The 288,358-nt window shown below is 46.8% G+C and overlaps 2 protein-coding genes across 7 annotated transcripts; one reads left to right on the plus strand and one right to left on the minus strand.

Moving 5' to 3' along the window:
- The first annotated feature begins 15,974 nt into the window (after positions 1-15,974).
- On the plus strand, positions 15,975-93,185 carry LOC127566969 (beta-1,4 N-acetylgalactosaminyltransferase 1-like). 6 transcript variants are annotated; one of them, XM_052009541.1, is made up of 11 exons: positions 15,975-16,281; positions 29,868-30,086; positions 32,345-32,506; positions 36,348-36,454; positions 48,077-48,114; positions 49,842-50,022; positions 58,476-58,568; positions 74,250-74,437; positions 81,379-81,519; positions 84,167-84,404; positions 90,665-93,185. In XM_052009541.1, the coding sequence occupies exons 2-11, from the start codon at positions 29,878-29,880 to the stop codon at positions 90,880-90,882; spliced, it is 1,575 nt and encodes a 524-aa protein (XP_051865501.1). In that variant the 5' UTR covers positions 15,975-16,281; positions 29,868-29,877; the 3' UTR covers positions 90,883-93,185. The 6 variants fall into 6 exon arrangements, with proteins under 6 accessions (XP_051865501.1, XP_051865502.1, XP_051865499.1 ...); XM_052009542.1 differs by having other exon boundaries at positions 29,877-30,086; XM_052009539.1 differs by lacking the exon at positions 15,975-16,281 and adding an exon at positions 19,586-19,649.
- A 7,330-nt stretch (positions 93,186-100,515) lies between these two features.
- On the minus strand, positions 100,516-168,765 carry slc26a10 (solute carrier family 26 member 10). The gene is made up of 18 exons (XM_052009536.1): positions 168,487-168,765; positions 160,950-161,060; positions 158,524-158,681; positions 154,665-154,829; positions 150,465-150,617; positions 149,281-149,363; positions 140,557-140,704; positions 137,097-137,210; positions 133,739-133,816; positions 131,785-131,880; positions 130,955-131,061; positions 123,834-123,903; positions 121,292-121,471; positions 119,615-119,663; positions 116,510-116,598; positions 111,270-111,324; positions 109,845-109,951; positions 100,516-103,460 (listed from the first exon to the last, which is right to left on the minus strand). The coding sequence occupies exons 1-18, from the start codon at positions 168,749-168,751 to the stop codon at positions 103,422-103,424; spliced, it is 2,067 nt and encodes a 688-aa protein (XP_051865496.1). The 5' UTR covers positions 168,752-168,765; the 3' UTR covers positions 100,516-103,421.
- Between the last annotated feature and the right edge of the window lie 119,593 nt (positions 168,766-288,358).

Here is a 288,358-nt window from a genome sequence, read left to right on the forward strand (position 1 = left end):
CTGCCCGACCCATTGAGTGTATCCAGCAGTTTGTTTTCTTGCTCCAGATTCCAGCATCTGCAGTCTCTTGTATCTCTAAATGATGATCCAGTTGCTGTTTGATACTGATTAGTGTGTAAATGATTTACTGTATATCGGTTGCTTCTGTAATCAAGGCTTCACCATTCTGTAATAAGTGACTCAGTTGGAACCAAGAATCAAGACCCTGCCTGCCTTAGACTCTCACCCTGAGCAAACAGAGACTGGAACTATACCAAATTGTTGAAATAGATGCATGGCTCAACAGGGATGAATTTTGATCAGAAATCGTATATTGCATGTCTCTCCTTGTGAGATTTCCCTGACACAACAGCAACAACAATAGCAAAAAAGTTGTATTTGTGTAGCACCTTTAACATCATAAAAATGCCCCAAGTTGTGTTCACAGCAGTGTTATCAAACTTTGATAACCTACATGACCAGAAACTTGATCACGGAGTTAGGTTTCAAGGAGGAGACAAAGTGAGAGGCAAAAGTTTCAGGAAGGAATTTCAAAACTTTGGACTTTGGCAGCATGAAATGCACTTTCTGACGCTGGGACAGAATCAATGTGGAATTGTTTAGTGATTAAATTTATTTGCAGAACTTAGGGGTGAATGGGATGGAGAGCAGGTTTATCTGAATAACGCTGGGGCTTAAAATGGTTACATTGTGATAGCACTACTAGGCATCAACTCCCTTGAGTATACATTGAGGGGTAATGTAACTGAAGTGTTTAAAGTGATAAAATGATTCAGTAGGGTCAAGGGAGAGAAATGGATTTCTCTTGTGAGGTAACTCAGAACAAGGGAGCAGGATCTGAAGAGTGAAGGGGTGTGTTCAGGGGTGAAATCAGTTCGCACTTTTCAACAGGATGCCTGGGAGGAACCCAAAACCTTCTCTGCAAAAAGGCTGCAGCAGTTCAATGCTGACAGTGATAGTGTTTTATTCGGTGAGAATATCGAGGGATAAATGGAGTTGTGATATGGATCTAATTAATCAGAGTTGGGTTATTATTGTCACATGTACTGAGATACAGTGAGAAGCTTTTGTTTGCGTGCCATCCAGACAGATCATTCCATACATAAGTACATCGAGGTAGTTAAAAGGAAAACAGAATGCAGAATATATTGTTACAGTTACTGGGAAGGTGCAGTGCAGGCAGACAAATAAAGTGCAAGGGCCACGACAAGGTAGATTGGGAGATCGAGAGCTCATCTTTAGTGTACGGAAGGTCCGTTCAGGAGTCTGATAACAGTGGGATAGAATGGCAGTGTTTGAAGGGCTGACTGTCCATCTCCTTTAGCCCTGGTGTTAAGTTTGGCTCAGTTGGCAGTACACTCACGTCTGCTTCAGAAGGTTGTACCCTTTAAGGTTAAAATCTAGGCTATATCTCCAGTGCCACTGTAGAAGGAGTGGCACACTGATGTGAGTGCGTTTCTTGCATGTGATGTTAATCTGAGCCCCTCGCACTCTTTCCCCCCAGTGGATGCAAAAGATCCCATGACCCTATTTCAAAGAAGAGCAGGGGACTCCTCATCCCTCAGACGCAAAGCATAGAAATCCCAGATCTCCCACAGAGGCTGGAGTTATCGGGCATTGCTGAGATCCCTTTACACACTTTCCTTTGTGTTCTGTGGCTTTGGAGAGCAGGTGAAGGGAAGTAGCAGGGCTAGGACTGTGTGCTCACGCAAGGGAGAGTGCTAGGTTTCACCTCCTGGACTAGTGCTAAGAGGGATTGGGTAATTGGTCAGAACTCTGGGGGTCGGAGAAGGTGGGAGTGGAGGTAAGGAATTAAAAACAACCTACTTATTTTGAGATTGGAAAGGCAGGTCTTGTTTTCCTTGGAGTGGAGGAGACTGAGGGGGACCTGATAGGGGTGTGCAAAATTAAGAGAGGCAGATAAGTGGGAAACTTGGCCCATTACACAGGTGCCTAAAACCAGAGGGCATAGGTTTAGGGTGAGGGGGAAGAACTTCGGAAGGGATCTGAGGAAGGACATTTTCCCCCGGTGGGGAGGGGATTAGAATCAGGAACGCACTGCCTGAGGGGTTGGTGGAGGCAGAGACTGTCTCAGCATTTAAGAAGTGTCTGGACGAGGGCTTGAATCACCAAGGAAATGAAGGCTACGGACCAAGTGCTGGTGAATGGAATTAGAGCAGATGGGTACTTGCTGGTCAGCATGAATGTGGTGGGCCAAAGGGCCTGCTTCTGTGCTGTGTGACCCAATAACTTTATCTATGATTCTACCTGAGTTTGGTTCGCAGTGTCAGGTTGGTAGCTGCATGGAGAAGGCTGCTTTAATTTCTGCTGCTACAGATCAAGCAATACTATTAAAAAGCTGGTTGCTCTGAGCATGCCCAGTGACAGATCAGACTCAGAACAGTGTGGTCCCAAGGAACACTCTCAATGAAGGCAAATCCATTATTGGCAGAAATGCCATTCACAACCAAGAGGTGCTCAGTCAGATTTTTTGAGTGGCACGATTTGACCTGTGAAATATAGTAATCGAATTCCATCATGAAAAATAAAATAGATTTTCATATGCACGTGACCAAATCTTTAGACCATGATGTGGCTGTTATCACATTGCTGTTTCTGGCATCTTGCTTTGTGCAAATTGGCTGCCATGTTTCCTACATTACAAGATTTCAAACCAAAAAGCACTTTGAGATATTGTGAAAAGTGCTGCAGAAATACAAGTTTGTTCTACCATTCGTCTCTTTCTGTCATTCTTTTCGTCTTTGGTAAAGGCTTCCTGGCAATAACTGTGAAGTGGCATTTAGAATATAAGAACGTAAGAAATAAGAGTAGGATGGGGACATCTGGCCCATCGAGCCTGCTCCGCCATTCAATAAGATCATGGCTGATCTGGCCGTGGACTCAGATCCACCTACCTGCCTTTTCCCCATAACCCTTAATTCCCCTATTATGCAAAAGTCTATTTAACTGTGTCTTAAATATGTTTAATGAGGTAGCCTCTACTGCTTCCCTGGGCAGAGAATTCCACAGATTCACTACTCTCTGGGAAAAGCAGTTTCTCCTCACCGCCATCCTAAATCTATTCCCCTGAATCTTGAGGCTATGTCCCCCAGTTCTAGTCTCACCTACCAGTGGAAACAACCTTCCTGCCTCTATCTTATCTATCCCTTTCATAATTTTATATGTTTCTATAAGATCCCGTCTCATTCTTCTGAATTCCGGCGAGTATAGTCCCAGGCGACTCAATTTCTCCTCATAGGCAAACCCCCTCATCTCCAGAATCAACCTGGTGAACCTCCTCTGCACCACCTCCAAAGCCAGTATATCTTTCCTCAAGTAAGGAGACCAGAACTGCACGCAGTACTCCAGGTGCGGCCTCACCAGTCCCCTGTACAGTTGCAGCATAACCTCCCTGCTCTTAAATTCAATCCCTCCAGCAATGAAGGCCAACCTTCCATTTGCCTTCTTGATAACCTGTTGCACCTGCAAACCAACCTTTTGCGATTCATACACAAGCACTCCCAACTCCCTCTGCACAACAGCATGCTGCAATCTTTCACCATTTAAATAATAATCTGATCTTCTATTTTTCCTTCCAAAGTGGATGACCTCACATTTACCAACATTGTGCTCCGTCTGCCAGACCCTTGCCCACTCACTTAACCTATCCATATCTCTCTGCAGACTCTCCGCATCCTCTGCACAACTTGCTTTTCTACTCAATTTAGTGTCATCAGCAAACTTAGATACGCTGCACTCGGTCCCCTCTTCCAAATCGTTAATGTATATTGTGAACAGTTCACAAGAGATCACAAGACAAAGGAGCAGAAGTAGGCCATTTGGCCCATTGAGTCTGCTCCATGAGCTAAACTAATACTATTCCTATCTAGCCCCATATCCCTTGATACCTTACTAATTAGATACCTATCTATCTCCTCCTTAAACACCCCCAATGATTGGGCCTCTACAGCTGTACGTGGCAAAGAATTCCATAATTTCACTACCCTCTGCCTAAAGAAATTTCTCCTCATTTCTGTTTTAAACCGGTACCCTTTAATTCTAAGATTGTGCCCTTTAGTCCTGGACTCACCCACCAAGGAAAACAGCTCAGCCACATCTACTCTGTCCAGTCCTTTCAACATTCTAAATGTCTCTATGAGGTCCCCTCTCATTCTTCTGTACTCCAGTGAGTACAGTCCAAGAGCCGACAAATGCTCATCATAAGTAAGCCCTTTCATTCCGGGAATCATCCTCGTAAATTTTTTCTGAACCCTCTCCAACATCAGTCCATCCTTCCTAAGATACAGGGCCCAAAACTGCACACAGTATTCCAAATGAGGATTCCAGAGTTCTTTAGAGCTGCAATATTACCTCGCAGTCCTTGAACTCAATACCCCAACTCAATTCCAGTGCCCCATAAAGCCTCATCAACACTTCCTTACTTTTATACTTTATACCTCTTGAAATGAATGCTAACATAGCATTCACTTTCTTTACCGCCGATCCGACTTGGTGGTTAACCTTTAGGGTATCCTGCATGAGTTGCGGGCCCAGCACCGACCCCTGCAGCACCCTGCTCACCACTGATTGCCAACCGGAGAAACACCCATCTATCCCAACTCTCTGCCTTAGAACATAGAACTTTACAGCATAGTACAGGCCCTTAGGCCCACAATGTTGTGCTGACATTTTATCCTGCTCTAAGATCTATCTAACCCTTCCCTCCCACATAGCCCTCCATTTCTCTATCATACCTGAGTCTTTTAAATGTCTCGAATGTATCTGCCCCCACAACCTCTGCCAGCAGTGTGTTCCACGCACCCACCACTCTCTGTGTAAAAAAAAACTTACCCCTGACATCCCCCTTATACCTTCCTCCAATCACCTTAAAATTATGCCCCCTCGTGTTTGCCGTTGTCGCCCTGGGAAAAAGTCTCTGACTGTCCACTCGATCGATGCCTCTTATCATCTTGTACACCTCTATCAAGTCCCCTCTCATCCTCCTTCTCTCCAAAGAGAAAAGCCCTAGCTCGCTCAACCTATCCTCATAAGACATGCTCTCCAATCCAGGCAACATCCTGTTAAAGCTCCTCTGCACCCTCTCTAAAGCTTCCACATCCTTCTTATAATGAGGCGACCAGAACTGAACACTCCAAGTGTAGTCTAATCAGAGTTCTTTAGAGCTGCAATATTACCTCACAGTCCTTGAACTCAATACCCCAACTAATGAAGGCCAACACACCATATGCCTTCTTAACAACACTATCGACCTGCATGGCAACCTTGAGGGATCTGCCTTATATTGGTTAACCAATTCTCTATCCACACCAATGCATGACCCTCAACTCCATGCATCCTTATCGTATGGAAAAGTCTTTTATGCGGCACCTTATCGAATGCCTTCTGGACATCCAAGTATACAACATCCACCTTTTCCCCTCTATCCACTGTGCTCATTATATCCTCAAAGAACTCCAGTAAGTTTGTCAAACAGGACCTGCCCTTCCTGAATCCATGCTGTGTCTGCCTGTGGAATCACTTCTATCCAGATGTCTTGCTAATTCTTCCTTAATGATAGCTTCAAGCATTTTCCCAACTACAGACGTTAAGCTAACTGGCCTATAGTTACCTGCCTTTTACCTACATCCTTTTTTAAACAGTGGCGTGACATTCTCTGTCTTCTAATCTGCAAGGACCTGCCCAGCGTCCCGAGAACTTTGGTAAAATTGGGCCAGGCCCGTCCTTCACAACACCAGGGACAGGTACAACGTCAGCACACTGTGACACTTGGTATTTGTGTACTTTGGTTACAAGTGCAGCTTGATGCAGCCACACACTCCCTGGCTTTTGCCCTCATTGTCCAGGGACTTGTGCATCGTGGCCCATTGGACATGCTCCATTTTGGAGCCCCAGGTGAACCAGAAGATGCCTCGGGTGACTGCCAGGATGGAGGAGTGGAGAAATGAGTGTAAGGAAAGAGTTAAATTAGCCAGAAGTCGTTTCTGATTCCTCCTTGGTATGTGCAGGTGGTGTGTAACACAAAATGGTGGTTGTAAGACAAAATGGTGTCAGTTTGGAATGTGGTAATACCTTGGAGATAAGCATGGACGCACATCCTTGAGATTAGATACTGGTGAAGAATCTTTTTTTCCTTGCAGACCTGCCGTATCTGTTTCTAGATTATGTGCCTGGACCGAAAGTCATGAGAGATAAAGAAAGTTCAGGCTGGTACCACGAGGGGATGGAAAAGTACTGGGGTAAAAGTTATGTTAGGTTTTTGAAGGGTATAAAAAGGGGGCAACTTGGTGCAAATCGGAATCTTCCCTTAGGCTGGTTGTGACTGGCACTAAGACACAGAGAGAAATCTGTGTCAAAGGATGTCAGACACCTGAGGTTCCCTTCAGCATTATAAAAATCAATTCATTGATTGGTTGATAAGTATTGTTTCTTTTACCCTTTTGTTTTTAACTATAGTGGTTAATGAGTAGTCTATATATAAACCTAGTAAAGTAGTTTTGTATTAGCTTTAACACATGTACAGTGCCTCCTTTGTTTGCGAATACCTCTTGCTGCTGAATCAGGAGAGAACAAGGAACAAATTTTAAAATATTTCTGCACCAAGTACAGCAGCACTTTGCATCCAATGACCAGGTTCTTACTGGTTATTGAGAGGGAGCACAGTCCCCACAGTCCCAATTTTTGTTTAACCTTGCCTTGTGGACCAGTCAGGACAGATGCAGAAGGACATGACCTCGCCCTTCCTTGTGGTTGACTCTGGCCCCTGAGGTCAGCACAGGCTGATCACGCTGATCAATCTGCGGACCAGCCGTGGATTTGGCAAGACCACGGCGACATTGTCCATGCGCAGGGAGGTTTTGATCCGTGTGCCCCCACTGCCCGGCATCATCACCCCTCTTATGCTCGCATCCTTCCTGATGAATTCGGCAAAGGGTTCAACACAAGCAAAACGGGAGAGTGGACAACCCTACCTTACTCCAGACTTGATGGGGAAGCTATCCAATTCCCACCCATTGATTTGAACTGCACCATGGATGTCTGTGTAGAGCAGTAGGATCCAATTTCTGATCCCCTCCCTGAAGTCCATTTTGAAGAGCACGTCCATCATCTATGGAGGGAAATGGGCAGTCGACGATCTGGATCCCTCTGTGTCCAGATGAAGGGTCTCGACCGGAAACATCGACTGTCCATTTCCCTCCACAGATGCTGCCCGACCCGTTGAGTTCCTCCAGCACTTTGTGTGTTTCTCCAAGTTCCGGCATCTGCAGTCTCCTGTGTCTCCACCTGTTTGAGGATACCTGTGATGATCAGGAGCCAGGCCTGTTTTGTGGGGAATTCTTTAGCAACCATCAGCCAGGTAACCTTTGGAATATAAACTCACTGGTGGCCCAGCAGTGGTAAGGACTTCCCCACATCTGCATCCTACCCTTCCCCCCTCTCTTTGCTCCTCCAATTCCGGCCCCTTGTGTATCCCTGACTTTAATCGCCGTGCCTTCAGCTGCAGAGGCTCACAACTCTGGAATTCCTTCCTAACCCTCAGCTCCTCCTGACCTCTCTACCTTCTTTTAAGATGCTCCTTAAATCCTTGCCCTTTAACCTTTGATCAAATACCCTAATTTGTGGCTTGGTTGAATTTTGATTGATAACACTCCTGTGAAGTGCTGAGTTTCTCTGTATTAAGGTGCTATATAAATGCACGTGTTTTTTTTTTGTTGTTCATGGGATATGGATGTCACCGACATTTATTGTCCAACCTTTATTGCTCCTGAACTGGGGAGACCACGTTGATGGGTCTGAAGTCATATATAGGTCAGACCAGGTAAGGAAGGCAGGTTTCCTTCCCTGAAGGACAAAAGTGAACCTGATAGATTTATGTAACAACGTTATTACCCATAGCAGACCATTTTAAAATCAAAAGCATGAAAGTAACTTTGAGTGACGAAGATCTTTCTACTGTTCTTCTTTGGCTGAAGCTTTTAATTTGCAAAGTACAGTTCATTGGTGAACCAAAATGTTAACTTGTACACAGCTACACACAAAATGCTGGAGGAACTTAGCAGTTCAGGTTGCAGGCACGGTAGTGTAGCGGTTAGCGTAACGCTTTACAGCACCAGCAACCCGGGTTCAATTCCGGCTGCTGTCTGTAAGGAGTTTGTATGTTCTCCCCGCGTCTGCGTGAGTTTCCTCCGGGTGCTCCGGTTTCCTCCCACATTCCAAAGACATACGGGTTAGGAAGTTGTGGGCATGCTATGTTGGCGCCGGAAGCGTGGCGACACTTGTGGGCTGCCCCCGGAACACTATACGCAAAAGACGCATTTCACTGTGTGTTTGGATGTACATGTGACTAATAAAGATGTCTGATCTTTTCTTATCTATGGAGGGAAATGGACAGTCGACATTTCGGGTCGAGACCTTTCATCTGGACAGAGTTACTTGCATTGCTCCGGTTAGCTCGCCAGCTGTGTTGGGTGCATGCTATGTGCTGTGATGATCCCAGGTGCAATCTTAAAACAACTCAACCCAAACAAAAACAGCAAAGTGGCAGAATGTCAAATGCCAATGTCGTGTAACACCACAAGCTGGACTCAAAGCCAGGCCATTGCTGGTGTCAGCTGTGTCTCAGGGGCTGGCACTCTCACCTCCGTCAGAGTTGGTGGGTTCAAGTCCCACTCCCGAAATTTAAGAACATAAGTTCGACTGACACCCCAGTGATGTACTCTGCCGCCTGGCATCACCTGTTTAACACTCTCATCCTTCTCTGCATGTCCCTAACTCTAGGATGTTCTTCCTAAACCTCAAAAACTCCTCTCAGCCAATTCATAAATCCTCGTTCTCTGGCTAAGTTCTCTGGTCCTCTTGCCCAGTTATCTCCTGTGTGCCATTTTGTTGGGCAAGTTTTATTGGATCACACTACCGCAAGGTTTGGGACATTTAATATGTTGAGGATGCCACATAAACATACGTTGACGTTGTTGAAGACAAATGATTGCACGGCACTATTGCAAAAAAGAGCAGGAAACTCTCCTGGTACCCCAGACGATATTAACCCCTCAGACATCATCAGTATAATCTGGTCATTGCCACATTGCTGTTTGTGGGATCTTGATGTGCACAGATTGACATATTTTCTTCATGACAATTGGCTGTTAAGTGTTTTGGGATGTCCAAAGGTTGCGAAGGGTCCTGATGAAGGGTCTCGACCCAAAACGTCGACTGTCCATTTCCCTCCACAGATGCTGCCCGACCCGCTGAGTTCCTCCAGCAGTTTGTGCGTTGATCCTAAAACATGTGTTTGGCTGCCCACTAACTACTGCCGCCTGCAGTATAAGACACGGATCTGGGGAAGGACGATATTTGTACACTCTCTCTGTAACTGTAACACTTTATTCTGTATTCTGTTTCCCTTTTTACTACTTCGATGTACTTATGTACAGAATGATCTGTCTGGATGGCACACAAGCAAAAGCTCTTCACTGTATCTCAGTACATGTGACAATAATAACCCAATTACCAATACCACAAATAAGCACTTGCCTGCTGTATGCCCAATGGACACCTTGCTGACTGATTTTCTGGCCCTCAGCAGTCATAGAGTCATGGAGTCATACAGCACGGAAACAGCCCCTTCAGTCCAACTGGTCCATGCCGACCAAGATTCCCATCTAAGCTAGTCCCATTTGCTCGTGTTTGGCCCATATCCCTCTAAACCTTTCCTATCCACGTCCCTGTCCAATTACCTTTTAAATGTTGTTAACGTACCTGCCTCAACCACTTCCTCTGGCAGCTCGTTCCATATACTGACCACCCTCTGGGTGACAAAGTTGCCCCTCAGGTTCCTGTTAAACCTCTCCCCTCTCACCTTAAACCTGTGCCCTCTAGTTCTTGATTCCCCAACTTTGTGTGCATTCACCCTTTCTATACCCCTCATGATTTTATACACCTCTATAATATCACCCCTCATTCTCCTACGCTCCAATGAATAAAGTCCTAAGCTGCTCAACCTCTCAGTCCCTTGAGTCCTGGCAACATCCTTGTAAACCTCCTCTGCACTCTTTCCAGCTTAATGGCATCTTTCCTACAGCAGGGTGACCAGAAATGAACACAATATTCCAAATGTGGCCTCACCAACGTCTTGTACAACTGCAACTTAACATCCCAACTTCCATACTCAATGCCCTCCAGATCGAGGATGACTTGCTTCCACTGAGTTGATGGATGAAGCCAATGTGGGACCTGCAGACTCCACAGATGAGGCAGAAGAGGCAGGAGTGTAGTTTGGGAGGTGGCATGGTCCCTCCACTGTTTAGGCAGGGTCTCTGTGTGGTTCCGATCCTTGGAATGGATGTCGCAATATCGACCTCCACTTTGAGTGGTCATGGGTCAGGGGTTGTCAGCAGTCAGTGAGAATGTTGTACTTTATCAAGGAGGATTTAAGAACATCCTTTCCACAGTCCAATCGGCAAACTTTTCCAGTGCAGAGCTCGGAATAGAGTGTCTGTTTCAGGGGTCTGGTCGGCCATGTGATCGATGTGGCCTGTCCAATGGAGCCGCCTGGATATAATTAGGACCTCGCTGCTGGGGATGTTGTCCTGGGACAAGAGAGTAATGTTAATTCACTTATCCTGCCAGAGGATTTGGGGGATTTTGCAGAGACGGTGGTAATGGTATCAGTTCAGCGCTTTGCAGTGCTTCTGCAGGTAGTCCATCTGCAGGTAGTCCATGTCTCCAAAGTGTAGGGGAGGGCAGGGACCGCTGTTGTCCAGAAAGATACTGCTTCCAGCAGTCCAGAAGTGATTCACCAGGTGAATTCCTGGGATGAGAGGCTTGTCCTGTCAAGAGAGGCTGGACAGTCCGGGTTTGTATTCCTTGAAGTTTAGAACTATGAGGGGTGGTCCGGGGTAGATGTTGAGATGTTTTCACCAGCGGGAGAGTCTCGAGCAATGCGATATGGATTCAAGGTAAGGGGCTGGTCATTTAGGACTGAGGTGTGTAGGAATTTCTTCTCGCAAAGGGTGGTGAATCTCTGGAATTCTCTGCCCTGAGGGTGCTGGAGGACAAATCACCAGGGTACTTAAAGAGGAGGTAGATGAATATTTGAAAGATTGGGGAACTGAAGGGTTATGGGGAATTTCCGAAAGCAACAACAAAGCAAAGAGGAAGGCTCAAACAACAAATGCAGCAGATGTGGAGGTAGACACATTCCAAAGATGTGTCCTGCTTATGGGACGTCCTGCAATAGCTGTGGGAAGAAGAATCACTTTGCAAGGTGCTGCAAAGCTGGGGCTAACAAGAGGAAGGTGCACACAGTTGATGAGGAAATGGAGGAATTCTTTGTGGATTCTGTACAGACTGTGGCTGCTGGTAAAACAGAATGGATTGTTCCAGTAACTGTGAATGAGACAGTAATTCCATTCAAGCTTGACACCGGAGCTCAGGTGAATCTGTCATCCATGGATGATTATAAGACTCTCACAGTAAAGAGTAAGATATACCCTGTGAAGTTAAAAGTGACAGGCTATACTGGAGAGAAAGTTCCAGTAAAAGGGGCTGCGTGGTGACCTTTAAGCACAAGGGGCAGCACTTAAAATCACAGCTACTGATTGTAGAAAAGAGAGCACAGCCAATATTAGGTCTGAGTGCATGTGAAAAGCTCAACCTAGTGAAAAGAGTTTTCATAGTAGCTTCACATACCAAAGATGACCACACAACACTCATGGAAGAGTATGCAGATGTCTTTGAGGGGTCCGGATGCTTACCTGATGTACACAAAATTCACATAGATGAGGCAGTGGCTTCTGTTGTCCATATGCGCAGGAAAGTTCCATTTCAACTTGGAGATAAACAAGAACTAGCACGCATGGAACGGATGAATGTCATACAGAAAACTGAAGAACCAACAGATTGGGTGAGTTCACTGGTCATTGTGCAACATAAAAATGGAGCATTGCGGATATGTCTAGACCCAAGAGATCTCAATAAAGCCATCAAGAGAGAGCATATTAAATTGCCAACACGGGAGGAGATCATGTCCCGGTTTTCAGGTGCCAAATGGCTTAGCAAGCTCGACGCATTGTCTGGGTTTTGACAGATGAAGCTTGATGAGGCAAGTTCGAGACTGTATACTTTTAACACAACACAGGGAAGATATCGCTACCTTTGGCTGCCATATGGGATCCCGTCCGCACTGGAAGTCTACCAGAAAACCATCTACGTGATTTTTGAGGGCATACCTGGTGTTGCGACCATGATGGATGACATCATCATCTGGGGTCCACCAAGGAGGAACTGTAGTTCTTTATTATAACTACATAATAACACATAATAACACACTGGTACAGAAGAGGAGATGAGGTCTGGGATAGATCAGCTGTGATTATATTGAATGGTGGGGCAGGTTTGAGGGGCTGAGTGGCCTACTCCTGCTCCTATCTTCTTGTGACCATGAGCTTTGTACCAGGTTTAATCTTTCTTCAGATGTGCAAAGAAACACTGAGGACCAAAGTGGGTTACGTTGAAAATACCCCCCCCCCAAGAAAAATCCATCCTTGTCGGTCTGATACACAGTCCCTTGTCCCAGAATCTTCCCTTCCCCCATCTCATGAGAGAGGCTTCAGTCAGTGGAACATGGTGAAAATCAAAGTCAAGGTTGAATTTATTATCACATGCACAAGTACATCTGAGGCTTAACCTATGAGGAGCGTTTGATGTCTCTGGGCCTGTACTCGATGAAGTTCAGAAGGATGAGGGGGGATCTCATTGAAGCCTACTGGATACTGAAAGCCCTGGATAGAGTGGACGTGGAGAGGATGTTTCCATCAGTGGGAGAGTCTAGGACCAGAGGGCACAGCCTCAGAATAAAGGGACGTCCCTTTAGAACAGAGATGAGGAGGAATTTCTTTAGCCAGAGGGTGGTGAATCTGTGGAATTCGTTGCCACAGAGGGCTGTGGAGGTGAAGCCATTGGGTGTATTTAAGGCAGAGATTGATAGGTTCTTGATTGGTAAGGGGGTTAAGGGTTACGGGGAGAAGGCAGGGGAATGGGGTTGAAAAAATCTGCCATGATTGCATGGCGGAGCAGACTCGATGGGCCGAATGGCCAAATTCTGCTCCCATATCTTATGATTTTATGTATGCACAGGTGCAATGAAAAACTTACTTGCAGCAGCATCACAGGCACAGAGCATCAGATACACAACATTCACAAGAAAAGCACAAATTAAACATAAATTCAACAACTTTCAGGCACGGCTGATAATTGGCAAGTAACACACCACAAAAATGCCAGGCAATGACCATCTCCATCAAGAGAGAATCTAACCACTTACCCTCGACGTATTAGCATTGCTGAGTCCTCCGCCATTAAAATCCTGGAGATCGTTGGTTTATTGGTCAATTTAGAGGGTTCCCCTCTAAGTCTCACACCATCCTAACTTGGAAGTACATCGCTGTTCCTTCACTGTCACTGGGTCTAAATCCCGGAACTCCCTCCCTAACAGCACCGTGGGAGCACCTTCACCAGAAGGACTGCAGCGGTTCAAGGGGGCAGCTCACCCCCACCTTCTCACGGACAATTAGGGATGGGCAATAAATGTTGGTCTTGCTGAAAACGAATAATAAAACAAAATATTGTTTCCCTCCAGTTAAATACTAATTTGCTGTTTCAGTCTTGCTTCCAAGGTGGATAACCACACATTTTCCCACATCTACCAACTTCTTGCCCACTTGTTTAACCTATCTGCATTCCTTGGCAGGCTGCGATGCATCCGGATAAGATGCTTTTTGTGGTGCATCTATAAAAATGAGTAAGAGTCATCAGGGACATGTCGAATTAACAACAGAGGTCCCAGCACTGATCCCTGTGGAACACCACTAGTCACAGACCTCCAGTCAGAATAACACCCCTCCACCACTACCCTCTGTCTTCTACGGCCAGGCCAAGGTTGAATCCAATCTACCAAATCACATGGATTCTATGTGACTTAATGTTCTGGATCAGCCTACCATGAAGGACCTTGGTGAATGCTTTACTAAAGTCCATGTAGACAACATTCACTGCCCTATACTCATCAGTCATCTTTGTCACCTCCTTAAAAAAATTTAGTCAAGTTTGTAAGACATGACCTCCCCGGCACAAAGCCATGCTGACTATCCCTAATAAGTCCATGCTTTTCCAGATGCAAGTAGATCCTATCGCTAAGAATCTTCTCCAATAGTTTCACCACCAGTGATGTCAGGCTCAACAGCCTATAATTTCCTGGTGTGTCCCTATTGCCCTTCTTAAACAGAGGAAGAACATTGGCTCCTCTCCAGTCCTCTGGGACCTCGCCTGTGACTAAAGAGGATACAGAGATCTCTGTCAAGGCCTCAGCAATCTCCTCTCTTGTCTCTCTCAATAACCTGGGCTAGATCCCACCAGGCCCTGGGGACTTATTCACTTTAGTGTTCTTGAAAAGACCCAACACCTTCTCCTCCTTAATATCAACATGCCCTAGAATATTAGCGTACCGCTCCCTGATCTCACTATCCCTCATGTCCTTCTCCTTGGTGAATACCAATGTGAAGTACTCGTTTAGTACCTTGCCCATTTACTCTGGATCCAGATATAAATTCCCTCCTTTGTCCTTGAGTGATCCTACCAACTATCTAGTTATCCTCCTGTTTTTAATGTGTACATAAATTGCCTTGGGATTCTCTTTAACGTTACTCGCCAAGGACATTTTGTGGCCTGACTCCCTGTTTAAGTTCTCTTCTGCTTCCTTTATATTCCTCAAAGGCCCTGTCCAATTTCAGCTTCCTAAACCTTACGTCTGTGTTAATTGTGTTCAGTTCTGGTCGCCTCATTATAGGAAGGATGTGGAAGCTTTAGAGAGGGTGCAGAGGAGATTTACCAGGATGCTGCCTAGATTGGAGAGCATGTCTTATGAGGATAGGTTGAGTGAGATAGGGCTTTTCTCTTTGGAGAGAAGGAGGATGAGAGGGGACTTGATAGAGGGGCACAAGATGATAAGAGGCATAGATCGAGTGGACAGTCAGAGACTTTTTCCCAGGGCAACAATGGCTAACACGAGGGGGCATAATTTTAAGGTGATTGGAGGAAGGTATAAGGGGGATGTCAGGGGTAAGTTGTTTACACAGAGAGTGGTGGGTGCGTGGAACACACTGCCGGCAGAGGTTGTGGGGGCAGATAAATTGGGGACATTTAAGAGACTCTTACACACAAGAATGATAGAGAAATGGGGGGGCTATGTGGGAGGGAAGGGTTAGATAGATCTTAGAGCAGGAGAAAATGTCGGCACAACATTGTGGGCTGAAGGGCCTGTACTGCGCTGTCATGTTCGATGTTCTATGTTCTATGTCTGCTTCCTTTTTCTTTATTTTCTTTTTTTATCTCCATCTCCCCATGGGGCTATTGGAAGTCCTACCTGACTACAGGGACAATGTTCCTCACTGCCACAATGATACGTATATCTCAACATAAAACAAGAATTTGGAGGCTGAGTTTTGTCCTTTTTTAGGAAGTTTACTTTCTTCAAGCTTGCTGAGTGCACGTCTGCAAACAAGAGAGCAACCAAAATGGCATCTGCCAAAGATCAAAAGAGTGACACAAGATAAGCCCCTAAAAGCACTGTGACCCCTAGGTGAGGTCTTTGATTATATTGGCTACTTTACTGAGACAATGAGAAGTATAGACAGAGTCCATGGAGGAGATGCTGGTTTCTGTGATGTGCTGGGCTGTGTTCACACCTCTCTGCAGCTTCTTGCGGTCCTGGGCAGAGCAGTTGCCGTACCAAGCTGTGATGCATCTGGATGGGATGCTTTCTATGGTGCATCAAAGGGGACACGCCAAATTTCTTTAGCTTCCTGAGGAAGTAGAGGAGCTGTTGTGCTTATGTAATACACAGCAAGTTACAGAAATTCTCAAGAACTCTGATGGACTCCATTTTGTGGGGTTGGGCACCGTCAAGGTATCCAAACAAGACTACAGACTGGCTCTTGTACAATATTATTGATGTTGACCTGTTTAAGACTAACAATACCCCCAAAACCACAGCAGCAGTTGCAAAACATCAGATGGACATGATGTTGTTAAAAGACGATGAGTCAAGACAAATTTAGAGGAAGTATAAAAATTAGAAGACAGTCAGAGTTGACAGGCGTTACAGAGAAGAAGACACAGAATTTACTCCTCAGCCTCGGTACAAGAAGGATTTCTTGCCAGAGCCTTCTTTCTGTGACGGTCAACTTGTTCGTCTGCAACCTAGCGGTATGTTTTTCAATAGCTTGTAAGGATTGTACTTGTGTTTTGGAAATCCTTTGAAGAATTATAATCTCTGTTAGAATTTACTCGTCAAAATAAAATGTGCTTCATTTAAAGTAATATAACTGCGTTTAATCTGCTTCGTTAGCTGGAATTATCCCCTCCTTGGTTGGGAAGGGGGATCCACCACTTGAAGTAGTGATTATTGACAACTGAACCCCTTCAGAAAAGAGACTAAAGTAGTTAGTCTTTGAACCGTGGGTTGATAATCTCCCTAAAGTGAGGGGACTATTTGGACATTTATAACTGATAAAACTTATGGTCTTGATTTAATTTTAGTATCTAGATTAGGTACACTCAATATCATCACACTAGAACATTCAAACAATGTCCCAGAAAAGATTAAAAGAGTGTGCATTTATATAGCTGCCATATCACATCTTTCAGAAGAAATAGGCCCAGTGGTGTAGCGGGTAGAGCTGCTGTCTCACAGCTCCAGAGACCCAGGTTCGATCCCGACCTCTGGCGCTGTCTGTGTGGAGTTTGCATGTTCTCCCTGTGACCGTGTGGGTTTCCCCCGGGTGCTCCAGTTTCCTCCCACGTCCCAAAGATGTGCGGTTTGGTGGGTCAATTGGATGCTGTAAATTGCCCCCGGTGTGTAGGTGAGGGGTGGAATCTGGGGGGAATTGATGGGAATGTGGGGAGAATAAAATAGGTTAGGGTAGGATTAGCGTAAATGAGTGGTTGACAGACAGCATGGACGGTAGGCTGAAGGGCCTGTTTCTCTGCTGTGTCTATCTTTGACTCTATGACTAAATTAAGCAATGAATGACTTCGAAATACAGTCACATGGGCAAACAGAACACAGAGAGGTGGGTGCCTGGAACGGGCTGCCAGGGAAGGTGCAGAAGCAGATACTGGTCCTCCCTGGGTTACGAACACCCGACTTAATACACATTGGCTATGGGTGGACCAAGTCACTTAAGGCAACCGTCTGCTTCTTTGGTGGACGTCTTGAAACTGGTTGTGTTGTTTGAAAGTCATTGGAAAACTTAACAGAGTGCAGGATGGCTTCAGAAAGTGCTGACCCACCATCAGAAGCTCTCAGTATATAGAAGTGTTGCGGCAAAGTGAAGAATGTTCGAGACAGGGTGGCAAAAATGTGCTGCATGTAAAACTGACTATTAATCCAGCAGCTTCTTGGAAAGGGAACTGGAAAGAATGGAGCAGAATACCCTGCTTTCAGTCAAAGAAGAGGTGATTGTTTAAATTCTTCCAACCAGCCTGGTTAAGTATGGCAGCTAAATTTGTCATCGAGTCAAAGAAACAGGCCCTTCAGCCCATCAAATCCATCCCAACCATCAACCAGCCATTTACATGGATCTCACACTAATCCCATTTTATCCTGCTCACATTGCCATTAATTCCCCCCAGATTTTATAGTGCAGGTGAAAGGACCAATTACAACAAAACTCCAATAATCCACTTTCCCATTGTTCGGGGATCCAAAGATTTTGGCACCCAGCTCACCTGCTTCTGTTTACTGTACTCCCTTTAAACTCCCCGGGGCCCTATTACCCCTGCTCCCTTTCAACTCAACAGTGGGTCTGAGATGCTCAGATAGAGCCATAGAAACCATCCCCTCCGCCCACTGAGTCCGCACCAACCGCCAACGACCCATTTCATTCTCCCCACATTCCCATCTCCCCCCACCCCCCCCCCCCAGATTCTACCCCTCACCTCCACACTAGGGGTAATTTACAGCAACCAATTAACCTACCGACCCACATGTCTTTGGGATGAGAGGTTGATACATAACCAAGAGCATTTCTTTCACTAGCGTTCAGCTGGTGTGTGATACCATTCACTGTATTGTCCACAGAAATGCTCCACACCCAGGAAACTGTACAGATGCATTCCTGATAAGCACTCTCTCACACAGGTTGAAGATAAAGGCTCGTGGCTTACATCATAGAGTCATTGAACCATACAGCACAGAAACAGGCCCTTTGGCCCAAATCTCCATGTCGATCTTGGTGCCCACCAAGCCAGTCCCATTTGCCCACATTTGGCCCATATCCCTCTAAACCCCTCCTATCCCTGTACTTATTCAAATATCTTCACAGATTAAAGATAGGGGCATATCATGGAGGGATAGAGTGATACTTTAATTGATACTTTAAGTGATAGATTAATTCCGGCCGCTGTCTGTAAGGAGTTTGTACGTTCTCCCCTTGTCTGTGTGGGTTTCCTCCCACATTCCAAAGACGTACAGGTTAGGAAGTTGTAGGCATGTTATGCTGGCGCCGGAAGTATGGCGACACTTGCGGGTTGCCCCAGAACACTCTACGCAGAAGATGTATTTCACTGTGTGTTCCCATGTACTGTACATGTGACAAATAAAGAAATCTTCTCTTATCTTATTGTACCCACCTCAACCACTTTCTCTGCAGCTCACCCCACATACCCACCACCCTCTGCTTCAGGATGCAGAAGGCAACAGATACAACAAACAACAAACAATCTGCTGGAGGAACTCAGCAGGTCGAGCAGTGTCTGTGGGAGGATCAGAACTGTCGACATTTTGGGTCAAAACCCCGCATCAGGAATGAGAGGGGAGAGGGAAGATGGCCGATACAGAAAGGAGAGGGGGAGTGATGAGGCAGGTGCCAGAGGCGTTTGGTGGACTGATAGTGGCGGGGGGGTGGGAGGGTGAGGTGATGAAGGGTGATGAACAGATCAGGTCATGATAGATGTAGGCAGACAAGTAAAGGAGGCAGACGGAGCGAGGTGTGAGGAGGGGACGGTGAGGTGGAGACGGCTGCTGGAGGCAACTGGCTACTAGTACTGGACTCTGCTAAGGGAGGAGATAATGGGGACCATTAGGGGAGAGGTGTATGGCAGATGAAACCAGAACCAGGTGGTGGGGAGTGGGGAGAACTGGTGGGTGAAATGTGTGGGTAAATTTGGTAAATTGGCTTATTATTGTCACATGTACTGAGGAACAGTGAAAAACTTTGTTTTGCATGCCATCCATACAGATCATTTCATCACATCAGTGCATCAAAGCATTGGAACTGGTTTATTAATGTCACTTGTACCGAGGTACAGTGAAAAACTTGTCTTGCATACCGATCGTACAGATCAATTCATTACAGAGAGAGAGAGAGAGAGAGAGAGAGAGAGAGAGGTGGAACTGGAGGTGAGGCATAGGGGTGGGGACAAACCATAGAATGATACTTATCTGTCCTATCACTATAGATTAGGTAGTATATACAATGTTGCTTTATTTCGCTTTGACAGTGTTGAGTTCTTTATGGTAGGATTTTCATCCAAGAAATACTACACATGCTTGTAGCAGCCTCCACAAGAGTGTAAGTTTTCAATACCATTGTGAATGTATTTTACATTTCATCTGTTAAGTGCAGAGGGTATTGGAGAAACTTTAAAAAGCCAAGATTGCAAAAGACAGCTGAAAGTTTGGGAAAAAAAGTAAAAGCATTCTGTGAAGGAACACCAGTGGAAAGAACGGAGCTTAGTGGCCAGACAGGTAGAGTGTTCTTCCAGTTAAGTCTGTCACATTATTACGGGAGCTCAGCTTTGAAGCATAGCAAGTGTGGTTAGTGTGCAATATCTTTCTTGCTGCCCGTGTTAAATGATCAACTAAACTGCTTGATGAATGCACTGGCTTGTTTGTTAATTGGTTGAAAGGATACTTAAACATTCAGAATGCTGCAACATTACTGCGCAATTAATCTCTGAAGTACTTTTGCTGCATTAGCCGATTCATTGTTTGAAAAAGGTGTTTTGCATATTTTGTGTCGAGTGACTAAAAGGACACATATTTATGGGCAATGATTTGCCTTTTTGTTCCTGAGCATTTGATCTCAGGTGTTTTATTGGGGGAGTGTACAAAATGGAAGATTTGATAAGAATCCTGACAAGGAAAAGCAAGCAGGACTCGTTGCTGGGGTTGCACAAGCAATTGATCATGGAGGAGCTGTGGTCTTCACTTGCACAGTCAGGACCTCAGTTTAACACCTCACTCGAAAGATGGCACTTCAAACATGATCGCAAAGGCATATAGGCAGGTTAAATGAGTGGTCATAAATATTGCAGATGAAGTATAGAACACAGAACATAGAACAGTACAGCATAGGAACAGGCCCTTCAGCCCACGATGTTGTGATGAACTAATTAAACTAGGAATTAAATGTCTCATTAATTTCTGTGCAATAGAAATACAGTGAAATCGGTTACAGATGCTGGTCTAAATGTACTGTACTTAAATGCACGTAGCATAAGAAATAAAGTGGATGACCTTGTTGTACAGCGACAGATTAAAAGTTATGACATTGTGGCAATCGCCGAGTCATGGCCTAATGATGGATGTGATTGGGAGCTGAATGTCCAAGGCAACACAGTGGATAGGAAAGATAGGCAGGTAGGTAGAGGGGGTGGCGTGGCCCTGATGGTAAGCAACAATATTAAATAACTAGAAAGAAGGGGCATAAGATCAGAAGAGGTGGAATCTTTATGGGTTGAGTTAAGAAATGGCAAGGGTAAAAGGACCCTAATAGTGGTTATATACAGACCCCAAACAGCAGCCGGGATGTGGACTACAAGTTACAGCTGGAAATAGAAAAAGCGTGTCAGAGAGACAATGTCAAGATAATTATGGGGGATTTTAACATGGAAGTGGATTGGGAAAGTTAGGAAGGTACTGGCTCTCAGGAGAGAAAGTTTGTAGAATGCCTACGGGATGGCTTTTTGGAGCAGCTTGTTGATGAGCCCACCAGGGGATCGGCTGTTTTGGATTGGGTACTGTGTAATGAACCTGAGGTGATTAGGGAACTAAAGGTAAAGGAACCCTTGGGAAGTAGTGATCATAATATGATTGAGTTCAGTTTCAAATTCGAAAAGGAGAAGCTGATAGCAGGTGTATCAATATTTCAGTGGAACAAAGGAAATTCCAGTGGCATGAGAGAGGAACTGGCCCAAATTGATTGGAAGAGTAAGCTAGATGGAGGGATGGCAGAGCAGAAATGGATGAAATTTCTACAAGAAATTAGGAAAGTGCAGGATAGATATATTCCAAGAAAGAATAAAATTGTGAATGGAAAAATGGCACAAATGTGGATAACGAGAGAGGTGAAGGCTAAAATAAAAGCAAAAGGGAGGGCATACAAGGAAGCAAAAATTAGTGGGAAAACAGAGCACTGGGAAACTTAAAAACTTACAGAAAGAAACTAAGAAAGTCATTAGGAAAGAAAAGATGAATTATGAAAGGAAGTTGGCAAATAACATACAAAAGGATACTAAGAGTTTTTTTAAATATATGAAGAGTAAAAGAGAGACACGGGTTGATATAGGACCGATTGAAAATGATGCTGGAGAGATTATAATGGATGATAAAGAGATGGCAGAGGAACTAAATGAGTATTTTGCATCAGTCTTCACTGTGGAGGACATCAGCAATATACCGGATAGTCAGGGGTCTCAGGGAATAGAATTGAGTATAGTCAAGATTACTAGAGAGAAGGTGCTTGGGAAGCTAAATGGACTAAGGACAGATAAGTCTCCTGGACCGGATGAGGTGCACCCATGGGTTCTGAAGGAGGTGGCTTTAGAGATTGTGGAGGCATTGGAAATGATCTTCCAGGAATCAGTAGACTCTGGTGTGGTTCCAGAGTGTCGAATTCGGTCGGAGGGAAGACTCAAAAGACCACTGTTCTCGTTCAATCTCTTTCTTTATTTGATCCGAGGAGAGAGCACCAAGCCAGGCACCTACGTCCTGGACCGGGTGGTCTCTGCGATACATTGATCTACATACATTCTTATACTTTTTCAGAGGTGCAAACAATTACCATGCAAGGAATGATCATGCATTAGTCAGGCAGCATGGCACTTATTTTCTACATTGTGATTGGTTACAGACAGGAATTTACTTAAAAAAAGTTACTAAAGCTATAGTTCCTTAATATTTTCAGACTATCTTGTTCCACCGGTTATCTTTGTATACATAAGGTTTCTCATGGTGGGCTCAGGGTCAGTTTAGTGGAGCAGGAGTCAATTGTGCAGACTTGCTGAGACAGGAACTGATTGTACTTGGAATTATCACACCTCAAGGCTGAAGAAAACTAGCTGAAGCAAGCAAAGTTTCTGAAGCAAGGCACCGCAAAGTGAAGCACAGCTATTTCAAGCAGCCTATTACAGCCATAGTGATGTACCCTTTAATTCACGTCTCAGGGCTCACAATCTCTTACTCTCCTAACCTTTCCTTATACACATTCTCAGGAGGACTGGAAGGTCGCAAATGTAGTTCTGCTGTTTAAGAAAGAAGGGAGGCAGCAAAAAGAAAATTACAGGCCTATTAGTCTGACATTGGTGGTTGGAAAGTTATTGGAGTCAATCCTCAATGACGAGATTATGGAATACCTAGAGCTGCATGACAAGATAGGTCCAAGCCAGCATGGTTTCATGAAGGGAAGATCCTGCCTGACCAACCTATTGGAGTTTTTTGAGGTAATCTCAAGTAGGATGGACAAGGGAGAGGCTGTGGATTATTGTGTATTTAGATTTTCAAAAGGCCTTCGACAAGGTGCCGCATAAGATGCTGATTAATAAGATGAGAGCTCATGGGATTACAGGTAGGATATTAGAATGGATGGAGCATTGGCTGGTAGGCAGAAAGCAAAGGGTGGGAATAAAAGGATCCTGTTCTGGTTGGTTGCTGGTTACTAGTCGTGGTCTGCAGGGTGCGGTGTTGAGGCCACTTCTTTTTACACTGTATATGGATGATTTAGATTATGGATTAAATGGCTTTGTGGCTAAATTTGCAGATGACACCAAGATAGGTGGAGGAGCAGGAAGTGTTGAAGAAACAGGAAGGTTGCAGAGAGATTTGGACAGTTTAGGAGAATGGGCAAGGAAATGGCAGATGAGATTCAATGTTGAGAAATGTGCGGTTGTACACTTTGGAAGCAGAAATAAACAGGCAGATTATTATCTAGATGGGGAGAAAATTCAAAATTTGGAAGTGCAAAGGGACTTGTGGGTCTTCATGCAGGATACCCTAAAGGTTAACCACCAGGTCGGATTGGCGGTAAGGAAAGCAAATGCCATGTTGGCATTCATTTCAAGAGGAATAGCATATAAAAGTAAGGATGTGTTGATGAGGCTCTATGGGGCACTGGTGAGACCTCATTTGGAATACTGTGTGCAGTTTTGGGCCCTTTATTTTAGAAAGGATGTACTGATGTTGGAGAGGGTTCAGAGAAGATTTACGAGGATGATTCCAGGAATGCAAGGGCTTACATACGAGGAACGTTTGTCGGCTCTTGGACTGTATTCATTGGAGAAGAGAAGAATGAGAGGGGACCTCATAGAAACATTTCGAATGTTGAAAGGATTGGACAGAGTAGATGTGGCTAAGTTATTTCCCCTGCTGGGTGAGTCCAGGACAAGAGGATACAGTTTTAGAATTAGAGGGTACCCATTTAAAACAGAGATGAGGAGAAATTTCTTTAGCCAGAGGGTCGTGGATTTATGGAATTCTTTGCCACGTACACCTGTGGAGGCCCGATCATTGGGGGTGTTTAAGGAAGAGATTGATAGGTATCTAATTAGTCAGCGTATCAAGGGATATGGGGAAAGGCCGGGAATTGGGGCTAGATGGGAGAATAGTTTAGCTCACGGTGAAGTGGCAGAGCAGACTCGATGGGCCGAATGGCCTACTTCTGCTCCTTCGTCTTGTGATCTTGTGATCTTAAACTAATCCCTTCTGCCTACGTAGTTTCCATATCACTCCGTACTCTGCAAATTCATGTGCTTATCTAAGAGCCTATTAAGTGCCTTTATTGTACCTGCCTCCACCACCACCCCTGGCAGCACATTCCATGCACCCACGACTCTCTGTGTAAAAAACTTGCCCCACATATCTCCTTTAAACTTTCCCCCTCTCACTGTAAGTGCATGCCATTTCAACCCTGCGAAAAAGATACCGGCTGTCTCCTCTATCTGTGCCTCTCATAATCTTATAAACCTCTATCAGGTCTCCCCTCAGCATCCGATGCTCCAGAGAAAACAACCCAAGTTTATCCAACCTCTCCTTATAGCACATGCCCTCTAATCCAGGCAGCATCCCGGTGAACTGCTTCTGCACCCTCTCTAAAGCCTCCACATCCTTCCTGTAATGGGGTGACCAGAATTGAATGCAATACTCCAGATGCAGCCTCACCAGAGTTTTATGAAGCTGCAACATAACTTCCTGACTTTTGAACTCATTGCCATGACTACAAAAGGCAAACATGCCATACGCCTTCTTTACCGCCCTATCAACCTGTGCGGCCACTTTCAAGGAGCTATGGACTTGGACCCCAAGATCCCTCTGTACATCAATGCTGTTAAGGGTTCTGCCATTAACAGTGTACTTTCACTTTACATTTGATCTCCCAAAGTACACCTCATACTTGCCCGGATTAAACTCCACCTGCTATTTCTCCGCCCATACCTGCATCTAATCTACATCCTGCTGTATCCTTTGGCAATCTTCTACACTATCCACAAGGCCACCCAATGTTTGCATTGTCTGTGAACTTACCTATATAACTTATGTGTGTAACACAGGGAAGTGTGAGGTTGATACTTTGGTAGGGAGAATAGCAAAGCAGGACATTGTTTAAATGGAGAGAGACCACAGAATGCTACTGTAATTGGTAATCGGATTATCATCACATGTACCAAGATACAGTGAAAAGCTTTTGTTTGCGTGCCATCCAGACAGATTATTCTGTGCATAAGTACATTGAGGTAGTACAAAGGGAATCAATAACAGAATGCAGGTCCCTCAGGTCCCTTTTGAATCTTTCCCCTCTCACCTTAAACCTGTACCCTCCAGGTTTAGACTCCACGACCCTGGGAAAAAGACTGTCATTATTCACCTTATCGATGCCCCTCATGATTTTATAAGCCTCTATAAGGTCACCCCTCAGCCTCCTTCGTCCCAGCCTGTTCAGTCTCTCCTTATAACTCGAGCCCTCCAGCCTAGGCGATGTCCCTGTGAATCGCTTCTGCACCCTCTCCAGTTTGGCGCCATCTTTCCTATAACTAGGTGACCAGAGCTTCACACAATACTCCAAGTGTGATCTCACCAACGTCTTGTACTGTTGTAATATGACGTCCCAGTTCTTGTACTCAGTGCCCTGACTGCTGAAGGCCAGTGTGCCATGATCTTCCTTCACCACCCTGTCTATCTGTGTCTCCACTTTCAAGGAACTATGTACCTGCACCCCTAGGTCTCTCTGTTCTAAAGCACTCTCCAGGGACTTACTGCGTAAGTCCTGCCCTGGTTTAACTTCCCAAAGTGCTCGCTTATCCAAGTTAAATTCCATCTGCCATTCCTTGGCCCACTTCCCAAGTTGGCCTAGGTTCCCTTGTAAACTTAGATACTCTTCACTGTCCGCCACACCACCAATTTTGGTATTGAGTGCGAACTTACTAATCATACCACCTGCATTCCCTTCCAAATGTAACCAGTGCTCTCAGCTGTTCCTTGATATCACGTGGAGTGAATCAAACTGACTGGAGACTGGTTTCTGTGATGGTGGGGATCTCAGCAGGGAACAGAGATGGCACTTCTGGTTAACAACAGGTGCTAGAGATCACTGATACTCTCTCAGGTAACCATACCTTCAGCTGTATAAAACCGTAAACTCTGAAACCTCCCTAAATTCCATTTCAGCTCTCTCCTGTCTTAGGAGAAAACATGTCTTGTTAATTAAGCTTTCTGCCGTGCCTCGTTTTATCTTTTTTCATTTTGGCCTCCACGCTGTTCTGATTACCCTGCTGTATTCAGGATATGATCTAACTGCAAGTTTCTTGGTGTTTTAACCAAATTAAAATGTTCTTGGAAGAAATGTTGTCATTTTACCCCTTTCCTCAGCATTTGTAGTATGCGTCCATGTAAAGGATTGAGAAAAGCAGAGGCAGAGAGAGAATTAGACACAAAACAAGAAAGACCGAGAGTGAGAGATAGAAAAATGAAAAGGACAGATGGATAAGATATATAAGATATTTCTTTATTAGCCACATGTACATCGAAACACACAGTGAAATGCATCTTTTGCGTAGAGTGTTCTGGGGGCAGCCCGCAAGTGTCGCCACGCTTCTGGCGCCAACATAGCACGCCCACAGCTTCCTAACCCGTATGTCTTTGGAATGTGGGAGGAAACCAGAGCACCCGGAGGAAACCCACGCAGACACAGGGAGAACGTACAAACTCCTTACAGACAGCGGCCGGAACTGAACCCGTGTCTCTGGCGCTGTAATAGCGTTTCGCTAACCGCTACACTTCCGTACCTGCACACACGAGGAGAACAGGGGGAAAGAGAGAAGCTTCAGACTGAGAGACGGAAAGAGGGAAGGAGGAACAGAAAGAGGGAGAGAGATAGTCATGTATTATCCTGTCATTTACATTCAGTCTGATTCTGCATTCATTGTAGTTGAGTAAAATTTGAAATTTTTGAGGTTTATAAAGTTTTTTTTCTGAATACACATCATCTGGTTTTCTCTGGTACATTGTGAAAGTTGTTGAGGCTGACAGATGCCAGGCTAGAGGTCCCCCGAAAATACCCTGATGCTAAGAAGTGCCTTCCCATCTTACAGGACTATTGAACATTTGCCACCAAGCTTTGCTCTGGATTATTTTTCGATTGGTCTGCTCTCTAACTACATATCTTCAATACCTGAGAAAAAAGGTTTAAAAGTAAAAACAGAGGTGGATGAAACTTTGCTCAAATCAGGCACTCCCACAACTGAGATTGTTTTTACAAATGTGTAATTAAAGATACAAAATACTGATAAAATCAGAACTTAACAATAGACCTGTTTTGATACAAGCTGGAAAGGCTGGTTATCAGAACTTGTCGGAGCTCTGTGGGTGGTTGGAAGATTAGCTGCTGTTCCTTGAGCAAACTCTGGGCATTGTCAGTATGACGTAAGAGGGCAGAGACAGAGGGGTCAGAGTGGGAATGGGATGGGAAATTAGAGAAACAGGTAACTGGAAATTCAGAGTTGCCTTTCAAAGTTGTTACCCAGTCTGGATCTGGTTTCTGCAATGTGGGGATTGACCATGTTGTGATCATTGAATGCAAAACACCAGATGGGAAGAGGTGCCAGTGAATCGCTGCTTCACCTGGAAGGATTGTTTGAGTCCTTGGGTAGTGGGAAGGGAGGGGATAAAACGACAGGTGCTATGTCTTCCACAGTTGCATGGAAAGGTGCTGTGAGGAGAGTCGGTGTCAGTGGAGACAGAAGAATGAACCAGGAGCTGTGGTGGGAACCATCCCTTCAGAATACCGAAATGGACAGGGAAGGGAATTGTATCTGGTGACACAGGAGACTGCATGATGTTGGAATCTGGAGCAACACACACAACGCTGGAGGAACTCAGCGGGTCGGGCAGCACCTGTGGAGGGAAATGGACAGTTGACATTTCAGGTCGAGACCCTTCATCCAGACTGAAGTAAAAGAGAATGCTGGAAACAGCCAGCAGATCAAGAATGCAACACCTGTCATTTTATTTGGACAGATGAAGGGCCTGGACCCAAAACGTTGCCTGTCCATTTCCCTCCATAGATGCTGCCTGACCCGCTGAGTTCCTCCAGCAGTTTGTGAATTGTATCTGGTGGTGCTGTCACAGTGAAGGGGGCAGAAATTACAGAGGATGATCCTGGTGGTGGGGTGGAAGGGGAGGACGGGAGAACTGCTCTCCTTTCATTGGGTGGAAGGGGAGCGTGTAAGGGAGAAACATAGGGGATGGAACAGACAAGGTTGAGAGCCCTGACAACTGTGGTGGATGAGAACTATGGTTAAAGCAAAAAGAAGACATCTCAGATATACTGGTGTGGAAAGAGCTATTATCAGATCAGGTAGAGTCAAGACAAAGGAGGTGGGAGAATTCTGTTCATCCACAAGAATTACCCTGAGCTTCCAGTCATCTGTCTCTTTAATTTTCCATCCCACCCTCACTTTGACCTCTCTGTCTTTGGCCTCCAACACTGTTACAATGATGCACAACAAAAGATCGACGAATAGTATCTCATCTTCCATCTAAGTAAGTTGCAGCTCAAGATTGAATTCAATAGTTTCAGATAACCAGCCTTTCCAGTTTGTTTAGACCTGGCTGTTCCTGATTAAAGTTAACTCCATTCTACTCTCTGCGTAGATGTAGCTTGACCTGATGGCTGTTTCCAGCATTCTCCTTTACTTCAGATTTTCAGCAACTGCGGTGTTCCGTACTTCACAGCTCCAGCGTTGCGTTTCTCTCTCTCCTCTGTCCTCATCCATCACCTTCTATCGACACTTCCCCCAGACAGATCAGCAACAGTCAGCAAACCTTCACGTTCACGTCTCAGCCAGCACCAGCACCACTTGTGTCATCCATTCTGTATTGGCTTCCACCCCGCTACAGATATTTACCCTGCTTCTCTGCAATTTAAAATATGTTTGATTTGTGACTCTTCCCAGTTCTGATGAAAGGTCATTGACCTGAAACATTAACCCTGTTTCCCTCCCCACAGATGCCACCTGACCTGCTGAGAATTTCTGTTTTTAGTTCAAATTTCAACATCTGCAATTTCTTACTGATTGTCACACATTTTGAAATGTTTTTTCTGTTACAAGTGCCTGTTTAATTTTGTAATAGAAATTTCTTATCTAAAGTTGTTTTGCACAACCTCTTGCTGCAAAGTTTACATAGCAAAATTAGATAAAAATCTACAGACTTACTGTCAGTTTTACCAGGGCCACACTCAGTCAGATGCTGTCTTGATGTCAAGGATGATCAAGCTCCATGCCAATGACCCTGTGATGTCTGGAGCTGGGTGGCTTTGGCAAAACACAAAGCCGGCATCAAAAGCAAATCATGGGTGAGTTAGCACCACTGACAGCACTGTTGGTGACATCTTTCCTCGATCTGCTGATGATCGAGAGTCGATTTTGGTTAGCACTGAGTCAGATTGCACTTGTCCTGCAATTTGTGGTTGGAGGAAATGTTGCACATTGTTGGTTAGATGCCAGTGTTGTAACTGAACTGGAACAGCTTGTCTGGAGGCTAGTTCTGAAGCGCAGGTCTTCAGTACTACAGCTGGTATGTTGTCTGGTCCTGTAGACTTTACTGTATCCAGTGTTGTCAGCTAGTTCTTGATGTCATATGGAGTGAATCGAACTGACTGGAGACTGGTTTCTGTGACGGTGGGGATCTCAGCAGGGAACAGAGATGGCACTTCTGGTTAAAAACAGATGCTAGAGATCACTGATACTCTCTCAGGTAACCATACCTTCAGCTGTATAAAGCCGTAAACTCTGAAACCTCCCTAAATTCCATTTCAGCTTTCTCCTCTTTTAGGAGAAAACACATCTTGTTAATTAAGTTTTCTGCCATGCCTCGTTTTATGTTTTTTAAATTTTGTCCTCTGTGTTCTGATCAGCCTGTTGCATTCAGAATACCATCTAATTGCAAGTTTCTTAGTGTTTTAAACCATATTAAGATGTTCTTGGAAGAATTGTCCTCATTTTACCCCTTCTCTTAGCATCTGTAGAATGCGTCTATGCAGAAGGATTGTCTGCTGCTTGCCTCTGATGGCTTTGATCTTAGGGATATTTAAACTGATTAGCAACCAACTGCAACATGAGTCTTCTGTGGATATTCACTACCGAACACAGAGCATTCCTTACGGTCAGCATGAATACGGATTATGGGAATCTGTGCAGCAACATATCCACTATAGAAGGAAAGAGACCGTTGTCAGGTGAGTTACTTTTTGTAATGTGTGAAAAGAAAACAGTCAAAAGGGATCAGAAAATGCAAAGTTTAAAAGTTTATCATTCTTCAATGCAAAATGTGTGTTTGGGGGGGCTGGGGAAAGGGACAACCTCAAAGCCAGGTATTATCTAACCCTCAGAATGAGTCACATTCTCCTGTTGCATGAATGACTTTCCCCAGGGGATGTGGGTCAGGAAGGACGGACTCAAAGCTCAAGGTGCTGTCTTATCCAGGAAAGGTGAATCAGCTCAGGTAAAGATGAGAAAGTTCATCACAGATTGGCTTCAAAAAAGGGGAAGCCTCAAACTGCTCAACACTGGGGGACCATGGACACCAGTATGTAGATAAATAGATGGGCAGGCATGGTAGTGTAGCGGTTAGCGTAACGCTTTACAACGCCAGTGACCTGGGTCCAATTCCGGCCGCTGTCCCTGACGTAGCCTGATCTTTATTCACCACTCTCTTTCATTTTGTATACCTCTATTAGGTCCCTTCTCGGTCTCCTTCACTCCAAGAAAGCAAACCCAGTCTCTCCCATAACTGAAACACTCCATCCCAGGCAACACCCTGGTGAACCTCCTCTGCACCCTCTCCAGTGCAGTCACATCCTTCCTGTAGTGCGGTGACCAGAACTGTACACAGTGCTCCAGCTGTGGTCTAATTAATGTATTGGTATTGGTTTTGTTATTATCGCATGTACTGAGATACAGTGAAAAGCTTTTGTTTGCGTGCCATCCAGACAGATCATGCCATACATAAATACACTGAGGTAGTAAAAAGGAGAACAGAATATAGAATATAGTGTTGTAGCTACAGGAAAACAAATGAAGTTCAAGGGCCACGATGAGGTAGATTGGAAGATCAAGAGTTCATCTTTAGCATATGAGAGGTCTGTTCAAGAGTCTGATAACAGTGAGATAGAAGCTGTCATTGAGTCTTTATTTATAAAGTTGCACCATAACCTCCGCACTTTCATACTCTCTCTCCCAGCTAATGAGGGCAAGTTTCCTGTACGCCTTCTTTACCTCCCTATAAACCTGTGTTGCCAGCTTCAGCAACCCTTGGACTTGTACACCAAAGTCGCTCTGTCCTCAATACTTCCAAGGACCTTACCATTCATTGTGTTCTAACACTAAGTTTCACACTGGCCCACTCCTGCTGTCCTGTGCAAACAGTAGTTCAGCTTTCCTCCCCTCTCTGGTCGGCTCTCTCTCTGTCAGCTGCTTGATACAATTTTTAACGTAACAAAGTCAATTCTGGATTACACTCCAAATGGTCAAAAACAACTCTCACAGTTACACTGGGTTACTTTCCTTCAGTGACATTTCAGATGGGAAGATGGTTCAACGGAAAGACACGTTCACAACAGGGTATACTTTAGCTGGGGAAAATCACACTTCAAAATGTCCCTTCTGTTGTAGGTTCAAGCCAACCCCACATGGACACGTAGGGCAATATATAAACAGGTAACTCCTGCATATTCATATTCATGTGAGCTTCTTGGGATAAAGACAATGAGCAACGATATTCTGGCAGTATTATGACTCTGCGGACAATGAAAAAACACAGGGAGTCAGACACGTACCTCTCTCTGCCACTGTCACACAGTTTATACTTTCACAGAGCCTCGGGACTGTCAGAGCATACTGGGATACTGCACTTCTGGTCAATTTCTGGAGCTGTAGAGCACAAGGTGTCTCCTTCTGTACAACTGCCCTGCCACACTAACAGTTAGGCAAGAAGAGTGCTTTTATTCCAAGCACTTTCTTTATTATAAATTGACCCTTAGCTTTTAGGTAAACATAATTTGTCCATCCATTTTGGAACTAAGGAAGGCAGGCTGGAATATTTAGTAAGTGGTGAGAAACTGGTAACTGCAGATGAGTGGAGGGTTTATTGGTCCATGCACAGAAATCACTGAAGTATAAAGGGTAGGTACAAACACAGATAGACGTTGGTGTAGAAGAAGTTTGGCACGTTTGCCTTCATCGGTCAGGGCATTGAGTACAGGAGTTGGGACATCATGGTCCATACTATTCTAGATGCAGGGCAATGCAAGCCTTGTCAAATCAACCAGGCAGTAATTTAACCCTTTTAGACCCAGTATCATTCTGGTGCATTATTATGGCCCTTGCACCTTATTGTCTGCCTGCACTGCACTTTCTCTGTAACTGTAACACTATATCCTGCATTCTGTTGTTGCTTTTTCCTTGTCTTAACATCTGAGATCAATTTCCTCCCCAGGCAGCTCACAAAAAATAACTGCACATGTGAAAAGGACGCGGTGACATTGAAGACTCTTCTCAACTGGGACTTTGTCTCCGATCTGGAGTTTGCCTATAACGCAGGAGAACGCCAAGAGGTGAAGCAAAGGAGAGAGAAAGAGTATCAGCACTTTCTACAAAGGTACAGTTCATCATTCACAATGTATCCACGATATGTGAACAATTCTAATTTTCTAGGGAGACATGGAATCTCCAACCGTTGAGGAATATACATCTGTATCAAAATTTTAGAAAGGTTTAGGCTTGTCAAATCAGCATTGACTAAACTTGAATATTTTAAAAATCAGTTTGATCTTTATTCAGAACAAACCTCAAGGAGAAACAAAGCAGCACTCGGAATCTCAGAATTCCGGAATTCTGTCTTGGAATAGAGTGAAGATCAAAAACACTTCAGATGCTGGAAATCTGAAATAAAAACACAAAATGTTGGAAACACTCAGCATGTGAGGCCACCAGCATGGAAAGAGAAACAGAGTTTGTGTTTCAGGTGGAAGGCCCTTCATTAGAATTGGAGGGGGAGAGAAAACAAGTTGGCTTTAAATTGCAGACCCTACCCTCTCTCCAACTTAACATGAGTGTAGGCACAAGAGACTGCAGATGCAGGAATCTGGAGCAACACACACAATGCGAGAGGAACTCAGCGGGTCGGGCAGCATCTGTGGAGGGGAATGGACAGTCGACGTTTCGGCTCGAGACCCTTCACCTGGACTGAAAGATAGAGGGGAGATGGTCAGTGTAAAGAGGTGGGGGGAAGGGATGGGGCATGAGCTGGGAGGTGATGGGTGGATCCAGGTGAGGAGGGGGGATGGACAGATGGAGGAGGGGGGAGTGGAGACAGTGACAGAGGCTGGGAGGTGAGAGGTGGAGGTGACAGAGGGCTGCAGATGGTGGGATCTGACAGGAGAGGAAGGTGGAGGATGGAACCAAATAAGGGAGGTGGGGAGGGCAGGTGGGAACAGTGGGGGGGGAGGGGACCCAGTGGGAGGGGTGTGTGGGTGGTGGGCGGATGGAGTGGGTGGGGGAGGGGGAAGAGACAGGGTGGTGGGGGCTGGGGTGGGTGTGGGAGGAACTGGGGAGATCAGGAGGAGAGAGGAAAGGGACAGAGGGGGAGCAGTTTGGAGAAGTTGGAGAATTCGGTGTCCATGCCGTCGGGGTGTAGACTCCCCAGGGGGAGTATGAGGGGCTGTCCCTCTAGTTTGTGTTTAGCCTCACCCTGGCAGTGGAGGAGGCCGGGGACTGTGATTGGGGTCTTGATGTTCGGGATGTTAGCCTGGGGGGCTGATGCTGACAAGATGTTCAGTGGAGATCTGATAGATTGCGACATGTTTAGTCACAATAAATAGAGGGAAGCTGTTCCTTTTTTTTATTCATTCAAGGGATGTGCGCTTCACAGGCTGAGCCAGAGTTTAATTGCCCATCTCTAATTGCCCTTGAGAAGGTGGTGGAGAGTTCCCTTCTTAAGGTGTGGGTATGCTCACAATACCCATGAGTAAAATGTTTCAAGTACCGATGGGCACAGAGTTAAAATTTTGAGCAAAAGATACACGTGTGATGTGAGGAAAATCTTTTTCACACAGAGAGTGATGATGATCTGGCAGTTGGGTTTTTGAAAGGGAACGGGGAAGGCACTTGAAGGAAAATAATTTCCAGGGTGGGCTGTGGAAGAAGAACGGGGAGATTGGACTGACAGGATTGCTCCACTAGGAGCTGGCATGGTTTTGATGGGTTGAATGACCTTCTTTCAATTCAATGAGGGGGCAGTTTCAATTCATGAGGCAGGACATTTTAAACTTATGACCTCTGCAGACACAAGCCCGGAACTGTCCATTCCCCTCCACAGATGCTGCCTGACTTGCTGAGTTTCTCCAGCATCTGGTGTGTAGCTCCAGATCTTGCTCGACATTGTCAGATATACTGAGTGTCTCTGGCATTCTCAGCCTGAGTCTTCAAGCTTCCAGCTCCACTAACAACATGTCGTAATGTCTTTCATGTAATGTCAGGCACGGTAGTGTAGTGTTAGCGTAACGCTTTACAGTGCCAGCGACCTGGGTTCGATTCCCGCTGCTGTCTGTAAGGAGCTTGTACGTTCTCCCCGTGTCTGCGTGGGTTCCCTCCGGGTGCCCCGGTTCCCTTCCACATTCCAAAGATGTACCGGTTAGGAAGTTGTGGGCGTGCTATGTTGGTGCTGGAAGCGTGGCGACACTTGCGGGCTGCCCCGGAACACTCTACGCAAAAAGATGTATTTCACTGTGTGTTTCGATGTACATGTGACTAATAAAGAAATCTTACCTTTTCTTATCTTGCTATCCCCAACTGTTTTGTGGTTGAAGAAGTACTTTTGAAATGTAACCACCATTTGAAGCAAATTTCCACTGTGATAGTGACCAGAAAACTTGCATCAGTGATGTTGGTTTAGTAATAAATCTTGGCCAGGATGCCAGGGTGAACTCCCTTGTGACATAGTGGACCTTTAATACCCACATAAATAAATAAAGTTATTGTTCCAAAAAAATACTGTTGGGTCTCGATGGGGGGGGATAAAAGTCAAAGTCAAAGTGGAGTTTATTGTCACATGCACTAGTATATGTGTGCACAGGTGCAATGGAAAACTTACTTGCAGCAGCATCACAGGCACATAGCATCAGATAAGCAGCATTCACAAGAAAAACATAAATTAAACATAAATTGTACACAATTAGAACAAAAGAAAAGTTCATTGCAGTGCAAAGTGATCAAAGTGGTCCGTAGTGTCCCGTTGTTGAGGTAGGGTTAGGGTTGTGCAGGTCGGTTCAAGAACCTGATGGTTGAAGGGAAGTCGCTGTTCCTGAACCTGGTGGTGTGGGACTTCAGGCTTCTGCACCTCAGTTCCAGGTCACAGTTCTGTCCCCTCCTGCCATTTCAGATGAATTAGTTAAAATTTGTCGCAAAACCCTATGAACTATTCACATTCAGTTTGTAAATGGATGATAACTGATAATGTGTTCATGTTAAGTAAGGGGATAACTTTACTTATGAAAATCTTGCATTGACCATTCTGTAGTTATATATTTTAGAACATTTTATGAATAAAGTATATTTTCAAACAAAACAATGAGCTGGTAGACAATAAAATTCATTCTGTGCTTGTGGTCATAATTAGCTCCTGTGGACTCCATTTAAAGGGTATATCTTGACTCTGTACAACAGTGTAACACAGATGATGGTTACTTAGCAAGCAATCTATACGCTCCTGATTTTTATTTCCATTGAAGTCAGTGGCCTTTCCAAAGATGTTACATCCCAAGAGGAAATAAAAATAAAAATAAAAATAATATGGGACAAGTGATGCAAAGAACTGTGAAAGAAGCTGGGCTTCAACTTAAAGACACAGGGTCTCAACTATGTTTTGACAGGCAGCATTCGTGGAAAGAAAAACAGAGGCAACCTTTTGGTTCAAAGTCCATTTTCCGTGGAAAGAGAAACAGGGTTAATGCTTCTCGAAATGTCTTTGACCTGACGCGTTAATTCTGTTCCTCTCTCCACGGACACTGCCTGACTTGCTGAGTGTTTCCAGCATTTTCTGTTTTTATTATTGCTAATAAGATTATATTTATCATTCAAGTTAATAACGAGAGTTGTGTTAAAGTGACCTTTGAATCAGAGTAAATGAGAAATCTCATGAGTCATGTTTTGACTTTCCATTCCCTGCAATGGACCATGCCAGATAAGAGTGAATGTTGTTGAAGTGCACTTATAGTACTTAAGGGCTATCTTGCTCACTGCTGTCGATATTGTTGGAACCTTGGCACCACTATGCTTGAAGGTGTGGTGGGGACGAGACTGTATCCAGGTGAACAGATGCCTGTGTGCACAGAATGGTCCTGACCCACAGTGAGTGCTCAGGTAACCAACCCTACCTTGCCATCACCCTCAGCGGTTGAACTCGTTGTTCATTGCCATTCTGTTTGTTGGTGTTCCTCCAGGACGAAGAGCCCTGCCGATGCTCTGCTTATTGCCAAAGCAAACTCGCCTTTGGAATATCCGATTCAAGGAGTTGAAGTGCGGCCAATGAAAACCATCTTAATACCAGGTCAGCAGAAGAAAGACTCGCCGCTCCACAGTGTCTCCCACAGCCCCAGGATGGCCCATAGTGTGTTATTCTCAATGAAGTGTAGCCAGTGTTGTCATGAGCCAGCATGCACATGTAGGGGATGGCAAGATCCCACTAAATGCCATGTGATCATGACCAGATAGTCTCCTTTAGTTTTAAGGATGTCTTCCATGTTTCTCTTCTACTAGTGCTGTGAGATATTTTGCTTTTACCTAAAAAGACAACATTTAGGCCCTGATTTTAACCTTCAGGCCTTGATTTTAACATTTAGGTCCTGAATTTAACATTTAGGCTCTGATTTTAACATTTAGGCCCTGATTTTAACATTTAGGCCCTGATTTTAACACATAGGTTCTGATTTTATCATATAAGCCCTGATTTTAAAATTGAGGTCCTGATTTTAATAAATGAGCCATGATTTTAACATTTAGGACCTGAATTTAAGACAAAGGCCCTTAATTTGACAAGTAGTTGATGAATTTAAGATCGAGATCCTGAATTTAACATATAGGCCTTGTTTTTAACATTGAGGTCCTGATTTTAACACTTTAGACCTTGAGTGTAACAAATGGGTAATGATTTTAATGTTGGGGTCCTGAATTTAACATATAGGACCTGATTTTCCTCAATGTCTATTGCTTTGTTATGCTGCAAAGCAATACTGTTCATACATGTTTCCTGGGAAAGTTTAGTTGCCTATTAAGTGGTGTGATTGTGGTGCCATGATAAGAAAGCATCTTGGCCTAGGGCTGTGATTTTTCACAGGAAGGCCTCAAAGTTCTCCTGGGGTTGGTGGTGGGAAAGGGGCAGGATAGATTCCTGGGTACACCAGCCAGCCACCCATCCAGAAGTACCAGCCTTACCCTCTAGAGGGGCATTTTTCTGGGACTCTGTGCCAACTCTTTTGGCCCTGGGACCACCCAGCATTGTCTGAAATTGTTCCAGGGCTTGACCAGGGCAGGCTGGGTAGAATCCAATACTTGTAGCATATTTCTTCCATTTTTTGTACTTCTTATGACATAGAAGGAAATCTAATCTGAAGGAGTGATTGGCTGAGATTGCCATCACACTCCTGGGCAACTTTTTCTGTGAAGAGTCACACTTAAGATAGGATATTTATTTATTAGTGAACACAGTTTCAATGCGTTCACTGTGTGACGCATCGAAACACACAGTGAAATGCATCTTTTTGCATTACTGAGAATGTCCTGGGTGCAGCCCGCAAGTGTCACCACTCTTCTGGCGCCAACATAGCACGCCCGCAACTTCCTAACCTGTACGTCTTTGGAATGTGGGAGGAAACCGGAGCACCCAGAGGAAACCCACGCAGGCACGGGGAGAACGTACAAACTCCTTTCAGACAGCGGCGGGAATTGAACCCGGGTTGCTGGCGCTGTAATAGTGTTACGCTAACCGCTACACTTGCTTTGTACTGGGGTGCCACTCAAGTGACCATTACCCTCAGTTTTGTTTGGCACTGGATTCAAGATGTCTCAGAGATCCACCTCCACTCAAACTAACTTCGTTTTCCCTCTTCCCCAGTTCAACCTGAAATATTAACTCCGTTTCCCATGCCACAACATAATTCCAGGGTTGAGGGACTTTGGTGATGTGGGCGGTCTGGAGAAGCTGGTGTTGTTCTCCTCGAAACAGAGGTTGTGAGGGAGCCTGATAGAGGGACTTAAATCATGAGGGGTATGGACAGAGCAGATAGAGATACACTGTTCCATTGGCAGAGAGGCCAAGGACCAAGGGACACAGGCTTGGCAAAAGAACCGAAAGTGATGTGGAGAAACAGTTTTTTCACACAGGAAGTGGTTGGGTGTGGAATGCACTGCTGGGGGCAGTCGTGGGGGCAGATTGAAGTGTAGCGGTCGGAAGGAGCTGGGTAAGTGTGTGGAAGTTTGCAGGGTTGTGAGGAGAAGGCCTGGGGAAGGGGTCGAGTTTGACTGGTCCTACAAAGAGCCAGTACAGATTTTACAGTCCTCTGTGTTAAAACCATTCCGTGATTATGTTTTGAATGTTCGTTTGATTACAGGTTGATTTTTTTAGAATTTAAGAGACAGACAATTAAACTCTCTTTTTCCCAGTCAGAAGTGATGTGAGTGACAGAGAGAGAGAGAGAGAGGTGGGGGGGGTGAGAGTGGGAGGGGGAGAGAGAGAGGGAGGAGAGGGGGAGAGAGTAGGAGGGGGAGAGAAAGGGGAGAGAGAGGGAGAGATGGGGGAGAGGGGAGAGAGAGAGAAGAGAGAGAGAGGAAGGGGAGAGATAGAGAGGAGAGGAGGAAAGTGGGAGGGGGAGAGAGAGGGAGGAGAGGGGGAGAGAGGGGGAGAGAGAGAGGGGGAGAGGAGAGAGCGGGAGGGTGAGAGAAACGGAGGGAGAGGGAGAGATGGAGGATAGAGAGGGGGAGAGACAGAGAGAAGAGAGAGGAGAAAGAGAGGAAGGGGGAGAGAGAGGTAGAGAGAGAGGAGGGGTAAAGAGAGAGATAGAGAAGAAGAGAGAGGAGAGGGAGAGAAAGTGAGAGTGGGGGAGAGAGAGAGAGAGAGAGGGGGGAGAGAGAGCGAGCAAGAGATTGGCCAAGGAGACAGGGAGTTCAGCAGTGGGCCTTGACATCAGGATAGGTCGAGGTCATGTGTAAGATCTCACAGCCAGCCAACCACAGGTGCACAAGGCTGGTGGGTGAGGGGGGTGGGAGTTTGGGTGAATCCTCCCGTGTTGAGCCTGGTCACACGAAGGGGCCGCCTGGTTTTGGGCTCGGGCTGGCTCCCCTCCCACAGCCACGGGCCCCCTGGCTCCAGGGCAGTGCTATGACACCTCCACCCTGCAGTGGTCCACCTCCCTGAAGCCCTCACACCTCCAAGTGATCTCCGCACTTGGGGGTCTGTGTGGGACAGCAGGGGTGGCATGGCCGGAGCCGCACAGGAAGAGATCGGAGACGGGACGGTCCCAGGAAGGGAAGTGTGTCACCGGCTGCTCCTCTTGCTGCCTGGAATTCCCTCATCAATGCGAGACTGAAGCAGCGAGGCCAGGGTCAGGAGAATGTGGAATGTTGCAGCCACCCTTCCTGCAGCTTCTCTCGTCCCATTTACTCTGAGCTGTCCTGGGACCACCATGCACCCCTCGCACAATGTCTCCATCGATCCACGCCTTCATGTTCGTAAGGGAGATCGGTACTGTAGTGGAACAGCCAGGGACATGGGTTCAAATCCCACCATTGCAGCTGAGGAATTTCAATTCAAGTCATTAAATAAACTGGGATCTTCAGAATGAAAGCTGGTAATGCCGTGGATCAACAAGGTTGTTGTTAAAAACCAATCTTGCTCAATAACATCCTTCAGGAGAGGAAGTCTGCTGTCCATACCCTGTGTAGCCTATATGTGACTCCAGTCTCACCAGCGCGGTTGGTGCTTCACAGTTCAAGGGTCGCTCGGGATGGGTAATAAATGCTGGCATTGCAACATCCCAGGAGTAAAAGAAAATATATTTTTTAAAAAACCCAACAAATTCGTTCAAAATTCACCCAGCAACCAAGCACGTGGAAAAGAAAAGATATATAATGCAGTTACATTTTCCTTATGCAATACTTCCTTCAGGTAGCGCTCTTCAATGAGACAACCCTTGTGGTCTCAGCAGAGACTGAGGCAAGCTGCTTAGATCCCTTTTCTGGTGCCTGAGAGGGTCTTGACTGAAGGCTTCTTAAGGCCAAGGTTAAACTGTTTGATAACCTCTTAAAGGCTGGGTCCATTGTTATGGTATAATGCATTTTATAATACTGCTTCCAAAGTTGAGGTCTTCAGGAATGAGCCAGTTCTGTTGGTTCCCCTTTTCCATGTACATTGTCTTCATCCCGTGTGTCACCGCCTGTTTCCATATCTCATTATCAGAAGAAAATAGGAGCAGGAGTAGGCCACTCAGTCCCTCAAGCCTGCCCTGCCTTTCAACGTGACCTGCCCCAGGCCCCATCTCCTCTTCTGTGCCAGTTCCCCATTGCCCTCAATTCCCCGATCTTCCAAAAACATATCTCCCTGATCTGTAAAATACCCCCAATGATCCAGCCTCCATAACCCTTTAGGGTGGGGGAATTCCAAAGGTTCACCACTCTCTTTGAGAAGAAATTCCTACGGACCTCAGATGTAAATGTCCGCCCACTAATCCTGCAATTGTGTCCCCTCGTGTGAACCTCTCTCACTGGTGGGAACATCTCCACATCCACCCTCTCAAACCCCCTGGGAATCGTACATGCCTCAATAAGATCGCCTCTCGTTCTTCTACACTCTGAAGAATGCAGATCCCACTTAGTCATAGAGTCACAGAGTCATACAGCACGGATACAGGCCCTTCGGCCCAACTCATCCATGCTGAGCATGGTACCCACCAAGCTAGTCCCACTTGTCTGTGTTTGGCCCATATCCCTCTAAACCCCTCTTATCCATGTACTTGTCCAAACCCTCTCATCTCAGTTAGCCTCGTGAATCTCCGCTGGACTGCCATCAATGCAGAATATATCTTTCCACACCAGACAGCTCTACCTTCATACCTTTGTTCCTCTCCTTATTTAAGTTGAGAACATGTGGAGTTTTTGCGCTCAGACTCTATTTCCCCTCTTGTGCATCCATTTAGCTCCCCTTTTAACGATGGAATTAAAGGATTGTTCAGAAACCTTCATGGAAGCACTGGGACAGTTGTTCGGAATTAGACCTGTGCCTTCTGCTCCTTCTCCACACTCCTGCCAAACATTCTTTTCCATTTCCCTCTTCAAAGCTTTTGACAAAACCTGTTTAAGCTGGTTTGGGAGTTTCATTGTGGCTACTGCTGCTCTTGCCAGAACCACAGTGAGGGCATGTGAACACATGTAATACAAGGCTTCCTCTGCCTTTTGGGAGACATTGGGTCAGCAGAGACAGGGCAGCTCAGAGAAGGTTAGGCACAACTTGTCATGGTTCCGAGTACCGGCCTCGATTCGGATCCATCGATGATGCCTTGTTGGGCAGCACGACTAATTGCATAACGACACACACCTGAGCCCATCAGGGGCCTAGCATAAGTACCTGGGTTTCTCTAGCACTAGTTGCCAGAGTATTGGTCAACCTTTGGGTATGTATTGGCTCCCGGCTTGGAGGAAGCATCCTGACTCCAGTCTCGTACCAGTGTGCTGCATTTGGGTTCTCTGTGAGCTTGCTCTTTGCTCAACATTGTGACAGAATATTCTGGCCACCATGAACCCAGTGGACAGGAATCCCCTGTATGAAGCCCTCACCTGCCAGGACTCACTTCTGGGCTGGCATGACCTGCAGCTCCAGGAGGTTGTGGCAGACTTCTGTACCCTTACTGTGATGGTTGGGCAGCTCAGCGAACAGGTCAGCTGAGTCTTTGCTCTCCTTACCTCTGCCACTCTGGGAATTCTGTCTGACCAGCCTGGACAATCTGTAAAAGCATCACCATATGGTTCGATGACCTGACCACCCGAGGAACTGCATGTACCTGACCCAGAACCCCACACTGGGGATCTGGGAAAATGCTTGTTAGTGTTTGAGCAGTGGCCCTCCACATACACCACTGAGAGATCCAAGGTTGCATTTATTGTGGGGTTGTTGCGAGGAAGTGTGCTGGAATGGGCCACTGCCATCTGGGACAATCAGCCAGAGACCTGCTCCTCATTTCACACCTTCATTGAGGAGATGAGAAAGGTCTTTGACCATCCCATCAGGGGTAAAGAGGCAGCCAAGCGACTCCTCGCCCTCTGTCAGGGCTCCCGCAGTGTCGCAAAATACTCTGGCGTTCTGGACATTGGCGGCTGACTTGGGGTGGAATGGGGAGGCTCTCCAGGGGGTTTTTTGGCAAGGCCTCAGTGACAGGATTAAGGATGAGTTGGCAGCATGGGATGAGACTACCAGCCTGGATGCATTGATCTCTCTAGCCACCAGGCTGGACAACCGACTCTGGGAACAGCAGAGAGAGAGTGGATGATTTGTCCAACACCTCCGTTCTCCCCATGGGTCACCTTCCCAGTCTCTCCTGACCCTAGCCTCTTGGCTCCTTCTCCTTCCACCTCCAGAGGCACTCTTGACCCAGCTGAATGCACCACCCTGGGGGAGCAACCAACGCAACTGGGACGGAACCGCCTTTCTCCCTCTGAACGACGTCAGAGATTAAGAGCTGGGGATTGCCTCTATTGTGGCCAGCCTGGCCATTCTCTCGCCACTTATCCCCCTCGGCCAAAAGGGAGGACTCTCCAGTAGAGAGGAGGATCTGGGTGAGCCAGAAAACTTTCCCTGTGGCCTCCCAGAACTGGATGCTGATCCCAGCTACCATAAGACACCTCCAATGGTCCCTGTCCTTCTCCGCCTTGGCGGACTCCGGCGCCGAGGGAAATCTGTTGGATGAAGGCGTAGCCTCCCGGGCCAGGATTCCTCGGGAGCCATTGAGTGCCCCTCTAGAGGTCTGGGCACTAGATGGCAAAGTGACCTGAGTCACGCACTGTACACCTCCGTTGTCATTGCTGATCTCCGGAAACCATCGGGAGCCCGTCCAAATCCCCCGATAACCTCCCCACAGACGCTAATGGTCCTGGGGTACACTTGGTTGAGCCGCCACAATCCCCACCTCGATTGAGTGACGGGCACGATAGTCAGTTGGAGTCCATTCTACCATTCTACTTGTCTCCAGTCGGCCCTTGCTCCAGTACAGGCTACTGCTAGTTTGTCAGCTGCTGAAGCCCCAGACTTGTCCCAGCGGAGTATCACAACCTGGGGCAAGTATTTAGCAAACAAGGGGCTCTTTCCCTGCCTCCTCACTGGCCATATGATTGCGCAATCGACATCCTCCCTGGGGCCCTGCTACCTACCAGTCAGCTATATAACCTGTCCTGACCAGACAGGGAGGCCATGGAGGAGTACATCAATGAATCTCTCTCGGTAGGCATTATTCACTCCTCATCCTCCCTGGTAGGCACAGGGTTTTTCTTTGTGGGAAAGAAGGACGGCTGACTGCGTCTGTGCATTGACTACCGGGGCCTCATGACATAACCATCAGAAACAAGTATCCACTGCCGCTCATCAATTCTGCATTTGAACTTCTTCATGGGGCCACCGTATTCTCTAAACTTGATCTACGAAGCGCTTACCACCTGGTCAGGATAAGGGAGGGAGATGAGAGGGAAACAGCGTTTAATACCCCTCTCGGCCACTTCGAACACCTAGTAATACCATTTGGCCTCACTAATGCTCCCGCCATCTTCCAAGCCCCGATCAATGATGTCCTACGAGACTTCATAAATCGTTTTGTCTGGCTATCTAGATGACCTCCTGATCTTCTCCAGGAACACACCCAGCATGTCCATCAGGTCCTCCAGAGGCTTTGGGAGAACAAGCTCTTCAAGGCCGAGAAACGTGAATTCCATGTCCCCTCTGTCAGCTTCTTAGGATACATCACTGAGAGCGGACAAGTAAGGGCAGATCCCGAGAAGATCCAGGCGGTGGTGGAGTGGCCTCCACCCACAACACAAGCGACTCGTGGTTTCTGGGGTTTGCAAATTTCTATCGCCGCTTCATTAGGGATTATAGTCGGGTGGCGGTGCCCCTTACTCAACTTACTTCACCTAAGACCCCTTTTCTGTGGAATCCTGAAACCGACTCGGCGTTCTCAGACCTGAAGAAACGCTTCATGTCCTCTCCTATCCTGGTCCAACCAAACCCCTCCCGCCAATTCGTTGTGGAGGTCGACGCCTCTGACTCCGGGGTGGGAGCGGTCCTCTCAACGCTCCAGTTTGGATCAGATACTGCACCCCTGTGCCTTTTTTTTTCTCGCCGGTTATCCCCCACTGAACATAACTACGACGTGGGGAACCGGGAGTTACTAGCAGTCAAGCTTGCATTAGAGGAGTGGAGGCACTGGCTTGAGGGAGCGGAACATCCGTTTATTGTTTGGACAGACCACACGAACCGCAAAATGCCTGAATTCCCGTCAAGCACAGTGGGCATTTCTTTGGCAGGTTCTGGTTTACGCTAACATATCGTCCGGGGTCCAAGAGCAGGAAGCCCAATGCTCTCTCCCGATGATACACTACCGAGGAGGACCATCCTAACCCCGAGACCATCCTTCTCCGGTCCTGTGTGGTGGCAGCCCTCACTTGGGAGATCGAGGCTGCAGTGAAGGAAGCCCAACAGACCCAACCTGACCCAGGCAATGGACCACCTAAATGCCTTTTTGTATCAGAGCCTGTGCAGTCTCAGGTTCTGCAGTGGGGACATACTTCTCGTTTCACCTGCCACCCAGGGATTGACAGGACCCTTTTTCTCTTGAAGAAGCACTTTTTTTGGCCCTCCATGGACGCTGATACTCATTTCTTTGTCTCTGTCTGCACCCGTGGAAAAGCCTCCCACCGCCCACCGGCTGGACTGCTTCGTCCCTTACCCGTACCTAGCCGTCCGTGGTCCCATAACGCCCTGGATTTTGTCACAGGACTGCCCCCTTCTCACGGGAACACTGCTGTTCTCGCCATAGTGGACCGCTTTTCCAAAGCAGTGCATTTTGTGGCCCTTCCCAAACTTCCTACTGCTTGGGAGACAGCCGACCTGGTTGTCCAACACGTCTTCCACCTCCACAGAATCCCTGTAGACATCGTCTCTGACTGGGGTCCCCAGTTTGTCTCTGCAGTATGGAGGTCTTTTTGTCAGGCCCTTGGAACATCCATAAGCCTAACGTCCGGTTTCCATCCACAGACGAATGGGCAAATTAAGATTTGGAAACAGCACTACGTTGCATAACGGCGAATGACCCTTTGACATGGAGCACCCACCTCGCTTGGGTTGAGTATGCCCACAACTCTCTGGTCTGCACTGCCACTGGAAGATCCCCCTTTGAATGCTCACTTGGTTACCAACCCCCCTGTTCCCCATCCATGAAGGGGACATCTCCATGCCCTCAGTTCAGGACCATCTCTGCCCTTGCAACAAGGTCTGGGAGGACACACACACACCCCTGCTCTGGACTGCCAACTGCAACCGGAGATTCGCTGATCATTGGTGGATTCCTGCACCAGTGTACCAGCCTGGGCAGAAAGTTTGGCTCTCGGCTAAGGACATCCCTCTCAAGGACGAGCCCAAGAAACTGGCTCCTCTCTTCTTGGGACCTTTTGAAATTAAGAGGATCGTCAATTCCACAACTGTCTGGCTCAAATTGCCTATGACTCTGAGGATACATCCCATGTTCCATGTGTCTCAGGTGAAGCCAGTGGCTAGCAGTCCATTGTGCCCTCCAGCCAAGCCCCCCACCCCCACCACATTGTTGACGACCACCCAGCGTACACTGTCTGGCATTTACTGGATGTATGCTGCCAGGGTAGGGGCTTGCAGCACTTGGTGGATTGGGAGGGATATGGTCTGGAGGAATGTTCCTTGGTCCTTCATTTTGGATCCCTCCCTCATTCAGGAATTCTATCAGAACCATCCAGATAAGCCCGGTGTGTCACCTGGAGGCTCCTGCTGTGGGGGTGGGGTGGGTGGTACTGTCATGGTTCCGAGTACTGGCCTTGATTTGGCTCCATTGATGATGCCTTGTTGGGCAGCACATGGATTCCCTGCACAACTAATTGCATAATGACACACACCTGAGCCCATCAGGGGCCTAGCATAAGTACCTGGGTTTCTCTAGCACTAGTTGTCAGAGTATTGGTCAACCTTGGGCTCCTGGCTGCTTAGTGCTAGGCTCTAGAGCAGTCCTGGGTTCACTGTTCCTCTTAGGATATCTGGTTTTTGTGTTGGGACTCCACCTCAGATCCCTGAGGCAAGATTCCTTCCAGGTTGCTGCCTGTACTTGGTTTGGAGGAAGCATCATGACTCCAGTCTCGTACCAGTGTGCTGCATTTGGGTTCTCTGCGAGCTTGCTCTTCACTCAACATTGTGACACAACTTCAATCCACAGCCTCCCAAAGCCTACTTTAAAAGTATTTGCTACTCCCTTCCTAACTAGTCTTAAATCAATATCTGACTGAGTTATGGGGAGAGGTTGAGCAGGCTGGGACTTTTTTTCACTGGAATGTAGGAGAATGAGGGGTGATCTCATCGAGGTGTATAAAATCACAAAGGGCATAGATAAGGTGAATGCACAGTCCTTATGCCAGGGTTGGGGAATTGAACTAGGGGGGAGAGATTTAACAGGAACCTGAGGGGCAATTTTTTCACCCAGAGAGTGGTTGGTATCTGGAATGAGCTGCTAGAGGAAGTGGTTGAAGCAGGAACATTAATAACATTTAAAAGGCACTTGGACAGGTACATGGATTAAAAGGGTTTAGAAGGATATGGGCCAAAGGCAGGTAAGTGGGTGTCTTGGTTGGCATAGACCAGTTGGGCCGAAGGGCCTGTTTCTGTGCTGTATGACTCTATTACTTTGCTCTTGATTCTCAGTCCCTAAAAAGTTTGCTTCTCGTAGAGTCAGTCATACAGCACAGAAACAGGCCCTTTGGCCCAACTGGTCCTTGCTGACCATCAGTTGCCCAAATATGTTAATCCTATTTACCAGCACTTGGCCAATGGCCTTCCATGCCTCGGCGATAAGTGATCGTCCAGATACTTAAATGTTGTGAGAGTCTCTGCCTCCACCACCCCCTCAGGCAGTGTGTTCCATATACTTCTATCTACCCTAAACCCACCTTCATAACTTTAAACACTACTTATCAAATTAACTATCATTTTCCCTGTTCAGATGAGAATAGAAGCCATTTCCTGTCCTCCTTTCAATGTGCCTGTCCCAGCAAACCTTTCACCTTTTGCAATCTCTCAATATTCTTCTTGTAGTGTAGAGCTGAGGACTGCACAGAGTGCAAAAAGTTCAAGTCCAAGTTTAAGTTGATTGCCTTGGGCATACATGCCCAGAGTATAAATGCCAGATTTTTGCAGCAGCAGCACTGTACATCACAAACATAAACTTACATGACAAACTAAACTAAACATAATGATATCAGTGCAAGTTGAGAGAAAAAAGAATTATACTCTGAGGTAGAATTCTGGTTTCTCAGGTCAGTTTAGAACCTGACGGCAGTGGGGAAGAAGCTGTTGTTGAACCTTGAGGTGTGGGTCTTCTGCCCCCTGTACCTCCTGCCTGATGGGTTCTTGAAGATTTATACACATTCACCATTTCATCTGTACTTCTGTGTTTAATTTCCTTCCCATAAAACCAATATTCTGGTCTTATCTACTTTTAGATGCTGTTGTTAACAGAACATTACAGCACAGTACAGGCCCTTTGGCCCATAATGTTGTGCCGACATTTTATCCTGCTCTAAGATCTCAAATGCATAAAGCAAACTGCTGGAGGAACTCAGCGGGTCGGGCAGCATCTGTGGAGGGAAATGGACAGTCGATGTTTTGGGCTGAGACCCTTCATCTGGACCCGAAACGTCGACTGTCTATTTCCCTCCACAGATGCTGCCTGACCCGCTGAGTTCCTCCAGCAGTTTTTTTTTGCTCCAGATTCCAGCATCTGCAGTCTCTTGTGTCTCCATCTCAAATGAATCTCGCTATCACAGCCCGGTCCAGAATTAAAGACCAGTCTTAGTTTGTTTCATTTGGTTTAATCTGTTTTGAATTGTTTGCTTTTTATCATAGGTTTGAGTCTACAAGCAAAATCGCAGCATCTTTTTGTGGTAAGACTTTTATCGCCAATTTAGCTTCAGTAAAGCAAACTTTAATATGCAACAGTATGCTTGAGAGTGAAAAGGTATTTCTGTTTTTTTTGTTATTCAGAGGAATTAATTGGTTTAATGATTTTGATTTACAATGCTTTTCACAAATCGTTCTCAGGAAAGGAATCAGAGTAAAACTCCGATAATCTGGCATTTGATGTTCAGAAATCCTGATGGTCTGGCACCTGGCTCACTCATTAGTCTGGAGTGTAAACTAGGTATCCAAAGTGTGAGTGGGGTGTGTGTCCACTGCCAGGGTCCAGATTGCTTGCTTATTTTCCACTCCCTTTACACTCAATGGGCTCACTGGAAAAATTATCATACTACTTTGTAACATGTAGAAAACTGAAACAAAAGTGTATTGTGTATTCCAATAATCTGGAAAATCCATTAATCTTCCAATAATCTGGAAAATCCATTAGTTTGGCATGACTAAGGTCCAGAGGGTGCTAAATTATCAGAGTTTTACTGCAGTTGATTCAATGAGTAGTGATGTTCATTTCCTTTCACTAATCATTTTTCAAAACGGAATATCAGCTGTGACAGGAGGGTGTGTGATGGACAAGGTGTATAACAGACAAGGTATAGAACAGGTGGGGTGTTCAACCTGACTGAAATGCAGAACCATGAGCAATCAGTGTGTTGTTTAAAGGAGATGTACTGGGAGAACAATATCATTCTGAGGTTTCGGTAACATTAAAAATATTGATGACAGTACCAAGTTTATGTCGCATGGTTAGTAAGTTTGCAAATGACACTAAAATCTTGCTGTGATGGACAGTGAAGAAGGTTGTCTGAGATTACAGCAGGATCTAGATAAAGTGAGGGAAGTGGGCCATAGTACACCGAAAGTGGCAACACAGGTTGACAGGGTGGTGAAGAAGGCATTTGGCTCACTGGCCTTCATTGGTCAGGGCAGTGAGTACAGGAGTTGGGACGTCGTGTTACATCTGTATAAGATGTTGGTGAGACCGCACTTGGAGTACTGTGTGCAGTTCTGGTTGCCATGCTATAGGAAGGATGTCATTAAGCTGGAGAGGGCACAGAAAAGATTCAGGAGGATGCTACCAGGACTGGAGGGCTTGAGTTATAAGGAGAGGCTGGATACACTGGGAATTTTTTCCCTGGAGCAAAGGAGGTTGAGGGGTATATTAAATTACAAGGGGCAGACATAAGATGGATGGTCTTTTTCCCATGGTAGGCAAGTCTAAAACTGGAGGACATAGGTTTAAGATGAGAGAGGAAAGATTTTAAAAAGGACTTGAGGGACAACTTTTTCATGCAGAGGGTGGTGGGTATATGGAATGAGGTGTAGAGGCAGGTACAATTACAATGATCAAAAGACAGTGGACAAGTACAGGGATAGAAAGGTTTAGAGGGATATGGGCCAAACACAGGCAAATGGGACTAGATTGGATAGACGTCTTGGTTGGCATAGATGAGTTGGGCTGAAGGGCCTGTTTCCATGCTGTGTTACTCTATGACTCTATAACTCTGCACTAACAAGACAAACGTGGCTCATCGCCTGGGAGGTGGGACTACAGGGCTGGTGTTAGGTGACATTTAGAAACCAAAATGCATGAGACTACAAAACCCTAACCCTGGCCCTAACCCCTAATCCAACCAACCCTAGACCTTGGTACATCTGGATTGGTGGTGAGGCAAAGAATGTGGTCTTTAATTTACAGGTGAATCTAACAGCAACTTTGGGAACTTTTGACGTGGCAGCTGAGGTCGATGAGGTGAAAATCGAAGGTGTAGGGCAGATGCATCTGTCTCTGTCGAGCTCGCGAGTGGACAACCTGAACCGCCAGCTCCAGTTTGTCACCTACACCAACACCGTCTTCAACCCCAACACGGCTGACACAGGTGTGCAGAGGCTAACTCAAGCCCAAACAAAGGAGGTGGTTGAAATTCTAATGTGTTTGAATGAGTTTGATTGGCCCTTTATTTTCTAATCGGTGAGTGAATTGTTAAGGTGTAGCCTTTCTTCACCTCGTGGCATTGTCACGTTCATGATTTTGATTCATTGCTCTGCTACCTCAAGTCAAGTCGAGTTTATTGTCATGTGCACAAGTACGGTGAGGTACAGGTACAATGATAAACTTGCTTTCAGCAGCATCACAGGCACGTAGGTACAGACAACACAGAACATAAATTGTACATAAATTATACAAGACGGTGAAAACAAGACTGTGCAAAAACAAGACCTCAGTGCAAAACAAAGACACAGTCAGACAAGTCCACGGCAGTGCAAGAGGTGGTCCGTAGTGTTCCGTTGCTGAGGTAGGGTTAGGGTTGTGCAGGTCGGTTCAAGAACCTGATGGTTGTAGGAAAGTAGCTGTTCCTGAACCTGGTGGTGTGGGACTTCAGGCTTCTATACCTCCTGCCCGATGGTAGCAGCAAGAAGAGGGCATGGCTCGGATGATGGGGGTCCTTAATGATAGATGCTGCCGCCTTGAGTGTTGACCATTTTCTCATTTCCTTACTACTCATGTCTCTGTCAACAAGCCATGAACATTAATCTTGGGAAAAAATGACACCCCCATTTTCCCACCAATTCCCAACAGCCTCCTTTGCCCCTTGACCCACTGTTGACTTGTCTTTGAAGCCCTTGTCCCCACCAAGTCATGGATTGTCTCAAACCCTTCCCATTCATCGGTACAATTTCCAGCTTCACTTCTCAAAATCTGACGGACACATATCAAAGTAGACTTGGAACCAAAAAATCAATGGCTGTACCTTTCTCTCTGGCTGAAAGCTTCTACTCTAGGGTTATCCTGGAGAGCAAAATCATGACAGCTTGTTCCTCACTACTAAGGGCCTGCTCACCTCTCCCCTGACCCTTGTGTCTGATGCAAATCTGTGGTGTCCTGGGCAAGTGATTATTCCCACTTGCTGCACAGTGAGCATGTCTTCAGTAAGCATGGTCTGAGAAGCAAAAGCCATTCCAGGTCTTAAAGGGTGTAAGTTGATTGAGAAATCACTCATGGAAGGAAGGCAACCGTTTCAGAGCTGTGGGGTTCTACTGCAACATAAAGAAGCTGGAGGAACTCAGCAGGTCAGGCAGCATCAATGGAGGGAAATGGACAGGCAACGTTTTGGGTCGAGACCCTTCATCAGTCCAAATAAAATGACAGGTGTTACATTCTTGATCTGCTGGCTGTTTCCAGCATTCTCTTTTACTTAGGTCCGGAAGAAAAATCTTGACCTTAAACATCGACTGTCCATTTCCCTCCAGCTTTTTGTGCGTTGCTCCAGATTCCAGCATCTGCAGAATCTCCTGTGGGGTTCTGTTTCCTGCTTTCACTTTAGTTCACTTGAATTATTGTGCTGCACTATGGACAATAAAAAACATTCTGCATTTATATAGCATCTTTAATGCAGTAACACATCCCAAAAGGCTGCACAGGAGTGGTTTCAAATTACTTCCCTGTCTCTGTAACTTCCTTCATTTCAAGTAAAACTAAGCCACATTAGAATATATTAGTGCAGCTGGAGGAGGGTGGCTTTAAAGAAAGAAAGACTTGCTTTTCTGTAGCACCATCCACATCCTTTTCAAAATGTTCCAAAGTATTTTGCAGCCAGCAAAGTACTTTTGAAGTGCAGGCACAGTTGCAATATGGGAAATGCAGTGGCTAACTTGTCCCCAGCCGAGTCTCCAAAACAGGAATGTTACCAGGAGCAAATAATTTCTTCATAAGGAGTGATTTAAAGGAGGAAAAATGCTAAATGGCTTGTTGGGGACAGACAGAGAGTTGGGCTCGGCCAGCTGAAGGTGTGGTTGACTTGGCTGGAGAATTAAATTCAGATGAATTTTGGCTCAGAATTGGAGGACGGAAATGTAGGAAGTTAGAGAAGTGATTTGAAAACAAAGGCGAGAACGTTAAAATTGGGGCTTAGCTTAACTGGGAGCTAGTGTAGAAGAGCAAGTGGATAGGTGATTGGGGCAGCATGAATTAGGACATGGGCAGTGGTGTTTTGGATAACCTCAAGATTATGGAGTTCAAACAACTAAATCCTTGTAAACCAGAGGAGTGCTTGGCCCCTGAATTAGTGACGGGAAGCACTGACAAGATGCCAAGACCTGTGATCTGACAGAACTCAGGAAGCTGGAGATTGTTAGTGCCACCTGATACTGAATTCATTGGCGGAAGCGGGCAGCTCGTGGGCAAGTGCAATCACAAAGGTTGCTTGCCCTCGGTGGCGTTTGTCACTGCATCCTTCGCAGTATGTTGAAATATTGCGGCATCCCAAAACTTTTTTCCCTGCAATGAACGACTTTTTGTCCTGCTTCACTGCGTCGAATGTCCCAGTCCATGCCTTGGGCTTTCCTCTGTTTTGCATCAGCAGATATTGAAATGTGAAGCATTTTATGGACAGCAAGTGTACTCGCTGCTTGGAATGTAGGAAATGCCGCAGCCACCGTTCACACTGCAAGCTCGCAGAGTCATACAGACCCTTTTGCCCACCACATCTGCACCAACCAAGCACCCACTTACACTGATCCATGTTATTCTCCCCACGTTACCACAACACTGCATTCACACCAAATAGTACCATTTGGTTACGGTGGTTAAGCATCAGCCAGGGAACTGGAGAGTCCTTCCCTGCTCTTCAAAATAGCACCAATGGATCTCTTCCATCCTCCTGAGCTGGACCCTCTAACACTTCAGCTCACAAGAATCTGAGCTGAGATTCAGTGTTCGAGTCTCTGGAGTGGGTGGGACTGAGCCCACATGCGGTGAGATTGCCATCAACGTAAGCATGTACTTCTGCAACAGTCTTTCACCTAATTGCAAAGTGGCTCCTGGCTGTTCTCGGTGGAGAGGAGGTAAGGGGAAGAGGTGACCCTCAGATGATGCAGTTACTGAGAGGGTTGGAAGCAAGTCAAGAGGGCTTTTCATGCACCGCTCAGTAATCTGGTAGGACCCAGGGAATTCTCTTGGTGACTGACCATCCAGTCCTGCATGTCGACGGGATATGGAGGAGTCAAACCTGGCGTGGAGAAGCAGGTTGGACACCTTCTGACTTCCAAATAATCACGCACACCAACACTGTCATGGGCTGCATGGCCCGAGATTGGTCAAGTGATGGGAAGCCCACCAGTGCCCCACAGTTCTTAGATGGTTAAACTTCACCTGTACGTTTGGGACCCCGAACATGAACTTCCTTATGAGGGGTATAGATAGGGTAATTGCATGCAGGCTGTTTCCCCTCAGGTTGGGTGAGACTAGAACTAGAAGTCATAGGTTTAGGGTGAAAGGTGAATTTATAAGTGGAATCTGAGGGGGGCTACTTCACTCAGACGGTGGTGTGAGTGTGGAATGAGCTGCCAGTGGAAGTGGTAGATGCAGGTTCAATTGGTATTGGTTTATTATTGTCACTTGTACCGAGCTACAGTGAAAAACTTGTCTTGCATACCGATCGTACAGATCAATTCATTACACAGTGCCGTTACATTGAGTTAGTACAGAGTGCATTGATGTAGTACAGGTAAAAACAATAACAGTACAGAGTAAAGTGTCACAGCTACAGAGAAAGTGCAGTGCAATAAGGTGCAAGGTCACAACAAGGTAGATCATGAGGTCAGAGTCCACCTCATCGTATAAGGGAACTGTTCAATAGTCTTATCACAGTGGGGTAGAAGCTGTCCTTAAGTCTGGTGGTACGTGCCCTCAGGCTCCTGTATCTTCTACCTGATGGGAGAGAAGAGAGAATGACCTGGGTGGGTGGGGTCTTTGATTATGTTGGCTGCTTCACCAAGGCAGCGAGAGGTAAAGACAGAGTCCAAGAGGGGGAGGCTGGTGTCTGTGATGCACTGGGCTGTGTCCACAACTCTGCAGTTTCTTGCAGTCCTGGACAGAGCAGTTGCCGTGATGCATCCAGATAGGATGTTTTCTATGGTGCATCAGTAAAAATTGGTGAAAGTCAAAGGGGACAAACTGACTTTCTTTAGCCTCTGAGGAAGTAGAGGCGCTGGTGAGCTTTCTTGGCCGTGGCATCTACGTGATTTGAACAGGACAGGCTGTTGGTGATGTTCACTCCCAGGAACTTGAAGCTCTCAACCCTCTTGACCTTAGCACTGTTGATGTAGACAGGTGCATGTGCACCCCCCCTTTCCTGGTCAATGACCAGCTCTTTTGTTTTGTTGACATTGAGGGAAAGGTTGTTGTCATAACACCATTCCAACTAAGCTGTCTATCTCATTGTAACATTATAAAATTGTAACATTTACGAGAAGTTTGATAGGTACGTGGATGGGAGGGGTTTGGAAGGATATGTTCTGGGTGTAGGTAGATGGGACGAGGCAGAAGATCAGGTTGGCATGGGCTAGATGGGCCGAAGGGCCTGTTTTTGTGCTGTAGTGCTCTCTGAACCCATGGCTAAGGCTTGCCCACTCCGATAAGTGGGGCGAGTCCCAAAGGAGAGCAGGTATACGTTCTGAGTCACATGAACAGAGATGAGTTTCTTAAGCTTCCTGACCTGCATGGTCAAAAGAAAGTTGCTTAACTAACTGAAAGCATCGCAGAAGGTGATGTAGAGAGTTGAATGATCTCTGAGTCAGCTTATGAGTCTATTTTAGGTTTGCAAAGTGTAACACGACAGACTTTCTTCTTGAACTTGCTCCTCAGTGAGGCATGTAAACAGGATGGGGTGTCTAGCCAAACATTCTTTATTAATGATGAACAACACCCAGTTAAGAGCAGCAAATGATACCACTATGTATCAGTGTCTTACCACATAGAATGCATATTGATGTGCACATACCTCATACACTATAGTGCTGGCCTCTAAAGCAAAACTAACAAACCTAGAGCAATAATAACTACATATATTATCCTATTTATATTAATTAACTGTTTGCATGCAATACACAATTATATAAGTAACTAATTATTTATTAACTACGTATGTACACAGTCAACAACAATAAATTCTGTGGGACATATGAATCTTCTTTACCAAGCCTCTTAACTACAACACTACAATATAAATTAGCAATTCAACAGTATATGCCCAACACCAATAAAGTGAAAATATTACTCTTACATTAACCTTTACGTAAAACAAACCTCACATCTTGTACTGAACAGCTACTGCAACTAAATATACACGAACATGGCTACAGTGCAGTAGGTTATCAAGAAGGCAAATGGAAGGTTGGCCTTCATTGTTGGAGGGATTGAATTTAAGAGCAGGGAGGTTATGCTGCAACTGTACAGGGCACTGGTGAGGCCGCACCTGGAGCACTGCGCGCAGTTCTGGTCTCCTTACTTGAGGAAAGATGTACTGGCTTTGGAGGTGGTGCAGAGGAGGTTCACCAGGTTGATTCCGGAGATGAGGGGGTCAGCCTGTGAGGAGAGATTGAGTCGCCTGGGACTGTGCTCGCTGGAATTCAGAAGAATGAGAGGGGATCTTATAGAAACATAAAATTATGGAAGGGATAGATGAGATAGAGGCAGGAAAGTTGTTTCCACTGGTAGATGAGATTAGAACTAGGGGACATAGCCTCAAGATTCAGGGGAATAGATTTAGGACGGAGATGAGGAAGAACTGCTTTTCCCAGAGAGTAGTGAATCTGTGGAGTTCTCTGCCCAGGGAAGCAGTAGCGGCTACCTGATTAAATATATTTAAGACACAGTTCGATAGATTTTTGCATAGTAGGGGAATTAAGGGTTATGGGTAAGAGGCAGGTAGGTGGATCCGAGTCCACGGCCAGATCAACCATGATCTTATTGAACGGCGGAGCAGATGGCCTACTTCTGGTCCTGTTTCTTACGTTCCTGTGTATCAGGTACAATTCTAAACACCATTCCATATTCTCAAAACTTATTACCACATGTACTCCAACAGTAATTAAATGTTGTTTCCAACATATTCCCAACTGTCACAAACCCAATGATAACTTCTCACCTATTTTTCTAAATGTTTCCTACCTCTTGTACTCAATCACACACTGTTTTATATCACAGCTGATTGTCCCCCATGGGCACTGCTCATTTCTTTTGCTGACCCTTCCAAATTTACTGTCATCACCTTTGACCCCCAACTCCAACCCTCAGATTCTTCCCCCTCACCCACACGCTGGGGACAATCGACAGCGGCCGATTAACCCTCTGACCCGTGCGTCTTTGGGATGTGGGAGGAAACCGGAGCACCCGGGGGAAACCCACATGGTCACGGAGAACGTGCAAACTCCACACAGACAGCACCGGAGGTCAGGATCAAAACTGGGTGGTTGGTAATTGGTTTATTATTGTCACATGTACCGAGGTATAGTGAAAAGCTTTTGTTTTCATGCCATCCAGGCAGATCATTCCGTACAAGTAGTACAAAAGGGAATAAAAAAGAGAATGCAGAATAAAGTGTTACAGTTACAGAGAAAGTGCAGGCAGACAATAAGGTGCAAGGGCCACAACGAGGTAGATTGGGAGATCAAGAGTTCATCTTTATCCTACGAGAAGTCCGTTCAAGAGTCTTATAACAGCAGGATAGAAGCTGTCCTTGAGCCTGGTGGTACGTGCTCTCAAGCTTTTGTATCTTCTGCCCGACAGGAGAGGGGAGAAGAGAGAATATCCGGGGTGGGAGGGGTCCTTGATTATGTTGGCTGCTTTACTGAGGCAGCAGGAAGTGTAGACAGAGTCCACGGAGGGGAGGCTGGTTTCCGTGATGGACTGGGCTGTGTCCACAACTCTCTGCAGTTTCTTGCGGTCCCGGGCAGAGCAGTTGCTGTAACTAGCAGTGATGCGTCCAGATAGGATACTTTCTGTGGTTGCTGGAGCTGTGAGACAGCAGCACTACCTGCAGTGCCACTGTGTTGTCTATTACCGTTGTGACTCCTGGGAACCTCTGGCCCATTAGCAGGGGGAGATAGGAAGAGAAAATAAAGATGGCTACATGCAGATGAACAGCACATCTTTCTTTCTATTATTATAACACAGGTTATTACAGTTGCATCAAAGCAAAATTAACCTGAACCATTGCAAGTGACCTGTACTTTGTTTCAGACTGCATGAGCAACCTTTATCATGACTAAACTTACATGAAAAACTGCAGAGAAACAAAATGGTAACAATTTGGTATGTCCCACATCTGAGGGAACAGTAGAAGACTTTCATTCTTATCTAGAATAGTTTGAGCTGTGGTCGGTGGAAGGTGCTTCTGCAAGTATGAAATGCCTGGTCATTGACTTCAGGAAAGGGGGTGCTGTACCTGCACCTGTCTACATCAATAGCGCTGAGGTTGAGAGCTTCAAGTTCTTAAAAGTGAACATCACCAATAGTCTGTCCTGGTCCAACCACGCAGACGCCACGGTCAAGAAAGCTCACCAGCGCCTCTACTTCCTCAGAAGGCTAAAGAAATTCTGTATGTCCCTTTTGACACTCATCAATTTTTATCGATGCATCACGGCTTGGTATGGCAACTGCTCTGCCCAGGACCGCAAGAAACTGCAGAGAGCTGTGGACGCAGCCCAGCGCATCACGGAAACCAGCCTGCCCTCCTTGGACTCTGTCTATACCTCTAGCAGCTTTGGTGAAGCAGCCAACATAATCAAAGACCCCACCCACCCGGGTCATTCTCTCTTCTCTCCTCTCCCACCTGGCAGAAGATACAGGAGCCTGAAGGCACGTACCACCAGGCTCAAGGACAGCTTCTACCTCACTGTGATAAGACTATTGACCAGTTCCTTTATACAATGAAATGGACTCTGACCTCGCGATCTACCTTGTTGTGACCTTGCACCTTATTGTCTACCTGCAATGCATTTCTCTGTAGCTGTGACACTTTACTCTGTACTCTGTTATTGTTTTTACCTTGTACTACCTCAATGCACTCTGTACTAACTCAATGTATCTGCACTGTTGTAATGAATTGACCTGTACAATTGGTATGCAAGACGAGTTTTTCACTGTACCTCGGTACAAGTGACAATAATAAACCAATACCAAATGCCTGCTATTTTGGACTTCTCAAACTCCAGTCCAATCCAGATGAAGGGTGTCTATCCAAAACATTGACTGTCCATCTCCCTTCACAGATGCTGCCCGACCCGCTGAGTTCCTCCAGCAGATTGTTCATTATCACATTGTTGTTTGCGGAAGCTTGCTGTGCACAATCTGGAATTTCCTACAGCGCAGCAGTGTCTACAGCTCAAAAGCAGTTCCCTGGATCTAAGGGGCTCTGGGATATCCTGAGGGTGTGCAAGGTGCTACAGAAATGCTTTCGTTCCTCCTTTCCCTACTCTGAGGGCTCTTCACCTACTTGGATCGATTGCTTTGCACAGATAAACCAATTCAACAATGCTCTTTGTTTTTCAGTGCTGTTCGAGACAGATGGACACCAGGCAGCGTTTACCATCAAAATTAGGCATCCCGTGATCCCGAAGCTTTATAATGTTAAGAGCCAATCAGGTCAGTGGCAGCTGTCTTGAGGTTAGTGCTGTCAAGAGGGTCGAAATCGTATTGTAAATGATTGAACGGAAACACACAAGGATCATGCTTGTCTGTGGTGGATATTTGTTGCTGAAACTTGGTTGCTGTCTCCAGAAAGGGAACAGGGGAGGTGAATTGGAGCCCCTTCTCCAATCTGTGTTTGTGGCACCAGCTTCTGTTCTGCAGCTGCTCTGTTTAATTTGGCCTGTGGTAATCTGGGCACAGTGGCGCAGTGGGGTGAGCCACTGCCTTACAGCTCCAGAGACCTGGGTTCGATCCCGACCTCCGGTGCTGTCTGTGTGGAGTTTGCACGTTCTCCCTGTGACTGTGTGGGTTTCCCCCAGGTGCTCCGGTTTCCTCCCACATCCCAAAGGCATGCAGGTCGATGGGTTAATTGGTCGCTGTAGATTGTCCCCAGTGTGTGGGTGAGGGGTGGAGTCTGGGGAGAGTTGATGGGAGTGTGGGGGGAATGGAATGGGATTAATGTAGGATTGGTGTAAATGGGTGGTTGATAGTACAGGCTCAATGGGCTGAAGGGCCTGTTTCCGTGCTGTGTAACTCTGTGACCTGCTCCTATAGAATGAGCAGACTACATTGGTCTTTGAGAGGATCTCTTGCCTCTTTCGAACTCAGAGGTAGATTCAGCCAGGGTCAGTTTGATGACAACTCAGAAGGCAGCAACTCATGAAGGCTGTTCCTGGCCATTGAAGGGGGCGTTTTGGCTCTGCAATGGTGCGGTGGGTTCAGATGGGCAGTCTTGCTCCATTTGACGCTGAATAGTTGGAGGTCTCACTTGAAGAGCTGTCACAAATTTCCACAGCAAGTGATAACTGTCGGCTGAGTCAACACAGCCATCCATCTGGCATGTATTGCACGAGGTACAAACCTAAGGGGGCAAATGCTTCACCCTCAGAAAAGAACCACTCTGAGTGCTTGAGCCGAATGATTCTCTTTCACTTGTATTCTTGAATTGTTTCCAAATTGGTCTTGAAGTTGGAGCTGGGGGATAAAGTAATTAGTAATTGGTTTATTATTGTCACATGTACTGAGATACAGTGAAAAGCTTTGTTTGCGTGCCATCCAGATCATTCCATACATCAGTACATTAAGGCAGTACAAGGGAAAACAATAACAATGCAGAATATAGTGTTACAGTTACAGAGAAAGTGCAGTGCAGGCAGACAATAAGGTGCAAGGGCCACGACGAGGTAGATTGTGAGGACAAGGATTCATCTTTATTGTACAAGAAGACACTTGAGTCACTTTCAAAGATATGCATTAGATACAGGAGTAGGCCACTCGGCCCCTCAAGCCTGCTCCTACATTTAAGAAGATCACACCTGATCTGACTCTAACCTCAACCTCACATTCCCATCTACCACCCCCCGTGACCTTTCACCCCCTTGCTTACCAGGAGTTGATCTCCCTCTGCCTGAAAAATATTTGAAGACCCTGCTTCCACTGGCCTTTGGAGGGCAGAGTTCTGAAGGCTCAGCGCTCTCTGAGAGGAAAAGGATTCTGCCTTATCTCTGTCTTCAATGGGCGATCCCTTGTTTTTTAACCACTGACCGCTGGCTCTGAATTTCTCCACAAGAGGAAAATTCATCTCCACATCCACCCTGCCAAGATTCTCAGGATCATAGCAACTGTGGCATGAAAGCTGCTTGCTGGAGGCAATAGGAACACCATTCTCGCTCCAGACGTTTGTAGGACATTGAGAAACAGATGGCTCTTTATAGTGAACAATGAGCAAAAAAACGAGTTGCTGGAGGAACTCAGTGGGTCAGGCAGCATCTGTGGAGGGAAATGGACAGATCCAGAAGGGTCTCAGCCTGAAATGTCGACTGTCTATTTTCCCTCCACAGATGCTGCCTGACCCACTGAGTTCCTCCAGCAGTTTGTTTGTTGTCCAGATTGCAACATCTTCAGTCTCTTGATGAACAATCACCTCTCAACTGCAAAGCAAAACATGGTGAAGATAGTTCTGTTCTACCATGTCCCAGTACTGGGGGAAAGTGACAGGTTTGGGGTTAACACCTCACAAGTCGAGGGTCTCTCAAACTCTTTCCGATTCAGGAATGGTAAGAAGATTGGGAAAAGACCGGCTGGTCCACTCCACCTGGACCTTACACGAACCCCTTCTCCCACAGTGTCCCCTCAGTTACACAATTACCAGCAAGAAGCAGGAAAAACCTTGGGCCAGGTTAGGCTGAGAGGCTGGGAGATTCTTACAGGACCCACAAAGGCGATCAGGTTAAGTGCAAGGGAATGCGGTCACAGGTGAGACTTACCCCCACCGAACAATCTGCTGATGAACAGTTTTTCATGAGTAGGAAGCAGGCCATCCCTTCTTTGGACACTGGCAGTGTGTGAACAACCTCAGCTTGTTGTCAGGCAAGGAATATTGCAGCAAGCTATTGGCGAGGGAAACCGGGGAATTGATGTGGCTCATTCCTTGCAATGGACCTGCTATTGCCAGATCCTCTCTGACTTGGCCTGCACTCATCAGGTTGGCCAAATCCAACAACATAGGAACCCAGAAGCATAGAAAATAGGAGACGGGGTAAGCCAAATCCATGCCGTTCCATTCTAGTCTGTCGAGTGCTGTTACAATTTAGGCAGCACAGTGATTCAGCAGGTAGAGCCGCTGCCTCCCAGCTCCAGAGACCCGGGTTCGATCCCGACCTCTGGCGCTGTCTGTGTGGACTTTGCATGTTCTCCCCGTGACCGCGTGGGTTTCCCGCCGGGTGTTCCGGTTTCCTCCCACATCCCAAAGGCGTGCGGGTCAGTGGGTTGATTGTCCCTGCTGTAAGTTGTCCCTAGTGTGTGGGTGGGTGATGGAATCTGGGGGGAGTTGATGGGAATGTGGGGGGAATGGGTTATGGGGAAGATTAATGGGGAATGGGATTGCTCTGAGATCTAGCATGGATTCAATGGGCTGAATGGCTTTTTTCAGTCCCATATGGAAATATTGGAAATGTTATCACTTTCTATGAGATCCCCTCCCATTCCCCTATAATCCTCATAAACCATCCGAGGGATTTGCCTGGAATCTTTGCTGGACTCTGTCCACAACAAGAACATCCTTCTTTAAGTCAGGAGCCCAAGCTGTGTACAATGGTTCACCAAAATGCAAGGCAGACCATTAAAGCAGGCAGTGAACAGTCAGCGGATGTGGCCTTGGGCTAATCCTGTTCACACTTCTTACAGGTAAGGCCCACAATGTGTTTGAAAATTCAAACAAAATAAGCTTGGTGACGCCCAACTTTAATATGAGATTTAACTGTTGATTCACTCTCAAAACTCCCATCAAGTCGGTTTTGTGAAGTTGGTGCTTCATCTTTCCTCCTGTTGTGATCAATGTGATCGTATTTAACTCTAAAACAGGATTTCAAGACCTCATTCATTGAGTAGATGTACCATGTGGGACTGAGCCCCACGGAAGGGGAGGAGAACCGAGGACCAGTAACTAGAAATGGGCCGGTTTGATTCCTGTTTTGATCTTAACACAGGCAATGGTGGGTTGGCATTTGTTGGGAGGAGTTCTGAAGGAAAAGATCATCCTCGGTGTGGGGAGTTGAGGACAGGAGTATTTGCAATGTCTTCCATAGTTCACTAACCCCTTTATTCACAACACACAGAAGGATCGTGTGAGGACCTAAAGGCTCCTGGCATAGCTTTCATCCCTCAGAAACAGAGTAACCAGTCATTCAATCAGTGACTTGGCCATTTGGATTCAGAATTACTTGCCCATAGAAGAGGGTAGTGGTAGATGGGACTTCTTCTGGCTGGAGGTCCGTGACCAGTGGTGTTCCGCAGGGATCTGTACTGGGACATCTGTTTGTGATATATGTGAATGACTTGGATGAAAGTGTGGACGGGTGGGTTAATAAGTTCGCAGACAATACAAAGGTTGGTGGTGTCGTGGATAGTGTAGAAGATCGCCAAAGGATACAGCAGGATGTAGATCAGTTGCAGATATGGGCAGAGAAATGACTGATGGAGTTTAATCTGGGCAAGTGTGAGGTGTTGCACTTTTGGGAGGTCAAATGTAAAGTGACAGTGCACAGTTCATGGCAGGACCCTTAACAATGCTGATGTACAGAGGGATCTTAGTGTCGAAGTCCATAGCTCCCCGAAAATGGCTGCACAGGTTGATAGGGTGGTAAAGAAGGCGTACGGCATGCTTGCCTTTATTAGTCGAGGCACTGAGTTCAAGAGCCAGGAAGTTATGTTGCAGCTTTATAAAACTCTGGTTAGGCCGCATCTGGAGTATTGCATTCAATTCTGGTCGCCTCATTACAGGAAGGATGTGGAGGCTTTGGAGAGGGTGCAGAAGAGGTTCATCAGGATGCTGCCTGGATTAGAGGGCAGGTGCTATAAGGAGAGGTTGGACAAACCTGGGTTTTATCTGGAGCGGCGGAGGCTGAGGGGAGACCTGATAGAAGTTTACAAGATTATGAGAGGCATAGATAGAGTAAACATAGACATAGAACAGTACAGCACAATACCAGACAGTCAGAATCTTTTCCCAGGGTCAAAATGTCTAATACTAGAGGGTATGCATTTAAGATGAGAGGGGGTAAGTTCAAAGAAGATGTGTGGGGCAAGTTTTGTTTTTACACAGAGTGGTGGGTGCCTGGAATGCGCTGCCAGGGGTGGGGGTGGAGGCAGATACGATAGAGGCGTTTAAGAGGCTCTTAGACAGGCACGTGAATGTGCAGAGAGTGGAGGGATATGGACATGGTGTAGGCAGAAGGGATTAGTTTAGTTAGACGTTTGATTACTAGTTATATATTTTGTCACAATATTGTGGGCCGAAGGGCCTGTTCCTTTGCTGTACTGTTCTATGTTGTTCTTTTCACTTGATGCTTTGTGGAATCTCACTGTGCGCAAATTAGCTGCTGCATTTGCCTTCACGAAGATAATGACCACACTTCAGGTGACAGCCTGGCTTTATGATGTCCTGAGTGCGCTATATCAATGCAAATTCTTTGTGACATGACCAAAGCCACCAGCCAATGACACAGCACGGCAATACGTGCCGAGAATCCCAGCATTCCCCAGGGCGCCCAAGCTGTTACCAAATCCCCCTGTGGCAATGAAGCATGTGAGTATGTAAAAAATCCAGCAACTGCTGTGGCAGCAAAAGATATCACATAATTGTTCAACAAAGCTTCCTGAAGTTGCACCATTCTGTGTAAGCTGATTTTGCAGAACAAATGATAAATATCCTTTGTTTTAACCAATTGCTCCCCATTCCTTCTGAAGGACATGTTGTTTGGAGACAAAGTTCATCAGTACCCCGCTGATCTGAGGTCCCGAGAGGCGGACTGCTGTTCTAACCCTCTCTCGGGACGGGACTTGTGGCTTGCCTCAGAGTGTGTCCCATTGGCACGCTGCATCCCCACTGCAAAAGCTCTTTGCAAGTGTCAAACAGAACTCAGTCCAGAGCAATCCATGTGGCAAACAACTTCAACCAAAGGGCTGAGGTGAAACCTTACTCCATTCGCCTTCCTCTGTCCTTGATACTTCCCCCCCCCCCCCCTAACATTTTATTGCTATTTTCTCTCATGGTTCAAAGTGCCCTCTCCTTTTGCAGAGTTGCAGTCTCTACCCCAGTCCCTATCCAGTTATGGTAAATCCGTCATGAAGCCAAAAAATGGCCATTGGTAATTGGTTTATTATTGTCACACGTACTGAGTGTTTGTTTGCGCGCCATCCAGACAGATTATTCCATAAATAAGTACATTGAGGTAGGACAAAAAGAAAACATAATGCAGAATATAGTGTCACAGCTACAGAAAGAGAGTGCAGTGCAGGTAGACAATAAGATGCAAGGGCCATGATGAGGTGGATTGAGAGATCAGGGTTTGTTTACCATACTAGGGGACCGTTCAACAGTCTTACAACAGTGGGACTGAAGCTGTCCTTGAGCCTGGTGGTACGTGTTCTCAAGCTTTTGTATCTTCTGCCCGATGGGAGAGGGGAAAAGAGAGAATGTCCGGGATGGGAGGGGTCTTTGATTAGTTGGCTGCTTTCCCGAGGCAGCAGGAGGTGTAGACGGAGTCCGTGGAGGGGAGGCTGGTTTCTGTGATGTGCTGAGCTGTGTCCACAACTCTCTGCAACTTCTTGTGGTCTCAGCAGAGCAGTTGCCATACCAAGCCGTGATGCATCTGGATTGGATGCTTTCTCAGCAGGTCGGGTAGCATCTGTGGAGAGAGGAACAGGGTTAATATTTTAGGTCAAAAACCATTCATCAGAGCTCAGAATTTGCAAGGCGAGGAAGGATAACTGGGTGACTTTCTATTTTGCCAGCCAATATACTTGCTCCAGCTTGATCCAGCCAATCAGTGTTCTTTCATCCTCATTTACCTCATCTTTCGAACATCGCAATGCATTCTGAACGCGCTTGTCTGTTGAGTTCCAGCACTGTGGGTCTGCTTCTGCTATTTACAACGATAACTTGTATTTATGTGGTGCCATGAACATCATAAAGCATTCTGACTCTCTTCAGAGAAAAGTTATCAAACGGAACTTGATACCAGCCGTGGGGGTATGGGGTGTGTTGCGGAAAAGTATCACACGGACTCGGCAGGCATCTGCTTCAGAAATCTTTATTGTAGCATGATATCATGGAGAGCTCAGACTCCTAAAAGTGGAGTTCTGCAGCTCTGCTGACCAAGAGATTACAACTTTTATTTATATTACAAGAGTACAAGCATCCAAGCTCAAATAGCGGTTTTGAACAGCAGGAATAAATGGCAGAAGTGAGCAACCATGGTTTCAGCCTTAGTCCAGCACTCTTGAAGAACAAAGTATAACCAGACTGCCACATCCTGCATGGGATGCCACAGATGAGACACAGAAGCCTGAGGCGAAGTTCATCACCTACATCTTTGGTTACCGGCAGAACAAAAGTTAGCCCTCTAACTCCCCTCCTGCAGAAATTCGAGAACATTCTCAACTGTCTTTCACATTTCTCCCACAGTTCCCTCCTTGTTGACCTACTAGATCAACACACCTCATCCTCTTCTTCGTACGGAGGAGTGTACCATTCTGGGAAGGGACGTACAAGGCTAGGGTACACTTCCTCGCCCCAACTACTTTTTCGGACCACCCGGGGCAACGTAGGAACCATCTTGGGACTGCCTCTGTCACCCAAGACCCTTTTGACTAATTGATCACAGTACAGCCTTAATGCTTCACATACACAACACCCTAGTACACATACCATTGCCACTATTATAATCCCATGGGTGACCCAGCTTCCCCAGCCAGAAAACCATCCCTCTATTACATTCCACCATTGTTCTCCCTCATCAAAGGTCTTAAATTGCTCCCCGGTCTTCCTTACCTCATCTTTCTTTTCTTCAATGTGTCGGCTGAGATCAGTTATATTTTCTGAGGCGTCAGGAATGTAGGTACAACACTCCCTTCCTATTAAGGCACACGTTCCTCCCTTTTTGGCTAATAATGTCTAAGGCCATTCTATTTTGTAGGGCTACCATCCTAAGGGCGATTACTTCCGTGGTTAAGTCTTTCACCTCTGTTTGTACCTGCTGTCTCATTGACTAGCTTCTCCATGGCGGCTGCTATCCTTTTTATTTCCTTGGTTGCTCAGGCAGTCCCGTACGAGGGAAAGAGTATCGTCCAAAACCGTTCAGATTCTGTTGTACCTGCTTCTGTCTTTCCCAATGGGGGTGAGCTGTTACATTTCTAAAGATTCTTAATCGGGGTGTGAGATAGGCCAAGTAACAACACCTGCTCCAGCCTTTATCTTTAGCCCTGCAGGATCCAGTCATACGTACTACTCCTGGCCAGATTTTATAACTCTCTCCCGGCAACCAAGGAAATGCTCTATTTCCACAAATCCAATATGTACCATACAGGGGCCGCGGAAAGTTCCCCTCGCAGGCAGTGAGATTCTTTACACAGGTGGAATTTCCTAGTTGATAGGGAGCACTTACTTTCTGCTATTGTCATTGGAACTTATCTGCAAGTCCTGGAAAAGGGGTGATGGTAATCCCAGGCAACAGTCGAGTCTCATCCTTGGGTGGGGGCCAATAGTACCATCTCTCAAACAAACAGGGCCACTGATATTTAGTTTTGGCAAAGTTACTGCTACCGATCACACTGCCATTTGTGGTACCGTCAAAGTATATCATCGCAGTGGCCTCAGCTGCGGTGAGTGGAGTCACCACCATAGGGGCCACGTGGCTGTGTGGGGGCAGCTCCCCACAGACCCAGCAGGGCCCTTCTCCACTTTGTTCAGCATAGGAGTAGCAGAGGGACAAGAAGGTTATTATAGGTCCGACCCTCCCTCAGCATCACTCCCCCCAATATTAATCCCAGCAGAAGCTCCTTCATCTTTCAGTTGGTGGTGCTGCTTGCACCTTGTAGCATGGACCCAATCCTCCTTTCCGTTGACCTTCAGGGCCGTGCGAGTGGTCAGCAGCACCTTGTAGGGTCCTTTCTACCGAGGAGAAAGGGAATCTTTATTGAGATTTTTTACATAAGCCTGATCCCCAGGTTGAAAAGTGTGCATGGGGGTGTCTCCTACCGGTGCCTGTGCCTGCCTCATCCTCTCATGCAGTTCAGTCGCTGTTTTACATATGGCCTGTGCATAGGCCAAAATTCGCTCTTCATTCCATGTTAGAGCCAATTTCTCGGCGCATACTGGAGGTCTGGCCCCTGTGGTCAATGGGCGTCCCATAAGGGCTTCATGAGGCTTTACTCCAGTAGCTCTATTTTTTCTATTTTGCAGGGCATACAATACTAAAGGGAGGGCTTCAGGCCACGATAAGTTACTATTCTGGCGTACTTTGGACAGGGCATTTTTTAATTCCCCATTGGGCCTTTCTACCATCCCTGATGACTGAGGCTGGTAAGGAATGTGCAATTTCCATCGAAATTCCAAGGCCTGCACTAAATCTTTCACTATCCTGCCGGTAAAGTGAGTACCGCGGTCACCGTTTATCCCCATGGGTATTCCATATCTCAGTATTATTTCCTTCTACAATATTTTAACCACCGTCCGAGCATCATCTTTTCGCGTAGGATAGGCTTCTACCCAACGGGTGAACATGTCCACTATTACCAACATATATCCCAAGGCTGGGGACTTATGTACAAAATCAATTTGTAAGTTTTCAAAGGGCAGTTTAGGCATTGGGAGGTGATCATACTTGGCTACCCTTGGTTATTTTGCTGACAGACCAGACAGGATGGAGTAATTTTCTGTATGGTTGGGGTTATGCCGGGTGCGTACCATTGCTGATTAATTGCATGTTGCATCCCTCCTTTGCCTGTGTGTGCCTGTGCAGGCACTAGGCCACACAGGCAAAAACAGGTTTCTTGGACATACCACCTGTCCATCTGGGTGAAACCAAAAGCCGTCCCTGTAATGGCATTGTGCTTTTTCCCAAGTCCGTTTTTCTTGTGGGCTAGAGTTTTGTTGTGCTGCCTGTAACTCAGAGGACTCTAAAGCAGGGATGGGAGGATCGCTGGAGGCGCAGAAAGCTTGCAGTACTGGTTTCTGTGTGGTTGCCAACCTTTTGGCTTCCTGGTCAGCACGGGTATTCCCCTGGGAAATCTCGTCTGTTGTGTTGGTGTGCACTTCGCACTTAATAATAGCTACTTGCTTGGGTAACTGAATTGCTTCAAGCAAGTTCAATACAAGTTGGGAATGTTTAATAGCTTTCCTTGCTGATGTAAGGAAGCCCCTGTTTTTCCCATATTTGGCCGAAATCATGAGCGATGCCGAAAACATAGTGAGAGTCTGTGTATATTGGCTGTCTGATCCTTCGCCAGTATACAAGCACGGGTTAGGGCAAAAAGTTCTGCCACTTGTGCTGAAGTGCCTTGAGGTAATGCACAGGCCTCCACTGTCTGGTGCAGATCCACCACAGTATAGCTGGCAAGGAGTAGGTCGTCTCTTGGCTTATGTGAAGGTCCATCGGTGAAGAGGATCAAGTCGGGGTTCGGTAAAGGGTCTGCTTTGCAAATCAGTTTTGGGGGAAGTTGAAAACTGGATAACAGCAACGCAGTCACGCTCATCTTCCTCGGAAGGTTCAGGAACAAAAATAGTGGGATTGATTGTGGGCGACTGGCTGTAAGTATAATTGGGGTGTGATAGCAAAATCATTTCGTATCCTGTATGTCAAGAGGCGGTAAGATGTTGAGTCACGGAGTTTAAAAGCAGCATAACTGCATGGGGCACTCGCACTTCACAAGGATGGTCGAGAACTAGTGGGAAAGCCTTTTCGACCATCACCACTGTCACGGCTACGGCACGGAGACAGGCAGGCGTGCCCAATACCACTGCTGGGAGGGCCGTAGAATAGTAGGCGACTGGTCGTTTTCCTCCCCCATGATTTTGAATGAGGGCTCTGGTGGCAAATCCTCCTTTTTCACAAAGATGCAACTGAAAAGGGCATCTGTGGTTAGGAAGCCCTAGGGCTGGGGCTGCCGTTACAGCTGTCTTAAGAGCCTGGAATGCATTCTCTCGCTCTGGAGTCCATTCTACCTGTGCGGGTGCTTCCTTTGCAGTGGCAGTGCGGAGGACTGCATCGTGCAGACGGTAATCATGTATCCACTGCCGACGATCACCCACCATTCCTAAAAAGGACAAGACCTCTTTCTTGGTGCGGGGCTGCGGCACCTGCAGGATAGCCTGGATGCGATCGGAGCCTAATTATCGAGTACCAGCTGTTAGAGTGAAGCCAAGGTATTGTACTTGCTTTTGGCAGAATTGTAGCTTAGTTTTAGCTACCCATTTTACCTCTGGTGGCTAAGAATTGAAGTAAGGTCACTGAGTCTTTTATGCAGTCTGCCAGACTAGGGGAGGCAACCAAAAGATCATCGGCATATTGCATCAGTATTGAGCTCCTTTTAGGAGTCTGAGCTCTCCATGATATCATGATTTCTGAAGCAGATACCTGCCGAGTCTGTGTGATACTTTTCCGCAACAGGGTGGTATAGGATGTTGTTGGGGGATTGGAACTCTCGTCTCAGATGCCTTGCTGTCTGGGAAGGCTGTATACTGGGAGAGCCCCACAAAGTGGGCCCCTACAATACATCTCTGAAACAATGGTTTCTTCCAATACTTCACTGTCCACACAGATATTATTCCTACCGTTCCTGCTTCCACACTGATCGGCCCCTCATATAGAGGGCCGATATATATATTTCCCCCCCCCCCTCCCTCTCCCAGCAATCAGCCATGCATCAATAAATTCTTAGCACTAACTTCCCCGTGTACAGCAGGCTGAGTGCTTCTGTTCCTTGCATTTTATGTACTTAATCCTTTCTCCCTCTTGTGTTTAAACAGCTTCTCCTTAAATAAAACTCTAATATTCACAGGTCACTCTATGTAGTGTTGATTTACACTCTGGGTAAATTCTCATGAATTTCCTGTTTGGTTTCTTGGTGACCATCTTATATTGATGGCTTCCAGTTTGCTCTTGCCCACAAGTTGAAACACTCACTTGGTGTCTCCCCTGTCAAAACCGTGCATAACTGTAAAGGTCTCCATTGGATCTCCTGCTTCCCACAGAAATGAAACCCAGTATGTTCATCCTTTCCTTGTGGGTGTCACCTTCTGGCATCACCGTGGAACCCTTTTCTGCTCCCACTTCCACGCCTCAACATCCTTTGAATCATTCCATAGCTGGAATTATACACAGTTTGATACAAGCTGAGCAGAACCCCTCTACTTTGCAATTCTATCCCTTCGGAAATTGTTTGCTTTGTTTTTTTCTCTGACAACGGCCCGTGTCACCACCTTACCACTTGAGTATTTTACTCTCAGATCCCTTTACTCCTCCACCACATTTAGATTCTTATTCCCTAAGCCTTGCTTAACATTCTTAAGGTTTCTCACAAAATCACTTATTTCTGTTGAAATCTATTTGCCACTTTCTCACCCATCCTTCATGTTTTTCAATGCCGCCTTGTAACTTGGCCTCAGTATTGACTCCCCCTTCCCAATCTGTTGCTGTAGGCAAATATTGAATCGATTTGATCTCAAAGTGTGAATCGTCGGAGTAAATTGCAGCAATCCCATCACTCTGAACATACATCCTTTATCGCTATAGAACATAGAACACTACAGCACAGTACAGGCCCTTCGGCCCACAATGTTGTGATGACATTTTATCCTGCTCTAAGATCTATCTAACCCTTCCTTCCCACATAGCCCTCCATTTTGCTATCATTCATGTGCCTAAGAGTCTCTTAAATGTCCCTAATGTATCTGCCCCCACAACCTCTGCTAACAGTGCGTTCCACGCACCCACCACTCTCTGTGTAAAACAAAAAGTACCCCTGACATCCCCCTTGTACCTTCCTCTGGTCACCTTAAAATTATGTCCCCTTGTGTTAGCCATTGTCGCCCTGGGAAAAAGTCTCTGACTGTCCACTCGATCTATGCCTCTTAACATCTTGTACACCTCTATCAAGTCACCTCTCATCCTCCATTCCAAAGAGAAAAGCCCCAGCTCAGTCAACCTATCCTCGTAAGACATGCTCTCCAATCCAGGCAGCATCCCAGTAAATCTCCTCTGCACCCTCTCTAAAGCTTCCACATCCTTCCTATAATGAGGCGACCAGAACTGGACACAATACTCCAAGTGCTACTTTGTTTTGCAGCCAGCTATTTCTCCTGAATGTACATGTTATTTGTGTGATACCTCACTGAATAAATTAGATCAAATGCATGCTCCCTGTCCAGACTTTCTGCTACTTTTTCCAAAGGTCAGTGAGAACCATGTCGGTCACAAATTTGTGCAGCACAGACACAGGCCCTTCGGCCCACTGACCATCAAACACCCATTTACACCAACCCCACACTAATTCCATTTTCATTCTCCCCATATTTTTGAGTCAGGGTCATCGAGTTACACAGGAAAGTAACAGACCCTTTTAGCCCAACTTGTCCATGCCGACAAAGTTGCCTACCTGAACCAGTCCCATTTGCCTGCATTTGGCCCATATCCCTCCAAACCTTTCCTATCCGTGTACCTGTCCAAATGTCTTTTAAATGTTGTTATTGTACCTGCTTCAACCACTTCCTCTGGCAGCTCGTTCCATATCTGTGTGGAAAAACTTGCCCCTCAGGTCCCCTTTAAATCTTCTCCCCTCTCATCTTAAACCTCTGCCCTCTCGTTTTGGACTCCCCTACCCTGGGGAAAAGACTGTGACCTTCCACCTTATCTATGCCCCTCATGATTTTATGAACCTCCATAAGGTCACCCCACAGCCTACTTCGCTCCAGGGAAAACAGTCCCAGCCTGTCCAGCCTCTCCTTATAACTCAAGCCCTCCAGTCCCAGCAACATCCTAATCACCACCCATGACTCTACCCCTCACCCACACACGAGGGACAATTTACAGCGGCCAGTTAACCCACCAACCTGCACGTCGTTGGGATGTGGGAGGAGACCGGAGCACCCGGGGGAAACCCACACGGCCACAGGGAGAACGTGCAAACTCCACACAGACAGCACTTGAGGTCGGGATCAAACCCGGGTCTCTGGAGCTGTGAGGCAGCGGTTTTACCTGCTGCTCCATTGTACCACCTTTTGTATTACTGATTTCTAGATACTTTTTGAAGTTGAATGTAATTATCAGAACATGTTCTATCTCCCTTCTTAAAAATAGATTTAATATTAGTTACAATACACAAAAAGTGCTGGAGGTCAGACAGCATCTATGGAGGGATGTGGGATTGAAGTGGGTGGCCACCGGGAGGTCCTGGCTGTTGTGACGGACGGAGCGAAGGTGCTCGACGAAGCAGTCAGCCAATCTGCATCAGTCTCACCGATGTACAGGAGGCCACACCGGATGCAATGAGTGACTCCCTCGGATTCACAGGTGAAGCGCTGCCTCACCTGGAAGGACCGTCTAGGACCCTGAATGGTGGTGAGGGAGGAGGTGTAGGGACAGGTGTAGTACTTGGTATGGTTGCAGGCATAAATGCCGGTGGGGGGTGGAGAATCATCAGTGAGGAGGGACGAGTGGACAAGGGAGTCGTGGAGAGAGTGGTCCCTGTGGAAAGCGGAGAGAGGAGATGAGGGGAAGCTGTGCCTGGTGGCGGGATCCCGTTGGAGGTGGCAGAAGTTATGGGGAATGATGTGTTGGATGCAGAGACTTGTGGGGTGGTAGGTGAGGACAAGGGGAACCTTGTCCCTGTTATGTCAGGAGGGGGTGAGGGCAGACATGGGGGAAGTGGAGGAGATACGGGTAAGGGCAGCATTGATAGTGGTGGAAGGGAAACCCTGGTCACTGAAAAAGGAGGACATCTCGGATGTCCTGGAGTGGAAAGCCTCATCGTGGGAACAGATGTGGCGGAGGCGGAGGGACTGGGAGAAGGGGATGGCGTCCTTACAAGTGACAGGGTGGGAAGACGTAGTCAAGGTAACTGTGGGAGTCAGTGGGTTTGTAGAAGATGTCTGTGGTCAATCTGTCTCTGGAGATGGAGGCAGAGAGATCCAGAAAGGGGGGAGAGGTGTCGGAGACGGACCAAGTGAATCTGAGGGAAGGGTGGAAATTGGAGGCAAAGTTGATGAAATTGCCGAGCTCAGCACGGGTACAGGAAGCAGCCCCAGTGCAGTCGTCAGTGTCGTGGAGAAAGAGTTGGGGAGCGTTACCGGTGTAGGCTTGGAGCATGGACTGTTCCACGTAGCCGACGAAGAGGCAGGCAGAGCTGGGGCCCGTGCGAGTGCCCGTGGCCACACCTTTGGTCTGGAGAAAGTGGGAGGAGCCAACAGAGAAGTTGAGGGTGAGAACCAGTTCCACCAGACAGAGGAGGGTGGTGGTGGAGGGGAACTGTTTGGGTCTGTTTTCGAGAAAGAAACGAATGTCTATCCATGGCCGCCCCTACTGCCACGCTGAGGCCAGGCGCAGGTTGGAGGAACAACACCTCGTATTCCACCTTGGGAGTCTCCAACCTGATGGCCTCAACATCAATTTCTCTAACTTACAGTAACTCCACCCCTTCTTTTTCTCCCCCCCCCCCCCACTTCTTTGTCTTCCCTCATTCCTGTGGCTCCTTCCCCCCGCCTTGATGACCTGCCCATCTCCTCCCCTCCCCCATCCTTTATTCCATGGTCCACTGCCCTCTCCCACCGGATTCCTCCTCCTCCAGCCCTTTGCCTCGTCTACCTACCCTCTCTCAGCTTATTACATCTTCCCCCACCCACCCACCCTTCCCCTCTCTCCTGCATTCACCTATCCCCTGCCTGTGTGTTCTCCTCCCCCTCCCCCCACCTTCTTATTCTGGCTTCTGCCCTCTTCCTTCCCAGTCCTGATGAAGGGTCTTGGCCTGAAACATCGACTGTTTATTTCCCTCCATGGATGCTGCCTGACCTGCTGAGTTCCTCCAGCACACTTTGTGTATTGCTCCAGAATCTCTTGTGTTTTAATATTAGTTACCTCTTGGCCTTCTGAACAACACTTATTTGTGAATGAAATATTAAAGGTTTGTATCAGTGCTTCTTCTGAAATTTCCATTTATTCTTTAGATAGATACAATCTGTCTGAACTCAAAACCATAACATCTTTAAATTTATTTAGTGGCCAACTATCTGGAGAGTTGGACTCAGAAGAAGACACTTGCACCAAAATGAAAGGTGGTCACTAACTATTCTCTGTGTTTTAGGATATAACGTCAGTGCATTGGTGACTATAGCAACCAAAACCTTCTTAAGGTACGACAAGCTGAGGGAGCTGATATCGAGCATTAGGAAGTTTTATCCCAATGTCACCATTGTAATCGCAGATGACAGTGAGAAACCAGAAAAGATTGAAGGACCGTTTATTGAGCATTACATCATGCCATTTAGGAAGGTACTTGTCTTTTGTGATTTAAGGGACAGAGTGTGGTGAGGTGGGAGTGGCAGGGTTGCATGAATGTGTGAGAGTTGCGGTTTAGTCTGGAAGCTCTTTTATTTCTGAGTCAGAGGGTGTGGAGTAAAGTCTCATTCCAGAGCTCTAGGCCGGCACTGCAGTGTGAGTACTAAGAGAGCGCTGCATTCTTGGAAGCCCCGTCTCTCGACGTAATGTAAAACCGAGGCTCTGGCTATTCAGGTGGATGTAAAGAATCCCTCAGTGCTATTTTGAAGGAGAACAAGGGATTTACCCCCAGTGTGCTGGTCAAAGTGCATTCCTGAATCGAGTGGCTTATTTTATCGTTATCAACTAGCATCTTGCTATGCGCAAATTGTCTGCTTTGTTTTCCATGTTACAGCGGTGACTATACTTCATTGGACACAAGGTCTTTGGGGACGTCCTAAGATTGTTAGGAGCTGGAAGAATCCAAGCCTTTCATTCACTCCATCCGCCCACCACCCACACACCCCTCCCACTGGGTCCCCTCCCCCCCCACTGTTCCCACCTGCCCTCCCCACCTCCCTTATTTGGTTCCAGGCCCCACCTTCCTCTCCTGTCAGATCCCACCATCTGCAGCCCTCTGTCACCTCCACCCATCACCTCCCAGCCTCTGTCACTGTCTCCACTCCCCCCTCCTCCATCTGTCCATCCCCCCTCCTCACCTGGATCCACCCATCACCTCCCAGCTCATGCCCCACCCCTTCCCCTCGCCCCTTTATACCGACCATCTCCCCTCTACTCCTTTAGTCCAAGGGTCTTGACCCGAAACGTCGACCGTCCATTCCCCTCCACAGACGCTGCCTGTCCCAACTGATGTTAATTGCTTTTGCTTGACACATAGCAATTGAAAGTTCCTCAGCCTGCACCACCCCCTACTTAAGTTTTGCTTTCTTTTAAGCTAAACATACATTTGATACTTGCACCATTAAAGCAGCAGGAAGGTGATCTCATGCGGGTAGAATCGGCATTTGGAACTGCGTGGAAATGAGTACCAAAAGGGGAAAGAGGATCTCTGAAAAGCCATTGGGTCTTGAGCACTGCGCCCGCATCCTGTATGTTCCCTTTCTTATCATTATCGTTTGGAATGGAAAGTGTGCCTGACTCAATTTACCAATGGCAGGTCTTTTCCTGACGAATTCAGACAGTGTGGGATATTACCAGTGAATAGAAGGTTGAGCTGAGGAGTTGACAGACTGGTGATTTGTAGAGTCACTGGGTCACTGCTCTCTTGGCACTGGAGCCCGATGCAGAAGATGCACCAATTCGGGGCTTTAGACCTCCCCTTGGTCAAAGCAAGGGTGTCAACTGCTATGCCAGTGGTTGCCAATTGAGCCTCTTCCACCTGGTTGCAAAGGAGAAAGTGGCCTGCTTGCCTTCTGCTCAGCTCCTCTTGTTAACCCTGCGGAAACTGAAGTTAGAAACTCCCATGCCTCTAAGAGGTACTGTTTCAAGACAACTGCACACCCATTCCAACGTGTGCCAAGGCTGGGTGGCATCAACCTCTGGCAGGCAGCGTTAACAGATCTTCAACCTTCCAGATCAGTGCCCCGTGCCTACTGTTGAAGTGTCACTGCAGTGTGGGCAACAACCAAGGTTTCTTAACAGCCTGTGCACCATCCTCATTGTTGTATCTCCTGCCTACGATGAGACAGCTACTTAACCATAGAACCATACAGCACAAAACAGGCCCTTCGGCCCACCATGTTGTGCCGTCCATCAAACCACCCTCACACTATCTAACCCTTTCCTCCCGCATATCCCTCTATCTCACATTCCTCCATGTGCCTATCCAACAAACTCTTGAACCTGTCCAAGGTATCTGCCTCCATCACCACCCCAGGCAGTGCATTCCATGCACCAACCACTCTCTGGGTGAAAAACCTCCCCCTGACATCTCCCCTGAACCTCCCACCCATAACCTTAAAGCCGTGCCCTCTCAGCTTGAGCATTGGTGCCCTGGGAAGGAGGCACTGACTGTCTACTCTATTCCTCTCAATATTTTATATACCTCTATCATGTCTCCTCTCATCCTCCTCCTTTCCAGTGAATAAAGCCCTAGCACCTTAAGCCTTTCCTCGTATTCTGTACGCTGTAATCCAGGCAGCATCCTGGTAAATCTCCTCTGCACCCTCTCCAACACCTCCACATCCTTCCTATAATGCGGCGACCAGAACTGAACACAGTACTCTAAGTGTGGCCTAACTAGAGTTTTGTAAAGCTGCATCATCACTTCACGGCTCTTAAACTCAATCCCACGACTTATGAAAGCCAACATCCCATAGGCCTTCTTAACTGCTCTGTCCACCTGTGAGGCAACTTTCAGTGAACTGTGAATATGAACCCCCAGATCCCTCTGCTCCTCTACACTGCCAAGTACCTTGCCATTTACCTTGTACTCTGCCCTGGCGTTTGTCCTTTCAAAGTGTACCACCTCACACTTCTCCGGATTGAACTCCATCTGCCACTTGTCAGCCCAGCTCTGCATCCTATCAATATCCCTCTAAGTTCTGACAGCCCTCCACACTATCCACAACACCGCCGATCTTAGTGTCGTCTGCAAACTTACTAACCCAGCCTTCCACCCCCTCATCTATAAATATCACAAAAAGTAGAGGTCCCTGAACCGATCCCTGCGGGACACCACTAGTCACTGCCCTCCAATCCGAGGGCACTCCTTCCACCGCAACCCTCTGCTTTCTACAGGCAAGCCAATTCCTAATCCACACAGCCAAGCTTCCCTGGATCCCTTGGCCTCTGACCTTCTGAAGAAGCCTACCATGAGGAACCTTATCAAACGCCTTACTAAAATCCATATAGACCACATCCACCACACTACCCTCATCAATCTTCCTCGTCACCTCCTCAAAGAACTCTATCAGGCTTATGAGGCAAGATCTTCCCTTCACAAAGCCATGCTGGCTGTCCCTAATCAGTCCATGATTCTCCAGGTGTTCATAGATCCTATCCCTTAGAATCTTTTCTAACAGCTTACCCACCACAGACGTAAGGCTCACCAGTCTGTAATTCCCTGGACTATCCATACCACCTTTTTTGAACAAGGGGACAACATTCGCCACCCTCCAATCCTCCGGCACCATCCCTGTGGACAACGAGGACTCAAAGATCCCTACCAGCGGTTCAATAATCTCCTCCCTCGCCTCTCGAAGCAGCCTGGGGAAAATCCTGTCGGGTCCCGGAGATTTATCTGTCTTCATATTATTTAACAACTTCAACACATCCTCTCTCTTGATATCTACAACCTCGAGAACATTACCCTTACCAGCACTCCCTTCCGCGTCATCAAGACCCCTCTCCTCGGTGAATACCGAAGAGAAGTATTCATTGAGAACTTCTCCCACTTCCGCCGCCTCCAGGCACATTCTCCCACCTTTGTCTTTAATCGGACCTACCTTTACCCTAGCCATCCTCCTATCCTTCACGTACGTGAAAAAGGCCTTGGGATTTTCCTTACCCTTACTAGCCAACACCTTTTCATGTCCCCTTCTAGCTCTCCTCAGCCCTTTCTTAAGTTCCATCCTCGCTACTCTATATTCTTCACGGACCCTGTCTGAACCTTGCTGCTTATACCTCACGTACGCTACCTTCTTCTCCCTCACTAGTCGTTCCACCTCTCTCGTCACCCACGGTTCCTTCACCCTGCCATTCCTTCTCTGCCTCACCGGGACATATTTATCCCTAACATCCTGCATAAGATCCCTGAACATCGACCACATCTCCATGGTACATTTCCCTTCAAAGAGGACATCCCACTTTACACTCCCAAGTTCTCTCCTTATAGCCTCATAGTTCGCCCTTCCCCAATTAAATATCTTCTTGTCCTCTCTGCACCTGTCCCTGTCCATGACAATTTTAAAGGTTATGGAGCAATGGTCACTGTCCCCCAAATGCTCACCCACCAATAGATCCTTCACCTGTCCCGGTTCATTTCCTAAAATTAGATCTAGCATGGCATTCCCTCTAGTCGGCCGGTCAACATACTGCGTCAGGAATCCCTCCTGGACACATTTAACAAATTCCGTCCCATCTAAACCTTTGGCACTAAGCAGGTTCCAGTCTATATTTGGGAAGTTGAAGTCTCCCATTATAACAACCCTGTTGTTTCTGCTTCTCTCCAAACACTGCCTGCCAATCTGCTCCTCTATATCTCTACTGCTACCGGGGGGCCTATAGAATACTCCTAGTAGAGTAACTGCTCCTTTCTTGTTCCTTATTTCCACCCATACGGACTCTAGAGATGATCCTTCTACAACATCCATCCTTTCCACAGCCGTAACAGTGTCCCTGACCAGTATAGCCACCCCTCCTCCTCTTCTCCCCCCTTCCCTATCCCTCTTAAAACACCGAAAACCAGGAATATTCAATATCCACTCCTGCCCTGACGTCAGCCACGTCTCAGTAATAGCCACGATATCATAGTCCCCCATACTTATCCAAGCCCTCAGTTCATCCCCCTTATTCCTGACACTTCTTGCATTTAAGTAAATGCACTTCAGTCCATCTACCTCACTACTTTAACAGCCTGTATTGCTTTACATATTGATATTGCTTTACAATGATCACTGCACTCTCTCTGTGGTCAACTTCCATCATCTTGTGCCCACTCTCCCATGTTCATGCAGTTTCTGGCTTGGGAAGACAAACTATGCAGCACATTGCGATGCTGGGGTGCCAAGTCCCTCCACTACCTAGTTGAAGCCACCCTTTCCCATGAAGGGGTGGGGGGGGTGGGTGAAGGTATTGCACTTTGCCAAGAGACCCTCTGACACAGATGTACAACTGGCTGAGGTGGCATAGGTGCAATCACATGACTTGAACATAAGAAACAGCAATAGCGGTACGCTAATTGGCACCTCAAACCTGCTCCTCCATTCAGTAAGATCACAGTGGATCCAATCTTGGCCTCAGCACCACTCCCCTGCTCTCTCCCCATACCCCTTGAATCCCTTGTAGTTCAAATGCCTGTCAATCTTCACCTGGAGTATATTCAATAACTCTGCCTCCACACTGAGGTGGAGAATTCCAAAGTTCCACAATCCTCGGAGAGAAGAAATCCCTCCTTATCTCTGTCTGAAATGAGCGACCCCTTATTCTGAAACTATGCCTCCTCTTTCTAGATGCCCCCACCAGAAAAAACATCCTCTCAGCACCCACTCTGTCAATCCCACCCCCCCACCCCACCAAGAAATCTTATATATTTCAATAAGATCACCTCTCACTTGTTCTCCAATGAGTGTCAACCCTCAGCCCAAACTGCTCAACCTACATCAACCCCTGCATCCCAGGAGTCAACCCAGTGAACCTTCCCTGCACGGCCTCCAATGCAAGTACACCCGTCCTTAACTATGGAGAGCAGAACTGTACACCGTACTCCAGATACGGTCTCACCAGCTCCCTGTAACGTTGCATCAAAACATCCCTACCTCTATACTCCATACTCACAATAAAGATCAACATTCCAGCTGCCGCCTTAATTACTCGCTGTACCTGTTTGTTAACCTTGTGCTTCATGTTCCAGTGCCCCAGATCCATTTGTACCACAGCAGTTTATTGTCTCGCTCCATTTAAATAATAACTTGTTCTTTCAATCTTCCTTCCAAAGTGGATAAACTCACATTTCCCCACATTATACTCCATCTGCCATCTTCTTGCTCGCTCAGTTAAGCTACTTATATCTCTCTGTATGCACTTTTTAATCCTCCTTACAATTTGCTAACCCACCTACCATGGTATTGTCAGCCAAATTGGTGCAGTATAACTGATCCCTTCATCCAAAATAGCTGTAAATAGCTGAGACCCCAGCGCTGATCCTTGAGTTACTGACTGCCAGTCTGAAAATGGACCATCGACTCTATCTTCTGTTACTTGCCAATATATTCGCTCCTAATCCTGTGCGCCTCTGTGCAGTATCCTTTCATGTGGCACCTCATCAAAGGACCCATCACCAGGAAAACCTCATCCTGTGATAACTTTCTCCAAGAAGAGTCATGCTAATTCTGGTGCAGCTTGTGTTAAGAAGATAAAATGAACACTTGGTATGTCTTGGAGAAGAGCTGGTGGGCAGGTGGTCTCCCCCCCAGGTTAGTGAAAAATGATTTAGTTGTCATTGTGCCTGAAAGTCGTCTCAAGGGCTCCGTTCTCTGGTCTAGAGCCTCGAGGATGTTCAGAACACAGCAAGGAATAGCTACAGTTACCTCACTGCAAGGCAACATTCAAAGGCCAGGAATACTGCAAAACCAGCAGACCTCTGAACCAAATAATGCATGCTGCAAACTTTGAAAGCATTTACCAAGACAAAAATGAAACCAGAACCTTTCCCATTTTTGGTTTCTGTAGCTGCCTTGTGGTCGCATAAGTCCCAACACATCCGATGAATCAACCTAAACTGTGCAAGTGGCATTTTTTGGGTGGTCCCACACCCCGCTATCAGGCATTCTGGCATGGGGCAAACATTTTGCTTGTTGTTCTCTCGTTCAGTGAGGCTTGTACATTCTTGTAGCACAGCTGCAATTTTAGGCAGAAGATCACCAGTTGGGTAATTATCACTCTGGAAGCCAAGCCTAGAGGCTTGATTTCTTAATCCATGGCTGTGTCTGCAAGGATAACCTGGTAAAATCCCCTCTCTAGGAACACAGAACGAGCTGTGCACAGATCAAAGAGTTTCTCAGTAAATCTGGAGACAGGTTAGATAGCTCCCTGTCCCGTCCCTGTCTGAGTGTTACTTAAGGCACTCCTTGTTTGAATGTTTGAGCGTAAAATAGGAGTTCTGAAAACATGCTCCACATGTCCTTGAACCCACTGTCTCCAAACCCTTAAATTTAGACTTTGTGTTGTTGCCTGATTAAAATTAATTCCACTGAAAACTTTCTTACTCCCGACAGGGTTGGTTTGCAGGGCGGAACCTGGCTGTCTCCCAGGTCAAAACAAAGTATCTGCTCTGGGTTGATGATGACTTCATCTTTGCTTCGGACACTAAGCTGGAAAAGATGGTGGAGATCCTGGAGAAAACAACTCTGGATATGGTGAGCTCACTGCCAAGGGTTAAACAGGAACTGTTAGGGGAGACGTGCACAGAACATAGAATAATACAGCACAGGAACAGGCCCTTTGGCCCATGGTGTCTGTGCCAAACATCATGCCAAATTCTGCCTGCACGTGGTCCATCTCCCTCCATTCCCTGCATGTTCATGTGTCTATCTAAATGCTTCTTAAACACCACTGCAGTAACTGCCTCCACCCCCACCCCTGGCAGCCCGTTCCAGGCACCCACTGCTCTCTGTGTAAAAAGAGAACTTGCCCCACACATCTCCTTTAAGCTTTCCCCCTCTCACCTTAAATGAATGCCCTCTAGTACTTGACATTGCTACCCTGGGAAAAGACTCTGACTGTCTATCTCTGCCTCTCATAATTTTACAAACCTCTATCAGGTCTCCCCTCAGCCTCCGATGCTCCAGAGAAAACAACCCAAGTTTGTCTAACCTCTCCTTATAGCTCATGCCCTCTAATCCAGGCAGCATCCTGGTGAACCTCTTCTGCACCCTCTCCAAAACCTCCACATCCTTCCTATAATGGGGTGACCCAAACTGCACACAATACACCAGGTGCGGCCTAACCAAAGTCTAATACAACTTCAACATGACTTCCGGACTCTTATACTCAGTGCCCCGAGCAATGAAGGCAAGTCTGCCGTATACCTACTTTATGCCGTATGCCTTCTTTACCACCTTATCTACTTGCCCTTCTATGCCTCCCCAAATTCATGGAGAATCAGAGGGTTGGGGATGATGCAATGAATCGGCATTTCACAAAACTGATGGTCTCTGGTTGCAAAGATATTTGTAAAAGTACGACAGCCCAAACAGAATTTGATAGCAGTGAATCAAATGTTGATGCTGTGGCGAGTGACATTTCTTGGCTCATAGAACATAGAACAGTACAGCACAGAACAGGCCCTTCGGCCCACAATGTTGTGCCAACATAGCTAATCCCTCCTACCTACAGAATGCCCATATCCCTCTATTTACCTCTCGTGCCCATCCAAGCCCTTCTTAAAAGCCCCCAATGAATTTGCCTCCACCACCCTATCAGGCAACGCATTCCGGGCATCCACCACTCTCTCAGTAAAAAAAACCGTACCCCTCACGTCTGTTCTGAACCTACCCCCTCTCACCTTAAATGCATGCCCTCTGGTATTGGATCGCTCAATAATGGGACATTCATAGCTTAGTTCATAGCTCCGTTGCCGTGGAGTTTGAAGGTCATGCAGTCATTTTCCATTCTAATGTCTGCAGTGGCCAACATTCCAGTGCATCACTGTTGGAGATGCGAGCTTCTGAATGGGATGTCAAACTGATCTCCCATCTCCCCTTTCCCCTCTCTCCTCTCCTGGATGTAAAAAAAAACCCATGGCATTACTTTGAAGAAGAACAAGGGGGAATCTTCCTGGTGTCCTTCAATATTAATCCCTCAACCAACATCAAAAACAAATATCTTGGTCATTGTCATGCTGCTGTTGGTGGGATCTTGTTGTGTTTCTCACACTACCGCTCTGAAAACACAGTAAGATCTTTGGCATGTCCTGAGATTGGGAAAGAGATGAGAAACGTAATCTTATCTCTTTTTAAACAGCTCTTGCCATCCCTTGCATTTGTATATCATCTCCTTCTTCTGAGGCTGTCCATTGGGATCGAGGATGAATTGCTTGCACCTCAGTTCTGTGGGTTCTGAAGAGGCCAATGTGAGACCCACAGGTGGGGCTGGCTGGGTGGGTGGGTGGTTTGTGAGGTGGTGCACTCCTTCCACCCATTACACAAGGTCTCACAAGAAGGTTATCAAAAATTACAGGGGGATCTTGATCAGCTGGGTAAGTGGGCCGAGGAATGGCAAATGGCTTTCAATTTGGATCGGTGCGAGGTGTTGCATTTTGTGAAGTCGAACCAAGGTAGGACTTATACGGTGAACAGTCGGGGAGTGTTGTAGAACAGAAGGACCGAGGGGTGCAAGTACATAGTTTGCTGAAAGTGGCATCACAGGTAGACAGGGTGGTGAAGAAGGCATTTGGCACGCTGGCCTTCAGTCAGGGCACTGAGTTGGGACATTGTTGTAGAAGACATTGCTGAGACCGCACTTGGAGTATTGTGTTCAGTTTTGGTCACCATTATAGGAAAGACATCATTAAGCTGGAAAGAGTGCGGAGAAGATTCGAGGCCTGAGTTATAGGGAGAGGCTGGGCAGGCTCGGACATTATTCCTTGGAGCGTAGGAGAATGAGGGGTGAAATTATAGAAGAGTATAAAATCATGAGGGGCATAGATAGGGCGAATGGTCAGTCTTTTTCCCAGGAAAGGGGAATCAAGAACTAGGGGGTATAGGTTTAAGTTGAGAGGGGAGAGATTTAATAGGAACCTGAGGGGCAACTTCTTCACCCAGAGGGTGGTCAGTATATGGCCCATTTGTCCAAAAATTGGCCCATATCCCTCTAAACCTTTCCTATCCATGTACCTGTCCAAATGTCTTTTAAATCTTGTTATTGTACCTGCCTCACCCACTTCCTCTGGCAGCTCGTTCCATAATATTCTCCTTCTGTATCATAAGGAAATATAAAGTATGAAAATGCACTGATAACAACATATCCACAGAAAGAACTCATCTCCTTTCCTTTCCAATACAGGTTGGAGGCTCAGTGAGAGAGGTAACCAAATATTCGGCAACATTTCAACACAAACTAAGCGTGGAGCAGGGTGGAAGAGAGGGAGACTGCTTGAAAATCCACAAGGGATACTACCACAAAGTAGAAGGGTTCCCCAACTGTGTTGTCACGGACGCCATAATTAACTTTTTCATGGCACGGACGGAAAAGGTGCAACAGGTGGGATTTGACCCACACATTACAAGACAGGGACACTTGGGTGAGTAAATGTCAGGCTGTGTTCTCGGAACAGGGTGGGGGAAAGTAAAAGCTGGACATTTAGGAGATAGCATAAAAACCCCCCCCCCAGAAAACACGGGGGAGAGACAAGTCTGGGCCTCTTTTCAGACCCGAGATCATTGTATCATTCCTTAACAGAATGACGTGTTGGTTCTAAAGCCTCAAGTCTCACCTACAACTTTGCACAAACCCCAGCACCTGCTCAGCGACTGAGCCACATCTTGCATGTGTGTGGCCCCTGTTGGAACTCAAGTCTGCAAGACTGGACCATAAGACCATAAGAGAAAGGAGCAAAATTAGGCCATTCAGCCCATTGAGTTTGCTCTGCCATTCGATCATGGTTGTTTTATTTTTGTCAACCCCATTCTCCTGCCTTCTCCCCGTAACCCTTAACCCCCTCACCAATCAAGAACCTATTAATCTCTGCCTTAAATACACCCAATGACTTGACCTCCACAGTCGTCTGTGGCAATGAATTCCACAGATTCACCGCCCTCTGGCTGAAGGAATTCCTCCTCATCTCAGTTTTAAAGGGACGTCCCTTTATTCAGAGGCTGTTCCCTCGGATACTAGACTCTCCCACTGATGGAAACGTCCTCCCCATGTCCACTCTATCCAGGCCTTTTAGTAATCAGTAGGTTTCAATGAGATCCCCTCTCATCCTTCTGAGCTCCATCGAGTACAGGCCCAGAGACGTCAGATGCTCCTCGTACATTAACCCTTTGATTCTCGGGATTATCCTTGTGAACCTCCTCTGGACCCTCTCCAGGGCCAGCATATCTTTCCTTAGATATGGGGCCCAAAGGGAGTGAGGACAAGGGAGTGTCAAGTCAAGTTTATTGTCATGTGCACAAGTATGGTGGGGTACAGGTACAGTGAAAAACTTGCTTGCAGCAGCATCACAGGCATGTACTGTAGGTACAGACAACACACAGAACATAAATTATACATCAATTATACAAGTGTTTTAGTGGCACACACAAAATGCTGGAGGAACTCAGCAGGTCAGGCAGCACCTATGGAGGGAAATAAACAGTCGACGTTTTGGGCCGAGACTCTTCATCAGGGCTGGAAAGGAAGAGGGCAGAAGCCAGAATAGGAAGGTGGGGGAGGGAGAGGAGTAGATGCTGCCTGACCCACTGAGTACCACCAGCATTTTGCGTGTGTTGCTCCTGATTCCGGCATCTGCGGAATCTCCTGTGTCAGTGTTTTAGTGAGGTTGGGGAAAAGAGTGAGAGGAAAGCTTGTCGGTCAATACCGTCAATTCAGAATCCCACCAGTCCACTCTGAACTTCAGCCAGGCCTCTCTCTCCTTCCGTTGGTGATAGACTCCCCCAGGTTCTGCCTCTAACTTCATTAAATTAAATTAATTAAAATAAGTAATAATCAAATTGAAACAGACTCTGCTTGAAATTGGATTGCATAACTCTTGAAGTACAACGTGATCCAAAGATTGACTTTATTTGGAGTAGCTTGAGTTTGAGATAGTTTTGGATAAGGTTTCTTTATTAGTCACATGTACATCGAAACACACAGTGAAATGGGGTGAAATTGGGCTAATTGGGAAACTGGAACAGATTCGTCCAGCTGCCATCCACATATGCACGATGCCTGACATTTTCCTGGCTTTGGAATGACATTGTTATCCGTGTAACACCCATTTTCACATGCACCAACGTAAATCGAAGTTAGGAGCTGGAACCTGTGGGCTGGGCTCCACTCACTTGTGGAGCAGGCTCAGTAAAACCAGGAGCACTCACACTCAGCTGGCCTGAGGCTGGGCACCTTCAGAACCGGCTGCAGGGTACTTGCACACCTTCCAGAGTGCACTGAAGGTAACGGGAGGTGCTTTCTCCAGAATTTAGCTGATATGATGCTCATCCAACGGGGGCCTGAGTGGTGTCACCACTGTCAGCTCTTCGTCACTGGGGTTTGGTCATTGGTAATTGGTTTGTTACTGTCACACATACCGAGACACAGTGAAAGGCCTTTGTTTGCGTGCCATCCAGACAGATCATTCCGTACGTAAGTACGTCAAGGTAGTAAAAAGGAAACAATGCAGAATATAGTTTTAAAGTCAAAGTCGAGTTTATTGTCACATGTGTGCACAGGTGCAATGAAAAACTTACTTGCAGCAGCATCACAGGCACATAGCGTCAGATAAAAACATAAATTATGCACAATTTTTACAAGAAAGAGCATAATTAGTCAAAAAAAAGTCTATTTTAGTGCAAAGCGATCATAGTGGTCACAGTGTTGCTATTACTGAGGTAGTGATTAGGGTTGTGCTGGTTAGTTCAAGAACCAAATGGTTGAAGGGAAGTAGCTGTTCTTGAACCTGGTGGTGTGGGACTTCAGGCTTCTGTAGAGAGTGCAGTGCAGGTAGACAATAAGGTGCAAGAGCCACTATGAGGTAGATTGGGAGATCAAAGTTTCATCTTTATTGTATGAGAGGTTCGTTCAGAACAGTGGGGTAGAAGAACCATAGAACACTACAGCACAGAAAACAGGCCATTCGGCCCTTCTAGTCTGTGCTGAAACTTTATTCCACTAGTCCCATTGACCTGCACCCAGTCTATAACCCTCCAGACCTCTCCCATCCATGTATCTATCCAATTTATTCTTAAAACTTAAGAGTGAGCCCGCGTTTACCACATCAGATGGCAGCTCGTTCCACGCTCCCACCACTCTGAGTGAAGAAGTTCCTCCTAATTTTCCCCCTGAACCTTTCCCCTTTCACCCTAAAGCCATGTCCTCTCGTACTTATCTCTCCTAATCTAGGTGGAAAGAGCCTACTCGCATTTACTCTGTCTATATCTAATTTTGTAAACCTCTGTCAAATCTCCCCTCATTCTTCTGCGCTCCAAGGAATGAAGTCCTAACCTGTTCAATCTTTCCCTGTAACTCAACTCCTGAAGACCCGGCAACATTCTAGTAAATCTCCTCTGCACTCTTTCAATCTTACTGATATCCTTCCTATAGTTAGGTGACCAGAACTGCACACAGTACTCCAAATTTGGCCTCACCAATGACTTATACAACCTCACCATAACATCTCAACTCTTATACTCAATACTTTGATTTATGAATGCCAGGATGCCAAAAGCCTTCTTTACAACCCTGTCTACCTGTGACACCACTTTCAGGGAATTATGTATCTGAACTCCCAGATCCCTTTGTTCCTCCGCACTCCTCGGTGCCCTACCATTTACTGTGCGTGTCCTACCTTGATTTGTCCTTCCAAAATGCAACACCTCACACTTGTCTGCATTCAATTCCATCAGCCATTTTCTGGCCCATTTTTCCAGTTGGTCCAGATCCCTCTGCAAGCTTTGAAAGCCTTCCTCGCTGTCCACAACACCTCCAATCTTAGTATCATCAGCAAACTTGCTGATCCAATTTACCACATTATCATCCAGATCATTGATATAGACAACAGACAACAATGGTCCCAGCACAGATCCCTGAGGCACACCACTAGTCACAGGCCTCCAGTCTGAGAAACTATCATCCACTACCACTCTCTGTCTTCTCCCACACAACCAATTACAAATCCAGTTTACAACCTTTCCATGGATACTTAGTGTCTGAGCCTTCTGAACTAACCTCCCATATGGGACCTTGTCAAAGGCCTTACTAAAGTCCATGTAGACAACATCCACAGCTGTTCCTTCATCTACTTTCTTGGTAACCTCCTCGAAAAACTTTACAAGATTCATTAAACACGATCTACCACGCACAAAGCCATGCTGACTATCCTTAATCAGCCCTTGGCTATCCAAATACTTGTATATCCAATCTCTCAGAACACCTTCCAATAATTTACCTACTACTGATGTCAGGCTCACCAGCCTGTAATTACCTGGTTTGCTTTTAGAGCCTTTTTTAAACAGCAGAACAACATGAGCTACCCTCCAGTCCTTCAACACTACAACCGTGGCTAAGGACATTTTAAATATATCTGCCAGGGCCCCTGTAATTTCTACACCAGTCTCTCTCAAGGTCCGAGGAAATATCTTGTCAGGCCCGGGGGATTTATCTACCTTTATGTTCTGTAAGGCAGCAAGCGCCTCCTCCTCTATAATCTCTGAAGCTGTCCTTGATCACTGCCCTCATGGGCACTAACCCTTTTCTTCAGTGAGGACAGTGATCTGTTCACGAGTGGCATCTCTCTGATCAGAGGGGACATCAGGCTCCTCCCTGGTGGTACTTGAGGCAGCTCCCATCTAGCGGAGACCGGACCTCCAGCTGGATCAGGGTAAGAGTGAGGAGGTGCTGGGTCTTGGGACAGTAAAGAGATGGGAGTCTCCACATCCCTCACCACCTGCACTTGATCAGGTAGCCCTCAAACACACAAACCTTAGCCCCATGCATCAGCCTCATCGATGAACCTCCCAATCCTGGTGTCCAACCGAGTCCTCTGAGACAGTACAGATGGATGGAGCTCCCACACTCTGCGTGTGTATGTGTGTGTGTTGGTATGTTTGTGTGCGTCTGTATATGTGTCTGCATTCATATGTGTTGGTATGTCTGTGTGTGTATGCGTTGGTTGTCTGTGCATGTGTCTGTTTCTGTCTGTGTGCCACTGTGTGCATCTGCTGTATGTATAATTGTGTGTGTGTATTTTGTGTATGTATGTGTGTGTCTATTTCTGCGTGTGGATGTGTAAATGTGCTTGTGTTTCTGTGTTATGTGCGCACGTGTGTGTATATGTGTGTGTGAGAGCACTTGCACTTTTACTGGTGTGAGGTTCTCATTGACACATCTTGTGAGATCAAGATGTGCTCTTGATCTCCCGATCTACCTCGTTGTGACCCTTGTACCTTATTGTCTGCCTGCACTGCACTTTTTCTGTAACTGGAACACGACATTCTGCATTCTGTTTTCCTTTTGTATGACCTCAATGTACTGATGTATTGAGTGATCTGTCTGGATGGCAGGCAGACAAGTTTTTCACTGTATCTTGGTACATGTGACAATAATAAACCAATTCCTGCAATGTGCTCCATTATCTGGGATTCACACTGCAGAAGGAGACACACCAGGCCACTTTGTGCCAGGTGCCTCTGCCCTCCTGACCCCTTTGCCCCCTTGGCACACAAGGCCTCCCTCTCAGCATGGATTTTGTTCACCAGGACCACTTTGTCACTCATTGAGTCTGGGAGCTCTCTCCCTCTCCCTGCAGTCTTCCTCCTCCATAGTGAATGTGGCTGCTGCCTTCCTGCTGTGGGGATTGTTCCTGTTGGGTCTGATGCCCTCCTGGGACTGCTCCCATGCAAAGTATCGGCTGTAGTTCCAAATTGAGTGCAGTCCCATCACGAATGGTGCATGTGCTGTTCAAGCACTTCTTTCTGGGTGTAAACTCACAACCAGCATTGCACACTCATTTGTGACTAATTCCGTGACATGGTTTGAGACTAAATAAAACAGTGTTCAGGGCACCTAAACTGGCTGCAGTCCGATTGTTGGACAATTATCTCTGTGGGACCTTACTGTGCACAACTTGACTGCTCCAAATTATTGTCATTGGCTGTGACATGATTTGGGACAAATAAAACTTGTGAATGGCAAAACGTAAAAGCAAGTCACATCTCCCTGCGGTTGAGGACTTACTCACAGGAGACAGTAAAGGATGAGATACGTGCCACAGACCAGAGTCATCGTCATTTCGAGCATAGAAAGCCAAAGATGGAGAGATTAGCGAGCACGGCCTTGGGCAGAGCAGCAGCTCACTCACAGGCAGACAAGAGATAGTCAGTGAAGGGATTGTGTGATTTGAGTTTGGGTTTTCCAATGGAGAGTAGCTTGAATTCTTTACCTGTGCAGTTGTGTGACAAACATAACCTCAACCACTTTTTAACCGGTACACTGTACTACTTTCACTGGTTATACAGGAAGGTAATCAACTATAAGCAAGGCTGGTGGCAAGGGGAAGTCAGGTATTACAGAGGGAATGGTCCCTCTAGAGAGTGCAGGGGAGCGAAATGGGATTGGGTCGCAGACGATGGCAATCATTTGGTCGAAGTCGTGGTTGGTGGGATGGAAAATGTGAACAAGGGCCAAAGGTGGGCATCGTCATGGAGATAGTCCGCAGACATTGTGTTGGAGATGACACAACATCGGAAGGTCAGCTTAGGGCTCAAGAGGACACCAGGTTTGTTGGGGGAGAGAGAAATTCGTCCTACCTTACCTCCGACTTCATTGAGTCTTGACTTCATTGAGTCTTTGCTTCCTCCACAGAGTTTTTCATCGATGGTCTGGGCACCCTCCACATCGGCTCTTGCAGTGACATCAAAGTGGATCACTCCTCCAAAATCGTGATGCCTTGGACAAAACAAAGCAAGAACGACAAAATGTACAAAGAATTGCGTTATGTCCAGTTGACAGAAGAGGACGGTCGGTTACAAGAGAAACAGCTTTATTTCAAGAACCGGTTTAAATGCATCAACAGCAGCTAAGGTGGCTTCAGGTCCTCCAATCGGTGGGGAAAGAAAGTGCCTCAATATCTTGACTTTTTTTATAGTTCACTCCCACTTCCTCCCACAGACACAGGATACCTCACCCACAGTACCATTGTCAAACACAGCCCTCAGGACACAGAGTGCAAATTCACCTGTCTTCAGGGCTACTGCCAATCCTCCTATAAAACCTGCAACTGCAGAAGGGTGGTCAGAAGGAAATGGTTTTACGTGGAATTTCAAAGGACGTGCAGTGCAGAAACAGACGGCTGGCGGGTGACTGCTGGTGCTTATGCTCGCCACCAGCCCCCCCTTTGCATTCTAACCCCATCAATCTCTTTCTGTTCCAATCTCCCCCTTTCTCTTTCACCATCTTCCCCTTAAATGTATCTCCACCATTTGTTGCAACCACTCACTACATTCACCAACCTCTGTGTGGGACTTTATTGAAAGTCTCCTGAAAATGCAAACACACCACATCCACTGGTTCTTTCTCTTCTGCTCTACTAGATATATCCTCCAATGGATCAGTTAAGTATGTTTTGCCTTCCATAAATCACGTTGTCTCTGCTCAATCATAATCTTGTTTTCTAAGTGTTTTGGTATCAGTAATATTTTCAATGGAGACATAAGAGATTGCAGAGAACTGATGACACAAAGCTAAGTGGGGACGTGAGGAGGGTACAAAAAGGCTTCAAGGGGATATATCAAGTTCCCGTTGGCTACAACACTGCTTTAGTGTACGGGCAGAGGATGTACCTTGCAGTTCCAGCACCAAGTACTAGTGTAACATCTTAATGGTATAAACCCAGCTCCGTGATTTCAGGTAGTGTGGTTCGAAGTACAAAATGAATAGCAAATGCACAGCTGTGCCTTGGAAACCATCTGAAAGGCATAAGAAGGGAGGCACAGTGGCACAGCGGGTAGAGCCACTGCCTCTCAACGCCGGAGACCCGGGTTCGATCCTGACCTCCGGCACTGTCTGTGTGGAGTTTGCACATTCTCCCCGTGAACTGCATGGGTTTCCTCAAACATCCCAAAGACGTGAAGGTTGGTAGGTTAATTGACTGCTGTAAATTGCCTCTAGTGTATAGGTACGTGGTAGAATCTGGGGGGAGATGGCAAGAATGTGAAGAGAATAAAAGATGGTAAAGAAAATTAAAAATAGTGTAAATAGGTGGTTTGTGGTTGGTATGGACTTGTGGAGCTGAAGGACCTGTTTCTGTGCTGTATCTCTCTGTAACTCCATAAGAATGGAATGAGACTTGCATTAATATGAGTCTAAAAACTTGCTAAGGGCTAACTACTCACAAGGTTATGAATGACTGTTTGTTTAGCTTGTAAATATTGGTCTGCACCACTAACCATGTGGTATGAAATCCTGGTTGTAGTAAGCGCCTGCATTTTTTGCAGACGCCCTCATTTGAATTCAGTGGTCCAGAGCCAAGGAAATCTGTTAAGTTGCAAAATTAAGAAGGTAAGACCCATGTTGCCTTACAAGAAGGAAGCAACAACCCACCATGAAGTGTGGAACCAGCAGGTCTCTTTCCAGAGCAGGGCACACAGCCTTGGTTTTAACATCTCACCTGAAAAACAGCACCTCTGGCAGTGCAGTACTCCTTCAGTGCTGAACTGGGTGTGCCATCCTGCATTACTTGTGAAAGTAAACACTGGTTTCAAGGACTCAAGTGTTCGCAGATGTTGGCTTGACTAACTGGGTAGCACTTGGGTTATGGTTCAACTTCCACCTCAAGGAGGTGCTGTCTTCTGGATGAAATATCTTCGTCACGAAACACGGAAAGGACATAACGTAGGAGTACGCCAGTCGGTCCCTCAAGCCTGCCCTGCCAGTCGATATGAACATGACCTCAACTCCTCTTTTGTGCCAAATCCCCATAGCCCTTCATTTTCCCGAACATGCAAATACGATCTACCTCCACCTTAAATATTTCTAATAATAAATGACAAAGACAGACACATTCCTTCTGCAGGAACCAGTCCTGAGTGCTGAAATGATAATGGGTTATAAAGTGATAGCATAAACTGACCGATCAAAATGTCCCCACTGGTAACTGGATAATTGGTGTTTAAAATATTAATGCAGCGAGCTTAATAAAGAAATTACAATGTCCGTTGTGGAAGAGATGTAAAAACTATCTGTGGGAAAATGTCCTTTGATTTGAAATGCACAATTGTACTTTGTGATTCCAGGAGATATTGTAAATGTAATCAGGGAATACCAAATTGCTTGTGTTTCGTTCCGATCAGAATCTCCAGTAAAAATTTTTGTAGTGTTTATAATGACAAATTTTATTGGTATAACACCTTTTATGCTGTAAAATGGCCCAAGTTGCTTCATAATCTCACAGTTTTGGTCTAAAAGTGTCGGTTCAAACTGGAATTTTCACTCATTGTGAAGTGATTCTATCTTTAGACCTAGAGGAGAGACTGGAGAGGCTGGGTTTGATTTCCCTGGAGCGCAGGGGAGACCTGACAGAGGTGTACACAATTATGAGGGTCATAGTATGGAACTTTTCCCCATGGCAGAGGTGTCTAAGACCAGAGGGCATATGTTTAAGGTGAGGAATAGGAGGTTTAGAGGGAATCTGAGGAAGAATTCTTTCCCCCAGAGTGAGGTGGCTTGGAATCTGGAACGCACTGCCTGAGGGGGTGTGGGAGGCAGAGACTGTCACAATGTTTAAGTGTCTGGACCAGCACTTGAATCACTAAGGCAGAGAATGGTACAGACGAAGTGCTGGAGAATGGATTTAGTATGGATGGGTATTTGATGGTCAGCATGGACAGAGTGGGCCGTAGGGCCTGTTTCTGTGCTGTGTGACTCTATGACTCTACGACTATCACCAGGACAACAAACATCTTTCTGCTAGAGGTGGATGGGAATTCTCTCTGCCAGTTCAGTTTTGGGGACCTGGTTGTCACCAAAAAGGCCAGCATTTTTTGCCTACCCCAAACTGCCCAGTGAGAAAGTAGGGGTGAGCTGCCGTCTTGAACCACCGCAGTCCCTCTGGTGAAGGTGTTCCCATGGTGCTGTCGGGGAGGGAGCTCTGCTCCACCATGTTCGATTGGCAGTACTACTACTGTTAAGTAACACCAGATAATAGATTTTGACAAAAATGTTAATCCATCTAAACATCCTTAGAATAACAGACAAGTGAATATGAGACTAAACTGGGCAAGAGTATCTTTTTAGGCTCAAGATGTATCATGGGGCAATGCAAAAGATATTGGGATATATTACCTTCCTAATTACCAATAGCAGTTGAGACACAAGAGACTGCAGATGGAGCAACACCCAATCTGCTGGACGAACTTACTGATGGAGAAACTCCAATAGTAGCAGGTTAACTTAACAGACATTACTCATACTTAACCAAGTTTGATACAGATTCTTTTTCTTTTTCTACATTCTTTTCTCCATTAGAAAACGTTTAGACTAATGAAGAGGAAGAAAGACGTAAAACAGTCCCAAGTGATGAGAAATGCTAACATTTGAAATCCCCCTCACAATTTAAAAAATAAATTCACTCTAAGGCCTACAGGATGGGAGGGAATCTGTGCATTGGGAATGCAGGGTGACCCTGTGTAAATGGCAGAAGGAGTTTATCTTATAAACTGCCCCTCACCATCTGTAAGTCATCTCCTGCCCCGTGTGCGGAAGAGCCCACGGCTCCCACATCAGCCACCTCAGAACCTGTAATAACCTTCATTATAATAACAGAGGGAGAGATGTGCTGTTCATTTGCATGCAGCCATATTTCTTTTCTCCTTCAGATTCCCCCTGTTGCTAAGCCAGTTCTACAGCAACCCAAGGAGGACAAACATAATGAATTGCACTACTCAATGCACTAGACTCTTCCCACTGAGATTACCCTGAAAAAGTATACAAGTTATAACTACACAACAATTACTAATCCTGGGCTAATGTGGATGATTCAACCTCTCAACAAGTTCAGAGGAATTTTCTGCTCATTTATGGAACGTTGCCATCAAACCACAGTCAGGCACGTCCAATTTGAAGGGCAAGTCTATCTGCCGTACTGGATACCTTTGTTCAGCTGGATGATCATTTGCAAGTGCATCAAATGATGCAAATCATGTGCATCATTTGAACCGTTTCTGCTCCACCCTTGCAAAGTTTTTCATATGATGTGAGGGAAGGTTACAACAGAACCCAGAAAACTGGAGTGGAAGCTCAATCCTAAAGAATGGCCTAAGAACAAACTACTCCTTCCCCGGTCACCTGCACCCCTGGTGATGCCTGGATTCCGATAATTGGAATTTAGGAGATGCAAGATGGAGGAAAGGCCACTGTCCCTCTAATCCCACCACCTTCCCTCCTGGTTGTCACATGATCCAATGATAGCAGAGTCACAGACTCACACAGCACGGAAACAGGCCCTTTGGCCCAACTCATCCATGCTGACCGTGTTGCCCAGCGAACTAGTCCCATCTGCCTGTGTTTGGCCCATAGCCCTCTAAACCTCTCCTATCCATGGACTTATCTGGATGGCTTTTAAATGTTGCTAATGTGCCCGCCTCAACCACTGTTTCTGGCAGCTCATTCCAAATACGCACCACCCTTTGCGTGAAGAAGCTGCCCCTGATGTCCCTTTTAAATCTCTCCCCTCTGATCTTAAACCTATGACCTCTTGTTTTTAGCACCCCCTCCCTGGGGGAAAAGACTGTGTGCTTTCACCCTGTCTATGCCCCTCATGATCTTATAAACCTCTATCAGGTTACCCCTCAAGCTCCCCTCGTCCTAGTCTACACAACCTCTCCTTGTAACTCAGGCCCCCAAGTCCAGGCAACATCCTGGGAAATCTTTTCTGCACTCTTTCTAGTTTAGTAATGTCTTTCCTATAACAGGGCGACCAGAACGGGACACAATCCGTAGACTTGTTGACTAATCACAGAATTCGGTTTCCATCCTTTACTCTGCAATTGACTCAGACAGGAGGTGAGGCAAATCCCATTGGTGGAGACACGTGGGAATTGGAAGTTGAAGGTCACCTAATCCTCCCAAGCACGTTATACTCTCAGCACATCATGTCTTAAATGACTCAAATTATGTTTGAAATGATTAGTTTTGGGAAGAAATCTATTCTTTTTCTTGGAGACCTCCTATCTATCTAGGAGGTTGAGTGGTGACCCTATACAGGTTTATAAAATCATGAGGGGCATAGAGCGTATTCTGCCTGGAGGTCAGTGACCAGTGGTGTTCCGCAGGGATCTGTTCTGGGACCCAGGCTCTTTGTGATTTTTATAAATGACTTGGATGAGGAAAGGGAAGGGTGGGTTAGTAAGTTTGCAGATGACACGAAGGTTGGTGGTGTTGTGGATAGTGTAGAAGGTTGTGGAGGGTTACAACAGGACATTGATAGGATGCAGAGCTGGGCTGAGAAGTGGCAGATGGAGTTCAACCTGGAAAAGTGCGAAGTGATTCACTTTGGAAGGTCGAATTTGAAGGCAGAATACAGGATTAATAGTAGGATTCTTAGCAGTTTGGAGGAACAGAGGGATCTTGGGGTCCACGTCCATAGATCCCTCAAGGTTGCCGCACAGGTCGATAGGGTTGTTATGAAGGCGTATGGTGCGTTGGCCTTCATTAGTCGGGGTATTGAGTTCAAGAGCCGCCAGGTAATGTTGCAGCTCTATAAAACCCTGGTTAGACCACACTTGGAGTATTGTGTTCAGTTCTGGTCACCTCATTATAGGAAGGATGTGGAAGCTTTAGAGAGGGTATAGAGGAGATTTACCAGGATGCTGCCTGGATTGGAGAGCATGTCTTATGAGGATAGGTTGAGTGAGCTAGAGCTTTTCTCTTTGGAACAAAGGAAGATGAGAGGTGACTTGATAGAGGTGTACAAGGTGATAAAAGGCATAGATCGAGTGGACAGCCAGAGACTTTTACCCAGGGCAACAATGGCTAACATGAGGGGACATAATTTTAAGGTGATTAGAGGAAGATATAAGGGGGATGTCAGGGGTAAGTTTTTTTACACAGAGAGTGGTGGGTGCGGGGAACGCACTGCCAGGGTTGTTGGTAGAGGCAGATACATTAGGGACATTTAAGACTCTTAGATAGACACATGGATGATAGAAAAATGGAGGGCTATGTGGGGGGGAAGGGTTGGTTTGATCTTAGAGTAGGCTAGAAGGTCAGCACAACATTGTGGGCCGAAGGGCCTGTACTGTGCTGTAATGTTCTATGTTCTATAGATAGTGTGGACGGTCACAGTCTTTTTTCCCAGGGTAGTGGAGTCCAAAACTAGAGGGCACAGGTTTAAGGTGAGAGGGAAAAGACTTAAAAGGGTCCTGGGGGGCAACTTTTCCAGACAGAGGGTGGTGGGTGTGTGGAATGAGCTGCCAGAGGAAGCTGTAGTGGCGGGTACAACTACAACATTTGAGAAACATTCAGATGGATAGGAAAGGTTAGAGGGACATGGGCCAAGTGTGGGCAAATGGGACTGGCTCGCTGGACATCTTGGTCGACATGGATGAATCGGGCCGAAGGGCCTGTTTCTGTGCTGTATTACTCTATAATTCTAACTTCCATTTAACTTAAACCGCTTCCACCATCTTTCTCAGGAGCCCGTCCAATGGATTAACTACTGTCTCACTAAATTATTGTTTCAGCAAACTAACTTTGAAGTTACCCCTGTTTGCTCCTACAATTCTGGACTAATTGCAATAGGGCAAGGTCCACATTATCTTCTTTGTTTAGAAATTAAAAATGGAAATTGAGGCCGAAGAATTCTTTGGCACCTAGAAGGTGTATTAAATTGTCCAGTTGACAAATTCTTTTTCAAAAGCCGATGCGAAATCCCCGCAGTTGACCGGACCACACATGTTTAACACATGAAGCTGCACTCTGTTACTAAGGGGAGGAGATGCTTGGGGGATGGGCCATGCCTGGGGCTAGGATGTTTTATTGGAGGACCAAGGAAGAGACAGCTGCCTTCATAGATACATTTTTAAGTTAAAGTGGGCCCACATGCAGCAAGTTCCCTGTGCTAGGCTCCACAGACAGGAACCTGCTCAGGTAGTTCCCTTTTAAATGATGACCAAGCACCTCACAGGTTGAGCGAGCTAGGGCTTTTCTCCTTGGAGAGGAGGATGAGAGGTGACTTGATAGACGTGTACAAGGTGATAAGAGGCATAGATCGAGTGGACAGTCAGACACTTTTTCCCAGGGCGACAATGGCTAACACAAGGTGACATTATTTTAAAGTGATTGGAGGAAGGTATAAGGGGGATGTCAGGGGTAAGTTTTTTACACAGAGAGTGGTTGGTGTGTGGAACACACTGCCGACAGAGGTTGTGGGGGGCAGATACATTAGGGACATTTAAGAGACTCTTGGATAGACATATGAATGATAGAGAAATGGAGGGCTATGTGGGAGGGAAGGGTTAGATAGATCTTAGAGCAGGATAAAATGTTGACGTAACATCATGGGCCAAAGGGCCTGTACTGTGCTGTAGTGTTCTATGTTCTAGGTGCTGGGAGGGCCTGCTTCAACACAAGTAGCCTGCGTCATCCACAGGACATGCGTGTGAAGGCAAGAATCATGGAGGCAGTGTCCAGGCATGCCATGTGTGCTACAGGGCACCACTGTGCTTTACACACAGGACCCGGAAGGAAAATTATGTAATCCGTGTTGGTTTTCTTCAACAAAAATATTTTCATAGCAAAGCAGTTGCATTGCACACATAAATATGGGATTTCTGGCCAGACATCTCTTCCCTACCAGGCCTTTTACTTAAAAAAAACTTACCAAATTACATAAATGCAATACACACAAAATGCTGGGGGCTCTTGTGCTCCTCCAGCACTTTGTGTGTGTTGCTCCAGATTCCAGCATTTGCAGAATCTCTTGTGTCTCCGAATTGCATAAATGCAACCATAACTCCTCTTTTCTGTACCCTTGCAATAACAGCAACATCCTTTCCATACCATGGCAACTGGAACCGTCCACCGTATCCTGAGTGTGGTCTTTATGACATGGCAGGATCATCTCACTAATTCATATCCCAATACTGAGCTGATCCCTTAACTCACTGCCAGCAGACACCATGGTGAGGGCTTCCACTTATTGTCAACCCTCCAGTCACTCCTGTAATGCAGGAAATGCGACAGCCAATTTGCGCATAGCAACGTAATGATGACCAGATTAAATAGCCCCCATAAAGAGGCGTGCACGCAAGGGCGGTCGATATCGTAGAAGAACAACTTGCAATGTTCCACAACAGCACCATCCACAATTTTGCAGGTACTACTGCTGGAATTGAGGATATTGGGAGAGTGTTTAGAGAGTAGATGGGAATCTCATAAAGCACCCTAGCTACAGACATGGACATGTGCTAATTTTAGCCTCTACCAATAAGGCCCCTCTGATTGGACTCCTTAAAAAAAACAACCTTTAATTGATCTGCAAGTTCTACACTTGAGCAGTCATCCATAACGATCTCTCCTGGCGCATTTGTTTGAATTGCATAGGGCAGTAATTAGTTAGCTACTAATGGTAGACGACGAAGGAACTGTCTGTTGGTCAGATAAGTCGTTGAAGGAAGCTGATTGCATAACACGTGCCCTCTTATGTCCATGAACTCAGGGCAAGGCATAGGACGAGGAGGAAGCAAGTGCAGCACACCGGCTGAGAAGCTGTAGTGTGGCGGCATATGTACGCCCAATGCCCTGTGCCTGATGCTGAAGACTTCAATGGATCCTGTGCCCCAAGGTCTTGGTGCCACTGGACAGGCAATGGATTTTTATTTGCACGTAAGAATGTGCCCACCTGTTCCGTGGCCAGCTCTGCCAGGAGTCACTGGTGGGAGCAGAAAGGGCGGATGGTCGAAGGTTAAACTGTGGCCCAGGGAGAGGTGGGGTGGTTACCAGGCCGGTAAGGAGTCAGGGTGGAGGCTGGAGATCGGGGACCTGACTGGAGGCCTTGAGGGTACCAGGCATCTGCGATCTCGGAAACTCTAGGGAATTATTGGGAAGGGGGCCTGAGTGTTGGGGCCAATCAGGGCTCGGGAGGGATCAGCGGATAGGGGGAGGTCCCAAAGAATATTGGGTCAGTGTGGGACCTGCCTCGTGAGACCCCGGTCCAGTGGTGCACCAGTAAAACACCAAAGGCCCCAGGATTGACCAAGAACAGCTGCCCCACTGACAACATTGATGAATTTCTCTGTGCATTGCTGGGTAAGACGCCATTTGGTGTGCGTCTAATGCTACAATCACACCTCACTTTGGCCCGATTTCGGCCTCTTTGGTTCGAGACTGCATGGCCATGCTTCCAAACTTTTGCATCCACACTTTCCCTCCACACTCCCTACCGCCCAAACCTCACCCGTGTAGGGAGCAGTGGGTCTCTCATTTGCAGAAGGCAGCCTGCACACTCCAGAAATGCCAGGTAGTGGTGTTAATAGAGGGGGACTTGGTGCAATAAGTAGCTGCCATCCAATAGCTGGCTGCCATTTGTGAGTTCAATAAAAAAACAGAGAAATCCACCAAACACTGTTACCCTTTATATATGATTGTTTATTAACAGACATGAACTTCTAATGGAATCACATTGGTAAATCAGACACAACAATTAACGATTGGTAGAATTGAAAATACTTTAAATCCATTGCCATTGACGGGTAAATATGATTTTTCAGCTTTCGACACCACCCTTCCCCTCTCTGCTTTTTGTTGTCTTAACATTGCACTGAGCTCCAAGCTTGTTGGTGTCCTCCTTGTTCTCCTGAGGCCACTGCCTGTGGTTGGAGCACAGACTCACAACGTAATGGTCAGCCTAACATGTCGGCCAAGTGACTCGTCTCTGCGCGTCAGGGAAAAGTAAAAAGCCTCAGCAAGGCAACTGGTCATGAGCCCGACCATCTGATAGAGATGAAAGGATCGGCAGAGAAAGATAGAGAGAAGTGTTTTCCTCTGCTGAGGGGGCACTGAATAAGGGGACATAAACTTACACTGAGTTCTCATCAGGAAATATTTCTTCGTGTAATCGCCTTGGTGGAGAGATTTGGGAACCAGAGGTCGAAGGTCACCTGATTCTCCCAAGCATGTTATACTCTTCACATATCAGGTCTTATATTACTCAAAGTAACTTCCAAATTATTCTTTTTGGGAGTAAAATGATTTAACTTGCATTTAATTGAGACCACGCCACTTTCTGTTTTAGCTTCACTGTGCTGGGATTGGGGTCAGCTGGAAATTTCACATCTGAACTGGGTAGATTTTTGTTAGGCAAGAGGATGAAGGAATTTGGAGCTGAGGTGGGTCAACAGAGCTTAGGTACAGAGAAAATTCTTCCCTCAGATTGTTGGGAATCTTTGGAATTTATCCCAGAGAGCTGTGGAGGTGGAGCTATTGACTAAATTCTAGATATTATAGATGGACAGATGTTTGGTCTGTGGGAAACAAGGTTATGGGAAACAGGCGAAAAATGGAGCTGAGGTCAAGAGGGGTGCTTTACTGACTGGAAGTCTGTAACCAGTGGTGTGCTGCAGGGATTGGTGGTGAGGCCTTGGTTATCAGGCTTATATATAAATGATTTGGATGAGAATGAAGGTGGTCTGATTAGGAAGTTTGCAGACGACACAAAAATTGGTGGAATCATAGATAGCAAAGAGATTTGTCTGAGGATACAGCAGGACATAGACCAGCTGGAAGGTCGGACAGAGCGGCAGCAGGTGGCGGATTTAATCCAGACCAGTGCGAGGTGATGCACTTTGGGACGTCACATTCTGGTAGGTCCTACTGAGTAAGTGGCAGGGAGTATTGTTGTACAGGGGGATCTTGGGGTGCAAGTCCAGAGCTCGCTGAAAATGGTGACACAGATTGATAGGAGAGCAAAGAAAGCATTTGGTATGCTTGCCTTCATGGGCCAAGGCATTGAGTATAAGAATTGGGGTGTCATGTTGCAACTGTATAAAACATTGGTTAGACCACACTTGGAGTATTGTATATAATTCTGGTCACCGTATTACAGGAAGGAGGTGGTAGCAATAGAGAGAGTTCAGAAGAGACTCACCAGGATGTTGCCTGGAATGGAGGGCTGTAGTTAGAAGCAGAGATTGGATTTGTTCTCACTGGAGCATAGGAGGCTGAGGGGTGAACTTATCGAGATTTATAAAATTATGAGGGGCATAGATAGGGTCGATAGTCAGAGTCTTTTCCCAGGGCAGGGGGAGACTGGAACTAGAGGGCTCAGGTTTAATGTGAGAGGGGAGATCTGAGGGACAAGTTTTTCCACACAGAGGGTGCTGGGTATATGGGACGAGCTGCCAGAGGAGGTTGATACAATTAGAATGTTTAAAAAAGTGTTTGGACGGGTACTTAGATAGGAAAGGCATGGAGGGAGCAGGGCCTAATGCAGGCAAATAGGACTAGCGTAGATAGGCACCTCGGCCAGCATGGACAAGCTGGGCTGAAGGGCCTGTTTTTGTGCTGTATGAGTCTACGATTTCATGAGGAGATCAGCCCTGGTTTCAATGCATCGCAGGGCAGGCTCGAGGAGTCGTGTGGGTGACTCCTGCCCCCATTTCTTAAGTTGTTTGACAGATCTACCATTACTTGAATGGGGGTATGAGCTCAAGGAGCTGAAAGGCCTCCAGGTCTTTCTCTACAGTATCAGGGACAACACAGCTGATGCCATGTTGGCTTTGAAACACACACATATGCACCTGCACATACTTTCCAGTAGAAGTACTGCAGTAGAAAGTACTTTCCAGTTTCTGTAGAATAAGCAGGGGGTAGGAATGCTGGATCATTTTCCCTTCAAGCTGCCCCCTCAGTAACCTTGTTTCCTATTAGTCTGCCTCAGGTGGACAGAGAGAGGACATCCTGGCCTGTTTGTCCATGCCCCAGGGTGCATGGAGCTAGAGGAATTCTCGAATCCAACTAAAGAAAAATTCAAGAAACAACCAGCAGTGTCTGTTTGTCCCTGCTTAAAAAAAAGGACCGACACTAATGATATAAATTGGTGTCCATCTAATTCAGCTCAATCCCATGTAGGCAAGGACACCACTCATCTCGACCCAAACCTCCTCACCTCCATCTCCAATGTTTGCCAAACACTTCCATGAAAATGATGGCCTTTTAACTAATCAGCTTACATCTCATTTACTAATCTCAAGCATTCCCAATGGCAATAGAATTCCATCTCGATTAAACCTTGCCAAATATTGTTGGCAAGAGAGGTTAAAGTTGACTACCTGGTTTGTAAAACATGACCTTTAGCTTGAACCTAACAACCATTTGCTTTGGGCCACCATTGGTCAGTCCCTAAAAAGCCATATTATACAGCTTAATCTGTAACTGCATTCCATTAGCAAAACACTGCACATTTTAGGTTAGAAAATAAGTCTCACTCTGAGTTCCAGCTTGAACAGAATCTATTTACTTCCTTTCAAGCATCCTTGAAAGCTAATCGTGGTCATACAGGACGTTGTGAATGTCCTTTAAGTGCCTGGTTTAACCCGCTAATGAACTGAAAGTCCACAGGCAGCTTTCATACCCAAATTGTTGTGCCTTTTTGTGATGATGCTTCCTAAAAAAAGAAAAATAATCACATAGATACTTTCACGTCTTGCGGGATCACTCAAGCATAACAAGAGCATCATTTACTATTTCTGTTGAAGTTGGGTTACCTCCCATTTACTGAGGGAAAAGAGCTGGATAACTTCACTTGCTAGTTATAGCAGGAGGGGTGGGCCCATTGTTGCAATTTGCTGTGTCTCCGTCACCACCTCCACTTAACTCTTTCTCTGCTTTCTTGGCGTACCTCACTGTGTCTCTGCTACACCACAGGCTGGATCCTGGGTCCAGCGAGAGACGAGATCCAGACACGATGACTGACCAAGCATTGCAAGAGTAGGGAGGCAGCTGTAAGGGTGAATGAAATGTGGGGTGCATGAGTAGACCTGTGGAAACTGACTCCACAAAGTGATGTCGTCTCTCCGTAGCGAAGCTACGGTAACATGTAATGACGGGAATAGGGAAACACCGGTGCTGTAGAAAAGCTCTACGGGGGAAAGCAAGGAATGGGTTCAGTTTCCAGCTACATAATTATAGAAGGGGACCGCAGGAGTGTGGGAAGCTCAGAATAGAACAAGTAATTTGGCCCTTCCTGTTTGGCCCTTCCAAAATCCATGTGTAATATGATAACCCACAGTTGGGGCAAGTGATTGATCACAGTCCCAAACTCCACAGAAGAGGATTCTTTGAATTGCAGTGGGATGTCTTATGCAAAATTGCAGCTTTCAACTAGTGCATGACACAACGCGATGCAGGACGTGGAAATCAATCAGAGCTTTGCGCGGGCATTAATCGTGCCCCTCCCGCCCGATATTGAAAGCAGATTAGCGCCTCAAGGAAACTCCCAGTATGAGAAGCACCTGGCTTGCAAATCTTTTTATCCCACACTTGCTGCTTAAGCACTTTCCTCAGGTATTGTGGGCTGCAATGTTGCACAACCAAAACCTTCCTCAGTTATAGAACATAGAACATAGAACATAGAACAGTACAGCACAGAACAGGCCCTCCGGCCCACAATGTTGTGCCGACATAGCTAATACCTCCTACCTACAGAATGCGCATATCCCTCCATTTTCCTCTCATTCATGTGCCCATCCAAGCCCCTCTCAAAAGCCCCCAATGAATTTACCTCCACCATCCTATCAGGCAACGCATTCCAGACATCCACCACACTCTGAGTAAAAAAGTACCCCTCACTTCTGTTCTGAACCTTCCCCCTCTCACCTTAAATGCATGCCCTCTGGTATTGGATTGCTCAGTAATGGGAAAAAGATATTGCTTGTCCACCCTATCTATGCCCCTCATAATTTTATACACTTCCAACAGATCACCTCTCAGCCTCCGGCGCTCCAGAGAAAAGAGCCCAAGTTTCTCCAGCATCTCCTGATAGCACATGCCCTCTAATCCAGACGGCATCCTAGTAAACGTCCTCTGCACCCTCTCCAAAGCCTTGACATCCTTCCTATAGTGAGGTGACCAGAATTGCACGCAGTACTCTAAATGTGGCCTAACCAGAGTTCTGCCAGTCAAATGACTCAATAATAAAACAGAAAATCAGGAAAGACTCAGCATGCCAGGCAGCATCTATGGAAAGAGAAAGGGAGTCAATGTTGCATCTTCAACAGAACTATTCTGTTGACTGTGTTTCTCTTCCTTCAGATGCTGACTGGCTGGCTGAGTGTTTTCAGCATTTTCTGTTTTATTTCAGATTTGCTGGCGTCTGCAGTTTTCTTGGCTTTTTTGAGGGACTCTGTAGCTGCTTTGGACGTGTCATCATTGCAGGAGGCTTACGTTCAGCTCTTCATTCTCATCACTGGCTCCTCTTTCTCAGCAACTGCACCTGCTCCTGGAGCGAATTATTTTGAAGGTGGGCATTCCTTCCATTGACCATGGAAGGAGTACTTCCCACTCAATCCGCTTTAGAGTCATTCAGCACGGAAACAAGCCCTTCAGCCCAACCTGTCCATGCCGACCAAGATTCCCATCTAAGCCAGTCCCATTTGCCCGTGTTTGGCCCATATCCCACTCAACCTTTCCTTTCCATGTACCCGTCCAAGTACCTTTTAAACATTGTTAATGTACCTGCCTCAACTACTTCCTCTGGCAGCTCGTTCCATATACTGACCACCCTCTGGGTGAACAAGTTGCCCCTCAGGTTCCTGTTAAATCTCCCCCCTCTCACCTCAAACCTGTGCCCTCTAGTTCTTGATTCCCCAACTCTGGGAGAAAGACTGTGGGCATTCACCCTATCGATGCCCCTCATGATTTTATGCACCTCCATAAAGTCACCCCTTATTCTCCTACACTCCAATGAATAAAGTCCTAACCTGCTCAACCTCTCTCCGTAACTCAGTTCCCCGAGTCCTGGCAACATCCTCTGCACTCTTTCCAGCTTAATGGCATCTTGCCTATAACAGGGTGATCAAAACTGTACATAGTACTCCAGGTGCGGCTTTGTACAACTGCAACATAACGTCCCAACTTCTACACTCAGTGCCCTGACCGATGCCAAACGCCTTCTTCACCACCCTGTCCACCTGCGATGCCGCTTTCAGGGAACTTTTGCTTTTACTTTACCCCGGTGAAAATGACTAGAGCTCTGTTAGTGTCTCCTCACAGCTCAGCTCCCAAGTCCTGGAACCATTCCTCCAGAGGAAATCTCCACTGCGATGCCACTTGCCTTATTTGCATGGACAAGGCATGTATTTCCTTGAGAATGGAAAATTAAGGGGTGACTGAGCTGGAGGTTAATCGGGAAGTCGATATGGTCGATGGGAACTTCATCCTTGCAGTGCGATTAATGAACAAGTCTTGTGCACTGCTCTGGCCTTCTGAGATGCCAGCAGTTAATGGGACCTGTGATATTACAATGCGGCATGTTTAGCCCTGCTCTCGGAGGACAGATTTCTCCGCATGTTTTCCCTCTGGTGGGGGTGATCCCAGAACAAGGGGGCATAATCTTAAAGCTCAAGCCAGGCTGATGTCCGGAATAGCTTCCTCGCACAAACCTCCTGCTAAAACACTTCTGAGGTGAGGGGTCACCAGAAACTTTCTAAACTCCTTGCTGGCTGGGGAATTAAGCACGTCAGGACCAAGGTGGGTTGATGCAGGTCATCCATGGTCTCGCTAAGTGGCGGAATGACTCAAGGGGATGACTGGCATCCCCCTGTCCTTATCTTCTGTCACACTGGCCACCAGTTTGTCCAACATTTAAATTTGCTGCTATTCTTTTAAGATTCTGTTTGAGTGAGCTGAACTCTGCTTTCAAGATACTTGTGAGGTCAACACTTTAGGGAGTAGGCAGAGAGCCTTTCCCCTTTGAGGGAAGGATTACTGAGCAGTATTTCTCATCCATCCTCGAGCACAAATTGCTTGGTCTGGTGGGATGAGTCCAGAATAAGGGGAGGTACAACATCGGTGAGACCGCACCTGGAGCACTGTGTACAGTTTTGGTCGCCCTGTTATAGGAAAAACATCATTCAACTGGAAAGAGTGCAGAGAAGATTTACGAGAATGTTGCCGGGGCTGGAGGGACTGAGTTATGGGGAGAGGTTGGCCGGGCTGGGACTTTATTCCTTGGAGCGCAGGAGACTGAGAGGTGACCTTATAGAGGCGTATACCATCATGAGGGGTAATAGAGAGGGTGAACACACGCAGTATTTTTCCCAGGGAAAGGGAATCAAAAACTAGAGGGCACAGGTTTAAGGTGAGAGGGGGGGAAGATTTAGAAGGAACCTGAGGGGCAACTTTTTCACTCAGAGTGTGGTCAGTATATGGAACGAGCTGCCAGAGGAAGTGGTTGAGGCAGGTACATTAACAACGTTTAAAAGACGTTTTGATAATAGCACATGGACAGGAAAAGATTAGAGGAATATGGGCCAAATGCGGGCAAATGGGACTAGCTTGGTGGGCACCATGGTCAACATGGACGAGTTGGGCCGAAGGGTCTGTTTCTGTGCTGTATCACTCTATGAATCTAGAATCTTAATGTTCGAGGCAGGCAGCAGGAGTAGCTTTAACAGAACACTCTCAGATAAAAGGATTGTAAACTTTGCCAAAAAGTCAATGGGAACTAAAAGCAGGTTTAATATGAGTGGACAGATAGATCACAACACGTGCCACTGTGGGTGGTGGGGATGTTGGAGGAGGCTTAGTCAAAGTTATTCCCCCAGTATTTTCAGGGATTTCCTGCCTATATTTCAAGGGTTATCCAGGTAACAAAGTGCCAGCTGGCTGGGTGCTTTCTGACACCAGAGATATGTTTTGTAGCGTTGAGCACTGATTGGACAGATATGGGTTATGTTATCTGCCAAAATAAAGTCTGGGAGACCAATGCTACCTGAGGTTTTAGTGGTCACCCTTTGTGAAACGAGGTACTTGTGTCCTCATGTGACCCTTCAAATGAATCTCTTCGTATTTGGATACATTGTGGCCAGGCTCTTGACGCCAGTACAAACACAGAAGTCAAAAACTTCCTGATCCGTGTTCTCTGGGACTTTGATGACCACACTCTGCGGTTAGAGTCATCATGGAATACAATGGCAGAGTCTAAAACTCTGACCTGTTCCCAGAACTAACACTGGGGAAATCTGTCTGTAGAACATGCGCTAGGAACAGCAACTGTTCATTTCAAGGGAGAGGAATGGGTGCACTGGACCTGGAGAGTATAGGGGAACATCATGCTTTTTAAATTAATTGACTTTAATTGTTTTGAAATGCTTAAGTGTTTTAATTTTAAAAGATAATCTTTGAATTTTTTTAATAATTTAATTAAATTTGAATTGATTCTGAATGTTTCTGGATGTCAGAGGTGCTCAAAAATATTTTAAGTTCTATGCCATTTTGACAGTCGGCTAAGCTATTGTCATCTGTCAGTATTTCTACAAGTACTTGCCTTCAACAAGCCTTGTACTCAAACATGGACCTCACCAGTAAGGTTCAGGAAGGCTTCTGCAAGGAAGCTCTTGCAAAGACATTCCGCAGGTGAACAGTGAGTGCGACTGGTTCACTGATGCTGAGAACTTCTTGGATTATACGTTTAAATGAGAACATCTCTTCGCCTTCCAAACTCTAGGAAATATGGGCCCAGTCTCCGCACATCTCCTCAATTCCTTCTGGTTGGACAATCAATTCATTGCAAGAGTCAGCCGGGTAAACCTGTACTGCATGTGCCTGAGCCTTGGTAAGGACACTAAACTGATACACAGTACTCCAGGTGTGGTCTCAATAAGGCCCTGTATAATTACAGAAAGACTTCTTTACTCTTATACTGCTTTGTAATAAAGTCTAACATGTTATTTGCTTCCCTAATTGTCTGCTATTGCCTGCTGCCTTCTGTAATTTCTGTACAAGGACACCCAAGTTCCAACATCTCTCAGTCTCTCACCACTGGAAATATATCCTCTTTATTTTATTAAAGTGGATAATTTCCCATTTATCTATATTCTATTCTATCGGCCACCTTCTTGTTCAATACCTTAACCCATGTCAGATTTGCTTTATCATCTAGTTTTGTATTATTAGAAAACTTAGATAAGTTACACCGTTCTTTCTTCTAAGTCAAGGATTGTAACCATCTAAGGCGTAATCACGGATCCTTACAGCTACCAGTTACAGCATGCCAGCCTTATTTGTTTACTGTCCCTCCTGTTGCCTTGTTCCACAAAACAATTTCTTCTGTCCCTGCCAGCATGGGGCGGCACAGTGGCACAGCGGGTAGAGCCGCTGCCTCACAGCTCCAGAGACCCGGGTTCAATCCCGACCTCCGGCGCTGTCTGTGTGGAGTTTGCACGTTCTCCCTGTGACCGTGTGGGTTTCCCCCCAGGGGCTCCGGTTTCCTCCCACATTCCAACGACGTGCGGGGTCGGTGGGTTAATTGGCCTCTGTAAATTGCCCCCAGTGTGTGGGTGAGGGGTAGAATGTGGGGGCATTTGATGGGAATGTGGGGGGAATGAAATGGGATTAATGTAAGTGTGTGATCGATGGTCAGCACAGACTCAGTGGGTCAAAGGGTCTGCTTCTATGCTGTTCGACTCTAAGGGGCCCACGTTTACTTTTGGTGATCTCTTTTTACAATTATAATAAAGCTTCTAATCTGTTTTTATGTGTTTTGCCAGTTTGTCATCACCTTCTATTTTCTCCCTCAGCATCAATGCCATGGTCACCCCTCACTGAATTCTAAATTCCTCAGGCTTACTGCATCTTTTAGCAACGTGGCAAGCTGCTTTTAAAACCAGCAAGAAGTCAAAGTTCAGCCATCGAGTTGCAGCTCTTCCATGAGGCTGACTAAAGTTGAATTCTGGACTCGACCAGGTGCGGGAATGTCTGCAGGGCATTTTGGGATGGGCATTCTCCGGAGACTAAAGCAGGAGAAGATACCTTTTAAAGAGATTGTTACCTTGACTTGCTCCAAGTAGACAACAGCATCGTGCACTGTTACAAAGATCTGCTCTGGACGAAGGTGTTCAAGTAGGCCGCTGCATGTTAATACTTTCAAAACGTCTTCTGGAAAACAGAGAACAAACACATCTGTGACTATGCCACGGTCGTTGCTGGCTCCTTAAGAAGTGTTCAGACTCAAACCTCTCTCTGAGTTAAATGAAAGCAAAGTACTTTGGATGGGCTGATAAGTGGCAAGTAACTTTAACGTCACAAGAATTCCGGGCAATGACCATCTCCAACAAGAGGGAGTCTCATCACCTGCTCTTGACATTCAATGGTATTGTCATTGCTGACTTCCCCAACATCTTGGGGGTCACCACTGAGCAGAAACTCAACCGAACCAGTTACATAAACACTGTGGGTGAACGAGCAGGTTAGCAGCTGGGTGTCCTGTGAAGGGTGACACCCCAAGACCTTCCCACCATCTACAAGACACAAGTCAGGAGTGTGATGGGACACTCTCTACTTGCCCGGCTGACTGCGGCTCCAGCAAGTGTCAAGGAGCTCGACATCATCCAGGACAAAGAAGCACACTCGATCGGCAGCCCGTCCATACCCTCCTCCCCAAAAACACTCCCTCCCTCCCTCCCCCACCACCACCGGTGCACAGTGGCTGCAGTGTGTCCCATCTACAAAATGTACTGCAGAGGTACAGCTCACAGAACACAAACTCTGCAAGGAGAGAGTACGCTTCCTCACCATGGCCAGTGACTGTGGAGGGTCAGGAGCATAGAAAACAGGAGCAGGAGAAGGCCACCTGGTCCCTCAAGCCTGCTCCGCCATTCAGTAATATCATAGTGGATCAACGCCTTTCAATCTTAAGCAACACCCAAAAACCTGGAGGAACTCGACGGGTCAGGCAGCGTCTGTGGAGGGAAATGGACCTTCAATGTTTCAGGTTGGGACCCTTTATCTGGACTGAAAGATAGAGGGGAGATGGTCAGTATGAAGAGGTGGGGGGAGGGGGGGGGCAAGAGCTGGGAGGTGATGGGTGGATCCAGGTGAGGAGGGGGGATGGGCAGATGGAGGAGGGGGGAGTGGAGACAGTGACAGAGGCTGGGAGGCTCCCAGCCTCTCGTCAAGGGAAACTGGGTCTCAACATCAACCCTTTCCACCTATCTCAGGATCTAAGAGTTCTCAATGAGGTGAATTCATTCTCCATATCTCCTTCTCTCTCTCAGTAGTCCCTCTCCACTCCCTGACTTGAAGCCTTCCTGGCCTGTGTCTCCCATCCTGCCGTTAATCCTTTGGTTGAATCATCAGGGGAGCTCACCAAGAGGACATCACTGCAGTGGATTGGAGTGCACACCAGAATCTACTGCACGGCACTTAGTGTCCTGAAGGAAGACAGTCTAATAGATGACGTGGATGTGATACTTACTGTTACATTCTGCTAGATAGACCCACAGGTCAGCTTTCTGACACTCCACGCACATCTGTAAAATAAGAGGTTTATAGACTCAGCCAACTCCATCACAGGCACGACCCTCCCCGCCATCGAGGACATCTTCAAGAGGCGGTGCCTCAAGAAGGCGGCATCCATCACTAAGGACCCTCACCACCTGGGACGTGCCCTCTTCTCGTTACCACCATCGGGGAGGAGGTACAGGAGCCTGAAGACCCACCCTCAATGATTCAGGAACAGCTTCTTCCCCTCCTCCACCAGATTTCTGAACGGTCCATGAACCCATGAACACTACCTCGTTATTCCTCTTTTGCGCTATTTATTTATTTTTGTAATTGAGTAATTTTATGCCTTTGCTCTGTACTGCTGCTGCAAAACAACACATTTCACATCAGTGATAATAAATCTGATTCTGATTAAGACTGTTGGACCAAGTAAGGCTAACTGCTTCGTTTCTGGGGCAGCAGCTCTGACCTGTAAATTTCCGTGAGATATGCCATTGGCATCTTCAGCAGAAGGCAGGGATAGAAGGACGTGTCAGTAGAGGTATGGTGGGAACAGGCTTATGTGAACTGACCTCTTGATAAAGACGAATTCTTGTTCCCTCAATCTACTTTGTCATGGCCCTCGCACCTTATCTCCCTGCACTGCACTTTCTCTGTAACTGTAACGTCATGTTCTGCATTCTGTTGCAGCACACACAAAATGCCGGAGGAACTCAGCAGGTCAGGCAGCATCTATGGAGGGAAATGAACAGTCGACGTTTCAGGCCGAGACCCTTCATCAGGACTGGAAAGGAAGAGGGGCAGAAGCCAGAATAAAAGGGTAGGGGGGAGGGTGAAGAAGCATGAGATGGCAGGGTGAGTCCAGGTGAGAGGGGGGTGGTCAGTAGGTGGGAGGAGGGTAAAACGGAATGAGGTGAGAAGCGGGGAGGTGATAGGTAAAAGAGGCAAAGGGCTGAAGAAGAAGGAATCTGATAGGAGAGGGCAGTAGACCATGGAATAAAGGGAAGGAGGTGGGCAGGTGGTGAGGGCAGGGGAGGGGACAGAGAAGGGGTGAGGGGGCCACGGGAATGAGCTAAAACAAAAGTGGGGGAGGAAAACAGAGGGAAGTGCTCACCGGAAGTTAGAGAAATCGATGTTGAGGCCATCGGGTTGGAGGGACCAAGACTGAATGTGAGGCGTTGTTCCTCCAACCTGCGTCAGGCCTCAATGTGGCAGTAGAGGAGGCCGTGGACAGACATGTCGATGTGGGAATGGGAAGTGGAATTGAAGTGGGCGGCCACCGCGAAGTCCTGCCTGTTGCGGCGGATGGAGTGAAGGTGCTAGACAAAGCGGTCCCCTGATCTGCGTCAGGTCTCACTGATGTAGAGGATTTGATTTTTAAATTTAACTTATAGTTTTCTTGTGAATGCTGCTTATCTGATGCTCTGTGCCTGCCATGCTGCTGCAAGTAAGTTTTTCATTGCACCCGTGCACACATGGACTTGTGCATCTGACAATAAACTTGACTTTGATTTTGACTTTGACCTACCCAAGATCGTAACCAAATAATATACCAATGCCATGATGTTCAGGGACATCAAGGGGGTAGGACAATTAAAGCTTGTGTCGGTGGCCCAGAATGGGTAATGTCATACAGCACTATGTGAGTAATTGTTTGCTGTGTCTCCATGACAATCAGATCACTGTGCTTATACAGGGGAACTTAAACATACCAGACCAGTGGATGGACCCTGAACAAACGTACAGATTGATTACATTGGTCTTCTGCCACCATGCAAAGGGGAATACAAGTACATTCTGCTAATCATTGATATGCTTAGTAAATGGGTTGAAGCTTTGCCTCCCAGGGCTGACACAACTAAAACCACAGCCAATATACTGGCATGAAAGGTATTCACTAAATGGGGACTCTCACGCATTACTGAGACTGACCAAGGCACCCACTTCACTGAACAGGTCACGCAGAATGTAATGTCCTTATTGGGAATAAACCAGAAATTCCACATAGCATACCGTCCACAGCCGAGTGGAAGAGTTGAAAGGATGAGTCGATCCCTGAAAAACATGATCCATCCAATGGAACGATTCCACATGGAATAATGTTTTTTTGTATTTTGTCCTTTGTCATTTTTTTGTCAATTTTCCTTTTTGTTCTTCATTTTTCATTTTCGCTTTTGTCCTCATACAGGTAAGGAATACGGTATCAAGCTCAACCGGATTCACCCCGAATGTTTTAATGATAGGCAGGCATCTGAGACGGACGGAAGGTCTCCTGAGACCTGACGTCTCAGAACCCTGAGGTTATGGGCCTCGGTCATGAAAGGCAACAGCAATGGGACAACATCCCGGCTGTGCAAATGGTGGCCGCGGCTAAGATGGTACAGAGGAAGAAGTGTGGTAAGACGTATTTCGATGGCAAGGTGGAGCCTATGGGATATGAGGTAGGGCAGAAAGTTATGCTCAAGATTTACCAGCCAGGTACCTTTCTGTCCGCCAAATATTCTAGACCCCACTCAGTAGTGGATAAAGCAAGCCCCTCAGTGTACAAGGTCTTGCTGAATTCCAACAAAACAGGATGGTATCATGTCAAGATATTAACATAATTTAGTGAACAGAAGAACGACCAGTGCCACATACTGTTGGATGCGTGTGAGACGTTGTTTCTGACTTCCATCCATCCAGTACCATCACAGTAGAACAAATCAGGGAAAATGATCCAAACTTGCCCCAAAGAAGTAAGCAAAAAAAAACTATTTGGCTACTGGCTAATTAGCTGTAACAAAGAATTGTCAGTAAGAGCAGAAGTTTCCTGTATTCTACAGATAAACGATGGTCTGAGGGGTGAAGTCGTTGGCTGTGCACAGGAGACTGGTGTCAGATCAGTTCCAGAAGTAGCATTGATACATAACCTAATCGAGGTGTTGTGCATTGAAAATGGGAAAATCCTAGCAGACGGTGGCATAGACACACAATGTGGTAAATGCATTGACGAAGATAGAATCCAGTGCGCAGCGAGCACAACGCTGAATCCAGAAGGAGCCGGAGAAGGAAAGTAAGAAGTGATAAGTTGGAACAGTAAACATCAGTGGTACGCACACATGGTTAAGTAACTTGAGATCAAAACCTTGGTTTAGAGCCTTATGTTCAACACATCAGTTGATACCCTACAGAGGCGATAGGGCCAACAATGCACACAGTGCAGAGGATCAATGCTCATATCGGCATTTATTAGCTCCAGAGTTACCACAATGATCAAAGGAGCCATGAATGCATTAAAGGGCCATTTGCAGTTTACAGTGAAGTCCAGATCCAGTGATACCAATGTAAATATTGGACGAGTTAGTGCATACTATGCATAATATGAGAAAAGCTCATTCAGCTCATGAAGTCCACCCCTTCAGGAGTAAATGTGCAATCTACCATTGTCCAGGGCAGGGCAGTGACAGGCCATTTAGAAGCAAGCAATATTACAACGTTTGGGATCTTTTATTGAGATGAGACCAAGATTATGGAGCTGTGATTGACGTAATTTAACCAGAATGGTATGAATGAGGTTTGCAGACAGCACCCACCCAATGTCAACACTTATTGCTGTATCAAACCAATATCCCAATCCATCTTGTCCTCAATTTTTCAAGGGATTGTTTTATAAACATTTTGCTCTGAACTCCAAGGACCCTCTCCATAGTTGGTTCAGTTAACGTCAGCTAAGGCTGCGTGGGAAAACAAGCTTGGCTACTGAACAATGAAGAGGTTGAGAGGGCCCTGCCCCAAACCTTCTCTCTGAAGGTAATCTGCAATAGTTGAGCTGAGTAAATGGCTCCAAGCTCTGGCAGGGGTGTGAGAGGTGGGCAAATGGGGGTGGGGTGAAATTCTTCTGAGATTTTCTATCAGTGCAAGTGCAAAAGTCTGCTTACATTTACATTAATAACTGTCCAGTATTTTAAAAATCTGGATCTTGACCCCTCTCTGACCTATGTGCTCAAAATAGGAATGCAAATTTGTCGGGGGATGGTAGTGGAGATGTCAATGGGTGACTGTTCAAATTCCGTTCCAGCAAGTTATCAACTGAAGTTCAATAAACATTGCCATTTCTGAGCTCTACCATGAAAGCTGTCAGATTGTTGCTACAAACCCATGGTCATTGAGTTTCTTCACAAGACTCCAATCCCACTTTGCGGCTAGCTTGAGATAAATAAAAAACATCAAGGGGTATGAGGAGAGAGCAGAAATGTGGAAGCTTTAGACAGGGTGCAGAGGAGATTTACCAGGATGCTGCCTGGATTGGAGAGCATGTCTTATGAAGATAGGTTGAGTGAGCTAGGGCTTTTCTCTTTGGAGAGAAGGGGGATGAGAGGTGACTTGATAGAGGTGTACAAGATGATAAGAGGCATCGATCGAGTGGACAGTCAGAGACTTTTTCCCAGGATGACAATGGCTAACACGAGGGGGCATAATTTTAAGGTGATTGGAGGAAGGTACAAGGGGGATGTCAGGGGTAAGTTTTTTACACAGAGAGTGGTGGGTGTGTGGAACGCACTGCCAGCAGAGGTTGTGGGGGGCAGATACATTAGGGATATTTAAGAGACTCTTAGATAGACACATGAATGATAGAGAAATGGGGGAAGGGTTAGGTAGATCTTGGAGCAGGATAAAATGTCGGCACAACCTTGTGGGCTGAAGGGCCTGTACTGTGCTGTAGTGTTCTATGTTATTGAGATATTGGATCAGTCATGACTGCTTTCAATGGTGGAGAAGGCTCAAAGAGCCAAATGATTTACTCCTGCTCTTATTTTCCTCTGCTTCCTTGAGCGACTTCTGGTGTGGCCTGACCTGCTGTGATGTACTGAAGCAGGGCTGCAGTGAGTTCAAGAAGTCTCAGCTTCTCCAACCTACGGCAACCAAAACGTAAGCAATACTTCCACTGCCACATCACAGCAGAAAACGTCAAGGAAATGTGCTCCAAGATGCTTTTCTCTGAGCCCCCACTGTGCTGCTGGGAGTTGAATATTCAAAGGCAGGACTAGATCTCTCAGACTCTCAAGTCTTTCCCGACATACACTGACAAAGTTCTGAACCACCTGTTGGGACGTATCCAAAAGCCTTTGACACACTTCTCTGAGAGGCATGATCTCAGACGTTTAGATAGATTATCTGAAAGAACTCAACCACTGAACCTTATACCTCTGTGGGGGCTGTGCTGTCAATTACCTGGACAAACAGTCTTGCTCCGGCTGTGTCAATGAATATGATGCTACTGCAGTCAATTACTACTGATTGAATCCCCTCCTGTTGGTCACCTGTCAGACAAAGTGCAATGACTATGTTAGCTCCTCAAAGAAAAGTTGTTAGGCTCTACAACAAAGTTAATGCCCTCAGTTGTATCGAAATGCTTTTCGCAAAGAACTCACAAACTGTTGAAGGATTAGCAAATGATTCATGTTTCCAGAGGAAATTCCCACCATCTCCAGTAAGTGGGAAACTGATAGGGTTGCATTGAGCCCTCTGACTGAACTCTGTCTGACTTTACTTTCCAGGGTCAATGGTGAGGCATCCAGCGAGAGGTATTTCCACCAGCTGCCACATCTATTAAAATTATACATGTTTACATTCTATTTAAGCACACAAAGAAACAGGAGCAGGAGTAGGCCACTCAGCCCCTCAAGCCTGCCTCACCATTCAACATGGCTGTTCTATGCTGGCCTCATCTCCTCCTCTGCGCCAGTTCCCCAAAACACTCAATGATGTATCTACTTTTTTTAAATACCCCTAGTGATCCGGCCTCCACAACCCAATGGGGTAGACAATTCCAGAGATTCATTCTCTGTGAGAAGACCTCGTTTTAAATGACCATCCCCTCATCTTGTCGCTATGGCCCTTCATTTGAAACACTCCCACTAGTGGAAACAACTCAACCCTAAGGATCCTACATGTTTCAATAAGATCACCCCTCGTTCTTCTAAACTTCAAAGAATATAGATCTAATTTCGTGTGATAGGACAACCCTCTCATTCAAGGAATTAGTCCGGTGAATCTCCTCCAATACCCTTTCTTAAGTAAGGGGACCTAACTCCGGGTGTACCCTTACCAACATCCTGTACAATTGTAATGATCCCATCCATTTCACATAGAACATGGAACACTACAGCACAGTACAGGCCCTTCATCCCACGATGTTGTGCTGACATTTGATCCTGCTCTAAGATCTATCTAACCCTTCCCTCCTACGTCGCTCCCTATTTTTCTATCATATTTATTCCTGTAAGGCCTTTTAAAAGTTAATTTCCAAGCCCTCACTGTACCCCCGCCATCACCTACCAACACCGCTGACACCCACCTTCACCACTGGCTCCTCTGTTATACAACTGCTGGACACCCAACAAAGGCAGAGGTGGGCAAGAATTTCATTCAGGTATGAAGCTGCAACTACTCTGCCTGAGACCGCAAGAAATCGCAGAGAGTTGTGGACACAGTCCAGTCCATCACGGAAGCCAGCCTCCCCTGCACTGACTGCGCCTACACTTCCCGCTGCCTTGGGAAAGTAACCAACATAATCAAAGACCCCCTCCCACCCTGGACATTCTCTCTTCTCCCCCCTTTCCATTGGGTAGAACACATACCACCAGGCTCAAGGACAACTCCTATCCTGCTGTTATAAGAGTCTTGAATAGACCTCTTGTACTCTCAATCTCTCATTCTACCTTGTCACTTCATTTGCCAGCACTGCACTTTCTCTGTAACTGTTACACTATATTCTGCATTCTGTTTTCTTTTGTACTACCTCGATGTACTTATGTGCGGAAAGGCATGCAAAACAAAGCTTTTCATTGTGTCTCAGTACATGTGACAATAATAAACTAATTACCGATTGTATAGCCAATCAGCCTGTTGATGCAGGACAGCAAAAAAAAATGCAGATGCTGAAATCTGAAATTAAAAAATTGAAATGCTGGAAATCCTTGGCAGGTTAGACAGTATCTGTGGGAAGGGAAACAGTTGGTGTTTCAGGTCAGAAACGCGGTTCTGATGAATGATCTCGGACCTGAAACATTACCTCTGTTTCTCTCTCCACAGATGCTGCCTGACCTGCTGAGTGTTTCCAGCCTTTTTTACATTTTCATAACAGAATATTTGAAAACAGGAAAACATGACCTTCACTGGGAGTTTTGAATCAATCAAATGCAAGCTGGGAAAACCCAAGTGGCTTAGAGTCACAGCTGGGGTACACTCCAAGCAGCAAGAAAGGTAATGCTGTTGTATTTGTAAACGACTCAGAAGTTGTAGAAATGATAAAGTTAGGGATGATCTGTGAGTTTGAAATAGCCAGGTGCAGTTTCAAAAGGCTAACTTTAAAAAAATGATTGAACAATTAAAGAAAATAGTTCGTGGGTTGCCATAAATCAGGAGAAGGTGAAATTCGATAAATTCTCAAGGCAAACAAACTCAGACCCAACGTAGGCCGCGCCTGAAAAGAAAGTAAGAGTGAGATAGAGAGGGAAAACAGTCAGTACAAGTCCTGCATGGAAATCAGGGAAAAGGGAGATTGGGTTAAATATAAGAAAGGATAGAAATATTTTAGCAACACACAATCTGCTGGAGGAACTCAGCAGGTCGAGCAGCATCTGTGGGGGGGGGGGGGGACAGAGGAAGGAATTGTTGACGTTTTGGGTCAAGAACCTGCTCCACGGGTCTGCATTTTGTTCCAGATTCCAACAGCTGCAGTCTCTTGCGTCTCTAGAAATATTTTAGACAGGATGCCAGAGAGGTAAGGATAGACTTGGAAAGTGCTTGGCAGCTGACGTTAAATATATCAAAAAAATAACGAAAATCCTAGGGCTACTCAGCAGGCCAGGCAGCATCTGTGGAGAGAGAAACAGGGTTAATGGTTCACGCTGAAGACCCTTCTGTTTCTCTTTCCACATAGAGGGGTCTTTGACCTGAAACATTACCTCTGTTTCTGTCTCCACAGGCGCTGCCTGACCTGCTGAGTGTTTCCAGCATTTTTTGGTTTTATTTCAGATTTCTGGCATCTGCAGTTTTGATTTTCATATCAATGAAAGATTCTTTCTGTACCCCAGGGGTGAAATCTGAGAGAAAGCCAAAACGATAAAGATACAACTGTGGTTGAAACTGGATACAAGGCCAAAATAGCAATTTTTTTGGATAAGCACTTCCGACAAATATTTAAAAGGCAACAGATGGACAACTTTTTCCACCATCCGAAGGTATCCCCAGTATAATCAAAAACTTTATGAAACCCGAGCTGGGTCCTAGGCAGACTCAAATGAAGTTAACTTTCCCTTATCATTTGATTACCTGCAGGTGATGTGTCTGGTGAGTAGGCAGTTCGTGGGAGGCCATTCTCCTAGAGGTAAAAGCACCACATTATATTCTGTCAGACACTAACAGTTACTGTGCTTGTATGATTTGGGATTCACACGGTAACCAGAGGATCAAAGTGATTATCCTCATTAATGCTTGCTTCCCAACGTATAATCCATTGGATAGGGGGCAACAACATTTAAATCCTTCTTCCATTAACCGCTGTAAAGCCAACTAGAGGCAGGGAATTGTGCTGTACCTGTCCTGGGAGAGTTTAACGGCTCAGTGTAGCAGGATGTCAAGAGTGAACAGAGATAAATCACCCGCTCAGCACTTCTGATTGAACATGGTTGTGAGTGCTTCACCCTTGTCTCCAGCACCTGCAAACCTTCACTGATGATCGGGGAATTCTTGGAGCCTCCCTCCTCCTGTTAGCTGTTTCATTGTCCATCACCGCTCACAATTAGAAGTGGCAGGATACAGAGCTCGGATCTGATCTGTCGGTCGTGAGATTGCTCAGATCACTCTATTGCATGTTGCTTTTGCAGTTCATCTGATCACATGCCCCGGGAGTGTGTGATGGGACAGTGCAGAGGGAGCTTCACTCTGTGTCTGACCCCGGGAGTGTGTGATGGGATGGTGCAGAGGGAGCTTCACTCTGTGTCTGACCCCGGGAGTTTGTGACGGGACGGTGCGGAGGGAGCTTCACTCTGTGTCTGACCCCGGGAGTTTGTGACGGGACGGTGCGGAGGGAGCTTCACCTTGTGTCTGACCCTGCGAGTGTGTGATGGGACAGTGTGGAGGGAGTTTCACTCCGTGTCTGACCCCGGGAGTGTGTGATGGGACGGGTGCAGAGGGAGCCTCACTCTGTGTCTGACCCATGTTGCATCTGACACCGGGAGTCCTTGATGAGAAGAGTGTGTGAACTGGTGTTACATTCTGTTCTCCAGCACTGTTTTCTGGCACCTTCTTGCACAAAGTACAATACATTAATTTGATTCTTTAACTGATACCTGTTGCATCAATTAGCTTGTTTTGAGTTTGGTAATGCGGAAAGTTGCAAAACGGAACCTGAGCCACACCACTGAATGAACTTGTGTAGGACCAGTCTGAGGATATCGCGATTTTACCTGACACACAGTAACCTGCAGCATCACACACACACACACACACACACACACACACACATGAACACACACACACACATATGAACACACACACACACACACACACACACGGACGCACACAGACAGAATGCTCACTCATACACCCACAACAATCACACACAAACACGTGCACAGCACTCACACACACAACACAACACAACATACAATGCTCACTCACACACACAAACACAGACACAACACTCGCACACACACAACACACACTCAAAATGCACACCTGCCCACAAAACAGTTACACACATGCATAAAACACACACACCACACACATGTACAAAACACACATAAACTACACAACACAGATACACAAACCACTCACACACACAACACAACACACACGCACAAGACTTGTGCACACAAAAGGCATGCACAACATATGCACACATCACTCACATGCACAGAACACACACACACACACACACACACACACACACACACACACACACACACACACACACCTAGATATGAGTGGAAACGTAAGCAAACATACTACGGTGGCGACTGTCATCTTGTTTATCTTCTCCAGTTCCTTCTTGGCCTTTGCCCTTGTTTTGATCTTCTCCTGAGTCAGTCCAATTAATCTGGTCATGGCGTCCCGGAAGAAGTTTTTGTTTCCGTAGTAAATGGGGGCGTTGTAAGCCAATATCTTCAGACCAGGAATTTCATGGCACTGAAATGGAATGAGAGCAGCTGTTGGACAGGGCAGCAGGACATTCACAGAATAGACAGCAGGAGAGTTAGACATAAGCAGACGGGAGACTTGGTGCGAAGCTCAGGAGGGCACAGGATGAGGGCAGTGAGCAGGACCAATGGGGACCTGGGAAAGAACAGATGTGCTGCAGAAAGGGAATTTCCAGCATTCAGAACGCCTCAGACGTTGTTCTTTTCTTATTTCTGGAATTGAGTGAGTCTCCTGCCCATACAGTCACACAGCATGGACACAGGCCCTTCGGCCCACCGTCCGTACCGACCATCAACCACTCACTTACACCAACCCCATTTTATTCTCCCTACATTCCCATCAACTCCCCCCAGATTCTACCCCTCACCCACACACTGGGGGCAAGTTATGGCCAATTAACTTACTGACCCGCACGTCTTTGGGACGTGGGAGGAAACCCATGGAGTCACAGGGAGAACGTGCAAACTCCACACATTTTTTTAGGAACAATACAAAAGTTTATTCAACCAGAAGCACTACAAAAAGACATATATGTGCATAACTTCATCAACTATTACAATAATCACTGCAACAAAAAGAACTATACATGTGCAGAACTGCATCAGATGCAAACTAAACTACAGCAAAACACACTATTTCAAATTAAAATACCATTAATACTGTCCACAACACATGTGATCCCCTGGGGGTGGGTATTGAGCCATAAACTCCACACAGACAGTGCCGGAGGTCAGGATCGAACCCAGGCCTCCGGAGCTGTGAGGCAGTGGCTCTACCCACTGCACTACCCTGTAAATTTCAGATTTCTTGACTTTTTTTCTGTTAAGTTGAACATAACTCTGAGGCAGTATCTCTACCAGCTGTTAGCTGATCTCAGCTGACCAGGTAAAGATGCTACAACTGCCCTTTGGTACTTTAAGTTGGGGTTGGGGGCTGAGGAAACTCCTGCTCTGATCACTTTGAGAAAGTAAGTTCACAGGCACAGACAAGTTCTCCAGCCCCCTGACACCTTACTAACTGGGACCTCAACACATCCAATCTACAGAGATGCTCTTTCATTCACTCCATGGAGTCCTAGAGTTACACAGCACAGAAACAGGCCCTTCAGCCCAACTCGTCCATGCTGACCAAAATGTCTATCCGAGCTCATCCCATTTGCCCGCATTTGTCCCATATCCCTCTGAACCTTTCCTATCCATGAACCTGTCCAAGTGTCTTTTAAATGTTGTTAATGTACCTGCCTCACCCACTTCCTCTGGCAGCTCGTTCCATGTATGCACCACCCCCGGGTGAAAAAATTGCCCCTCAGATCCCCTTTAAATCTTTCCCCTCTCACATTAAATTGATGTCCTTTAGTTTTAGACTCCCCTCCCCTGGGGAAAAGAGTGTGACCGTCCACCTTATCGATGCCCCTCATGATTTTATAAACCTCTATAAGGTCACCCCTCAGCCTCCTTCGCTCCAGGGAAAACAGTCCCAGCCATCCAGTCTCTCCTAATAGCTCGAGCCCTCCAGTCCCGGCAACATCCTCGTAAATCTTTCCTGCCCCCTTTCTAACTTAATGGCGTCCTATAGCTGGGTGACCAGAACTGCACACAGTACTCCAGGTGCAGTCTCACCAACATGACATCTCAACTCCTGTACTCAGTGCCCTGACTGATGAAGGCCAGCGTGCCAAACGCCTTCTTCACCCCCCTGTCTACCTGTGTCACCAACTTCAAGGAACTACATACCTGTACCCCTAGGTCTCTCTGTTCTGCAACACTCGCCGGGGCCCTGTCATTCACTGTGTAAGTCCTGCTCTGGTTTGTCTTCCCAAAGTGCGACACCTCGATTTATTCGAATGAAACTCCATCTGCCATTCCTTGGCTCACTAGCTCAGCTGATCAAGATCCCACTGTGATCTTAGATAACCTTCTTCACTGTCCACTATACCACTGATTTTCGTGTCATCTGCAAATTTACTAACCAAGCCTTGTACACTCTCATGGAAGTCATTAATATAGATGATGAACAACAGCGGGCCCAGTACAAATCCTGGTGCACTACTCATGAATGCAAGTCATGGCCTCCAGAATCCAATTGCCAGTTGATGCATTACTTGTGATACCAGTGGTCTCCCAACAAATAATACCCCATGATGGAGCAATTCAGGACTGTTGGGCACATGCATAGGGCAAAACAAGGCAGTCCTCCTGTCAAGCCCAGATTCCCATGGTAGCAGATAGTGTGTGGGTAGTGTGGAACAGTGCTGTCCTCTGTGATTGACGTGCACTAGCCCATCAGAGCAGACACGACTGAACCTGGACAAGCTCCCAAGCCCTGGGTTTTTCATCCCTCTGGAACTTACCATACTGTTCTCCTCCACAGGGCGGTAAATCTCAGTGTTCGAGGCTCGGCCCAGCATGGAGCAGTCGGCTCTGAGAAGTCAAAATTCAAAGGTTAGCGTCGGGTGCTACCGCAGTGGGATCCTTCACCGATAGTGCCCTCTGTCCTTACCCTCGGCACTGCAAGGGCCAAGGATTTTTTCCGAATCATCGGCCACCATAACAGTTTGGTACCCTTACTTTCTCATTTCTAATCTGCAGCTCGAAGCCCACCTGGGCTGATGGGACAGATACCTCTTCTTTCTGTTGACTCCATCAAGGAACTTCCCACTGCCTTCCCCTCGTCTCCATTGCCAACCTCCACCAGACGGCACAGGTTTACCAATGGTGTGGTTCGAAGGTGTTCTTCAGTGTTTGAAGTGGAGTGCGTCGTAAGGGCAAGGAAGGGGGAACATTGCAATGCACCTGGGCTTTGGATACGTTGGTAGTGTGTGCCCTAATGATGTGCTTCACTTTAAGCACTCAAGGAGGATCTTGATTGAGTTGGAAGGGTGTGGGTTCTCGTCCTACTTTAGAGACTTGGACACCATTCTAGACTGAGCCTCCAGTATAGTGGCGTTTCAGGTGCCCAGATGTTAAACCAGTGCTCCTTGACAAAACACAGGGACTTCTCTCTGGGATTGTGGTCGATAGGTATCCCAGGGCCACTGAAGCACAGCTCACCTTTCACTCTTGGAAAGAACGGCAAGACAACCTGAAGACGTCACCGTGAAAAACGCGACGATGCTGGAGGAACTCAGCAGGCCAGGCAGCATCCGTGGAGAAAAACAGGCGGTCAATGTTTCAGGTCAGGACCCCACCCCCCCCTTCCCCACAATTACCCCTCCCCCCCACCCCCCACCGTGCTTCTTCTCTTCTTCCCTTTCCTAGTCTCTTTTTTTCTACCTTCTTCCCCTCTCTCTCCTTACCTGTGACCCATCCGCCAGTGGGCCTGCTCTCCCCTCCTCCCCCACACCTGCCCATCACCATCGCTTACCTGCATCTCCCTATCACCGCCCTGTGCCCACCCCGCCTTCCCTCTCTTGTCCACCTATCACTGCTCTGCTTTTCCCTCCTGTATACTGGGCTTCCCCTTTTCCTATCTTCAGTCCTGAAGAAGGGCCCTGACCCGAAACGTTGACCGCCTGCTTTTCTCCACGGATGCTGCCGGGCCTGCTGAGTTCCTCCAGCATCGTCGTGGTTTTCATCTAGATTCCAGCGTCTGCAGTCCTTTGTTTCTCTCTCCTGAAGGCAACCCCAATTGCTTTACAGCCTGCGAAGTGCTTTGGAATGGTAGACATTGTTATAATGTATGAAATGCAGGCAGCAATTTGTGCATGGCAAGATCCCATGAAAGGTGGTCCAGATAATCTCCATGGTGATAAAAATTAGCCAGGACGCCAAGGGTAACTCAGTTGCCCTCCTTCAACATCATGATATGGAACCCTTCAAGTCAAGCCTTAGAACACATGAACACACACAGGAAAATGGGAGCAGGAAGAGGCCATTTGGCCCCTCAACCTGTCCACTCAATAAGATCATGGGTGAGCACGGGTAAGGTCGGCACAACATTGTGGGCTGAAGGGCCTGCATTGTGCTGTACTGTTCTATGTGATCTGCCCCTGGCCTCAGTTCCTCCTGTGACAGTTCCCCAGAGCTCTCAGTTCTCCGATCTTTCAGAATTGCATCTACCTCGTCTTTAAGCACCTTCAATTATCCAGACTCCACACCCCACTGGGGGCAGGGAATTCCAGAGATTCACCACCCTCTGCGACAAGAAATTCCTACACACCTCAGACGATCGTTCTAACGAGAAATTCAACTGAGAGGCCACACCTGGTGCACTTATTTAAGGAAGGATGTACTGGTGTTGAAGGCAGTTCAGCAGAGATTCACCAGTTTAACTCCTGGGGTGAGACGGTTGTCCTATCACGCGGGCTAAAGAAATTAGATTTGTCTTCTTTGGAGTTTAGAAGAATGAGAGGTGATCTTATTGGAATGTATAATGGCAGGGTAGATGTGGAGATTTCAGCACCAGTGGGACATCCTCAAACGAGTTATAGGATTGAGGGGAGGGTCGTTTATAACGGAGTAACTTCACACAGAGGGTGGTGAATCTCTGGAATTCTCTGCCCTGGAGGGTTGTGGAGCCTGGACCACCGAGGGTATTTAAGGAGGAGATAGATACATCTCAGAAAGATTGTGGAACTGGCGCAGAAGAGGAGTTGAGACCTGGGGCAGATCGGCCATGGTGCTGTTGAATGGTGGGGCAGGTTTGAGGGGCCGAGCGGCCTACTCCTACACCTATTTTCTCGTGATCTTGTGTTGGAAGAACCACGTGTCATTCACCCTTATAAACAATGCTCACAATGCACCACAGTTCACTATCCCTACAAGACCCAGGAGAGCTGGAGTTGAAGGAATGCCCTAACAGTATTCCGACAAACACGGTCCAAAGGTAGTGGAGCGGTACTTTTATAATCAAATTATCTTTTGCGTTGGACTTCTAATAATTGGCTAATGTACAGTCTGTGGAAAATAAAACTGAAGACCTCAGAGCAAGACTGCAGTCCCAGAGGGACATCAGGGACTGTTGTGCACTCTGCTTCACAGAGACACGGCTCACCCCCAGCACCCTGGACACAGCGCTCCAGCCCGAGGGCTTCACCATCCACTGCATGGACCCACCGGCGGCAGCGTCAGGTAAAGGCAGAGGCGGCAGCGCTTGCTTTGTGATTAAATCTTCGTGGTGCACAGGTGTGGCGGTTCTGTCTCAGTCCTGCTCCCCCGACCGGGAACATCTGGCAGTCAAGTGTTGTCCATTCTACCTGCCGAGGGAGTTCTCTGCCGTCATCCTGGTAGCAGTGAACATCCCACCCCTGGCAAACGTCAAGCTGGCACTGGAGGAGCCGAGCACCGTGATCACAAGACAACGCACCCTGATGCCTTCCTGATCATCGCGGGGACTTCAACCAGACCAGTGTGAAGAAGTCTCTGACAAACTACCACCAACATGTCACCTGAGGGGCCAACGCACTTGATCATTGTTACACCTCCATCAAGAACGCTCACCGTACTGTCCCACGCCCGCACTTTGGCAAGTCCGATCACCGGGCTGTACTTCTACTCCCGACACACAGGTAGAGACTGAGGACCACAGCACCAGTGGTGAGGACCGCAAAGGTCTGGTCAAGGGAGGCGGAGGAGCGTTTACAGGACTGCGCTGAATCGGTGGACTGGACCATATTCAGGGATTCATCTTCGGATCTGAACGAATATACCACGGCCGTCACCAACGTCATCAAGACCTGCGTGGATGAGTGTGTGCCGTCGAGAACATACCGAGTCTTCCCAAACCGGAAGCCCTGGGTGAACCAGGAGATTCGCAGTCTGCTGAGGGCTCGATCTGTGGCGTTAAGGACTGGCAATCCAGTACCCTACAAAAAGTCAAGGTACAACCTACAGAAGGCCATCGTGAGAGGGAAAAGACAATTCCGTGTGAAGTTGGAGACACAATCTGCTGCACGACAGCTGTGGCAGGGTTTGCATGCCATTACTTCCTACAAGGCAAAACCTAACAACATAAATAGCAGTGATGCCTCAATCCCTGATGAGTTTAACGCCTCTTATGCACGCTTTGAAAGGGAGAATAACACTACACCTGTGCAAATCCCCACAGCATCTGGCGACCCTGTGATCTCTGTCTCAGAGGCCAACGTCAGAACATCCTTCAAGAGGGTGAACCCTCGCAAGGCGTCAGGCCCCGACGGTGTACCTGGCTGGGTGCTGAAAATCTGTGCTGACCAACTGGCTGGAGTGTCCAAGGACATCTTCAACCTCTCACTGCTGCAGTCGGAGGTTCCCACCTGCTTCAAAAGGGCATCAATCATACCGGTGCCCAAGAAGAGCAGGGTGAGCTGCCTCAACGACTGTCGCCCAGTAGCACTCACATCTACTGTGATGAAGTGCTTTGAGAGGTCGGTCATGGCTAGAATTAACTCCTGTCTGGGCAAGGACCTGGACCTGCTGCAATTTGCCTCCCGCCACAATAGGTCTACAGCGGATACAATCTCACTGGCTCTCCATTCGGCTTTGGAGCACCTAGACAACAGCAAAACGTACGTCAGGCTGCTGATTAGCGATTACAGCTCAGTGTTCAACATCATCATCCCCTCAGTGCTAATCAACAGGCTTCAAAACCTGGGTCTCTGTTCCTCCCTCTGCATCTGGATCCTCAGCTTTCTTATCAGGAGACCACAGTCAGTGCAGATCGGAAGTAACATCTCCTCCTCGCTGACAACCAACACAGGCACACCTCAAGGATGTGTGCTTAGCCCACTGCTCTACTCTCTCTACACTTATGATTATGTGGCTGGACACGGCCCAAACACCATCTATAAATTCGCCGATGACACCACTGTTGTTGGCAGAATCTCAGATGGTGATGAGGAGGTGTACAGGAGTGAGATAGAGCGGCTGGTTGAGAGGTGTCACAACAACAACCTTGCACTCAAAGTCAGCAAGACCAAGGGATTGACTGTGGACTTCAGGAAGAGGAAGTCGGGAGAACACGCACCAGACTTCATTGAGGGGTCAGCGGTGGAAAGGGTGAGCAGCTTCAAGTTCCTGGGCTTAAACATCTCAGAGGATCTATCCTGGGCCCAACACATTGATGCAATCACGAAGAAGGCACGCCAGCAGCTCTACTTCGTTAGGAGTTTGAGGAGATTTGGTACGTCACCAAAGACGCTTGCAAATTTCTACAGATGTACGGTGGAGAGCATTCTGACTGGTTGCATCACCACCTGGTATGGAGGCTCCAGTGTGCAGGATCGAAAGGGGCTGCAGAGGGTTGTAGACTCAGCCAGCTCCATCACGGGCACAACCCTCCCCACCATCGAGGACATCTTCAAGAGGCGGTGCCTCAAGAAGGCGGCATCCATCATTAAGGACCCTCACCACCCGGGACATGCCCTCTTCACGTTACTACCATCAGGGAGGAGGTACAGGAGCCTGAAGACCCACACTCAACGATTCAGGAACAGCTTCTTCCCCTCCGTCATCAGATTTCTGAACGGTCCATGAACCCATGAACACTACCTCGTTATTCCTCTTTTGCACTATTTATTTATTTTTGTAATTTATAGATTTTTATGTCTTACACTGTACAGCTGCCGCAAAACAACACGTTTCATGACGTATGTCAGCGATAATAAACCTGATTCTGATAATATAAACACTGTTTTTGTATTTCCAAAGACTGTGAATTAACAATTTGTCTGGCACTTTGCAATACAATTTTAGCAAAATAAAAAATCACAATGCAAAATCATTTTTTCTTTTCACCTGACACTCATTCAGGTAAACCCAGGCGTGATGCAAAATGCCAAAAGGGCTTAGGTCAATGACTGATGGAGAAGGTGGACACGACTGCCTATTGATGGAATGGGGAAACGGCTGGTGCCGTTCCTTTCTTGACCACGAGAGGTCAGGATCGCTCCTTCGAAATGCAAGTGAACTTGGTTCAATCAAACAGGTTTCTCACTGGCTGACCCAATGTCAGTGTCTCCTGGGAAAGTTATAGTTGCTGAGCTTATAAGAACAATTCATTTTGGGCCGTGAAGGAAATTATATGGGGTAAGGACTTAATCATAATTCATACCGAAGGACTGAACAACTGATTTTCTTTGCCCACACACGTACAATTCCCCGACCCCTACTGCTCTCCCAGAAAAGCATCAGAACACATTAGTAGGTGCTGGATGTTCAGTTAACAGTTTGTTAGCTGCTGTTTGACCCAATATCTGCTGTCAATCAATTCAAAATTGCGTATTACATTGTAACTGCTGTATACAGAATGTTGCATCTGGTTCGAACACAGAACAGTACAGCACAGGAACAGACCCTTCGGCCCACCATGTCTGTGCCATCCATGATGTCAAATTAAACTAATCTCATCTGCCTGCACATGATCCATCTCCCTCCATTCCCTGTATATTCATGTGCCTGTCCAAATGAATCTTAAACACCTCTATCGTCTGTGCCTCCACCGCCACCTCTGGCAGCCAGTTCCAGGCACCCACCGCTCTCTGTGTAAAAAACTTGCCTCATAAATCTCCCTTGAACTTCCCTCTCTCACCTTAAAGCAAACACCCTCTTGTATTTGATGTTTCTACCCTGGGACAAAGATTCTGACTGTCTACTCTATCTGTGCCTCTCATAATTTTAAAAACCTCTATCAGGTCTCCCCTCAGCCCCCGCCGCTCCAGAGAAAACAACCCAGGTTTTTCCAACCTCTCTTTATAGCTCATACTCTCCAATCCAGGCAGCATCCTGGTGAACCTCTTCTGCACCCTCTCCAAAGCCTCCACATCCTTCCTATAACGGGGCGACCAGAACTGCACACAGTACTCCAAGTGTGGCCCGACCAAAGTTTTATACAGCTGCAAACAACTAGAAACAACTAGCGTGTGGGCTATGTGTTCACTGATTCAAGGCTGAATTATGGACGACACTTGGGTTATTGTACAGACACTGTAATCCCTGTACTGTGCCCAATAAGCTCTTTGAATGTGGCACCCCACTGCCACCTGGGTTTAGCAACCCCATGCCTATATCTAACAATATATAGAAACAAGGCTGTGCCAACTGTATACCAGTGAGTGGTTGTATAAGCGTACCAGTTAAGTGCGGGAGTATGCCACTTCTACCCTTGAGCCTGCCCTGCCACTCAATAAGATCAGGGCTGATCTCACTGTAACTTCAATTCCATCTTCCTGTCTACCTGCAGTAACCTTACACCCCCTTGCTTTTTGAGAATTGATCTCCCACTTCCTAACACATAGCCAGAGTCTGTTTCCCCAACCATTTCAAGGAAAGAGATCCAGTGACTCACCACCTTCTGAGATGAAACATTTCACCTTGTCTCTGTTCTCAGTGAGTGACCACTGATTTTTAAACAGTGACCCCTAGTTCTAGAATCCCCCACAGGGGGAAATACCCGCTCCACACCCGCCCTGTCCAAATCCCTCAACAGGGTAGGACATCTTTAATCGCTCAGCGGTACACCTGACACTAAATGAACTGCAGCGAATGAGTACAGTACCTCTGAATGCGATAGATCACAGTCATCATCGAGAAGACCACCCCCACAGCGAGTCCAAGGTCCGCGTTGAGGGTGATAACAGCCAGCCACGTGACCACCCAGACCATCTGAAATGAGGTACATGGGAGGGATAGGAGGATAAGACTTCTTTATTAGTCACACGTACATCGAAACACACAGTGAAATGCGTCTTTTGCTTAGAGTGTTCTGGGTGCAGCCCGCAAGTGTCGCCACGTTTCCGGCGCCAACATAGCATGCCCACAACTTCCTAACCCGTACGTCTTTGGAATGTGGGAGGAAACCGGAGCACCCGGAGGAAACCCACGCAGACACGGGGAGAACGTACAAACTCCTTCCAGACAGCGGTGGGAATTGAACCCGGGTCGCTGGTGCTGTAACAGTGTTACGCTAACCGCTACATGTATTTACACTGTTTAGATGCAATCTGTTGCATTTAAAGTTCATTTGATGGAGATCATTACATTCCCAAAGATAAAATGTTTTTTAAACTTGAAAATTTTACTTTAACCCCAGCAAGTGTAGAAGACTTTTACTTAATTTAAGAATCCAGCGACTCTGTTTGTGTTGATTGTTCTATCAATAGGTCCAATAATAAGTAACAGCGAATCAAACAGGTTGCGGGGAAGGTGATACCTAACAGGACTCAGTGACAGGGAGGTCCCAGCTCCTGATTAGAGATGGTTGATTATCTTTATTCAGGCAATGATGGAGCTGGGAAGGGCCATCAATTAACCTGTGCCTCACTGCGTCCAGAAGGACTTCTCAATATGGCTCTGCTACATTCAACACGGCCAATTTGAAAGACTTACAAAGTCCATCCGACTGACTCTCCAAAGCTCTGGGAGGTCCTGAAATTGGAGGAACATCTGGCGCAGGCTTGTGATGTTAATACAGGCCAGGACTGCCTAGAAAGAGAAGAGATTATGTTAAAGTTACCTCCAAACTGTCTGGTCACCACACCACAGGAAGGATGTGACTGCACTGGAGGGGGTGCAGAGGGGATTCACCAGGGTGTTGCCTGGGATAGAACGTTTCAGTTACGAGGAGAGAATGGAGAGGCTGGGTCTATTCTCCTTCAAGTGGAGGGGTCTGAGGGGGGAACCTAACAAGAGGGACACAAAATTATGAGGGGCATAGATAGGCTAGATAGCAAGAAACATTTCCACATAGCAGAAGTGTCTATAACCAGAGGGGATAGGTTTATGATGAGGGGTGAAAGGTTTAGAGGAGATCTGAGGAAGAATTTTTTTCCCCCAGAGGGGGGGTTGGAATCTGGAATGCACTGCCTGAGGGGGTGGGGGAGGCAGGGGCTCTCTCAACATTGAAGAAGTATCTGGACAAGCACTTGAATCATGTCAAAGGTGACGGGCCAAGTGTTGGTAAATGGGAGTAGTTATAGAAGGGTACGAGATGGTCAGTATGGACATGATGGGCCAAAGGAGCTGTTTCTGTGCTGTGTGACTCTATGAGTCTATGGTTTACCCTCGTCCCCACAGGGAAACAATGTTTACCACTTGAATAAAATATCCACAGAAAAGAATTTGTGTTCTCTTCTCTGTATGACTGAGCCTATATTGAGCCTCAACTTCTCTTTATAATCCATGAATGTTTTTTTTCCAGGTTAATGCCATTGATTTGGCATTGTGGTGAACTAAGTAGAGCTGCTGTCTCACAGCTTCAGAGACCCGGGTTCGATCCCGACCTGGGGCGCTGTCTGTGTGGAGTTTGCACGTTCTCCCTGTGACTGCGTGGGTTTCCCCCGGGTGCTGCGGTTTCCTCCCACATCCCAAAGATGTGCAGGTCGGTGGGTTAATTGGCTGCTGTAGATTGTCCCCAGTGTGTGGGTCAGGGGTAGAATCCGGCGGGAGTTGATGGGAATGTGGGGAGAATGAAATGGGATCAGTGGAAAGGGATGGATGATGGTCAGCACAGACTTGGTGGGCTGAAGGGCCTGTTTCCTTGCTGTGTGACTCTATGATTCCTAGCCAACTCTCACACTTGTGTAACAGGCACTGTGGTGGTGAGGTGTGTCAACCGGGGTGAGGGCAGGAGGGGTTTATCTTTATACTTGTCTGGGACACACACTATGGGATCATTCGGTGTAACTCTTCCCAAGGAGAGAGTAAAAGGCAACTTCTTCCTCTTACATAGAACATAGAACATTACAGCACAGTACAGGCCCTTCGGCTCACAATGTTGTGCCGACATTTTATCCTGCTCTAAGATCTATCTAACCCTTCCCTCCCACATAGCTCCCCATTTCTCTATCATTCATGTGTCTATCTAAGAGTCTCTTAAATGTCCCTAATGTATCTGCCCCCACAACCCCTGCCGGCAGTGCGTTCCACGCACCCACCACTCTCTGTGTAAAAAACTTACCCCTGGCATCCCCCTTATACCTTCCTCCAGTCACCTTAAAATTATGCCCCCTCGTGTTAGCCGTTTTTGCTCTGGGAAAAAGTCTCTGACTGTCCACTCGATCTATGCCCTTCATCATCTTGTACACCTCTATCAAGTCCCCTCTCATCCCCCTTCTCTCCAAAGAGAAAAGCCCGAGCTCGCTCAACCTATCCTCATAAGGCAGTATGGTAACTATGGTAACTAGACACATAATTATGGCCGGAACCCTTCACAAGAGTACAACTGAAAATATCTGTCAGGTTCTGAAGAAACAAATGATCTATAAACAAACAAAGAATTATGTTAAATGTATTTTGGGGTCAAGTGACAGAAGCAGTTACCTGATTGGGTTATTTTGCTCACCTTGGGCAGGAAGTAAAACAGCGGACCAATCAGAAGCAGCACCGCCAAGACAACCAGACAGGTGAAAAACCCGGCAAGCTACCATGTAAAAAATGTAAAAGAGAATTAAGTAGACCTCACCATAACTGCCTCGCGCATTGGCAGTTCAATTGGTAGCCCATTGGATCCCAACTCATTGTACTGATGACATTATCTAGACAGTGCCAACCTGTTTGGGCAGCACGGTGGTACAGCTGGTAGAGACCAGGTTCAATCCTGACCTCCGGCGCTGTCTGTGTGGAGTTTGCACGTTCTCCCTGTGACCATGTGGGTTTCCCCCCCGGTGCTCCGGTTTCCTCCCACATCCCAAAGGTGTGTGGGTCGGTGGGTTAATTGGCTGCTGTAAATTGTCCCCATTGTGGGGGTGAGGGGTAGAAACTGGGAGGAGTTGATGGGAGAATGAAATGGGTTAGGGTAGGATTAATGTTAATGGTTGCTTGATGGTTGGCATGGACTCGGTGGGCCGAAGGGCCTGTTTCCATGCTGTACCTCTCGATGACAAGTTATTTCCTTAGGCTCCACTTTTGGGGGCTGGTGGCACCATTTGAACCACTGACTTTGCAACTTAAAGGGTAGGGGAGGTGCTCATTTTCCCCCATTCACTGCTGGAAGTCATCCCAAAACTCTTGGAGCGAGCCAGGAATAGCGAGCGAGCCTCTGATCACTGCAGGCCGCGAGCTGTGCTCTTTATCCCCGCTCCCCCTCATCCCACAATCCCGTCTGTCTTGCAAGGAGCGGACGGTGGGAGCTGCAGCCCTTCCTTCCCCCACCCCTCACTGTGACCGTGACCTTGTGTCTTTCTCCAGCTGGGCAGGAGGTAGCTGAGCAATCAAAGTGCAAGGACAGTGGTACAATCAAAGAAAAAAGGTTTAAAATCTGAAATAAAAGCAGCAGATGCTGGAAAAAAGAACACCAGGTCAGGCAGCATCTGTGGAGAGAGGTGCCACCCCACAGTACGTGATCTGCCATGTGGCATTGGCCCACATTTCAAATGTGCCCTTGTATGCAGGCACGGTAGTGTAGCGGTTAGCGTAATGCTTTACAGCACCAGAGACCCGGGTTCAATTCCCATCACTGTCTGTAAGGAGTTTGTACATCCTCCCCGTGTCTGCGTGGGTTTCCTCCAGGTGCTCCGGTTTCCTCCCACATTCCAAAGACGTACATGATTTTGATTTGATTTGATTTGATTTGATTTGATTTACAGCGTGGTAACAGGCCCTTCCGGCACAACGAGTCCGCGCCGCCCATTTTAAACCCAAATTAACCTACCTGTACGTCTTTTGGAATGCGGGAGGAAACCGGAGCACCCGGAGGAAACCCACACAGACACAGGAGAACGTACAAACTCCTTACAGACAGTGACAGGAATCGAACCCCGATCGCTGGCGCTGTAATAGCGTCATGCTAACCGCTACGCTACCATGCCGCCTCAACTTTCCCCTGCAATTGTAGGGGTAATGTCTCTCTCGCCATCATCCAGGGAGCTCAACAGCCCTTCCATGTGAGTTGGGGATTCACCTACATGCCAGAAGCGTGGCGACACTTGCGGGCTGCCCCCAGAACACTCTACGCAAAAGGTGCATTTCACTGTGCGTTTCGATGTGACTAATAAAGATCTTATCTTATTTATGAATAGAATTACAAGTAACTCGGTATAGTGCTGCAAAAGATGGCATTATGTGGCACAATTTCACAGTTACTATCTTGCAATTTATCCCACTCTGAACTTGCCGCATAGAATCAACTGTTGTATCATCTACATTACAACATCGACTATACTTGAAGAGTGCTTCATTGACTGTCAAGTACTTTGGGGTGTCCTGCAGTTTGTGAGAGGCGCTATAGGAAACTTTCTTCCCTTTTGTGAGATTTTATGTTCCGTCAAGAGTGTCCCTATTTTATCTGAGACACAAGAGACTGCAGATATTGGAATCAATCCAGACCTGAAACGTCGACTGTTTATTTCCCTCCACAGATGCTGCCTGACCCGCTGAGTTCCCCCAGCATTTTGTGTGTGACTCCCTATTTTAATCTACCCCTGCACCCCACATCAACCACCCATTTACATTGATCCTACATTAATCTCGTTTTGTTTTCTCCACTTTCCTATCATTCTACCTTTCTTGTGATTCTACCATTCACAATTAGCAATTTTCAGCAGCCAGTCTGGGATGTGGGAGGAAACCGGAACACCCGGGGGGAAACCCACACGGTCACAGGGAGAATGTGCAAACTCCACACACAGACAGCGCCGGAGGTTGGGATTGAACCCGGCTCTCTCTGAAGCTGTGAGATAGTGGCTGTACCAGCTGCGCTACTCTGCTGTCCAGTCTTCTGGAAGTTATTATTAGATCTGCTTCCATGGGCCTGGAATGGTGATGTGATCCCACTGAACCACATGCTGGAATGCTGGAAGTGCTTAGCAGGTCGGGCAGCATCTGTTGGGGGAGAAATGGTTAACGTTTCAGGTGCAGGACCTTTCCCTGTTTCTCTCTCAGCATGCCGAACCTTCTGAATGTCTCAAACACTTCCAGTTTTTATGACTGTAATCATCTCCCCCATAACTCACTCTGTTCTACGGGAAGTAACCCCAGCTTCTCCAGTCCCTTGGATAGCAAAAGCTCTCCTCAGTTAGAGGAAGGTTACCGGAGTGGTCCCAGGAATGAGGGACTTCCAGGAGACTGACATCCTTCCCAAAGTGTGATAATCGGAACTGGACGTGACACTCTGAGACAACCCATTGCGAAGAGTTATGAACTCACGTCCCAGGACCCAGGAGGCCTGTGAAATTTTTCTTTGGTTAAAGCCGATTTTTAGTGCAATGTTCTCTGTTCCCACAAACATATCCAAGGTTTAAACTGTGGAGAAGAGAACCACAGTACAGTGAAGTAATCTCTCAGTCTCTGTGTCACAATCAAAGACCCCACCCACCCGGGTCATTCTCTCTTCTCTCCTCTTCCATTGGGTAGAAGATAGAGGAGCCTGAGGGCACGTACCACCAGACTTAAGGACAGCTTCTATCCCTCGGTGATAAGACTATTGAATGGTTCCCTTATACGATGAGATGGATTCTGACCTCACGATCTACCTTGTTGTGACCTTGCACCTTATTGCACTGCACTTTCTCTGTAGCTGTGACACTTTACTCTGTACTGTTATTGTTTTTACCTGTACTACATCAATGCACTCTGTACCAACTCAATGTAACCGCACTGTGTAATGAATTGATCTGTACGATCAGTATGCAAGACAAGTTTTTCACTGTACCTCAGTACAAGTGACAATAATAAACCAATACCAATACTCTGTATATCCTCACCTGTGTGTGGCTACCAGCACTTTCTAGGATGTTACTTGTAGCCAGTGAAGCTGAACTTGGGAAACAGGTGAAAAGGGAGGAGATGGTGTTGGAAATGCCATGAGCCAGCAGCTCCTATGAAATAGAGACAGAAATAAGTTATTGGAAATGCACAGATCAGAAAGGAAACAAGATATATAAGCATTTGTCACTTTGCATTCAGAAATGGTCTTAGAGTCATGGAGTTGTACAGCATAGAAACAGGCCCTTCGGCCCACTGTGTTTATACCGACCATCGTGCCTACTTATACCAATCCCACTAGTCTGCATTAATTCCATATCCCTCAGGAAGGATGTGGAGGCTTTGGAGAGGGTGCAGAAGAGGTTCAGCAGGATGCTGCCTGGATTAGAGGGTGTGAGCTCTAAGGAGAGGCTGGACAAACTTGGGTTGTTTTCTCTGGAGCGTCAGAGGCTGTGGGGAGACCTGGTAGAGGTTTTTAAAATTATGAGAGGCAGAGATAGGGTAGACGGTCAGAATCTTTTTCCCAGGGTAGAAATGTCAAATACTAGAGGGCATGCATTCAAGGTGAGAGGGGGAAAGTTTAAAGGAGGTTGCGTATTGTGAACACTTGGAGTATTGTGTTCAGTTCTGGTCGCCTCATTGTAGGAAGGATGTGGAAGCTTCAGAGAGGGTGCAGAGGAGATTTACCAGGATGCTGCCTGGATTGGAGAGCATGTCTTATGAGGATAGGTTGAGTGAGCTGGGGCTTTTCTCTTTGGAGAGAAGGGGGATGAGAGGTGACTTGATAGAGGTGAACAAGATGATAAGAGGCATAGATTGAGTGGACAGTCAGAGACTTTTTCCCAGGATGACAATGGCTAACATGAGGGGGCATAATTTTAAGGTGATTGGAGGAAGGTATAAGGGGGATGTCAGGGGTAAGTTTTTTTACACAGAGAGTGGTGGGTGCGTGGAACGCACTGCCTGCAGAGGTTGTGGGGGCAGATACATTAGAGACATTTAAGAGACTCTTAGATAGACACATGAATGATAGAGAAATGGGGGGCTATGTGGGAGGGAAGGGTTAGATAGATCTTAGAGCAGGATAAAATGTCGGCACAACATCGTGGGCCAAAGGGCCTGTACTGTGCTGTAGTGTTCTATGTTCTATGTTCTATGAGATGCACGGGGCAAGTTTTTTACACAGAGAGTGGTGGGTGCCTGGAATGTGCTGCCAGGGGTGGTGGTGGAGGCAGATACAATAGCAGCGTTTAAGAAGCTTTTAGATAGGCACATGAATGTGCAGGGAGTGGAGGGATATGGATCACGTGCAAGCCGAAGAGATTTAGTTTAATTCGGCATCGTGTTCGGCACAGACATGGTGGCCCGAAGGGCCTGTTCCTGTGCTGTTCTACGTTCTATATGTGCCCTGCTCATTCAAGCACCTGTCCAGATGCCTTTTAAGTGTTGTTACTGTTCCTGCCTCCACCACCTCTTCTGGTACTGAGTCAATAGGTGGATTCCCCTCTGGGCTTCTGAACACATCCAGGAGTCACCACAGACTTTGTGCCCAACCTCTGGCAGAGTACACCAGCAACAGAAGTTTGGCCCATCTTTGGTTTCCCTGAGCAGAAGTGGCTGGCTCTGTAGGGTGATGAGACTACACACATATTTATGACTGGAGTTGATCCATGCCTACCAGTGAAACAATGGGATCATTGAAATGCAAGGAGGCAATTGAGCCTGTTCCATCGTCCGGTTAGGCCAAGGCTGGTGTATATCCATGCTAACTGATTCCATGTTCCTTAATCCTCTTTCCACCGGCCCCCTCCCAACCCCCAAAGCGATCAATCTCAGTTTTGAAACTTTAATTGAACCCCAAGTTCATCAACCTTTTCAGAGAATTTCAGATTTCCCTACACTGGCAGTGGAGGCAGATCAGGAGACAGTCACTGGATGAGAGGGGTGTCCCATCACAAGCAGCTGGAGAAATTAGATCCGTATTCTTTGGAAGTTTAGAAGGATGAGTGGTGATCTTATTGGAACGTGTAAGACCCTGAGGGGGCCTGACAGTGATGAATATTCACTCTCCAGGCCCCGAAAGGGCTTATTGCTAACCTCGGCTTTTTAGCACGGTAGCATGCTCTGTCCACAGGTCAAGAAGTGGTTGCTCATTAAGCTAAAATCCCTTTTGCAAGAAACAGCAGGAATTGTCCAAGGCTCAAGATGTTTGTTGTTTGCTAAGTTAAACTTCTAACCAATATTCCCTGCTCAGCCTCTTAACATAAACAGGAGAACAATGGGGTCCACGTTTACTTAATTAAACACTCAGCACCTGGCCTGAAAATGTGGCTGGAAAAAACATCACATGCCAATGGTGTCAACTCAGTATGAATGTTAGAAAGCAGTCAGGGTAGAGGAAATGACAGACAGAAGGGCTGACAGAAAGAAGACCTAGGATTCATTCCTCAGCCTTTCGTTTTTGTGATGGACGACTTGTTCGTCTGCAACTTGTTGGTCTGACTTTTTAGCTTGTAAGAATTGTACTTGTGTTTGGAAATCCTTTGTAAGTTACAAGTCGTTGTTAAGAATTACTGACTAGAGTTAAACGTGTCTCACTTAAAATAAACTGTGTTTAAACTGCTTCGTTAGCTGGAAGTATCTTCTCCTTGGTTGGGAGGAGGGACCCACCGCTCAAAATAGTGATTATTTGACAGCTAGACTTTTCCGTAGAGACTAAGGTCGTGAAGTAAACTAGTTCTTGAAGTGTAGGTTGATACAGTATAATCTCTCTATAGTGAGGGTACTCGTAGATACTTATGCCAGATGGAACAAAGTCTTGACTTGTTTGGAGCTCTCGGACGGTACACTCAATGTCATCGCAAGATGTAGGGATGTTTCCATTCGTGGGAGAGTCTTGAATGAGGAGACATGTTTACAAGACTAGGGGATGGTCATTTACAATGGAGGTGTGCAGGAACTTCCCAAAGAGGTTCTGGAATTCTATTCCCTGGAGAGTTGATGGGAACTTGGGGAGAATAAAAAATAGGATTAGTACAGACCATAGGAACCTGAGGGTCAACTGTTTCACCCAGAGCATAGTGGGTATATGGAACGAGCTGCCAGAGGGAGTGGTTGAGGCAGGTACATTAACAACATTTAAAAGGTACTTGGACAGGTACATGGATAGGAAAAGTTTAGAGGGATATGGGTCAAACGCGGGCAGATGGGACTGGCTTAGATGGGTTAGCATGGACCAGTTGGGCCGAAGGGCCTGCTTCCGTGCTGGATGACTCTATGATTCTCTGAGATGAGAAAGCTGAAAGGAGAAATGAAACCCCCTCAGCACCATTCCTTCTTGAAGTGCAGGAATGTGCGATTTCCTCCGGACATGTCCACTCAAAACTACCAACTGGTGATTTATGACGAAAATACGCCAATTAGCATTGACAGAAAATTTGTTAATCTGAAAATACAGACCTGGTTGGGGTCAATCTTATATCTGTGCTTGTCGGCGTAGATCATGGCCAGTGAGACAGACACAGCATAGCCAACAAATGTAATCGCCACGGTGTCTCCAACTAGATTCGGGATGCTCCCCAGGGCTGGTAACTGAGGGCTTGGAAATCTGAGAAGAAAACACAGAAAGTGCATTATTTTATTACCGCTTGCGATAGGCCAAGACTTGACAACAGAAAAGACAAACTGACACCAGTTGAATGTTTGTTGGTGTGCCTTTTGTGTTAAGATTTGACTCATTTGTTTCTTCAAAGGACAATGGGGTTGGGTGATATCAATCTTCCCCAGCAGGGCATAAAGAAGGTATCAAATGGGCCACTCATCCTACCTCACTAGGGATTAAAGCTGGGCAAAATCCACAGAGCATAGAACATAGAACAGTACAGCACAGGAACAGGCCCTTCGGCCCACCACGTCTGTGCCAGACATGATGCCAAATTAAACTTATCTCTTCTGCCTGCACATGGTCCATCTCCCTCCATTCTCTGCATATTCAGGTGCCTGTCCAAAATCCTCTTGAACGCCACTACGGACTCTTGACCTCACAATCTACCTCGTGATGACCTTGCATCTTATTGTCTGCATGCATTGCACTTCCTCTGTAATTTTACACTTTATTCTGCATTCTGTTATTGTTTTACCTTGCACTACCTCAATGCACTGTGTAATGAATTGATCTGTATGAGCCATAAGATCATAAGACATAAGAGCAGAATTAGGCCATTCAGCCCATCGAGTCTGCTCCGCCATTCAATCATGGCTGATTTATTTTTCCCTCTCAACCCCATTCTCCTGCTTTCTCCTCGTAACCTTTGATGCCTTTACTAATCAAGAACCTATCTTTAAATACACCCAATGACTTGTCCTCCGCAGCCGTCTGTGGCAATGAATTCCACAGATTCGCCACCCTCTGGCTAAAGAAATTCCTCCTCATCTCTGTTCTAAAGGGACGTCCTTTTATTCTGAGGTGGTGTCCTCTGGTCCGAGACTCTCCCACTACTGTAAACATCCTCTCCACGTCCACTCTATCCAGGCCTTTCAATATTTGGTAGATCCCCCCTCATCCTTCTAAACTCCGAGGAGTACAGGCCCAGAGCCATCAAACGCACCTCATAAATTACCCCTTTCATCCCCAGGATTATTCTGGTAAACCTCCTCTCCAATGTCAGCACATCCTTCCTTAGATACGGGGCCCAAAACTGCTCACAACACTCCAAATGTGGTCTGACCAATGCTTTATAAAGCCTCAGCATTACATCCTTGCTTTTATATTCTAGTCCTCTCGAAATTAATGCTAATGTTACATATGTCTTCCTTACTACTGACTCAACCCATAAGTTAACCTTTAGGGAATCCTGCACTGGGACTCCCAAGTCCCATTGCACCTCTGATTTCTGAATTCTCTCCCAATTTAGAAAATAGCCTTTGCCTTTATTCTTTCTACCAAAGTGCATGACCAGACACTTCCCCACGCTGTATTCCATCTGCCACTTCTTTGCCCATTCTCCCAACCTGTCCAAGTCCTTCTGCAGACTCCCGGCTTCCTCAATACTACCTGCCCCTCCACCTATCTTTGTATCATCTGCAAACTTGACAACAAAGCCATCAATTCCGTCATCCAGGTCATTAACATATAACGTGAAAAGCAGTAGACTCAACACGGATCCCTGCAGAACACCACTGGTCAGAAAAGGCCCCTTTTATTCCCACTCTTTGCCTTCTGCCAGTCAGCCAATCTTCTATCCATGCTGGTACCTTTCCTGTAATGCCATGGGCTCCTATCTTGTCTTGCAGCCTCATGTGTTACACCTTTGACGCCTTCTGAAAATCCAAGTAAACAACATCCATTGACTCACCTTTGTCTATCCTGCCCGTTACTTCCTCAAAGGATTCCAACAGATTTGTCAGGCAAGATCTCCCCTTAAGGAAACCATGCTGACTTCGGCCTACCTTATCATGAGCTTCCAAGTACCCCGAAACCTCATCCTTAATAATGGACTCTAACATCTTACCAACCACTGAAGTCAGGCTAACTGGCCTATAATTTTCTGTCTTTTGCCTCCCTCTCTTCTTAAAGAGCGGAATGACATTTGCGATTTTCCAGTCCTCTGGAATCATTTCTGACTCTGGTGATTCTTGAAAGCTCACTAATAATGCCCCTACAATCTCTTCAGCTACCTCTTTCAAAACCCTGGGGTGTAGTCCATCCTGGGGTGACATCCACCTTCAGACCTTTCAGCTTCCCAAGCACCTTCTCCTTAGTAATAGTGACAACACACTTCTGCCACCTGACTCCCTCGAATTTCTGGCATGTTGCTGGTGTCTTCCACAGTGAAGACTGATGCAAAATACTCATTCAGTTCGTCAGCCACTTCTTTGTTCCCCATTACTATCTCTACAACGTCATCTTCCAGCGGCCCGACGTCCACTCTTGCCTCTCTTTTACTCACATCTCTGAAAAAAATTTTGGTATCCTCTTATATTATTGGCTAGCTTAACTTCATATTTCATCTTTTCTCTCATTGCTTTTTTAGTTGCCTTCTGTTGGTTTTTAAAAGCTTCCCAATCCTCTAGTTTCCTGCTAATTTTTGCAATATTGTATGCCCTCTTTTGCTTTGATGCTGTCTTTGACTTCCCTTGTCAGCCACTGTTGCCTCATCCTCCCTTTAGAATGCTGCTTCTTTGGGATGAACTGATCCTGCATCTTCTGAATTACTCCCAGAAACTCCTGCCATTGCTGCTCTACCGTCATCCCTGCCAGGGTCCCCTTCCAATCAACATTGGCCAGCTCCTCTCTCATGCTTCTGTAGTTACCTTTACTCAATAGTAATAGTGATACATCCAATCTTAGCTTCTCCCTCTCAAACTGCAGGGTGAATTCTATCATATTATGATCACTGCCTCCCAAAGGTTCCTTTACCTTAAGCTCCCTAATCAAATCTGGTTCATTGCACAACACCAAATCCAGTATTGCCTTTTCCCTAGTGGGCTGAACCACAAGCTGCTCTAAAAAGCCATCTTGTAGGCATTCTACAGATTCCTTCTCTTGGAATGCAGTACCAACCTGATTTTCCCCAATCTACCTGCATATTGAAATACTCCATGACTCCTGTAACATTGCCCTTTTTACATGCCTTTTCTGTCTCCTGTTGTAATTTGTACCCCACATCCTGGCTACTATTCGGAGGCCTGTATATAATTCCCATCAGGGTCTTTTTACCCTTGCAGCTTCTTAACTCTACCCACAAGGATTCAGCATTTTCTGATCCTATGTCACTTCTTGCTAAGGATTTGATTTCTTTTTTTTAAACCAACAGAGCCACCCCACCCCCTCTGCCCACCTGCCTGTCTTTTTGATAGGATGTGTATCCTTGGATGTTTAGCTCCCAGCTGTGATCTTCTTTCAGCCACGACAATGTGATGCCCACAACGTCATACCTACCCATTTCTAACTGTGCTATGAGCTCACCTACCTTATTTCATATACTGTGTGCATTCAAATATAACACCTTCAGTTCTGTATTCACCACCTTTCTTCTCAAGTCTGTCTCCATGTTGCCTGATGTTAAATTCTTATCCCTTTCTAAACTTTGTCTTACTCTTTATTCTGGAGACTTCAGTAACCTCTCCTGCACTCTCCTTCCCTTTTACTTTATCCATACTTTTCCAATCTGTTGAACCCACCCCCTACTATTTAGTTTAAAGCCATATCCACAGCCCTAGTTATGCAATTTGCCAGGACCCTGGTCCCAGCATGGTTCAGGTGGAGCCCGTCCCATCGGAACAGCTCCCTCCTTCCCCAATACTGGTTCCAATGTCCCACGAATTCAAACGGCATGCAAGACAAGTTTTTCACTGTACCTCGGTACATGTGACAATAATAAACTAATATACCAATTTACCAATGCCTCCACTACCACCCCTGGCAGCCTGTTCCAGGCACCCACCACTCTCCATGTAAAAAAAACTTGCCCCACACATCCCCAATCCAGTATCCAATTTCAGTCCAATGTTCAATTTTACCTTCTTGCATTCTCATTAACAAATTGCTTCTGGATTCTTTGGTCGAGAGTAAAAGTAAGAAATCTTGTGTGTGCCAAGAAGATGCTTTGCCAGATCTCTGATATTTGCTGCTTCTCTTAGTTGGATATAAACTGACAGCATTTTTATAAATCAAATGTTTAAATCTCACCTTCACATCAGCATGCCCCGATCTAAAGTCATACCGCCACCAGCTTCTATCAGACTCTTGAACGGACCTGTCATATGCTAAGAGATGAAGTCTTGATCTCCCACTCTACCTCATGGTGGCCGTTGCACAAAAGGGTGGCCACGAAACCGATGCCTCAGTATTTCCTCTTCTGCTTTCTCAGGTGCTCTTCCCGTCAATCCCTGTATTGCCTTTGAGAGAAGGACTCAGTCCCTCCATTTCCCATTAAACTCTCTGACCGGTGTCCATGCACCTTGGATGAGTCAAGGTTTCCTGCTTTCTTTAATTGCACTTTCTTCTGGACAATGTTGAAACATATAGCTCCGTCAAGATGGGCTCTTGATAGCACGAACCACCAGCTTCTATCCCGCTGTTATCAGACTCTTGAATGGACCTCTCATACAGGAGGCACGGTAGTGTAGGGCAGGCACGGTAGTGTAGCGGTTAGCGTAACGCTACTACAACGCCAGCGACCTGGGTTCAATTCTAGCCGCATCTGTAAGGAGGTTGTACATTCTCCCCGTGTCTGCTTGGGTTTCCTCCGGGTGCTCCGGTTTCCTCCCACATACCAAAGACATACAGGTTAGGAAGTTGTGGGCATGCTACGTTGGTGCCGGAAGTGTGGCGACACTTGCGGGCTGCCCCCAGAATACTCTATGCAAAAGATGCATTTCACTGTGTGTTTCAATGTACATGTGACTAATAAAGATACCTTACCTTATCTAAAAGATTAACTCTTGATTTCCCAATCTACCTCGTCATGGCTCTTGCACCTTATTTATCTACCTGCACTGCACTTTCTCTGTAACTGTGACACGATATTCTGCATTCTGTTTTCTTTTTATTACCTCGATGGACTTGTGTACGGAATGATCTGTCTGGATGGCACGCAAACAAAAGCTTTTGACTCTATCTTGGCAATAATAAAACCAAAACCAAGAACAAATTTCTTGGTAAGAGGTCCACTGTTCTGATATTATTTTTGAAACCATGCATCAAATGGGTTCGCAGTGCCTGAATGCTGTGATAACGTTAGTAGTTCAACAGGCTTAAGGATTTGAGTGATTCTCTGGCCAAGTAAATTCACACCACTTGGATCTGATGCATCATGGAGCATAATTCTGTTGGAACCATTTAAACACTCTGTAAACCTGCCTTGGGGTTAAAAATATTTAGACAACATTTCATTGATGCTGCAGATAAAGCAATGAGGCTCCAAAAATTCAGGGACCATTGACATGAAGAAGGCACGCCAGCGGCTGTACTTCATTAGGAGTTTGAGGAGATTTGGGATGTCACCAGAGACTCTCACAAAGTTCTGCAAATGTATGGTGGAGAGCATCCTGACTGGTTGCATCGCGGCCTGGTATAGAGGCTCCAATGCACAGAATTGAAAGAGGCTGCAGAAGCTTGTAGATTCAACTAGCTCCATCATGGACATAACCCTCTCCACCATCGAGGACATCTTCAAGAGGCGGTACCTCAAGAAGGCGGCATCCATCACTGAGGACCCTCACCACCCGGGACATGCCCTCTTCTCATTACTAGCATTGGGGAGGAGGTACAGGAGCCTGAAGACCCACACTCAATGTTTCAGCAACAGCTTCTTCCCCTCCGCTGTCAGATTTCTGAACAATCCATGATCACGACCTCGTTATTCCTCTTTTGCACTATTTATTTATTTTTGTAACTTGTGGTAATTTTTATGTCTTTATGTCTTGCACTGTACTGCTGCCACAAAACAACACGCTTCACGACATACGTCAGTGATAATAAACCAGATTCTGATTCTGATTCCAGTGGAAGTGCAGAGATCTGCATCCTGGTGACACCTAACCAAAGTTCACTGGGTCTGGAGGAGGTTGTCTGCTTGAAGTAATCGTGCCACTCTCTTCCCTGGGGCTGCATCTCAATTTCTACTTCCCAAAGGAGGCTGGAATCTGTTTCCCAAGGTGCAGAGTCCCACTCCAGTTTTTCCCAGCAACATGTTGCAATGATAGACACCATGGCCAAGAAAGCTCACCAGCGCCTTTACATCCTCAGGAGGCTAAATAAATTCAGCATGTCCCCCTTGATCCTCACCAATTTTCACAGACGCACATAGAAAGCATCCAATCCGGATGCATCACGGCTTGGTACGACAACTGCTCTGCCGGAGACTGCAAGAAACTGCAGATAGTTGTGGACACAGCCCAGTGCATCACGGAAACCAGCCTCCCCTCCATGGACTCTGTTCACACTTCTCACTGCCTTGGGAAAAAAGCCAACATAATCAAGGACCCCACCCACCCAGGTCATTCTCTTTTCTCCCTCCTCTCATCAGGCAGAAGAGACAAAAGCTTGAAAGCATGTACCACCAGGCAAAAGGACAGCTTATATCCCATTGCTATAAAACTCTTGAACGGATCTCTTATACGATAAAGACGTACTCTTGATTTCTTAACCTACCTCATCATGGTCCTTGCACCTTATTGTCTGCCTATACTGCACTTTCTGTAACACTATATTCTGCATTCTGTTATTGCTTTTCCCTTTGTATGACCTTGATGTACTTACGTATGGAATGATCTGTGTGGATGGCATGCAAAATAAAGTTTTTCACTGTATCTCAATACATGTGACAATAATAAACCAATTACCAACAGCCTGTGTCTAATCATTCCTGCAACCACCATCCCCCCTGCCCCAAACAGAAAAAGGCCGTAAAATCATGTGTGGCTCAGGTCACAGGCTGGGCTCTCACAAGGCTGGGCTCTCACTCACCAACTTTCATCGATGCAGCATAGAAAACATCCTTGGTACGGCAACTGCTCTGCCCAGGACCGCAAGAAACTGCAGAGAGTTGTGGATACAGCCCAGCGCATCACGGACACCAACCTCCCCTCCTTGGACTCTCACTGCCTTGGTGAAGCAGCCAGCATAATCAAAGACCTCACCCACCCGAGACATTCTCTCTTCTCTCCTCTTCCATCAGGCAGAAGATACAGGAGCCTGAAGGCACGTACCACCAGGCTCAAGGACAGCTTCTATCCCACTGTGATAAGACTATTGAACGGTTCCCTTATACGATGAGATGGACTCTGACCTCACGATCTACCTTGTTGTGACCTTGCACCTTATTGCACTGCACTTTCTCTGTAGCTGTGACACTTTGTACTGTTATTGTTTTTAACTGTATTACCTCAATGCACTCTACTAATTCAATGTAACTGCACTGTGTGATAAATTGACCTGTATGATCAGTTTGCAAGGCAAGTTTTTCACTGTACCTCGGTACAAGCGACAATAATAAACCAATACCAATACCAACACCAATACATGCTCCACATCTGCTCAGCCAGGGACGTGGAAGCTCCTAGTCCTGGAGTCCCCTCCCCTGTCTCTTCTTCTTCCTATGCCAACGACCTCATACTGGGGGCTGGTTGCAGACTGGAATCCAGCAGGGGAGGCTGCAGCCAGCCGTGCCACCCGAGATGGCGGCAGACCTTCACCCGTTTGCCGAACGACCTGCTGACCAATGCTCTTCCAGCTTCAGCGGTTCTCTCCTTGGGCGGATATAGGAAGGCAGAACTTCCAGGAAATGGAGAACATCTGAGGCTGGCAGCAATGGAGGAGAGTCCATTAAATAAAAATGGGATTCGTGCGGATAAGTGCAATGGTCAGCGTGGACGTAGTGGGTGGAAGGGCCTGTTTGTGTGCTCAGTGACTCCATGACTCAAAAAAGATTCACCAAGTCATGTGTGATTTAGAAAAGTCCCGCCCAGAAGTGTTGGAATCTGGCAAACTAACTGCTTTGTTCATACATCATCTGCAAACTGAAAGGTTTTCTTAAAAGTAATCGGATCCTCTGGGTGGAAGCCACAAAACCCAACTCACAGTTGTTCTGCCCCCCCCTCTGTCCCTTATCTCTCTCCCCCTGATCTCCCCAGTCCCTCCTACACCCACCCCAGCCCCCACCACCCTGTCTCTTCCCCCCTCCCCCACCCACTCCATCCGCCCACCACCCACACACCCCTCCCACTGGGTCCCCTCCCCCCCAGCTGTTCCCACCTGCCCTCCCCACCTCCCTTATTTGGTTCCAGGCTCCACCTTCCTCTCCTGTCAGATCCCACCATCTGCAGCCCTCTGTCACCTCTACCTCTCACCTCCCAGCCTCTGTCACTGTCTCCACTCCCCCCTCCTCCATCTGTCCATCCCCCCTCCTCACCTGGATCCACCCATCACCTCCCAGCTCATGCCCCACCCCTTCCCCCCACCTCTTTATACCGGCTATCTCCCCTCTATCTTTCAGTCCAAATGAAGGCTCTTGACCCGAAACGTCGACTGTCCATTCCCCTCCACAGATGCTGCCCGACCCGCTGAGTTCCTCCAGCAGATTGACTGTTACTCACAGTTATTCACATATATCTCTTGTGGTACCTGGGGTACACCTTTCCTTACTGTGGTTTTAATCTCCTTAAGAAAGTTGAGCTCACCCTGCAGGGATGTGTCCCACGATCTGGACATTGCAACGTTCATCAAGGGATGTAGCAAAGGTGATGGCTGTGGCCACTATAAGCTGTTAAGAAGAAGAGTGTGCGGTTAAATCCAATATTCTTTTCAGTTCTGATGATCAGAGTTTCATACACACAGCACATCTCAATCGAAGCTGGGTCAGAGACCGTTCCAACGTGGCAAGCACTCTCACTTTGGATACGTAGCGTGTCTGGTCAATCACTTTTCCAAGGAACCTACACTGATGCTTCAGTCTGATACCAGAGGAGTGTGCACTGTCAAAGGAGTTTTCTTTAAGTGAGATGTATAGTCATGCTTACAGGAGGACCGACTCACTATACCAACACTTACGGGGCTCAGTGGCTGAAGACTGGAGGCAGTTAGTGGCCAGGACTTGACCAAAGGTATAATATCCCAGCATACCTTGAGAGAGCCAAAGTCTCTGGGCAGTCTACACAGTGAGGGCAGAGAGGGGTGGGGAGAGGGCAGGATCAGACGTGGATTGGATGAACTTCAAGCATGTCGCTTCTTCTCTGTCTGCTGTGTGTTTTGACTGTCCTCAAGACTATAGGAGTCACAATACTGTCATAACATCGGATCCACACGTCCTCAGAAGCATTCACTTATGCCAACATAGTCAGGAGGATAAACCTCAGAGAAAGGATGTTCTTGTTATCCAAGCAAACACAAGACTACAATTGGAGCCCTTGCCCTGCGACAGAAGGATTTGCTTGTTTACACTGGGTATTTCATGTCAATATAAGGTTAGTGAGCTTCAATGGGTGGGAATTCAATTACTAGTCCATTGTAAACGTGGTTAGCAGGAGACACCAGTCGGACAGATGAGTAAAGATAAAAGTCCTGTCTGTCCTCAGGTGGATATAGAAGGTCCCAGAGCACAATTTTGAAGAAGAGCTGGTGTCTGGGCTAATATTTAACCCTTGACTAACAAAACAAGTAGCAGATTATGTGATCATTGCAGATTAGCCCCGATCTAACTGCTGGGACAGAACTAAGCGCTCTCCTCTGTCACTCCTCACAGTTTAAGGTACAACATCTCCGCAAAGAGGATCAGTGATACTGGGGCACTGCATTCTGCCTCCTCACCCTCACTTCCCATGCATCCCATCAGGGAATATCACAGCACCTGCTGACGTGTCCTCACCATGATGATCTCGATAGGGATGGGGGTCCTGAATTTCTGTCGGAAACGGCTGTTGATTTCCTTCATCGGAATGAGCACACTGAGGCAAATCAGAGAAATAATCAGCTCGACAATGTTTGTCATAGAGAGAGCTCCAAGTAATGATGCCAGCGTCTGCGAAGAAAAGAAATGAAACCTTATTCGTTTTGGTCAGTTGAACCCCTCCCTCTCGTTCTGTTATTATAAGAGGCTGCCTTTGATCTTTCTCGGCCTTGTGTTGTGCACCATCCCCTGACCAAGAGGTGATATAAGGTGACCTTGTCCCAGACTAGCTCCCATCATAACAGGGCTAGGGGCCATCAGCAGCATGAGGTCCCACTTTAATGCACCCCCATACGTCCCAGACAGCTGGACGTTGCCGCACTACCTGTCCTGTGTGGGAGAGTTCTTCCAAGCAAACATCTTTGGCCACAAGTCCATCAGGCAGTGGTCAGCACGGAACATCCTGCAGATACTGCAGGACAGGGACTCAATGGATATGGTGGGGTGGTTCCCTGAGCAAACGGTCCAAATCATCCGGCAGAACGCCTCATCGCCAGAACTCACCAACAAGCACCAAGATCTCGCTTGGCTGGCGGTGAGAGGGGCCCTCGTGGTCAGACCCTTCCTGTACAGACGACACATCACCCCCGATGTACACTGTCCTTGAGACGGCTGCGGTGGGGAGGAGATGGTCTCCTACCTCTTTGCATACTGTGGTTTTGCTAAGAGGGTGTGGAGACAGATGCAAGGGTCCGTGTCCTGGTTCATCTCCAGCAGCTGCGTAACAGAGGACTACGGGCTGTTCCCGGGGACACACACATCAAGTAACAGGCATCAAGTGCTGCTGGAAGGTCATCAACTTGGTGAAAGTCTCGCTTTGGTCTGCCCGAAACCTATTGGTCTCCCAGTGCAGCGAGATGTCCGTGAGGGAGTGCTGCTGACTGGCACATTCCAGGCTGCAGGAGTACGTGCTGAGGGACACACTGAAGCTCGGTGCAGCTGATGCAAAGGCTCTGTGGGGAAGGTCCACAGTCTGGGTTCCTACCGCTACCGCACATGGAGGGGCAGAGGTGGGTGGGGAAGCCCTTCAAACAAAGAAAGTGGTCTCACCCCAGGAAGCCACATAAGTGGTAATGGTGCTATGGTTTTTCAAAAAAGATAATACTACTGAATCTATTGACCACGAATGTAAAAAGTTTTATACTGTTTCTTCCTTTGTATGTTTTTTTTATTATGAATAAAGTTTATTTTTGAAATAAAAAATACTGCACCCCTCATATGCCTGGATCCAAGACATGGTTCCCCAACTAACGTGACTTAAGAAACATCTTGGGCTGAGGTTCCACAGTTTCCTTGTAGATGCAGAACCTCCCCGATCATGCCATGGCCCCCTCAATGTTATTACCTCTCCTTTCTCTTCTCTGCAGCTCCAGAAAGCGAAGGAAATAATCAAGAGTCTAGACAAGGGGAGAATCATTGAAATTTTACCACACAAAATGAGGCCGTTCAGCCCATCTCGTCTGCACCTGTCAGTTCAATCCCATGGACCATTCAGCCCATTGAGTCCATGCCGGCTCCCAGACGAAACCCATCAGTCCCATTCCCCACTTATTTCTCTGTAACCTATTCTCTCCCACATGCCCCAAATTCCCCAGATAACTCCCCCCAGGTTCTACTGCCAGCCCCCTCCCCCCACCCCACTAGGGGTACTTTAGTACAAGAGAACAGAATGTAAAAGGTAGCCCGACCCAATGGAGGAAAGAACTAAAAGCAGAGGCTGAACTGATGTTTCTGAAAGGCTCTTGTCATCATGAGGTTAGATACTATAATCATATAGAGGTTGGACAAACTTGGGTTGTTTTCTCTGGAGCGGGGGAGGCTGAGGGGAGACCTGATCGAGGTTTATAACATTATGAGAGGCATGGATAAGGTGGGCAGTCAGTATCGTTCTCCCCTAGGGTCAAAATGTCTAATACTAGGTGACATAAAGGTGACAGGGGGTAAGTTCAAAGGAGATGTGAGGGGCAAGACTTTTACACAAAGGGTGGTGGGTGCCTGGAATGTGCTGCCAGGGGTGAGGGTGGAGGTACATACGATAGAGTCGTTTAAGAAGCTCTTAGATAGGCACCTGGATGTGCAGAGAATGGAAGGATAGGGACATTGTGTGCTCAGAAGGGGTTAGTGTAATTAGGTGTCATTAATTAGTTTGGCACAACATGGTGGGCCAAAGGACCTGTTCCTGTGATGTACTGTTCCAGAACATAGAACACTACAGCACAGTACAGGCCCTTCGGCCCACAATGTTGTGCCGACATTTTATCCTGCTCTAAGATCTATCTAACCCTTCCCTCCCACACAGCTCCCCATTTCTCTATCATTCATGTGTCTATCTAAGAGTCTCTTAAATATCCCTAATGTATCTGCTCCCACAGCCTCTGCCAACAGTGCGTTTCACGCACCCACCACTCTCTGTGTAAAAAACTTACCTCTGACATCCCCCTTATACCTTCCTCCAACCACCTTAAATTTATGTCCCCTTATGTTAGCCATTGTCGCCCTGGGAAAAAGTCTCTGACTGTCCACTTGATCTATGCCTCTTATCATCTTGTACACCTCTATCAAATCACCTCTCATTCTCCATCTCTCCAAAGAGAAAAGCCCTAGCTCGCTCAACCTATCCTCATATGACATGCTCTCCAATCCAGGCAGCATCCTGGTAAATCTCCTCTGCACCCTCTCTAAAGCTTCCACATCCTTCCAATAATGAGGTGACCAGAACTGAACACAATACTCCAAGTGTGGTCTAACCAGAGTTCTATAGAGCTGCAATATTACCTGGCAGCTCTTGAACTCAATACCCCGACTAATGAAGGCCAACACACCATACACCTTCTTAACAACCCTATCGACCTGCACGGCAACCTTGAGGGATCTATGGACGTGGACCCCAAGATCCCTCTGTTCCTCCACACTGCTGAGAGTCCTGACATTAACCTTGTATTCTGCCTTCAAATTCAATCTTCCAAGGTGTGTCACTTCACACTTTTCTGGGTTGAACTCCATCTGCCACTTCTCAGCCCAGCTCTGCATCCTATCAATGTCCTGTTGTAACTTACAGCAACCTTCTACACTATCCACAACACCAACAACCTTCGTGTCATCTGCAAACTTACTAACCCACCCCACCACATCCTCATCCAAGTCATTTATAAAAATTACAAAGAGCAGGGGTCCCAGAACAGATCCCTGCGGAACACCACTGGTCACCGACCTCCAGGCAGAATACGCTCCATATACCACCACCCTCTGTCTTCTATGGGCGAGCCAATTCTAAATCCACACAGCCAAGTTTTCCTGGATCCCATGCCTCCAGACTTTCTGAATGATCCTTCCATAAGGAACTTTATCAAACACCTTACTAAAATCCATGTACACCACACCCACTGCTCTACCTTCATCAATGTGCTTTGTCACATCCTCAAAGAATTCAATCAGGCTCATGAGGTACGACCTGCCCCTCACAAAGCCATGCTGACTGTCCCTAATCAGCCTGTGCTTCTCCAAATGCCCATAAATCCTGTCTCTAAGAATCTTCCCCAGTAACTTGCCCACCACTGAAGTAAGTCATTAAGGACCTCATTAAGGGCTGGAAGAGGCTTGTGTGGAGGACAAACACCAGTTATTGGGCAGACTAGCCTCTCTCTGTAGTACATGAAAAGTAAAGAGGTGGCCCAGTGGCGCGGCGGGTAGAGCCGCTGCCTCAGAGCTCCAGAGACCCGGGTTCGATCCCGACCTCCGGTGCTGTCTGTGTGGAGCTTGCACATTCTCCCTGTGACCTCCCACATCCTCCCACATCCCACCGACGTGCGGGTCGGTGGGTTAATTGGCCACTGTAAATTGTCCCCAGTGTGTGGGTGAGGGGTAGAATCTGGGGGGAGTTGATGGGAATGCGGGGAGAATGTTTTACGAGGAACTAAGGGGGGATGGGATAGATCTGTGAACCAGAATAGACTCAATGGGCTGAATGGCCTCCTTCAGTGTTGTAAGGAAGTAAGAAGACATCCTGGAGATACAGAACAGAAGATTCTCCTGGGAGGAAGCTGCATTGAATGAGAAAGCAGGCTACCTTATCCAGCTGCAGGTCACATGATCAAATTCACCCAGGACGTAAAAGCCAACCTTAAAGAGGGTGAAGGGTCCGGTGAAGCGCGGGAGCCTCAGTCCAAGCATGGTGTTGAGCTGGGAGATGATGACGTGGAAAGCCGTGCCACTGGTAAACGCCTTCACGATTGGGTCCGACAAGTAGGTGGAAAGAAATCCCAGTTGCAGAACAAACATACAGATCTGGAAGAGCAAGTCCACAGGCAATGAGCAGGATGCACAACCTGAGTTCCAGAGAAGTTCCAGGTGTGAGCGGGTACAGTGCTCATTTTATTTAATAAAGGTCAGTACTACAGTGTCAAAGTCATAGAGTTATAGAGTCATACAACACGGAAACATGTGCTGTATGACTCTATAACCCTTCGGCCCAACTGGTCCATGCCGACCAAGATTCCCATCTAAGCCAGTCCCATTTGCTCACGTTTGTCCCATATCCCTGTAAACCTTTCCTATCCATGTACCCGTCCAAGTGTCTTTTACATATTGTTAATGTGCCTGCCTCAACCACTTCCTCAGGTAGCTCATTCCATATACTCACCACCCTCTGTGTGAAAAAGTTGCCTCTCAGGTCCCTTTTAAATCTCTCCCCTCTCACCTTAGACCTATACCCTCGAGTTCTTGATTCCCTAACCCTGGGAAAAAGACTGCGTGCATTCACCCTATCGATGCCCCTTGTAATTTTATACACTTCTATAAGATCACCCCTCATTCTCCTAAACTCCAATGAATAAAGTCCCAAAATATGTTATACACTATATGTCATTATGGTATCATAACTTTATTTGTTATAATATTATAAATACGTTATTATGTTGTTACATTTCTTCTGAAATAGTCCACTGGTGCTGAGATCTGCAACGTGAAATGACATTGGTTCATTCTGATCCTTATCCAGTCCATGATCCTACACATGTTCCTGAATTTAGCCAATTTCGATCATTGTCAAAGTCAAAAGTTGGGTTTATTGTCATCTGCACAAGTCCATGTGTGCACAGGTGCAATAAAAAGCTTACCTGCAGCAGCATCACAAGCACACAGCATCAGAGACACAACATTCAGAAGAAAAGCCTCAATTAACAACATAAATTATAAATTAAGGGCAGGCACGGTAGTGTAGCAGTTAGTGTAACGCTATTACAGCACCAGCAACCTGGGTTCAATTCCCGCCTCTGTCTGTAAGGAGTTTGTATGTTCCCCCCGTGTCTGCGTGGGTTTCCTCCGGGTGCTCCGGTTTCCTCCCACATTCCAAAGACGTACGGGTTAGGAAGTTGTGGACGTGCTATGTTGGCGCCGGAAGCGTGGCGACACTTGCGGGCTGCCCCCAGAACACTCTGCGCAAAAGATGCATTTCACTGTGTGTTTCGATGTACATGAGACTAATAAAGAGATCTTAACTTATACAAAATTATACAAGAAAGAACACAATTAGAACAAAAAACAACCAAAGTCTATTGTAGTGCAAAGTGATCAAAGTGGTCATAGTGTTGCTGTACTGAGGGATTGATTAGGGTTGTGCTTGTTGGTTCAAGAATCATTTGGAGGTGGATTACAGAGGAGAAATAATTGGGAAATTCAGTGGAGGTTGCTTCATCAGGCCTGCTGGCAAACAATTGCACGTTAACTCTGCCGGGGATACGGGACAAAGTTGACGGATAAATTTGAGAGAAGCAAGAAAGGAGGAAAAATTAAATGGCACTAATACAATGTGTTATGTCTCAGAAACCTCTTAAAGTACGTCACATGGAATGAATAGCCTTAGAAACACAGGCCTGCAAATTTCCATGTGGTCCTTTCCAACCTCCTGTCATAACTCTGGAGGGAGACCAGAAAGTCAGCGTCCAGAATCCTCAATTGTTTCTTCCTGATTTGATGGATTCTAGATAAGACCACTGTGGCCAACATGAACCTTTCAGTTGGGTTTGCCAAGTTTCTACAGTGCTTTAGCTTATTAAGATAAGATCTCTTTATTAGTCACATGTACATCGAAACACACAGTGAAATGCATCTTTTGCGTAGAGTGTTCTGGGGGCAGCCCGCAAGTGTCGCCACGCTTCCGGCGCCAACACAGCACGCCCACAACTTCCTAACCCGTACGTCTTTGGAATGTGGGAGGAAACCGGAGCACCCGGAGGAAACCCACGCAGACACGGGGAGAACGTACAAACTCCTTATAGACAGCGGCGGGGATTGAACCCGTGTCTCTGGCACTGTAATAGCGTTACGCGAACCGCTACACCGCCGTAATCTAAAATAATTCGAAACAATGCAATTATTTTTACTGAAGAAAAACTGCAGATGCTGGAAATCTAAAATAAAAAACAGAAAATGCTGGGGAAAATACTCAGCAGGTCAGGCTGCATCTGTGGGAAGAGAAACAGAGTTAACATTTGAGGTCGAAGACTGTTTAGTCATGGAACAGTGACATCACTACCAAAGCCAGCAGTTCTTGCCCATCCTGAAATGCTGCTTCAGTTGTTCTCAGGAGTGGAGGCTGCTGGTTTAGGGAGAGCTGTCAGAGTAACCTGGGTGAGCTCTTGCTAAGTTCTGCAGCCACGGTGCACCAGTGTGAACATCCGTAAACTGCTGGGGAGCTGAAACTGCTGCAAACGCAAAGCAACGCTTTTGGCCAATTTATGTTTTATTTTTGCCTGTAGGTTAAGTTATTAAATGCTTCACTGTACCGATCAGCACAGTTCCCACTGTCTATCCCAACCTCTGCTGTGTCAGCTGATCTCAGTCTGTGGAACTGTGTCCTCAGGATCCGTGGAGTGGGGAGAAGGTGACGAATCATCTCTGGGTTCTCGCTCCTGGTCACGGTCCCAAGTGATCACTGTTGGCAAGTGTGCGCAGGAGAGCTCTATCGATCTGAACATAAGAGCATAGAACAGTACTGCACAGAACAGGCCCTCCGGCCCACAATGTTGTGCCCACATAGCTAATCCCTCCTACCTACAGAATGCCCATATCCCTCTATTTTCGTCTCATTCATGTGCCCATCCAAGCCCTTCTTAAAAGCCCCCAATGAATTTGTCTCCACCATATTATCAGGCAACGCATTCCAGGCATCCACCACTCTCTGAGTAAAAAATGCATCCCTCACGTCTGTTCTGAACCTACCCCCTTCTCACCTTCAATGTGTGCCCTCTGGTATTGGATCGCTCAATAATGGGAAAAAGATATTGCTTGTCCACTCTATCTATGCCCCTCATAATTTTATACACTTCCAACAGATCACCCCTCAGCCTCCGGCGCTCCAGAGAAAAGAGCCCAAGTTTGGATAGAGCAAAGGAGGACTGTGGGGTGACCTTATGGAGGTGTATAGAATCATGAGGGGCACAGATAGGTCTTTTTCCCAGGGTTGGGGAATCAAGAACTAGAGGGCATAGGTTCAGGGTGAGAGGGGAGAGATTTAATAGGAACCTGAGGGGCAACCTTTTCACCCAGAGGGTGGTCAGTATATGGAACGAGCTTCCAGAGGAAGTGGTTGAGGCAGGTACATTAACATTTAAAAGACACTTGGACAGGTACATGGATAGGAAAGGTTTAGAGGGATATGGGCCAAACGCAGGCAAATGGGACTAGCTTGGATGGGAATCTTGGTCAGCAGGGACCAGTTGGGCCGAAGGGTCTGTTTCCGTGCTGTGTGTCTCCATGACTCTGGGGAAGAAGGCGGTGGTGACGGGAGAAGGTGCAGGGACAGGTGTTGCACACAGGGGAAAGTGCCTCGGCGGAACGGCGTGCCCATCTCATTGTCTGGCCTCACGTGTGGGGGTTGGCCACTTGCTGGAGGTTACAGGAGGATTGCCGGAGCCAGCGAACTGAACCCCAGCAAGACTCCGCACTTCTAGAGGATTGAAAGAGGGGCAGGAATAATTACCATCATCAGTCCCGAGAGGAAGGTCACTGCTGATGCCACGGATATTCGCTGCTTCTCCAGCTCTGGATCTTCCTGGTTTGTTACGTTCCACCCCACTTGATGTGGTACCAATCGCTCAACCACAGAGCCAGTCATCAAACTAATCCCAGCAAAGGTACCTGGCACGAGGAGAGAAAGGGGGAGAAGTTCATCTTTTTGTCACCAATGCTTAACAGGTGTGAAAATATTCGTGGCTGCTTGTAATCCACCTCCTGCAGCTAAATAACAGGAGGTGAGTAACACCAGTGACCATTTAGTTACATAGAACATAGAACACTACAGCACAGTACAGGCCCTTCGGCCCACAATGTTGTGCCGACATTTTATCCTGCTTTAAGATCTATCTAACCCTTCCCTCCCACATAGCCCCCTGTTTTTCTATCATATATATAGTTCTGGCCCCTATAAACTAATTTCTCCTCTTGTTAACAATAAGAAGTGTCATTATCAGTACTGATACCAAAAGCAAGCCCAGGACTTACTTTAATTTAGTTCCAGTCTTACCTGAGCAGAAAGGTGTGTGGACTTCCAGCTCCACACGAGCTTCTAATTGCGTATAACTCTGACACGAGGCCAAGGGGGACTGGAGCAACGTCCGGGGTGTCCGATGGCTCCGTCCGCCGTAACAGCCGGGACCTCCCGGTGGCCACCCACTTCAATCCCACATCCCACATCCCACTCCCACACTGACATGTCTGTCCATGGCCTCCTCCACTGCCATGTTGAGGCCAGGCGCAGGTTGGAGGAACAACACCTCATATTCCGCCTTGGAAGTCTCCAACCGGACGGCCTCAACTTCGATTTCTCTAACTTCCGGTAACCCCCCCCCCCCTTCTTTTTCTCCCCCCGCCCCCCCACCCCTTTGTCTTCCCTTATTCCTGTGGCTCCCTTCCCCGCCTTGATGACCTGCCCATCTCCTCTCCTCCCCTCTCTCATCCTTTATTCCATGGTCCACTGCCCTGTCCTACTGGATTCCTTCTTCTTCAGCCCTTTGCCTCCTCTACCTATCACCTCTCAGCTTATTACATCTCCCCACCCACCCCCCCCCAACCCACCTACCTTCCCCCTCTCACCTGGACTCACCTGTCCCCTGCCTGCGTGTGCTCCTCCCCCTCCCCCCACCTTCTTACTCTGGCTTCTGCCCTCTTCCCTTCCAGTCCTGATGAAGGGTCTCGGCCCGAAATGTCGACTGTTTATTTCCCTCCATGGACGCTGCCTGACCTGCTGAGTTCCTCCAGCATTTTGTGTGTGTTGCTCCAGATTCCAGCGTCTGCAGAATCTCTTGTGTCTCAGAGGTGACATTTTTTGAGATGGGTCATTGAACCTGCTTGTTCAGGTGAGAGTGAAAGAGGTGGTCAGTCTGCCCAATCACACTGGGTGATGTCGATCCAGGCCACCCAGCCTCACCCCCCACAGCCATGTACCCCTATGACTGTAGAAGGTGTCCCAGCCCTTCCGGACATTCACATGCATATCTCCTGGCCTTACTTATTGAATCCGGTGCTCCCGATGTGGCCTCCTCTACATCAGTGAGACCAGGCACAGACTAGGTGACTGCTTCGCTGTGCACCCGCGCTCCGTCCGCCGTGACCTCCTGGATCTCCTGGTGGCAGCCATTTTAGTTCTCCTCCCCATTCCCACCCCGACCTGCCTGTCCTCGGCCTCCTCCACTGCCAGGGTGAGGCTAAACACAGACTAGAGGAACAGCCCCTCATACTCCCCCTGGGGAGTCTACACCCCGACGGCATGGACACTGAATTCTCCAACTTCAGGTAACCTGCTCCCCCTCTGTCCCTTTCCTCTCTCCTCCTGATCTCCCCACTTCCTCCCACACCCACCCCAGCCCCCACCACCCTGTCCCTTCCCCTTCCCCACCCACTCCATCCGCCCACCACCCACACACCCCTCCCACTGGGTCCCCTCCCCCCACTCTCCCCACCTGCCCTCCCCACCTCCCTTATTTGGTTCCAGGCCCCACCTTACTCTCCTGTCAGATCCCACCATCTGCAGCCCTCTGTCACCTCCACCCATCACCTCCCAGCCTCTGTCACTGTCTCCGCTCCCCCCTCCTCCATCTGTCCATCCCCCCTCCTCACCTGGATCCACCCATCACCTCCCAGCTCATGCCCCATCCCTTCCCCCCACCTCTTTACACTGACCATCTCCCCTCTATCCTTCAGTCCAGGTGAAGGGTCTCGACCTGAAATGTCGACTGTCCATTCCCCTCCACAAATGCTGCCCGACCCGCTGAGTTCCTCCAGCAGTTTGTTTGTTGCTCCAGGAACGCAGGTCCTGGGATAGGTTCTTCTTGACCCCACTGCTGTTTACATTGTGTTTTCTAATCCATTATATAAAAGGTGAAAATAGTTCAAGTGTAAGTACTCCACCTGTGGACACATGCCGTCCAGTTCCAAAAAGCATGTAGAGCACAACCGGGAAGAATGAGGTGTAAAGTCCATAAATTGGAGCCACAGAGGTCAGCAGTGCAAAGGACATTCCTGGTGAGAAATAACAAGGCAGCAATTACTCAGTGTGACATATTCACTGGGAAGACAGTCAATGGAATCCAATCGCCCTGGATGCCCAGAGATCTGGTTTGTAATCTAGCCCGGAGCACTGGGAAGAATCGTCGCACAGTGTGTCAGCTGTCACAGTAAGTCACGTGTGGGGACAGGGATGTAATGAGGACAGAAATCATCTGCCACAAATGTGCCGATTCTTTCTTTGGGTGTTTGGGTGTCTGATGGGACTGTCAAAGCACAAAGTACTCTGTAAACTGGAGAAGCCACGTGTGTCTTACCATTATTACAATCCGTTCACAATCAGATAAGCAAGAGGGATTTATTTACTTGGAGTTTTTTGTCTCAAACATAATAAGGAAACATCAGATTAATGATCTTAGTGTAAACCTTCTGCTGTGATGGTGCCAGTGAATTGTGAGACTACACAATAGAATGTCTGAGTACAATGGATGAAAAGTGAAGGAGATATAATATACAGAGAATAATTGAGCATCATATCATAAAGCGGAGTAAAGTGTGCTTCATGTGTCCAGAGAGAGAGAGGGTGCATCAGTGACTGTGTGCAAAGACATCAGGTCTCTCTGAACTCCCACAGCTTTGAGAGGCTGGGTCTGTTCTCTCTGGAGTGGGAGAGGTTAAGAGGGGACATGACTGAGGTATGTAAAATGATGAGGGAAGTACATAGGTTAGACTGCAGGAAACTTTTTCCTTCGTCAGAGGTAGACAAAACCATGGGACAGAGACTTCAGGGAAGGGGCACAAGATTGAGAAGGGTCGGAGGGGGTCCTTTTCCACCAAGAGAGCGGTGAGTATCTAGGGGAGCACTTGAATTGCCTGGACATAGCAGGCTACGGGCCAAGTGCAGGAAGATGAGGTTAATACAAATGGGTGCCCACTGGTTCGTGTGGACATGGTGGGCCAAATGGCCTGTTTCCATGCTGTATGTCTCTTTGACTTTCAATCTCTCACCAAAGAGCAGACGACCTCACACATCTCCACATTATAGTCCCTCTGCCAGGTCCTCGCCCATTCACTTAGCCTGTCCATATCCCCCCGAAACCTCTCTGCATCCTCCTAACAGCCCACACTCCCACCCAGCCTTGTATCATCAGCAAACTTAAATATGCAGAGAGAGCTAAGAGTGTATCATATACCAGAGGGCATGCATTTGAGGTGAGAGGGGGAAACTTTAAAGGAGATGTGCGGGGCAAGTTTTTTACACAGAGAGTGGTGGGTGCCTGGAATGCGCTGCCAGGGGTGGGGGGTGGAGACAGGTATGATAGAGGGGTTTAAGAGGCTCTTGGACAGGCACATGAGTGTGCAGAGAATGGAGGGATATCGACATTGTGTCGGTAGAAGTGATTAGTTTAGTTAGACGTTTAATTACTAGTTTAATTAGTTTGGCACAACATGGTGGGCCGAAGGGCCTGTTCCTGTGCTGTACTGTTCTGTGAAGAGAGTGAGTGAGTGAAGAATGTATCACATGTAGAGACAAGAGTGAGGAGTGTGTCACATATAGAGATAGAGTGAATGGGTGGGGTGTACATCAACTGTAGAGAGACTGAGTGAAGACTGTAACACATAGAGAGGCTGAATGGAGAAGGCAATTGGAGCATATCATGTGTGGAGGGAGTGAGGCAGCAGGCTCAGGAAACATCACCACCTGCAGGTTCCCCTCTGAGTCACACACCCCCCTGACTTGCAAATATATCACGGTTCTGTTCAGTTCTGGTCACCTCGTTATAGAAAGGATGTGGAAGCTTTAGAGAGGGTGCAGAGGAGATTTACCAGGATGCTGCCTGGATTGGAGAGCATGTCTTATGAGGATAGGTTGAGCGAGCTAGGGCTTTTCACTTTGGAGAGGAGGAGGATGAGAGGTGACTTGATAGAGGTGCACAAGATGATAAGAGGCATAGATCGAGTGGACAGTCAGAGACTTTTTCCCAGGGTGACAATGGCTAACACGAGGGCACATAATTTTAAGGTGATTGGAGGAAGGTATAAGGGGTAAGTTTTTTACACAGAGAGTGGTGGGTGCGTGGAACACACTGCCGGCAGAGGTTGTGGGGGCAGATACATTAGGGACATTTAAGAGACTCTTAGGTAGACGCATAAATGATAGAGAAATGAGGGGCTATGTGGGAGGGAAGGGTCAGGTAGATCTTAGAGCAGGATAAAATGTCGGCACAACATTGTGGGCCGAAGGGCCTGTACTGTGCTGTAGTGTTCTATGTTCTATCTTTCAGTCCAGATGAAGGGTCTCGACCCGAAACGTCGACTGTCCATTTCTCTCGACAGATGATGCCCGATTTGCTGTTTTTTTTTATTTCCATTAAGTCGACCTGTTTTATTAAGGTAATTATACAGAGAGAGTGTCCCATGTAGGTGTGGACAGTGAAGAGTGCATCACATGTAGAGAGTGGCAGTGCAGGTAGATAACGATGTTAGGAAGGCATTTTGGACACTGGCCTTCATTAGTCAGGCATCAAGTACAGAAGTAGGGAGGTTATGCTCCAGCTTTATAAAACATGATCAGTCCACAGCTGGAGAACTGTGTACAGTTTGGTCACCACACGATAGGAAGGATGTGACTGCACTGGAGAGGATGCAGAGGATATTCACCAGGACGCTGTCTGGGGTGGAGTGTTTCAGTTATGAAGAGACACTGGGTCTGTTCTCCCTGCAGCAGAGAAGGCTAAGAGGAGACATGACTGAAGAATATAAAATTATAAGGGGTATAGATGGGGTAGACTGTAGGAAACCTCTCCCCGTATCAGAGGTGAATAAAACTACAGGACACAGATTTAGGGTGAGGGGGAAGAGGCGCAGAGGGGATCTGAGGGGGACCTTTCTCACCCAGAGAGCGGTGAGTACCTGGAACACACTGCCGGGGAGAGAGGTGGAAGCAGAGTCACCGACAGTACTTACTGAGGGTCAGGATGAGCACTCGAATCGCCCCAGTATGGAAGGCTACGGATCAAGTGCTGGAAGATGGGATTGATACAGATGGATGCCCACTGGTCAGTGTAGACATGGTGTATAACTCTGTGACTCTATGAGTGCCTGAAGAGTACATCACACAGAGGGAATGAGTGAAGATTGTATCACCTACAGACAGGGAGTGAAGTTGGTAGTGAATAAATGAGTGAAGAGTGTAAAACAGAAATAAAGCGTGCTGCGTATGTAGGGATAGAGAGAGTAAAAGGTGTCCCGAATGTAGAGTGTGTGAATGAACAGCATTTAAGTATGGATCATGAGAGTATAAAGTGCATTGCATTTCGAGAGTTTGAGACTGAGTGTGCGAGGGAGCCGTGCAGCATAGGTAAAGGGATCGAGTGGAGAGTGCGTTGCATGTTGTGGTAAGGAGTGAAATGTGTCCTGCACGGAGAGAGAAAAGTGAATCATTAGTGGAGATAAAGTGTGTTTCACACATAGAGGGAGAGTGAGGCATGTACCGTGTGTCCAAGAGTGAAAGGGAAGATGTGGAGAGAGAGAGAGTGAAGGGTGTATCTGCATGAATAGACAGGGAAAATTGAGAGTGGATCACCTGTAGAGGAAAAGTTTGATATGGTGTCACATAGTGAGAGTGTAGAGAAAGAGTGAAGTTTGTAACGTCTGTTGAGTATGAGTGAGTGAGTGGAGTCAGAGGTAGAAAGACTGAAGGGTGTACCACATGCAGAGCAGGTGACGAGAGTATCACATTTAGAGGAAAAAGTCGATCACAGTAAGTGAAGTGTTTCATGTGTGGAAGAGTGGATCACACATTCAGATACCATAAAGTGTATTTCACATAGAGAGAGAGAGTGAAGAGTATATCACAGTTATAGGGAGAGAGAGAGAGAGAGAGAGAGAGTGAAGAGGTGTGAGAGGAGAAAGATAGAGTGAGGAGAGAGGAGTGCCCCACGTGAGGACAGTGCAGTGTGGGAGCACAGCTTCTGAATCACTTGCCTGGTGCACAGAGGGAGAAGGAGTGAGTGAGTAAAGAGGGTATCACAAGGGGTGAGCAATCACACATGGAGATAGAGAACATGAAGTATGCGTTATCTGTACAGAGAGGCCAGGTTTAGAGTGTATCACCTGTAGAGTGAGAGTAGAGACTGTAAGGCATATAGACAGACATTGAGTTGACATGAGAATCACATGTAAGGAAAGAACGAAGTGTGTATCACAGGGAGAGGGAGAGGGTGAGTGAAGCATATATCACATTGGAGACTGCAATATATGAACAACATTCTGACGCAGGGAATACATTTCCTGATTCGTTTACCAGATGTAGGTTTGCTGCTGACAACTTTGTGAGATGCGAGGTATTTTCCATGAAGTTTACTCTCTACTTGTTCTGAGCAATGAGGTAACAAACATGAAGTATTTTATTGCATCCTCTAATTATTCAGTATTTTTCTATTAATGGGGTTTAATTTCCTTGACAAGCACTGACATTTCCCCATTTGCAAACTGTGTAAGAGCAGTTATAGCTGAGTGAAATAACTGAACCCAATATGTCCTGTTCCAATATTGTGCTGGCAACCAGAATAGTATTCAAATTTACCATGACATCACCTCCCACTTCTCCCACATCAGCACCACTGAAGCCAACGACTGAATGGTTGTGACTACGTCGGCTCTGAAAATTCCCATCCCAACCATTCCTCAGTTGGACGTAGATACTTGTTCAGTAATCCCTTGCCTAATAACAACAGAGCAGGTATGAGTGGAGGTGGGGAGGGGAGAGGTGAGGGTTGCAGTAGAGATGGCATGATGAGGTTGGGTTGGTGGGTAAGCCAGGTTTCATGTGCCACCAAGACAAAGGCAGCAGAGGCTCAAGGAGCAGACTTACCACCATCTTCTCAAGGTAAATGTAACTCCACTGTTCAAGAACGGTGGGAGAGAGAAAACAGTTAGTCTGACTTCAGTAGTAGAGAGAACGTAGGGAATCTATTATTACAGAAGTTGTAACAGCACATGTGAGAAATAAAGATAGGATTGGAAAGAGAAAATATGGATTTATGAAAGTAAATTCATATTTGACAAATTTTTGAGTTGTAACGAGCAGGATGGACATGGATGAACCAGTTGATTTAATGTACTTGGACTTTCAGAAGGCCTTTAATAAGTTGCCACCACAAGATCTAGTTATTAAACTAAATTGGAGGGATTAGTATTGGGAATAACATACTGACATAACTGAGGATTTGTTAATGGACAAAAAACAGAGAGCAAGATTTTAGAGTTGGATGCCAGAGGGGACTGAATCGTTGACAAACTATATTTGATGATTTGGATGACAGGATCAAGTGTGATATATCCAAGTTTGCCGATGATATAAAAGTAGATGTCAGTGTGGGTTGTGAGGAGGATGCAGAGAGACTTCAGGGGGGATATAGACAGGGGAAAGACATGCTGATGGAAAATAGTGTCATCCACTTTGGTAGAAAAAATAGAAAGGCAGAGTGTATTTTAAATGATGTGAGATTGAAAGGTGTTGGTGTTCAGAGGGGCTTGGGTATCCTTGTACACCAATCACTGAAAGTTAACATGAGCAACAGCAAGTAATTAGGAAGGCAAATGATATGTTGGCCTTTATTGCAAGAGGATTTCAGTGCAGGAGTAGGGATATCTTGCTTCAATTACAGAGAGCACTGGTGAGACTTCATCTGGAATACCGTGTACAGGTCCGATCTACCTGGGTAAGGAAGATATACTTGTGTTAGAGGAAGTGAAGCAAAGATTCACCAGAATGATTTCTGGCATGGCATTTCTGTTGTATGAGGAGAGACTGAGCAGACTAGACCTATGCTTTTTTGAGCTTAGAAGAACGAGGGGTGATCTCATTGAAAAGTACAAAATTCTTGAGGGGCACGACAAGGTAAAAACTAATGCTTCCCCTGGTTGAGGTGTCGAGAACCAGGGATCACCGTCCCAAGGAGTTGACCATTCAGGGCAGAGATGAGAAGAAATTTCTTCACCTAAAGGGTGGTGACTCTTTGGAATTCTGTCCCCCAAGGAGGGGTCGGTCACTGAGTATATTCAAGACAGATATTGATAGAATTTTAGATATTAAGGGAATTAAAGGATATTGGGTTAGTGCAGGAAAGTGGTGTTGAGGTAAGAAAGGTCAGCCTTGATCTTATTGAATGGCGGGGCAGGAATGAGGGGCCGAATGGTCTACTCCTGCTTCTATTTCTTATGTTCTTATACAACTAGGAAGAGGCTATTAATGGGACTTGCCAGCAGTTTTACATCCCGAAAACAAATTAAAATAGGTTAGCAGTTGGTTTAAGAATTATTAATGTTAATTAGTACACTCATGGAGGAAATAATGCACAAAACTGCTGGTGGAAATAGCAAGTTATTGAACTAAATAGACCTGTGAAAGAAATTTGTGATTTAATTATTTTTCTCACAGGATGATATTCAGACTGCTCCTGTCATTACTGGATCATCGGACAGTGGGTCATTGTAAAATGATAAGGCAATGAACATGTAGGGGTTTGTACATGAGACTTAAACCTCGGAAGGCAGCTGTGGAGTAATATGTAGTTTTACTGCTACGGGCAATTACATTCAGTCAATAACTTCAAAGCGTGTTGGGAAGTGGGAGTGGGGCAGTGCAGGTCAGGTGTGCTTCCATTGGCTACTGGTCACACCCTAAGCACCCTTCGGTATCATCATATCCCAATTCATGCCCTACCCTGTACACACGCAGGACATTTCATTTCATGCACTGTGAATATAAGTTGACATGAATATCAATTGCTGCAAAATATAACCTCTTAGGATTTCATCTGACTGCTATTCAGTATCTTTCTACTGGCAGATTTGACTTGCCTTGCTGACGGTGGGATTTTTGTCAGTGATACGTGAATTAACGCAATAGAAAATTGTATTATTGGCCAAGAGCTCAAACGTGTCCTGATCAGTGTCACTCACTTGAAGCCCTCTCCAAACGCTTGTCCCATTCCATACCTGATGTGATCCTCCCCGGTTCACCCATCCTAAACGCTGATTGATGCTTCAGTTCAGCTTCTGACCTGCCACATCCACGCTTGTGTGTGAAGCTTTCCTCTCTCTCCCTGGACCGGTGTTGACATCCCTCCTCCCAGACCAGTGCTCTAAAGTTGCGCACTAAGATGAAGGTGCCGACAAACTCTCCAGTTATCCCCTCCCCAGTGCCTAGCATCTCCGAACAGGCACAGCAGGAGTTCAGCATGTGAGGTTGCTAACACACCAGCCCCTAAGCTCTGCCACCCTTGCCACTAAATCAAGCATTAACCAGTTGGAAAAAACCTTGAGTACCGAGAGTTATTAAAAGCGGGAAGAGACAAAGTTTACGCTGACGGTTTTGCGGAACCACGCTTTCCGTACATTGAATAAGAAGGTTTAATGATTAGAGGTTGTCTACCTTGTGGGATGTGGATGATCCCCACAGTCAGACCCGCGATAATGTCCCCAATGAGCCATCGCTTGACTTTGTACCTGGGCAACCAGGTGAGGAACGGTAATCGCTTTCTCCAGAAGCGCTTCCCAGCATTCCCGGAGCACGCGCAGCTCCTTCTCGCTATCTGCTGAAAGCTCTCGGTGACGTTTTCTTCACCCTTGGATCTGTTGAAGCGCTGGGCAAACTGATCCTCGGTGTAAATGGAGCGGTAGATGGCCACCCCACTCATTCTGACTCCTTGAAGCTTTCTGCTGAGTGCGGGGAGAAGGAAAGAGAGAGAGAGAGGGAGAGAGAGTGGGCTCCTACTTGTACAAGTCCGTCCGTGCCTCTCTGCTTTTTCCTGTGAGTCTCTCCGACCTATGGAAACACAGGGAGCGACAAGAGAGAGATTTCCTGAAGGCGTTTATCATTAATAACATTCCCAGCGTCTGACTCTGCAAGAAATGCACCCGACCTTTTCCTCTTTGATCAGGCAAAGTGTGCTCCCTTTTCTCTGTACCTGCAGTAAATACCTGGCTTCACTAAGTTCATGTGGGTGGCGGGGAGATTTAACTGGCCCTTGCTTCAGTGACTGACATAGCTGACTCCAGCCAATTGGAACACATTTTTGACCCTCATGAAATCAGTCGGTGGTGATGGACAAGGTCAGCACGGACTGTGCTCAGTGTCCATAGGGGCTGCAGGAGGAAAGGATATACCCTTGTTTATTCAGCTGTGACCTCAGAGCAAACGTTGCTCTCAAAACCAAGTTACTAAAAGTGTCACTGTGTCCGTTTTTCATGCTTTAGCAAATAGTGCAAATAGATAAGTTGAATGGTGCAGGGGAGCACTGCTTCTATGAGGGAGACTTGCTCATAGGCAGAGGAGGATATAGTACCCTTTCCTGGCAGATCACAGGTAACTGAATTTGGGAAGAAATCCGCGCTGCGCTTATTTCAACAACATTGTGGTTTGTGATTGTGAGAAGGCAAGGCACAGCTGATTTCTCCCAAATTCATGAATTAGGCAGTAACTGCAGAATTTAACCCTCTGTAGCCTGTTTTGATTTCTATTGCAAATCCAGTCTCGCGTGTATGGTCTGGTATCCCAATTTGGACTCTCGTCTATACCTCTCGCTGCCTTGGTGAAGCAGCCAGCATAATCAAAGACCCCACCTACCCAGGTCATTCTCTCTTCTCCCCTCTCCCATCAAGTAGAAGATACAGGAGCCTGAGGGCACGTACCACCAGGCTCAAGGACAGCTTCTATCCCACTGTGATAAGACTATTGAATTGTTCCCTTATACGATGAGATGGACTCTTGACCTCACAATCTACCTTGTTCTGACCTTGCACCTTATTGACTACCTGCACTGCACTTTCTCTGTAGCTGTGACACTTTACTCTGTACTGTTATTGTTTTTACCTGTACTACCTCAATGCACTCTGTACTAACTCAATGTATCTGTACTGTGTAATGGATTGACCTGTATGCAAGACAAGTTTTTCACTGTACCTTGGTACAAGTGACAATAATAAACCAATACCAACACCAGTACCAAAGAACCATAAGCAGGAATCGACCATTCAGCCTTTCAATTCTACTCTGCCATTCAATGTCTAGTCCTCTGTCTCAGGTCCTTGTAACCCCTTGGTTCCCATATCCCTTGATTCCCTCATTGTTGACCTCTGTCTTCAATATAGTCAACAGATGAGCCTCCACATTCCTCTATGGTACCGAAGTCCAAAGATTCACAACCCTCTATGTAAAGAAATTCCTCGCAACCTCGTCCAAAAAGGCTGACGCCTTATTCTCAATCAACGTCCCCAGCTCTCGTCTCCATCATCTAAGGAAACAGCCTCCTGACATCCGCCTGGCCAGTCCCTCTCAGAACCTAAACTCAAGATGGTTCCAGAGTTTGGCGACTCTTTGCGGGCTGTTCTCAGCAAATCTTTTCATTACACTTACTATAATCGTTCCACTTTTTTAATTCCCAATTCTAAGACTGTCAGAATCACTAACAATGTTCTGTTAGATCTACTTACTCCCAATCTACCTCATTGTGGCCCTTGCACTTTATTTGATAACCTGCACTGCACTTTCTCTGTAACTGTAACACTATATTTTGCATTATATATTGCCTCAGCATAGCAACACGATGACCACTTTGCACTACAATGGACTTGATTTTTGTTCTAATTCTGTTCTTTCTTGTATAATTTTGTATAACGTATGTTTAATTGATGTTTTTCTTGTGAATGTTGTATATCTGATGCTCTGTGCCTGTGATGCTGCTGCAAGTAAGTTTTTCATTGCACCTGTGCACACATGGACCTGTGCATGTGACAATAAACTTGACTTGAACTTCCATCCTGTTATCTTTTTACTACCTCAATGCACTTATGTATGGCATGATATGTCTGGATGGCATGCAGGCAAGAGCCTTTCACTGTATCTCAGTACACATAACAATGATAAACCAACACCAATACCCATCTTGTATGAAAGGAGTCTTAATGTTGAAATTACCATTTAAATTACATTCTCTCCTTAAACATATGAGCCCTTACTATTCTAGGGCTTCAGCCCCCTACCAGAGGTGGAATACTATTCCATCACCACTTCACCCCCCCCCCACCCCAGTTTCTGGCAACCCTGACCCATCTTGGGTTTCAGTTCACCTCCACGAGGATTGATGGATGTTGACCTCAGTTCCGGCCTTCCCTCGACACATGTTCCACGGGGGATGCAGGAATCCACCGCTGCTCGGTGAGGGAGCTTGCTGCAGCAATTACAGCGTGAACTGCAGCGATCGATCTAGTTGTCGCTTTCAGCTTTGCTCGACTTCCACATTCACCGGGGTTCACCGCCCTCTGAGAGAAGGAGTTTCTGCGCACCTCGGTTTTCAGTGACTGCCCCTAATCCTGCAATTATGGCCCCTTGTTCGTGACTCTCCCACTAGTGAAAACATCCCAACATCCACCCTGTCAAGCCCCCTGATATGTTTGATTAAGGTCACCCCTCATTCTTCAAAACTCCAAGGAACACAGACCCAAACTGTCCGCCTCTCTTGATAGGATGACCCTTTTGTCCCTGGTGAATCTTCTTGGACTGTGTCCAATACTACTGTATTCTATTTTAGGTAAAGGGACCACAGTACTTCCAGGTGTGGCCTCACCAACACCGCTGTACAACTGGAACACAACCTCCCTGTTCTTAAACTCCAGCCCCTTTGCAATAAAGGTGAACTTAACTACTATGCCTTCTTAACTACTTGTTGTACGTGCCTGCTAATTTTTTGTGAGTCATGCACTTAAACACTTGGATCCCTCTGAACTTCACTCATTTAGTGAACGCTCTCTCCACTTAGATAAAAAATCTGCCTTTGATTCCTCTAATCAAGTTGCATGACCTCACACTTCCCCACAATAAACTCCATTTGCCAGATTTTGCCCACTCACTCAATCTATCTACATCCTGTTGCAGAATCACAATGTCCTCATCACAACGTGCCCTTCAACCTATTTTCCACATCAGCTTCCAACAGTCCCTGTAAATATGGCTGTCCCAACCTTCTCTTCAGATTCATGGAGATCTTTCAGCTAGTCAAGCTTTCTACTCTTTGCTTCTTTGTGGGACAAATGCTCCCCAGGACGGTTACTTGGCTACAGGCGAACTGCTTTATTCTTTATAGTGGGCCGCAGATCACGGAATAGTGCTCTTGAGTCAGAAGATCCTGGTTCAAGTCCCACTCCAGGGAGTCAGACACAAGAACCCATGCTGGCACTCCAGTCCAGTGCAGAGTGAATGCTGCACTGCCTAAGGAGTTGTCTTTTGGACAGGAGGCTAAATTGAAGTTCTCAGGTTAACTTGGCAGTATCTTGAAGAGTAGGGGAGTCGTCTCCAGTATCCTGGGCCAAGATTCATTCCCCATTGTTACAAGGCAGATAATCTGGTCATTAACACGTTGCAGTTAGTGGCAGATTGTCTGTGTGAGTATCTGTCACGTTTCCTACATTACAACAGCGACTACTCTTCAAAGGGCACCTCATTAGCAGTGGACCATTTTAGGATTTCCTGAGGCCGAGATAGGTCTTACAGAATTGAAAGTCATCCTTCCTTCTAACTATCGGAAACTGACCACACACCAGTTTCTTTTGGAAACAACCCTCCACAACCACACCCAACCCTCCTCTCAGACTTCCGTCCTGTTGTGTGAAATTTAGGAGCATCAGCCTTTCCAACAGCTGGGTTGGCTTCCTGCTTTGAGAATCTGCCCTCCCTGTTTCAGTGGGACCCACAGTCTGTTTCCTGGCTTGGGTTTGTTGGGTTGATGCCTCACTGCAGGGACTGACATCGCCGATGGCATGCCGCCAGCAAGCGCGGGTCTGGAGGTTGCAGGGGCTTGGCTATTGCTGCTTCTCCCTTAAAGGTGTTGTAGAAACAGGAATAGGTCCTTGTCTCTTCGTGCCTCTGGAAAGAAGGAAGAAAGAAAGGAACGAATCAATGGAAAGGGAAGGGGAAAAAAGGAGGAAGGAAGAGGAAAGAATAAGTGAATCAGGGCATCCTGAAGTGCTTTGCAGCTGATGAACTACTTCCCCTAGTGTTTTCATAATTATAATGAGGGAACCATGGGCACCAACTTGCATTCAGTGAGATCTCAGACACAGCAATGTGTAAACAAGAACTCTGCTGCCTCGCTTTAATTGGTAATTTGTATTGGTTTATTATTGTCCCATGTACCGAGGTACAGTGAAAAACTTTGTTTGCATGTCATCCATACAGATCATGCCGCACATCAATACGTCAAGGTGGTACAGGGTAAAAACAATAACAGAATGCAGAATAATGTGTAACAGTTACAGAGAAAGTGCAGCGCAGGTAGACAATAAGGTGCAAGGGCCACGATAAGGTAGATTGTGAGGACAAGAGTTCATCTTCTAGTGTATGAGAAGTCTGTTCAAGAATCTGATAACAGTGGGATAAATTGGTAAATTGGTTTATTATTGTCACATGTACCGAGGTACAGTGAAAAACTTTGTTTTGCATGCCGTCCATACAGATCATTTCATCACATTGGTACGTCAAAGTAGTACAAGGGAAAAGCAATAACAGAATGTAGAGTATAGTGTTACAGTTACAGAGAATATATCTCTGCACTGTACTCCTGCTGCAAAACAACAAATTTAACGTCATGCATCAGTGATAATAAACCTGATTCTGATTCTGATTCTGAAAGTGCAGTGCAGGCAGACAATAAGGTGCAAGGTCATAATGAGGTCGATTGTGAGGTCAAGAGTCCATCTTATCGACTAGGGAACCGTTCAATAGTCTTATAACGGCGGGATAGAAGCTGTCCTTGAGCCTGGTGGTACGTGCTCTCAGGCTTTTGTTTCAACGGAAGGGGGTAGAAGAGAGAATGTCCGGGGTGGTGTATTGCAAAGGGTCATGGCTGTCACGTGACACCATTGACAACCTGGTCGAAAGTCACATCACTATCAATCAAGGTCTGGCTCCACCCACTCATTAGTCCACACTTGACCATTGGCCTCTGTAAACACCTGTGTACCTGGCCTTGAGCCATTGGCTTGTTTGAATTTCCTGGGCTGGACCACCCAGCCCTCCAGCACTATAAAGAATGCCACACATGCCTGGTTCACTCTCTTTTGATTGCCCCAGGAATCGTGAAACAATGCTGAAGAGACCATTGGTAAGAGCGTGCACTTCCACAAGGGTTAGGAGCATCCTAAGTAGATTCCCGGTAGAGTAGAGCCGATGCTTGCACTGAGTCGAGGGGTGGCAGGCACCGTATTGTTTCTTCCTTGATTTGTTTGTACCCGGTTTGGTGTGTGTGTGTGCATCTCACCCTTGTTGCGATTTCCCCCACGTTCGCGATCACCCGTGTGCGTGTGTGTATGAGCGCTTTCGTTCCCATTCATCCTGTCCCGCGTTTGTCTTTGCGAATAAATCATTTTAACTCCAAAGACTGTGTCCGGAGTCCTTGCCCTTTGAGACCTTACAAACTTGTCTTACAACAGGTGGGAGGGGTCCTTGATTATGTTGGCTGCTTTACCGAGGCAGTGGGAAATGTAGACAGAGCCAATGGATTTAAGATAGTGCCATGGGGTATTTTACACCTACCTGATGCACCCCCCCCCCCAGAAGACAGAACCTCCGATCGCGCGGCACACCCCTAGTACTGAAGCAGAGAATCCACCTGGATCATGGTGGTCAAATCTCTGATGTGGGATTTGAACACACTACATCCTGACTCAGCGATACTCCATGGGCAGTTGGCAAATGTGCTTAATTCCAATTTCCAACCGAATCATCCCTCCCTTTACACTCTTCAAAGTCAAAATGACTGAGAATGATGGGAATAATCACCGGAGGAGGGGAAGGGTTGGGGGCAGGCTTGTTTTGTACCAGGTAGTAGCTAAGTCAAAGTGGATAGTAGCCTTCATCAGTCAGGACTTTGAGTATAGAAGTTGGGATGACATGTTACAGTTGTACAAGACGTTGGTGAGGCCACACTTGGAGTATTCTGTACAGTTTTGGTCACCCTGCTATAGGAAAGATGCCATTAAGCTGAAAAGAGTGCAGAGGAGATTTCCAAGGGTGTTGCCAGGACTTGAGGGACTGGGTTATAGGAAGAGGTTGGGCAGTCTAGGACTTCATTTCTTGGAGTACAGGAGACTGAAGGGTGATCTTATAGAGGTGTATAAAAGCATGAGGGCCGTAGATAGGGTGAATGTACAGTCTTTTTTTCTAGGGTTGGGGAATCAAAAACTCGAGGACGTAGGTTTAAGGTGAGAGGGGAGAGGTGTAAAAGGGACCTGAGGGGCAACTTTTTCCACAAAGAGGGTGGTCAGTATATGGAACGAGCTGCCGGAGGAAGTGGATGAAGTGGGTACAATAACAACATTTAAAAGGCATTTGGACACTCATCACTGCAATGGTGTTACTTTGTACATGACGACCACTCTTGGAATAAGACTGACGTTCACATAGAAGGAACCTGCAGAGCCACGTTAGTGTTGATGTGTCACATGACCCTCCTCCCATTGACCTTCCTCTCAACCAGTCAGCATATCCTTCTGTCCCCATCCCCTGTATGTATTTATCTAACGTACCTTCAAATACCTGGCAGTCAATTCCACATCCTTGCCATTCGTTTGACTGGTTTTTCCTGTATTCTCTATTGAATTTGTTAGTGACAATCATTTTTATGGCCCCCAGTTTCAGAACATTCATTATTTTAGTTCCCTCTACCTTGATCTCATCTTATATTATTATTTTACAATATTGAACGCGCTCATTCAGCCCATTGACACCATGCTGGTCAGAGTAATCTCATCCCCCCCCACTTAATCCCCTGTAACCTATTCTCGCTCTTATCAACTCCACATATACTTTCCTGGCACCCACCAAAGTCTTAATTACCTCTCCTTCCCCATGAACCATCCCTTCCCCACTCCCATTCAGTAGTCCGAATTTTACTTCTCTCAGGAAACATCTACGGACGGCTCTCTCTATTAACAGTGCCAAGTATCAGCCCAGTGCACTTGGCATGGTGCCCCACACAGGCCAGCTTTGTTCTTTGGTTCCAGGAGATTTGATGTGGAAGGACTTTCGTGGTTTGCTTGGACTCTTGTAACTCAGGAACCAGCAAGTTCATACAGTTTTTCTGCACTAGAAAAGTAACCAGAGGGATGGGTCACTGATCCCAGGAATTCCAATCCAGTTTGTGCAGAGGATTAGTTCAGTGCCAGCAAAGGCAAGGATGTTGATAGAGCCATAGAGTCATAGAGTCATACGGCATGGAAACAGGCCCTTTGGCCCAACTGGTCCATGCTGGCCAAGATTCCCATTTAAGTTAGTCCCATTTGCCTGCATTTGGCCCATATCCCTCTAAACCTTTCCTATCCATGTACCTGTCCAAGTACCTTTTAAATGTTGTTAATGTACCTGCCTCAACCATTTCCTTTGGCAGCTCGTTCCATATACTGACCACCTGGGTGAAAAAGTTGCCCTTCAGGTTCTTATTAAATCTCTCCCCTCTCACCTTAAACCTGTGCCCTTGAGTTCTTGACTCCCCAACCCTGGGAAAAGACTGTGCACATTCACCCTATCGATGCCCCTCATGATTTTATACGCCTCTATAAGATCACCCCTCATTCTCCTACGCTCCAATGAAAACAGTCCCAACATGCTCAACCTCTCTCCATAGCTCAGTCCCTCGAGTCCCAGCAATATCCTCGTAAATCTCCTCTGCACTCTTTCCAGCTTAATGGCATCTTTCCTATAGCAGGGCGACCAAAACTGAACACAATATTCCAAGTGCAGCCTCACCAATGTCATGTACAACTGCAACATAACATCCCAACGTCTATACTCATTGCCCTGACTGGTGAAGGCCAGCGTACCAACAGCTGCCTTCACCACTCTGTCTACCTGTGTCACCACTTTCAGGGAACCGTGTACCTGTACTCCTCGGTCCCTCTGTTCTACAACACTCCCCAGGGCCCCACCGTTCACTGTGAAAGTCCGACCCTGATTTGTCTTCCCAAAATGCAACACCTCGCACTTATCCAAATTAAACTCCATTTGCCATTCCTCGGCCCACTGACCCAGCTGATCAACATCCCTCTGTAAATCCTGATAACCAGCCTCACTCTCAACGACACCACCGACTTTAGTGTCATCTGCAAACTTACTAACCCTGTCTTCTCGTCCAAATCATTGATATGGACAACAAACAACAATGGGCCCAGCCCTGAGCCCTGGGAACACCAGTAGTCACAGGCCTCCAGTCCGAGAAACAACCTTCCACCATCACCCTCTGCTTCCTACCGTCAAACCAATTCTGTACCCAATTAGTCAGCTCTCCCTGGATCCCATGCGATCTAACCTTCCAGAGCAGCCCACCATGCGGGACCTTATCAAAGGCCATGAAGTCCATATAGACCACATCTACCACCCTGCCCTCATCGATCTTCTTGGTTACTTCTTCAAAAAGACTCAATCAAAGTCGTGAGATGTGATCTCCCACACACAAATCTGTGCTGACTATCCTTAATCAACTGCTGTTTTTATAAATGCTTGTATATCTTATCCCTCAGAATCCCCTCTAGTAACTTGCCTGCCACAGATATTAGGCTTACAGGTCGATAGTTCCCAGGTTTTTCTTTACAGCCCTTCTTAAATAAAGGCACAATGGCCCTTATTCTTCGACGGGCCACGGTCAAATATGTTAGGGGATTGTGTCACTGAGAATAGTGACCACAGCAAACCTTCCTGCCGGGGTTCTGATTGTCCTACACACATACCAAGAAGAAACAATCTTCCTGTCATTGTCTTGGCATTGCTGTGGTACACCTGACCTGGGCACAAAGTGCTGCCCTCCTCAGGAAGTGGCACTGCGAAGAAAATTCCTTCAAGTTCCAGACCCAGGGGAAGCTTAAAGGGACAGGCCCCAAAATTCTATAAAGAGCTCCTAGTCCTCCATCCGGTTCTTCAAAGGTTTCCATTCCAGGCTTTGGGCTTTTCCAGTAGCTAGTCGATCCAATTCCTGTGGCAACGCGTGCCAACTATTATTACATGGATGGCCCACTGGACAAAGAGGGCCAGATAGGAGAATGATGATTGCCACCTAATTTCCTGTTTGGTTTCCAAGAACGTAAACAAAGTCATCCACAAATTGACATTTTAATAATACACCTGGGCCATAACTCAACTACACTCAGCCTTGTCGTTGAGATCACTGCAGTAAATAGCCCATTATATCAGTCTACTGAATCTTGGCTCCCGGTATGCCTCTGTTTCATTTGACATTGTTATGAGACATTGATTGATGTGCAAGGTGTACTTACGCCCTCAGGTCTGCAATGTACTGGTGGTTGGTTTCGAGTCTCCTGGAAAGATGATGCCATAGTTTCGCCGTGTATGTGACCTGACTTGTTAGAAAATGCCCTTGAAAGCAGAAAGTTGTCTGTGGGTCTTCACCTCTTTGAAGCACAGACCGAGTCTCAGTCAACTGTTGAGTCAGAAAGCAAATGGACTCCTTGAAATGGCAGATAGGATTTTGGTTCAGCCTTTCATCGCTGCCTCTGTTGGTAGTGCTCCCTCAGCACTGCACTTAGATCTCAAGCATGGATGTAAGGGCTCAGATCTGTGGCGTGTGTCTCGAACTCATGTTTGACTCCAGAGGAGAGAGTGTGAACCATGAGCGACTGGTGGAGGGAGCAAGAATCAGCAGTGAGTTTAATCCAGTTGCCTCCACTAACGACCTGAATGAGCAACTGCATCAACCCCCTCCCTAGGTTGGTATTGGTATTGGTTTATCATTGTCACTTGTACCGAGGTACAGTGGAAAAACTTGTCTTGCATACCGATTGTACAGATCAATTCATTACACAGTGCAGTTACATTGAGTTAGTACAGAGTGCATTGAGGCAGTACAGGTAAAAACAATAACAGTACAGAGTTAAGTGTCACAGCTACAGAGAGTGCGGTGCAATAAGGTGCAAGGTCACAACAAGGTAGATCATGAGGTCAGAGTCCATCTCATCGTATAAGGGAACCATTCAATAATCTTATCACCGCGGGATAGAAGCTGTCCTGAAGTCTGGTGGTACGTGCCTTCAGGCTCCTGTACCTTCTACCTGATGGAAGAGGAGAGAAGAGAGAATGACCCGGGTGGGTCATTGAACGGTTGACACGAGATTGAAGGGGAGACATAAGAGATTGCAGATGATGGAATCTGGAGCAACACACAAGATGCTGAAGGAACTCAGCGGATCAAGAGGGAAATGGACAGTTGACATTTTTTTACACTGGCTATCTCTGTCTCAACCCAAAACATCGACTGTCCGTTTCCCTCCATAGATGCTGCCTGACCCACTAAGTTCCTCTAGCATCTTGTGCATTGTCCTAGATTGAAGTGTTTGTTTTAAGAAATAACGCACTGTCTAGTAATGGCAGATGCTTGTTCAGGCTGGAGATACGAACGATAATGACAGTGAAGGAGTTGCACATCATTACTCTGTGGGCTGTGCCTCATTCAAGTACATTCCACCTACATCCCACCTCAACTGAAGGAGAAGGAGGGAACATTCTCCCTGGGGTTCCGGCCTACACTCCTCCCTGGGACTATAGGGGCACCTCAACTGAAGGAGAAGGAGGGAACATTCTCCCTGGGGTTCTGGCCTCCACTCCTCCCTGGGACTATAGGGGCATCCTTGGTAGGTCCCTGCACTGGTGGTAGAGCACATTAACTCTAATTCAGAGTGCAACCATGCGAGAACCGTGCATGGAGATGTAAAAACATCCTTAAAGAAAGGATATCGTCATATCATTGCCATCAAGTGAAAGGACGAAGAGTGTGCATTAGAGAGCAGCACAAAATGGGAGATATTACCCATTATTACATCAAACTTACTGTACAGAAACAAGCCTTTTAGTCCAAGTGGGCACCTAATCAGTGCCCGTTCTCACCCAATCAGTTATGTTGAACATAAAGAACTTTTGCAAGACTCTTGAGGAAATTCAACCATGATTTACAAACGATAATATCAAAACGGAGAGGTGTCCTGGTGTCGTAATTATGAGATGGTCACCAATAAATCCAATGGAGCATTCAGGGAAGACCTCCTAACCCACAGAGGGGTGAGAATGTGTGATCCACATGTTTGGTGAGCAGTATGGATGGAATGAAGTGGAAACTAGATAGGCACGTTAAGGAGAAAGGAATAAAAAGATGAACTATTGGTGTATATGCTGAAAGAGACAGAAGAATATGTCGATAGGTTTTAAGGAGAAATTCTTCGAGTCCAAAGTTGGATCCAAAGCTGGTTCGGTCAGGAAACAAAGTGTAAAGGTCGACAGATGTTTTTGTGGTGTATGGCTGCTCCATGTGCAGTCCTTCAGGGGCTCAGCTCTAAGTCTCCCGTTCTTTGTGATATAAAACAATGATTTAAATTTAAATGTAGAAGCTGTGATTAACAAGTTCATAGATGATACAAAAATATATGGTCATATGGTCCTTTCATACGCTAAAAGATGAACTCTTGATCTCCCAGTCTACCTTGTTGTGGCCCTTGCACCTTATTGCCTGCCTGCACTGCACTTTCTCTGTAACTGTAACACTTTATTCTGCAGTCTGTTTTCCTTTTTACTACCTCAATGTACTTTTGTATAGAATGATCTGTTTGGATGGCACTCAAACAAATGCTTTTCACTGTAGCTTCCTGATAGAGGTTTATAAAATTATAAGAGGCATGGACAGAGTAGACAGCCAGTACCTTTTTCCCTGGGTTGAAATATCTAACACTAGAGGGCATGCACTTGTGAGAGGGGGAACGTTCAAAGGAGATGTGTGGGACAAGATTTTTACACAGTGATGGGTGCCTGGAATGCACTGCCAGAGGCAGATACAATAGAGGCATTTAAGAGCCTGTTAAATAGACACATGAACAGGCAGGGAATGGAGGGAGATGGACCATGTGCAGGCAGAAGAGATTAGTTTAATTAGACATCATTAACTTAATTAGTTGGGCACAACATTATGGGCTGAAGGGCCTGTTCCTGTGCTGTATGCTCTATGTATCTCAGTACATGTGACAGTAATAAACCAATACCAATACCAACTGACCAGTGGTTGTTAGTGAAGGTAAAAACTGTAGACTGCAGGGGGATATCATCGGACTGGTCAGGTGAGCAGAACACTGGCGGATTAAATTCAGTCTACAACAGAGTGAGGTAATGTCTTTGGGGACTGTCAACTCAACAAAAGATTACATGGCAAATGGTAGAGGTGCAGAGGAATGGAGGGATGGACTTCTGAAGATCCTTGAAGGTAGAAAAACAGAAAGATAAGGAGGTCAAGACATCTGGGACACTGTTTTTTATTGGCCACATTGTTGAGTGCAAGAGCAGGGAGGTCATGTTAGAACTGTATAACACACCAGAGAGGCAACAGCTTGAGTGTTGGGTACAGTTCTGGTCATCACACTGCAGAACAGGGTGCAGAGACTCACAAAGACATTGCCAGAGATGGAGAATTCTCATTCTATGGAGAAACTGTCCAGGCTGGAGATGATTTCTCCAGAACAGAAGATGCCAAATGGAGATATAACTTAGGTGCTGAAGTTATGAGACCTAGGTAGAATGGATAGGAAGAACTTCTCTTTATCAATAATCATGAGAAATAGATTTAAAGTGAATGCTTGTCGTGCAGTTAATGTTTCAGGTCTGGGACTCTCCATCAGAACTGGGAGGAAGAAAAATGAGTTAGTTTTTGGCAGGAGAAGGTGGGGGGGGGGGAGTGGGTGGAATATCTCTGATAGGGTGAGACTGGATGACCCAATGCGGCAGTGAATGGGGAAGTTAAGAGCACGTTAAGCTTCTTTGCGTGTGTGTGATGTGTTGCAAATGGAGAGACTGTGGGACAAGACTAGCAGGTCAGACTATAATTAAAGAAAGGAAAAGCCAGAATGATAACAGGCAGAACTGTTCGGTTCTGACACAGAGAAAGAAAGGGTGAGTTACCTAAAGTTGGAAATTCGATATTGAGTCCAGAAGGCTGCAATGTGCCCAGACAGAAGATGAGGTTTGTGTTGGGTCTCACTGTAACAGTGGGAGTAGGATGGGGAATTAAAGTGGCAGGCAATGGGATGCTCAGGGTCACTCCTACAGACTGAACACAGTCGCTCTGCAAAGGGATCACCCAGTCTGTGTTTGGTTTCTGCAGTGTAGAGGAGACCACACTGTGAACACCGACTGCAGTACACTAGGTTGGAGGAAGTGCAAGTGAATCCCTGCTTCACCTGGAAGGATTGTTTGGGTCCTTGGATGGTGGGAATGGAAGAGGTGAGCGTGGTTGAAGAAAAACAGGATGCAGGGATTTAGTTCAAGTTTATTGTCTTAGACATACATACCCAGGGTATAAATGCCATGAAAGTTAGCCTTTTGCAGCAGCAACACAGTACGTTACAAACATAAGTTAACATAAACTTAAATTGACCTAATTTACATAACAAAATAAACATAACAATATTAGTGTAAGTTGAGAGAGAGAAAAGAGTAATACAGTCTGAGGTAGTGTTAGGGTTTGTTCAAGAACCTGACGGCAGTGGGGGAGAAGCTGTTGTTGAACCATGAGTTGTGGGGTCTTCAGGCTCCTGTACCTCCTGCCTGATGGCAGCATCGAGAAGAGGGCACAGCCCAGATGGTGGGGGTCCCTGATGATGGATGTCGCCTTCCTGAGACATCGCCTCCTGTAGATGTCCTCAATGGCGGGGAGAGATACAGAGTACAAGAGCAAGGAAGCCACATCGAACCTTTATAAAGCACTGGTTCACCCACAGCTGGTGTGTTGGTTACAGGTCTGGGTGCCACACTTTAGAACAGACGTGGAGGCTTTGGAGAGGGTGCCGAAGAGATTTACTGACGTGATTCCAGGGATGAGGGGGTTTAGTTCTGTGGACAGACTGAGGAAGCTGGTGTTCTCCTTGGAACAGGGGATCTGATAGGGGCATTTAAAACCATGAAGGGCATGGACTGAGTAGCTAGAGAGAAACTGTTCCCATTGCCAGAGGGGTCAAGAACCAGGGGAATGAAGGTGATTGGCAAAAGAACTAAAAGTAACCTGAGAAAAAGCATTTTACACAGCGGGTGGTTGAGGTGTGGAATTCACTGCCAGGGCAGTGGTGGGGGGAAGATTCAATCATTGCGATCAGAGGGAGCTGGGTAAATGTCTGAAAGGATAGAATTTGTAGGGCTGTGGTGTGGGTCTCACTGGATTGCCCTTGCACAAAGCCAGTACAGACTTGATGGGCAGAGTGGTCTCCTTCCCTGCTGTAAGCACTCTGTCATCCTGTGAACCTGTTGGTGTTATCATCTACAAGTGTTCAACTAAAGTTTGGAAATTGGCATCTTCCTGGGTAGTTTTTTTTCAACTAACAGACACGATGGGCTGAATGGCCTCCTTCTGTGTCGTAAATCTCTGTGATTCTCTGGGTAGACGTCTGCAGAGCATAAACAGCGGCACACACAATTGGGCTGATAGGTCTGTTTCCGTGCTGTGGACTTCAGGTGTTAAAGGGCAAACAGCCCTTTATCTCTGAAGTTACTCTGTCTTCTAGAGTGTTTACAGCAACACCCAGGGACAGTGCAAAAGGGCATCAGTGGCAGCCAGAATAGTCCCAAATACAAAGCCAGCATCCTGGCGACTAATGCTGCTCGTCAGCAGGAATGAGTCTGTGCAGACTGCATCACACCTGACCTCCCTCTCCTTGTCACATAATGGGACCCTCTCATTCCCGGCACCGAAAGTTTGCTCCTTGGATTTTCCAGTTTCTGCCAAAGGAAAACATTCGCCGTTAATGACTTTGTGCAACAGACTTAACAATGAGTCTGTATTGTTTCCAGGGGCTGTCATCATGAAGTCTTCAAAACTGGTTCCTTGTTTCCGTAGCACGCTCTGTCAGTCAAGACCCTTGCTGCAGTAACTGCTCCGACTGTGGTTTGGATCTCACATAGTTGATTTTTTTTTCTCTGTAATTTTGCCGCAGGTCCCAGCAGAAGAAACTACAGAGTTGTGGACACAGCCCAGTCCATCATGCAAACCAGCCTCCCTTCCAGTGACTCTGTCCACACTTCCTGCTGCCTCTGTAAAGCAGCCAGCATAATCAAAGACCCCTCCCACCCCGGATATTCTCTCTTCTCCCCCTCTCCCATCGGGCAGGAGGTACAAAAGCCTGAAAGCACGTACCACCAGGCTCAAGGACAGCTTCTATCCCGCTGTTATAAGGCTATTGGCCGGTTCCCTAGTACGATAAGATGGACTCTTGATCTCTCAATCTACCTCGTCGTGGCCCTTGCACTTTATAAGATCAGATATCTTTATTAGTCACATGTACATCGAAACACACAGTGAAATGCGTCTTTTGCGTAGAGTGTTCTGGGGTCAGCCTGCAAGTGTCGCCACGCTTCCGGCGCCAACATAGCACGCCCACAACTTCCTAACCCGTACGTCTTTGGAATGTGGGAGGAAACCGGAGCACCCGGAGGAAACCCACGCAGACACACGGGGAGAACGTACAAACTCCTTACAGACAGCGGCGGGAATTGAACCTGAGTCGCTGGCGCTGTAATAGCGTTATGCTAACTGCTACACTACTGTGCCTGCACTTTCTCTGTAACTGCAACACTTTATTCTGCATTCTGTTTTCCTCGATGTACTTACGTATGACATGACCTGTCTGGATGGCACGCAGACAAAATCTCTTCACTGTATCTCAGTACGTGTGACAGTGATAAGCCAATTACCAATTAACAATTCTGTTCCTCATGCAAACAGGCTGAGCCTGTTAATTGGTAATTGATAGTTAACTGAACACTGAGAAAGGTTTGGATCCTGTGCTTCCTCTGTCATTTAATTCACTGGTGGCTGATTTGTACTTGAACTCAATTTACCTGTCTTGCTCCCTATCCCTCACCAAACTGGGCTGACACAAGTCCATCAACCACAATCTCGAAAGCCTTGATGTATTTCTGGATATTAAGGGGATCAACAGATGTGGGGGTGATGCAGGAAAGAGGGGCTGAGATAAAAGGTCAGCCATAATCTTATTGAATGGGAGAACAGGCATGAGGGGACAAATGGCCTTCTTGTATTTCAGCAAAGGAACAGGCCCTACAGCCCACTGAATCTGTGCCGACCATCAAACACCCGTTTACACTAATCCTTCATTAGTCCCATTTTATTCTCACCGCATTCCCATTAATGTACAGCGGCCAGTTAACCCACGGGGCCCGCAAATTGTTGGGATGTGGGAGGAAACCGGAGCACCCGCGGGAAACCCACACGGTCACAGGGAGAAGGTGCAAACTCCACACAGACAGCGGTGGAGGTCTGGATTGAACCCGGGTCTCTGGCACCGTGAGGCAGCAGCTCTACCCGCTGTGCCACTGTGCACAAGAGTGTGAGTCAAGCAGTCGGCAGACAAAAATCACCCACCCCCGCCCCCCACCCCACCCTTCCCTTGCAGCACCGGTTGACTCAAACACTTTTATATTTCAAAAATATTCTTTATTCATAATATGTACAGTAAATACAATGGGGACACGTCCTTCTCTGTGATCATTGTACCATCAATTCAATACATCCTCTTACAATGGGTCAACACCACTCATGTTTCCTCCTTAAACAATGCACCGGTGAAGTGTTTGAGAGACTGTTATACAGGGCCCAGCCCCTCAGTGTCCAGTTGCAACAGGACCCCAGACTGTGGTCCTTCCCCACAGAGCCTTTGCATTGGCTGCACCCAGCTTCAGTGCGTCCCTCGGCACGTACTCCTGCAGCCTGGAATGTGCCAGTCAGCAGTGTTCCCTTACGGACATCTCCTTACACTGGAGACCAACGTGTGTCAGGCAGAACAAGTTGATGATCTTCCAGAGTTAACTCAAATATTTTCTTTATTTCAAATATACTTTATTCATGGTAATATATACAGGAAATACAATAGGGACACATCTTTCTCTACATTTATTGTACCATCAACATTCTCATACAATGTGGCAAACCCAGAACGTGTGGTACTGAGCTAGTTATCTAAAACTCTGCTAATCCTCTGCAGCCGTCTGTTCAAATCCAACCCAGTGCCAGTGAAAACTCATTTCAGTAATGGTGACCACTGGATTGTAACACAAACCCATCTGCATCACTGATATCTATTAAGAGAGAGAATACTCCTTCCTTACCCTACATGTCTGAGCCCAGACCCACAGCACTGAAGTTGTTTCATGACGGCCCTTTCAAATGAGTTGGAAACCGCCAAGGTCAAGGGCAATTGGAGATGGGCGATATGTTGGGCCTTGATTGTGGTGCCCACATTCCTCGTGAATGAAAGAAATATTAACCATTTGACCAACAGTACAGTCCCCATCACATGCACTGTCTGATTTCTCGAGTGGTTTCCAAGTCATTAGTGACCCAAATCAGTTTTTACTACAATTCAGTGTTCACTATTACTGATACAAGCTTTTACTGACACAAATAGGATTGAACATTGAGGTACAACTATGTAAGATATATTAAGAGCAAAAGCGTAACTAGGGAGAGAATAGGTCGCCTTAAGGATTAGTGTGAATCAGAATCAGAATCAGGTTTATTATCACTGACTTATATGTCGTGAAATGTGTTGTTTTGCGGCAGCAGTACAGCTAAGACATACAAACATAAAAATTACCGTAAGTTATTAAAATAAATAAATAGTGCAAAGGAGGAGTAATGAGGTAGTGTTCATGGGTTCATGGACCGTTCAGAAATCTGATGGCAGAGGGAAAGAAGCTGTTCCTGAATTATTGAGTGTGGGTCTTCAGGCTCCCGTACCTCCTCCTCGATGGTAGTAACGTGAAGAGGGCATGTCCCGGGTGGTGAGGGTCCTCAGTGACGGATGCCGCCTTCTTGAGGCACCGCCTCTTGAAGATGTCCTCGATGGTGGGGAAGGTTGTGCTCGTGATGGAACTGGCTGAGTCTACAACCCTCTGCAGCCTCTTGTGATCCTGTGCATTGGAGCCTCCATACCAGGCGGTGATGCAACCAGTCAGAATACTCTCCATTGTACATCTGTAGAAATTTGTGAGAGACTTTGGTGACATCCCAAATCTCCTCAAACTCCTAATGAAGTAGAGCTGCTGGCGTGCCTTCTTCATGATTGCATCAATGTGTTGGGCCCAGGATAGATCCTCTGAGCTGTTGATGCACAGGAACTTTAAAGCTGCTCACCCTTTCCACCGCTGACCCCTCAATGAGGACTGGTGCGTGTTCTCCCGACTTCCCCTTCCTGAAGTCCACAATCAATTCCTTGGTCTTGCTGACGTTGAGTGTGAGGTTGTTGTTGCGACACCTCTCAACCAGCCGATTCATCTCACTCCTGTACACCTCCTCGTCAGATCTGAGATTTTGCCAACAACAGTGGTGTCATCGGCGAATTTATAGATGAAGTTTGAGCTGTGCCTAGCCACACATTCACGAGTGTAGAGAGAGTAGAGCAGTGGGCTAAGCACGCATCCTTGAGATGAGCCTGTGTTGATTGTCAGCGAGGAGGAGATGTTACTACCGATCCGCACTGACTGTGGTCTCCTGATAAGGAAGTCGAGGATCCAGTTGCAGAGGGAGGAACAGAGGCTTGTTGATTAGTACTGAGGGGATGATGGTGTTGAATGCTGAGCTGTGGTCATCTATGTGTGAGCCACAGGAGATGGGTGAGGTCTTAAATGAATATTTCCCATATGTATTTACCATGGGGAAGGTCATGGGGGATTCGGGGAAGAAAACAGTGATATCCTGAAACATATCAACATGATGAAGGAGAAGGTGTTGGTGGTCTTGAAGTGCATAAAGGTGGATAAATCCCCAGGACCTGACCAAGTGTATCCCAGGACATTGTGGGAAGCTGGGGAAGACATTGCTGTGACCTTGGAAGAGATTTTTGTATTTTCCTTTGCCACAGTGAGGTACCGGAAGACCAGAGGGTGGGTAATGTTGTGCCTTTATTTAAGAAAGGCTGCAAGGACAAGCCAGGGAACGACAGGCTGGTGAGGCTAACATCAGTGGTGGGGAAGTTACTGGAGGGGATTCTGAGAGACAGGATCTACCTGCATTTGGAAAGGCAAGGACTGATTAGGGAGAGTCAATGTGGCTTTGTGTGTGGGAAATCGTGTCTCACGTTTTTTGAAGAGGTGACCAAGAGGATTGAAGAGGGCAGGGTAGTAGATATTGTCTACGTGGACATTAGCAAGGCCTTTGACAAGGTCCAACATGGTAGACTGGTCCACAAGGTCAGATCACATGGGATCCAGGGTGAACTAGTCAATTGGATACAAAGTTGTCTTGGTGGTGGGAGGCAGAGGGTAGGAGTGGAGGGGTGTTTTTCAGACTGGAGACCTGTGACCAGTGGTGTGCCGCAGGGATCGGTGCTGGGTCCTCTGTTGTTTGTCATCTATGTTAATGGTTCAGATGAGAATGTAGGTGGCATGGTTTGTAAGTTTGTGGATGACACCAAAACTGGTGGTGTGGTGGACAGTGAAGAAGGTTGTCCAAGGTTACAACAGGATCGGGATCAGCTGGGGAAGTGGGCCAAGGAACGGCAGATGGAGTTTAACTCGGACAAGTGTGAAATGATGCATTTTGGGAAGTTAAACCAGGGCAGGACGCACACAGTGAACGGCAGGGCCCTGGAGAGTGTTGTAGAACAGAGAGACCGAGGGGTACAGGTACATGGTTCCCTGAAAGTGCTGACACAATTAGACAGGGTGGTGAAGAAAGCATATTGGCACGCTGGCCTTCACTGGTCAGTACATTGAGTATAAGAGTTGGGACATCATTTTACAGGTATACAAGATGTTGGTGAGACCGCACTTGGAGTATTGTGTGCAGATCTGGTTGCCATACTATAGGAAGGATGTGATTAATCAAAAGATTGTGTAGCAAAGATTCGCAAGGATGTTGCCGGGACTGGAGGGCTTGAGTTACCAGGAAAGATTGGATAGGCTGGGACTCTTTTCCCTGGAGTGAAAGAAGAACTTGATGGAGGTGGCCAAAGTTTTGAGGGACATAGATTGGGTAGATAGTGAGAGATTTTTCCCCATAGTAGAGGTGTCTAAGACTAGAGGGCATAGGTTTAGAGCAGCAGAGAAGGCGACGGACCGAGTGCTGGTAAATGGGATTGGGTAGTTGGGTACTCGATGGTCAGCATGGATATGGTGGGCCAAAGGGCCTGTTTCTGTGCTGTTTGACTCGATGAGCCTATGACATCCTGTTGAAGACTCACCGCTTGCTGGGCTCTGTCCAAAGTCTCTCAAGCACTTCAGAATCCAGTTCAGAGCTCTCAGCCAAAGCAGTTGGTATGGGGGCTTTGGCTGCACTCAATGGCAGTGGGCAGACCATGTGCTGAGCGAGCTCTGCCCTGTGGCACTGCATGTTCTGAAAGGGGACGGCTGGAGGCCAGAAAATGAGCAGTGCTGCCAAGCGTAGTGCAAGCAGAGGAGGAGGACTGGGTCACTGCTGACTCTGCCTCTCCATGTCCCCACCAACCACCCCAGTATCCTGGTTGGCAAGCTGTCACTGAGATCCTGCCTGAAAGTGCTAGTAGCTTCCCACAGCTGCCACAAAGTGTTCATTATTCTCATCTTTTCTTCCGAAATAGTAGGAAGCCATTCAGCCCATCGAGCCTAACCTGTGCCAGCTCTCCCATCAATCCTGTCAATTCCATTCCCCCACTTTTTTTCCCTGTGTTTTATTCCCCCCACATTCCCATCAACTGCCCCCAGATTCTACCCCTCACCCACACACACTAGGGGTAATTCACAGCAGCTAATTGACCTACTGACCCGCGCACCTTTGGGACGTGGGATGAAACTGGAGCACCTGGGGGAAACCCACACAGTCACAGGGAGAACGTGCAAACTCCACACAGACAGCACCGGAGGTCGGGATTGAACCTGGGTCACTGGAACTGTGTGGCACCATCATATTTGGTATTGGTGTTGGTTTATTATTGTAATGTGTACTGAGATACAGTGACAAGCTTTTGCTTGCGTGCCATCCAGACAGATCACTCAAAAGTGCATCAGGATAGCAAAAAGAAAAGAGAATGCAGAATATAAGATAAGATATTTATTTATTGGTTACATGTACATCGAAATCACACAGTGAAAATGCATCTTTTGCGTAGAGTGTTTCTGGGGGCAGCCCGCAAGTGTCGCCACGCTTCCGGCGCCAACATAGCACGCCCACAGCTCCGAACCCGTAGGTCTTTGGAATGTGGGAGGAAACCGGAGCACCCGGAGGAAACCCACGCAGACACGGGGAGAATGTACAAACTCCTTACAGATCAGCGGCAGGAATTGAAACCCAGGTCATTAGCGCTGTAATAGCGTTACGCTAACCGCTATGCAGGTAGACAATAAGGTGCAAAGGCCACAGAGAGGTAGATTGGGGGATCAAGAGTTCATCTTTAGCATGTGAGAGTTCTATTCAAGTGTCTGGTAACAGCGGGATGGAAGCTGTACTTGAACCTGGTGGTGCGTGTTCTCAGGTTGTTGAATCTTCTGCCTGATGGGAGAGAGGAGAAAAGAAAGAATGGCCAGGGACTGGGTTTCTACGTAGCATTTCTACAAGATCAGAGCGACGGTAACAAAGAGAGAGCTAGGAAGCTGCTTAGATGAGAAGAAGTAACTAGAGTGGGAGGAAGGTTTTGTGGAGTACAAACACCAGCCTAATCAGGTGGGTCGAAGGACTTTACTGTGTCGGCAATAAAGTCGATGTAACTCCATAGGCAACAGTGGAAGATTCATCTGAGTTTTGAGTTTAAGAATTATAGCTCAGTAAATGGTGAAAGAAAAGGTTAAAGTACAATCATGTATTACTAATAGAATTACTTGACTTTGCTTGAACCATATGAACTGTCCTTGTCTCAAACTGACAAGCCAGGAAGTGTTACTGACATTGGGGTATGAGCTTCACTGGTGGAATCTCTTCTGTCAACTAGCTGGGCTCTGACCAAAAGTCTTTTGGCAGTCCTCACTTTCTTCATTGAGTTCTGAATGATCAAACTTGTCGGCAATCCATTCAGGGCTAAAAATTTGGGCTAATTTTTGGAAACAGGCAAATGACACAGGCTGTTGTTATCAGCCCCTTTGATCGTAAAAGAAGAAAGTGCATTTCTATAGCACCTTTCACAACCTCAGGACATCCGGACATCCCAAAGCATTTTACAGCCATTGAAGTACTTTTGCAATGTAGTCACTGTTGTAGTATTGAAACAGTCACCAATTTATGCACAGCAAGCTCCCACCAACAATAACCAGAATCTTTTTTAGTGATGTTGATTGAGGGGTGAATGTGTCAAGGTACCAGGAAACTTCTCTGCACTTGGGATCTTTCAAACTCATCTGAGAGGGCAAATATAGTCTCAGCTTAACGGTTCATCTCCAGAGTGAGACCTGAACCCACAGCCTTCTGACTTGGTTGGGGGTGTGGGAGGATGGAAGCTGCTCTGTGTGTGTGTGTCTGTGTGTCTGTGTGTGTGTGCGTTTCTGCGTGTGTTTGTGTGTATCTGTGTGTGTGTGTGTGTGTTTGTGCATGTATTTGTGTGTGTGCTTGTGTGTTTCTGTGTGTGCACATGTGTGAGTATGTGAGTAAGTGTGTGTTTGTGTGTGTGTCTGCCTGTGTGTGTGTGTGTGTGTGCGTGTGCATGTGTGTGTGTGCATGTGCGTGCGTGCGTGCATTGTGCGTGTGTGTGTGTGTGTGTGTGTGTGTGTGTGTGTGTGTGTGTGTGTGTCTGTGAGACAGAGAGAGAGTAGGTGATATTTAGATAGAGAGAATGGGAGATAAAAGAGATAGAGTGATAGAGAAAAAAGAGAGAAGAGAGATAGATAGAGACAGAGGTAGAGAGAAAAAAACTGAGCTGGAGAAAGAAAGTGAGCGAGAGAAAGAGAGGGAGAGAGAGGGAAAGGTATACATATAGAGAGACAAAGAGGAAGCTGTCAACTGACTTACAGCTGATACACAAAGATGGTGTGATTTACTACTGTGTGTTCATATACTGTAACTGTTTCTGAGCTTCTGATCTATGGAACCAACACACCAAGGAAGTACCTACTGCAGGATATGTGCTGGAGTGGACAACATGGTTGGAGATTGTTCTGGAGTATTCCTGAATTGAGTGACTCTGAACTGAGTAACTCCAGCCTCCCAGACAACCTTGACCCACTGCAATTCGCCTATCACCGAAACAGGTCTACAGCAGACACTATCTCCCTGGCCCTACACTCAGCTCTGGAGCATCTGGACAGTAAAGACACCTACATTAGACTATTGTTTATTGGCTACAGCTCTGCCTTCAATACTATAATACCAAGCAAACTCATCACCAAACTCTGAGACCTGGGACTCAACACCTCCCTCTGCAACAAGATCCTTGACTTTCTGACCAACAGACCATAATCAGTGAGGATAGGCAGCAACACCTCCAGCACGATTATTCTCAACACTGGTGCCCCACAAAGCTGTGTCCTCAGCCCTCTACTCTACTCCCTGTACACTCATGACTGCATGGCCAGATTCTGCTCTAACTCCATCTACAAGTTTGCAGATGATACCACCGTAGTGGGCCGTATCTCAAATAACAATGAGTCAGAGTACAGGAAGGAGATAGAGAGCATAGTGACATGGTGTCATGACAACAACCTTTCCCTCAATGTCAGCAAAACAAGAGAGCTGGTCATTGACTTCAGGAGAGGGAGCGGTGTACATGCACCTGTTTACATCAATGGTGCTGAGGTCAAGAGGGTTGAGAGCTTCAAGTTCCAAAGAGTGAACATCACCAATAGCCTGTCCTGGTCCAACCACGAAGACACCACGGCCAAGAAAGCTCACCAGCACCTCTACTTCCTCAGGAGGCTAAAGATATTTGGCATGTCCCCTTTGACACTCACCAACTTTTATCAATGCACCATAGAAAGCATCCTATCCGAATGCATCACGGCTTGGTATGGCAACTGCAAGAAACTGCAGAGAGTTGTGGACACAGCTCAGCACATCACAGAAACCAGCCTCCCCTCCATGGACTCTGTCTACAATTCCCGCTGCCTCGGTAAAGCAGCCAACATAATCAAAGACCCCACCCACCCCGGACATTCTCTCTTCTCCCCCTCTCCCATCGGGCAGGAGGTACAAAAGCCTGACAGCACGTACCACCAGGCTCAAGGACGGCTTCTATCCCACTGTTACAAGAATATTGAACGGTTCCTTAGTACGATAAGATGAACTCTTGACCTCACAATCTACCTTGTTAGGACCTTGCACCTTATTTTCTGCCTGCACTGCACTTTCTCTGTAGCTATAACACTTAATTCTGTATTTTGTTATTGTTTTCCCTTGTACTACCTCAATGCACAGTGTAATGGATTGATCTGTATGGACAGTATGCAAGACAAGTTTTTCACTGTACCTCAGTACATGTGACAATAATAAACCAATTCCAGTTCCAAAATGAGATGAAGGATCTGCGTGGGTTTCCTCCGGGTGCTCCGGTTTCCTCCCACATTCCAAAGACGTACAGGTTAGGAAGTTTGTGGCATGTTATGTTGGCGCCTGAAGTCTGGCGACCACTTGCGGCTGCCCCCAGAACACTCAACGCAAAAGATGCATTTCACTGTGTGTTTCGATGTACTTGTGACTAATAAAGATATCTTAGCTTATATCTTATCTGTTTTTGGATCCGTAGACTGAGGGGAGTCAGTTGGCCAGGACATCAGGAGAAAAGCCGTGTTCCCCTTTCAAGCCACGTCATGGGATCTTTAACATCCACTCCTACCTGTAAGAAGAACCTGGTTTTGCAATTCATCTGAAGAAAGGCACCTCTGATATTGCAGATAAATCCCAAAATGGGGCCCAAACCCATAAGCTTCTGACTCAACGCTGGGTTCACTATTTACCTCAATGCCCATCACACTTAACTAATGTCTTATACACAAGTGGTCTGCTCCCTAGACAGTCTTCAATACTGTCGCCTACTCTTCAAAGCCAGGGTGGTTCAGCTTTGAGCAATACAGTCCTCTCTTTCCTGGTATTGTTTCCACTGCTTCTTATCTGATGGTTCGGCCTGCTTGTGCCGGTTTCGTTTGCACGTCTTAAGGGTTTAATCCTACCTCAGGGAGGCCGGACTGCACAGTTATACATAGAAGCCTCATTGTTCCCTGAATGAAGGATTTCTGCATTCACTCTGCCCTTACCCTGGCTAGCTGCCACTTGGTACAGAGGAGTCTGGAGAGGGTGACAAAGTATTTTGTTGTCTGGTGTGCGACTTTAATAACTTCATGTCTGAGGGGAAATTGTTTTCAAGCTATTTTCCTTTGCTACACTGAAGCAAGCTAAGAGCCTCCTTTGGGGTTGTAAACAGCACTGGTTCTATGGGGTGGTCACTTGCTTGATCAAGAGTCGTGACAATTGTTTTAGTAGCATGATCTTACTCATAGAGAGTGTAGGTAAGACAAGTGTTAGCAGGGAATGCCAAGCGTGACAGCCAAATTTCCCATTTTGCAAAGGCTTTACACAAGGAGTCACACAAGCAGTTTATTCAATGCACAGAAACGTCCTGCTGTTTTTGGTACGCGATGGACTGGGGAGACTTTCAAAGCCACATGATTTCCTGCTGGCCTCTGTGAAAGACATAATTGCAGCTGTGCCTGGAAACACCAAGACACAAAGCTTGCACTCAGTTCCTTGGTGTGGTGTATGCACGGTCTGTTGTTGCTGAGAAATACACAGCAGTCACAACCCTAATGCTGAGAGTCCTGAAAGGGTTAAGTTGAAGTGTTCAGATGCTCAAGAGTTCATGGCTCCACAATTGACCCCGAGGAAGTCAGGGTCACTGCTTTCGAGTCGACTTTTTGGATCGCGTGGTTTATTGACGTGATGGTTTCATGTCTCCAGCAACAGCCTCTGCCTCTCCTCCCTGTTTCTGTCTCTGCCGCACTTCCTCTCCACTCCACCTCCTGCAGTTTGCAGCCCCACAGAAAGTGACAGTCTCCCGTTACCTAGAACTAACTCTTGCCCTGCCAGCAATCAGAAAATAAGCTGATCTGTAGCCCCACAGAATCCCAGGCACTGGAAAGAAAAATTCTTATCAGCTTATCCTCTTCCTATTAGATCGCCTATCATTTGTCCCTGCTTAAGGCCTTAAGGGTACTGGTTAGACAAAAGGAGCAAGCACTTTGGGGTGATTTTAACAGAGACTGACATGATTGGATTAGCTTCCCATTTTACCAGCGCCTGCACCTGGATAAAACTTGCCACCGACTTCATTTGGAGAGTAAAATCAGATACGGTGTTAAATGAGGAATCAATCTATCACATTAGTTTCCTTTCTGCTGGGCTAGGTTAAAACTAACTTGAAAATGTGTTGGTTCAAGTCATTTTCAGATAAGATATCTTTATTAGTCACATGTACATTGAAACATGCAGTGAAATACATCTTTTTGCATAGTGTTCTGGGGCAGCCCGCAAGTGTCGCCACGCTTCTGGTGCCAACATAGCACGCCCACAACTTCCTAACCTGTACGTCTTTGGAATGTGGGAGGAAACCGGAGCACCCAGAGGAAACCCACGCAGTCACGGGGAGAACGTACAAACTCCTTACAGACAGTGGCTGGTATGACTGAATGCAGTTTTAGAACTGTGCAGGATGCTCCCAAATCATATCACGGTCACTGTAGTGTACTTTGGGTTGTTCTTGTACTGTGGAGTATTACACATCTCACAGACTTGGGACAATAAATAACATGTCTGTTTATTGTGGCAGTCGATTCTCAACTGGACCTGATGCATGGTACGCACAATGCTGCAATAGTTAATCATGTGACAGAGTTTCTTTGGGTAATAGTGACTTCACCAATCTTAAAGTAGCAACAATTAACTGTTATAAGACTATTGAATGGTTCCCTAGTACGATGAGATGGACTCTTGACCTCACAATCTACCTTGTTGTGACCTCGCACCTTATTGTCTACCTGCGCTGCACTTTCTCTGTAGCTATAACACTTTATTCTGTTTTTGTTTCCCTTGTACTACCTCAATGCACTGATGTAATGAAATAATCTGTATGGATGGCATGCAAAACAAAGTTTTTCACTGTACCTCTGTACATGTGACAATCATAAACCAATTTACCAATTTACTAATTTATTTGGTAAATTGGTTTATTATTGTCACATGTACCTCGGTACAATGAAAAACTTCATTTTGCATGCCATCCATACAGATCATTCCAAACGCAAGTACATCAAGGTAGTACAAGGTTAAGCGATAACAAACTGCAGAATATCGTGTTACAGCTACAGAGAAAGTTCAGTGCAGGCAGACAATAAGGTGCAAGGGCCACGATGAGGTAGATTGAGAGTTTAAGAGTCCATCTTATCATACTAGGGAACCGCTCGAGAGTCTGATAACAGTGGGATAGAAGCTGTCCTTGAGCCTGGTGGTACATATTCTCAAGCTTTTGTATCTTCTGCCCGATGCGAGGGGGGAGAAGAGAGAATGTATGGGGTGGAAGGGAATCTTTGATTATGCTGGCTGCTTTCCTGAGGCAGCAGGAAGTGTAGACAGAGTCAACGGAGGGGAGGCTGGTTTCCGTGATGTGGTGAGCTGTGTCCACAACTCTCTGCAATTTCTTACGGTCTTGGGCAGAGCAGTTGCTGTACCAAGCTGTGATGCATCCGGATAGGGTGCTTTCTATGGTGCATCTGTAAAAATTGGTGATGGTCATCAGGGACATGCCGAATTTTAAGATGAGGTAAGATATCTTGATTAGTCACACATACATCAAAACACACAGTGAAAGGCATCTTTTGCGTAGAGTGTTCTGGGCGCAGCCCACAAGTGTCGCCACGCTCCCGGCGCCAACATAGCATGCCCACAACTTCCTAACCCGTACGTCTTTGGAATGTGGGAGGAAACCGGAGCACCCGGAGGAAACCCAGGCCGACATGGGGAGAACGTACAAACTCCTTACAGACAGTGGCCGGAATTGAACCCGGGTCGCTGGCACTGTAATAGTGTTACGCTAACTGCTACACTACTATGCCTGCCCCTTCTGGGGAACTAGATGCTGGTGAGCTCTCTTGGCCGTGGCGTCCACATGGCTGGACCAGGACAGGCTGCTGGTGATGTTCATGTCTGGAAACTTGAAGCTCTCAACCCTCTCGACCTCAGTACCATTGGTACATACAGGGCCGTGTGCTCCTGAACTCAATGACCAGCTCTTTTGTTCTTAAATTTTACAAGAAAAGGATAAACACTCAACAAATATATGGACATATTTACATTTAGGAATACACACTAATAAGTTAACACATCTTCATGAGGTTGTAAGACCAGTTACATTCAAAAATGTATGTACACATATGTGCAATAACAAATTGAAACAGGTTTTTAATCCCTCTGAGTCCTTCTCAACAGTGCAGGTGAGGCATCACCTCTGACACATCTGTTCCGATGGCATTGATGCCGATGGGTCAACTTCCCATAACCTCTCACGTCGCCCCATCTTCACTCTGTTTTACAGGAAGCACTCCCTCGGTAACTGGTACTGCCCATCATAAGGTAAGATAAGTATCTTTATTAGTCACATGTACATTGAACCACACAGTGAAATGCATCTTTTGCGTAGAGTGTTCTGGGGGCAGCCCGCAAGTGTTGCCACGCTTCCGGTGACAATGTAGCATGCCCACAACTTCCTAACCCGTACGTCTTTGGGATGTGGGAGGAAACCGGAGCTCCTGGAGGAAACCCACGCAGACACGGGGAGAACGTACAAACTCCTTACAGACAGCAGCCGGAATTGAACCCGGGTCGCTGGCGCTGTAATAGCGTCACGCTAACCGCTACACTACTGTGCATCCTCAGGTTTGTATTCATGTCTGGGCAGAGACATCTCTGCCTCTCTGGCATCCTGTCCGAAATACTTCCAGAGACACAACATAATCCACTTGTCTGCAAGGTGTGCAGTCTGGCTCGGTGAGGGACCTGGAACAGAAAGCAGCTGAACAACAAGCTACAGCAAACCTTCGACAGGCAAGGTTTTTAACAGGCAAGGTTTTACAACTTACATGCTCAGATGCAATGTTGAGGCTGCAGAATGAACTTATTACACAGGTCCAGAGGACCAGTAGAGAGAGGAAAGAGGAATAAAATGTGTTTTGGAAAGAACTGCCAAATCTCTCTCAATCAGAAGCAGTCTATTAATTCAAACACCAAAGCAGTTTTCTTCCCAAATGAAAGATCGGCTGCTGTCTTCTTGGAAAGAGGAGTTACAATGGTTTCCACCACTTCACATTTCCCAAAGGATGATCAACCTTTGCTATTGTAGTGAAGGACAAAGCAAGGAAGCCACCACAATGTAAATACAGCATCGGACCAGATCCACTGTGGATGCAAGGCACCTACAGCACTTTATACTGGTTTATAAACAGGTGGAGCCCAGAGAAAATGATCAACTGCTGACTTGCTTTCTTGCTGTGATACCGACTTCCTGCTGATCTGTCGGGTTACGAATGGGAACAGAAAATGCTGGAAACACTCAGCAGGTCGGGCAGCAGCTGTGGGAAGAGAAACATAACTAACATTTCAGGTCAAAGACCCTTCGTCAGAACAGAGAAGACAACTCTGTTAAGTTGCAGAGAGGGTGGGATGTCCCTGATAGGGTAAAACTAGGGTGACTATGGGGATAAGATGTAAACAAGGTTGTCTGGTCAGTGAGTGAATGGGAGCAGTTCGAGAGTGAGAACATAGACAAAGGAATGTAGAAGTTGCAAAATGCAGAGCAGGAAGACATGCCCGGCAGGTCAGATTGGGCATGTCCTCCACTCCCAGAGGGAAAAAGGGGAAAATTTGTTAATGCTGTCAATGATGGGGAGGGCTGTGCCCGTGATGGACCACTCCAGACCATATCAGTGAAGAGAAGAATTTAGCAATCTATTGAACAGTTCTTCAAAGTTAATCACGTTGTAGAGGTTACAGGTAAGGATTCTGAAGAACAATATGCAGGGAAGGGTGAGCGAGGGAAAGCTGTCCCATTTGTGGAAGTGTGGTCGGACTCTTACACGACACCTGTTTCTGCATGCAGCACCCTCCCAGGCCAGTTACTTAAGCAGCAGCTTTAAGTTAACCTCAGTCTCCTCCCCTGTCCCCACCTGTGATATGGATGTCACTGAGTCTGTAGCCTGCCACGCCATTTACTTTTGTGATATCCAGGGCACTCTCTGGGTCTGCTCTGTAAATTTGTTGCCCTGCCTTCCAGACTTGGACTGGAGTTCCCGGCATTTCCCAGTTACTGCCTGTGTAAGGTATCCTATTGTCCTGCGATTCTGAATGGGCAAACCCAGGCTGCCTGGATAGCAGTATCTCCCACACTTTGCAGTCACATCATGGACACAGCCCAGCACATCACGGAAACCAGCCTCCCCTCCATGGACTTTGTCTGTACCTCTCGTTGTCTTGGTGAAGCAGCCAGCATAATCAAAGACCCCAGCCACCCGGGTCATTCTCTCTTCTCCCTCCTCCCATCAGGAAGAAGATACAGGAGCCTGAGGGCACGTACCACCAGGCTCAAGGACAGCTTCTACCCCACTGTGATGAGATTATTGAATGGTTCCCTTATACAATGAGATGGACTCTTGACCTCACAATCTACCTTGTTAAGACCTTGCATTTTATTGTCTACCTGCAATGCACTTTCTCTGTAACTGTGACACTTTACTTTGTATTCTGTTATTGTTTTTACCCTGTCCTACTTCAATGCACTGTGGAATGAATTGATCTGTATGATCGGTTTGCAAGACAAGTTTTTCACTGTACCTCAGCACAAGTGACAATAATAAACCAATACCAATACCACATGACCCAAGGGTTTCCCATGTTTCAGGTCTATGTGGCTTGCTGGTTTTCCACTGAAACTGCCCTGGCTCTCTCGAGACCAGGTCCTGATGACCATTATTGTCACTCTAACATCGCACAGTGCTCTTACACATATGTCTTGAACAGACTGAATGACATGTCAGTGGCAATCCTACTCAGTTTTTCAGCGATAAGGTTTCTGATCGAGGTTTATAAAATTATGAGAGGCATAGATAGGGTAGACGGTCAGAATCTTTGTCCCAGAGTGGAAATGTTTAATACTAGAGGGCATAGCTTTAAGGTGAGAGGGGGAAAGTTTAATGGAGATGGGCGGGGCAGTTTTTTTTTACACAGAGAGAGTGGTGGGTGCCTGGAATGGGCTGCCAGGGGTGGTGGTGGAGGCAGACACGATCATGGCGTAGAAGAAGTTGTTAGACACATGAATGTGCAGGGAATGGAGGGAGATGGATCAAGTGCAGGCAGAAGGGATTAATTTAATTCGGCATCGTGTTCGGCACAGACATGGTGGGTCGAAGGGCCTGTTCCTGTGCTGTACTGTTCTTGTGTTCTACGTTCTAAGAAGTAATTTGGGTTATTAGGCCTATTGCTACCACAGACCGTGTCCACCACTTTACCACAGGCTCCATCCAGCTCATTTAACCTGCGCAGGACATTTCCTCTAAGAGTAACTCAATTCAGGAATACTCCAGAACAATCTCCAACCATGTTGTCCACTGACTACATGCAGCTTTGAAATATCACAGGTGGTGCTGTGTTGAAGTGTGCCTTTAAATTTTTTTTGACCACTTCATCAAATGGGACACTGACTGCATAACCTGGTGACTGTGAAGTAGCTGGTGCCGTGTAACAGTTTGAGCAACAGGACGGCTTTTCCTCGCTCACCCTTCCCTGCATATTGTTGGCGGTGACCTCACCAACCTTACAGTAACAGTTAATATAGATGGGCCACAAACCAGCACACATGCATTTGCTATCAGTCACAATGGCATCATTTGCCAATGAGAATAAATCAAACCAAAGCAGATTTGCAATATTTAATAGACCATTTCAACAATCTTACCCCCGTGTCAAAGCAATGAAATATGAAGCAAAGGTTTTGTGTTGCCTTTGGCTCAGTTGGTAGACAGGCTCTTTGGTGAAGCTATATCTGAGGAATAATCATTGCCTGGATACTGGGCACCAGAGTGTTGGAGGTGCTTTCTGCTTTCACAGGTAGATAGAAAAGCAGGAGAGATCCCTCCAGTACCCAGACAATGATTCTCTCTCAGCCAACATCATCAAAGAACTCTTTACTGGTTAGTAATCTCATGGTGGTCATGGGATCTTGCTATGTACAACTTGGTAGCTGCACTTCACTACATCATTATATTGTGGACCGAATTGAGCTGGACTCTGCTCGCGGCTTCCCTGGGCTGGTTGGAGGGGGCCCGTCGAGCTGACATTTGCCCCTCACAGGCATCTAGCAAGGGGCAAGTAGGTGACCAAACTTCAGTCTGTATCCGACTGAAGCCCTGCCCCTGGAACACCCTGACAGCCTTTGACAGCAGGCAAAGCTGGGGTGCAATCTCACACCCTATCAAAGCTGGGACGTGTTGTATTACTGTAGATGTCTCTGATTATTCAGAGACATCTAAAAACTATTAAAATTGTTGTAAATTTTAAAAAGTATAATTAATTAATTAGGTACATATCAAAGTACTAATAACTAATTAGGAATATTAAAATAGGTAGAAAACAAAAACTTAATTGAAGGATAAAAAACTGCAGATGCTGAAAACCTGAAATAAAAACAGAAAATGCCTGAAACACTCAGCAGGTCAGGCAGCATCTGTGGAGAGAGAAACAGTTAATGTCTTGTTTGGCACAGAACACAGAACAGTGCAGCGCAGGAACGGGCCCTTCGGCCCACCATGTCTGTGCTGACTATGATGCCAAATTAAACTAAACCTAGAGAAACGAGAAGAAAGCTTCTTCAAAGTCAAACTCATCCCATCTGTCTGCACACGGTCCATATTCCCTGCCTGTTCTTGTGTCTGTCTAAATGCCTCTTAAACTGATCCTACATTCAACCCTGTTTTAATGTGAAGTAGTGGAAAGAGCAGAGAGTGGTGGGGTGGCTAATCCCCAGTGGCAAGTGTCTGAGGCATGAGAAGAGACTGGAGAAATCTGGGCTTTTCAAACAGGAATGGAAAAATCTGGGAGGTGTTGTTATGGGGGTAGGGAAGAAAACTAAATAGAGACAGCCATCACAGAATGTAATGTAAGTGCCACGTAAGAGTCAAACTAGTCACAAACAGATTGATGCTGGAAAGGGATTGATTAACCGTGGTTAATGTTAATTCCTCAAAAGCCTTCACTGATCTGACCCGTTGTTATGATGCTGTTTGATGGAACTTGCTGTGTGGAAATTGGCTGCTGTGTTTCCTACTTGTAGAGTCATAGAGTCATAGAGTCATACAGCACAGAAACAGGCCCTTTGGCCCAACCGATCCATGCCGACCAAGATGCCCCATCCAAACTAGTCCCATCTGCCCACATTTGGCCCATGTCCCTCTAAACCTTTTCTATCCAGGTACCTGTCCAAGTGCCTTTTAAATGCTGTTATTGTACCTGCCTCAACCACTTGTTCCTTATACTGACCACCCTTTGTGTAAAAGAGTTGCCCTCAAGTTCCTATTAAATCTCTCCCCTCTCACCTTTTTCTTCACTTGAGGAAAAGATTCAAGGAATTGCTGAAATTCCTCCTTGAAGAAATGCACCATCCCCACTGACTCCTGGGAACCTCTGGCCCATGGCCACTCCAAGTGGAGAAGGAGCATTTTGGTTTTGGTTTTGGCCTCCCAGTTTAAGGACAGAGGTATCCTTGGAGAACTACTAAAATCTCGGTAAATAGTATTAGCAATTGGTTTATTATTGTCACATGTACTGATACAGTGAAAAGCTTTTGTCTGTGTGCCATCCAGACAGATCATTCCGTACATAAATACATCGAGGTAGTCAAAAGGAAAACAGAATGCAGACTATAGTATTACAGTTACAGAGAAAGTGCAGTGCAGGTAGACAAATAAAGTGCCACAACAAGGTAGATTGGGAGATCAAGAATTCATCTATATCGTATGAGAGGTCCATTCAAGAGTCTGATGACAGCGGGACAGAAGCTGTCCTTGAACCTGGTGGTACGTGTTCTCAAGCTTTTGTAAGTTCTGCCCGATGGGAGAGGGGAGAAGAGAGAATGTCCGGGGTGGGAGGGGTCCTTGATTATGTTGGCTGCTTTCCCGAGGCAGTAGGAAGTGTAGACAGAGTCAATGGCTGGTTTTTGTGATGGACTGAACTGTGTCCACAACTCTCTGCAGTTTCTTGCGGTCCTGGGCAGAGCAGTTGCCGTACCAAGCTGTGATGCATCCAGATAGGATGCTTTCTATGGTGCATCTGTAAAAATTGGTGAGGGTCATTAGGGTCATACCAAATTTCCTTAGCATCCTGAGGAAGTAGAGGCGCTGGTGAGCTTTCTTGGCTATAGCATCTTCCTGGTTAGACCAGGATTGGCTATTGGTGATGTTTACACCTGGGAACTTGAAGCTCTCAACCATCTCCACCTCAGCACCACTGATACAGACAGGGGTGTGTGCTCCGCCCCAACTCCTGAAGTCAATGACCAGCTCTTTTGTCTTTCTGTTTTAAGATATCTTTATTAGTCACTTGTACATCGAAACACACAGTGAAATGCATCTTTTGCGTAGAGTGTTCTGGGGGCAGCCTGTAAGTGTCGCCACGCTTCCGACGCCAACATAGCACGCCCACAGCTCCTAACCTGTATGTCTTTAGAATGTGGGAGGAAACCGGAGCACCCGGAGGAAACCCACGCAGACACGGGGAGAACGTACAAACTCCTTACAGACAGCGGCCGGAATTGAACCTGGGTTGCTGGCGCTGTAACAGCGTTATGCTAACCGCTACACTACCGCGCCTATTGCATTTCACTGTGTGGTTTGATGTACATATGACTAATAAAGATATCTTATTTTTGTAATTTGTAGTAATGTTTATGTCTTGCACTGTACTGCTGCCACAAAGCAATAAATTTCACGACATATAAATCAGTGATAATAAATCTGATTCTGATCCGTTTACTGATTTGTGAATCAAACGTTTGCAGAGCCAGAAAGGGTTATGTGAACAAATCGGTTTTGCCACAAGATAAGCCCTGCTTCCATATAATAATGCAGAGTGGTTCTTTACGAGCAGCAGCTGGGGATAAATGTCCTCCTCCATTCTCCTTGTGCCTGCTGTTCTTGCGAAGAGAACCTATTATTATGAGAAATAGGGACTAACTTGGCAAAATGTGGTGATGCCAGTCTGTCTGTGGCATGTGCTGTGCCCGCTCTTGTTAACCTGTGTCACAGACTTATGTATCTGTGACCCTCGCTCTCTTTGTACATCTGGCTTATTTTCCCAGGAGTGGGTACCCATGTTATTCCTCTGGCCAAAATGCACCGCTTTGCTGTGATGAAATGCCGTTTTCACATCAAATTTGCAAGTTTAAACTTTCATCTTGGTTTTCCTAAAGGCAAAATACAGTGATCTAGTGAATCTAGTAAAGCTGTTGCCTCACAGCTCCAGCAACCCGGGTTCAACCCAAACCTCGGGCGTCGTCTGTGTGGACTTCTCCCTGTGACCGTGTGGGTTTCCCCCCGGGTGCTCCGGTTTCCTCCCACATCCCAAAGCCGTGTGGGTTGTGGGTTAATTGGCCACTGTAAGCGTGTGTGGGTGAGGGGTAGAATCTGGGGGGAGTTGATGGGAATGTGGGGAGAATAAAACGGGATCAGTGTAAATGGGTGGGTGAAGGTCGGTGCAGACTCAGTGGGCCGAAGGGCCTGGTTCTGTGCTGTATGACCCTATGACTCATTCCTGGAAGTTGAGCATCTGTAGGCTTTGATTGTCTGATCAGTTATTACATTGATACCAATGCCTCAATGCTTTCCTGCAACTGTCAGGTATTGAACCAGCCTGCACAACCCTAACCCTACCTCAGAACACTACGGACCACCTCTTGCACTGCCATGGACTTGTCTCTGATTGTGTTTTTTGCACTAATATCTTGTTTTGCACAGTCGTTCTCTTCACTATCTTGTATTATTGATGTATAATTTATGTTCTGTGTGTTGTCTGTACCTACGTGCCTGTGATGCTGCTGCAAGCAAGTTTTTCATTGTACCTGTACTTGAACACAGAACACAGAATACAGCACAGGAACAGGCCCTTCGGCCCACCGTGTCTGTGCCAAACACGATGCTAATCTAAACTAATCCCACCTGCCTGCACATGGTCCGTATCCCTCCATTCCCTGCCTGTTCGTGTGTCTGTCTAAATGCCTCTTAAACATTGCTGTTTTATCTGCCTCCACCACCTCCCCTGGCAGCCCATTCCAGGCACCCACCGCTCCCTGTGTAAAAAAACATGCCTCGTAAATCTCCTTTAAACTTACCCCCTCTCAGCTTCAACCCATGCCCTCTGGTGTCTGACATTTCCAAAGTGGGAAAAAAGCTCTGACTGAGTACTCTATTTATGCCTCTCATAATTTTATATACTTCCATCAGGTCTCCCCTCAGCCTCCGACGTTCTAGAGAAAACTCTCCTTATAGCTAGTACTCTCTAATCCAGGCAGCATCCTGGTGAACCTCATCTGCATCTGCTCCAAAGCCTCCGCATCATCCATGTACTGTGGCAACCAGAATTGCACACTTACTCTAAGTGTGGCCTAGCCAAAGTTTTATACAGGTACAACATGACTTGCCAACTTTTATACTCAGTGCCCCAATGAATGAAGGCAATGAATACACTTTCTTTACCACCCTACCCACTTGTGTTGCTGCTTTCAGGGAGCTATGGTCTTGTACCCCAAGACCCCTCTGTACATCAGTGCTTCTAAGGGTCCTACCATTTACTGTCTACTTTCCTCTTGCATTTGACCTCCCAAAGTGCAACACCTCACACTTGCCCGGATTAAACTCCATCTGCCATTTCTCTGCCCATATCTGCAACTGATCTATATCCTGTTGTATCCTATGGCAACCTGCTACACTATCCACAAGTCTGCCAGTCTTTGTGTCGTCTGCAAACTTACTAATCAACCCACCTAAATTTTCATCCAAATCATTTATATATATATATGTATATATATATATATATATATTTTATAAACAACAAAGATCCCAGCACTGATCCCTGCAGAACACTGTTGGTCACAGACCTCCAGTTAGAAAAACACCCCTCCACCACTACCCTCTGTCTTCAAGCCAATGTTATATCCAACTTACCAACTCACCGCGGATCCCATGTGACTCAATTTTCTGGACCAACCTACCACGAGGGACCTTGTCAAATGCTTTACTAAAGTCCATGCAGACAACATCCACAGCTCTACCTTCATCAATCATCTTCGCCACCTCCTCAAAAAACTCAATCAAATTTGTGAGACATGACCTCCCCTGCACAAAGTCATGCTGACTGTCCCTAATAAGTCTATGCTTTTCCAGATGCAGGTAAATCCTGTCCCTAAGAATCTTCTCCAATAATTTCACCTCCCACTGATGTAAGGCTCACTGGCCTTTAATTTCCTGGTGTGTCCCTGTTGCCCTTTTTAAACAAAGGAACATCATTGGCTACTCTCCAGTCTTCTGGGACTTCACTGAGCTGCAGAAGGTACAAAGATCTCTGTCAAGGGCCCAACAATCTCCTCCCTTGCCTCCCTCAGTATCCTGGCATAGATTCCATCAGTCCCTGGGGGATTTATCCACCTTAATGTTTTTCATGACACCCTACGAGGCATAGTTGTCATGTCATCTCAAGTATGTCATCTCAAAGTTGACATCTGAGCATAGCAGCATACACCTCCCTGATCCCACCATGATCCACGCCCTTCTCCTTGGTGAATACCAATGCAAAGTATTCATTTAGTACTTCGCCCACTTCCTCTGGATCCAAGCATAAATTCCCTCCTTTGTCCTTGAGTGTTCCTACCCTCTCCCTAGCTGCCCTCTTGCTTTCAATATACATATAAAATACCTTGGGATTCTCAGCATTGCTCATTATTCCATAATGAAATTTCAAAATATAGCAGAACTTTCTATATTACAATCATAAAGTTAGTTCAGCATTATCTTTTTAATTAGAACACTTACTGCTTGTTGGCCGTCTCACATTTGATCACAAAGGACCCTGTGATAAAAGTGCATACTCTAGCAGAGTGGTGCAATGTGAATTATTAACTGATTTCTGTGTGTTCTGGTTCCAAGGGAGTTTCCCCATGCGCCCCCCCCCCCACCCCCCAAGGTAACCATACAAAGTACAGGCCCTGACCACATTCGTTTCTGGTTGAACTGGCCTGAACCACTTCAAATGTAGGGCAGTAATAGCTGCATTTTCACACATGAGGAGGCATCCATCCTCCACTTCTTGCTGTTTCAGTTCACCAGCTCCTTCTGAACACTTGGCTGCAATAGCCAAGCTGTGTAGGTCCACACTGAGGGGGGCCCAGAGTGAGCCCACCTTACAGCAGATGCGTGCATTGTCAGGTCAACCACTCCTCTTGACGCTGCTCCATTCCCTGAGAAAAGACTATAAAATGTGTTTCTTCTCTGACTGAGATGGAGAATCATCTGGGGACCCCCATGTGACAGGACGTGAAAACACCGGAGAAGGTGTAAAAATGGCTGAAGAAAGACAAAGGAGCAAAATTAGGCCATTCGGCCCATTGAGATTGCTCCGCCATTCAATCATGGCTGATTTTTTCAACCCCATTCTCCTGACTTCTCCCTGTAACCCTTAACCCCTTTACCAGTCAAGAACCTATCAATCTCTGCCTTAAATATACCCAACGACGTGGCCTCCACAGCCGTCTGTGGCAACGAATTCCACAGACTCACCACCATCTGGCTGAAGAAATTCCTCCTCATCTCAGTATGAAAGGGATGTCTCTTTATTCTGAGGCTGTGCCCTCAGATCCTAGACTCTCCTACTGATGGAAACATCCTCTCGACATCCACTCTATCCAGGCCTTTCAGTGTCCAGTAGGTTTCTATGACATTCCCCCTCATCCTTCTGAGCTCCATCGGATACAGGCCCAGAGACATCAAACGATCCTCAAAAGGATAATACCAAACTGAGGAGTTACACCTATCACGAAAAATTGAACTTTCTGGGGCTCTTTTGCCTGGTTTTTAAAATAGTGGAATGGTTTGATAAGGTTGATGGAGAGAAGGTTCATCGAGTGGGGAAGTCTAAAGCTGGTTGCCAATAAATCCAATAAGGTATTAAGGGGGAGAAAAAGCTTCCTTTACCCAGAGTGTGGGACTTCCTGCCACAGGGAGTGGTTGAGGGGAATCGCAGAGATGCAGTTGAGGATAAGCTCCTGAGGAAGGAAAGAATAGAAAGTTATGTTGATGGGCTGAGATGATGAACCACCAGCATTGACTTGTTGGGCTGAATGGCCTGTTTTGAGCAGTAAATTTCTATGTGACTCGTATATCGAGGGAAAGCAAACCTATTTGACAGCAGACACTTGAAAGCAAGAAAACAAATATTTGTGGTGTGCATGTAGGGTTCTCCGAGTAGAGCAGTGACGATGGTCGGCAGTGGACGGGTCAGATACATCAGGGAGCTTGGGAACGTGAGCGGACTCCACCGTCTGCACTGTACGGAACGTGTAGTGACGTTCCTTAAGGCGAATGACATCACGGAGGTCCCGGGGGAAGGACGCGGAACGAGGGAACGGGCCGTGATGCGAGGAGAGGGAAGCGACATTGTTGCCGGCTGTTGGGTGGGAGACATGTGAAAGGTTGGTCCATTGGCTCCAGGAACCACTGCCGGGGTTCCCATGGAAACATGGTGCAGACCCTGGGGGGGCGGGGGGAGCACTCCAACCTGATGTCATCAGAAGCGTCGAGAGAATTCAGACGGAGCGGTTTATTCGGGACCCCAGTGGTTGAGGAGGCAACAGGGTTGGCCCCATCAGGGAAAGGTGCATGTGGCAGTTTTGGGCAACGGTCCTGAGGTACAGGCAGGGCCCACGGACACAGTAATGGCAGCCTGGTCTTCTTCTTTGAGGCTGATTGATGAAGTCATGGAGTATTGTGCCCAGTTTTGGTTGCCCTGCTATATGAGAGATGTTATTAAACTGGAAAGAGTGCAGAAAAGGTTCACAAGGACATTGCCAGGATTCGAGGGACTGAGTTATAGGGAGAGGCTGGCCAGACTAGGATTTTATTCCTTAGGACACAGGAGGTGATCTTATAGAGGTGTATAAAATCATGAGGGGCATAGCTAGGGTGAATGCACTCAGTCTTTTTCCCAGGGTTGGGGAATCAAGAACTAGAGGGCACAGGTTTAAGGTGAGAGGGGAGAGATTTTATAGCATGATTTCCAATGTAGAAATAGTTTGACTCTTTGAGTTAATTTTCTTTTCAAAGATAAAGAGTGGATATACACCTCTGCATGCAGGGCCTTTCGACAAACTGGCTTACGTTGCATGGTGTGACTTTTGATACATCACTGCTCAGGCAGGGCTGATCAATGCTTCAGGGCTGTATCCCTTTGATCATTATCTCTTGATACGCTTATACAAGAAAAGCCCTTTGATCGTGGTCTTAAAATGTCAGCTTATCCCCAGTACCCACAGACTTCTTGTGGAAGAGTTCCAAATTTCCACTCGGTGGACAAAGTTCCTTCCTGCCGTCACTCCAGGCAGCCTGACCCTAGATTTAAGGTTACGCCCCATTGATCTGAACTCTCCCCCGACACCGAAGGACATTGCTTCTCCCTGTCTAGCCTGTGGAATCCTTACATCATTTAAAATATTTCAATTCGATCACCTCTCAATCTTCTAAACACAAGGGACTGCGAGCCAAGTTTGTGCAGTGAGCTTGCATGTTAACTCCTGCTGCACTGCGCTTTGTATGTCAGCCCCCTGAGTTCAAGTCCCAATATTGCACCATCCTCTTTGACAGGTTCCAGCTCCTGGTGATTTTCTCTTTGGTGATTTGTGCATCTGAATTCCACTAACCCCTTACTCGTCCACATTTCCTGCACTCTCGCCACCATTACAATATTCTGATTTCTCTTTCGTGGATCTACAGTGGACATTTAAAAGACATTTGGACAGGTGGATCCCATGCATCTCAGTCTTCTGGATGCTCGTCCTGAAGGTTAAGATGCATGGGATCCACGGTGACTTGGCCGTATGGATTCAGAATTGGCTTGTCCATAGAAGACAGCGGGTAGTGGTTGATGGGACTTATTTTGGCTGGAGGCCTGTGACTAGTGGTGTTCTGCAGGGATCCATGCTGGAACCCCTACTGTTTGTGATGTATATAAATGACTTGGATGAAAGTGTGGACGGGTGGGTTAGTAAGTTCGCAGACGATACAAAGATTGGTGGTGTTGTGGATAGTGTAGTAGGTCGCCAAAGGACACAGCGGGATACAGATCAGTTGCAGATATGGGCCGAGAAATGGCAGATGGAGTTTAATCTGGCCAAGTGTGAGGTGTTGCACTTTGGGGGGTCAAATGTAAAGGGACAGTGCACAGTTAACGGCAGGACCCTTAACAATGTTGATATACAGAGGGATCTTGGGGTCTAGGTCCATAGCTTCCTGAATGTGGCTGCACAGGTTGATAGGGTGGTAAAAAAGGCGTACGGCATGCTTGCCTTTTGTAGTCGAGGCATTGAGTTCAAGAGTCAGGAAGTTATGTTGCAGCTTTATAAAACTCTGGTTAGGCAGCATCTGGAGTATTGCATTCAGTTCTGGTCACCCCATATAGGAAGGATGTGGGTACAGAAGAGGTTCACCAGGATGCTGCCTGGATTAGAGGGCATGTGCTATAAGGAGAGGTTGGATAAACTTGGGTTGTTTTCTCTGGAGCGGTGGAGGCTGAGGGGAGATCTGATAGAAGTCTGTAAGATTATGAGGGGCATAGATAGAGTAGACAGCTGGTATCTTTTTCCCAAGGTCAAAATGTCTAATACTAGAGGGCATGCATTTAAGGTGAGGGGGGAAAGTTTAAAGGAAATGTACGGGGCAAGTTCTTTACACAGAGAGTGGTGGGTGCCTGGAATGTGCTGCCGGGGTGGGGGTGGAGGCAGATACGATAGAGGCGTTTAAGGGGCTCTTAAACAGGCTCATGAATGTGCAGAGAATGGAGGGGTATGGACATTGTGTGGGCAGAAGGGATTAGTTTATATGGCTTTTAATTACTAGTTTAATTAGTTCGGCACAACATCGTGGGCTGAAGGGCCTGTTCCTGTGCTGTACTGGTCTATGTTCTATGTTCTAGGTGCCTGAATAGGAAAGGTTTAGAGGGATATGGGCCAAACACAGGCACATTGGACTAGCTCAGGTCGGCAACTTGGTCGGCAGCATGGACGAGTTGGGCCGAAGGGCCTGTTTCCATGCTACATAACTCAATGACTCTATGATCTCACTCTCCCTACTTGTAACCTGTGTATGTGCCTTTGTAACTCATGGCTCCCATTGATACATCCCACTCTTGCAATGACTTCCTCAGGCAAATAGCCTCTTGGGCGCCAACAGTTGGGAATTGGCCAAAAACAGCTGGCCATCTGTTATTCCTCCGAATCTCCCAAAACATTTCTTTGTCTTTGGACTCCCTGAGTGATGCTAACACTACCAGTTTTTTTTCCATGCAGTCGAATGGACGTCCGAGAGCCCATTGCTGAGGGTAAACAAAGCAGCCACTCCGGACAATGTGGCTCAGGGCTGCAGCAAGCCTGCCTCACGTCCCTGAACAATGAGATGTAGGAAATGTAGCTGTGCAGGAAGAGCCAACTCCCTGAAGTACAAATCAATAAGAGAAGCATATATCCATCAGCCTTAGTAAGCAGGTCAGACCGCGGATCCTGAATAACAGCTATAGAGCCAGAACATCCGCCCTCCTTCCAATGAATGTAACGCATTCTCGCCAGTGCTTTCAACCTTGACGTGGTATCTGCAGCAGTGGGGTCAGCGGGCATTGTCGGAAGCTGCTCTGCTCGGGCGGGGGTTCACAAAGTGCGACCCCAGCCACTGTTGAGAGGCTGTGGGCCAGCTTTTGCCACCAAGCAGGAGGGTCACCAGCTCTGGTTGGATGTATTCTTGGAGATTCCATTGCAGCTTCCCACCTCTCACTGCCATTGGCTGTCAGACATGTCATAGTGTCATACAACATAGAAATAGGCCCTTCAGCCCAACTGGTTCATGCTGACCGAGATTCTCATCCAAGCTAGTCCCATTTAAGACAAGATAAGATTTCTTTATTAGTCACAAGTACATTGAAACACACAGTGAAATGCACCTTTTGCGTAGAGTTTTCTGGGGGCAGCCCACAAGTGTCGCCACGCTTCCGGCACCAACATAGCACGCCCACAACTTCCTAACCCATACGTCTTTGGAATGTGGGAAGAAACTGGAGCACCCGGAGGAAACCCACGCAGACACAGGGAGAACATACAAACTCCTTACAGACAGTGGCCGGAGTTGAACCTGGGTTGCTGGCGCTGTAATAGCATTACGCTAACCGCTACACTACCGTTGGTCCATATCCTTCTAAACCTTTCCTATCCATCTAACTGTCCAAGAACCTTCTGAACAAGTATCTGCCTCAACTACTTCCTCTGGCAGCTCATTCCATATACTGACCACTCTCTGGGTGAAAAAGTTGCCCCTCAAGTTCATATTAGATCTCTCCCCTCTCAAATTTAAACCTGTGTCCTCTAGTTCTTGATTCCCCAACCCAGGGAAAAGGACTGTGTGCATTCACCCTATCTATGCCCCTCATGATTTTATACACCTCCATAAGATCACCCCTCATTCTCCTACGCTCCAATTACAACAGTTACAACCTGCTCAACCTCTCTCCATAACTCAGTCCCTCGAGTCCCGGCAACATGCTCGTAGATCTCCTCTGCATTCTTTCCAGATTAATGGCATCTTTCCTGTAGCAGGGTGACCAAAACTGAACACAATATTTCAAATGTGGCTTCACCACCAGTCCATCCGTGTAATACACTGCCTTCTTACAGTCAATTGGTAAGTGAGCAGGCCTTCAACTGCAGGAGTGGATGATGCTTGACTCAAAATCAAACTTTTTTTTAAATCACATCTCTAGTTTTTTTTTCACTAATAAACAAAGGCAAAGACTCCATTGTCCTTATTATTTTCACATGTACTGAGGTACAGTGAAAAACTTTGTTTGCATACCATCCAGGCAGATCATTTTATACATTGCGGTAGGTCAAGTAAAAAGCAATAACAGAATGCAGAATATGGTGTCACAGCTACAGAGAAAGTGCAGTGCAGGCAGAAAATAAGGTGCAAGATCATAACGAGGTAGATTGTGAGGTCAAGAGTCCATCTTATTGTACTAGGGGACCGTTCAATAGCTGGAAGTCCGAAATAAAATCAGAAGATGCCAGAAACACTCCGCAGGTCAGGCAGCATCTGTGGAGAGCGAAACAGAGTTAATGTTTCTGGCTGAAGGGTCTTCAATCTGAAACATTAACCCTGTTTGTCCACAGAGAAAGGACTTTGACCTGAAACATGAACTCTGTTTCTCCCTCCACAGACATAGCCTGACCTGCTGAGTGCTCCCAGCATTTTCTGCTTTTATTTTGTGATTAAGAATAAATCATCTGAAAACAGAATGGGACCTGCCATGAAGCTGATGCCACTGGTGAATGGTCTCCAGAAGCTGATGCCACTGTGTGCACAGGGAGAGCAATCGGGGAGCAGTTGATCACAGAAGTCCCAACAGTAAGCTGTTTTTGTCTGTGAGCAGGCACTCTCCATAAATTGCAGCACCATGCCCCCACAAAAACAGAAATGGAGCTGGAATTGGCGGATATTCTGTAATTCATAGATACAAAAATGGCTTTGTTTCTGGTTTTGAATAGTTCTATTGTTGAGAACAAATCTCCACTGTTTTTTTTCTGGTTGTGTTGAATCAAAGCTGTTTTCTGTGTTTGAAAGCACAGGTGGTGGTGTGGATTCATCTGATGATAGGAACATGATCAAACAAATATTCTATGGCGTGCACCTGAACCAACCTTGGCGATTTCTGTTGGAAAGAGAGTGTGTGTGTGCATGGGTGTGCAGGTGTGAGTGACAGTGTGTAAGTGACAGAGTGTGTGGTTGTGAGAAAGAGAGAGTGACTTTGTGTGTGTGTGTGTGTGTGAGATTTCATGTGAAAAAGTGTGTGTGTTAGGGAATGTGTGAATGATTGCTTGAGAGTGTGAGTTTGTGTGTATGTGGGAGTGTAAGTGTCACAGTAAATGCTGTTGTGTGTAAACGAGGGCGAGTGCAGGTGTGACAGTGTGTGAGGTAGTGTGTGAAGGAGGTTGTATGTGAGTGAGCATGTGTGAGTGTGTTTTTGAGTCAGCGTTTGTGTGTGTGTGGTGCAGAAGTGTGTGGGCAGCACATGTGAGTGAATATGGGAGAGTATATGAGGTAGTAGATATGAAATGTGTGAGTGTGTGTGAAAATAACGTGTGTGAGTGTAAGAGTGTGGGCATGAGAGTGAATGTGTGCATGTCTTGTGAGAGTGAATTTGTCAGTGTGAGTGGGTGAGAGTAAAAGTGTGGGTAAGGATCCACACAAGTGCATAGAAGCATCAGTGTAGATGTGTGGGTGCATGTCTGTGGGTGTGAACATCAATATGTGTCGATGGTGTGTGTCTACAGGTCAAAGTCAAAGTCAAGTTTATTGCCATATGCACAAGTACATGTGTGCACAGGTGAAATGAAAAAATTGCTTGCAGCAGCATCGCAGGCACACAGCATCACACCGTGCTGAGCACGGTCGTGTAGCGGTTAGCGTAATGCTATTACAGCACCAGTGACCCGGGTTCAATTCCAGCCGCTGTCTGTAAGGAGTTTGTATGTTCTCCCCGTGTCTGCGTGGGTTTCCTCCGGGTGCTCCGGTTTCCTCCCACATTCCAAAGACGTACGGGTTAGGAAGTTGTGGGCACGCTATGTTGGCGCCGGAAGCGTGGCAACACTTGCGGGCTGCCCCCCAAATCACTACGCAAAAGATGTATTTCACTGTGTGCTTTGATGTACATGTGACTAATAAAGATATCTTATCTTATCATATAAGCAGCATTCACGAGAGAAACATAAGTTAAACATAAATTATACACCATTTTTACAAGAAAATAAAACAAAAGTAGAATAAATAAAAAACAAAGTCCATTTTAGTGCAAAGTGATCAGAGTGGTCATAGTAAACTGTAGTGGTGATTAGGGTGTGTGAATATGCATTTGGGTGGAGTGTGTGTGTGTGTGTGTGCGCGCGTGCGTGCACGTGCACATGTGAATTAGTAGCAGTATCTGTGTGCATGAAGGTGTGTCAGTGAGTCATTGAATGAGAGTGAGTGTGTGCATGGGTGGGCATGAATTTTACTGTGGGCACAATCGTCAGTGCAAATGAACGTGCATCCGGAGGATTGTGCATGCAGGTGTGTGAACAGCTGTGTGGAAAGGTGTGTGAGAAAATGTGAGTGTGTTCACATGTGTGTGAGTGTTGGCCTGTTTGTGTGTGTATGTGAGAGTGTCAGCATGCGTGATCGCAGTGTCAATGTGTGCCTGCGTGTGTGTGTGAGTGTTGGCCTGTTTGTGTGTGTATGTGAGAGTGTCAGCATGTGTGATCGCAGTGTCAGTGTGTGCCTGCATGTGTGTGAGTATTAGTGTGCACGTGCAGTGTTGGGAGGTGGATGTGAGATCCACGGATCGTGTGATATCTGGCATTGATTTGCATTTTGTTGCTCCTGATGGACATCCAGTGAAAACTTTTAGATTTAATTAAAATGGAAAAGAAAGCCGAATTGTAAAAGTGGGCTTTCAGCTGCAAACATCATGATGCTACAAATCCCAGTCTTAGCTGGATAGCTTTCGCACTGGACTGATATTCAGGGAATCAAGGCAGGGGAAGGGAGCTGAGGTAAAAAATCAGCATGACCTCGATCAGTGGCAGAGCACATTCAAAGGGCTGGATGGCCCACTTGAGCTCCTATTTCTTATATCCTCACATTCTTATGTTAACCTCAGGCCATTAATCTCAGCTGCTGTGGCGACTCACCGTTTAGTCGGGCGAACTGGCTCGGCAGTCGGGTCGCGCGGCGTCGGAGTGACGAGGCCCAAGATGGCGGCGGGCCTCGTCTTTCCCGAGCGACGGGGAGAACCCGCGCGCGGGAAAGTCTTGATGACGTAGTACTTACGTCATTGCCGGTTGCTTTGGGCGGGAACATTCTCCCTTAAAGGGCCCGCGCAAGGCGGGAAAATAAACCACTTCTGTTCGACAATCCTCCGACTAGCGTCTTGTTTTATTTCGCGGTAGCAACCGCTACACTGCCATAAATTTTTAAATAAAGACGTAGAGTCATACAGCAATACGGCACGGATACAGGCCCTTCGGCCCAACCAGTCCATGCCGACCACGGTGCCCACCCACACATTCCCTCACACACACACAGTCACACACACACACTCACACACACACTCACACACTCCCATATACACACTCACACACACTGTCACTCACACCTGCACGCACGCACACACACACACACACACACACACACACACACTCTTTCCAAAAGAAATCACCAAGGTTGGTTTAGTTCAATATCCTTTGTTCAGTTGTTTTTTTTCATTCATTCCTGTAGTGGGTCCCATCGTTAACTGCCCCGTGAGAAGGTGGGAGTGAGCAGCCATCTGGAACTGCTACCGTCCTTCTGGTGAAGGTGCTCCCGCGGTGCTGTTGTGGAGGGAGCTCCAGTGTTTACACCCAGTGACGGTGAAGGAACAGAGATATATGTTCCTCGGTCAGGACGGTGTGTGACTGAGAGGGGAAGCTGCAGGTAGTGGTGTTCTCCTGCGCCTGCTGTCCTTGTCCTACTGGGTGGCAGAGGTCACAGGTTTGGGAGGTGCTGTCGCAGTAGCCTGGGTGAGTGACACAGTGCATTTTGTAGCAGTTCCCTGTGAGATGATGAATAGACCAGAAGCAAACAGGGAAGGAATGGGAGATAAGACCGCCTCTTGCACGACCCCATTACTAAAACATCTTGTGCACAAGCACCAACAACTTGTATTTATATAGCACCTTCATCATGACAAACACATCCCCAAGTGTTTCACAGGAGTCCTAGCAAACAAAATTTAACATCCAGCTGCACACATGGTATTAGGACAGGTGACTAAAAACCTTCCCAAAGACCTTCTTAAGGAAAGAGGGAGAGATGGAGCAGTTCTGGGAGGGAATTCCAGAGCTCAGGACCTTGGCAACTGAAAGCATGGGCATCAATGGTGGAATCATTCAGTTTGGGGATTAAGAAACCAGATTAAAAGGGGATTCGGAGACTTTAGAAAGTTGTAGAGCTGGAGCAGCTTACAAAACCCAACTGGTTGTAGAGGGTGCAGACGAGGTTCACCAGGACGCTGCCTGGATTAGAGAGCATGCGCTATAAGGAGAGGTTGGACAAACTTGGGTTGTTCTCTCTGGAGCGACAGAGGCTGAGGGGAGACCTGATAGAAGTTTATGAGATTATGAGAGGCACAGATAGAGTAGACAGCCGGTATCTTTTCCCCAGAATTGAAACGTCTAATACCAGAGGGCATGAATTTAAGGTGAAAGGTGTTAAGTACAAAGGAGATGTGCAGTGCAAGCTTTTTACACAGAGAGCGGTGGGTGTCTGGAATGCGCTGCCAGGGGTGGGGGTGGAGGCAGATACAATAGAGGCGTTTAAGAGGCTCTTAGACAGGCACATGAATGTGCAGAGAATGGAGGGATGGGAATATTGTGTAAATAGAAAGGATTAGTTTAGTTAAGCATGTGATTACTAATTTAATTAGTTCGGCGCAATATCATGGGCTGAAGGACCTGTTCCTGTGCTGTGCTGCTCTATGTTCTATGTGCTATATTCTATGTTCTACATGTGAAGATTTGAACACAGGAGTGAAGATTTTAACATCAAAGTGTTGACGAACCAGTAGCACAGTGTAGAGTGCTGAGGTCAAGAGGGTTGAGAGCTTCAAGCTCCTGGGAGTGAACATCACCAACAGCCTGTCCTGTTCAAAACACGTAGATGCCACAGCCAAGGAAGCTCACCAGCGCCTCTACTTCCTCAGGAGGCTAAAGAAATTCAACATGCCCCATTTGACACTCACCAACTTTTATCCATGCACCATAGAAAGCATCCTATCTGGATGCACCACGGCTTGGTACGGCAACTGTTCTGCCCGTGACCACAAGAAACTGCAGAGAGTTGTGGACAAAGCCCAGCGCATCACGGAAACCAGCCTCCCCTCCATGAATTCTGGCTTTACCTCTCGCTGCCTTGGTGAAGCAGCCAGCATAATCAAAGACCCCACCCACCTGCAGCGTTCTCCCTTCTCTCCTCTCCCATCAGGTAGAAGATACAGGAGCCTGAGGGCACGTACCACCAGGCTCAAGGACAGCTTCTACCCCACTGAGATAAGACTATTGAACGGTTCCCTTGTACAATGAGATGGACTCTGACCTCACGCTCTACCTTGTTGTGACCTTGCACCTTATTGCACTGCACTTCCCCGTAGCTGTGACACTTTACTCTGTACTGCTATTGTTTTTACCTGTACTGCCTCAATGCACTCTGTACTAACTCAATGTAACTGCACTGTGTAATGAACAATCTGTATGCAAGACAAGTTTTTCACTGTACCTCGGTACAAGTGACAATAATAAACCAATACCAATACCAATCTGAGAGCACAGGGGTGCTGGGTGAGTGGTACTGAGTGCAGGAGCATTTATCTCCAACCTCTAAAGAGAGTGGAAGATGGGAGCTGGCCAGGAGTGAGAAGATAAGCTCAGTACCTCCTTCACTGCCGCTGCAGTAGCTGGCAGAGATCATGGAGCTCAAGGCAACTGGGTGTCCCTCAATTCAGTTGCCTTCCTTAAGAAGGGATACAGAATGAGCGCTGCAGAGGTTCCCCTTGCTGCTGAATGAGGAGAAACTGGGTCAATTAGGCCTGTGTTCGCTCAACTTTAAAAGAAAGAGAAACTGACAAAATTGTGACAGGATTCAACAGCTGGTGGGTCAGGAAGGTTACAGGCAAGAGACGAGGAGAGGCTGGTGAACCTGTGGAAGTCTCTACCACAGGACGCTGTGCAGGGCAAGTCACTGAACGTATTTGGAAAAGGAAGACGCCCTTTGCATCTGGAAATGTATCTACTGAGGGGAGGGAACGAGAACACGAAGATGGAAGATTCGCCGCGATTGTATTGGATGGTGGAGCAGCCTTGAGGAGCCAAGTGGCCAAATCCTGCTCCTAGTTACTATGGTTCAGTGGAGGATTTTGGTTTTAATCCAATTGGCCTCAGAAACTGCGGGAATCAACAAATGGTTACAGCAGAGGAGGAGCCCATACCTGCTTTACGTAAGAGAGTCCCACTCCCACTCTCCTCTCCCCACAGCCCCCGACAAATTCCGTCCTCTCAAAATTCATCCAACTCCGTTTTGAACGCAATACACAAAATGCTGGAGGAACTCAGCAGGTCAGGCAGCGCCCACGGAGGGAAATAAACAGTCGACGTTTCGGGTCGAGACCCTTCATCGGGACTGGAAAGGAAGAGGGCAGAAGGCAGAATAAGAAGGTGGGAGGAGGGGGAGGAGCACACGCAGGTAGGGGACAGGTGAGTCCAGGTGAGAGGGGGAAGGTAGGTGGGTGGAGGGGGGGCGGGGGTGATGTAATAAGCTGAGAGGTGATAAGTAGAGGAGGCGAAGGGCTGAAGAAGAAGGAATCCGATAGGACAGGGCAGTGGACCATGGAATAAAGGATGAGGGAGGGGAGGAGAGGAGATGGGCAGGTCATCAAGGCGGGGAAGGGAGCCACAGGAATAAGGGAAGACAAAGGAGTTGGGGGGGGGGGGTTACCAGAAGTTGGAGAAATCGAAGTTGAGGCCGCCAGGTTGGAGACTCCCAAGGCGGAATATGAGGTGTTGTTCCTCCAACCTGCGTCTGGCCTCCATTTTGAATACGACAATTGAATCTGCCTCCAGTGCGTTCCCAACCCCAATCGCTCGCTCCTTATGATTTCTCACATATGTTAATTCTTAAACAAAATGCTAAGTCTCTTAAAAGGAGGCAGCAGTGTTTAAATGGCTGCAACGTGATTGGGACATATAGAACTAGGGAGATTTTAAACAGCAAAGTTTACTGCAGACTTGTGCCTGCCATCTCCTGGGCATATTATGCACTGCAGATTGAGCTCAGTCCCCCGTCTATTCCCCCGACAATGCTTCCTGTCTCAGTCCTTCTCACTGATCCACATATGGGAGGGGACCTTTACCTTCAAACTTTTAGTATGCAATGAAGCAAAACCATCATTTCACACTCTGGGCGGTAGGTAGCGCCGCTGCCTCACAGCGCCAGAGACCCGGGTTCGATCCCAACCTCCGGCGGTGTCTGTGTGGAGTTTGCACGTTCTCCCTGTGACCGTGTGGGTTCCCCCCGGGTGCTCCGGTTTCCTCCCACATCCCAAAGATGTGCGGGTCAGTGGGTTAATTGGAATCCCCCCAGATTCTACCCCTCACCCACACACTGGGGGCAATTTACAATTTCACTGTGAATCGCCCCCAGTGTGTGGGTGAGGGGTAGAATCTGGGGGAGTTGGTGGGAATGTGGGGAGAATAAAATGGGATCAGTGTAAATGCATGGTTGATGGTCGGCACGGACTCAATGGGCTGAAGGGCCTATTTCTGTGTTATATCTTTCTACGACTCTATGACTTTATGCATTGCATTCAGAAAGTCCACTGTAAAGATGGCTGAGAGTGCTCAGAGGGGTGCAGTCCACATGATCTTCATTCCTTACACTGGTGAGAGCCAAGCTTTTGGGAGCCAGCTGTGCGTGGGATTGCATTGATGGCACAGTGCTTAATGCAGCAACACTGAGTCACCAACACCGCCAATTGCCGCCAGCTTTCATACCTCACTGGCCCTTCGTAAGAGATTCCTTTCAACTCAGTGCTGCACCCAAAGCTGTCCAAATGGCAGCTGAGTAAGTAGGCCAAGGACTGGCAAACGACTTTCAATTCGGATAAGCTCAAACTGTTGTATTTTGGGAAGTCAAACCAGGGTAGGACTTTCACAGTGAATGGTCAGGCCCTGGGGATTGATGTAGAATGGAGAGACCTCGGGGTACAAGTACATAGTTCACTGAAAGTAGAGTCATAGGTAGACAGGGTGGTGAAGAAAGCTTTTGGCACGCTGGCCTTCATCGGTCAGGGCATTGAGTTTAGGAATTGGGATGTTATGTTGCAGTTGTACAACAGGTTGTTGAGGCCGCATTTGGAATATTGTGTACGGTTTTAGGAAAGACTTCATTAACCTGAAAATAGTACAGAGAAGATTAACGAGGATGTTGCCAGGATTCAAGGGCCTGAGTTATCGGGAGAGATTGGGCAGGTTAGTTCTTCATTCCTTGGAGCGTAGGAGATTGAGGGGCGACCTTATAGTGGGGTATAAAATCATGAGGGGTATAGATAGGGTGAAAATAGACAGTCTTTTTCCCAGGGAAGTGGAACTAGAAACTAGAGGGCATAGGTTTAAGGTTAGAGGTGAAAGATTTAATAGGAACCTGAAGGGCAACTTTTTCACGCAGAGGGTGGTGAGTATATGGAACGAGCTGCCAGAAGAAGTGGGTGAGGCAGGTACACTAAAACATTTCAAAGACACTTGGATAGTTACATGGATGGGAAAGGTTTAGAGGGATATGGGCCAAACGCAGGCAAATGGGACTAGCTTAGATGGGAATGTTGGTTGGCATGGACCAGTTGGGCCAAGGGGCTTGCTTCCGTGCTGTATGACTCTATAACTTCAAGAATAGCTTGGTCCAGTGGGCACCACTCTCACCTCTCGGGATCATGCTGTGTGCGGGTTAGTGTCTGAAGGTGCCATCTTTCAGCCAACATGTTGTGGCACACGCCTGCTCTCCCATTTGGATGCAATAGATGCCAGGGTGCTACCTGGAGAAGAGCAGGGGCACATCATAGTGGCATTTATCCTCTTGGCCAATGTCACTGAAACAGATAACTTGCTCAATATCATATTGTGGGAGCTTGCTGTGCACGGGAGGGCTGCTGCAACCCTCTTTTCAGCCCGGCGTGTGTTCACCCTACTTGCACAGTCGCCTTTCATTCCATATCACTGCCTCTGAAGAGGTTCAGTGCCCAGTTTTGTTGATATGGCTGTTCAGGTGCCGTTAGTGGGGAAGGAGCGCCTTCTATTGCCCACTCCAAGTAATGCGACAGTGCCTGAGACCAAAGCTGCCCAGGATGGCAAACAGACCTGCTGAAGTGACCTCACAACGTGAGGAAGCATGAAGTCCAGCTAATATGGTATCATCTCTCGACAGAATTCATGACGTTAAGCTCGGTGTCCATCACACACTCTGGAGGGTGAAAGTCGATTTTGGCAGGGATGTAAAACAAACAGTGATGTATCAATCACCAGTTTCACACTCCACATTGAAGGTCAATGGGGAAGCAAGGTGCAGGTACGACACGGTCTGTCTTGTATCCTCACCTAAGTCAAATTTGTGTGCTTGCCTGCCTATTGATCACAAGAGGTGGCAGGTAACTTGAAGGGAACTGTACCCCATCCTTCATCCACCTAGGCTCGGATTGGACCACAGGAGAGTCACAGACAGACAGAGCTCCAGTTTGATGGCAGGTCTATCATCGAGGATCCCCCACCATCCGGGCCATGCCCTCTTCTCGCTGCTACCGTCGGGCAGGAGGTACAGAAGCCTGAAGTCCCACACCACCAGGCTCAGGAACAGCTACATCCCTTTAACCATTCGGTTCTTGAACCGACCTGCACAACCCTAACCCTACCTCAGCAACGGGACACTACAGACCACCTCTTGCACTGCCGTGGACTTGTCTCTGATTGTGTCTTTATTTCTGCACTAATGGCCTGTCTTTGCACAGTCTTTTTTTCTCTCTCTTTGCTGTCTTGTTTAATTTGTGTATAATTTATATTCTGTGTGTTGTCTGTACCTATGTGCCTGTGATGCTGCTGCAAGCAAGTTTTTCACTGTACCTGTACCTCACAGTACTTAGTGCACATGACAATAAATTTGACTTGACTTGGCTTAATTACTGAATTATCGTGACTGCTGAATGTTGGGAACAACAACATCTCCTCCTCGCTGACCACCAACATCTCCTCCTCGCTGACTTCAGGGCTGCGTGCTTAGCCCCCTGCTCTACTCTCTGTACACACACGACCGTGTGGCTGAGCACAGATCCAATTCCAGATACAAATTCACTGACGACACCCCTTGTTGTTGGAGGAACCACAGGTGGCGATGAGTCAGCGTACAAGAGCGAGATCAGACACCTGGGTGAGTGGTCCCACAACAACAACCTCTCGCTCAACGTCAGTAAAACTAAAGAGCTGATTGTTGACTTCAGGAAGGGGAAGGAGGGTGAACGTGTGCCAGTCTACATTGGGGGAATCGACAGTGGAGAGAGTCAGCAGCTTTAAATTCCTGTGCGTTAACATATCGGACGACCTGTCCTGGGTCCAGCACACAGATGCGATCACAAGGAAGGCATGCCAGCGTCTTTACTTTCTTAGGAGGTTAAGGAGGTTCGGTTGTCACCGAACACTCTAACAAACTTTGACAGATGTAGGTTGAAAGTGTCCTGACTGGGTGCATCACGGTCTGGTACGGCAATTGGAATGCACAGGAACATAAGAAGCTGCAGGGAGTCGTGGACTCTGCCTAATACATCACGGGCACATCCCTCCCCACCATCAGTAGTATCTACAGGAGGTGTTGCCTCGAGAAGTCAATGTCCACCACCCGGGCCGTGCCATCTTCTCGCAGCTCCCATTGGGCAGGTGGCGATGAGGAGGCGTACAGGAGTGAGGTAGATCAGTTGGTTGAGAGGTGTCGCAACAACAACCTCACACTCAACGTCAGCAAGACCAAAGAACTGACTGTGGACTTCAGGAAAGGGAAGTCGGGAGAACACACACCAGTCCTCATTGAGGGGTCAGCGGTGGAAAGGGTGAGCAGCTTCAAGTTCCTGGGCGTCAACATCTCAGAGGATCTATCCAGGGCCCAACACATCGATGCAATCATGAAGAAGGCATGCCAGCAGCTCTGCTTCATTCGGAGTCTGAGGAGATTTGGTATGTCACCAAAGGCTCTTGCAAATTTCTACAGATGTACAGTGGAGAGCATTCTGACTGGTTGCATCACAGCCTGGTACGGAGACCCCAATGTGCAAGATTGAAAGAGGCTGCAGAGGGTTGTAGACTCAGCCAGCTCCATCACGGGCACAACCCTCCCCACCATTGAGGACATCTTCAAAAGTGGTTCCTCATCTATTATTAAGGACCCTCACCACCCGGGACATGCCCTCTTCTCCACTACTCTCTGCAGCTTCTTATGTTCCTGTGCCCTCCACCGGGGAGGAGGTACAGGAGCCTGAAGACCCACACTCAACGTTTCAGCAACAGCTTCTTCCCCTCCGCCATCAGATTTCTGAACGGTCCATGAAACCATGAACACTCCCTTGTTATTCCTCTTTTGCACTATTTATTTATTTTTGTAACTTGTAGTAATTTTTATGTCTTGTACTGTACTTCTGCCGCAAAACAACACATTTCACGACATATGTCAGTGATAATAAACCTGATTCTGATTCTGATTCTGAGGCACACCACCAGGTTCAGGAACAGCTACTTCCCTTCAACCATTCGGTTCTTGAACTGACCGGCACAACCCCAATCACCACCTCAGTACAGCAACACTATGGCCATGTTGACCAATTTGCACTGCAGTGGACTTTGTTCTTTTGTTCTAATTCTGTTCTTTCTTGTGTCATTTTGTATAATTTATGTTTAATTTATGCTTTTCTTGTGCATGTTGTGTCTCTGATGCTCTGTGCCTGAAATGCTGCTGCAGGTAAGTTTTTCCTTGCACCTGTGCACACATGGACTTGTGCATGTGACAATAAACTCCACTTTGACTTTGACTTTGAAAGACTTGCATTTCTATAGCAGCACTAGGTGTAACAAAGCTCTTTACAGCTGATAAGGCAGTGCAGTTGCTGTTGTAACATCAGAACCCAGCAGCCAGTAAGATCCTCCAGAAAACTTGGTGACAATGAAAAATGAGCTGTTTAACTGAAGCAGATTGAAGGATAGCCATTGGCCAGGATACCTGGGAGATACCCCCACGTCTCTTTGAAATGGTGTCGTGGGTTCTTTCACGTTGTGCTGGGGAGTGAAGACAGGTGCTCTTGTGTGAAATGATGGTACTGTTGACACTGCAGAACTCCCTCACTGGTACCTTGTCAGCTCAGGACCAGCTGAGTGACGCCATTGGCCAGTACTCGCTGGAAAACTGTTCTTGCTGCAGCTTACGTGACAAGGTACAGTCGTGCCGCACAGAAACAGGACCTTCGGCCCATCGTGTGCATGCCGACCCATTCACACTAATCCCATTTGCCCCGCAGCCTTCTATACCTCAGCACTTCACGTGCTCATCTGGACACTTCTTCAATGCTGTGGGAGTCTCTGCCTCCACCATCCCTTCAGGCAGTGCGTTCCTGATTCCAAACCCCCTCTGGGGGAAAAATCCCCCCTCGAATCCCCTCTAAACCTCCTACTCGCCTTAAACCTCTGCTCTCTTGTCTTTCTTAAACTGCTGATTGTTGTTGGATGCACTGTGCTCTGCTGGGCCACTTCAGAGAACCATGTTGGTGTGGGAATAGAGTCATCTACAACAACGATACACCAGCACTTACACAGCGCCTTTAATTAGTAAAGGATCCCACGGTACTTCACTCTGGCATTATCAAGCAACTGGGAGGACGTTTAGGTCAAAACCCTGCATCAGGAAAGAATTGGGTCAACACCAGAGAGAATGACTCACTTGGAATATGAGGAAGGAAATGAAACTGCTTTACTAGGAGCTGGCACAAACTCATTGGGCTGAATGGCCTCCTTCTGTGCTGTAATTGTTCCAGATACCCCTGACCAGTGGAAGTAGTTTCCCTCTGTATGCCACCAAAACTTTGAATCTCCATGAGCACCAGAGTTAAATAAACCCATCCTTTCAACCCCAAAGAAAGCCCAATCGATTCAATCTGTTCTCATGATGTTCCAAGCACATGATAAGTGGCCACTCAGCACAAGGAGCAGTATCCCGGGGACACTCTCATCGCGAGGATCAGGGCCCTTGTGTACAGAATTATGTAGGGCAGAGATAGGGTAGACAGTGAGAAACTTTTCCTCATGGCATCAAACAACAATCAGCAGTTTAAGAAAGCTTAACCCTACCTTCAGGGTAACTGTGAATGGACAAGAGATGTCAACATGCCTGCGGTGCTCACATCATGAGAATGAACACTGAACAAGTTGATTTAACCCTTTTAGTACTGTGATGTGCTGCACCCTTCTAAGTTCACTGTCCATCAATGCTGGCAGCTCAGGACTGATGAGTGGATCCTGAGGTCCCACCTCCTCATGAGGGGCCACCGATGGAGGCAGCCTGCCAATTGATTGCCCTCACTTCTCACGACTGCTATTGGCAAATGATAGAAATACCTGTGGCGCAGCGGGTAGAGCCGCTGCCTCACAGCTCCAGAGACCCGGGTTCGATCCTGACTTCCGACGCTGTCTGTGTGGAGTTTGCACGTTCTCCCTGTGACCACGTGGGTTTCCCCCGGGTGCTCCGGTTTCCTCCCACATCCCAAAGACGTGCGGGTTGGTAGGCTATCTGGCTGCTGTACATTGTACCCAGTGTGTGGGTGAGGGATAGAGTCTGGGTTACCAGGAAATAAGTGGGGGAATGGGATTCTTTTGAGAACCAGCATTGATTCAATGGGCCAAATGGTCTCAGGAGTCATAGAGTCATACGGCATGGAAACAGGTGTTTCGGCCCAACTGGTCCATTCCGACTAAGATGTCCATTTGCACGCGTTTAGCCCATATCCCACTAAACCTTTCCTGTCCATGTACCTGTCCAAGTGTCTTTTAAATGTTGTTCCTGTACCTGCCTCAACCACTTCCTCTGGCAGCTCCTTCCATAATATTCTCCTTCTGTATCGTAAGGAAATATGAAGTATGAAAATGCACTGATAACAACATACCCACAGAAAGAACTCGTCTCCTTTCCTTTCCATTACAGGTCGGAGGCTCAGTGAGAGAGGTAACGAAATATTCGGCAACATTTCAACACAAACTATGCGTGGAGCGGGGCGGAAAAGAGGGAGACTTACAAACAGTGCTGAATCTCACTGGAATTGTATTCAGGGATATATTTATGTTTGATTTACTGTGATTGGGATTCGGTTCAGCCTGGGGGTGAGGAACTGTGTCCCTCAGCCTGTCTGTGCAGACCAGTAAGAGTTCAAGCTTTATGAGCAAGTTCTTGGCCTTCACCAGGCTCCCAGGAAGGAGCAGGGACAGACAGGTCGCTGCCAATGCTGTCTTTGAACCTCACCAGATGTACGTCTGCTCGGCTGGGAGCATGAATCGGATGGCGAAGCTCCAAAAGGCAGCAAAAAAGGGAAGGGTGAAGGTGGCTGTGCAGGCAGGTACAGTGGTGTGGGACTGAGGAACACAGAGCACCGTGGTTGGTCTGTAGTCTGTGTTAAGGGAGCTGGTCTCACCCAGTGTGACAGCAGGGGACAACAATTGGACCGGACCCCTCTGTGCCAGGGGACAGAGGGCAAGGTTCAGCCACACTTCCCATGGCTGGTTACCAGACTGCTGGTCAGTGAGAGAGGGAGAACGCCTGTTTGGTTGTGCTCCATAAATTGAATTGGTTGCTTTGTGTGTTAGAGTTGTCTACCTTATTCTTTTGGTAATGCATTTATGTGCATACACGTGTGTGCGTTTGTGTGTGTGTGTGTGTGTGTGTGTGTGTGTGTGTGTGTGTGTGTGTGTGTTTGTCTGCATGTCTGTGTGTGTGTGTATGTGTGTGTTTGTCTGCGCGTCTGCATCTGCGTGTGTCTGTGTGTGTGAGAGTCTGTGTGTGAACGTGTGCATGCATGTGTGTGTTTGCGTGTATGCATTTGTGTATATGTGTGTCTGTGTGTGCATGCCTGCATGGGTATGTTGGTGGGTGTGTATATGTGTGTACATTTGTGTGTGCATACATGTGTGTACATATGTGTGTACATGTGTGTTTACACATGTTATACATATGTGTTTACATGTATGTGTTCATATGTGTATGCACATGTGTACATATCTGCACGCGTGTGATTGTGTGCGTATACATGTGTGTACATTTGTGTTTACATGTGTGTACATATGTCTTTACATATGTGTATGTGTGTACATATGTGTGCACATGTGCGTGCTTGTGTGTGGTGGGGGGGGGAGTGGGAGGGAGTGTGAGGATGAGCTGTGCTTCCTTTCCATGGAAGCCATGGACCTGGGACATTGCTGTCTGTATTCTGTGACTTGCCCCGTTCGGAAGCAGGGAACGGCACTGGAAAGTGTGGTGCCTGCCCTCGACCTCAGGAGGGAGCTGTGCATGGGACACACCACCAGCTCAGTAACACGTTGCAGGACAGCGAAGCCACAGAACAGCGACACCTCCTTGTTTCTGTCCGTGCTGTGCCTAGCAACAGAACGGGCTCTGAATGCACACAACTTCTCTCCTTCAGACCTCCCTTAGACTTGGTATCTGGCACCATACCTACACATTGCCGGAGCACAGTCACTTACACCCACAATCCTGAAATATTAAACCAAAATGCCTGCCTTCGAGGTGGGCATAAACGATCCCACAACTGAGTTCTGCAGAAAAAGATGGGAATTATCCCTGATTCCAGAGAGTTATATCCCTTACTAAAAACATAGTAGCTGTCCATTAGACCATTGTTGTTTGTGGGATCTCCCTGTGTCGTAGAGACATAGAGACATCCAGCACGGAAACAGCCCAACTGGTCCACGCCGACCAAGATTCCCATCTAAGCCGAACCCATTTGCCTGTGTTTGGCCCATATCTCTCTAGACCTTTCCCATCCATGAACCTGTCCAAGTACTTTTTTAAATCTTGTTAATGTACCTGCCTCACCCACCTCCTCTGGCAGTTCGTTCCATATACTGGCCACCCTCTGGGTGAAGAGGTTGCCCCTCAGGGTCCTATTACATCTCTCCCCCCTCACCCTGAACCTATGCCCTCTAGTTCTTGACTCCCCGACCCTGGGAAAAAAACTGTGCTTAAAATATTTTTTGCATTTCTGAATCCCGACAGAGACCACGCTTCAGAAGTGTTTCAGTGGCTATAAAGTACTTGGGGCATCCCGAAGGAATGTAAAAGGCGCTATAGAAATCCAAGAATCACTCATTTACCTTCCCACTGCACTATTAACCCCATCCACACCTTCCATCCTTTACTTCACCTCTCCCATAAGCCCAACCCCTACTGAACTGACAACGCTGTATCCCAAAGCCCAACCTCCAATAGCCGACTCAAAGTCCAACCCATAAATGCTAACTCAACCCTTAAACATCCACCTCACCCTGAGAATCCAAACGTGAACCCCTAACCCCCAACCCATCCTCACACTAAAATACCCCGAAGGTCCTTCTACAATCCTCATGGTGCTCTTTCAACTAGATACCACTTATTTTGGGAACTGGATTTTACTGTGAACCTAACATGAACCTGTCTAGGGTGGATAATGGCAAGTAAAGCTGGGTAAAAAAGCAATGAAGAAAATGGACTAAATCAAACTGGTAGTTAACCAGTGATATGTCCACAATCTTTTTCCCAGTGTAGGAGAGTCTAAAACTAGAGGGCATGGGTTTGAGGTGAGAGGGGAAAGACTTAAAGGGGACCTGAGGAGCAAGTTTTCAACACAGAGGGTGGTGGGTACATGGAACGAGCTGCCAGAGGAAGTGGCAGAGGCGGGTACAACTACAAAGTTTAAAAGACATTTAGACAGGTTCATGGATAGGAAAGGTTTCGAAGGATATGGGCCAAACGTGGGAAAATGGGACCAGCTCAGGAAGACACCTTGGTCAGCATGGACCAGTTGGGCCAAAGGGCCTGTTTCTGTGCTGTATGACTGTATGACTCTGTGAATCAAAGAGCTGAGAATAACAAGAACAAGAGGGGAAAATTGTCCTTCTGCCCACAACTCAACTCTGTCCAGGCCTCAGACCCCAATTCCAAGCCCACGCTCCCAACCAAAACCCAAAGCCTGATCTACCAATCCCCTGACCCCAAACTTCCAGTCAACTGTCTTCCAGCCAAGATCACGAGGCCTTGTCCCACCCCATCTACCCTCCAGTTCTAATTTCCCCACAGGACCCAACTCAATCAGCACCCATTTCCCCTAACTGTAGTCCTGAATCCCATTCCCCCTTCACCCACCATCTCTGACACACATCCCCTCTGGCCCTAATCTCCCCGATCTCCATCTTTGACCTCCCACTAGATCTCTACATCAGGTGAGCTTAGATCCAATGAAAAGACCACAGCCATTCAAAGCTGGAATTTTTGAGCTGGGATTTGTCTATCACCAGCCTTACCTGGTTTATGTTTGAAGGGTTAACAGCACCACTAAGCCATCAGCCGTTATCCAGGCTGAAAGGAAGTGAGTGGGCACTGAACGTGGTAATAAGGGCAGCTAGTGCTGTACCCAGGAGAAGTGGGCAGACCATTAGGAGCACCCTTCCCTTTACAATGCCACCTCAGGGAAGCTATTCCTTCCTCACATGTGCGTTGCAAGTCTAATTGACCACTTATAACATAGCACAGGGTGGCACTGCGGGTAGAGCCACTGCCTCACAGTTCCAGAGACCCGGGTTTGATCCTGACCTCTGGCGCTGTCTGTGTGGAGTTTGCATGTTCTCCCTGTGACCCCGTGGGTTTCCCCCCACATGCATGTGGGTCGATTGGCTGATGTAAATTTTCCCCAAGTCACTACACGGAAACAGGCCCTTTGGCCCAACTTGTCCATGCTGACCATGGTGCCCACCAAGCTAGTCCCATTCGCCCGCGTTTGGCCCATATCTCTCTAAACCCCTCCTATCCATGTACTTATCCAGGTGTCTTTTAAATGTTGTTACTGTACCTGCCTCAACCACTTCCTCTGGCAGCTCGTTCCATGGAGAATGTGGGGTTGGTGAGAATGGGAGGAGAATGAAATGGGATCCGTGCAAATGGGTGGTTGATAGTCAGCATGGACTTGATGAGCCGAAGGGCCTGTTTTCATGACTCTATGATTCGACACCTCCAAGGAATGAATCGTTGGTCCTACCACTTAAATGTCTCACCGCAGCAAGTCACTATTCCCTGAGGTGGCACTGCCCGTGGGCAGGCACGGTAGTGTAGCAGTTAGCATAATGTTTTACAGCGACAGTGACCCGGGTTCAATTCCCGCCGCTGTCTGTAAGGAGTTTGTATGTTCTCCCCGTGTCTGCGTGGGTTTCCTCCGGGTGCTCTGGTTTCCTCCCACATTCCAAAGACGTACGGGTTAGGAAGTTGTGGGCGTGCTATGTTGGCGCCAGAAACGTGGCAACACTTGCGGGCTGCCCCCAGAACACTCTACGCAAAAGATGCATTTCACTGTGTGTTTCGAAGTACGTGTGACTAATAAAGATATCTTGTCTTGTCTTTATGCCAAAAGCGGACAGGATAACTGATTTGCTATGGCACCCATTCCATACAGCAGGGCCATTTATCTTGCCAAGCAGCACCCTGTGCAATGGCAGGTCAAAAGCTGGGAGTCTGAGGGATGGGCTGTCGAGGATCGGAAATATACCTCACTGTAACACAGTAATCTCTGCAGAAGGCCGCAGTGGCTGGGAAGCTGGTCTTTTCAGTCGGAGCGAGACACCCATAATGCATCTTTAAATGTTTACGTGGTTTCAAGTTTCAAAGCAATTTTCTCCCTTTGTAAAGGATTGGTCAAAAGCCTGTGGCGCTGAAATGACTGAATTCACTTTATTTTCACTTGAAAGGAATGAGAATGGCATAACTTAAAAAAATAATCAAATCTAATTGATCTCTTGATCTGATGCCTAGTTTAAACTCGAGTCCTACGAGGCCCATTTATACTTTGAAGAGGATTTTTCTGCCATTCTGTGCAGGATGGGTTACAACACGACTGGAAAATCAATGGCACATAACATTCTCCTTTTATTTCTCATAAAAGGTACATGGCGTAAAGATCAAAGGCTCTAAGCAGCTGCTGCCTTTACTTCAGGGCCCACTTTTATGCAATCGGCCTCCTGCACCACAGCCATGCTGGGGTTGAATGGTGAAGCCACGCAGGTTTCTCCCACTCCTTTTCCGAATGTTGTAATGACCGCTGTGTTCACCCAGTGCAGGGGCGAGGTGGGTGGATTTAAAATGGGGTGCGTGGGTGAGCGTGGGAGGTCGTTAGACACGCTGGAGGTAAAAGTGACACCGCTTTGGACATCCAGCGCTAACTCGCCAAGCTAACTGGGCGGCGTGCAAACAATTTCCACGAGAGAGGAGCTGGGCTGGTAATTGCAGGATGGCGATCGATCCTTAAAATCGAGTTCTTTGGAGCACACGGGAGGACATGTCCATCAATCAGTCCTGCAACCTCTCAGCTGCCTTCTCCCATGAGACGTTCCGTTCCTCAAAGTTACAGGAGGTTATTCAGTAAAGTTTGTTAGAATTGGAGCTGCTTTTATGAACTTTACTGTGCAGTTGCCAAAATTGTGACGTGTACTCTGCAGCCTGCTCCCACAGCTACTTGACACTTGGGCGATGCTTAGGCTATGGAACGTGGCCAGGGCTCAAGGGATTCCCATTTTCTTGCCTTCAGGAGTGGCCATTCCTTCCAATGGCAAAGGCACCATTGCAAAGGCAGAGGGATCATGGCCGTCCTGCTTGCGACGGGCTCCTGCAACCCCTCCAGGCATCTGCGCTGTGACTGGGACCCTCACACAGATGCTGCTCCCGGACGCCCTGTCTATGGACCACCCTGAGGTGAGGCAGCTGGTTCCACTGGGCTGAGCTTGTGGTGCTCCTGCACTCTCTGACACCTCCTCTGTGGTCCCATCCCCACCGGGTGTGCGGACAGAGCCCCAGGGGTGAGTGTCGGAGCTGGCAGGGGTCACGTGAGGGTGCTCCAGATCCAGTCACCTCCCCCTAGGAGGAATCGTGGTCTCGGACAACTTCCTGTGGGATCAGAGGGGATGGAGACACAAATAAGTACTGCTGGGATTGAGGGCTTACTTCAACCTGGGAGGCAGAGTGGCGCAACGGGTAAAGCCGCTGCCTCACAGCTCCAGAGACTCGGGTTCAATCCTGACCTCTGGCACTGTTTGTGTGGAGTTTGCACGTTCTCCCTGTGACTGTGTGGGTTTCCCCCGGGTGCTCCGGTTTCCACCCACATCCCAAGGATGTGCAGGTCGGTGGGATAATTGGTCGCTGTAAATTGTCCCCGGTGTGTGGGTGGGGGGTAGAATCTGGGGGGAGTTGATGGGAATGTTAGGAGAATAAAATGGGATCAGTGTAAATGGGTGAATGATGCTTGGCAAGGACTCGATGGGCTGAAGGGCCTGTTTCTGTGTTTTATCACACTTGTGACAAGTTAGTGAACACAAAGAACACTCCTTTGGTTTTGGTTACCAGGTGCGAGGAGGGCAAGTGGTGGCTGGACGAGAGGGAGCTGGTGTAAGGAGTGATATGCTGCTGATGGAATTTAATGGAAGTGAGGGGGTTGGATCAGTTGTCACTTTGGTATATCGGTGAAAGTGTCTCTAAGTTCACCTTTCCTGTTCTGGTGAGATCATGAAACTGCTAAGCGGCCCTTAATCCCAAGCGGGAGAGCCTACTCCAGCTGTTGACTTTTTGTGAGGACCTCTAGATACAGGCCATCCCTGGGTTACAAACACCCAACTTATGGACTCCCGCACATATAACTGAGCTCCCATAACATTAAATTCAAAAGTCTGACTTACATACAAATGTTCATTCTTACCAACAACCAACGGCAGAACTAGTTCCCTCTCTCTCTCCACTTTTAGTAATTGTTCTTTCTTATCAAGGGCAGGCATGGAAGTGTAGTGATTAGCGTAACGCTATTACAGCGCCAGCGACCTGGGTTCAATTCTGGCCGTTGTCTGTAAGGAGTTTGTACGTTCTCCCCGTGTCTGCGTGGGTTTCCTCCGGGTGCTCCGGTTTCCTCCCACATTCCAAAGACGTACGGGTTAGGAAGCTGTGGGCGTGCTGTGTTGGCGCCGGAAGCGTGGCGACACTTGCGGGGCTGCCCCCAGAACACTCTACGCAAAAGGTGCATCTCACTGTGCGTTTCGATGTACACGTGACTAATAAAGAAATCTTAAAACCTTATCCGTCTGATGTGCTTTCGATGCCATTCATTACAATACTGTGAAGGTATGGTTAGCATTTAGAGTGATTTTTGTGTCTTTTCCGACACGGACAAAATTAACTTATGGACGTCTGTAAGAACGGAACCTGTTCCTTACCCAGGGGTGGCCTATACCAGGAAGTGTTGCCCAACAGGATTCCTTTCTCTTCGGAGAGGAGTGAATGTCTCCACAGAGGCGTGACCGCAGCACAGAGTGACTGAATCTGGGCTGCCTGTGGCCGCTGTGTACTCCAGCACTGTGCAGTAACGTCCGTGCAGTGTTGTACTTGGGACATGCCTTTAACTCGTGGAGCTGTAATAGATGGTCTGTGCCGTCATCCTGTCTGCACAACCTAATTGGTCAGGAAACCTGGAAAATGGACTGGTGACTGGGTGGGAGAGATTCTGGCAAGTGTGCTTCAGAAGATTTCAGGGCTCCCACACATTGTCCTCTGCCAGGGCCCAGATGTTAACATTCGGCCTATCAGGGCTCAGTGCTGTGGAAGGACCTCCAGGTGTGGTTGAAGAAATTGGTGCCAAAGGCTCTTGCTCCAGGATCCGGCCCCCGCGCTCTCCCCACAGAGCACTTTTAATGCTGGCGGACAGTTGGAGGCTTCGTACAACAGAGAACACAGAACAGTAAAGCACAGGAACAGGTCCTTCAGCACAGCCAGTCATGCCAATTTAAACTGCACATGGTCCATATCCCTTTGTTCTCTACCTGTTTGTGCACCTGTCTAAATGCCTCTTAAACACCATCAACATATCTGCTTCCACTACTTCCCCTGGCAGCCTATTCGAGATACCTAACACTCTCTGTGTTTAAAATAAAACATGCCCCGTAAATCTCCTTTAAATCACCTTAAACCTCTGCCCTCTATATTTAACATTTCCACCCTGGGAAAAAGATTCTGACTCTCTACTCTATCTGTGCCTCTCATAATTTTATAAACTTCTATCAGGTCTCCCCTCAGCCTCCGACACTCCAGAGAAAACAACCCAAATTTGTCCAACCTCTCCTTACAGCTAATTTCAATCCCGAAGTCATCAAGATGGTGAATGATCCCCTTGAGTCATTTGTCCACACTTGATGCTGCTCACGGCTGCGAAGAGGATTATCATTTTTCGCTGACACCCACCACAGCCCACCATATCACCGCTTAAAATGACACCCGTTACCTACTTTATGTGGGAGCACACAAAGGGCAAGACAGCAAATAAAAGGGTAGGTCTGCAAGATTTTGCCAGAAGGATCTGCATTAAAATTCATGTCTTTTGAATTAGTGTCTGAAGCGGTGGGAGTGCCCCAAGTTATACTCCTCACGGGTGCTGTGGTCAGTTGGCTTACTGCCCAGGCTTCTCCCTCACCCTAAACAACACCTGGGAAACAAATAAATCTGCAGATGCTCAAGACTGACACAAAGTCTGAAATGCTGGAAGAACCCAGCCTGTCAGGCAGCATCTGTGGAGGGTGAAACCAGTTAATGTTTCAGGTCAAAGATCCTTCATCTGAACTGGGGAAGAGTGGAGGGGGGGGGGGGGTGGTTTACAGTTTTCGAAACAGAGTTGGAAAATTCAGTAGCGCACAAGATGCTGGAGGAACTCAACTGGTCGGGCAGGGTCTGTGGAGGGAAATGGACAGTCGACGTTTCGGGTCAAGACCCTTCAAGTGTGTTGCTCCAGATTCCAGCATCTGAGTCTTTGGTGCCTCCATCTTGGAAAATTCAGTGTTCAGTCCAGAAGGTTGTAAAGTGAACATTAATTTCTCCAACAGAATAGCTGTTCTCTCATTGTTGACCATTTTTCTGCTTTGTCCTTTTCTCATCTTATTTCTATAAAATGCCTCCCTAATATTCTGTGGAGGCAGAGGGATGGTGGACATTTTGCGTCGACTGCGTCAGGACTGAAAGTGGCGAGGGGAGATGGCCGGTATAAAGAGGTGAGAGGAGAGGGGTGAGGCAGGGGCTGGCAGGTGATAGGTGGATCCAGGTGGAGGGGGTGGGGGGGGTGGGGGTTGATGGGTAGATGGAGCCAGGTTGGGGGGGTGGGGAGGGGAGGGGTGGAGCTGGGAGACAGTGGCTGGTGGGTGATCGGTAGAGACAGATAAGGAGAGAGGGGGGAGTAAAGGGGGTATATGGAACCAGGTGGGTGGAGACAGAGGCTGTAAGGTCAGCCACGTCTCCCAGCTCCTCCCCTCCCCTCCAACTGCCCGCCGTCCCGCTTGGATCTACCCATCACCTGCCAGTCCTTGTCTCACCCCTCCCCTTCCCCTCTTTACACCGGCCATCTCCCCTCGCCACTCTCGGTCCTGATGCAGGGCCTCAGCCTGAAACGTAGACCATCCCTCTGCCTCCACAGATGCTGCCTGATCCTTCCTTATCTCCTTCTCATCCTGATCCCTACGGACTTTATTCAAAAACATCAGTAGAGCACCAGACGGTTTCTGGTGCGGGCAGAGATTGCCATTGGCGGCCCTGTGTGAATAGCACTTGACTCCTCCAATTTGTTCTCAAATCATGCAGCAGCCTTTGATGCTCACTGCTTAGCAGAAGTTGATGCTCTGTAAATTCTGAAACTGACTGGTCTGGGAGATTTTAGTCCCAGCACACATCCAATGTCATTTGTCAGCAGAGTTATTTTAAAGACTTTATTAACATTTTTAATCATATTTTGCTGCATTTGTTACCATATATTCCTATGAACAGATTGCCTGCAGCGTTGATCGAGGATTGGAGGAGGACACTGGGCTTGAGGTGGATTCGAGGGGAAAACAATGGCTGAGATTTCATGAAAAGCAAAAAAATGGGGAATCTGAAATGGAAACAGGGACTGCCGGAAACACTCAGCAGGTCAGGCAGCATCTGTGGAGAGAGAAACAGAATGAATGCATCAGGTCCAAGACTGAACTGGGAACGAGAGGAAGCAAGTCCACTTTCAGTCGCAGAGAAGGTGGATAGGACTGAGGGAATATCTCTGATAGGGTGAGACCAAATGACCTAATGGGGGCAGTTTGAAACACATTAGGGTTCTTTGTCTGTGTGGAGTGTTGCTAATAGCAGGGCTGGGACATGCCCGGCAGGTCAGTCGGAACTAATGGAGAGAGAAAGACTGAGCCAATGTCACAGATAGATGACTGACAGAAATGGCCGGTTCTGATACAGACAGAGAGAAAGATTTAATGTGCAGATAATCTGCCAGATCACATGCACACACACACATGTGCACACACACACAGACACACACCCACAGATGCACACAAACACACACATGCACACACGTACACACAGACACGCACACACAGATACACACACACACACATGCATACACACACATGCATACACACATGCATATACACACATATACACTCAAACACGCACACACATAGCACACACACACATAAACCTGTGGGACTGCCCAAGTTTGGAATATCGTTTTCAGTTTTGGTCACCCAAAGATACCATTAAGCTGGAAAGAGTGCAGAGGGAGATTTACGAGGATGTTGCTGGGACTCGAGGACTGAGTTATGGAGAGAGGTTGAGCAGGTTGGAACTGTTTTCATCAGAGACTGAGGGGTGGTCTTACAGAAGTGTATAAAATCATGAGGGGCATAGATAGGGTAAATGCACACAGTCTTTTACCATAGGTTTGGGGAATCAAGAACTAGAGGGCATAGTGTTAAGGTGAGAGGGGGGAGATTTTATAGGAACCTGAGGGGCAACTTTTTCACCCAGAGGGTGGTCAGTACATGGAACAAGCTGCCAGAGGAAGTGGTAGAGGCAGGTACATTAACATTTAAAAGGTACTTGCACAGGTACATGGATAGGAAAGGTTTAGAGGGATATGGGCCAAACATGGGCAAATGGGACTGGTTTGGATGGGAATCTTGGTTGGCATGGGCCAGTTGGACTGAAGGGCCTGTTTCCATGCTGTATGACACTCTGATTCCACCCAGGATCATCAACTGGTGGAGATGGGACACAATCAGCCCATTCATCAGTGACCACAGCAACAAACAAATGTTCTCTCCATGTTGGTTTGAAACGGTTTACCATCTTTGTCTAAATGGCTAACAGGAGAATTTGACATGAATGCACCATTAATTTGAATTAGTAGGCTCATCAATCGTAATTAACAATATGAGTTCAAGTCACGTGCCATCAAAAACTAAGGCAGAGGAGGGAAGCCTTTAGCTGAATGCCTAAAATAAAATCTCTAGGGACAGGCCCATCTTTAATACTCAAGTATCTGAAGAATAGACTGCAATATTTGAAAGCAAGTCAGTGTGTAGCAGCGGACAAATTGTCCAGGAGGATTTTTCAGAAAGAACAAGCAGTTTTGAAGTGAGTACATTGTTGTGAATTTGCATTGCTTAACCCTGGCTTGCGGAAATATTCGCAAGCTCTCTCCTTGTTGTAAAAGGCAAAAGCTCAGTTACTAACTGTCAAAAGCTCGAAACGCAGACTGACTTCTGAGGCCACAGCTGGATTGCTGTTACAATCTAGTCTTCTCCACATGACTTTTTAATTTAGTCAGGCAGCTGTTTTTATTTGGAGACACAAGAGACTGCAGATGCTGGGATCTGGAGCAACAAACAATCTGCTGGAGGAACTCAGTGGGGGGGAAAGGAATTATCGACGTTCAGGACCCGATGCAGGGTTTTGACCCGAAACATTGACAATTCCTTTCCTCCCACAGATGCTGCTCGACCAGCTGAGTCCCTCCAGCAGATTGTTCATTGCACCTGTTTATGTTTCTTTGTCATTCTTCAAACATCGGAAGGTATCCCAGCTTAGCACACTCGATACCAACAGTTTGACCCCACTCAGTGGGCTAAAACAATTAACAAGGATTTACCTACAATTCTTCCACTCAATCTGCAGGTACAGCAAGTAATTAGGAATCAAATGGTATGTTAGCCTTTATTATAAGGGGCTTGGAGTCTAAAATTAAGGAAGCCTTGCTCTGTGGATGCCATATGTCTTAATTTTCAGGACTCGCCAACCACGAGGGACTTTGTCAAACACTTTAGTCCATGTGGACAACATCCAATGCCCTACCCTCATCAATTATCTTTGGTAGCTCCTCAAAAAACTCAATAAAGTGTGTAAGACATGATATTATTATGTATGTATAAAATGCCTGTCAGATTTCCAGCATCTGCAGTGTTTTGTGTTTACAAGTTTGGCTGCCCTGCCTTTTAGTGAAAGACATACATTGCCTCCATGAGGAACGTGCTTTATTTGCAGTACTTGCTCTGTAACGTCATTGTCTGAAGGTCCACTCACACCTTCTGCAGGTAGCTGCTCAAAACCCTGAGGGCAGCCGCAGACCCCACCTAATAACAGTATCTGCAAGGCCCCACAATACTCGGGTAACTCTACCCTGACACAACGTGGACATGGAGGACAAGCAATGTGGATGTCAAAGGCATACAAAGGGACGTCAAGGAAAGGAGGACTCCAAGTGCCCACGCCTCAAGCATTTATGCAAGAAGGGCAGCGCAGTGGCTCAGGGAGTAGAGCTGCTGCCTCGCAGCTCTAGTGAGCTGGGTTCAATCCTGACCTCGGGTGCTGTCTGCGTGGAGTTTGCACCTTCTCCCTGTGACCGTGTGGTGCTCCACATTCCAGAGACGTGCGGCTCGGTGGGTTAATTGGATTCTGTAAATTGCTCCAAGTGTGTGGGTGAGGGGTAGAATCTGGGGGGAGCTGATGAGAATGGGAAGAAGAAAATGAGATTGGTGGAAGTGGGTGGTTGATGGTCGGCACGGACTCAGTGGGCCGAAGGGCCTACCTTGTGCTTTATCACTCTATGGCTTTTCAGGCAAATGCATTCATGCGGAGCACTGTGTGTGTGCGTGGTGTTTACACAGGTTCAGGTTCTCTGAAGATATAACACAGATATGGGCTCTCCTGCATGAAGACTTGCAGACTTGAGCCTGAACTACTTTCTCCTGTCCCTGCAGAAGTGAAAGTCACAGAGATTTGTATTATTAGCCTTGTCAGATACTGCGACAGAGTGTAGGTAAAATGAGTTAAAGCCTCACTAAGGACATAGATCAGGTGGAAAGTTGGGCGGAGTGTTGGCTGACAAGTGCAAGGTGATGCCTTCTGGGAAGTCAAAGAGGGGTAAGACATATATAGTAAATGGTAGGGCACTGGGGAATATTGATGAACAGAGAGACCTTGGGCAGCAAACGATCTGCTGGAGGGACTCAGCGGGTCGAGCAGCATCTGTGGGGGGAAAGGAATTGTCGGCGTTTTGGGTCGAAACCCTGTATCAGTGGAGAGTGGAGAGGTGAGTTGTCCAGAATAAAGAGGGGGAGGGGAGTGGTGAGACAGAAGTCTAAGGTGATTGGTGGACATAGAACACAGAACAGTACAGCACAGGAACAGGCCCTTTGTCCTACAGTGTCTGTACTGAACACAATGCCAAATTAAACTAAATCCCTTCTGCCTGCACATGATCCATCTCCCTCCACTCTCTGCACATTCATGTGTCTATCTAAACCCCTCTATCGTACCTGCCTCCACTCCCACCCCTGGCAGCCCGTTCCAGGCACCCACCGCTCTCTGTGTAAAAACTTGCCCTACACGTTCCCTTTAAACTTTCCCCCTCTCACCTTAAATGCATGCCCTCTATCTTCTGACATTTCTATCTGAGAAAAAGATTCTGGCTGTCTACTCTATCTATGCCGCTCATAATTTTACGTACCTGAAAGTGGCTCCTGAAAGTGACAAAGGCACATGGAATCCCTGTCCCTACTGGTCAGGGCACTGAGTACAAGAGTACTCTGAGGAGGGGTGTAATAGGCAGGTTGCGCCAGGTAGGGGAGGGGAGCAGGGGAAGACTTCAGTATTCAAGTGGCAACAGAGGTTGCTAGGGTGGTGAAGAAGATATATGGCATGCTTGCCTTCATAGGTTGGGGCACAGAATATAAAAGTTGGGATGTTATGTTGCAGCTCTGTAGAACACTGGTCAGACCTCACTTGGAGTATTGTGTTCAGTTCTGGTCACCTCATTATAGGAAGGATGCGGAAGCTTTAGGGAGGGTGCAGAGGAGATTTACCAGGATGTTGCCTGGATTGGAGAGCATGTCTTATGAGGATAGGTTGAGCAAGCTAGGGCTTTTCTCTTTGGAGAGAAGGAGGATGAGAGGTGACTTGATAGAGGTGTACAAGATGATAAGAGGCATAGATCGAGTGGACAGTCAGAGACTTTTTCCCAGTGTGACAATGGCTAACACGAGGGGGCATAATTTTAAGGTGATTGGACGAAGGTATAAGGGGGATGTCAGGGGTAAGTTTTTTACACAGAGAGTGGTGGGTGCGTGGAACGCACTGCCGGCAGAGGTTGTGGGGGCAGATAAATTAGGGACATTTAAGAGACTCTTAGATAGACACATGAATGATAGAGAAATGGAGGGCTATGTGGGAGGGAAGGCTTAGATAGATCTTAGAGCAGGATAAAGTGTCGGCACAACATTGTGGGCCGAAAAGCCTGTACTGTGCTGTAGTGTTCTCTGTTCTATGTTCTATCTCTACACTTGAGAGGCATTTAGACAGACACTTACACAGGCAAGGCATAGAAGGACATGGACCTAATGCAGGCAAATGGGATTGGTGTAGACGGGCAAAGAGGTCAGCATGAACATGGTGGGCCGAAGGTCCTGTTTCTGTGCTGTACAACTCTGACTCTGTAACTCACTCAAGGATCTGAGAAAGGATAGGATGAGGGTCCTAAGATCCCGAATGGCTCCCTTCAAAAATCAAAAGCGAAATGTCAGTGCGTGTCATTCGTGGCTAACGTGGTGAACGTGCAATTTCTTTGTTGCTTCTTTCTTTCTGCATAATGGACTCAATAGTTTAATGTTCCACTCGGCTGACTGAATACCCTCTTTGCTCTGTCTTTCTGAGTTCCCTTCCATGCCTGATTCTATGTGTAAGATGCTCACAAAGTGCTCCTGTCCTCTTCACATTGGAAAGATGTTGCGGAATAAACCAAATTTATTTACAGTGCTGAAATTTGAAAGAAAGGAGACTTGCAAAACATATGTAATATAAAATATAACATAAAGAGAATGCACCTCATTTCTTATTGCACACAGCACCAGCTCAGATAAAGGACTGGGAGGGATGGGCAGAAATAGCTGGATTTTATTTGTGGGTTCAATGAGGGATTCTCCCCCAGATTCCCATCAACTCCCCCCAGACATCGTTGGGATGCGGGAGGAAACCGGAGCACCCGGGGGAAACCCATGCGGTTACAGGGACAACGTGCAAACTCCACACAGACAGCACCTGAGTTCTTAAATGAGTACTATGCACCGGTATTCACCAAGGAGAAGGACATGGAGCATAGTGAGATCTGTGTGGAGCGTACTAATAAACTCGGGCATTTTGAGATAAAGAAAGAGGTAGTGTTGGGTCTCTTGAAGGTGGATGTCCCCAGGCCCTGATGGGCTATTCCCCAGGTTATTGAGAGAGGCGAGAGATGAGAGTGCTGGGGCCTTGACAAATATCTTCGTGTCCTCTCTAGCCACAGGTGAAGTCCCGGAGGAGTGGCAAGTAGCTCATGTCATTCCATTATTCAAGAAGGGAAATAGGGATAATCCCGGGAACTGTAGACAGATGAGTCTCACATCAGTGGTAGGTACTGGGGAGGATTCTTAGGGATAGGATTTATAAGCATTTGGAAAAGCATGGCCTAATTAGGGACAGTCAGCATGGCTTTGTACGGGGCAAGATGTGTCTGACTAACTTGATTGAGTTTTTCAAGGAGGTGACGAGGGTGATTGATGAAGGTAGAGCTGTGGATGTTGTCTACGTGGATTTTAGTAAGGCATTCGACAAGGTCCCTCATGATAGGATCATACAGAAGGTTAAGATGCATGGGATCCGCAGTGACTTGGCCGTTTGGATTCAGAATTACTTGCTCATAGAAGAGGGTAGTTGTCGATGGGACTTATTCTGGCTGGAGATCTGTGGCTTAGTGGTGTTCTGCAGGGACTGGGACCTCTGCTGTTTGTGATGTATGTAAATGACCTGGATAAAAACATGGTTGCGTGGGTTAGTAAGTTCATAGACGATACAAAGATTGGTGGTGTTGTGGATAGTGTAGAAGATTGCCAAAGGGTACAGCGGGATATAGATCCGTTGCAGATATGGGTGCAGATGGAGCTTAATCTGGCCAAGTGTGAGGTGTTGCACTTTGGGAGATCAAATGAAAAGGGGCGGTGCAAATGAAAAGTTACTGGCAGGACCCTTAACAGGGGTGATGTGCAGAGGGAACTTGGGGTCCAAGTCCATAGCTCCCTGGAAGTGGCTGCACAAGTTGATAAGGTGGTAAAGGTGGTAAAGAAGGCGTACGGCATGCTTGCCTTTATTAGTCGAGGCATTGAGTTCAAGAGTCAGGAAGTTATGTTGCAGCTTTATAAAACTCTGGTTAGGCAGCATCTGGAGTATTGCGTCCAATTCTGGTCGCCCCATTACAGGAAGGATGTGGGGGCTTTGGAGAGGGTGCAGGAGAGGTTCACCAGGATACTGCCTGAATTAGAGGGATTAGTGTTGTTTTCTCTAGAGCGGCAGAGGCTGAGGGGAGACCTGATAGAAGTTTATAAAATTATGTGAGGCATAGATAGAGTGGACAGCTGGTACCTTTTACCAGGGTCAAAATGTCGAATACCAGATGGTACAAATTTAAAGTGAGAGGGGGTAAGTTCAAAGAAGATGTGCGGGGCAAGTTTTTTACACAGAGCGGTGGGTGCCAGGAACAGGCTGCCAGGGGTGGTGGTGGAGGCAGATACGATAGAGGCATTTAAGAGGATCTTAGATAGGCATGTGAATGTGCAGAGAATGGAGGGTATGCAGGGACCATATGCAGGCAGAAGGGGCTAGTTGAACTAGGTGTCATTAGTTTAGTTAGTTTGGGCTGAAGGGCCTGTTCCTGAGCTGTGATGTTCTATGTTCTATGTTCTATGTCAGGATTGAATCGGGTCGCCAGAGTGTGAGGCAGGATCTCTACTCGCTGTGCCACTGTGTGTTCATGGCTATGTGAACATGTCAGATAAGATGAGTGTATCGACTTCTGTGAATCCATTAGTGCTCACGTAGTGCTATAACAGCGCTTTTATGTCTGTGGACGCTGAACTTAGTAATTAAAAACCTTTTCCCCAAGAGCGAAGTGGTTTGAGCACTTTGACATGTTTGGTTATGTCATAACATTTTCTTCTGGCACGGATCCAAAGTCCCAGCAACTGCAGAGCCTCTTTGCTTGCCCCAACCCCCACCTCCATTCCAGGCCCTTCGGGGGCAGATCCAGGCAGTCTGTAGTTGGGTGCCTGCACTCACCCTTTCCAGGTTAATGTCAGTCTACAAAGGATGTCACTAAACTGGGGAGGGTGCAGAAAAAGGTTCACGAGACATTACCGTGACTGGAGGGCTCGAGTTATAAGGAGAGACTGGACAGGCCGAGACTGTTTTCCCTGGAGTGAAGGAGGCTGAGGTTTATAAACCTTATAGAGGTTTATAAAATCATGAGGGGCGTAGATAAGGTGGATGGTCACAGTGCTTTCCCCAGGGTAGGGGAGTCTAAAACTAGAGGGCAGAGGTTTAAGGTGAGAGGGGAAAGATTTAAAGGGGACCTGACGGGCAAGTGTTTTCCACACAGAGGGTGGTGGGTGTATGGAACGGGCTGCCAGAGGAAGTGGTAGAGGTGGGTACAACTACAATGTTTAGAAGACATTTGGACGGGTACATGGATAGGAAAGGTTTAGAGGGATACGGGCCAAATGCAGGCAAGTGGGACTGGCCTAGGTGGACACCTTAGTTGGCATGGATGAATTGGGCCGAAGGGCCTGTATCCTTGCTGTATGGCTCTATGACTCTCTGCCACCCCTGACACAAAGCACATCCCTTGTTTCTTCAACTGCTTACCCCAGAACCACCACTGGGAAGGGGATGTGAGAGAGGGGATTGGTCCAGAATTCATGACAATAACCTTTGCCTCAATGTCAGGTCATTGAGCTGGTCATTGACTTCAGGAAAGGGAGCGGTGTACATGCATCTGTCTACATCAATGGTGCTGAGGTGGAGAGGGTTGAGAGCTTCAAGTTCCAAAGAGTGAACATCACCAATAGCATATTCTGGTCCAACCACATAGATGCCACGGCCAAGAAAGCTCACCAGCGCCTCCACTTCCTCAGGAGGCTAAAGAAGTTTGGTATGTCCCCTTTGACACTCACCAATTTTTATCAATGCACCATAGAAAGCATCCTATCTGAATGCATCATGGCTTGGTATGGCAACTGATCTGCCCAGGACTGCAAGAAACTGCAGGGAATTGTGGACACAGCCCAGCGCGTCACGGAAACCGGCCTCCCCTCCTTGGACTCTGTCTATACCTCTCGCTGCCTTAGTGAAGCAGCCAGCACAATCAAAGACCCCACCCACTCGGGACATTCTCTCTTCCCTCCTCTCCCATCAGGCAGAAGATACGGGAGCCTCAGGGCACATACCACCAGGCTCAGGAACAGCTTCTATCCCTCGGTGATAAGACTATTGAACAGTTCCCTTATACAATGAGATGGACTCTGACCTCATGATCTACCTTGTTGTGACCTTGCACCTTATTGTCTACCTGCTCTGCACTTTCTCTGTAGCTGTGACACTTTACTCTGTACTGTTATTGTTTTCACCCTGTACTACCTCAATGTACTCTGTACTAACTCAATGTAACTGCGCTGTGTGTTGAATTGACCTGTACAATCAGTATGCAAGACACGTTTTTCACTTTACCTTGGTACAAGTGACAATAATAAACCAATACCAATACCAATACGAAGTTACCTTATTTGATTTGATTGATTTCTGGGATAAGAGGGCTGTTACAGGAGGAGAGACCACACAGGATTGGCTGACAGGTCTATTTTCACTGGAGTTTAGAAGATTAAGAGGCAATCTCATTGAAACATGCAAGGTGCCGCAGTACAAAAGCAAAAGAACTGCTGGAAATCTGAAACGATAGAGAAAATGCTGGGGATACTTGGCCGATGTCTGTGGGAGAGCATTGAAATCAATGATGACCCTTCATCATAGCTGGGAAGTGGGACCTGAGAAGAGGGAAGGGGATCCCGAGATGGATACAACTGTAAGATCAAATAGGAATCTTTTTCCACCACAGGCAACAAAGAGCAAATGATGCAGATTAAAATGCAATCCGACAGTTTACACACAAAACTGTCATTCCTGTTAAACTTTTCTGTCAAACCAGTTCAGTGGCTACTCTCTGTGTGAATTGAGCAGTCAGGCAAGACCGTTCTTATAAGTAGCATCCGATAGTATAAGTCATTCTGGACTTGATGATTTAGCCTGTACTCCCAGAGACCCCTCACCTTCTCAACAGTGAAGGGGTAACAGGATGGGGCTGTGACTCAAGGTGAGGGGAGAACAAAGGGGTAAGTAGGTGACGTGGAGGAGGGCAGGGAGTGGAGGGGGTGTGAGAAGGGGACAAGGAGAGTGGTACAGAGTGTGGGACGGGGGTATCCGGAACTCTCCACCCCAAAGGGTTGAGTAGATTACTGGGGTACTTAAAGAGGAACTTGATATATTTTGAAAGCTCGGGGGATTGAGGGCCATGGGGAACTGGTACAGAATGGGAGATGAGGCCTGGGGCAGATCAGCCATGATCAGGTTGAGCAATGGGGCAGGCTTGAGGGACCGAGTGGCCTCTTCCTGCTCCTATTTTCTTGTGTTCTTGCACAAGGACACCTTAGGCATGTCCCCGTTGCCCATCACCAATTTTTACAGATGCACCATAGAAAGCATCTTATCTGGATGCATCACGGCTTGGCATGTCAACTGCTCTGCCCGGGACCGCAAGAAACTGCAGAGAGTTGTGGACACAGCTCAGCACATCACGGAAACCAGCCTCCCCTCCATGGACTCTGTCTTTACCTCTCGCTGCCTTGGTGAAGCAGCCCTCATAATCAAAGACCCCACCCACCTGGGACATGCTCTCTTCTCCCCTCTCCCATCGGGCAGAAGATACAAAAGCTTGAAAACACGTACCACCAGGCTCAAGGACAGCTTCTATCCCACTGGCATAAGACTCTTGAACTGACCTCTCATACACTAAAAGATGAACTCTTGACCTCACAACCTGCCTCGTCATGGCTCTTGCACCTTATTGTCTGCCTGCACTGCACTTTCTCTGTAACTGTGACACTATATTCTGCATTCTGTTATTGCTTCTCCCTTGTTCTACCTCGATGTACTGATGTTTTGAAATTGCAAAACCAGGTTTTTCACTGTAACTCAGTACGGGTAACAATAGAACCATAGAAAACTACAGCACAGAAAACAGGCCATTTGGTCCTTCTAGTCTGTGCCGAAACATTATTCTGCTAGTCCCATTTACCTGCCCCCAGCCCATACCCCTCCAGACCTCTCTCGTCCATGTATCTATCCAATTTACTCTTAAAAGTTAAGAGCGAGCCCACATTTACCACATCAGATGGCAGCCCGTTCCACACTCCCACCACTCTTTGAGTGAAGAAGTTCCCTCTAATGTTCCCCCTAAACCTTATTCCCTCTGTACTCACCTGCAGTCTCCCTCCAGTTTGATAATAATCCACCTCTAGACTCCTCCAAAGTGCTTGACCTCACATTTTCCCGTTTGAGAAATTCTTGTCTGATCACTCAATCTATCACTATCCCATTGCAGAATCACAATGTCCTCATCACAACACACCTTCCCTCCCATTTTTGTGTCATCGGCAAACATGGAAACCTTACACCCTGCTCCCTCCTCAAGGTTATTAACGTAAATGGTAAACAACTGAGGGCCAAGAACCGACCCCTGGGGCACTCCACGAGTTACACCCCTCCAGCCCGAAAAGGACCCATTTATTCCAATGCTCTGTTTTCGATGCGATGACCCAATCTCCAAAGGCCGGTTATCTGAAATTATTAAATTTGTTGCAGAGTCTCGAAGGCTGTAACATGCCAAGTCGGAAAATGGGATGATGTTCCTCAAGCTCAGGGTGGGCTTCGCTGTAACTGCGTTGGATGCCGTGGACAGAGAGGTCAGTTATGGGAGTGGGATGGAGATAAAGGACAGGCAATTGGAAGCTCAGGTCTCCCAGGCAGAATGGACAGAGGGTTCTGCGGAGTGGTCACCCGATCTGCATTTGGTTTCTCCAGTGGAGCTGAGACCTGGGTGGTGGGGAGGGAGGAGGTGAAAGGGCAGGAGTTGCAGCCCCTGCAGTTACATGGGAAGGTGCTGTGAGAAGTGGGCTGGGAGGGTGAAAAGGGAAGGAAAGACGGGTCTGATGGTGGAATTTCATTGAAGCTGGCAGAAATTATGGAGGATGATCTGTTGAATGTCGAGGATGGTGGGGTGCAGCATGAAGACATGAGAGCTGCGATATGTTGCAGTTGTACACGACGTTGGTGAGGCCGCACTTGGAGTTTTGTGCTCAGTTTTGGTCACCCTGTTATAGGAAAGGTGCCATTAAGCTGGAAAGAGTGCAAGGAAGATTTACGAGGATGTTGCCAGGACTCGAGGGACTGGGTTATAGGGAGAGCTTGGGCAGGCTAGGACTTTATTCCTTGGAGCGTAGGAGAATTAGGGGTGACCTTATGGAGGTGTATAAAACCATGAGGGGCATAGATAGGGTGAATGCGCACTGGCTTTTTCCCAGGGTTGGGGAATCAAGAACTAGAGGGCATAGATTTAAGGTGAGAGGGGAGAGATTTAATAGCAACATGAGGGGCAGGTTTTTCCACACAGAGGGTGGTGCGTACATGGAACGAGCTGCCAGAGGAAGTGGGTGAGGCAGGTACATTAACAACATTTAAAAGACACTTGGACAGGTACATGGAGAGGAAAGGTTTAGAGCGATATGGGCCAAACGCAGGCAAATGGGACTAGAGATGGGAATCTTGGTCGGCATGGACCAGCTGGGCTGAAGGGCCTGTTTCTGTGCTGTATAACTCTGACAGACATGGTTGAGAATCTTATCAACTATGGTGGAGAAGAAGCTACAGTTCGTGACAAGAGAAGACATTGCTGGTGTGGAGCCTCTTTATCGGAACAGATACAACAGAGCTTGAGAAAATGCGAGACTGGACTGGAGGCCTTGTAGAAGGCAGGGTGGGAGGGGAATACAGTTGAGATAGTCGTGGGAGTCTGTGGTCACTGATCTACCCTTGAGATGGAGATAGAGACATCCAGAAAGAGAAGAGTCAGAGACGACACATGAAAATGCGAGCAGGGTGGAAACTAACAGCAAGAGTCGTGATAGAATTTGAAAATGGAAAATATGGATATGAAGTTTAAGTAAATCACATAAATCCCCTTAAGCTGAAAAGAAGGCGCTTTGAAGGGGAATTACATCAAAGACACTTTGTATAAATTTAAGGGGCCTTAACTAAACAAATCTTGAAGACTTTTTGGCCAACTGTTTACAAAAACATAAGCAGTAACAGTGGACATTTTATGAAAACAGGAAATGCTGGAAACACTCAGCGGGTCAGGCAGTGTCTGTGGAGAGAGGAGGGAAGCAGGGGACAGAGGAGAATTGACTGCCTACAAAGGGCAGAAGAAGAATTAGCTAAACAAAAATTATCATCCGCACAAATGTAACATCAGCTAAATCTAATGTTATTTTCCAGTATTGTTCAATATACGAAGAGGCAGTATCTTCTTCTTTGGCAGTCCCTCAGTACTGATGCTTCTACCCCACTTCTGTGGGTTCTGAGGTGACTGATGAGGCCAATGTGGGACCCACAGACTCTTCCACAGGAAGGGGCAGGGGTGTGTGAGGGAGTGGGTGGGTAGTTTGTGAGGTGGGGCGCTCCTTCCGCCACTTACACAGGGTCTCTGGGTGCTCCCGACGCATGGACTCGAGGTTCCCAATCCCATCCCGAATGCTCCTTCTCCCCAGGAGTCAGTGGGGATGTTACATTTATTCAAGGCGGCTTTGAGCACATCCCTGAATCTTTTCACTCAAAGGAAACCCACGTGGTCACAGGGCGAGCGTGCAAACTCTACACAGACAAGACCGGAGGTCAGGATTGAACCCGGGTCTCTGCCGCTGTGAGGCAGTGGCTCTACCTGCTGCGCCACTGTGCCATAAATATAGTTCCATGGGTGACAGATGACATCTTGGACCTCCATGATGGATCATAGAACAGTACAGAACGGGAATAGGCCCTTTGGCCCGCCATGTCTGTGCCGGTCATGACGCCAATTTAAACTAATCTCATCTCCTGCACATGGTCCATATCCCTCCATACCCTGCCTGTTCGTGTGTCTGTCCAAATGCATCGTAAATGTTGCTGTTGTATCTGCCTCCACCACCTCCCTTGGTAGTGTGTTCCAGGCACCCACCACTCTCTGTGTAAAAAAACTTGGTAAATGTCCCTTTAAACTTTCTCCCTCTCACCTTGAACTTCTGCCCTCTAGTATTTGACATTTCTACCCTGGGAAACAGACTCTGACTGTCTACTCTATCTGTGCCTCTCATAATTTCATAAACCTCTATCAGGTCTCCCCTCAGCCTCCGACACCCCAGAGAAAACAACCCAAGTTTGTCCAACCTCTCCTTATAACTAATACTCTCTAATCCAGGCAGCATCCTGGTGAAGCTCTTCTGCACCCTCTCCAAAGCCTCCACATCCTTCCTGTAATGGGGTGACCAGAACTGCAGACAATACTCCAAGTGTGGCCTCACAAAAGTTTTATACAGCTGCAACATGACTTCCTGACTTGTATACTCAATGCCCTGACTGATGAAGGCAAGTATGCCACACGCCTTCTTTACCACTCTATTTACTTGTGTTGCCACTTTCAGGGAGCTATTGGACTTGCACCCCAAGATCCCTCTGTACATCAATGCTCCTAAGGATCCTGCCATTTATTGTATACCTGCCCCTCACACTTGACCTCCCAAAGTGCAACACCTCACACTTGTCCAGATTAAACGCCATCTGCCATTTCTCTGCCCACATTCCCAACTGGTCTACATCCTGCTGAACCCCTTGACAACATTCCTCACTTTTCACAACTCTGTCATTTTTTCTGTCTGCAAACTTACTTATCAGCCTACCCACAGTTTCATCCACGTCATTTATTTATGTCACGAACAACAGAGGTCCCAGCACTGCCCCTGCAGAACACCACTGGACACAGACCTCCAGTCAGAATAACACCCCTCCACCACTACCCTCTGTCTTCTATGGCCAGGCCAAGATTGAATCCAATTTACCAGATAACTGTGGATCCCATGTGTGACTGAATCTTCTGGACCAGTCTACCATGAGGGACCTTGCTGAATGCTTTACTAAACTCCATGTAGACAACATCCACTGCCCTCCCCTCATCAGTCATCTTTGTCACTTACTCAAAAAACTTAATCAAGTTTGTAAGACATGACCTCTCCAGCACAAAGCCATGCTGACTATCCCTAATAAGTCTATACTTTTCCAGATGCAAGTAGATCCTGTCCCTAAGAATCTTCTCCAATAGTCCCCCCACAACTGATGTTAGGCCCACCAGCCTATAATTTCCTGGTTTGTCCCTGTTGCCCTTCTTAAACAGAGGAACAACATTGGCTACTCTCCAGTCCTCTGGGACCTCGCCCATGACTAAAGAGGATACAGAGATCTCTGTCAAGGCCTCAGCAATCTCCTCAATAACCTGAGATAGATCCCATCAGGCCCTGGGGTCTTATCCACCACCTTAATGTTCTTGAAGAGACCCAACATGCCCTGGAATATCAGCGTACCCTTTAGCTTTTTTAAATATCTGCACTGTTTTAATTCACCTTTGACTAACCTCTCCTCTGAACACTTTAGTTTCCACCTGTGCGTATGGTTCTGTTGTGACTGAGATGGGCAGTGAACTGGAAAGGAAAGTCCAACTCCCTTTCATCCCCCAGTACCCTGAGGCCTCTTGTAACTCTCTCACTGTTTCCCTGGCCGGGGCTTTTGCTAGCTTGGCACAGGTTGGAGAAGTGTGGCTCAGGCCCATGGCACACTGAACCATTCAGGGGACAGAAAGCTTGGAAAAGTCTCCACGTTGAAACTCTAGCTTGTCCACACTCAGCCCTCCTGGAAAATCCCTGTGTCCTGAAACTCTGCACCATGAAAAATCAAAGCTTTGAGATCAATAGACTGGGATGGGTTCTGCTGTCAATGATTAAAGGCAACTGCACACCTTGAAGTGGAGATCAGAGCAGCTGACTGCCACAAGGCAAAACAGTCGTCGTTTGATATCTCACTCATCAACCAATCTCTGAGAGATGCAACTCTTTAGTTTAAATAGTCAAGTTACCCCCTGAAATAATACATACTAAGTGGTAATAGTCTCATTACAGGCAGTTGGTTTAATGCGCAGAAAAGTTTCTTCTTATTGGTTTCGATTCTGGGAAGTTGACTTCCTCAAAGGCTCAAGGATGCTCCACCATTGAGGCCAACACTCCAGCCAAGTGTTCCCAGGTTTAATTTCAGGTTTCCGGCATCTGCAGTGTTTGTGCAGTTCAGAATCAAGTTTATTATCACTGATATATGTCGGGAAATTTGCTGTTTTGCGGCAGCAGCTTCAAGGTCAAGTTTATTACTATACCCAGGGTATAAGTGCCATGAAAATGAGATTGTTGCGGCAACAGCACAGTACATTACAAACAGGACAAACATAAAATTAACGTCAACTTAAATTAACATAAATTATACTTAACTTACATGACAAAAAAAACAACAAAATAAACACAACAATGTTCATGCAAGTTGAGGTAAAATTAGGGTTTTGCAGGTGGGTTCAAGAACCTGACGGCAGTGAGGAAGAAGCTGTTGTTGAACCTTGAGGTGTGGGGTCTTCAGGCTCCTGTACCTCCTGCCTGATGGCAGCATCGAGAAGAGGGCACGGCCCGGATGGTGGGGGTGCCTGATAATGGATGTCGCCTTCCTGAGACATCGCCTCCTGTAGATGTTCCTCAGTGGTGGGGAGAGCTGTACCTGTGATGGAACTGGCTGAGTCCACTACTCTCTGCAGCCTCTTGCATTCCCTGTGTAGTGGAATTCCCACACCAGGCCGTGATGTAACCAGTCAGAATGCTTCCCACTGTACACCTGGAGAAGTTTGTTCGAGTCTTCGATGGCTTGCCGAATCTCCTTAAACTTCCAAGGAAGTAGAGACACTGGCGCACCTTCTTCGTGGTTCCATCTATGTGCTGGGCCCAGGATAGATCCTCCGAGATGTTGGCACCCAGGAATTTGAAGCTGCTCACCCTTTCCACTGCAGACCTTTCAATGAGGACTGGTTTAAGGTGCTGATCTGGATTGAACATAGAACATAGAACACTACAGCACAGTACAGGCCCTTCGGCCCACAATGTTGTGCCAACATTTTATCCTGCTCTAAGATCTATCTAACCCTTCCCTCCCACATAGCCCCCTATTTTTCTATCATGCATGTGCCTATCTAAGAGTCTCCTAAATGTCCCTAATGTATCTGCCCCCACAACCCCTGCAGGCAGTGCGTTCCACGCACCCACCACTCTCTGTGTAAAACACTTATCCCTGACATCCCCCTTATACCTTCCTCCAATCACCTTAAAATTATGCCCCCTCATGCTAGCCATTGTCGCTCTGGAGTTGTCTGAGGTGCTCTGATCTCAGAAGAGGCAGCAATAGGGGAAATACTGTGGGAGATCAACATCTCTTTGTTCAAAAGATAATTCTTGGGATGAGTTTAATGCAGGCAAGGCTGACTGGTACTTATTGCCCTGGAAGGGTGGTGTTAGGTTACTTGAACTACTGCAATATGGCAATCTCACAGAAGCTCTTCACTATGGACAGTGCCGCAGCCTCACAGCTCCAGGGACCCGGGTTCAATCCTGACCTCCGGCGCTGTGTGTGTGGAGTTTGCACGTTCTCCCTGTGACCGCGTGGGTTTCCCCCCGGATGCTCCGGTTTCCTCCCACATCCCGAAAAGGGGTGGAGGGAGGGGGTGGGTTGACAGCTGTAAATTGCCCCCTGGGGTGTCAGTGAGTGGTAGAACTGTGGGGAGTTGATGGGAACGTGGGGAGAATAGATTACAGGGAGAAAATTGGGGGAATGGGATTGCTCCGAAAGCTGTCATAGACTCGATGAGCTGAATGGCCTCCTTCTATTTCTGGGAAGAATAAAAAATTTTGTGTCGGATGCTTGATGGTCGGCACAGACGCAGTGGGCTGAAGGGCCTGTTTCCATGCTGGATCTCTCTATGACTCTGTAATAACTCAGTGGCTTCAGGCAGGAGGGAGCTTTCATGTGGGATGTCAGTATGAGAGATGACATGTGAAGTCAGCATCTGTTCCCTTGGGTATTAATTATTGTTTTTTAATAAGGTCAAAGAATGAGGAGTTGGGGGATGTAACTGGCTTCACTCAGTACATGTGACAATAATAAACCAATTCCACTCATTCCAAGTCCTTACTACTCTGCCCAAGACCACAAGAAATTACAGAGAGTTGTGAATGCAGCCTAGTCTCCCCACCGTTGACTCTGTCTACATGTCCCGCTGCCCCGGGAAAGCAGCCAACATAATCAAAGACCCTTCCCACCCCGGACGTTCCCTCTTCTTCCCCCCTCCCATCGGGCAGAAGATACAAAAGCTTGAGAGCACATACCACCAGGCTCAAGGACAGCTTCTACCCCACAGTTATAAGACTTTTGAACGGTCCTCTCATCCGCTAAAAGATGAACTCTTGATCGCCCAATCTACCTCATCGTGGCCCTTGCACTTTATTTGTCTACCTGCACTGCACTTTCTCTGTAACCGTAACACCATATTCTGCATTCTGGCCCGTGTGTCCCTGGAGAAGGAGCACGCGGTATCCATGGGTACAATGGGGGATTTCTGGGACTGGTGGGCGCCACAGGGGCTCAAGTGCATTCTGGATAGAGATGACCATGTTATAATTTGAAACTATCGACTGTAAATAGTGTGAATTGTGGAATCCTGTGGTATTATAATGATGTGATGGTAGTACCACTGAACAAACTTCTTCGGAAAAGGAAAAAAAAATTCTGCATTCTGTTTTCTCTGAACTATCTCAATGTGCTTATGTACAGAATGATCCGTCTGGATGGCACATAAACAAAAGCTTTTCAGGTTTAGCCTTACCAAATTTTAGGGTATATTACTGGGCAGTCAATATTCAAAATCTTCCTTTTTGGTTACATTACATTAATCAAGAGGCTTGTCCAATATTGGTTTCTTTGGAAGCTAACTAAGTTAAAAGATTTTCTATTATTTCTCTGCTTGGTTCTTCACTTCCTTTATCATTAGATAATTTAACTGATAATTTGGTAGTTAAACACGCTTTGAGGATTTGGATACAATTTAGAAAATACTTTGGCCTATCGAGATTTTCTTTGTCTAGCCCCATTTTCTCTAATTACTTTTTTAAACCTTCTATGACTGATGTAGTTTTTAAAGAATGGGACAAATCTGGTATTACTTGTTTTCAGGATCTGTTTGTTGGAGGAAATCTTTCTTCGCCTGAACAATTGTCAACCAAATATAGTTTACCCAAAACTCATTTTTTCCGATATTTACAAATTCGAGATTTTCTTCAATCTCAATTACATTCTTTTCCTATGAGTCCTGATAAAAATTTACTAGATGCAACTTTTAATTTGAAATCTTTTCATGATGGCTCAATCTCTAATATTTATGACAGGTTATTAGGAATAAGTAAGGTTCCACTAGATAAAATTAAAAACGCTTGGGAACAAGATTTGCGGATGTCAATTTCTGAGGACACTTGGAATGAAATTTTTAAATTGGTTAATACTTCGTCATTATGTGCCCATCATTCTCTCTTCAATTTAAAGTGGTCCATGGAGCTCACTTGTCTAAAGACAAACTATCTCGTTTTTATTCAGATCTATCTCCTTACTGTGATAAATGCAATAACGGAGAGGCTTCTTTAATTCACATGTTTTGGACGTGTCAGAGTCTTAAAAAAATATTGGACAGAGGTGCTTCAAACTTTTTCTGTGCTTCTTAAAACAAATTTTAAACTTAATCCTTTGACTGCATTATTTGGGATTGTTGGAGAAAAAGATATAACTTCGGAGGCTTCCGATCTACACATTCTGGCTTTTATTTCTCTTATAGCCAGGAGGGCTGTGTTGCTTAAATGGGAGGAAGTTACTTCGCCTACTCATGCTCAATGGTTACGGCATGTTATGTCATACCTGAATCTAGAGAAGACCACTTGCTCAATTTTTGAATCTAACTTAGACTTTCAAACCCTGTGGGGACCTTTTTTGAATTATTTTCAAAACCTTTGACTTGGTGACTAAAGTACAGATATTGTCATGGTTTTTCCTTGTGTTTTTTTTTACCAAACAGCTCTGATTTTTGGTAGTGGGTGTAGATTTTTTTCTATAATAAAATTATTCCAATTTTTACTTTATTAACAATCACGTGATTATTAATTTAGAGTATTGTGATCTCAGGTATGATTTAACACAACGTATTCAGTAGTATTTTTACTCTCTTTTTGATGCATATGCTCTGTATTTTTTTGTGGAATTAATAAAAATATTGTAAAAAGAAAAGGACAATAGCTTTTCACTGTATCTCGGTACATGTGACAATAATAAACCAATAGCAGTACCAATATATTCTTTTGTACTTGTCTTCTCTTCTTTCAGGTGGCTTTGTCCCTTTAAATCTCTCCCAGCCCCGCCCTGTGTCCTGAAATTATCCTGTGACATATCCATTTATGAATATTTAAACTGTTTTTCTGGAGTTTCTCTTCCCATTTACTTTAAAGGAACAATCTCACTGCTAATATTAAGTTTCACATAAGCGTATTACACATGCATCTGCTGACAACCTTCTTGTAATTTCTAGACTGTTGCTTTTATACATTTTGATTGTCAAAGTCAAAGTCAAGTTTATTGTCATATACACAAGTCCATGTGTGCACAGGTGCAATGAAAAACTTACTTGCAGCAGCATCACAGGCACACAGCGTCAGATAAGCAGCATTCACAAGGAAATCATAAATTAAACATAAATTATACATGAATTTTACAAGAACAGAATTAGAACAAAAAAAGTCCATTTTAGTGCAAAGTGATCAAAGTGGTCATATTGTTGCTAAACTGCAGTGATTAGGGTTGTGCCGATTGGTTCAAGAACCAAATGGTTGAAGGGAAGTAGCTGTTCCTGAACCTGGCGGTGTGGGACTTCAGGCTTCTGTACCTCCTGCTCAATGGGAGCTGCGAGAAGATGGCATGGCCCGGATGGTGGGGATCTTTGATGATGGATGTTGCCTTCTTGAGGCAGCTCCTCCTGTAGATCCTACTGATGGTGGAGAGGGATGTGCCCGTGATGTATTGGGCTGAGTCCACTACTCTCTGCAGCTTCTTATGTTCCTGTGCATTCGAATTGCCGTACCAGACCGTGATGCACCCAGTCAGGACACTTTCAACTTACATCTGTAGATGTTTGTTAGAGTGTTCGGTGACAAGCCGAACCTCCTTAAATGCCTAAGAAAGTAAAGATACTGGCGTGCCTTCCTTGTGATTGCATCTGTGTGCTGGGCCCAGGTCAGGTCGTCCGATATGTTAACACCCAGGAATTTAAAGCTGCTGACTCTCTCCACTGTCGATTCCCCCAATGTAGACTGGCACACGTTCACCCTCCTTCCCCTTCCTGAAGTCAACAATCAGCTCTTTAGTTTTACTGACGTTGAGCGAGAGGTTGTTGTTGTGGCACCACTCACCCAGGTGTCCTATCTCACTCCTGTACGCTGACTCATCACCACCTGTGATTCATCCAACAACAGTGGTGTCATCGGTGAACTTATATTTGGCATTGGATCTGTGCTCAGCCACACAGTCATGTGTGTATAGAGAGTAGAGCAGGGGGCTAAGCACGCAGCCTTGAGTTGCACCTGTGTTGGTGATCAGCGAGGAGGAGATGTTGTTACTGATCCTCACTGACTGAGGTCTGCCGATGAAGGATGTACAGAGGTCCAGGTCTTGAATCTTGATGATGAGATTGGATGGAATGATTGTGTTGAACCAGCACAGCGAGATGTCCGTGAGGGAACGCTGCCGGCTGGCACATTCCAGGCTGCAGGAGTACGTGCTGAGGGACGCACTGAAGCTCGGTGCAGCCAATGCTAAGGTTCTGTGGGGAAGGACTTCAGTCTGGGCTCCTTCCGCTACCGCAAATGGAGGGGCTGAGTTGGGTGGGGAAGCCCCTCGAACAGTGAAAGGGGGATCACCTCAGGGGGCCACATGAGTGGCAATGGTGCTGTGGGTTTAAAACAATAAGTTAACACTACTGAATGCAATGACCATGAATGTAAAAGTTTTGCACTGTTTCTTCCTTTGTATGTATTTTTATTATGAATAAAGTTTATTTTTGAAATATAAAAAAAGAGATGATCGTGTTGAACGTCAAGCTGTAGTCGATGAACAGCAGCCTGACGCACGAGTTCCTGTTGTCCAGATGGTCCAGAGCAGAGTGAAGAGCCAGAGAAATCACATCTGCTGTTGACCTGTTGTGGCAGGAGGCAAATTGGAGCGGATCCAGGTCGTCCCTGATACTGGAGTTGATTCACACCATAACCAACCTCTCGAAGCACTTCATTACGGTTGATGTAAGCTCTATCAGACGGTAGTCATCGAGGCAGGTCACTGCGCTCCTCTTGCGCACCGGTACAATAGACGCCTTTTTGAAGCGGGTGGGGACCTCAGACCGCAGAAGTGAGAGGTTGAATATGTCCGTAAATACTCCAGCCAGTTGATCCACACCACAATTCAGCATTCGCCAGGTACACCGTCTGGACCAGACGCCTTTCGTGGATTCACCCTCCCGAAGGATGCCCAGACTTCGGCCTCAGAGACTGAGATCACAGGGCCATCCGGAGGCTCATGTGGGTGTGTCGTAGTTCTCCCGATCAGAGCATGCAGAAAAGGCACTGAGCTCAGCCGGGAGTGGTGGGTGGTTGCCACTTCTGCCACCCGATCTCGCCCTGTAGGAAGTGATGCCATGCAAGCCCTGCCACAGCTGTTGAGCGTCCGTCTGTGACCCCACTCTAGTCCAGTGTTGCCTCTTTGTGCTCGCAATGGCCACTGGAGGTCGTACCTGGACTTCTTGTGTGACTCTGGGTCGCCAGCCCTAAACGCCACAGATCTGGCCCTCAGCAGGTTACGAATCTCCTGGTTCGTCCAGGGCTTCTGGTTGGGGAAGACCCGGAATGTTTCTGTGGGTACACACTCGTCCACGTGTGTCCTCATGAAGTCAGTGACAACTGTGGCATATTTAGGTCAACTGACGAATCCCTGAGCACGGTCCAGTCCACCGACTTGAAGCAATTCGAATCCACTCCTCCGCCTCTGCCGTCCAGCTCTTTGTCGTCCCCTTCCCCGGTCCCGCGCTCCTCAGTCTCTGTCTGTGCGCAGGCAGAAGGAGCACAGCCGGGTGGTCCGAGTTACCAAGTGCGAGCGAGGGATGGAGCGGTCAGCGTTCCTGATGGTGGTACAGCAGTGGTCGGCTGTGTTGGGCCCTCTGGTGTTGAAGGTGACGTGTTGATGGGAGTTAGGCAGAGACTTCTTCAGGCTGGGCTGGTTAAAGTCTCCTGCCACAATGTGACAGGTGTCATCGTGGGGGTTTCTGTATCTTAGCACATACACGTAATTTACTGTGAAGGTCACCCAGGCGACCACCTCCCACCATCTATCAAAGAAGCAGCTGCATCAAGAGAAGCACTTTGCAAACCTCTGGGCCCAGACAATTCTGGAGAAACCAAGCAAATAGTAAACACCAACACAAACCGAGCTGCCTGGGCTTCAAAGAGCACACTCATAGCCAAACCTTCCAGCTCCAGATTCCCCCTGCTCTTCTCCCAGATACCACCAGAAATGTGTGCACTGTGGAGAAAATGGGTGTTAATCCTTTTCTCCCAAATTACTCCCATACACCACTATTCCAAACTTGGGAACATCTGTGCTTTGTGCTGGTATTATTCAAAGCAAGGGTGTACCATGTGGTCAATAAAAGCAAAGAAAACAATTTGCATGTATTTGATACCTTTTGAGTGGTTAAAAACATCCCAAATTGTGTCTCAGGCCTGTTATCAATTAAAAGTTGACACCAAGTCACATAAGGACACATTAAGAAAGATATGTTTCTCTGAGAGTTTTAGAGAGAGAGGTAGTAAATTGGAGAGGCTCGTGGGGGTTGGGGGATTGGGGAATATTCCAGAATTTAGGATTTAGATGGCTGAGGTACAACTGCCAAGGGTGGGCAGTAAAAATTCAAGTTGTGTAAGAAGTATTGGTATTGGTTTATTATTGTCACTTGTACTGAGGTACAGTGAAAAACTTGTCTTGCAAACCGATCGTACAGGTCAATTCATTACACAGTGCAGTTACATTGAGTTAGTACAGAGTGCATTGAGGTAATACAAGGTAAAAACAATAACAGTACAGAGTAAAGTGTCACAGCTACAGAGAAAGTGCAGTGCAATAAGGTGCAAGGTCACAACAAAGTAGGATCATGAGGTCAGAGCCATCCTCAACGTATAAGGGAACCGCTCAGTAGTCTTATCACCGTGGGATAGATGTGTCCTTGAGGCTGGTGGTACGTGCCCTCAGGACTCAGGTTGCAATAACTGAGGACAATGATTGTCAAGGGCCAGTTTTTTGCAGAGGGTAGAATTAGAGCATCCGAGTTGGAGTCTGGCTTGATGTGCTGAAATTCCAACCACCCCCACAACTATTTGTGGCTGTGTGAATAAATTAGCAGAGATGCTGGCAGAGTTTGTTCATGCAATGGGAGTTTGCTGTTTAAAGTTGCTCTTAGTGTTGTAATGAGCAAGCCCACCCAGAGAGACCAGTTAGATGGCTGCAAATTGGTCAAGAATGAATTAAATTTCAAATCGAGTTGGTTGACACCAAGTTACTCATGTGAAATTGGTGTCAGTTTTATTATAATATTAAATGCTCTTTTAAGAAAATGGTCACATGGACTTGATAAATTGTGTTCATTCGATAATTTGTTTTAATTTATTTGTTCAGGGGACATGGACATCACTAGTAATGCCAGCATTTATTGTCCATCCCTAATTGCCCCTGAACTGAGGCAGCAGTTAAATGTCAACCACCTCAGTGGGTCTGGAGTCACATATAAGGCAGACTGGCAAGGATGGCAGGTTCCCATCCTGAAGGACGGTCAGTAATGGCAGTTTCATAGCTACTGATTAGCTTTTTATTGCAGATTTATTAAATTGCCTCGATTTTAAATTCACCGGCTTCCATGCTGGGATATTAACTCCATTCTTTGGGTCAATGGACCAAGTCTCCAGCTGCTAGTTCAGTAGTTTAACCACTGTGCTATTGTACCTGCACTGTTCTCCCTTTTGTCTTTAATCTCCTCTGCTGTCAGCCCTATCACAGACCTTCCCTTTTGTACTCCTCTCCTCTCCGCTCCCCGCAACGCCCCCCCCCCACATCCTTTTCTCTGTATCTTGAAACTTTTTTATCTCTAACGTCTTCCCTTTTTAATCTAAGTTCATCATCCTAAAATATTAACAGGTGCTGAGTATTCCCAGCATTTCCTGTCTTCATTTAAGGAAAAATCAATCCAGACCACTGTGCTTTGGAACCTGACAATCATCTTTAAAACAGTTAAATGTCTGTTGACAAGATTCCCAATATGCAGACTTGTAAAACAAATGTTTCCTAAGGAGCAACACACACAAAGCTGGAGGAACTCAGCGGGTCGGGCAGCATCTGTGGAGGGAAATGGACAGTCAACGTTTCAGGTCGAGACCCTTCATCTGGACTGAAGGAGCAGAGGGGAGATAATCAGTGTAAAGAGATGAGGGGAAGGGGTGGGGCAAGAGCTGGGAGGTGATGGGTGGATCCAGGTGAGGAGGGGGATGGACAGATGGAGGAGGGGGGAGTGGAGACAGTGACAGAGGCTGGGAGGTGAGAGGTGGAGGTGACAGAGGGCTGCGGATGGTGGGATTCTGACAGGAGAGGAAGGTGGGCCTGGAATAAAGGGAGGGAGGTGGGAAGGGGAACTGGAGTAGGCTTCCTAAGGAGTGACTGCATTGCTGGGACCTGTGCTGACTTATGCCCTTGTGAAACTGTTTCATGGAGAAATGCCATAGAATACAGAGGGTAGTGGTCGATGGACTTATTCTGGCTGGAGGTCTGTGACGAGTGGTGTTCCACAGGGATCTGTACTGGGACCTCTGCTGTTTGTGATAATGACTTGGATGAAAGTGTGGATGGGTGGGTTAATAAGTTCGCAGACGATACAAAGGTGGGTGGTGGTGTGGATAGTGTAGAAGATCGCCAAAGGATACAACAGGATATAGATCAGTTGCAGATATGGGCAGAGAAATGGCAGGTGGAGTTTAATCCGGGCAAGTGTGAGCTGTTGCACTTTGGGAGATCAAATGAAAAGGGACAGTGCACAGTTTCATGGCAGGACCCTTAATAGTGCTGATGTTACAGAGGGATCTTAGTGTCCAAGTCCATAGCTCTCTGAATGTGGCCGCACAGGTTGATAGGGTGGTAAAGAAGGCATACAGCATGCTTGCCTTTATTAGTTGAGGCACTGAGTTCAAGAGTCAGGAAGTTATGTTGCAGCTTCATAAAACTCCGGTTAGGCCGCATCTGGAGTATTGCATTCATTTCTGGTCACTTCACTACAGGAAGGATGTGGAGGCTTTGGAGAGGGTGCAGAAGAGGTTCACCAGGATGCTGCCTGGATTAGAGGGCATGTACTATGGGGAGAGGTTGGACAAACTTGGGTTGTTTTCTCTGTATATTCATGTGCCTAAGAGCCTCTTAAACCCCTCTATCGTATCTGCCTCCACCCCCACCAGTGCATTCCAGGCACCCACCACTCTCTGTGTAAAAAAAACTTGCCCCACACATCTCCTTTGAACTTACCCCCCCCCCCCCCTCACCTTAAATGAATGCTCTCTAGTGTTAGACATTTTGACCCTAGGGAAAATGATACCAGCTGTCTATTCTGTCTAGGCCTCTCAATCTTATAAACTTCTATCAAATCTCCCCTCAGCTTCTGCTGCTCTAACTTCTTGACGGTTGAACTCAATGGACTTGGACCCCAAGATCTCTCTGTACATCAACCCTGTTAAGGGCCCTGTCATTAACTGTATGCTTTCTCTTTACATTTGATCTCACAAAGTGCGACAGCTCACACTTGCCCAGATTAAACTCCATCTGCCATTTCTCCGCCCATATCTGCAACTGATCTATATCCTGCTGTATCCTTTGGCGATCCTCTACACTATCCACAACACCACCCATCTGTGTCAGAATCAGATTTTTTTTTAATCACTGATGTGTCGTGAAATGTGTTGTTTTGTGGCAGCAGTACAGTGCAAGACAAAGACAAAAATTACTATCAATTACAAAAATAAATAGTGCAAAAGAGGAATAACGAGGTAGCGTTCATGGACCGTTCAGAAATCTGATGGCAGAGGGGAAGAAGCTGTTGCTGAATCGAGTGTGGGTCTTCAGGCTCCTGTACCTCCTCCCCGATGGTAGTAACTAGAAGAGGGCATGTCCCAGGTGGTGAGGGTCCTTAATGATGGATGCTGCCTTCTTGAGGAACCACCTCTTGAAGATGTCCTTGATGGTGGTGGTGGGGGTGGGGAGGGTTGTGCCCATGATGGAGCTGGCTGAGTCTACAACCCTCTGAAGCCTTTTTCGATCCTGTACATTGGAGCTTCCATACCAGGCGGTGATGCAACCAGTCAGACTGCTCTCCACTGTACATCTACAAATTTACAAGAGTCTTTGGTGACACACCAAATCTCCTCAGACTCCGAACTTACTGACCCACCTATCCACGTTTTCATCCAAATGTCAGCACCTGTGGAGGCAGAAGCGTGGTCAATGTCTCAACCCGAAACAGTGAACAGCAATTGTTTTGCCATCGAGTCCACAACTCAATGGGATCAACTGCTTATCCTTTTTCTAAGAGCAGATTTCTTCCGTACATGTTGGAAGCACTGCAGCAAGCTGCAGCTTCTAATTGTACATCAGTCGAACAATTGCCTCTGCTGTTGAGGTATACTGGAGATCTGTTGGACACACAAATGGTTTGATTTCTACAGTCAGTGAGGTTGATCGTGAACCTTGAGTCTGTGCATCGGGAGCACAGGGAGACCCTGTGTAAGTGGTGTGCCACCTCACAAACTACCCACCCCCTCACACATCCCCTGCCCCATCTGTGGAAGTGTCTGGGGGTCCCACATCGGTCTCATCAGTCACCTCAGAACCCACAGAAGTGGGACGGAAGCCTCGATCCTGAGGGACTGCCTTAGAAGAAGTCAGCCAGTTAAGTATGACTGTAGTTCTAGCACCACTTCCAGAAGGTGATAAGGTTGAGTTCCTGGTGACAGAGTACTGAGATGCCACAGAAGGCAAAGGAAGAAGCAATCTTCCCTGCCACTGGGAGCACAACATTGGGAGGTTGACCAGTCACATGGCCAAAGGATCAATAATTAGATCAAAGAGAACTGTCACAAAAGCCAGCAGGGAGATGAGTATTCTTTAGTGCAGCATGTTGTTATGATCTGGAAAGGATGCAGATTAAATAATAGGTTATAAAACCAATTGGACAGACACTTGGAGGAAAAGTAAATGCAGGGCTGTGGGGAAAATAGGCACTGTAGTGTAGTGGTTAGCATAATGCTATTACAGCGCCAGTGACCCAGGTTCAATTCCGGCCGCTGTCTGTAAGGAGTTTGTACGTTCTCCCCGTGTCTGCGTGGGTTTCCTCTGGGTGCTCCGGTTTCCTCCCACATTCCAAAGACGTACGGGTTAGGAAGTTGTGGGTGTGCTATGTTGGTGCCAGAAGCGTGGCGACACTTGCGGGCTGCCCCCAGAACACTCTACGCAAAAGGTGCATTTCACTGTGTCTTTCAATGTGCATGTGACTAATAAAGATACCTTATAAGAGCTGGGGATTGAGTTTAATTGCACAGCTCTTTCAAGGAGACAGCACAGTCAAGATGGGGCAAATGGTCTCCCGCTGTCCTCTATTCTATATCGTTCACTAAAACCTGAAAGACAATCAGAAAATGCTGGAGACACTCAGCAGGTTGGGCAGCAGCTGTGGAGAGAGAAACAGAGTCAATGTTTCAGATCTGAGACCCTTCTTTATAGAGAGAAATAGAGTTAATGCTTCAGGTGATGCCTGTCCTGGGAAAGAGAGAGACAAGTTAGTACAAAGTCACAGAGGAGGTGGTGGGAGAATGGTTAGGGCTAAGGAAATATCTGTGATAGGGTGAGGCTGGGGTTGCCCAGGGTTGCCATGGTGATAAGTCGAGGTCGATGGGTTAATAGCAGAGTAATAATACAGACAGAGGAATGTAAAATGATCCAAATGCAGGGGTGTTGGGATATGCCCAGAGGGTCAGGCTGTACTGATGGAGATAGCAAAGTGGAGCCAGTATCACAGATAGAACTGACAGAACTGGCTAGTTCTGGTACAGGTACAGACAGAGTGCGAGTTGCCCAAAGTTGGAGAATTCAATATTGCAGCCTTTTGGACTCAACTTGCCCATACAAAGTGGTGTTGCTCCCCATCCTTGCTTTCAGACTCACTAAGTGCAAGAAGTCAGACAGAAAGGTCAGAGTGGGTATACCCAAACAATATGCAAATTGGGGCAGAAGTTTCATTGCATGTAGATCTTGAAGATCCATGTTACCTATGTGACCAGGCAGACAAACACTTCAACACCACTGCTCTGAGCTATTGTTCTTTACAAGTTCTTCACAGTTGGCTCCTAATGGGCATTAAGCCACTATTTTCTCCTGATTAAATTATTCCCCAGGAGAGTACAGAATTCATATAGTGTTCAAGAGTTAGATTTGGATTCTGTACACGTAAATTCAGAGCAAGGCTCCTACACTCAAGTATCAGCTTCATGTACTTTGGATGACTCCCTCAAAGGCAGCTGCTGGTGCCAATGGAATTGTATTACAGGAGCCTGCTGGTACCAGTGGGACCAAACTCCAGGAGCCTGCTGGTACCAATGGGACCAAACTCCTACACTCCACTAGTACCAATGGGATTATATTAGAGGAGGCTGCTGGTACCAGTATGTGTTACAGAGATAGGTGGGAGGCATGGTGGGTTCTGAATACAAAATGAAGTGCCCATTGGACAGGAAGTTAATATTGGTCAGTGTATGCAGGAAAGATTGGTTGTTGAGAGCCAGGACACAGCCGCACCAACACTGTAGCTTGTGCCTCATTCTTTTCAAGCAGATTCTGCACATTTCATATTTCTCCCAATACAGCAAGATGCCATTGAGTCTGTGCTGACTCACAGAGCAATCTTATTGCCCCACTGATTTCCCTGTAACCCATTCTCCAACTCCCCCCAGATCCTACCCCTCACCCACATACTGAGGACAATTTACAGCAGCCAATTAACCCACCAACACACAAACCTTTGGGATGTGGAAGGGAACCTGAGCATCCAGGGGAAAACACGCCCAGTCACAGGGAGAACAGGCAAACTCCACACACAGACAGCACCATAATGCTGCACCTCTGTGCTATCACTGTTTTGTGCTCAGTGGGAATAAACTGTACTCACCACAAGGTTGGATAACAGCAACCAGCAGACACTTCAACACCCACCAAAGGGTGTTCCCATTACTAGCAGGGCAAGCAAGCTGATGGATAACATCAGCACACAGCAAGAGAAAGCAGTCCATCAGATTTATGGTGTTGAGCTTTTACTGTGGAACAGAATTGATCTCAATTGACTGTTTTGTAACTGCCTTGTAGCCAGAGCAAAGTTCACCTTGCCTGTGAGCTTGATCAATAGAAGAGGTTGCTGGAGACATCACTAGTAACAGTGTATACACTTGAGTTCAAAGCTTTTGGAATGCCTTCAGGTAACAGAGTACAAACAGAAGATTATACATTTAAAATAAATATCCATCCTGACCCTCCTTGTTTCTTTGTCACAATGCCACACAAAGAGCAATATCACAGAAAACAAGTGCAGAACACCAGTACAAGACTGGAGTCAAGATGCTTCCTCAAAACCAAACACAGACAGCAACCAGAAGGAATCTTGCCTCGGGGCTCTGAGGCAGAGTCCCAACACAAAAACAGGGTATTCAAGGAGAAACAACAAAACCAGGAATGCTCTAGAGCCGCAAGCTCTAAGCAGCTGGAAAACAAAGTATACCCAAAGGTTGACCAATACTCTGGCAACCAGTGCTAGTGAAACCAGGGTTCTTATGCTAGTCTTCTGATGGGGCTCAGGTGTGTGTTGTTATGTGATTAGTAGTGCATGGGCTCCGTGTGCTGCACAACGAGGCACCATCAATGGGGCCGAATCGAGGACCAGCACTAGGAACCATGACATTCTCAGAAGAACCTTTACTCTCGATCTACTTTTTAGTCCATATGTCACGGGGCAGTTGAAGTGAATTATTGATCGAGACAATCAAAGTTGACGAGGGTTCTTTTCTATGGCTTGCTCACATGAAAATCCTTTCATCAAAAGTCTCGCGAACAGAGTTCTGAAGTTCTTAAATATCTGAGCTGCAGCCTGGAGTTGCTGATTCACAATGAATGAGCAACCTGAACTCTGAGAGTCGCAAGTTCCTAATCTTTAATTTGACGTCACGAGCTTGCACCTTGCATGGACCGGTCCTACTACTGAGAATAAAAGAAGGGTTGTGGCTGTTTCAGGATGAAACAATAGCAACCTGCTGTTACCGAAATGACAGGTAAGTTCTTCCACTGCTTGACTTGACCCTGTCAAACCACATGAAAATGAAGCTTTTCCTGTGACTTCCTCTCTCAAATTCTAGCATTGCCATAAATGTCCCTATGTTTAAGCCTAAGGCACAACAGGAAGACCTCTTTCTCCCCTGTGGACTCCAGTGTTATCAGATTTGGAGTCCTGGTTGAGTTTATTGTCATGTGCACAAGTACGGTGAAGTACAGGTACAATGAGAAGCTTGCTTGCAGCACCATCACAGTCACATAAGTACAGACAACACACAGAACGTAAATTATACATAAATGATGCAAGACAGTGAAAATAAAGACTGTGCAGAAGCAAAACCTTAGTGCAAAAAAAGACACAATTGAATGTCCACAGCAGTACAAGAGGTGGTCCGTAGTGTCCCGTTGCTAAGGTAGTGATTAGGGTTGTGCAGGTTGGTTCAAGAACCTGATGGTTGAAGGGAAGTAGCTGTTCCTGAACCTGGTGGTGTGGGACTTCAGGCTTCTGTACCTCCTGCCCGACGGTAGCAGCGAGAAGAGGGCACGGCCCGGATGGTGGGGATCTTTGATGATATATGCCGCCTTCTTGAGGCAGCACCTCCTGTAGATGCTGTCAGTGGTGGGGAGGGCTGTGCCCCTGATGGACCGGGGCTGTGTCCACTACTCTCTGCAGCCTCTTGCATTCCTGTGTGTTGGGATTACCTCGCCAGGCAACCAGTCAGCATACCGCAACCAGTCAGGATCTAGTACTGATGAGTTCTCAACTTTTTACTCTTCACGTGTGAAACTGAGCGAGCAAAGGAGATATTAGAATTGAGGACCCAGGAAGGTTTAAGGAGAGTCTCACAGGAGAAGAACCAGGTAACGAGACAGAGATATTCAGGGAAAGAGTCCCAGAGCTTTGACCCAAGGCATGGCCATTGGTGGTGCAGACTGGGGAGTGGGCTAGAGAATTGAAGTGACAGGCAACTAAAGCTCAGGGTTGCTCCTGTGGCTGAACACAGGTGCTCCACAAAGGGATCACCCTGTCTGTTTGGTTCCTCCAGTGTAGAGAAGACCACGCTGTGAACACCGAATGCAGGACACGCGATCGGAAGAAGTGCAAGTGAATCCCTGCTTCACCTGGAAAGACAGTTTGTGTCCTTGGATGGTGGGGAGGGAAGTGGAGAAAGGTTGCACCTTCTGCGGTTGCGTGGGAAAATGAACCTCTGTTTCTCTCTCCACAGATGCTGCCTGACCTGCTGAGTACCTCCAGCATTTTGTGTTCTTATCTCAACTCTGGAATTTCCTCCCTCGACCTATCCATGACTTGATACATATTTCTTCCTCTGAAGAACTCCTTAAACCTACCTGTTAGATCAAGCTTTTGGCCACGTGTCCAATATTCCACTGATGCAGGATTTCAACCCGAAATGTCAACAATTCCTTTCCCCCCACAGATGCTGCTCAGCCCACTGAGTTCCTCCAGCAGATTGTTTGTTGCTCCAATATTTTACATGTGGGTCAGTCTTAATTCCTATGTGCAAACACTCCAGTGAAGCAGCCGTGGACGCGTTGATACATGGAAGGCACCATATCGATACAAGTAGTTGTTGTTGATGGTGGGACCATAGATTCAGAAGAGTGAAGCAGAGCTGGACATTGTAGGGAGAAAATTGATGGGAGAGGTTGGAAGGCAGAGCAAATGAAGAACATAGGTCACAGAACATAGAACACTACAGCACAGTACAGGCCCTTCGGCCCACAATGTTGTACTGACATTTTATCCTGCTCTAAGATCTATCTAACCCTTCCCTCCCACATAGCCCCCCATTTCTCTATCATTCATGTGTCTATCTAAGAGTCTCTTAAATGTCCCTAATGTATCTGCCCCCACAACCTCTGCCGGCAGTGTGTTCCACGCACCCACCACTCTCTGTGTAAAAAACTTACCCCTGACATCCCCCTTATACCTTCCTCCAATCACCTTAAAATTATGTCCCCTCGTGTTAGCCATTGTCGCCCTGGGAAAAAGTCTCTGACTGTCCACTCGATCTATGCCTCTTATCATCTTGTACACCTCTATCAAGTCACCTCTCATTCTCCATCTCTCCAAAGAGAAAAGCCCTCACTCACTCAACCTATCCTCATAAGATATTTTAGTCATAATAAGACATAATAAGATAATAATATTCATAATAAAACTTTATTCATAATAAGATATACACAAAAGAAGAAACGGTGCAAAACTGTTACATTCAGTAGTGTTAACATATTTTTTAAAAACCATAGCCAAGCCATAGTGCATCAGAGCAAGGAGGTAATGCTACAACACTGGTCAGTCCACAGCCTGAGTACTGTGTACAGTTTTGGTCACCACATTACAGGAGAGGTGAGATTGCACTGGGGAGGGTTCAAAGGAGATTTAGCAGGATATTGCCTGGACTGGGAACTTGTAGCTCTGAGGAAAGACTGGATAGGTTCGTGTGGGACAGAGCGGACGAGGAGTGACTGGATTGAGGTGAATAAAATCAAAAAATGCCTTGATAGAGTAAATAGGAAGGATTAGTTCCCTTCATAGAAGGGTCAACGTCAATAACTAGGAGGCAGAAGCTTAGAGTAATTAAGGAAGGATTAGAAGGAAGATGAGGAAACATTTTCACCCAAGGCTGTTGGGGTCTGGAACTCACTGCCTGAAAGGCTGATGGAGACCAGAACCATTCATCACATTTAGACAGTACCTGGGTGTGGACTCGAAGAGCTGTGACCTGCAGGGCTACCAACCAAGTGCTGGAAGATGGGGTTAGTGGAGAACTCTTTTCCCACTAGCACAGACACGACGGGCTGAATGGCCTTCTATGTGGTAAATTTTCCATGATTCTGTGATCTGTAAAATTAAACACAAATTCCTCTCAGAATGAACAACCATCTCACCATAAATGTTATCTCAATCAAATCCTCCCTTTTCAAAACATATTCCGGGTTAGATAGATCTTAGAGCAGGATAAAATGTTGGCACAACACTGTGGGCTGAAGGGCCTGTACTGTGCTGTAGTGTTGTATGTTGTATGTATGACCCACATGTTGAGAATTACTTGGCTCCTAAACTAATTATTTTTCATCCTCATGTATTTAACTACACATAAAATAAGCCACCCAGTTATCCACCACAACCACTACCTCCTCCTGCTGGTCAATGGAGGACACTGCATGATGCACTGTAAAATAAACACCAGAAGGTTCAGGAGGTGATGGCTGGTGGGTGGTGGATGTGGAGGGAGGGGAGCAGAAGGCCCAATATTTAACGACACAACAGTGGGCATTGTTTGACTCATCAGAGCATGAAATTGCCATTAGCCTGAATGGCCCGTGGAAAGCGAGAACAAGCGGCCCATTTTCAAGAGCAGACCTCTCCATTCAATCCTGCACCACCTTAAACAGATGGTCAAGGCAGCTGGCTACCTTTCAGTGAATTGTGGCTACTCTATATTGGCAGAAGGCTCAAGGGGAAAAGATCTGCCAAAATAAACAAACAGGCCATTAAAATTCTCCCTGGAATAAAGAGCGGAATCCAAAAGCAGCTTCCTTCGGGATCTTTTTGCTGGATCAGTACACGTAAGATCCCTTGCAAACGTAAAGGCAGCAACAACTTGGACATGTAATTGCTCCAACATAATGGAATGTCACCAGAAGCTTCACAGGATTGGAGGTGGTGGGGTTGGGGAGGGGAGGGGGGATTGTGAAGGAGAATGAAGCCTAACTCACACAACTGTGATGTTGCTTCATAATACTCATCCTTGGGGCCTGTCAATCTAAGGATGTCATTTGCTCATTACTTACAGTGATTTTGGACTTTGTGCAAGGGTTTCCTGGCTTTACTGGAATGATGCAGTGAACCCAAGGCAAGAATACGGTGGTCCTTGGTAGGAGCGGTATGGTGGCACAGTGGGAAGAGCTGCTGCCTCACCGCGCCAGAGATCCACGCACATGCACATCCCGGCTTCGATCCTGATGTCCGGTGCTGTCTGTGTGGAGTTTGCACGTTCTCCTTGTGACTGTGTGGGTTCCCCACGGCTGCTCCGGTTTCCTCCCACATCCCAAAGGTGTGCGGGTCGGTGGGTTAATTGGTCGCTGTAAATAGTCCCTAGTGTGTGGGTGAGGGGTAGGATCCGGGGGGAGTTGATGGAGTGTGGGGAGAATAAAATGGGTTTACTGTAAGTGGGTGCTAGGTGTTCAATGCAGCCTGTTTCTGTGCTGTATCTCTCTATTACAAGGACTTCCCACCCTATCTGAGACTATGTGATCCCCTCCATGGAAAAAAACATAGGTCAATTTGGAACTAGGGTGTGTCTATGCATAGATCTTCAACAGTGGCAGGGCAGTGATAGGAGTGTGATTAGTGAAGCATATGGAATCCTGGGCTTCATAAACAGTACAAAAACAGGGAGGAGCTTGTATGTACAGTCAGGGGTGTCTAAAACCATGAAATATGACAAATGAAGCTTATTCAGGAAAACAATTAGGTAATAGGTTGCAGAGAAATAGACAGGGGAATGGGATACTGAGATTGCTCAAGAGCCAATTAGACTCATTGGGCTGAATGGCCTCCTACGTGGCCTGAAAATATGAAATTCACCAGATTAAAAGTAAAATATTCCCACACCCTCTTCAGGTTTCACAATCCTCGTCCAGTTCAGATCGGCTGGCAGGCAAATGGTGGATGAAATTTAAATTGATGGAGAAGTGCCAGTGATTCAATGTGCTGAATGAGCTCCTGTCTGATAAGATATCTTTATTGTACATTGAAACACACAGTGAAAACACAATCTTTTGCGTAGAGTGTTCTGGGGGCAGCCCGCAAGTGTCGCCACACTTCTGGCACCAACATAGCACGCCCACAACTTCCTAACCCGTACGTCTTTGGAACGTGGAGAAAACCGGGAGCACCCGGAGGAAACCCACGCAGTCACAGGGAGAACGTACAAGCTCCTACAGACAACGGCGGGAATTGAACCCGGGTCGCCGGTGCTGTAAAGCGTTACGCTAACTGTTACACTACCGCGCCTGCCCTAATGAATGTCTGAATGAGATCTTAATGGTGTCCTAACCCAGAATTTCTGATTGGCAAAACTGGTCTTAAAAAAATACAATTTCACACATGTGAATGATAATTCCTGCAGATGCATATTTAATTTTGTTGTTATTTGTAAGATGTTTATTCATGATATTTCACCATCTACTTTAGAGGCATGTGTGTGCTAAAAATTGTGCTTTTCCTCCCTGGTTTGTTGGCTCTGAGAATTCTTTAATTTGATTGGCTGCTCAGCCAGCTCAATGACATCCCTGTTGCTGGACCCCAAGAACAAGCAGCAGAAACAAATAGTCCATCCCGCAGGCATCACCAGCCACACACACTGGTGCTGCAGCACTGATCGCAAAATCTGGACTAATGTTCCCTTTTTTCTGAGCTACTTCCCTCCTCAGAGCGATGATTGGGAGTGCTTGCCAAAGATTATTGATCATCATAGCCCACTCTATCCTGAGCTCTGTCATATAGCCATACAGCAAGGAAGCAGGCCCTTCGCCCAACTGCTCCATGCCGACCAAGCTGCCCATCCAAGCCAGTCCCATTTGCCTGCATTTGGCCGAAAACCTTCTAAACCTTTCTTATCCATGTACCTGTCCAATTGTCTTTCAATTCGAATGCGCAGGAACATAAGAAGCTGCAGAGAGCAGTGGACTCAGCCCAACACATCACGGGCACATCCCTCCCCACCATCGGTAGTATCTACAGGAGGTGCTGCCTCAAGAAGGCAACATCCATCATCAAAGCTCCCCACCATCCGGGCCGTGCCATCTTCTCGCAGCTCCCATCGGGCAGGAGGTACAGAAGCCTGAAGTCCCACACCACCAGGTTCAGGAACAGTTACTTCCCTTCAACCATTCGGTTCTTGAACCAACCTGCACAACCCTAATCACTACCTCAGTACAGCAACACTATGACCACTTTGATCACTTTGGACTACAATGGACTTTCTTTTGTTCTAATTGTGTTCTTTCTTGTAAAAACTGTGTATAATTTAATGTTTATGTTTTTCTTGTGAATGCTGCTTATCTGATGCTCTGTGCCTGTGATGCTGCTGCAAGTAGGTTTTTCATTGCACCTGTGCACACATGGACTTGTGCATCTGACAATAAACTCGACTTTGACTTTTTTTGACTTTGACTTTAAAAGCTATTATTGTACCTGCCTCAACCACTTTCTCTGGCTGCTTGTTCCACACTCAGTGTCATGGGATGAGATCACCAGGGAGACAGAGGAAAAGATTCAGGGATGTCCTGAAAACCTCCTTGAAGAAATGCACTGTCCCCACTGACTCCTGGCAACCGCTGGCCCACGACCACTCAGAACGGGGAAGGAGCATTCGGAATGGGATTGGGAACCTTGAGTCCGTGCATTGGGAGCACATGGAGACCCTGTGTAAGTGGTGGAAGGAGCGCCCCACCTCACAAACTACCCACCCACCCCCTCACACACCCCCTGCCCCGTCTGTGGGTCCCACATTGGCCTCGTCGGTCACCTCAGAACCCACAGAAGTGTAGGGGAAGCAAGTCCTCCTCGATCCTGAGGGACTGCCTAAGAAGACATCCTTATGTAGGATGCACATTCATGTTACAGTAACTCTGTCTGTATTTTAGCATTTGTATTAACTTCTGCCTGTGTTACAGTGTCTGTATTAGCGTGTCTGTCTGTTTGTATTAGTGTCTGCCTGTGTTACAGTGTCTGTGTTAGAATGTCCACCTGTCTGTGTTAGTGTCTGTGTATTACAGTGTCTGTGTTAGTGTGTTTGTCTGTGTTAGTGTCTGTGTGTTACAGTGTCTGTGTTAGTGTGTCTGTCTGTCTTAGTGTCTGCCTGTGTGTTACAGACTAGGTTACTACTGGTGAATGTCCCTTTAAGATAGAGGGGTGTGTGTGTGTGTGTGTGTGTGTGTGTGTGTGTGTGTGTGCGCGGCGCGCGCGCGTGCGGCGTGATGACGTCAACAGAAGATAAGGACGTAATGACGTTGGTGGAGCAGACTGTCGGTGTCAATCAGGGGAGAAGAGAGAGAGAGATGCTAGTTTCTCTATCGATGGATGAGAAACAATAACCGTGTCTGTCACTACAATCCATGTATGGATTTTTGGAGTAATCCGGTGGAGTCCACTTTGTCGTTAACCTGTAGTGGGAAACAGGTATTTGTGTGGACGGCCACGATTCGAGTGCCTTTCGGGGTGGCAGATACTTCAGAACAAAGGAATGGAGATCATCAGTGATTGAGGTGTCGTATGGGTTCCATCATGGAACATTTGGATTTCATAATTACTCACTATTTTCTCTCTACATTTCCTCTTCAGTCAACGGTGGTCGTTGAAGAAGCCTTTGCTCACGTTTCACCTTACGGCTTGCTGAACTGAACTTTGAGAACTATTCCTGGACTTGGAGTTTGGGAATTTGCCGCACATACACTTTGAGTTTAGTTTTGGGGTTAATGTTTAAGATCTAACATTTTTACTTCTAACATTCTAACATTTTTATTTTTATTTTTCTTATTATCATAAGTAGTTATTAATAAAATAGTTTTTACCACTTATACATGACTCGGAGTGTTTCTTTTGTTGCTGGTACATGACACTGTTACAGTGTCTGTGTTAGAATGTCCACCTGTCTGTGTCAGTGTGTCTGTCTGTATTATTGTCTGTGTGTTACAGTGTCTGTGTCAGTGTGTCTGTCTGTATTATTGTCTGTGTGTTACAGTGTCTGTGTCAGTGTGTCTGTCTGTGTTAGTGCCTGTGTATTACAGTGTCTGTGTTAGTGTGTATGTCTGCGTTAGTGTCTATGTGTTACAGTGTCTGTGTGTCTGCTTTTTTTGTGTGTCTGTGTTAATATGTCTGTCTCTGTTGGACTATCCATGAGTGAGAGTGTGAGAGAGGGACAACAATCGTGTGTGTGTGTGTGTTTGTGCAGTGACTGCCTGTGCCTTGGTATAGGGATGTGGGTGTCAGCAAGATTCCGTGACCTGGGTTGGTTTCCTGGGAGGGGAGTCACTTTGGGAGCTGACTTTTGTTACATTTAAGGAGATGCATGGGGAGGCCTACAGGATCAGATTTCTCTGATCAAGAATATACTTTTATCCATAACATTTGTAAAGGTGCAGTACATAGAGTCCAGGTATTGCAGTTCATATCCTTTAACATAGCTCCTTTCAGTTAAATGGTACTGCAGGGTACGTTGTACCACTTACAGTACAGATTGTACTTATATTACATTCAACATTTGCATTATGTATTCAGGCTGAGGTATAATTACCAGCTCCCAGCCTTGAAGATGTTACATGCAGACTTTGAGAAGAGGTGTAAAATCTGTGCTGCTGCGGTTTTCTGATGCACTCTAATTTTGGAGGCATCAGATCTTTAGTCGCTTTAACTAATCCACAATCAGGAGACGGTGGGGTGGGTGCCAGAGTAAATCGTACCTCGATTGCAGATTGTTAACTGCAGGCTGCACCTGTTCTCTTGTGACAGGGCCACAGCTTGGCCCTTCATAATATGATCCTGATATTCTAATGACAGGCAAAGGTTGCACTGTGCTCTCAAGCTTTGTTTACATCAAAGTGATGCTGTTGTTTTTTCTACACTTCAAAGAGCCCTGCCGGGGATTCAGCTTGAAGGGAAACAGGAAATAATCAACAAGGTAATTAGCAAGATGTTCAGATCAGGCGCATTAAAGCTTTTAATTCTTTAAGGCTTGTTCTCTCCTTGTTTGCTCAGCACTTTGATACCGGATCTGACACCTTTCTCTCTGAGCTACTTGCCTCTTTGTTTCGTTATTTACTTTCCCTGCAATTTGCTTCACCCACTCTGCTCTTTCAACTCCTCGCCCTTTGTCACTGCGGCCAGCATTAACCTCTGGCTGTCTCCTCCATCCCTGCAACTGTGGAGGATCGATGCACTTCTGTGTGCAGGCAACTTGCTCAGCTCCGGATTTTAGATGCCCCGCCACTGATGGTCATCCATAAACTCTGCAATTCCCTCCCTAAACAGAGGAAAATAAGAAAGAGGAGAAGGAGTGAACAGTTTTGCCCTTTGTGCCTGCTCCACTGTTCACTGTACAGGTCCTTCCCCGGGTTATGAATGCTCAACTTGTGTACAGCCCGTACATACGAATGAGCGTTTGGGAGACCGGAGGGATGAATTTGCCAGCTGCTGCAGGTATCTTCTGCCGGATGGGAAGGCATTTTGGCTCACAGAGCAATCCCATCCCCCACTTATTTCCCTGTAACCTACTCTCCCCACATCCCATCGACTCCCCCCGCCCCATGTTCTACCCCTCACCTACACCGAGAGCTATTTACAGCAGCCAATTAACTCCCCCCCCCCCCAAACCTGCACATCTTTGGGATGTGGGGGGAAACTGGAGCACCCGGGGGAGACCCACGTTGGCACAGGGGGTTTTGTGCAAACAGACAGCACCGGAGGTCAGGACTGAACCCGGGTCTCTGGCACCGTGAGGTAGTGGCTGTACCCGCTCTGCCACTGTGCTGTCAAGGATTAGGGCTGAACTTCTACCTTAGCTGCATTTTGCTGCACTACCTCTAAATCCTTTGATTCCTGTAATATCCAGAAATCCGTCCATCTCTGTCCTGAATGAACCCAATGACTGAGCCTCCACTATCTCCAGAGTAGAGAGTTCCAGGGATTCACTACCCTCTGACTGCAGAAATATCTCCTCAGTCCTCAACGGGCGACTCCTTCCTCCGAGACTGGGACCCCTGGTCTGAGGTTCCTCAGCCAGGGGAAGCATCCTTCCCCCATCCAGCCTGTCGAAACCTGTGAGAACGTTGTAAGTTTTAATGAGATTTCCTCTCATTCTTCTGAATTCAAGTCTACTCCATGTCTCCTCACGTGGCAAACCCACCATCCCTGTAACCAGTCAAGTGAACCTTCGCTGGACTCCACCTGTGGCAAATACATCCTTTCTTTATGTAAGGAGATCAGAACTGTCCACAGTGCTCCAAGTGTGGTCTCACCCTATACAATTGGAATATGGTTTCCCTTACTCCTGTACCCAACCCTCTTGTAATGAAGGTCAACATATCATTTACCTTCTTAGTCACTTGCTACACCCGCATGTTGGCTTTCAGTGACCCGTGTACAAGCACACCCAGGTCTATTTGAACATCAACACTACCGATCTCTCACGATTTACCAAATCCTCTGCTTTTCTATTTTGTGTACTGAAGCGTCCATCTGCCGTGTCCTTGCCTACTCACTCAGCCTGTCCACATCCTGCTGAAGCCGCTTTACATCCTACTCCCTTTAGTATCATCATCAAACTTGGAAATAGGACATTTGGTGCCTCAGCCAAATGATTGATTTAGACCGTGAATGGCTTCTTGAAGGCCACAATCGAACCTGCCTCCACTATATCCACAGGGAGTGGATTCTACACACAGCAGAGAAAAATGTTTTTCCTCATGTTGGTCTTAATTCCTTCCCCTTTTGTTTTACTAAGAAGAGCAGTGGGTTCTCTCCGACATCCTGGCCAACATTTATCCCTCACACAATGGCAACCATCAGGCCGTTATCACATAGCCATTTATGGGAACGTGCTATGCACAAATTGGCTGCTGTGTTTCCTACATTACACCTATAGAGTCACAGAGAGATACAGCAGGGAAACAGGCCCTTCAGCCTATCGAGTCTGTTCCGGCCACCAATCACCCATTTGCACTCAACCTACACTGATCCCATTTTATTTTCCCCACATTCCTATCAGCTCACCCCCCCTCCCCGATTCTACCCCTCACCCACACACTGGGGGTAATTTATAGTGGCCAATTACCCCACAAACGTTCACTTCTTTGGGATGTGGGAGGAAACTGGAGTGCCTGTGGGAAACCCCACGCGGTCACAGGGAGAACGTGCAAACTCCACACAGACAGCGCCGGAGGTCCGGATCAAACCGGGACACTGGCATTGTGAAGCTGCTCCACTGAGCCGCCCCTAAGTTCAAAGGAACAGAAAGCATCTCAGAACAAACTTATATCCTGGTTATAAATTTGGAACTTATTAATTTACAACTAGGATATAAATTTGGTCTGAGATGCTTTCTGATCATTTGAATGGTCCACAAGCAGAAACATTTCTCTCTCTACCTCTTACGGAGACCTGATATCTGACTCACATTCAAACTGTCTGTGAAGCACACTTGCTCCCATCTGCTGAGCCAACAGAAGGGCAACACCCTCAACCTACAGAAGGTTTGTGTTCATCATATGCTGCAAGTGTTAATAAAGTAAGGAGATGGTCACAATATGTACACAAAATGCATCAACCTGCTCTCACCTAATACCAAGCCTATACAAGTGCTTTGATATATCCCTTAACAGATAAGTCACAGATTTCTGGTAAATTTCTAAGCCATGATGTCCCAATTTATCCAGATGCACTAATTCCCAGATATGATATCCAACACTATGCCTCAGGTTTGAAGCAGGGTCGAGTTGTCAGTAAAACTTAGTATTGTATGAGTCCAGCTGAGGAACTGATGAGCAGAGACAGGTGGGTGGAACAATGAAGGAGTTCCTGAATTGTGTTAGCACCATGCACTACCAACTACTTGAAAAAGCAGCTCAACTTCTGCAAAGTTTTTTTTGGGACCTTCAAACACCAGGTGAAAGGGGCTTTGGACGAATCACAGGTGGCGATGAGTCAGCATACAGGAGCGAGATCAGACACCTGGGTGAGTGGTCCCACAACAACAACCTCTCGCTCAACGTCAGTAAAACTAAAGAGCTGATTGTTGACTTCAGGAAGGGGAAGGAGGGTGAACATGTGCCAGTCTACATTGGGGGAATCGACAGTGGAGAGAGTCAGCAGCTTTAAATTCCTGGGCGTTAACATATCGGACGACCTGTCCTGGGCCCAGCACATAGATGCAATCACAAGGAAGGCACGCCAGCGTCTTTACTTTCTTAGGAGGTTAAGGAGGTTCGGCTTGTCATCGAACACTCCAACAAACTTCTACAGATGTACTGTTGGAAGTGTCCTGACTGGTTGCATCATGGTCTGGGACGGCAATTCAAATGTGCAGGAACGTAAGAAGCTGCAGAGAGTAGTGGACTCAGCCCAATACATCACGGGCACATCCCTCCCCACCATCAGTAGTATCTACAGGAGGCGCTGCCTCAAGAAGGCAACATCCATCATCAAAGATCCCCACCATCCGGGTCATGCCATCTTCTCGCAGCTCCCATCGGGCAGGAGGTACAAAAGCCTGAAGTTCCACACCACCAGGTTCAGGAACAGCTACTTCCTTTCAACCATTTGGTTCTTGAACCAACCTGCACAACCCTAATCACTGCAGTTTGGCAACACTATGACCACTTTTCAATGAAATGGACTTTTGCTATTTTTTGTTCTAACTGCATTTTTTCTTGTAAAAATTATGTATAATTTATGTTTAATTGATGTTTTTCTTGTGAATGCTGCTTATCTGATGCTATGTGCCTGTGATGCTGCTGCAGGTAAGTTTTTCATTACACCCGTGCACACACGGACTTGTGCATCTGACAATAAACTGGACTTTGACTTTGACTAGAAATGCAAGATTCTCTTTCCACTATGCTGCTAGTTTGTCAGGGTTGAAAGATCCAAACAGTTCTTCCCAGTCTCCTAGCCTTCTGTCTGTATGGTCACTGTGCTGAAATCCAGACACACTGCACTGTCTACCCAAGCTCATTCAGTTCTGGGCCCTCAGACATCTGGAGCTCCTCAGCCTCATCTAATTCCAATCTGGCAGCACTTAAAATCCAACCATGCTCCTGCCCCATCACTCATTCAATCACTTCTTCATCTGGCCTCCCTTCCTGCTGCTCTCGGTCCTGCCCCATTGACCTTTGCCCTTCACCAGGGCAACTCAATAAATAGCAAAGGTTACAAGACTTCCTTCACAACACTGTGAGACTGAGAGAGAACAGGCCTTCCTGCTGGCGTGCACATGACCTCCAGCAAGCTCTAACTGTGAGAGGTACAGTGACTCCTGGTGTGAATCCCCCACAGTCATGGCAGGAAAAGAACTCATCCCAAGGGATCCCAACACTTCCAGTGCACAGATCCCTCCAAAGCACAGAAAAGTTGGGTTAAAGGCCTCCATTAAAAGAGGAGCAAGAGGAAATTTCAGATAGTTTATACAATGAAACAAAGTCATCATGAACAACAAATTTACAGATTTAATTTAAGGACAGCACAGTGGCACAGCGGGTAGAGCCGCTGCCTCACAGCTCCAGAGACCCGGTTTCAATCCTGACCTCAGGCGCTGTGTGGAGTTTGCACGTTCTCCCTGTGACTGCATGGGTTTCCTCCGGATGCTCCAGTTTCCTCCCACTTCCCAAAGGTGTGCAGGTTGGTGGGTTAATTGCTGCTGTAAATTGCCCCTGGTGTGTGGGTGGGGGGTAGAATCTGGGGGGAGGTGATGGGAATGTGGGGGGAATAAAATGGGATCGGTGTAAGTGGGTGGTTGGTGGTCAGCACGGACTCAGTGGGCCGAAGGGCCTGTTTCTGTGCTTTATCTTTTTGTGACTCTGTGACTGCCTTTTACGTATAAAAATGGCCCAAGCATGGGAATGTTGCAGGGGTGTGAGTCGGTGGATATGTGATCAGGTGTTTACCTCTGGGTCGGGGCTGTGGAGAGGCCAGCATTCCTCCAATCCCAGGGCTACATTACTGTGACACACAGTAACTACCGTCCCCGGGGGGTTTCACATCACTCCAGAAATTCAGCCAGCGCATGTCCTGCTTGCGCATCCAATGCGATTTCCCTATCAGACATACAGCAAATAACGTTAGTCTCTGTGCACTGTGGGGGGAGCTGGACCCCCATTGCCTTGGGATTGACCATTCTTGGGCAACCCTGGGACAAGCTGGTCTTTGCAGTGAACTGCCAGGCTGAGACCTCACTGCAGTAAATCCCACAAACCCTTTTATTCTCCCCCCTCCACAATCGCGGATAGTACTGTTCCCCTCCCTTGCCAATCTGTCCTTAGCTTCCTCATTAACCCAGGCCACAACCTGGATGACTTGTCCTGGGCCCAGCACATCGATGCAATCATAAAGGAGCCACGCCAGCGTCTCTATCTACTTAGAAGCTTAAGGAGATTCCGCATGTCACCGAACACTCTCACAAACTTCTACGGATGAACTGTTGGAAGTATCCTGCCTGGTTGCATCACGGCCTGGTACGGCCTACAGGAACGCAAGAGGCTGCAGAGAGTAGTGGACACAGCCCAGTCCATCAGGGGCACAGCCCTCCCCACCACTGACAGCATCTACAGGAGGTGCTGCCTCAAGAAGGCGGCATCTATCATCAAGAACCCCCACCATCCGGGCCATCTTGCTGCTACCGTCGGGCAGGAGGTACAGAAGCCTGAAGTCCCACACCACCAGGTTCAGGAACAGCTACTTCCCTACAACCATCAGGTTCTTGAACCAACCTGCACAACCCTAACCCTACCTCAGCAACGGGACACTACAGACATTATGTTTCAGTTGTTCAAGACGTCAGTGAGACCGCACTTGGAGTATTGTGTACAGTTTTGGCCGCCCTGTTATAAGAAAGACGTGGTTAAACTGGAAAGATTACAGAGAAGATTTATGAAGATGCTGCCAGGACTCGAGGGCCTGAGTTATAGGGAGAGGCTGGGCAGGCTAGGACTTTATTCCTTGGAATGTCGGAGATTGAAGGGTGACCTTATAGAGGTGTATAAAATCATGAGGGGCACAGATAGGGTGAATGCACATATTCTTTTTCCCAGGGAAGGGAAACTAAAAACTAGAGGGCTTAGGTTTAAGGTGAGAGGTGAAAGACTTACAAGGGACTTAAGGGGCAACTTCTTCACGCAGAGTTTGGTGAGCATATGGAATGAGCTGCCAGAGGAGGTGGTTGAGGCAGGTACATTAACAACATTTAAAAGACACTTGGACAGGTACATGGAGAGGAGAGGTTTAGAGGGAAATGGGCCAAACACGGGCAGATGGGACTAGCTTGGTGGTCACCATCGTTGGCATGGATGAGTTGGGCCGAAGGGCCTGTTTCCATGCTGTATTACTCTATGACTACCTCTTGTACTACCGTGGACTTGTCTCTGATTGTGGTTTTTTTGCACTAATATCTTGTTTTTCACAGTCATTTTTCTTCACTTTCTTGTATAATTTATGTTCTGTGCGTTGTCTGTACCTACGTGCCTGTGACGCAGCTGCAAGCAAGTTTTACATTGTTCCTGTACCTCACTGCACTTGTACACATGGCAATAAACTCAACTCGACTTGACCTGACTAACACCTTTGACAAGGTGCCACACACGAGGCTGCTAAACAAGATAGGAGCCCATGGTGTTACAGGAAAGGTACCAGCATGGATAGAAGATTGGCTGACTGGCAGAAGGCAAAGAGTGGGAATAAAGGGGGCCTTTTCTGGTTGATTGCCGGTGACTAGTGGTGTTCCGCAGGGATCGGTGTTGGGTCTGCTCCTTTTCACGTTATATGTTAATGATCTGGATGACGGAATTGATGGCTTTGTGGCCAAGTTTGTGGATGATACAAAGATAGGTGGAGGGGCAGGTCGTGTTGAGGAAGCAGGGAGTCTGCAGAAGGACTTGGACAGGTTGGGAGAATGGGCAAAGAAGTGGCAGATAGAATACAGCGTAGGGAAGTGTCTGGTCCTGCACTTTGGTAGAAGGAATAAAGATGTAGACTACTTTTTAAAGGGGGAGAGAATTCAGATATCAGAGGTGTAAAGGGACGTGGGATTACTAGTGCAGGATCCCCTAAAGGTTAACTTGCAGGTTGAGTCGGTGGTAAGGAAGGCAAATGCAATGTTAGCATTCATTTCGAGAGGACTGGAATATAAAAGCAAGGATGTAATGCTGAGGCTTTATAAGGTGTTGGTCAGACCACATTTAGAGTGTTGTGAGCAATTTTGGGCCCCGTATCTAAGGAAGGATGTGCTGGCATTGGAGATGGTTCAGAGGAGGTTTACAAGAATGATCCCAGGGATTAAGGAGTTAACATATGAGGAGTGTTTGATGTCTCTGGGCCTGTATTTGATGGTGTTCAGAAGGATGAGGGGGAATCTCATTGAAACCTACCGAATATTGAAGATGGTGAATCTGTGAAATTCATTGCCACAGACGGCTGTGGAGACCAAGTCATTGGGTATGTTTGAAGCGGAGGTTGATAGGTTCTTGATTAGTAAGGGAGTCAAATGTTACGGGGAGAAGGCAGGAGAATGGGGTTAAGAGGGAAAAATAAATCTGCCATGATCCAATGGTGGAGCAGACTCGATGGGCCGAATGGCCTAATTCTGTTCCTATGTCTTTTGGTCACCTACCTCTTTGCCCAAACCTTTGGTCATTTGCCTCAACATGTCCTCACTTGGGACAATTTTTTTTAACTTTAAAAGCACTATAGATATTGAAGTTGTTTTGAAGTGACTACAACTGAAAAACAAATTTGCTGTAAAGTGATGTCCTGAATCTGATGTGAAAGGTGTGATAGAGTTATAACAGGCATTTAGACAGGCATTTGAATAGTAATCGAAGGATCCGGTCCTAATGCAGGCAAATAGGATTGGTGTAGATGGGCAAAAAGGTCCCTGTGGGTATGGTGGGCCGAAGGGCCTGTTTCTTTGCTGTGCAACTCTCTGGCTCTATCAATGCTTTTCATGCTTTACTCAAGGCCTGTAAACTGTACTTCAGAGAGTTGGGCTGAAGGAATGGTTTAATTGCCTTGAATTCTGAACGACATGCCAGGATACTTAGAAAAGCCGCAGCGACCCCATTTAAAGATGTTCCGCCTTGTAAAATATTTATTTCTAACAAATCTCTGAGTGGTCTCAACTGGAGACTCCAATCCCCATGCTGTGTGGAAAAAAAACCATGAGGTGGTGTTGCGTGACCCCCAAGGGTCAAGGTCAGTGCCATTCACAAGCTCAAAATGAAAGGAACAATGGTGTCCATTGTGCAGCCTTCAAAGGCTTCGAGGAGCCACGACGTGGGTGATGTTTATTGTGAAGTTTGCAGACACTTGTTGCCGAGCGAAGGAGAGGAAAAGAAAGGATTGCTGACATTGCCTCGAGGTCCTTGAGCTGAATTCACCAGCAGAAACTGCCCCAGAGGACACCTGAAGCTTGTCTCCTTGGCTCTGGGTGAATTGACTGCTTATAATCATTTGGCCACCGGTGTGAAAGGTTGATTGGTCACAGGTTCATAGTCATAGAGTTGCACAGCACAGAAACAGGCCCTTCGGCCCACTGAGTTCGTGCTGACCATCAAGTACCCATCTATACCAGTGCTTGGTCCATAGCCTTCTCTGCTTTAGTGATTCAAATGCTCATGTAGAAACTTCTTAAATGTTGTGAGAGTCTCTGCCATCACTACTCTCTCAGGCAGTGTGCTCCAGTATAATTTAATATATTTTTTAAAATAAATTTAATATAATTTTAATAAAGTTATATAATTTTAATAAAAGCATTTTCAAAATCTCTCCACACACCACCCGATTTCCATCCAGGTTACAGATTCATAGAACATAGAACGGTACAGCACAGGAACAGGCCCTTCGGCCCACGATACCTCTGCTTACCATGATGCTAATCTAATCCCATCTGCCTGCACAGGGTCCATACCCCTCCATCCCCTACCTGTTTATGTGTCTGTCTAAATGCCTCTTAAACAATGCTGTTGCATCTGCTTCCGCCACCTCCCCTGGCAAAGAACGACTCATGATGAAATTCCATTTAACAGCTCCTGGCAAAGGTCAGGTAGTTTAGGACACAGGCCTGTCCTTTTAATGGGAGCCTGACAGCAGGAATTGGTAGGTAATTTGACCATGGAAGTCAAAGTAACTAAACACGGACTTACCACAGTATTTAAATAAGGTTCCTTGCGTGAATGAACCTCTCCTATTGAAACATAGAAAAATAGGAGCAAGAGTAGGCCATTCACCCCTTCGAACCTGTAGTGGGCAGGAGCCAAGGACCTCATGAGGAGACAGAGAGCAGTTGGCAGGGGCTAGGGGCTGCCATTCCTGCAGGACTAACCTGGAGCCTCCAGAATAAACAATGATCGGCCAGATCCTGCCGGGAAGAACAGCGAGAAAATAATGCACGATGCCTTAGAATGAAATTGACTCTTTGTTATAATAGTATTGGAGTGGGGACAAAGGGCCGTTTGACTGGATGGAGGAAAGAAGGCATGAGATTGTGTGATGAATCTCTGACGGTTGGCGTGCTAAAGGGGAAGGAAGACCGATATTTCTCCAGCAACTTTCACAGTCTTGGGACGTCCCGAAACCCCTTGTGGCGTAGTCACTGTTGTAACGTAGGAAATGGCAGCCAACATGTGAAATCTGTGTTTAGGAAAACAAGAGCAGGGAAGTCACACTGATTGGGGGTGGCATTGTGGAGCAGCAGGTAGTGCAGCTGCCTCACAGTCCCAGTGACCTGGGTTCAATCCCGACCTCCGGTGCTGTATGTGTGTGGAGTTTGCATGTTCTCCCTGTGACCGCATTGGTTTCCCCTGGGTGCTCTGGTCTCCCCCCACATCCCAACGACATGTGGGTTGGTGGGTTAATTGGCCGCTGTGAATTGCCTCCAGTCTGTGTGGTTTGGTAGCTTAATTGTCCAGCACTTGGTCTGCAGCCTTCTCTGCCTTTGTTGATTCAAGTACTCGTCTTGAATGTTGTGAGACTCTCTGCCTCCACCACCACCTCAGGCAGCAAATTATATAAAATATAATTTTATATTTTGTTGGTAAGTTAATTGGCTGTGGCAAATTGTCCTTAGTGTGTAGGTGAGTGGTGAGTGAATTGGGGGAGTGTTTATGAAAATGTGTGAGAGAGGATAAGTTTCAGGGGAATAAGTGGGGGAATGAGATTGATGGGATTGCTCTAAGAGCTGGCATAGACCTAATGGGCTGAATGGCCTCCTTCTACGTCATAAGGAAACATGGCAAATAAGCTTTCCTCAGATGCTCTCTAATCCTCTGACCTGTTACTCATTAGTTAGAGCATAGATGGAGCACCGTGTACAGTTCTGGTCACCACGCTACAGGAAGGACGTGCATGCACGGCAGAAGGTGTCAAGGGGATTCATGAGGATATGTGGGCTAGAGGACTCTGGTGATGTCTAGGCTGGCGTTGCTTCCTTTGGAACAGAGAAGGCCACAGTAATTAAGGTACAGGGGCTCCCTGGGTTATGACCTGACTTATGGAAATCTTACTTTACGCAAATTCTCCCATGAATATTTAAAGCATTTTTCAAAATAGGAATGTTAGTTACAAAAATGCAAACATCTTCAGGAGTTATGGAATAAGGGTAGCAGCTCGTTCATTTAAAAGACAACCAGTCTTCTAAAAAAAGACACCATCTTTAAGAAAGCAGCTACCAGTTCACAGCGAGAGGCCACTTAAGATTTGCTCTGGAAACTGACAAGGCAATCTCTTCTATTGACCCTTGTAAAATACTTTATCAAACAATGTAACGTCCATAGATACTTTAAGGCCATTGAAACTAGCCATTGGATGTGGGATGTTCTGATTATGTACCATGGTAACTACATGGGGAAGACAATAAATGTTCATGTTAATCGCCCCTCATTGAAATTGTTCGTTTTGGACTTACGGAGAAATCCATTTACGGGCAGTTCTCAGGAACAGAACCCTTGTGTAACCCAGGGACTGCCTGTGTGTAAAATTATGAGCAGCCCTAGCAGGAAAAACAATAATGACCTACAGGTCCTCCCCGGCTTACAAACACCCGCCTTATATATAGCCCATATGTACGAGCGCTCCAGGTAACCACCCTCCCTGAGTGGTTGAAGAAAATACCATGCCCAGGATTTGCCCACTGTCTCTGTGCCCTCCTGAATGAACAGAGAGGGCACTGAAGATGGACTTGGCAGACATCATTCTCACACAGGTGCTGGGGGCTCATGAATGAGAAAACTATCCAGCTTTTGGCCAACAACACTCTGTCAGAATTGCAGGCACGGTAGTGTAGCAGTTAGCATAACACTTTACAGCGCCAGCGACCCAGGTTCAATTCCGGCTGCTGTC

The sequence above is a fragment of the Pristis pectinata genome, chromosome X (assembly GCF_009764475.1).
Source record: "Pristis pectinata isolate sPriPec2 chromosome X, sPriPec2.1.pri, whole genome shotgun sequence".
Lineage (NCBI taxonomy): Eukaryota > Metazoa > Chordata > Chondrichthyes > Rhinopristiformes > Pristidae > Pristis > Pristis pectinata.

Excerpts from the sequence above, each read along its gene's own strand:
- slc26a10 (XM_052009536.1), bottom strand. The coding sequence starts at position 168,751 with ATGAGTGGGGTGGCCATCTACCGCTCCATTTACACCGAGGATCAGTTT. Across the intron at positions 131,881-133,738 it reads TGTTTTACTTCCTGCCCAAG|GCAGTCCTGGCCTGTATTAA; the intron begins GTGAGCAAAATA and ends TTCTCTTTCTAG. Across the intron at positions 131,062-131,784 it reads GAGTCAGTCGGATGGACTTT|ATGGTCTGGGTGGTCACGTG; the intron begins GTAAGTCTTTCA and ends ACCTCATTTCAG.
- LOC127566969 (XM_052009538.1), top strand. The coding sequence starts at position 29,116 with ATGATCAAGCTCCATGCCAATGACCCTGTGATGTCTGGAGCTGGGTGG. Across the intron at positions 32,507-36,347 it reads TATCAGCACTTTCTACAAAG|GACGAAGAGCCCTGCCGATG; the intron begins GTACAGTTCATC and ends GTGTTCCTCCAG. Across the intron at positions 81,520-84,166 it reads AGAAAACAACTCTGGATATG|GTTGGAGGCTCAGTGAGAGA; the intron begins GTGAGCTCACTG and ends TTTCCAATACAG.